Here is a 244,109-nt window from a genome sequence, read left to right as displayed (position 1 = left end):
ATTGATCGGGATTTATCTGAAAAAGAATTATGAACAGAATTTATATATGATAAGATCAGGGTTGTACATCCTCCTCACCTCATCCATACAAGCAATCAATTAGGAGCGCCAGAATGCTCATAAAAAATATGAAAAAATGAGCAAGAAATTATTTTCTCTCCTTCAAGCCCAGAAAGATTCGCCTGTTGATGCTGATCAAGAATATATATAATTTATAGGGTCGGAAATGACTCCTTCACATTCTTTTAAGCTTCCGACTGAAGGTGAAATACCATTTTTTAATCAATATTAACTATATTTTTCCATGCAAATTTTTTCGACAAATCAAAATTTAAAAATCTCATAACTAAGTCAATACTGCATTAAATTCAATTCGGAAAACGCTCGTATGTTCATTTTTAGCAGGTTAATAAAACTGCATACTCCATTTAAAATGTGAATTTTTGGCCGATTTTTGCAAATTTTAATGATGTAACCCCTTTCCTTTTTTTCAGAAAATGGTAAATTTCTGAAAAAAATTTCTTTTGCCCAGAGATAGCTAGAAAGATTCGCCTGTTGATGCTGATCAAGAATATATATAATTTATAGGGTCGGAAATGACTCCACATTCTTTTAAGCTTCCGACTGAAGGTGAAACACCATTTTTTAATCAATATTAACTATATTTTTCCATGCAAATTTTTTCGACAAATCAAAATTTAAAAATCTCATAACTAAGTCAATACTGCATTAAATTCAATTCGGAAAACGCTCGTATGTTCATTTTTAGCAGGTTAATAAAACTGCATACTCCATTTAAAATGTGAATTTTTGGCCGATTTTTGCAAATTTTAATGATGTAACCCCTTTCCTTTTTTTCAGAAAATGGGAAATTTCTGAAAAAAATTTCTTTTGCCCAGAGATAGCTAGAAAGATTCGCCTGTTGATGCTGATCAAGAATATATATAATTTATAGGGTCGGAAATGACTCCTTCACATTCTTTTAAGCTTCCGACTGAAGGTGAAACACCATTTTTTAATCAATATTAACTATATTTTTCCATGCAAATTTTTTCGACAAATCAAAATTTAAAAATCTCATAACTAAGTCAATACTGCATTAAATTCAATTCGGAAAACGCTCGTATGTTCATTTTTAGCAGGTTAATAAAACTGCATACTCCATTTAAAATGTGAATTTTTGGCCGATTTTTGCAAATTTTAATGATGTAACCCCTTTCCTTTTTTTCAGAAAATGGGAAATTTCTGAAAAAAATTTCTTTTGCCCAGAGATAGCTAGAAAGATTCGCCTGTTGATGCTGATCAAGAATATATATAATTTATAGGGTCGGAAATGACTCCTTCACATTCTTTTAAGCTTCCGACTGAAGGTGAAACACCATTTTTTAATCAATATTAACTATATTTTTCCATGCAAATTTTTTCGACAAATCAAAATTTAAAAATCTCATAACTAAGTCAATACTGCATTAAATTCAATTCGGAAAACGCTCGTATGTTCATTTTTAGCAGGTTAATAAAACTGCATACTCCATTTAAAATGTGAATTTTTGGCCGATTTTTGCAAATTTTAATGATGTAACCCCTTTCCTTTTTTTCAGAAAATGGGAAATTTCTGAAAAAAATTTCTTTTGCCCAGAGATAGCTAGAAAGATTCGCCTGTTGATGCTGATCAAGAATATATATAATTTATAGGGTCGGAAATGACTCCTTCACATTCTTTTAAGCTTCCGACTGAAGGTGAAACACCATTTTTTAATCAATATTAACTATATTTTTCCATGCAAATTTTTTCGACAAATCAAAATTTAAAAATCTCATAACTAAGTCAATACTGCATTAAATTCAATTCGGAAAACGCTTGTATGTTCATTTTTAGCAGGTTTATAAAACTGCCTTTGATTTATAGGGTCGGAAATGACTCCTTCACATTCTTTTAAGCTTCCGACTGAAGGTGAAATACCATTTTTTAATCAATATTAACTATATTTTTCCATGCAAATTTTTTCGACAAATCAAAATTTAAAAATCTCATAACTAAGTCAATACTGCATTAAATTCAATTCGGAAAACGCTCGTATGTTCATTTTTAGCAGGTTAATAAAACTGCATACTCCATTTAAAATGTGAATTTTTGGCCGATTTTTGCAAATTTTAATGATGTAACCCCTTTCCTTTTTTTCAGAAAATGGGAAATTTCTGAAAAAAATTTCTTTTGCCCAGAGATAGCTAGAAAGATTCGCCTGTTGATGCTGATCAAGAATATATATAATTTATAGGGTCGGAAATGACTCCTTCACATTCTTTTAAGCTTCCGACTGAAGGTGAAATACCATTTTTTAATCAATATTAACTATATTTTTTCATGCAAATTTTTTCGACAAATCAAAATTTAAAAATCTCATAACTAAGTCAATACTGCATTAAATTTAATTCGGAAAACGCTTGTATGTTCATTTTTAGCAGGTTTATAAAACTGCCTTTGATTTATAGGGTCGGAAATGACTCCTTCACATTCTTTTAAGCTTCCGACTGAAGGTGAAATACCATTTTTTAATCAATATTAACTATATTTTTCCATGCAAATTTTTTCGACAAATCAAAATTTAAAAATCTCATAACTAAGTCAATACTGCATTAAATTCAATTCGGAAAACGCTCGTATGTTCATTTTTAGCAGGTTAATAAAACTGCATACTCCATTTAAAATGTGAATTTTTGGCCGATTTTTGCAAATTTTAATGATGTAACCCCTTTCCTTTTTTTCAGAAAATGGGAAATTTCTGAAAAAAATTTCTTTTGCCCAGAGATAGCTAGAAAGATTCGCCTGTTGATGCTGATCAAGAATATATATAATTTATAGGGTCGGAAATGACTCCTTCACATTCTTTTAAGCTTCCGACTGAAGGTGAAATACCATTTTTTAATCAATATTAACTATATTTTTCCATGCAAATTTTTTCGACAAATCAAAATTTAAAAATCTCATAACTAAGTCAATACTGCATTAAATTCAATTCGGAAAACGCTTGTATGTTCATTTTTAGCAGGTTTATAAAACTGCCTTTGATTTATAGGGTCGGAAATGACTCCTTCACATTCTTTTAAGCTTCCGACTGAAGGTGAAATACCATTTTTTAATCAATATTAACTATATTTTTTCATGCAAATTTTTTCGACAAATCAAAATTTAAAAATCTCATAACTAAGTCAATACTGCATTAAATTCAATTCGGAAAACGCTTGTATGTTCATTTTTAGCAGGTTTATAAAACTGCCTTTGATTTATAGGGTCGGAAATGACTCCTTCACATTCTTTTAAGCTTCCGACTGAAGGTGAAATACCATTTTTTAATCAATATTAACTATATTTTTCCATGCAAATTTTTTCGACAAATCAAAATTTAAAAATCTCATAACTAAGTCAATACTGCATTAAATTCAATTCGGAAAACGCTCGTATGTTCATTTTTAGCAGGTTAATAAAACTGCATACTCCATTTAAAATGTGAATTTTTGGCCGATTTTTGCAAATTTTAATGATGTAACCCCTTTCCTTTTTTTCAGAAAATGGGAAATTTCTGAAAAAAATTTCTTTTGCCCAGAGATAGCTAGAAAGATTCGCCTGTTGATGCTGATCAAGAATATATATAATTTATAGGGTCGGAAATGACTCCTTCACATTCTTTTAAGCTTCCGACTGAAGGTGAAATACCATTTTTTAATCAATATTAACTATATTTTTCCATGCAAATTTTTTCGACAAATCAAAATTTAAAAATCTCATAACTAAGTCAATACTGCATTAAATTCAATTCGGAAAACGCTTGTATGTTCATTTTTAGCAGGTTTTATAAAACTGCCTTTAATTTATAGGGTTCGGAAATGACTCCTTCACATTCTTTTAAGCTTCCGACTGAAGGTGAAATACCATTTTTTAATCAATATTAACTATATTTTTTCATGCAAATTTTTTCGACAAATCAAAATTTAAAAATCTCATAACTAAGTCAATACTGCATTAAATTCAATTCGGAAAACGCTCGTATGTTCATTTTTAGCAGGTTAATAAAACTGCATACTCCATTTAAAATGTGAATTTTTGGCCGATTTTTGCAAATTTTAATGATGTAACCCCTTTCCTTTTTTTCAGAAAATGGGAAATTTCTGAAAAAAATTTCTTTTGCCCAGAGATAGCTAGAAAGATTCGCCTGTTGATGCTGATCAAGAATATATATAATTTATAGGGTCGGAAATGACTCCTTCACATTCTTTTAAGCTTCCGACTGAAGGTGAAATACCATTTTTTAATCAATATTAACTATATTTTTCCATGCAAATTTTTTCGACAAATCAAAATTTAAAAATCTCATAACTAAGTCAATACTGCATTAAATTCAATTCGGAAAACGCTTGTATGTTCATTTTTAGCAGGTTTATAAAACTGCCTTTGATTTATAGGGTCGGAAATGACTCCTTCACATTCTTTTAAGCTTCCGACTGAAGGTGAAATACCATTTTTTAATCAATATTAACTATATTTTTCCATGCAAATTTTTTCGACAAATCAAAATTTAAAAATCTCATAACTAAGTCAATACTGCATTAAATTCAATTCGGAAAACGCTTGTATGTTCATTTTTAGCAGGTTAATAAAACTGCATACTCCATTTAAAATGTGAATTTTTGGCCGATTTTTGCAAATTTTAATGATGTAACCCCTTTCCTTTTTTTCAGAAAATGGGAAATTTCTGAAAAAAATTTCTTTTGCCCAGAGATAGCTAGAAAGATTCGCCTGTTGATGCTGATCAAGAATATATATAATTTATAGGGTCGGAAATGACTCCTTCACATTCTTTTAAGCTTCCGACTGAAGGTGAAATACCATTTTTTAATCAATATTAACTATATTTTTTCATGCAAATTTTTTCGACAAATCAAAATTTAAAAATCTCATAACTAAGTCAATACTGCATTAAATTCAATTCGGAAAACGCTTGTATGTTCATTTTTAGCAGGTTAATAAAACTGCATACTCCATTTAAAATGTGAATTTTTGGCCGATTTTTGCAAATTTTAATGATGTAACCCCTTTCCTTTTTTTCAGAAAATGGGAAATTTCTGAAAAAAATTTCTTTTGCCCAGAGATAGCTAGAAAGATTCGCCTGTTGATGCTGATCAAGAATATATATAATTTATAGGGTCGGAAATGACTCCTTCACATTCTTTTAAGCTTCCGACTGAAGGTGAAATACCATTTTTTAATCAATATTAACTATATTTTTCCATGCAAATTTTTTCGACAAATCAAAATTTAAAAATCTCATAACTAAGTCAATACTGCATTAAATTCAATTCGGAAAACGCTTGTATGTTCATTTTTAGCAGGTTTATAAAACTGCCTTTGATTTATAGGGTCGGAAATGACTCCTTCACATTCTTTTAAGCTTCCGACTGAAGGTGAAATACCATTTTTTAATCAATATTAACTATATTTTTTCATGCAAATTTTTTCGACAAATCAAAATTTAAAAATCTCATAACTAAGTCAATACTGCATTAAATTCAATTCGGAAAACGCTCGTATGTTCATTTTTAGCAGGTTAATAAAACTGCATACTCCATTTAAAATGTGAATTTTTGGCCGATTTTTGCAAATTTTAATGATGTAACCCCTTTCCTTTTTTTCAGAAAATGGGAAATTTCTGAAAAAAATTTCTTTTGCCCAGAGATAGCTAGAAAGATTCGCCTGTTGATGCTGATCAAGAATATATATAATTTATAGGGTCGGAAATGACTCCTTCACATTCTTTTAAGCTTCCGACTGAAGGTGAAATACCATTTTTTAATCAATATTAACTATATTTTTTCATGCAAATTTTTTCGACAAATCAAAATTTAAAAATCTCATAACTAAGTCAATACTGCATTAAATTCAATTCGGAAAACGCTTGTATGTTCATTTTTAGCAGGTTTATAAAACTGCCTTTAATTTATAGGGTCGGAAATGACTCCTTCACATTCTTTTAAGCTTCCGACTGAAGGTGAAATACCATTTTTTAATCAATATTAACTATATTTTTTCATGCAAATTTTTTCGACAAATCAAAATTTAAAAATCTCATAACTAAGTCAATACTGCATTAAATTTAATTCGGAAAACGCTTGTATGTTCATTTTTAGCAGGTTTATAAAACTGCCTTTGATTTATAGGGTCGGAAATGACTCCTTCACATTCTTTTAAGCTTCCGACTGAAGGTGAAATACCATTTTTTAATCAATATTAACTATATTTTTCCATGCAAATTTTTTCGACAAATCAAAATTTAAAAATCTCATAACTAAGTCAATACTGCATTAAATTCAATTCGGAAAACGCTCGTATGTTCATTTTTAGCAGGTTAATAAAACTGCATACTCCATTTAAAATGTGAATTTTTGGCCGATTTTTGCAAATTTTAATGATGTAACCCCTTTCCTTTTTTTCAGAAAATGGGAAATTTCTGAAAAAAATTTCTTTTGCCCAGAGATAGCTAGAAAGATTCGCCTGTTGATGCTGATCAAGAATATATATAATTTATAGGGTCGGAAATGACTCCTTCACATTCTTTTAAGCTTCCGACTGAAGGTGAAATACCATTTTTTAATCAATATTAACTATATTTTTTCATGCAAATTTTTTCGACAAATCAAAATTTAAAAATCTCATAACTAAGTCAATACTGCATTAAATTCAATTCGGAAAACGCTTGTATGTTCATTTTTAGCAGGTTTATAAAACTGCCTTTGATTTATAGGGTCGGAAATGACTCCTTCACATTCTTTTAAGCTTCCGACTGAAGGTGAAACACCATTTTTTAATCAATATTAACTATATTTTTCCATGCAAATTTTTTCGACAAATCAAAATTTAAAAATCTCATAACTAAGTCAATACTGCATTAAATTCAATTCGGAAAACGCTCGTATGTTCATTTTTAGCAGGTTAATAAAACTGCATACTCCATTTAAAATGTGAATTTTTGGCCGATTTTTGCAAATTTTAATGATGTAACCCCTTTCCTTTTTTTCAGAAAATGGGAAATTTCTGAAAAAAATTTCTTTTGCCCAGAGATAGCTAGAAAGATTCGCCTGTTGATGCTGATCAAGAATATATATAATTTATAGGGTCGGAAATGACTCCTTCACATTCTTTTAAGCTTCCGACTGAAGGTGAAACACCATTTTTTAATCATTATTAACTATATTTTTCCATGCAAATTTTTTCGACAAATCAAAATTTAAAAATCTCATAACTAAGTCAATACTGCATTAAATTCAATTCGGAAAACGCTTGTATGTTCATTTTTAGCAGGTTTATAAAACTGCCTTTCATTTATAGGGTCGGAAATGACTCCTTCACATTCTTTTAAGCTTCCGACTGAAGGTGAAATACCATTTTTTAATCAATATTAACTATACCTTTCATGCAAATTTTTTCGACAGATCAAAATTTAAAAATCTCATAACTAAATCAATATTTCATTAAATTCAATCCAGAAATACGCTAGAAAGATTCATCTGTTAGCATGCTTATCAAGAACTATATATAATTTATAGGGTCGGAAATGACTCCTTCACATTCTTTTAAGCTTCCGACTGAAGGTGAAACACCATTTTTTAATCAATATTAACTATATTTTTCCATGCAAATTTTTTCGACAAATCAAAATTTAAAAATCTCATAACTAAGTCAATACTGCATTAAATTCAATTCGGAAAACGCTCGTATGTTCATTTTTAGCAGGTTAATAAAACTGCATACTCCATTTAAAATGTGAATTTTTGGCCGATTTTTGCAAATTTTAATGATGTAACCCCTTTCCTTTTTTTCAGAAAATGGGAAATTTCTGAAAAAAATTTCTTTTGCCCAGAGATAGCTAGAAAGATTCGCCTGTTGATGCTGATCAAGAATATATATAATTTATAGGGTCGGAAATGACTCCTTCACATTCTTTTAAGCTTCCGACTGAAGGTGAAATACCATTTTTTAATCAATATTAACTATATTTTTCCATGCAAATTTTTTCGACAAATCAAAATTTAAAAATCTCATAACTAAGTCAATACTGCATTAAATTCAATTCGGAAAACGCTCGTATGTTCATTTTTAGCAGGTTAATAAAACTGCATACTCCATTTAAAATGTGAATTTTTGGCCGATTTTTGCAAATTTTAATGATGTAACCCCTTTCCTTTTTTTCAGAAAATGGGAAATTTCTGAAAAAAATTTCTTTTGCCCAGAGATAGCTAGAAAGATTCGCCTGTTGATGCTGATCAAGAATATATATAATTTATAGGGTCGGAAATGACTCCTTCACATTCTTTTAAGCTTCCGACTGAAGGTGAAATACCATTTTTTAATCAATATTAACTATATTTTTCCATGCAAATTTTTTCGACAAATCAAAATTTAAAAATCTCATAACTAAGTCAATACTGCATTAAATTCAATTCGGAAAACGCTTGTATGTTCATTTTTAGCAGGTTTATAAAACTGCCTTTGATTTATAGGGTCGGAAATGACTCCTTCACATTCTTTTAAGCTTCCGACTGAAGGTGAAATACCATTTTTTAATCAATATTAACTATATTTTTCCATGCAAATTTTTTCGACAAATCAAAATTTAAAAATCTCATAACTAAGTCAATACTGCATTAAATTCAATTCGGAAAACGCTCGTATGTTCATTTTTAGCAGGTTAATAAAACTGCATACTCCATTTAAAATGTGAATTTTTGGCCGATTTTTGCAAATTTTAATGATGTAACCCCTTTCCTTTTTTTCAGAAAATGGGAAATTTCTGAAAAAAATTTCTTTTGCCCAGAGATAGCTAGAAAGATTCGCCTGTTGATGCTGATCAAGAATATATATAATTTATAGGGTCGGAAATGACTCCTTCACATTCTTTTAAGCTTCCGACTGAAGGTGAAATACCATTTTTTAATCAATATTAACTATATTTTTTCATGCAAATTTTTTCGACAAATCAAAATTTAAAAATCTCATAACTAAGTCAATACTGCATTAAATTTAATTCGGAAAACGCTTGTATGTTCATTTTTAGCAGGTTTATAAAACTGCCTTTGATTTATAGGGTCGGAAATGACTCCTTCACATTCTTTTAAGCTTCCGACTGAAGGTGAAACACTATTTTTAATCAATATTAACTATATTTTTCCATGCAAATTTTTTCGACAAATCAAAATTTAAAAATCTCATAACTAAGTCAATACTGCATTAAATTCAATTCGGAAAACGCTTGTATGTTCATTTTTAGCAGGTTTATAAAACTGCCTTTGATTTATAGGGTCGGAAATGACTCCTTCACATTCTTTTAAGCTTCCGACTGAAGGTGAAATACCATTTTTTAATCAATATTAACTATATTTTTTCATGCAAATTTTTTCGACAAATCAAAATTTAAAAATCTCATAACTAAGTCAATACTGCATTAAATTCAATTCGGAAAACGCTTGTATGTTCATTTTTAGCAGGTTTATAAAACTGCCTTTGATTTATAGGGTCGGAAATGACTCCTTCACATTCTTTTAAGCTTCCGACTGAAGGTGAAACACTATTTTTTAATCAATATTAACTATATTTTTCCATGCAAATTTTTTCGACAAATCAAAATTTAAAAATCTCATAACTAAGTCAATACTGCATTAAATTCAATTCGGAAAACGCTTGTATGTTCATTTTTAGCAGGTTTATAAAACTGCCTTTGATTTATAGGGTCGGAAATGACTCCTTCACATTCTTTTAAGCTTCCGACTGAAGGTGAAACACCATTTTTTAATCAATATTAACTATATTTTTCCATGCAAATTTTTTCGACAAATCAAAATTTAAAAATCTCATAACTAAGTCAATACTGCATTAACATCAATTCGGAAAACGATCGTATGTTCATTTTTAGCAGGTTAATAAAACTGCATACTCCATTTAAAATGTGAATTTTTGGCCGATTTTTGCAAATTTTAATGATGTAACCCCTTTCCTTTTTTTCAGAAAATGGGAAATTTCTGAAAAAAATTTCTTTTGCCCAGAGATAGCTAGAAAGATTCGCCTGTTGATGCTGATCAAGAATATATATAATTTATAGGGTCGGAAATGACTCCTTCACATTCTTTTAAGCTTCCGACTGAAGGTGAAATACCATTTTTTAATCAATATTAACTATATTTTTTCATGCAAATTTTTTCGACAAATCAAAATTTAAAAATCTCATAACTAAGTCAATACTGCATTAACATCAATTCGGAAAACGATCGTATGTTCATTTTTAGCAGGTTAATAAAACTGCATACTCCATTTAAAATGTGAATTTTTGGCCGATTTTTTGAAATTTTAATGATGTAACCCCTTTCCTTTTTTTCAGAAAATGGGAAATTTCTGAAAAAAATTTCTTTTACCCAGAGATAGCTAGAAAGATTCGCCTGTTGATGCTGATCAAGAATATATATAATTTATAGGGTCGGAAATGACTCCTTCACATTCTTTTAAGCTTCCGACTGAAGGTGAAATACCATTTTTTAATCAATATTAACTATATTTTTTCATGCAAATTTTTTCGACAAATCAAAATTTAAAAATCTCATAACTAAGTCAATACTGCATTAAATTTAATTCGGAAAACGCTTGTATGTTCATTTTTAGCAGGTTTATAAAACTGCCTTTGATTTATAGGGTCGGAAATGACTCCTTCTCATTCTTTTAAGCTTCCGACTGAAGGTGAAACACCATTTTTTAATCAATATTAACTATATTTTTCCATGCAAATTTTTTCGACAAATCAAAATTTAAAAATCTCATAACTAAGTCAATACTGCATTAAATTCAATTCGGAAAACGCTCGTATGTTCATTTTTAGCAGGTTAATAAAACTGCATACTCCATTTAAAATGTGAATTTTTGGCCGATTTTTGCAAATTTTAATGATGTAACCCCTTTCCTTTTTTTCAGAAAATGGGAAATTTCTGAAAAAAATTTCTTTTGCCCAGAGATAGCTAGAAAGATTCGCCTGTTGATGCTGATCAAGAATATATATAATTTATAGGTTCGGAAATGACTCCTTCACATTCTTTTAAGCTTCCGACTGAAGGTGAAATACCATTTTTTAATCAATATTAACTATATTTTTTCATGCAAATTTTTTCGACAAATCAAAATTTAAAAATCTCATAACTAGCATTTTTAGCATTTTTAGCATTACGTCAGGATATCCATTAGCCAGCATGTAAGTCTTGTACCATATGTACATCGTTTTGTACATTACGACTACGAATACGACCAATAAAAACGAAACGAAAAGGTAAACTTTTAGCTTTATACATAAATAATTTATATATAATATATTCGGTATATATGTCATGTGTATAGCTATTAATACAATCAATTCCATGGAATGCTAAGTCTCCCAGAAGGTACAAAAGTTTCGGTATTACAACCAATCCTTGGCTTAGGCATCTATGAGAGGCGCTCGATCCTGTGCAGCTTCTTTAGCTGCAACACCAGCACCTCCGGCTGGTGAGGGTGTTCTCGTGGCAACAGGCGAGTTCCAAGATTGGACACCTGTTCGGCCGAACAGCATGAAAAGCAGGTTGCCAATGAAGTAGACAAAGGCGGTGAAGAAGAACACAATGCGCCATTGATCGGGATTCGTCTGAAAAAGAATTATAAACAGAATTTATATATGTTAATATCAAGGGTTATATATCCTCCTTACCTCATCCCATACAATTAGTCCCACAATTAGGGGCGCCAGAATGCTCATAAAGTTCGCCGCACAATTCGTGATCCCCATCAGAGTGCCAGCGAAATTCGGAGATAAATCGATGTGATTTACATGGAAGCCCAGATACGTGGCCGAATTGGTGGCCACTGCCGCCGTCAGCAGTCCAATGGCCAGCCGGACATTGGCCTCACCCTGGGTGATGTAGCCCAGCCCAACCAAGGCCAGCATGGGCAGCCACATGCCCAGCGTGTTGAAGAACTTGCGGGAGAAACTTAGAGGTATCACCGTACTCCTTTGCTTCAGTACGTCCGACAGCCAAATGAAAACGCAGGTCAACAGGATCATGGCAAAGTAGGGTAGGGCGGACAGCGGCCCATTGCTCTTGATATCCATGCCCAGGACGTTCTTCATGAAGGTGGGAATCTCCGTGAGCAGCGTCCAGAAGCCCCAGTTATTGGCACAGTGGGCCAGGACGAGCACCAGAAACGGTCCCGAGGTGAGGATACTCCACCAGGGAGTCTGCATTCTCGGCTGCTCCTCTCGCCCCGCATCCGACGACCTTCTCGCCTGTCCCGACGATTCAATGTAGCGTCTTTCGCTTGGCGAGATTGAAGGATGTTGGGCCGGTGTGCTGGAGCAGTAGAAGTACCACACAAAGGCCCACAGGATGCCAGCACAGCCGGGTGCATAGAAGGTGCTGGGCCAGCCCAGCGAGGAGGAACATATGTAGCCACTGACCGATAGCATGACCACGGTGCCAAACTGAGATCCCGAATAGCAATAGCCCACCAGCCGGCCGCGCTCCTCTGCTGGCGCCCACTTCGATAGGAACGTGTGAGTGGAGGGAAAAATCACTCCCTGGCAGAGGCCCTGGACAGCCCGGAGCACCACCACCAGCTTCCAGCCTCCATAGGCGGCACAAAAGGGTGTGAGCAGGGCCAGGCAGGAACAAATGAGCACGCCGTAGAAGAGCATGTACTTGGCTCCATAGATGGCGGACAGATGGCCGCCGGGTACCTGGGTGACCACATAGCCCCAAAAGAAGCTGCTCAACAGGTACGACTTGGTGCTCTCATTCCAATCGTATTCCTGCAATGGAAATTGTAAAATACATAAGCATTCAGGCTTAAATTGGTTCTAATTTAATATTGGATTCATTAAGTGTGGTGGCCATGTTCTAAATATATTTAAAATTATCAAATTAAGAATTTTAAAAACAGAGTTAATCACTTTTTCTTAATAACTGAGATTTGTAATTGTGATTTCTTAAGTTTCTTAAGAATGTGAAACCATATGTCATAAAATAAAAATCTAAAAAAAAACTAAAGTGATTCGAATTACTGAATCATTGAATTCACAGTCTGTGAATCGTTATTTTCGATATGTTAAAGGGTTTCTCAATAAATAAATATTTAAAAACCTTACAACTTTGAGAAAAAACATTTTTTCTATTTCGGAAAGCCGGACTTTATTATTAGGCTAATAATTCTGCATACTAAAATTAAAATGTAAAAAATAAACATTCTTTGACAATTTTAACGATGTAACCCCTTATAAAATGTTGAAGAAATTGGCAAATTATTTTTTTTTTTTTTTCATGCCTAGAAAGAATCGCCAGATCATGAATATATATATTTTATAGGGTCGGAAATGAGTTACGTACTTCAGACTGAAATTATAATACTCTGGTAAAGTAAAACGAAATTATAACCAGCCACTCCCATACTTGTAAATATAAAAATTATTATAAAAAAGGTATAGATAACGTACCGGAAAATCCGGATTGCTGGCATTCCGATCCGTCATGGCCACAATGGCCACCGAGAGATTCACGCGCAGGGAGTAGGCCACCGCTAGCCCGAAGAACACCAGGATGCACTGCAGGTGACGTACACCGAACCGAGGACCTGCAAATGCGCAATTCATCCACGTACATATGTCAATAGAGGCAAACAAAGGCCACAAGGTCGCGGACTCACTCACCCGTGTTCCCTATCTGCTGATAGCCATTGCGACCGCAACAGGAAAGGCAGCCGAGCACCATTTCGCAGGTGCGGATGCAGTTGCAGGTGCAATCTTATCCACGTAGCCAACTTGGATGCTGTATTAGATGAGCTGGAAGTGGGGGCGGGCGGCGAAGTGGGTGGAAAGCGTCGGACGAACGTCCAAACAATAATAACAGCTGATTGACTCGCAATGTTGCTGCTGGCCACGCATACAGGTGCAGAACTATCGAAAATAACGCTCTAACAAGTGTGTCGATAATTCAAGCGACAGGGTCACACTGGCAGGCAAAACACGTTTATCGATAACACTCAGCGCCTGTGGCGCCGTCTTTCTATCAAATTCAAACTTCACTTCCCAAAAATACAAAACACCAATGATTTCGGTACAGTTTGACTCGTTTTCAGCTGCGAATTGAGCTGTTTTATTCATGGCTTGAATTGTCTTCATCTTTCTTTCTGTTTGATTTCTTTTCTCTTTTTTTGCCTTTTTTAGTTTACTTTCTTTCATCACAAGTTTGTTTTTTTTGTTAATTCCTAACTTAAGCCTACAAACATATAACAATTACTAGAGTCGTTGGGTAGCAGACGGCTCTGTCCCTATTTACACTGAACGATTTCTCAATTTGCAAGTTGAATTGGTGTTGTTTTTCTTTCGTTATCTTTTTCTTTTGCGGATTATGTACATTACGGAAAATACTGCAAACAATAATAATTTACGCTGGTCTTACGGACTAAGCAATTACCGTATAATATCGCTAATGGAAGCACGCGATCGTCCCTAAAGTTAACTTTCAGCTCTCGTCTCTAACTAACTAACTAAACATACGAACTACGAAACAACAGCCCGGTTGGATGACTCTCGAGGCGGTTCCAGCCTCTCGCTCTCTCTTTATTTGACCTGGCCGTTGGGCGACAGGGGCGTGCCCTGCTCCGCATCCTCCCTGTTGTCACGCGGGGAGTCCCACCATTGCACCTCCGTTCGGCCGAAGATCACAAACAGCAGGTTGCCCACAAAGTAGAAGGCGGCGGCCAGGAAGAACACCAATCGCCAGTCGCCCACGTTTTCCTGTAGAGTAGAGGAATTACTCATTAGTAAGGAGTTCCCGGAGAGAACTAACCATCCGAACCCACCTTATCCTGGACAATCAGACCCACAATCAGGGGGGCAATGCCACTCATCACATTCGCAGCTCCGTTGGTCAGACCCATCAGAGTTCCGGCATAGTTGGGCGACAGATCGATGTGGTTCACCTGGAAGCCCAGATAGGTCGCCGCACTGATGCCCACCGTCAGGGTGAGCAGGGCCACGGCCAGCGGGGCGTCCTCCTGGGGCACATAGCCCAAAGCGATCAGCGAACACATGGGAATCCAGTGGCCTATGCTGTTGAAGAGCTTCCGGTTGAAGGACAGCGACAGGCCCTCCTTCCTTTGCAGGACCTTGGACAGCCAGACGAAGAAGAAGCTGAGCAGGAGCATCACCAGGTAGGGCAGCGAGGAGAGCAGGGCACTCGACTTGATGTCCACGTGATAGATGTTCTTCATGTAGCTGGGAATCTGGGTGAGCAGCAGCCAGAAGCCGAACATGTGGGTGCAGTGCACCACCAGGAGGGACAGGAAGGGCAGGGAGCTGAAGATGGCCACCCAAGGTGTAGGGGCCAGCTTCTCGGCGGACTGCATCTTGCCATCGCTGCGGGATTCGGTGATGAACTTCAGCTCTCCGGGCGAAATCAGGCGGTGCTCCTCGGGCGTACTGGCCGAGAACAGGTACCAGAAGATCATCCACAGGAAACCGCAGGCTCCTCCCAGATAGAAGATGCTCGGCCAGCCCATAAAGGAGTCCGCAATGAATCCGCTCGTGGCCAGCATCACCACCGTTCCGAACTGGGCACCCGAGTAGCAGATGGTTCCCAGGATGCCTCTCTCCTCGGCGGGCGACCACTTGGACAGCAGAGCGTGGGTGGCGGGGTGGACTGCACCCTGGCTCAGACCCATGACGAAACGCATGGCGCACAGAGCGAACCATCCTCCAAATTTCAGGGACAGTGGCGACAGCATGGTGATAATGGCAGCGATACCCAAGCCCCACATCAGCAGGATCTTGGCTCCATAACGTTGGGCTATGTAACCACCGGGCACCTGGGTGACGACGTAACCCCAGAAGAAGCTGCTCAGCATGGCGGATTTCTGGAACTCGTTGAAGGTGTAGTAGCGCTGTGGAGGAGAAGGGAGTTTAGTAATACATAAACCTTTAGAATCGATCTAAAACTTGGTTTTACTTTTGACTTTAATAAGCTTAAGTGTTTAAGTAAATAAAATTCAAGTTCAAAGTAAAAACCTCAAAAACCGCATGATAATAAACATATCTCAAGGGAGAAAAACATATTCATATTACTTTAGTTAAAGGAAATGAATAATTATATCTGATTTCTGATTCTGATAGTATGCGATTCCTTATCAATATTTTTCGTTTTATTAATGGGTTTTATCACTTCAATTATGATTATCGTTAAGAGCTTATCAAAGTACTTAAAACCAGGAAATTTCAGACACTCACCTCCGAATTGAAGAGATCGAATCCAAAGTCATCATCATCATCATGTCCACTGAGATCCGTATCGTTCTCGGTGCCGTTGGACGCCGGGTGCTCCGTCATGGCCACCACAGCCACACTGAGGTTCACCCGCCAGGCGTAGCTCATCGCCAGGCAGAAGAAGCACAGGATGCACTGCACATGCCTCACGCCGAAGAATTTCTCTGCAAGAAGAGGAGGATACGCAGGCGTTGAGTTGGGGGAAATACTGAACATGTGGCGCTCTCTTATCACTCGGAGGAGCACTCTCTCTACACTTGTATCTTTGTATCTGTATCTCGCTCTCTCTCGCTTTCAGCTTCTCAGTGGGCCCAAACTGGTAGCCATGTAAGTATGTGGGGCGCGTTTATTTATAAAACACTTTGACTATGTCAAAATCTTGTTCACGGCACGCACATGCGATCGAGCCAGAGAGAGAGAGAGTGAGATGGAGATGGAGACATCACATACACATGGACACCCACTCGGGCCAAAATCAAGAGAGACCCGGCCGATGTCTTTGTTGTGTACTGCAACTGCAACTGTGACTGTACTGTACAGATACCTATATCTACATACATATGTATATACTGACATAAGACTACCTGATCGGGCGATCCTCACGTGACCATCCGATCGATCCGATGCGATCTCTCGACGGTATGTGGTCCGGTCTGGGCCTTACGCGGATTTGTTTTCGTGCATTTGGCTATTTTTAAACCCGACTTTGGCTCGCCATAAATGGCTTAGTCTTTATAAATAGGAGTCTTGGCTGATTGGGTGGTGTTGTGGTGGTGCAACACCGCTCCACCGCCGGCAACCTTGCAACGCGGCCTTACAAGGCGTTGGGGTCTATTGAACTCAACTCTGGCTTGATTCCAAAACCAATAATTAACTAACTACAGTCCAAAGTCTCGATACTCAAACTTCCTATCGAATGATTCATGTAGCTTATAAAGCCTTATCTCTGTTATTCTGATTCCTTTGAAATATAAATTATGAATGAATAATTCCACAAAACCAACTTTGTGATAATAAAGTAAGAAGCTTAAATAATTTTTAAAAATATATAAAATAAAATAAAATACAAGTAATAAAACTTGTTGAAGCTCTACTGTATTTCCTATAATTCCTCATTTAAATTGCTGTCGAAATCGATTAAAAATTTTCCAAACAAAGACTTGTAGAAAATATATCTCTCTCTCTCTGAGATTTTAAAGCAACCTACTGAAGTTGGACTGTATTTCCAATAAATTCAAATTTGAATGGCCGCCCGAACTTTGAGCTCTCTCCCTGCTCCCTGTCTCCCCCACTTTCCACTTCCCACTTCCATTTCCTCTTGACGAGGCGGTCTCTCCCTCTCTCTCTCTCTCTGTCTCGATCTCTCTCTGCGCTTCCACTGCCTGCCCGCCTGGTGGGGTTTATCGTGCTGAACGCGATGGATGACTCGTGGTCGTGTGAGAACGCTTTATCTGACACGTTTTTAAATTTATTTGCGCAATGTCTTCCCCCGCTACAGCGTAACACCCGAGCGAATTTATGGCCAAGATATAGGAACTTTTTTGTCTCGCGCTAAAGAGTTTACCGTACGGCCGTACCGACCGAAAATAAAGCCCCGTATTGCACACCCAATCTTCGACGAAATTCGCAACCCAAATCAATCAGCATTTATGGCGCGGAGTCCAGAGAAGTCTCCAGCTTTGAGTGTTTATTGGAGACCCATTTATGTGTATATAGTTTACGATGGTCGAGTGTATTTTGATTGATTGCCAGGGACTATGGCACCGACTATGGTGACTGTACTTTCGGGTGGCATTAGGTGTGGGAGTGGGGACGATCGAAGGACACGGCGCACACAACAACACAACAATAATAACGGTAACTGAGTCAAGTGTGTGCCGGCCGTATTGATAGTACCGATAGGCACCGATAAAAACTGGAACGAAGCCAAGCGGAGGTTTCCAGGTGATAAGATTATCTAACCAACTATCACTCCCGTTACAGAGCAAAGAAAGAAAGAGAGCACCCTTTGTTTACCGTTAGTTGTTCAGCTTTACAACTGTAAGTTCCGTCGGCGGGGTTTATTTAGCTTATCAGCTGACTTAGTCAATCGCCCCCTCATTCCATTGTGCCCCGTGCCAGCGGTTTTCTATTTAAAGTTTTCTCATTTTCATTGGCGCAGAGACACTGCTCCTCCTCCTCCTTATACTCTTCTCTCGTTTTCCTCTTATTTAATTTCTTTTTTTGTTTATTTTTATCACCCGAAAGTGCTAAAATGTGATTTTATTTTGTTTGTCAGCGTAACCAAAAAAAAAGAAACGAAAAAGAAATAAAGAATACCGAGTAAATTGAGGAAAAATTAAATTGTACGAACGCTCCGAAGGATGCATTTGCACTGCAGTGGAGGTCGTCCAAGCCAAAGCAAATGTGAATGCATAATTACGTGTTTTTCAAACTTTTCAGATGGAATATGGAATTTGCTACAAATACCATATTGAGATAGAAATATGGGAGTGCTGTGACTGTGACTGTGACTGTCACTGTGACTGTGTGCTGGAGAACCAATTAAGCGGCTTCCGGCAACAAAAGCAACAACAGCACAGCACCCAAGCTCGAATCGGATCGAGTTGGAAGCTCGTCGTGGAGCTTACATAAGACACGTGCTTTTCGCACTCACTTTAAGGGGGGGGTTGGAGAACTTAAGGGGGGAGGAATCAAAATGCATCTATTGTGCTCCATCCCAAGGGGGGTGCGGGGAGTACTCACCGTTGGCGTATTTACCACCCGTTTTCACCATGGTCAATGCGGTGGTCATGTGTGCGGCGCGGGTTGATTTATAATTTGATTTTTATTTTGGATTTAGATTTTTCGAAACCGTAACGTTCACGTTTTGGGTCACTGGAAATCGTCGGTATCTCACGCAACGTGTTCCGGTTCCGTTGCACACATGTGAGTGTCTGTGTGTGTGTGTGGCAGCTCTTTTTTCGCGTGTTTTCCCTACGATTTAATCTCGGGAAAATCTTTGTGCTTCTCGAAGGGTTCCGATCCAGAAACAACAAAAAATTCTAGACGTAGGACTTCTTTTTGGAAATCTCTATATATACATATGTATGTATATACTTGTATCTTGAATAAGTTTTGCGAGCGGGTTTTGAAACGTTCTGGCGAACGACTGCGACTGCTTGAGTAACTGGCGGCGTCGATTCTTTTATAAATATGATCGAACTCGGGCCGAGCGGCGCTCTCTGCCACACACACACACACACACACACACTCGCGCATGTCGTGAGAGAGAGCGTGTGTATCGCGTGAATTCGAATTCCGCTATCAGTCAAACCGAACACGCTGGCACACACTCACACACAAAAAACGTACACACAGCGAGCCGGCGAACGGGAGTAAGTAAACAAGACCAACACACCAGCACATGGTTATCAGTTCGGGCCAAGTGGTTGCCTTGCCTAGCCACCGCTCTCCTCTCCTCTCCTCTCCTCTCTAGGTCTCTTTTTTCCACTACCATTCCCGTTCCCGCTGCCCTTTCCCGTCCTTCCCGCCTTTCTCAGCCTTTGTTGTTGCCAGTTTTCTGGGTAAATGCAGCAGGCTGTAAAATTAGTCACAGATTGCAGTGCTCTCCCTCAAATACCGCACTCTCTCTCGCTCTTTGACGGTCTCTCTGAAGATCTGGTATCTTCCAGATACAAATTCTGTCACTAAACATGAATGAAATTCATCCTTCGGCGTGTTACCAGGAAAACCAACCATAATCTTTAAGTAAACACCTCGAAATACATGCGAGTATCAAGTTTCAGACTAATTGGAGGAGTTTTTAGGGTAGAGATCAAGAAAACATGAAGATAGATCCATCATACAAGGAAATTAAATATAATTACAAAGTTTAATAAAGCCGTCTTGATATTACAAGGCAATTAATACGCATTTACAACTTTTCAGCTGGATTTATGGTTTTTCCAAGCCCCCAAAAATCTTCCTGCGTTTTCACTTTTCTGGGTAAATACAGATGAAATACTGTTTTCACAGCGATAACATTGTAATGGAACCTCAGGCGAGGTCATTGTGTTCCATTGATAAGCGTCAGATCCGATCCCGCTCTCTATCGGTGAAGCTGGTTTCTCTGTCCTGGGTAATGACATAACAAAGCCCTGAAACAAGTGATCATTCAGGGTTGATCGATAGGCACCCTTGATTTCCCTCACTCGCTTGCATAAGTCACAGAACCTTTGATCAATGCAATTTTCATTCCAAGATGACATGAGCTCCCTCTGCTCGCTGCTCTGCCATTTCTTTAATTACTTGACTTGTTTTTTTGGCTTCCTTTATTTTTGTTCTTATTGGTTTTCCTCGCACCACTCACTCTCGCTCTTATCAAAATATAATTGCTGAAAATGAAATGTTTTAAACAAATTATTTATGCTTATCAGCAACACTTCAGACTTTGATTTTCGACTAAGTATATATGAGCTCTCTTGGCTCCACTTTTCGGTGCCCAGGAAGCGCTCTGCAAATTCATTCTGATTCTGACAATCATTACCTATGGGGATATGGTGGAGAGCAGGGAAAGGGAGAAGGGAGAGAGCTGAGGTGGAGGTGGAGGAGGCCAGGAGTCAGGGGCCAATGACGACAGCCGCTGGAATTGATAACGACGATCCAGAACCCAGAATGGGCTTTACACAGTGGAAAAAGTATTTATTTAAAAGAAAAATATACCAAAATATGAGGATTACTAAAATATAATTTTATAAAAATTTCTACAATTACTCAAAAGGAGCTGAAGAATTATTTAAGAAAATAGTTTGCCAAAATCACTTTGAAATAAAATTTAAATATACCAAAAACCCAACTGGTGCCAATAATTTCTTGCAAAACATTTCTAATCTCAGGATTATGAACTTTTTAAACGCACAAACAAATAATAAAATAAAATAATGGTGATTGCTTGCTACAAATAAATTCCAGTGCAGTTTATTTTTACACGCAAATAGATAAGTTATTTATTTGCCGTGCATTGCGGCGATGGCAAATCAATTTTGGCACATGGCAGACACGTTTCGGGGCACGTTCATTCGCTGACGAGCGATCACGAATCTCGAGACGTCCCTTATCGTTTCCCTTCCTATTTCGAGTGAGTATTCGATTCATTCGATCCATAACCCATAAGCGAGAGCTTATCGCCACCGGATCTAGGCCAACTAAAAGAATTAACCATCGCGCCTAATGGGACATTTTTGGTAAATGATTTGACCGAATTGCGGATTTATGGCTGGCTAAATTTAGAGAGCGTTGGGAAACAAAGAAATCCCGGCGATGGCAATCTAATCGAATGCCGGTGACACGCCCACTCCAAAAGGCATTCAGTCTCAGTCACTGGCACCGATGGATGTGGTTGTTACATTGCGCTTATCACTCCCTCCTGGCAAATGGCACACACAGTCAGAGCCCGCTTGACGTCAACTAATGAGGAGAGGATGAGGAGAGAGGTCGGGATGTAGTTCCAGGGCATCCATATCGCACACACACCTTGTCTTTGACTAATTAATATGCAGCCTGTTCTTACTCAAATTGTTCAAATATCGATCTAGCAGCGGCAGCGGAAAAATTATTTACGCTGCATTACGTATACGCCAGGTGTAACCAAACAAAAACACTCTAAATGAGAGCTAATTGTGAATGGGTGATATGATCCAGTGCATGGATGATTCTGAACTCCTTTCCAAGGTTTTTTCCATTGCTAATCATTATGTCCCCGGTCAGGTGGACATTGTTTGAGGCGTTGGCGCCAACAGCATTTTAATGACCTCCTCAAATGTTGGTCTATGGAAATAAGTCATTGTTAGCACTCTATATCAGAGGGTATATTCTATTCTAGAGAGCTTTGAAGTGCGCATTTACTGGGGACTTTATATATGTTCTATGGGATAATGTTTGGATATAGGAACAACAACAACAATTTAGGGAAATTTATAGTTATTAATATTTTTAAATGACAATTATTTCTGCAAATTAAAGTTTACAAAAAGCCAAAAATGCATTGATTTCAATTCGGAAAGCTGTTCTGTGCTAGTTTTTGCAAGGTTAATAAATTAAAAATGAAAGCATAGATTAATCGATTCGACTCCTTCACTGCTTTGTAAGCTTCTGACTGAAATTATAATACCCTGCAACGGTTATAAAAAGAACTTATTGAAAAGCTATAATATATATTTATATCTAAAAGAATATTTGAAATATTTTGTCGCATGAGCGTGCACCAAAAATATTCTTATTTATATCTGTCTGGCATTCTATATAGCATTACTGTATAAAAGGAATAATTCTATAGCATATAATAGATTTTGGGTGAAATATAAAATTGTACTTTTAAGTACTGTCAATAAATTCTACAAAGATTCTTTGCAATTAAAGAGCTACATAAAGCAGTGTTTGATATTAATTAACCAATTTATATTGCCTTGAGTTCAAAGAGCAAATGTTACTTTCATTGCTGCTTCCATGCTCAAGTTAATAAAAATTATTAATGAAGAGTTAAAATAACTCAGAGAGAAACCCTCACCAATTAGACACCAAGAAAAAACCCACTTGGCCAGCAAATTCGTGAGGCTCTTATAAACTTCTACCGGTTTGTTGCCCAACATCTTTAAATAGCTGAAACTTTTCCATTCGAGTCCTAAAGATAGCCGTAATTAATTTCGATCAATATCAATATCAGTTACCGTTGGCCAATAGAGGCAATTGAATAGAGTATTCCCGAGTCGATCGCCGAGAGCGTTCTCGACCCTAGACTGGGTTTGCATGCAAATAAGTGTGAATAATCGATGGCAATATTGGAATTTATACCCATTTCGATCGGCATCTAAATGTTTGGGCAAATGTCTCATTACAGCGGGGGATCGGATCGGGATAAAGTCAACGGATTGTGTGAATTCCAAAGGCATATTTGAGCTGCCGACGGCGGAGTAATTGAATTGTGTTCAATCAGCGGCAATTGTCCACAGCGCCACCCGCCAATTTCAATTATCGCTGGAAACTTTTATCGGATATTGGAAGTGGAATTGGAATTGGAATTGAAAATGGAAATGAAATGTACACATAGTGGGTGTGGCAGGCGGTGGGCGTGGCGCTTCATTAGCACCCCGTCATCTTCTTTCTGGTGACAACTATGTTAGGTCCGTCTGTGGGTCAGCCATTTGGCAAACACTCAAAGACGCGACACCCAATTTCGGGTATTTGCGGAAAAATGAATTCATCCGAAATTCATACGACAAACAAAAATTTGATTCAATTTAATTGCACAGGCCACAAGCGTTATAAATAGATCTTTTGGGAGCAGTTATTTCCGCCGGAGGTAGGAAAAATAATAATGATAGCCTTGAGTCACTCGGCAAATCTCGCCATGGACGCAGTGCCTCTGCAGAATCAAAGCTCCTCAGAATCTTATCGCACGGAAGATTTCGTGGGGGCCATAAAGAAAGGCGTAGTTCATATTGTTCTAACTTATTGTGTAAGGCTTTATCATTTTGTGCAGGGGATTTATCACCCAGTCCACAGTCCCACCCCCTCCTGTGACATCACGCGGACACACGGGGAAAAATCTGTCTTAATTAATGGGACTCTAAAATTGTAAATAGGTAAAAATAGTACATTGTTGTGTTGTTTTTTTTTATAAGTAGATTAATTTAAGTGAAAACTATGAATTAAGAAATAAATATTTTATTACATTTTCTACTGCATTCTGCTTGCCAGATATAAGACCTATTTTATATTTTTTGTACTTTAAGTAAGTTTTAGGTTTAACAGGAAAATTAATAAAACATTGCAATTGAATTATATTATATATTATATTCGAATCGGAAATCCATTTTAATCTATATTCTTATATGATATTTTTTTTCGACAATTTAAAAATGAAAATTCCCATAACTCAGCCAAAAAGGCATTTATTTTAATTTGGAAAACGGTTCTATGCTAGATTTTAGCAGATTAATAAATCTGCATACTCAAATTAAAATGTGAAATAAATCCAATTTTTTTTTCCAATTTTTGACAATTTGAACAATGTAACCCCTTATAAAATTTCGAAAAATCCGAAAAATTTTGTTTTTTTCCAAAGATGGCTAGATCGATTCGGCTGATGATGCTGATCAAGAATATATATGGTTTATAGGGTCGGTAACGACTCCTTCACAGCGTAAGATGCTTCTGACTGGAATTATAATACCCTTTAAGGGTATTTAAATCTTACTAAAATGATCTGTAAATGTTTCTTGGAAATACTGTAGCGTTGAAAAGGTTTAGTCTTGCCATAGGTCTGGATATTAATTAAAGTTTCAAATTCAAAACAGATGAAGTAACTTGGTCAGCGGGCATACATGGCGTATACGTAACGTGAGAACCTAAAAATTAAGTATACGCAGTGTGTGTCTTAAGGGAGAAGAGAGTTACAAATTTATAAAATTGAACAAGATAAATAAGAAAAACTATAAAATAGCATCTAAATGATCATTTTCAATTATAATCCTCAAGAATTTCTCTGCCTGCATCCTCGTGACATCACTTAGTGGCCATAAACGATTATCTCCCTATCCCCATAAAGGGCACAAAACTTGGTTACAAAGATCAGTTAAGAAACCGTCAGAAGTGTGACTTGGCAGAAATGGGCATTGGTAATGTGCGAGTGTTGGGAGCGTTGGGTCCAGTTGTGAAATGGGAAAATTAACAATTCATTATCGCCGCAGAGACAGCTGAACACTCGCTCGAATATAAATACGAATACAATTTGTGGAAAAACAACAAACAGCATTGGGTATTTGCGTTAACAGTGCAAAAAGTGATTAAGCGATAACCTTAAGGAGCGACGGCAAGAGGGGGGACAAAGAATGCGATCGGCAAGAGAGAGAGAGAGAGAGGGAGCTCGCAAAAAAAAAAGGAGAGTGAGTGCGAGAGCTTGGGGCGCCGCACTGTGCTAATCGTTTTTGCCATTTTGCACACACACACACACACACATACACGCATGAGCCCCCATAGAGAGAGAGCTCCACCGATCGGTCTCTCTCTCTCGGTTGATCTTTGATCACGTTTCCCGCACACGACGAAGGCACCCGAGTCAAGTCGCTCGGCGCCTCTTTCACGTGATAACCATGTGCGCTGCCTCTCTCGCTCTCCTCCTCGTGTGTCTTTATGTCGAAAACGAGTCACAAAATGAGTTTGCCACTTTTACCGCTGGCAGGGGGGAGTTGGGGGGTGCTAGGGGGAGCAGGAGAGTGGAGATTGGAGATCGGAGAGAAAGAGCGGGGGCGTGGACGGGGGCCCATGATTTCACCACTCCGACAGAGATAGAGAGATACAAAGCAGAAACTGCCGATTCACATTGAGTCGGCCGACTATCACGCATTCCTCATTCCCCTCCCATTCCGTTCGAGATTTGCACACACTTTATTTTGGGCCCATCCACAGGCGACGGACCCCCATCCAACCAGTTTTTGCGATTATGGCCAAAAGCGTCGAGGCCGCGAGTCCCGAAGAAGCCTCATCCACATAAAGAAATTTCAAATCTAATCTTTGAGTTATTATGGAAGGGAGAGCTATTAAGATCATTGATAATAATTGATACTTAAAATATTATACAATAAATATTAAAGATTTCTATTAATTTAATTAAATTTAACTTGAGCTTAAGCTATCTTATAATATATTTATTCCCTGCTTTTAATCACGTTATTTAGAAATTTAAATGACATTACTATAGTTTTCCCTCTGTGTAACGAATTACTTGGCGGTTAGGACAAGTAGCTGCAACTAAGGCTTATGGCTTTATGGCCATATCTTAATAAGATCTCTTGAGATTCCATAAAAAGAACTCGCCTAAATAAGCCTTATCGCGCTGTTCCTTCTGGAGAGCTCCAAAACATGTGAACGGAGGGTGAAAATTGCTGAAAGTAACAAAAACGGGAACTTACCCAGCACGAGATCGGATTCGTAATGCTAGTTTTTACTCGGAATCGAATTTAAATTCAAATTGGGTGACTCGAACACGCTTGCAAACGTACAGACAGACAGAGACTCGTACGTTGCCGTCACACACGGCTAAAAATACGAATACAAAGTGTATTTAAATATGTGTCGCGGAGTACATAACATAACACTGCCTTTGTTCATATCGCGTGCTGGAAGAAGTACAAAAGCAGCAACAAAAGCAACAAGCATTTATTTAAATTCCGCTTATCAACAAGTTTTTGCCGCCGCCGCCACTGCCATGTGCCCAGCTCCCTCCGGCTGCTCCCCGTCTGCTCCCCGATCTCCTCCAGAGTTCTTCCTCCTCCTCCGAGTTCGAAGCTATAAAATGTGCACGGCACTCTCTTCGTTATGGCATGTGAGAGATACGCTCGGAAGGAACGTTATGGGGATTATGTGATTGCAGAATTGATTTGCCATCCCCCCAGACTTACTACGGAATTATCACAGATGTCACAGGAGATAATGGGAAAGTTTTAGAAGTACAATATATATTTTTTGCACTTGAAAAATCTGTATTAAACTAAAGGAAAATTATAGAACCTATATTAGAGTAGCACCTACATGTTTTGTTGATAATATGTATCTTTACATGATGTATCTTCTACATGGGTTTATTTCCACACAGATACTTTACTTACTCTCTACTGACGCTCTTGATTTTCTGTAGCATACTTTTTTGCGCTTTTAGTAAAGAACCAAGAAACTTCATTGATTTATTTATTTCAAGCATAGCTTGTTGTTTTGCTTTTAAAGGTTGAAAATATGGTTGACTTAACATGTTATGGATGTATTAATTAATATTCCTTTATAGCAACCCAATTGTCCAGACTGTGGTCATTATAATGAAAATATAAAAATGTATTGGCATGCAAATTACTCAAAACACTTCAATATTTGGAAATGATTCGCTATACTTAAAGCTTATGCATTTTTAATAATAAAAAGCAAAAAGTGTGGAAGTCACTTTTGGAAAGGCAAAGTTTGTTACCTTTGCAGTTTGCAATTGCATTAAAATCAATAATTTTTTGTGAAAAGTAGCAATTTTAAAATTTCAAATCAAGGCCAAAAATGGATTCATTTTATTTCGGAAAACTGGCTTATGCTAGTTTTAAGCAGGTTAAAAAATCTGCATACTTAATTTAAAATGTAAAATAAATCTACATTTTTGCGAATTTTTTACAATTTTAACGATGTAACCACTTAAAAAATTTTTAAAATTTTGAAAAAAAAATTTTCCCGGACATTGCTAGATCGATTCGGCTAATCATGCTGATCAAAAATACATATGGTTTATCGGGTCGGAAATTATTCCTTCACTGAGTTTTACACATTTGGCTTTAAATATTGCGCCCCGAAAAGGGCGTAAATAAAATACTATTATAATCGCTCAACTGCAAATAACTTTTACTTTAATGAAAAACTACAGAATGAAAAGTCTGAATATATATTTTTCCTTGACCTTGACCTTTAAACGAGCGAACATATCCCACAGAAACTCAACCGCAGCTGTGAATCAAACTTTTCTGTGGTTTTTCTTTTCACATGTTGCTCATGCTTAATTTATTTTGTTATTTTTTTGCTTCTTTCTTTTCGATTGACCTTATCAATTAGTCGGTACTAACTAAGACTTAAGACGAGGGGGGAATGCAAATACAAGGTATTTAAATACAATTTACAAATATACAAGCGGCAGGAATGCGAGAATGCATTGCGTGCCCATTGCTACAGTTAGGGATCCTAACTTAGGATTGACAGTTTGACAGTTTCGTCTCGGATTCGGAGAACTACACAGCTGACTAGTCGGCTTCTGGGTCCACCTTCCACTAAATTCGTGGTCCTTAGTCCTTAGTCCTTAGTGCTGCGACTCCACTTGGGGGGTGGAGTTGCGACGCGGCTTCGGCGGAGGATCGTTCCAAGGCTGGACATTGGCCTTGCCAAAGATCACGTAGAGAGTGTTGCCCACCAGATAGATGCCGGAGGCAATGAAGAAGACAATGCGCCACTGCTCGGGATCGTGCTGGAAATAAAGAATAATCCAATGGTTAGATTCTGGATCCCTTGAGAGGAAGGGGCAGAAAAACGCACCTCATCTGTGACAATGAATCCCACGATCAGAGGGGCAATGATGCTCATGATGTTGGCCACTCCGTTGGTGATGCCCATCAGGATGCCGGCAAAGTTCGGCGACAGATCAATGTGGTTCATGTTGTAGCCCAGGTAGGTGGCTCCGTTCATGCCCACGGTGAAGCAGAGCAGGACCACGGCCAGCTCCGACTGGTCGGCGCCCACATAGCCCAGACACACCAGCGTGATCATGGGGATCCACAGGCCGATGGAGTTGAAGAGCTTGCGACTCGTGACCGTGGACACGCAGTTCCTGTTGTTCAGCTGGGCGGAGATGGCCGAGAAGACGAAGGACATGCAGAACATGCAGACGTACGGCAGGGAGGAGAGCAGCGCATTCGACTTGATGTCCTTGCCGAGGACGTTCTTCATGTAGCTGGGAATCTCCGTGAGCAGCGTCCAGAAGCCCCAGTTGTGGGTGGAGTGGGCCACGATGAGCACCAGGAAGGCGGGCGACGTGAAGAAGCTCAGCCAGGGCGTTGGCAACTGCTCCTTGGGCACCTCGGCGGCACTGCTCACCTCACTGGCCTGTCCCATCTCGATCAGCTTCCGCTCCTCCGCCGAGATGCTCTTGCACTCCGCCGGGGATCCAGCTCCGAAGAAGAAGTACACCACAGACCACACGCACCCAAGGCCTCCCGAGATGTAGAAGATGCTGGGCCAGCCGATGGGCGAGGCTGCTATCACTCCGCTGGTGGCCAGCATGAGGATGGTTCCAAACTGATTCCCAGCATAGGCGCAGGTACCCAGGGTGGCTCTCTCCTTCGGTGGCGCCCACTGGGAGAGGATTGTGTGCGTGGAGGGGAAGACCACTCCCTGGCACAGTCCTTCGACCACGCGCAGGGCACAGACCAGCTGCCAGCCGCCAAGACTGGCACACAGAGGCGTAAGGACATTCAGGACGGAGCAGATGCTCAGGCCGGAGAGGATCATCACCTTGCCTCCGAACTTACGGGCCAACTGACCCGCTGGCACTTGGGTGATGACATAGCCCCAGAAGAAGCTGCTCAGCAGCAGGGACTTTACCTTCTCCGACCATTGGTATTCCTGCGATGAGTAAAGGATTCAATTAAGAAGGATTCTTGGTTTCATAAAGACTTATCCTCACCGGAAAACTGGGATTCACAGAGGCCGCATCCGTCATGGCCACCACGGCCACGGACAGGTTCACTCTCAAGGCATAGGCCACCGTCAGGGCGAAGAAGAGCAGGAACACCTGAAAGTGACGCACTCCCAAGCCGGAATCTGAAATAAATTAGAAGCACATAAGGATTAGGTAATGTGGGGACTGTAATCTGCAACCCGTATTGATCTTTGGGCCAATCAATGGGCAGTCAGCCATCGATTAGCTAACGCTTATCACCAATCAACCCACTATCAGTTGTATATATAATTGTAAGCGTGCAGTCTCTGTAGATTTGTGGCTGTGTCTGTAGGTCACCTGTAGGGCAATACTACTCCCGAGATTTACCTTTCTACGCTTTTCTATTTTAGACCAAAGCAGGCCCCCAGCTATGGATTTATGACTGACAGCGTACAAGTCTGTGGCGCTTCTTGTGATAGCCGAAATTTATCATCATCCCTTATCTCTGGCAGACAGGCAAGCTGGAGATATAATTATTTTCCCTTCTATTTGCACTTTTGGGGGCAGCTTCTGGTTCCTGGATTAGGGGCTCCATGCTTTCCGTAAAAATTCCATTCATAGATATGGCGCCAAAGTGTCGTCTGTGTCTGTGACATTTAACCCCTCACTCGCCCTCATAGCCATATCTATTTCAATATCTATGTGTAGTTTGTACTAGTTTTCTGTGTTTGTTTAATCTCTGATTAAGTGACAGAGATTAAACTAGTTGGGAGTGGGCCATAAAACTATATCAGTTACAACGGATTTGCACCCGGGGCTTATGTGTCATCGTAAAGTCCTTAAACAGGCCCCCTTTTTGTAATTATTATATCATTATTACTTTCTTGTTGAGAAAAGAGGGGCTCGTCTTTTATGGATATTTGTTGTTATCAACACTGATAAGAGTTTTCAATGGAGTTTAATGGGTTCTAGGGGATATATTCTGCTTTTTTACTGGGAAAATGTTGGGGTTGAGATGAGGGCGAGATGGGAATATGTTGAGGTTTATAGAGGTTAGATTATTTTGAAAAAAAGCACTTAATTAAAATAATAATTGTTCTATTTTAGTTACATGATTTTCTCCTATTTAATATTTTGAGTTATTTTCATATCAATGGTTCATATTTTTGAGATATAATTAACAATATCTGAGATGTAAGTTCAAATATATATTCTTTTCAAATTATATTCTTTTCTTTAGTAAATATTTTGACAAATTTCCAGCTTAAGTTATCATACATTTTTCAATTTCCTAATTTGATTAACTAAATGTATTTATATCTTTTCTGTTTCACTAATTTTCACAGCTTTCATTGATATCATTTATAGAGTAATAAATAAATATATGAACTTCCTCTGTGAGAAGTACCCACCTTCATCCTCAAAACGACGATTCTTGACAGTGTTAACCATAATGGTAAGTTAACTGATTATCTCTGAATACGATTAATGTTATATTAATTGAATTTAATCACAGCTGAAAAAACACTATCGTTCGGCTTGGAGCCTGTTCACAAACTGATGGATTCTTGGCGTCGCATCCGCAGGTGCTTTACGCAAATAGCTAGAATCCGGAGGCTTGATCACCTAACCAGCATCGTGCCTGGGAAACCGTATCTCTAAATCTGTATCTGTATCTGTATCTGTACTAGTACCAGTATCTGTATCTGTATCTGTATCTGTAACTCACTGTGTGTGACGTTAGCTGTCGCCCTGTGTGTGATTTGTGGGTCGTGTAAAAGCGCGTGGCAAACGCAGCAGCGCCCACTTGCACCCTCATCCTAATCTTGACTTTGAATTTGTTCAGATACCCCCCGGGGGGAAAAGCCTTATCTGCGATTAGGTAATTTTCCGAGGCTAATTCGATGTAACCAATTCGGGGCATTAGACCGAGCGATCACTCGGTCAAGGCATGTCCTCGGGCTGGCTGCTACCATTATTATCCGGAATTTATGGCCCCTCGATTTCTGAAATAGCTTTCATCGGCAACGCGGTTAGCTTTGAACTTGAAAGCAGTTGGAAATTGGTGTCACATAGCTTTTCATTCACTGGAAAAAGCTTGGGAATCGAAAAGCTATCGAGCAAAAGCTGCAATGTTATTGTTTACTACAGTTGGACTTGGCTATAAGCACTAGAGTCTGTGTATATGTTTCTAAAGCATAAACCATAACGCTTGTCGTCTAATTACAATTGTAATTATCAGACCAACAGAATGGTAATTGAATCTCAATTCCCACGAAACAGCAATGATGAATGAATGAATAAGTAAACAAGCGAGTGAAGTCTCTTCTTGTTGACTCGTGGCGGGGGTCTTAGAGGGTATCAAATGGGTATCAACTGGGTATCAAGTGATAAGGATATGGCCAATTTGGCCAGCGGAGTTTCCCGCCTTAAGACCAACGACTTTCAAATGTCCAGGCACTTGAGGCAGCCAGATAGCCAGCGCCACTCGATGACATTTATGATAGGGCCAGCCCGGTCTAGATAGGCATTGTGATGATGGGTGGCCGTCAAGTGGTTGGGTGGAAGCCAACATCGATGTCACAACAGACTCAGAGACAAGGCCCAGTCACTCGGCCACCTTGTGCCCGCAGATTGGATGGAAGTCCGAAATGATGGGACAGATGATAAGCCAGCATTTTGGCCGACTTTTCTGAATGAAAGCACAGAGTATATGTGTTATATTTGGCATTACAGAATAAGTTTAGCACCTTAGATGCATATTTAAGTATGTAATACCTATCATAGATTTATTTACTTTATGATCTATAGTTTTTCCATAGATTTAGCTCGTATCTATTGAGATTATAACCTTCCGCTGTGATTTGTGACCCAACTGGCGATGTCAGCCTCGCATCGTGTTTTCTAACATATTTTCTATTTATTTTTCATGTCGGGCGCCGTGGCGCCTGCCTTGCCAATTTGAATATCTAGCGAAATTATTTAAATATACAATTACAAATAAACCAAAGAAACTTATTTCGAGCGCACTTTTTGTGCGTGTAATTTATGCTCTGACGGAAGACGCCGCTTCGGGTTTTGTCAAGTGCTAATGAAAATTTGCATGCCAGCCGCCAGGCGATAATTAAACGCGGCTTTAAATAAAGATTTATCAGTGATAAATATGAGTACTTGATATCAACTATATATAACCCTAAAGTCTGGATTGATTTCCCCCCCTCTCCCGCTTAGTTGCTTCTCGTTTTTGTTTGAAACTTAAGTCGAAGCAGGAACATAATAGGAAATATTCGAGATTTATGTTTTCGCCATATACGCCACCGACTCTAATTGTTCAAAGAATCGTAACTCGCTATCTAGAATCTCAAGCCGATGTTTGCTTTCGCTTTTTTGTACTTTTGCTTTTTTAGTTGCTGTGTTTTTTTAGTCGCAATAGTTGCTCATTAGCCGCCAGAACTAAACTGGATTCGCGTCAGACTGCCTGTCGAGAGCACTCTTTGTGATCTGTTTTATCATATTTATTTTGTTTGTTAGTATATATTTTCCACCCAAGCAAACAAAAGTGTGTAAATCGAATAATGAGTGTGGCAGATTTGCATACGAACTGTGGATGGATGATATATTTTCAGTTTCCTGTCTGTCTGGGCTTTGATTTTCCCATTTTCCACTGATCCGATCAGCTGATATATATAGTCTGACTAACCAATGAGTATACTCATATTGGAACAAACAAAAAAACACTTGTTGCAAACGAAAAACACAAAATTAGAACGTAAAATAAATGCAAACAAAAGTTGGAGTCACCGCCACTTAAGATTTAATCACATTTACCTGAAATTAGCAGCTTGCCAGCACTTGAACATTAATTGTTAGGGCGTAATCAAAGAGCACTTGAGGTTTTGGAAAACTTTTGCTCAATAATAAATTATGTTTGATTTTCGAGGGAACTATTGAACCATAACTTCCTTGAGATATCCTATGTTACCTTCTCCAAAGAGCTTAAATAAAATTACATTATTATTTTTCCCTTCACCTTGAAGCTGAATTTTCCTTCATTTCCTAATACTTTGCCAATTTTAAAATTAAAAAAATCCAATAATGCACAAACCCCTTTTTTCGTAAATCAAATATATATAAAAATAAAACGCTGCTCATTTTCAAACTAGTTTTATAATGTATTCATTCAATTTGAGATGCCTGAAATGAATTTAAAAGAGAATGAATTCGATTTGGAGACCCCAATTAAGATTTTTTGTTTTATAGAGAGAGCCTACAAAGGGGGTTACTCCATAATAACACATTTCTAATGCGTTTTCTAATCTACTTTCGTAATGAATTCTTGTTTTGTTTGTTTATCAGCCGCTCCACTCGACTCCACAGACAATGGTTACTTAAGGCCCGATCTATTGGGGTTATCTAACCGCCTTTGGTGCTTCCACTTACGTTGGCCCTCGGCCTCATCCGTCTTCTTGGAATTCTTGGAGTCCATGTCCATGGAGCCATTGCTACCGCCACAGCACAGAAGCTTCATGATGATGCTCGCGTTTGCACAACTAACTTTATTTAAATTTTAATTTAAATTTAATTTACTTTTACTATATAGAAATAATACTATATGTGTTTTATATTGTTCTGGCACTGCGCGTTCTTAATGCGGCGTGGTAATTGAATGGTGGTCAACGATCGAGGCAAATGTCACCATATTCACAACTGTTGCAATTGCTTTCGTTATTGCCCGATTTTGGCCGGTATATATAATATATTGACTGTATAGAGTGGTTATAGAGTAACGCTCTCGCCGCCGTTGCGTTTGGAGACCGACTGAACGTTGAGTCGGCGCGGGGACTCCATTTATACGCTGCTCGAACGCCGGATCGATCCGATCGCTCGCCCCACTCAAACACTCAAACACGCTCCGGTGCGGCTCCGAATACGTCACATTGGACGGAGCTCTCCACTCCAGAAGTCATCAGCCACCAGCAGGCACAATCCATTCCGGACACGGCTGGGAGAAATTCCCAGACCCAGACCCAGAGCCAAAGCCACAGGCCAGACCACTTGCCGGGTTCGTGGACAGCCCGTGGTGGCCGGGGTGGGCGTAGTCCCCTTCGGAGATATCCGTAAAATCGAATCTTATCAAAGTGATCTTTAGATTACCAGACTTGTCAGGGTCTTCAGTATGTAGGAATATATGGAGCACACACATGAGCGTAAGACCGTTCAAGTGGGCGGACCTCGCACCCAATCAAAGGAGGCTCATATGATGCTCTTGACATAATGATATATATTTTGTGGTATCAATCCCGAGGGCGTTTCGATTTTGATTCTAAAGCATGCACCTAGGGATGGCACTAAAGATGGTATAGAGAAATACATACTTTTCAGTGATTTATAAAAGGTTTAAGTTTGGGACTTTACGCGGTGGGGAGTTGTACTATTCCCAAGTTTACCCGTATTTTATGGATGAATAACAATCATTTGTTAGAAACAAATAATGTAAGTTTGTATATTTCAAGTCAACGTTGTTCAGCAAGTAATGACACGATTCAAAATTATCTTTAAGAATATATATTTAACAAGAAAGGAAGCTTCTTCAGCAGTTTTCAATTGTATCATTTCATCCAACTGCGATCGATCATAACTAAAGCAAAAATGTATTAATTTAAATTTGGAAAGCAGTCCTAAGCTCTTTGTAATTAAGTTAACAAATCTGCATACTCAGTTTAAAAATTTAGAAAATTAAAAATTTTATGAATTTTTGACAATTTATAAAATTTTCAAAAAATCGAACATTTTTGCATTCTTCCAAAACATACCTAAATCGATTCGGATTTTGATTCTGATCAAGAATATATATGCATTATAGGGTCGGAACTAATTCCTTCACTTAGTTTCAAGCTTCTGAATGAAATTATAATACCCTGCATTAAAATACCCTGCATAAAGTAGAGCTTTGCTTTCATTTCCGCTATCCCCACAATCCTAGAAGGTGTCAAGACGTGATACCAATGATCCCTAGGGCGATACGAAATCAGGCGAAAACCCCGTAAAAGCCACGAAATGGGCCAGTGGAAAATTTATGGCTCGTTGGGGGTCTTGACTTCTCCGAATGAATGAAACTTTTTTGGTAAACACAAACACAGAGATTGAATTATTGGCCAAGGGAAGCCCCGACTCGAAACAAAAATATATATATATTTGTATAAAAATACGTAGCTAACAAACTGGTTAAGCGATCACTTGCCGTACTCGTGGATGCCACGGAACTCGAAGCCGCAAATCTATGGCGCTTCAGAAATTCCCGATTGGAGTGCTCTTGACATTAGGGCACTTTCACTTTCACCTGGCTAATAAGAATTATTCCCAGTTACCTCACAGGTGTCTCTCTCTCTCTCACTTACTTTTCAGATAGATTTAAAATTCTTAGTTATGCATAGTTCATGCCTGGCTGCCCCAATGGAATTCGGTTCGCTCTCTGTGACTGAATTCTCGTCTCGTATTGTCTTTTTTAGACAATAACTGGAATTTCTTGCAATTACAGTGTGACAAGTAAATAAATATATATGTATATATATATCTGATCTCTATGAAGCCTAATTTATGACACCCACAAATGAAAGTTCGATCCAATTTAATGGTGCGTCAGCATGGCAAGCAGCTATGTCTTAGATACGGAGTATCTGACAGATACTTTGGGCACACGTCCGTCTCGTGGCTCCAGTGGATGTCTCCTTCCGTTGAAATCGAAATGAAAACAAACTGATTATCTTTCTCCAGACGCTAAACAATTGAAGAGTGTGCTCCAGAATCGGTGTTAACATAATTCGTATTAGTAAGATCTATTAAAAATCGGTGCCAGGCGGAAGGTGATCAGATCACTGATCTTGATCTCTAATCCAGTTGTCATGATGCCTTTATTTGATTTGTTAATATCCCATCAAATGATTTGCAATGAGGGAGCGAAAATATCTTGGAAGTTGACTGATGGTCTGGTCACGATACATCGAGGATTGTTTAACTTTTAGCAGACAACAAGAAATTAGGTATTATTTGAATCAAATGCCCTACAGTCTTTGAATGATTTTATGAGGTTTCAACTTTTAAAAAATACGTTTAAAAGTAGTCTTTTTTAATAAAGAGTTGGAGTGGAAATAAAACAAATTAAATCGTAGCTAAAATCGTACTAGAAATACGTTTTTAACTACAATACTTTTTTAGGAATACACATAATACTAGATCTCTGTTCATAATAAGAATAAACTACATTACCTTTTAAAGTAAAAAAAAAAGCATAAAACACTAATGAATCTAAAGATTTGAATACATTTTTAAGCTTTTCTAAATATCACTCCATATCATGTATTTATGTTGATACATAAATCTGTGATATAAATCTAGGGAATTAATTGTGTTATCCAAGCCGAAAGTGATTTTATGAACTGATCTCGTACTTGGCACTAAAGGTTCCCCCCCAAAAATAAACTCATCTGTTAATGGAACAATTCAGTGACTAAAATAACTCACATATTAAGTTTGCAAATCGATTATAAATATTGATCTATGTAAATGGGAAAGTTAACTGTCATGGAAGTAATAGTAATTCTTCCGTCGTCGGATGACGCGGCATTTTCCGATTTTCCAACCGAAATAAACATCTCCCCCACATCTAACAACAAATCACGCTATTCTCTCGAGCTTGTAAAATCTGTATTTTAGCGGGGTTTTTGTTTCACGTCCAAAAGGGGCGGAGAATTGGTGCAAAAATAATTGCCAGTCAAGGCAATTACACATCCTCTCTTGAATTCTATGGTGACGAGAGGGGTTTGGAAGCAATTACAATCCGTTACACATTTTATTTTTCAGTCTAAATTAATAGGTGCAAATGCATTACAGATCTCTCATGGGTTAGTCTATAGTAGGTGCATTGCTTTTATTTAAGTTTTAGCAGTTAATAGGTAAAGGTTCTGCTTCAAAACTGCACAGAAAACTAGTTTAAGTAACTAAATTATGAATGGAAATTATATTTTTAAGGAATTTCTATTGTTAATTACAGCTTCTTGAATTAAATTTTACGTTTTACTTTCACTTCTTGACGTTGACAATTTATATGCAAGTTCGAATGGCTTTTTAAAGAATTCTGTTTTATTATTTAGCTTTTACATTTTTAATGTGACAAAAAGATTATATGTAATTATAATATATGTGAAGGGAGATCAAAGTTTGTTTACCCCTGAAGTCGAATCGAAAATCTTCCATAACTTTGCCAAAAATGCAATAATTTTAAATCGGAAAGCAGTTCTACGTTAGTTTTTTAAATGTTAATTAATCTGCATCTTTAGTTTTAAATTGAAATTTTTGTCGATTTTTGACAATTTTAACGATGTAACCCCTTATAAAATTTAAAAAAAAAAATTTGCATAAATTTATGTTCTTTTTTTAATGCCTAGAAAAATACCCCTGTTGATGGTGATCACAAATATATATGATTTATTGGGTCGGAAATGACTCCTTTACTTCGTTTTTGGCTTCTGAAGGTTACAGTAGTACCCTGCAAGATTGGAATAAACTGAAAATAACAATAACAATATTCATAAATAAGAAATAAAGAATAAATAATATAAATTAAATGAAGCACTTAGTAAATTTAGTAAATCGTAGAGTTTGACGGCACCACAAGGATCATTAAAATATTTAATGGAAGCTTTTTAATTTATTTAATAAACCTTGATATCATAAAATGAAAAATCCCCTTCGTTTTATGATGAAATATAATAAAACAATCCTGTTTAGTGTTTACATTTAAAGGAGCATTAAAGTTGCCTAGATCATAAAATAATATGTAGGTGAGTAAACAAATTAGAACACTCCTTCAACAAAGTAAAAGTGAACATTTAAAGTTTATATAAAGTTTAAATAAAATATGATCCAAGTAGAATTTGGAGTATAACCCCATTAAGGATCCATAAAGAAAAGGTATTAACCGACAGCACTGTTGCACAGCCGCCGTAGAAGTGCGATTCTGAAGCTCTTAATATGCAAAACGTGCGATTCTGTTTGAACTTGGCCACAGACAAGTTGGCGTTGGCCCGGCACCGGCTGAGTCAAGTTGAGTTCCTCAATACTTTAGTGCTCGGTGTGTTTACACCCCCTCCTCGCGGTGTCACATGGAAATTCAAGTTCAAGTGTCTGCCGCTCAATGGAAATCGATCGAACTCCCGCTAAATTGGCAAGCTTCATGGCTTAGCCCCGCCAGTAACTAAGCTTAAACGTTAAGTACAGTGAACAGTGATTAGTGAACAGGGTACAGTGCATACACACACACTCAGTTTTTGGCATTTTGTGCGGGCCGTTGCGCATGTTAATTGCCACCTGATAGCCGATTTTGGGCCACGTTAAACGCGCACCAGTTGACATTGATTGGGTACTTCCACCTCCACACATCCACAAATCCATTAAGTAAGTAATTCCCTCTGTAGATTCCACAGAGTCCAGAGTCTAGAACTATTGGTATTCCGATAGTGATCGGTTGCGGTTTTTCAACCAAACTCATTATACATATAGTGCAGGGGGAGAAATATTGCCAACAGACTTCGTATTGAGGATTATTTAAAAACTTATTTAGTAATATTTATGCAGTTAAAGGTGCTTCTTAAGCATTGGGTGATTTCCAATGATTCCCAATTAATACAAATCTTTATTGCTGCTTTCAAAACACCTCAGACGTTCTCCCAGTGTAGAAGCTTTATATGCAAAGTTCCAGGGGAATTTCTGGCGTAAGGTAACGTCACTGTCATATACTTTTACCACCTTGTTGTTACAAGAAATTGATTGATCCGATATTCGATTCAATTGATCCTACGTTGTTTTAGGCCCGTTGGCACCTTGTCGACGTCAGAGCCTGGAGAAGATTTCACAGCCAATATGGGGCACTCACTCGCTCGGAACTCGTTAACATCTCAACGCGATGTGAGGTGGCAGCTACGTAAGCAGGCAATCCTCAATTCGGCTTTTAGCGCAGCTAATTCGAGGAATTTTCCGCGCTAACGCCACTTGACAAAGCAAAGTCGTCGTCTTTCACATCCCTTATCTAATCGAAGCGCCCCCAAATTAATTACAAATCCATCAGGTGCCGATTTGGGCGACAAGCGCCATAAACACCGCCCAGTCATAAGCTCTAATCGGCCACTTCCGTAGTATCATAGACCTGAGGAGGAGGCGGAGGAGGAGGCTAAGCAATAAATACAAAATATAATCCCAAAATCAGATTGTCAAAACATAGAGACCCTCTGACGGCGTTGATAGGGTCATTTCACCTTGCGTAAATAACAAATCTCCGGCAGATTTAAATTCCTTTCCGCTCCAGCACATTGGAGTTATGCCCTGCGAATTGCAAGTGTCACAGAAAAAAATACATAGACTTTCTAATTATTAATGCTGGATAGAAAAACCCCCCAGACAGCACTTTTGTTTGTTCATTTTTAGTTCGTTGTCACGAATAGTAATTGCAGAATAAATTGTTTCATAATTTAAAATTGGAATTTCGCTGGCCTAATTGATACATTCCATGCATTCCTAAGCGTCATTAACTGTAGTTAACTATACTAATTCAAATTAAAGCTTAAACGTAGAAGTATATTGTACTTAAAAGAGAAAGAAGGCTTTACTTCCTAAATATTTATATTTTTGTTTTTTGTATACAATTATTTTGGTTTAATAATAATTGTCTTCCAAAATTTCTCATTTATAAGTTTAACAACTTTTAAAATTGGTAAGAAATTCAAAAGTGTGCGCACAACGACGACGTAATCGATAACACTTCACATAAATTGTAGGTATGGCAACGCCATTCAAAATCAAAGTGTGACCCGCTACTTTCGATTAATAAATATCGATGTATCGCCATCGAACATTATTATCGGTGTTATCACAGCTCTAATCAGAACGTGCCGTTTCCCAATTTTTAACAAGTAAAAATCATTATTATTAAAAATTATAGGCAGTGTCCCTTGTTTTACCCATTTGACAATTTATATAATTACGTTAAATTACTCGCTCTAGAACACAAACCAAATGGCGCAAAGCAAGCTGAACGATCTCGCTGGCAAGCTGGGCAAAGGTGGACCGCCGGGACTGGGAATCGGACTGAAGGTCCTGGCCGCCGTTGGAGCTGCTGCCTATGGTGTTAGCCAGTCCCTTTACACAGGTAAGAATATATCAGAGTGCTATATATCCCTCGATTTCTCAGAGAATAACTAGAAACATGGAAACTGTAGCGGCATGTTCACATAACCTCAAATGGTTGCGGGGTTTCATATGAAAGTGTGTGTGTGTATTGCCGGATTTCATAACTAACACCTTAGTTTACACCAGGTTTTAGTGGAATTAACATTTAAACTCTGGAACATGAGCTAATTTAGTTTACCTCTCTCAGGGACTCTTTATTTTATTCAGGAATTCTGTGTTTATTAACTAATTTTATCTATTGATGGTTGCATAACAACAAACTCCATTTACGCCGGATGAATCTCTTGTCAGGGTGGGTCCAAGTCAAGGAAAAACCTAATTATCTTTGAAATTATTAAGTTTTTTAATGATTACATTATGTCAAAATGTTTTATTTTTATTTAAAAGCTGTTTAAAATCATCAAGAACCCAAATATAAATTAAATACTAAGCTTTTAGTATCATTTAATTGAAACTTATTTATTATTAACAGTTGATGGCGGTCACCGTGCCATTATCTTCAGCCGCCTGGGCGGCATCCAGAACGACATTTACTCTGAAGGCCTCCATGTGCGCATTCCCTGGTTCCAGTATCCCATCATCTATGACATTCGGTCGCGTCCCCGCAAGATTTCCTCGCCCACCGGCTCCAAGGATCTGCAAATGATCAACATTTCCCTGCGTGTGCTCTCGCGTCCGGATTCGTTGAACCTGCCCTTCCTGCACAAGCAGCTGGGCGTGGACTATGACGAGAAGGTGCTGCCCTCCATTTGCAACGAAGTGCTCAAGAGTGTGATTGCCAAGTTCAATGCCTCGCAGCTGATTACCCAGCGACAGCAGGTGTGTTTACTTTGGAGAACATTCGAAAAACATAATTTGAATCACATTTGTATCCCTGAAAGGTGTCTCTGCTGATCCGCAAGGAGTTGGTGGAGCGCGCCCGCGATTTCAACATTATTTTGGATGATGTGTCCCTCACCGAGCTGAGCTTTGGCAAGGAATACACGGCCGCCATTGAGGCCAAACAGGTGGCCCAGCAGGAGGCCCAACGTGCCGTGTTCTTCGTAGAACGCGCCAAGCAGGAGAAGCAGCAGAAGATTGTGCAGGCCGAGGGAGAAGCTGAAGCCGCAAAAATGATATCCTTTTACAAAAAACTCAAACTAGAAATATTTTTCAAGTGCTTAGAGAAGCCGGTAATCGGTATAAACTGTTGATTACCAGCTTCTTTTCAGCTTGAGAGGGAAATGCTAACTTTAATTGCCACCCAAATGGTTCTCCTTAACTGATATGTTCACTTAGGTCTGGCCGTGAAGCAGAACCCAGCCTACCTCAAGCTGCGCAAGCTGCGTGCCGCTCAAAGCATTGCCAGAACGGTAAGAAGCTTACTTATTCTTTAATAATCCTACCCAGAAATAATAAAATTCCATTCCCCTTGCAGATTGCCAGCTCACAGAACAAGGTCTACCTGTCGGCGGATAGCTTGATGTTGAACATCCAGGACTCTGGCTTCGATGACATGACCGAGAAGGTTTACAAAAGTAAATAGCTCTCTTTTTGATCCATCAAACCAAGCAAAAGAGTTTACTTTTTAAGTTGAAACAAATAATACACAAAAAACACTTGTGCTTTTGGTTCCAAACATACAATTGGCCCAAAACCTTAGACCTTAGACTTAATAACTGAGTTACTTCTAACGCGTTCTCCGTACTCCCTCTCTATCTTTTTGCTACCAAATTATTTGGTGGGTTCTCTGTTAACGTTTCTCCATATATTCCCGCATTCGCAGTAGCCGAAGACATGGACTAGGAGGATCCACATTCGTTGTTAATTAATTTGTAACTTGAAATCCTTTGAGCTAGAGCCTAAGCACCGTTTAGTTGTAACCACTTGAAAGCGGCGCTTCGCGTCGGCTTATCCCAGTGTCCCTGGTGCCCTGAGACAGCTTCATCCCACATCCGATCTCCGGGCATCAATGGCACGCCCAGCGTTCGTTGCGTTGTGAACCGATGAGTCGACGCGGGCAGGCTGCCTCCGCAAACCAGCATTTAACCTGTCCCCATCATTTACTTCATCGGGAGAGAGTGGCGTGAGACGGAAACTGATAATAAATGCGTACTGAGAACTGTCCATCGATCGTCGTTGTGTGTCCCTCTCGGTTGAATGTGGGTTTTCTAGCTCATCGTGAAGCAACGAAGCGCCAGCGACTCGCCCCCTTCACTAATCCCATATATATTCACCCCCAATCTCTTACAGTTGGCACCGGGCTGCCGAAGAACTGGCTGGATGCGAAGAAAATGGCATCGAAGGTGGCCCAGTCGGACGAGAAGAGCGACAATGTGGGCAATGTGGCCAATAACCTGGCCAAGAAGATGCTGTGACGTGCCCATCCGCCGGCTCACCCAAGGACCTAGTACAAAGAGGAGGAGGACGTGGGACTGCTACGAAACACTTACTTATCGTTTTAATAATTGCGTGTACAAAATACATAAGAATAGTACATAAGAGTGTATATAGTATGTATAATTCGAGTGTATATAGAGGTTTATTTATGTAAATTGTAGGCAGATTAGGTTCGGTTACTTCTCCTTCTCCCTCCTCTCCCAGGAGGCATTCCCATGTCGTGTGTGTACGAGGTGTGGCGTGAGAGAGCGCGAGATCTTGACTAGAGACATGAGTGTGTGCTTCCTCCGCGTCGTATAACTATATTAATGTTCCTATATCTATTCCATAACGAACTCGAACAATCAAATTCCTGCATTAGGCGCGTGGGGTTAGCGTTTTGTATTTTTAAGTGTTATTTTGTAAGGTTGCTTAGAAGCGACGCGACATGGACCAGGATCAGGCCGTCGCCGGTGGCTTAACTCCTGCTCCTCCTCCGCCAGCGGATGCTCCACTGCTGCTGCCGCTCTCGCTGCCACTGCTGCTGGCGTTGCTATTGGCCCTGCGACTCTCCGCCAAGCCTGGCGTGTCCCGACGATGACGACGCAACGTGGAGCTGGCCGACGGAGCCGAGCTGCTCAGCGCAATGTTGGCCGTGAAGGCCGCTGCCTCCGCTCGACTGGGCACCGTCAGGGTCCCGCCCACACCTGCCGAAGGCGGCAGCACTACTGCTCCAGCTCCTGGCCCTGCTCCCGAACCATTGCTAGCGCCGCTCGCTGCAGCTGCGGCGAAGGACTCGGTTATGCTGGCCAAGGGTCATAAGTTCGTCGTCTGGACCAGTCCGCGCTCGAGGTGGAAGCACTCCAGCACTGCCGCTCCCACGGAGCTGCGACGCGCCACCATGGCATTAACGACGCTCCATTTGTTCAGACGCGGATCGTAGCGCTCCACGGAGTTGAGCGAGGAGCTGCCATCGTTCCCTCCCAGAGCGTACAGGGCTCCCTCCACCTCGACCACTTCGTGGGTGGATCTGGAAGAGAAATCAAGGTATGAACAAATATCTTGCAGCTTTAACTGAAAACCCACCTCCTTGAGTGCATGGCCGTGATAGGTTCCCAGCTGTTCCGGCGCAGGTTGAACCTCTCTCCGCTGGACATGCACATGGTGCCATCATTCCCACCGATACAGTACAGATGCCCATCCGTGGAGGCCACCCCGCAGCTGCTCCTCCTGGCCGACATACTGGGCACCGGTTGCCAGCGACCCACTCGCGGATCGAAGCGCTCCACGCTCGACTGATAGTTGGTGGAATCGAAGCCGCCCAGGCTGTAGATGCAGTTCTCCAGCACGGCCAGGCGGCAGTATCTGCGCCGCGTACTCATCGCCGGGCAGGAGCTCCAGATGCCAGTAAGCGGATCATAGCGCTCCATGCTGCTCAGGCAGGAGGCGCCGTCGTAGCCGCCGCACACATAGATCAAGGCATCGTAGGAGCAGATGCCCAGGCAGCTCCGCTTGGTGCCCATCGGGGTGATGTTGCTCCACTTGTTCGTCAGCGGATTGTAGCTCTCCGCCGTGGCCAGATCGCTGACTCCATCGTAGCCTCCCACGACGTAGAGCTGCTTGTGCAAGGCCGTGACTCCGGATCGAGAGCGCCGCCACAGCATGGGAGCCACGGGGCTCCAGCAGTTGGTGCGCGGATTGTACACCTCGCACTCGTTGTGGATGGCAAAGAGGCTGCCTCCGCCCACGGCGAACACATATGGCTTCATGCCCTCGGGACGACGCTCCTGCGTCCGCTGGCTGCCCATCAGGCTGCGCTGCTCCGGCAGCAGGTGGTACTTCATCGCCTCCAGCAGAAGCTCCTTGCACTCGGAGTCGTCCCGCATCAGGGTCTCCGTCTCCACGCAGCTCATGAGGAAGTCTCGACTCACCAGCGGGAGCCTCACACTGGACATCAGCTCGGCAATGTGGAGCCTCCGCGAGGGCAGATCATGCTTCACCCAGTTGATGACAGCCCCAAAGACCCGCTCCTCCGAGCTAATGTTCAGCTGGCTGTTGGAGATGAGCTCGCGGACCTCCTCGAAGGGCAGCAGGAGGAACTCCTCGGTGCCCACCACCTGCTGGAAGTTCTGCAGCGCGTACTTGTGGCTCCGCGTGTGCAGCTCCTTGCAAGAGTGCGCGTCAGCGAAGCTCCGGATGCCCAGGCAGTTGGAGGGATGCAGCTGACGGAGCAGGAACTTGCAGCAGGCATCCCGCACCGAGTGCATCTGGAGCAGGCCGGAGGCGGGCAGCAGCACCTGGACATTCTGCTCCGTGATGGTGATCTCCCCGGTGTATGTGTAATCGATCAGCTGCCTCAGAGCCGAGCTATCCACGTCATGCAGTCGCACCAATCCCTGCGTTCGCTCCAGCATGTCGTCTAATGGAACGGATGGGTGAGTTTTGGATTAGTTTGCTATATGGTTTAGGATGGATTTAGTTACGGAAATTGATCCCAAATCAATGATTAAACCCCTCTCTGAGTTATGGAAATGTATATCTAAAAGTAAGCTCTTTAGTTTATCTTAATCCCACTCACCATTGAACATTGCATAGAAATAGGGCGACACGGAGGCCAGGACCACACGATGGGCGTTGATGGTGTCGCCTCCCACCTCCAGGCGAACATCGCAGAGCTGGGGGGAAAGAGCAGGGAAAAGCTGTTGAGACAGAGTGTTCCGGAGTTGGGGTCCCTTTACAAATCCGATTAATGCCTGGCTACGTGCTCAATTTGCACCACTACACCCTGAGAATCCTTACAAGGGAGTAGTCCTTGTCCCTTCCATCAATAACTCTTGGCAGGCAGCCAGTTTATTGACCTCCTCAAAAGGAGAGTATTTTTTTAATAGCAAAGTGTCGCTTACATCATGGCTCTGGTTCTGGTTAAGGCCAAGTCATCCGTCTAACCGATGATATAAATTTCACCCGCTGGGCGTCTAAAGCGGCAATTTGCTCTAATAGCCAGTCCGTCGCCTTCTCACCCAGCTGAACTCTTGCGAGGAGGGGTCCGTACTGGGGAGCAGCAATTAATGTTTGCCGCCTGCCCAAAAAATACAAATAAAATACAAAAAACCGAGAAACGAGCGAAAGAAATTATGTATGCGCCATGTGGACCTGCGACGACCTCAATCACGCGCCCATTCTAATAAATAAATACTTTTAATTATGTTCACGCCTAATGCAATTAGTGTGAAAATATATATCAAGATAAGGCAATTGAGCAAAAGATGGTACGAAGTAGGTTTCATTTTGTGACTACCATGAAATGGCTTTGCCCCTGACTATAAGTTGATTAATTGGGCCTTAACTTGGTGAGATGTGAAAGATAAATTAAGAATTTAATTTAACACAACTTCTAAGGTGTCTTCTTTCTGGACTATCCTCCAGTCTCTCCCAGAAGTGTATTTACGAAAAGTATTAAGTGAACCCCACAGAGATTCCTCCCATCTCACCTGGGCATTGTTCCTCATCTGGTTAATGGCTGCAAAGGAGGCAATGCAGTGGCCTGGATTCTGATGGTGGGCCTGGGGCAGGACCTCCTCGTTGGGTCCCGGTGGGCTCAGATCGCTGGGCGTCTGTGTCGAGTTGTTGCTGGTGGTGGTGACATCCTCATTGTTGCCACTCGCCTCGCCACCAGAGCTGCAACGAGAATTTGGTGAGTTCGTGTGAGAAATCCAAAGCCCAAAGCCGACATGGAATCAAGTTTTGTAAACATAATGGTAATGGCGGCGCGACAACGTGTCGGCAAAAACAGAGACAGGAAACAGGAATCCAGGGGGTTGTTTATGCTGCCTGTTCATGTTTATGTTTTTATGTTGGGGGAATTTTCCCTCTGTCTGTTTTCTTTTTTGGGGGTTGAATGGTGGAGCGGCGGACATGGAGCATCAAGTCGCCACTCAAGTAAAGCTTTGTGCACTGAGAGAACTTGGTTTTGCAGTTCCTGATTTTATATAAATCATAAAAACACTTATTTTGAGTTTGATCATTGATCGTTCAAGGCAGAGCATAAAGCCTTTTCATTACGAATTTATTTGAATTAAATTTTGTTCTCTGTACTCACTGATTGGATTTCACGGGCAGAAACATTCCGACTGTGTTTATGTTTATAATGAGGGTTTATTTGTGGCTCTCTTATCGCAATGCTTCAGCCTGGCTGCTCCTAAAACATTTCCTGTGGCTTTTGGTCCTTGGTTGATGCTTGATGTTTGACGTTGATGTCTTCAGTTCGGTTCAGTCTTTTCATTGGCAGTTCCAGGGCTCCAACTTCGGCTGGAATGAGAGCCAAAAATCAATACCTGGGACAATTGTTGTGGTCGCCACCCGCCAAGCGGGGAATATCCTCGAATTTAGGTCACAAGGATATATGTACATATATCCCTGACGGGTTCGTTTGACATGATATCATTCCGGCTTCTCTTCTCTTTTTTTTGTTTGTATTTTTTTTGGCATGTCAAAGTGAAGGAAGCATCTGAATGAAACTAAAAACTGGGTTAAGTGCCTCCTCCTCGTCCTCCTCCTTGAGAGCCCAAGCCATTGTTCTGGCCACATCCAAGCATTGTTGATGTCAGGATGCGGAGTGGCTGAGGACTTGAAGGACCCCAGGAAATGGGGCAGGATGTGGCCCCACCAAATTGCTTGTCGCATGCAACTTGCGCATTTTGCCAACGATTTGGCTAAGCTGACAAACAAGCTAAGCTAAACAGTTAACAAGTAGGAAAGTTCCAAGGAAGAGTGCTTGTTGGGTAACACTGCCAACTTATCCTATAATTTATAAAGTAATAGGTATTGAATATATGCAGTAGCAATCATGGGATTGATGCAAGGATTATATATGACCAAAAAGATATAAACATTAAAATATGTTAAAATATGATGTTTGACTATTTTTCCACATTAATTATACGTATTTTAAAGATCATCACCATTGATTTCACAAGAACCTTGAAACGCAATGAAGGAGTTGATTCCGACCCTATAAAGTATATATATTCTTGATCACCATCAAAAACTGAATCGATCTAGCCATGACTGGCAAAAAAATACATTTTATTATTTTTTGAAAATTTTATAAGGGGTTACATCGTTAAAACTTGGAAAACTTTATTAAAATTCCAATTTTATTAACCTTTAAAATTAAGTATGCAGATTTGTTAACCTAGTAAAAACTAGCATAGGGCATTTGGAATTAAAATTGATCCATTTTTAGCCTTGTTATAATATTTTAAAAACTGCGATTTTTCACTAAAAATTATCATATAAAAATATTAATCTATAGATCCTATGAAGCACATATTTTATGTGTTCTTGAATATAATTGGTGAAGGAATCATTTCCGAAAACTGTATATATTCTTGATCAGCATCAACAGGCGAATCTTTCTAGACATCTTTTGGAGTAGGAAATTTTTTTAAAATTTTTCAACATCTTTATAAGGGGTTACATAGTTAAAATGTTCAAAAATAGCAAAAAAAATGCAAATTTTAAACATTTTTTAACTCACTACGCAGATTTGTTAAGCTTAAAAAGACTAGCTCAGAATTGCTTTCCGATTTGAAATTAAAGCATTTTTGGCTTAGTTACGATATAATTGCAAACTGCAAGGGAATGCAAATTTCCATCTTGTATTTTGAATAAGAAATCGTATTTTGAGGATCAACTGCCTTTTAAAATATTCTTGACAATTTATGTGGCTCTTTATTAGTTCATAAATAAAACCAAATCGATTGTTGAATATATAATTAGTATTATTTTTTCAGACTAAAGACAAGCTTTCATCATTGGAAAGTTCTCTCTCTCTCGCTCATACTTTGGGGTCAATAAAACGCGTCTCTGACAGCACATGTTTTTAAATTTAACGTCACGAATTTATAGCTGCATTAACAGAAACACGGCAGCAACAAAAATATAATAAAAAAAAAGACGGCAAGCGCTTAAAACATACAAAAATTTCACTTTGCGCACAACGCACACGAATTAACGACAATTTCGGTTTGTGTTTTTAGTTTTCCATTTCTTTTTTTTATATTTTCTGTTTTGTTTTGTTAGTCAGCCAACCAACTAGTGTTAGCCAGTGTGCCATGCTTGAGGGCGCAATTGTGCTGGAGGGCAATGTCCGCCGCGGGCTGTCACCCACCCCTGGAAAAGCCTACCCTTCCCCCTCGCACCCCGTGGCAGAAGAAGCCCCATTAGGCTAAATGTTTACTGCCCTGCCAAATCAAAAGCAGGCCAACAAGCCATCGTGGGACAGCCCTCGATTTGCCCGATGCATTCGCAGTTTCCCCTATTTGCTGCGGGGTCAGCAGTCGTCACACAGGGCGTATGAGTAATTAAAGGCAACCGACCAGGGTCAGAGTAGAATAATGCGTTGTGGTTGACTTCCAGAAACTAACACTTTGTACAGCTAACGGGTTTTTTTTGTTGTTTGTGGTGCGGCAACAACAATTAAATTATGCTAATAGTGAACTTAATTCGCCTTTTAGTTGAGCACAGAGAGAGAAAATGGGGTTGAATTACGAAGAGAGTTGCAAAATAATGTATTCTTACCAGTTTAGAATGTTTTACTTAAATAATTATAATAATTTCTTGGAGAAGGTAAGAAGCTTCTTGAAATCAAGAATTTTTCTACACAAAAATATAGATAAGATATGCAAATTTCTAGGCGTGCAGTTAAAAGGGCAAACAAGAACCATGTTTAGCTTACACGCAAAGCCGCAACATGCAGAGAGGGGGGCGCAGGAGGTGGATTCACAGGAAACGGAAGTGGGCAAGGTGGAGCAGGAAGTGGGCTTCAGCAAAAGGTGTAACTCTCACGATGACCTTCAGGTGTGAGTGGGAAGCACTGACTCAACCATCCACTCAAAGGGGTGGCGGAGGTGACTAAATATAAAACAAACTCTACTAAAAATATGATTATCAGAGAGAGAGAGCGGAGAGCGGAGAGCTGGTCCCTAGCAACATCTGCTCGTGGCGACTGTTTGGGTGTGAAATTCAAATTAACAAGCCAGCCGAAATACGAACAAAAATTAAAGTTTGCTCCGCACGTACATATGTATGTAGAGGAGCCCCCTCAAAAGTCTCATTCAGTAATATTTAATGCTTTTTGGCGACAGAGCAGAACAGAGTGGAGAAAACAAAAAACAAATAAAGCAAAAGCAGAAACAGAAACAGAAATTGTGCAAACATTGTGGACCGGTTGTAGTTTTTTATTTCGGCCAGAAAGAACACAATCGCTGAGCCACCTCCTTGGCCTGCTCCACGTGACTGGGCCCAGTTGAAATCACAAACTAACAATGCAAAAAGCATAGAGAACCTATAGATATTCTATATGTATATATGCTGCTGCACGCTCCATTGATGATTAACCCACTGTTGCTGCAATTGCAATATAATATCTGCGTCCCTCCAAGGTTAACTGCTTCGGCAATTCAGCGGAAATCAACCGTCAGACTCCGAGTTAGTTACAGTGAATAAGATGCAAATTATGGAGCGGGATCAGAGGGGTAATTTTGCTAACTGATGAAGCCGAACTTAGGTAGCTGGCATTTGATTTGTTTCCCAGAATTTTAGGTGACACACAATATTATGATTGGGTCCCACAAACCAAGGTTTTTCAATGTTTTGTACAAGTTTTTAAGCCAAGATAATATTTAATAATAAAAGAATATGAACTATAAAATTAGTAAAACAATTAATATTTAATAAAGCTACCTACTAAGGTTTCTTACTATAAAAATAAAGCTCACTTTGCTTGTTCAAACTTTATTTCCAATTTGTTCAAAGGGTACCCAAACATACAATACATTTATTTATAATTATTTTCAAAAATGTAAAAGAAAAAGTAGTAACCGAATGCACGTGTTCCTCTCCAGAATTCATTAAACTCCCCCGCATAATATTTCCACACTTGTTTAGCACATATTTTGTAGGCTTTTAGCCCCTCCAATGAAGGAGAATAAAAGAGCAAGAGACTCTCGAAGACGCCCGCGCCCCAAAACCGAAAAAATCAAGTGCCAGTGCGTGCTTGGCAAAGAGATTCCCGGTGCCAAATTTGGGATGAGGGTTACATCTGGATGTGGGCCAAGTAAACAAATGGAACGAGGGACGACGACGGCAAACAACAGAAGTTGGCAATGGCCACTTATTATTAAGTATACGCCGCGTGAACCAACAGATTGACAGTGTATTGGGTAATCCATGTCCATGTGAGTTCATTTTGGGAACGAGGGTTAAGGGCTGATGGTATGGGCGAAAGCGAGTGTTGCCGGCATTTTTGGGTTCTTTTTGGACGACGGGTCGTCAACCTGCTGGCAGCACAGCGCGGGAAATGTGAAAACAGCCGTTTTTCCCCCAAACGCGCAGGCGCACTGATGCGCGAGTACGAGTACTCCCAGGGGATGGTCGAAAAAGGGAGTTAGCAGGATGCAACGGCATGTGCAGAGGCTACTCCTGCCCCTGCTCCTGCTCCCAAAAAAAGAAAACCTTGAGGCGCCGCACCTTTAACTCAAAAATGTTACGGCTTTATGCTCCTCCTCCGTTGGTCTTTAATTCCTTTTAATTGCACTTGACTTCCTTGGTGGCTCTCGGGCGAGTCCTGTCCATTGAGGAGTTCACTTTTCGCTACGAATTTCAACTGCTGTGAAGCCAATTCCTTGCTCGCAACTACCACTCAAGAGCTGCTGCGCTAACGACAACTTCGCGGCACGAAAGCTTAAGAGCGACTGAGCGAGAGTCCGTCTGGTGTGGCCCCAAGAACCCAAAGCTCGGCGTGGAGCGGAACGCTTGGATAACGGAACACTACGGAATAGCTAACGGGCTGGAGCGACTTTTTGGTGCCCTCCTTAGATGGAGCAGAATGTTATTATTATTTGCTTTTCATCTGAGTTGCTCGGCCTTCTGTACCTGTGCAACCCCTACATATATATTGCTAGCACTTATCCACAACTGTGAGTCTTAGTGTTGCTGATAACATTTTCCCATTTTACCAAATATCATAACATAGGTTAATAAAAATTTAAAATTATTTATTGCATTATATTTGTTTTATATGACAATTTATTCAACAAATCAAAGATTAAAAAACTCATAATTAAGCCAAAAAAGCATTGAATTTAATTTGGAAAGCAGCCTTGTGTTAGTTTTTATAAGAGTAATAAATCTGCATACCCAAAATAAAATGTAAAAAAAATCAATTTTTTTAATTTTCTTTTCTGGCAATAAACACCTTAAAAATGTTGAAAAAATTGTCAAAAATGTATGTACTTTTTAATGCCTAGAAAGATTCGCCTGTTGATGCTGATCAAGAATATATATGGTTTATGGGGTCGGAAATGACTACTTCACTTTCTTTTAAGCTTCTGAATTAAGCTATAATACCATTTTTTAGTCGATATTATTTGTATTTTTATACGACAATTTGTTGAACAAATCGAGCTTTAAAAAACTCATAACTAAGCCAAAAATTAATTAATTTTTATTCGGAAAGCAGTCCTATACTAATTTTTATCAGGGTAATAAATCTGCATACTCAAAATAAAATGTAAAAAAAAATTTTTTTGGCAATAATAACCCTTAAAAAATTTGGAAAAATTTTTCAAAAATGTATGTACTTTTTTTAATGCATAGAAAGATTCTCCAGTTGATGCTGATCAAGAATATATATGAATTAAAAGGTCGGAAACGACTCCTTCACAGCGTTACAAGCTTCTGTCTCTGCAAGGATATACAAATATATACAAAAATGAATATAGTTTAACCTTGACTATTTCCCTTTAAAATCTAAACTAAAATATATGGTCTGGAAGTTGACTTGAACTTGTAATTAACGCTTAATTAACAAACTGTTTGTGCGACAAACTTTTTGCTTAAACGTCGAGCAGACAAAGTTGTCAATGGCCCATGGAAGACCTCCTCGCCCTGACTCCTGACTCTTGGCTCTTGACTCCTGTCTCCCACCTCAGACTCGGACTCGGACTCGGAACTCGGAACCATTAGCACGCCCAGCGTGTGCCGCAAAAGAAGCTGCAACCACTCGCTGCACACACAAATCCAATTAGGAGCAACCACTGGTGGCCAGGGTGCGCACAGCTCCTGGCCCGGCTCCTGCTCCTGCTCCTGCTCCTGGCTGGTGGCTGGCTGGCGCTGAAAGGATAAATGGATGCAAGGCTCACAATGGCCGGCGCTAACCACTGACCCTATTATGCTAATACGGTGGCAAGACTCAAAAGCCTTTGACGTCACGTCAGGCGGACGTCTGAGAGATGCCGGGAATCCAGGAGTATAAAGGATGGAGCCGGGAGCACGGCAATGGCTGGCAATATCAGTTGCTTGGGAAATTGCGCAATATGACAGGATAATTGCATAAAAGGGTCCTTTGGCACACCTGAGCCTTATTGGCTGAGCCAGTGGCTGACTTGCTGACTGGCTGACTGGCTGTTCGGAGGAATGGCATGGAATCCAATGCGCCACTTGGACACTCGACTCCCAATTGCCAGTGCCATTTGCCATTTCCGTGCATATTTGAAAACTGCCAAAGCTCAAGTCGCACTTGACGGAAACCAAGCAAAGGTGACACGTCCCTTCTGGCTGGTGCGCATGTCCCCAGCGTGCCTTATTGGACGAGGAGTCGTCGTCGTCGTCGTCGTCCTCGGGCAACAGGTGCTGACTTACAGGTAAAAAAAAACTAAACTAGAAAGCGGAGCCCGAAAGGATTCCCGTGGAGTTGGGCTGGGTTCGCGACCCTCGAGGAGCTATAAAAGCGAACGGTCCAAGCGACTTGGCCGTTAGTCGACTTCGCCCCTGCGGCGTGCAACTCGATCTCCGCCGTGGGACCAGTTCCCCTCTTGAAATTGTCCAAAGTTTGTGTCCAAGTTTCACCGAAAATGTTATCAAAATTTGCAACTATTTAGCCCGCGTTGGTGTCTCCAGAGAATGTAACAACATCCCCAAGGAAACCTTTTAAGAAACAGCCTCAAGATGTCACAACTCCTATTGAGGCGACGGATTCTGTTAATGGTGTTACTCTGTGCGGGTATGTCAAAGGGATTTTAAATATGAAAAAGTTATAAAATTAACTTCATTTTTAATGAGTACAAATATTGATTTAATTAATGAAATCAAATTATTAAAATAATCGAAATTAAGGTTACTTCGGAGCCAAAAGATCCCACGAAAGTTGGAGATGCATAAAGCAAATTTAAATAAAATTCTAAACTTATTCCGATCTTTCCTATGGTAGCTATATATGTATAAATATATGCTTAAGTCGTTTGTTTTCTCTAAAATGAATAGCATAATTTTGAAACCATAAAACCTGGTTATATCATGTAAATGTGTTGCTTCTTATGTATATTGGAAGATTTTAATCTATAAAGCTTCGAATATATTTATTCATAAATAAGTCTTTGCTAGGTGATTCTATGACTTTTTTCATTTTATTTCTTTGTTTAAATTATTCCAATTTCCGCAAAGCTTAAATATCAGAGAGGGGAAAAAACTCCCTTAAAAACTATCCCCATTCTACTCACTCGCTTTCAGTGCTCGACACTTTTGTCGAATTGAAAGTTGACCTTTGATTAGGAGTCGCATTGCGCCTATCACTAATTAAAATCTGTAGGGGCGGGAGCGGAAATTGGATGTCATACCCTTTTTTGTGAAAAGCCACCCCTGTTCGCGGCTCCTCGGGGAACCCACAATTAATGGGCCATTCTCCCGATATGTATTCCCACTCGACAGCTCCACTGCGAAGCGCACCTTTCGGCGGAGCAGCAGCCACAACTGGGGACCAGCAGACGACACTGAGCCGTGACCTCCGAATTCCGGTGGGGTGGGAAAGCGATTGGGAGTTGGATCCGAACTGGGAGTCCATTGAGAGCGGACAGCCGGCGCCGCCGACGTCACGCGCCTTCCACGATGACCTTTACCCCGTCGACAACGGAAATCCCCGACAGCCGAAATCGAGCAGCACGGAAATGGACAAGCAATTGTTTGGCAGCTATTTTCCAGCACATCCGGAATTTTTGGGCCACCAGTGGCATCTGCAGCAGCTCAAGCAGCTGCAGGTGCAGCAGAAGTGGCAATCTCCGCCAGCCAAGGCCAAAAGGACGGCCATACAGTGGCCACCACCCGGTGATTACGATGATGAGGAGCAGCAACCTTCGGCTGGGGAGCCGCGTTATCCCTTCGCCTATGCCGCCTACAGCTTGCCCTGGAAACGCAAGCACATGACACCGTCACTCCGCTATATGCCATCGATCAGTGCTGGTGGGTATCGGGGTGGGTGCAGTCCCCCCAGAAGCTGGACACCTCACCTAGTGCCTTTTCCTTGTTCCCCTAGGAGCCATGACCAATCTGGGTGACTTCTTCAACCGTCTGGAGGCGAATGTTCGCTTTGCGGAGCAATCCCAGCTGGGCGAATCGGAGACTCGGCTGCTGGAGGGCAAGCATCCGCATCCGTTCCAACACATAACACCGATGCCGCCCGCCGATGGCCCCGACCCAGATCCCGTCCAGCAGGAGGAGCAGGACCGTAAGACATCCAAGCTGCTCCATGCCCTGCGCAGCTACCGGCCCTCGCAAAAGATCCGATCTTTGGTCTCGCGCAACCCGCAAGGCTACCGCTCCCAGCTCATTGATCCCAGCTACATGTGGCTGGGCCTGGGCAAATGACCAAGAGTCCAGGGCCAAGCATCCATCCGCAATGAGCTGCTACTACGGTAGGTGCCACAACGAAAGCCACTTCGTGTCCCAATTTAAGCTATGAATGTGTGTCCCTCCGTGTGTGTAAACAATATATATATATTTAAAGGCAATTCATAGAAGGTATTCTTCGAATTTCTGAAATATTCATGAAGGTAAGTATCGTATTAACGTTACAAGAATACTATAATCCATGTCTCAGGAACAGAAAATGATTACATTTTATTTGTAGGCACTTTTGAGACTTCTAAGGCCATGTGTAGAAGTGGTAAAGGGTTTTGAAATAATAATAATAGGTAAATTAGAGTCCCATTTATATAGGGAACGATTATATTGATAGTTTTGATTATAAAAAGTTAAAGAAATGCTCGCTAAAGAGAGCCTTAAAAATATTGGGAGCCACATTCTTTCCGTTTTAAGGAACTTATTGATTGTTGGGCAATCCCTCGTAGTTTCTGGCACTGCTCTGCGGCGGGATAAGCGGACGCTGCAGGTCGCTGGTTCGCTGAATCTGCTTGTAGAGCGAATAGATGCCGTAGTACAGGTACCAGCTGAGAGCTGCAGAGAATATTTGGAAATATATAGAAGAATATTCAGCATAAAGCTATTAATTTCACTTACTGATGGTTACCAGAGAGACCAGGATGGATGGCAAGGCACTCGTGAAGGACACCGAACTGAGCTGCACCCACATTCCGATTTGGGTGATGATGCCAAAGATCAGGGTCACGCCATTATTGAATAGCCAGGGCAGAAGGTAGAGATGGCGTTCCTAAAGGGAGGGAAATTAATTAATGTTTATATATTGTTTACAAATAATTTAAATCCCCTACAGTCTATATCATATATAACCCTAATGAGTGAACAAGTAATTGCTGTGTGAATTCTTTATCAGCCGTAGATGCATTTTTCATTCCCACTGATCAGTGATTCATTCTGCTTATCAATATCTTTTACCTTATCTGGATTGTTGTTTATATATGATACTTGCTAAATACTCGCAGAGTTCAAGGTAAATTGTGCTATAGAGTACATACATACGATGGGAAACTTCGTTACCCGTATATTTCATGATGTATTACAACGAAATTTAGGGGTATTAGTTATAAATTCTTAATAGATCGGATAAATATATAAATATTTTTCTCTACCAAGTTCCTTTGTCCCAGTATGCCAACAAGTATGCAACGATTTGCGACAAGTGATAAAAGTGCTTTCCTTTTTTTTTGGTTCAGTAACAATAAGCGCCTGATTATCAATCTCTGAGTCATAAAATAAGCGGAACTCGGACAAAAATTGACACGCTATCTGGCTATACATATTATTTACCACGTACTCTACCATCTCCTCCCTGATCCTGCCCATTATTCTTACCTTAAGAGTGCCCACGATCAGCATGCCCGAGGCCAGGAGGTTGATCACCTGCAGCGCCAGGTAAATGCTCAAGATGATCACCAGGACTGGGAGAGAAAGGAAAGCAGTGAAAATGATTGCACACTATTATGTATAGTCATTAAACCTACTAGTGCGCACTTCGTCAACCGTTAGCTTGGTATTGTGGTTTTCCTCGACTATCTGCCGGGCGAGCTCATCGGCGTTTCCCAGACCAATGGACGTGAGGATCACGGCCAGAAAGGAGAATATGACGCCAATCCATCCGAGGCCGACACCGTAGGTGCTAAGCCGCATGCCACACACAGAGTTCAACATTTTCACTAGTTTCCGGGGATTCCCCTTTTTAGCAGCAACAGAAAATAACAAACTGTACGATTCGCCGGGCGGTGCAAAAAGTGCAAGTGCAAAATAAGTCGTAGTTATCGTTTATTATTTAGGGATGGAACTGGAACGTGCATTATGAAAGTCACGACACGACACAACCAAAAGCTCTCGGATTCTTAGTTATATATTCTAGAGACAGCGATGCCAGACTGTTACATTTAAAAAATTTGGCGCTGTTTCAAAATGGTTTGACGAATTGAATTTTAAGAAATAAAACTAACGTCGGGATAAAATTTAAAAAAGGGGCCACTCTCTTGGCCATTCACACAGTTTATAATTCCTTTGCAGTTGCAGAAAAACAAGACCTCTTGGCGACGTTCTCAAAATACAAATGAATAAAAGAAACCATTTGCAAATGAAGTCAAGGATGTTGAAATATTTAGTTACATACTTAAAATAATATTTTAACGTCATAAACTATAAACGTTCCTAGCTGCATCTAATTCATTTATTGAAGCGAAAGCGAAATCATCTTTAATTAAATATTCTCCAATTTGGGTGTATACAAAATATATATTTTTTCACAGACATTTGGATATACATACATAAATATAATTCGCCTTGCAGTTACATTCGAAAAGTGATAAACGCAGATACAGGCCACAACGGGTAAGTAATAAAATATAGAAAAAATATAAAGAGCATGCGCCAAAAGACACTGAATTAGATTTAGACGCACATACAAATATCGCTTTTGTTCGTCATAGCGAAGCAAACAAATCGTTTTAATTTTTATATATATGAAAAGATTATCGCAAATAGAAAGCTGTACTGATATGATTCGAAATCTGTTGATCACGGGCTTAGAATCACTCATGAGCCAGCCTAAATCTTGGTGTAGCTGGGGTACGAATTGGTCTGCTGGGAGGCGGGTGCAATCAGCGGACGCTGGATATCACTGGTGACTTGGATTTGCTTGAACAGCGAGTAGATCCCATAGTACAGATACCATCCGAACGCTGGAAATTGCAAAAAAAAAATAATAATAATGCTATCAGCATCGTGCCCAAGTATAATTAAATGAACACAGCAGCCAGCGGCGCTGCGATAACCCCAGTTGTGGTTGAATTATTTCACAATTTGTGTGTACATCGCATTTTCAATTGCGGCGGGGAAAAACTGTGAATCATGCCACAAGCTTACCGAGAATAGCCATGGAGAAAAGAATGATGGGCAGGGCATCCAAGAAGGGCGTCGGGGAACTAAAAACTTGCGCCCAGAGGCCAAGGTGTACGACAATGCCGAAGGCCAGTATAACTCCATTATTGATCAACCAGGGCAGCAGGAGCAGATGGCGTTCCTGAAGATGTAGAAAACTTAGTTAATATTACATTCTATTGCCTATACGGGGACATGTCCCTTAAGAATGCTATTAACTCCCTACCTTTACAGTTCCTACGAGCAGCATGGCCGAAGACAAAAGATTGATCACCTTCAGCGCCAGGTAAACACTCAAGCTAATCACGAGAACTGAAAAGCCACAAATGTAGAGTATTATATCTAGATATCACACATATGTATGTTCATATATATATTCAAGAAAACCCACCGCTGCGCACTTGATCCAATGTAACATCAGCACTTTTGCTGCCGGCGACAATCTGCTGCGCAATTTCATCGACGAATCCCAGGGCCACGGACAAAAGGATCGTGGCCAGGAAGGAGAAGATGATGCCCAGCCAGCCAATGACCACACCGTAGGTGTTCAGTCGCATGCAAAACACTTTTGTCAACATTTTCACTGGTTTCCGGTTATAATAGTTTGGAGATTCGTTTGGAGAAAAAAACAAGAGCTCTTGCCCGGCTGCTCGGAATGCAATTGAATTGCAAATGCATGGCACTTGAAAGCTTTCGTGCGACGGTGCTGCCAGATCGCTAAGAAAAATAATAGATGCGTCACATTTATTTTTATGATGCTCAACTGTTAGCATTTAAATATAAATACCTATACGATTTTAACATTCGTTGAAACTAAAGAAACTTTTATTAAAATTAGATATGCCAAAAATATTTGATTATTTATTTATATTTATTGTAGCTAATTTTTGATTATGATACATGATAAAAAGTATACATATCCAGTCACTGTTTTAATTCAACATGAAGTAGTAACGGTACCAGGGCTGCAACAGACAGATTTAAATGAAAACTGTTAGGATGGCTTGAAGAATGACTAACATCCATTTGGATAATTGTTATTTTTAAAATCGAGATGTGATGCTATGACTCGTTATCTTCATTGTATATCATCACAATGTTAGGCCAATGCAAGCTAACATCTTCCCACACGGTATAATTGTTGTTGTTCCGGTCCTCTCGCAAGCACACAAAGCTAAAAATGCATACACACACGCACATTTATTTAGAAACACTAAGCAACAGGTTTTCCCGTATATTATATTTACTGTTTGGTTTATACAAGAAATATATGTGTATGTTTATTGTTTATTTTAAACAGCGAGTATTTCCATACATTGCATTTTCTTGCATAGTTTTTAAACATTTTCAAACTGTAAAGTATTGTCAATAAAAAATGTTAAATAAACAAGTATAAATAAATATATAATTATTCGCGCATAATATCAGTGCTTGCCTTGTTGTCTAGTCTAACCAAACTGTTGCTTCCCAAAGAATGTGTAAAATGGAATTCAGTTGTTATTTGCCTCTTGTCGAGCTTAGTCGCTTTTCCGTGCTCCAACTTGCCCCCAAAACCGGTTTCGCCGTTTTTGGTTACTTTTCGTGAAAATTTAATCAGCATTTAAGATGAAAATCGATCTGATCGTGGACCAGGGACCGTGTCAAACGGAGCTCAGGAGCTGGTGCCTGGGCATTGCCATATACTCGCTGATATCCATGACATTCAGCGTGCTCTTCGCTCCAACGGGTAGGAGAAATTTCAAGGCGTGGCGGCATTTGTTTATTCCAAATGCTCCGGCCTCCTCCGCGCCATTGTCTTAGAGCATAGAATACATACGCGACGACCACGGCGAATAAATTAAAACCATGAGCTAATCCATGGGGACACAAAAAAAAAAAACACGTTCCACTTTTTGGATCGATGACGACATCGGTGACAGATGCAAGCTGATGTTTTCATTCTAAAAATGTGCACACATATGAAAAAGTTCAAGATCACGTTTTGTTGGGTTTGATATTTGATACTTGGATATCTTAACCACAGATCCTAGACAATATTTTGTGTGAAATCGATCTGTATATCTAATAACCAAGATATCCATAGTACCCTTTAAATATTTACTTTTAAAATTAAATAAATGTGTGAATATATATTCAAGTTAATAATTCTTACTTAATACGTATCAAGTACCTTAAGTTCACGATCTTAAAAACTGTTGCTTTAATATAAACATAAATCTATAAATACCCATATTTCCATTAAACGTATACATATGTACAATTTAATAGAAAAACTTGGAATGTGTATTAAATAGTAATCATATTTCTTCCTGTGCAGTTGTAAACTTTGTTGGCTTTGCCATTGCCGTCATCGCTAACGTGCTCCTGCTGATCGGAACCCTTAAGGTTAGTTTCACTTCCGCTTGGCCAGATAAGCTTTCCTGATTCATTGCTGTACTTCTTCTTCTTTTATTGTCTTCCAGGAAAAGCGATTGCTCCTCCTGGGGTGGCTTATCTTCGCCCTGATTGAAGCCATCTCGTTTCCCTTTGCCGTTTTCGGTGTGATCTTCCACTATGGAGGCTATCGCGAGGCCACCGGTTTCAACAACATCTTCGGGGCCCTATTCGTGTACATCATATCGATCTGTGAGTTTAAGCAGTCCTCTTGTGCTCTCCAGAGCTCAGAATGAATCACCTCCTTATCTTCCCTTCTCTAGTAATCGTTGCGTTCTGCGCCCGCCTCATTTACTCGCACTACGTCCAGCTGAAGAACCGCGAGACGAGCAGTCCCAGGACGACGGCCGTGGTTTAGGCTGGATTTCGACATAACTTAGTTAGTTAGTTTGGCAATAAATAATTCGCTTTTGTGTTTTGATTGCAGTTTTGTCTCTCTTCTTATTCACATCCGGAACATCCGCAACTATCAACAGTTAGATACATTGGTTATGGTTATATTATAGTTATACATATACAATTACGGGGTGCTAGTCCTCCTCAAACACACAACAGTTAAAACGATCGATCACACTACGGACATTTCTATCTATATAGCTAGCTATCATACTATCGGCGTCATCTCCTGATCCAGCGCTACATCCTCCTCACCCTGCTTAGACATAAAATGGAAAGTTGGTCTTCTTGTTATTGTTGGTGTGTTGGGTCTGCTGCATGAAGCTCGTCTCGGCATTTTGGCTGCTTAGCTTGGCTTGCACGGCGGCCAGGATGCGCGATGGCTGGCCTGCCTCCAAGGCAGACTCCATGCCTAGATTCAGATTCAGATTCAGCTTGAGCTCGAATTGAGATCCATTCGCTTGGATCTGCGACTGCGTCGGCGGCCGGTGAACGGCAACCGGCTTTCATCTGGGCGTGGTGATACTGGGCAGCTTCTCCAGGAAGTCATTGGCCAGCACCTCCTCGATCTCCTGCAGGCAGTTAGCCACATCCTGTTCCGTGTCGGCAAAGTTTCTCGGCTGCGGGCAATTGAAGCCCAATGTGGAGAAGAAGGCGTACAGCTCCTGCAGCGATTGCAATTGCTGGAAATGCAGCATCAGATGCCGGTTGCTGGGCCGTTGCAAAAGCTAGAAGTGCCAAACAAAAGATTAGCTTAATCGGAAGAAGATGTGTCTGCATTCAACCCTACTCACCGGCGACTGGCTAGTATACTTCATGTCCATCAATCTGACCAACCGTCTTACATGCGGAACGTAGATAGCACTGGGCAGCATGGCCAGGTTCTCTAGGCTGCCATTAGGGAGCCGCACCTCCTCCTCGTGCACGTCGAACTCGGTGCCCACGAAGGCCCAACGATACATCTGGAAATGTGGCAACTTGGTGGCCGGCAGCACGCATCCTAATTCAAGGAGCTTACAAGCTTCCAGCTGTACCGAGCGCCAGTGCTGCATAGGAGTCTGGGAGCTGTAGCCATTGCTGGCTGTCGAAGCGGAGGACCAGGAGACGTCAATACCCGAGGGCATGCGCATTTGTTGGCTGCATAAGTATAACCATTTTTTAGTTAGATCTTGCAATAGTTTACATATGGATGAACTCACTTTCTCTCCTCGCTCTCCGACTTGAGTTCCTGCTCCATTTGCAGGAACACCTGCACCATTTCCGCAATAATGATGGGCCACAGGGAGGTTACGTGGTCGGGTGACATGCGGAGGAGGAGCACACGGAAGCACAGGAACACGGCGGCCTGAACGGAGGGACCCATTGGAACGAGTCGCAAACTGTTGGCCAGTTGCTCTGTTGGGACACAGAAAGAGTTATCGTGTTTAATTCCCCACAGAACCTTTACAATTAAATACTCTTAATCATTATATTTTTCGAGGAGCTAAATCTTAAAGAATTTTACGTGAATGAGATTATTTGATGTACTTCCTGCCTTTTCCTTATCGTATAAAGAAATATATACATATACAATATTTATTATTAATTTTATCAAAATTCCAACCGCATTATAAATAGTTGAGTAAATTCTCAGATATTTAAGATTCAAAGAAGAAGCCTCCCTTTTTTCTTTCGTTTAATAAAAGCCAAGTTTGCAAGATTGTTTCTAGTTTGGGCAAGCAAAAATTAACTGCAGACTCGACTAAAAATGGAATCAAATATCCCTTTTATAATCTCTTGGTCTGTCTCGATTGAAGTTAAAGAGAAGACTCCGCTAGGGTCGTATTCCTCCACACTTACCCTGGATATCCGGCATGTACTTGTTGTGCTGATCAAACTCGCTGCAGTAGATGACAAAGGCCAGACGCTTGAGCAGCATGGCCCGCTGTTCGTACTCCTGGTCGCGCGATGTAAAGATGTTGAGGCTGCCCGCCTGTGAGAGCGAGACGCGGGTCATTAGCTCCCGGAATGTGGTATTGTCGTACGTCATTAGGCTGTCCATGATCATGCGCCAAAAGGGAAGGCACGAGAGGTGCATCTGGAAGAAGGCGTTGTCCAGCAGCAGGTCCAGCATATCCTTGCGCCACGCCTTCCTCGTGTACTGATACCCGCTCAGGCTAGCCAAGAGCGCCGAGCAGGCGTAAAAGAAGGGCACGTTCCGAGCCGTGTGATTCTTCAAGTACGGAGTTATATTATACAGCAGCGGGGTGACAATATTAACCACTTTGTCCTTCTCCTGTGACCCGTATGCCACGTCCAGCAGGTTCGACAGGATGGCTGCCAGAACGCTCTGCGCCTGGAGGGAGTACTGCTGCAGTCCACCGCCGCCTACGCTGTTGTCCTTGGCCAAGCCATCGGTGTCCTCTTTAACGGCCAAGTTTCGACGCAGCCAGGTGGTCTGCTCCAGACAGGAGCCAGCCACGCTGGACAGCGAGTCCACCAGCCGCGAGGTGACGTCGTGCAGCTCTCGAACCTCCTTCTTGTCCTGGAAGGGCATCTGCGGACAACGCTGAACGAACTCGTTGAGCAGCATCAGCAGAGCGAACTGAGCTGGAGGCGTCAGGTTCAATCCATCCCGGATGAGGGCGAGCAGCGAGCTCCAGGCATCGGCCAGCTGGGGAGCCGGGGCCGATCGCATGTAGAAGTAAAATAGCTCCAACGAGCTTACCTCGATGCTGAGCTGGGCAGGCGGTCGGTGGATCGGCGGTGGAGAGCGAACCACATGATGCAGGGTCATAACGAACGAGTCCATCGGCATCACGCGAATGCTAGACACCAGGGACACGAGCGAGAGCTGGGCGGGACACGCCTGCAGCGTGGAGTTGCGCTGGAACTGCTCCGAGATGCTCAGACCACTCATATTTGCGGCAACGCCGCGCTGCTGCCAGGTGACGGCAACGGCGGCCAGGAAGTTGCAGCCGTGATGCAGTGAGACCGGCGACAGAAACTCCAAAAGCTGCTGCCGCACCGGTCGTAGCTGTCCCAGTTCGCTGTCCCAAATGGCAGCCACGCTGCTCATGATCCTTGGCAGGTGCGAGAGCACGGCATTACGCGCCGCCTGGAGCTGGGGATTCCTTGGCGCCGGCACTGATGTGCCGGAAGATTCGCTGGCGGACAGGAAGGAGTGGACAATGCTGTTGAGCAACTGTCCAGTGCTGGAGCTCTGGGCCGAGGAGCTGGTCTGCGGGTAGGCCTGGTTGAACAGGTGCGAGAGCGCCGTCTGCTGCGTGTTATCCAGCAGGCAGTAGTGGCAAAGGATGGTCAGGGCCTCCAGCTGGGATACGACATAGTCCGGCGGAAAATGTCGCTGCTGGGGTAGTGGCAGTTTGGCCAGACGATCCAGATTGCTGCACAGCTGGTGAACCACGCTGATCACGATATTGGTGAGAGAGCCGAAGGAGAAGCAGTTAAGCGAGGAGGTCACCAGGTCTGTCCAGTTGCGGTGCAGGTGGCGCAGTCGTTCCTGCTGCAGGGCGCCCAAGACGGCGGCCAGGAACATGGGCTGCTGGCTAATCAGGCAGTTGGGCAGATACTTGACATTGGCCGCCGCCGCTCCTTCGGTCAGGCGGGTGGGCGAGGCATTGCCCGCCGTATCCTCGCCCGCTGTGGGCGGCGTATCCTGCCGCACCTGATGCACCTCGTGCTCCAGCCGAATCACGGCAAGCAGCAGGCGTAGCAGCTGCAGTTGGAAGCAATCGGCATGCAGCTGGTCATCCTGCGGATCGTTAAAGCTGAGTACCTGCTCCGCATAGCTGGCCGAGTTGGAGGTGGTCCTGCTGCGGCCATAGCTGCACACGGAGCTATTGAGGCAGTGCAGCATCACCTTCTGAAGCTTGGCACGGGCTAGGAGGTCAGCGATGTAGCGGGCCAGCCCTGTGCCCATTCCCTTGACGATCTCGATCAGCTCGGAGCAGATCACCGTCAGTAGCTCAATGCTCTCCAGCTGGATCCTTCGGTTATTCACGATGTCCTGCAGCGTAGGCGGCTGCCTCTGGGCGTCCAGCGATTCCCTCTGAAAGTAGCCACGGGCGTAGAACAGGCATAGTGTGACCAACAGCTCCAGCTGCATGCAGCCCCGATAGGCCTGGGCGTACTCCGAGCTGCCCACGCTGCCGTCGAAGCCCTTGCCGGAGATGCTCTTGCGATGGCGCACCAGCAGCTGCTTCAGGCTGCCGCTGGAGAAGGACGTGGTGATAGAAAGGCAGAGGAAGGTGCGACGATCGCAGCAGATGATATTGCGCAGGGTCTGCAGGGCATACAGCGTCTGACGCGTATCGTAGATGGCCAGGTAGAGCAGCAAGTGGTTGTGGTACAGGTGAGCGGCGTCGGTGAGGGAAGTGCTGCTCTTCATAGAGCTGCGCAGGCTGCACGTTTGCTCCTCCGCAGCCGCTGCAGCGGCTGCTGCTGCCGCATTATTCTGACGCAAGATCTCTACATTCTGCTTGCCCTTCTCCAGCGTCTTCTGCATATCCGGCTGGAGTTTGCTCGTCTCCAAGCTAAGGTTGCGGCGCTTATCCTCTACGTTAATTGTGGACTCTGTGGCCGGCTCCTCTGATTCCTCCTCAAGCTCTGGCTGCTCCACGTGCGAACCACTAAGATTGCTGTCCGTGGAGGTCTTTGAGATGCAGCTGAGACGCTTCTTCTCGCCGGCAATCAACAGTTTCTTGCGCTTGCCCATCTTTTTGTCCTCCCGGAAATACTCGTCGGCCGGCAAGGCATCCGCTTGAAGGTCGGGCGTGCTCTGCTGCTCTTGCTCCTTTTGCTGAGACTCCAGCGAGTTGAGACTGCACTCTCCGGGTGTCTTCTCTCTGGTCAGGCGGTACGTCTTTCGGCTCTTGATCTTCTCGTGCTGCGACAAGGCCTCGGTGACCCGCTCGCAGTCGCCGACAAAGCGCTTGACATCGTCACTGATACCAGCACTCGAACTCACCGTGATACTGTCCTCCTTCTCCAGACTGGTCTCGCGCAGCTCCGAGTCCGACTCGAAGTCGCTGCTGTCCGAGTTGTCCGTTATATCCTGGTCAAAGTGGAGGCTCTGGTCGGGCTGCTGGGCTCCCCGTTGCGAATGCTCTTGCTCCTGCGAGGGCTGTTCGCTCTCGTCCATGGCACAGGCCAGCTTCTGCTCCAGCGGCGTCTCCTTGTGAGGTATCTCGATCCGCGGCTCCTCCAGATCCGTTTCGTCGTCAAAGTCGTTAGCATTTTCTAGTGGATTGATGATCAGGCCGATGGTGCTGACATCCTGGGCTGCCTCGCTGCTGCTGGTCACCGTTGTTGCTGCCGCTTTGTCGCTCACGAAGTTGGAAACCTTGTTGGCCTTGCCGCCGCTCAGTGTGACCCCAAAGATCTTCTTGGGGAAGTTCCGGATGGGGCTCTTCTTCTTACCCCCGCTGGTGGTCTCCATGTGATGATACTTCACGTTGCCCTGCTCCGAGCTGATGGCGTATACGTCGCGCTCAAAGGCAGGCGTGACTTCCGCATCGGCTTCGCGGTACAACTGCTGCATGTGAACGATGCCCACGCGCTTGGAGCTGGCGGAGAGTAGGATCTTGTAGAGCGGCTTGGTTACCCGGGCGAGATCGCCACGCAGTAGCGAAGCCTGGAGCCAGTTGGTCACAAACGTCCGCTCCGACATGTAGTGAGGCAGCGCCAAGGTGTCCAGCACCTTAAGAAGCGTCTTCTCAAACCCACGCGTCGGCTGCTTGGCTCTGCCCAGGTGCCACAGCAGCTCGAACTTCTTGAAGCTGCGCGCCTGGCTCTCGCGCAGTTTCTCCGTTGATTCCGTGGGGCACAGCAGCTGGGCATCCGCCAGGCGTTCCATCTGGAAGCTGCGCAAGGCTGTCCGGCCAAGGAAAGGCGGTTGAATTTGGAGGAGATGTTGTGCCTGCATCCGATTGCCAATTACCGTTTCCACCAGCCCACTCTCCAGGCAACTGTGCAGCTGATGGAGGAGCGCTGCAATCTGGGCTGGATCTATACCGGCGGCTCCTAGGTAATCCCACAGTATGGAGCTCACCAGCTGGAAGACGCGAGAGTGCTGTTCCATATAGCTGACATGGCCGAACTTGAGCAGCGGCAGCATTACCACAAAAGTGACACCGGGACTGGTCGTGTGCTCGATTTGCGAACGCAAAAGGCTGAAAAGGGGTTCAAGACTTAGGTATTGTTTTGCTATTTGATGTGAAAGTCCTCCTCAACTCACCTGATGAGATCGAAGAGCGTGGTAATGGCCGAGACCTGTAACTCTTTGTCGCTCTGAGCAAAACATGCCACCAGGCAGAGGACCTTCAGCCAGTTGGGTAATTCAGGCTCTGAAATGGGTTCGAAACATAAAACAATATGATTAATCACTGAGCAGGAAAAGTCCCTGAATAAGAAACAAAATGTGGAAAAGTAATCACATGAATCATGAGAACCACGGACCAGGTTTTACCTGGGGTTTCTTAGCAATCTCTTAATCGTAGCTGCTATGAATAACTAAATACTCACCATTCCTGTCTAGAACAATGTGCTTGTTGCAGTTGGGAAACGTCGACATCTCCACGAGCAGAGTAGCTGCCAGTTTGACAGCTCCACGAAGGGATACGCTCAGCTGGAGCTCCGACAACTGCTGGACACTGCGTTGCGTTTGCCCATCGATGAGCAGACTCTGTTGTTTTTCCTCCTGTGCCTCGCTGTCGCTGCTTAGCTCACTGGCACTGACAGGCAGGGGCAGGGAACGATTCAACAGCCTCTGCAGCTGCTTGGAGCGCGGCACTATGTCCACGCGGAGCAAGTTGAACAGCCTCTCTATTTGTGACTCTCGCTCGGCGCACTCATGCTCTAGGACTTGCTCGGCCAGAAACAGATTGGAGGTGTGACTCGTACTGGTGGTTCTCTGCAACTGAACCCGCACCGCGCATTCCTTGGGCTCCGCTTGGATCTGGAGTATCTTACGGGCCAGGTAAACTTCGAAGAAGATCTCATACTGGCGGATGCATTTCTCCAGAATTGAGAAACCCCGCTGCTGTGTGGCCCGGCTCTCTTCGTCCAGCTGGAACTGCGGGGATTGCTCTGGAGGAGCACTCTTGGGTTCCTCGGTGCTAGGACCATCGCCGGCATTGCTTGTAGTGTTTGACTGAACCAGGGCAATGTCCTTAGGCCGCTGCTTTTTGGGACTGCGTATGAATGGCACCTTGGCCTTGGCCTTGAGCTTCTTAATGCTCCGCGGAGTGTCAAGATCCGAGGAGGACTGCGGTGTGTCCGAGGCGCTGATCTGTAAAAAAAATTAGGTAAACATTATCAAGGAAAGGTTAAAGCTTAAGCCTAGAAGGCCACTCACATCCTTGTCCAGCTCAGACAGCCTGGAAATAGACTTGGCCTTCTTCTTGTTGGGACTGTGCCGACCCACACTCTGATTGGAGGCCGAGCGCCGAATCAGCTCCTCATCGTTGTTGGGATCGGTGCCGTGCAGTGAGTTCTCCGCAAACTGATTTAGTCGCGAGTCCGACTTGCTCTTCTCCAGGGAACTGCTGGGCGCCTCCACTTTGTCACTTACCGAATTCACGGTGATCTTCTCGTCCGACGAGGAGCCACCGTTCTGCTCTATCAGCTTGTTCAGTTTTATGGGACTTCTGCGGAGAAATACAAACAGAGATAAGCGAGTTTCAAAATATGCCTTTGTTTCAGCTTACGTTATCATGGGCTGGACCCTGGAGACGATTTTCATGCAAAGCTTGAGCGAGGCCGTAATCTCGCTGCTGCTCACGCGATCCATGTGGAGGGACAGCAACTGGGTGATGGCCAGAAATACCTTGGGCAGATACACCCTTGTGGTCTCTGTGTACATCTCCAGAGAGACGGTTTCCAGTAGGAATTCGGTTAGCACGCAGATCTCTAGCACACAGGGATCCCCGGAACCCACATCGCAGTCGTATCTTCCAGAGGTTTCTCCCTGTTGGACCCTCTCCTGCGAGGAGTTGGCCTGCTGGCAGGCTCTTTCGAACATATTGGTCATGTAGCTCCAAATATACGCAGGATCGAAAGTGGCAAACAGAAGGTTGGCGGATTTTAAGGCCTCAGCATTCCCGCTGGAGATGTACATGGCGCGCATAATGTCATGCAGAACATAGTCCAGTACGGCGCTGCCAATCTCCGCCTTGTCTAGCAGGGAAAGCATGATCCTGTAGGGCTTCAGGTCCATGGGCGAGCAATCTAGGCTCAGCCGCAGCGTGGTGATTAAAGCTCGAATAAGGATGTGCCGCGAATGCTTCACGAAGTACGGTTCCGGCTCCGGCTCCTCCTCCGGGCCATTCGTGGTGTCTAGTGAAAGGGTGTCGTAGGTGGGCGAGTTCTTGGCCACTTCGCTGCCCAGCAGCCAACTGAACAGTCGCCTGTTTAGCGACATATCCCGCCTGAGGATGGTATTGAGCCCATTGGTGACCAGCTTCACCAGATCGTCCTCGCTGAGCAGAGCCGTGTGCATGGGGAAGCCTAGCAGCAGGAACTCCAGGGTGTTGCGCTGCACCAGGATCAAAGAATCATTCAGGCAGGCGCACAACGCCGACATCATAATCTCCCTGTTGTGGCCCATGATGTAGATTTGCTCCTGCATGTCCAGTCGCTTGTTGAAGTGCTCCAGCAGATAGGTGATGGCCGGCAGCCTTATAGCCGCATTGTTTGCCACCGACTCCCAGAGCACCGTGTAGAAGTGCATGGGATTCACGGCATTGCACACTTGCTTGAGCAGAGAGCTAATCCGTTCAAAGTGATCCAAGCCACAGTCGTAGCCGGGCAGGACGCCATTGAGAAAGCCGCTCAGCGCAGGCCTCAGCTTGTCGCCCAGCGGCACAAAGTAGTTCTCGTAGATGGCCAGCAAAGCGGGCCTCACGTTCATGGCGGCATAGCCGAGTAGCGGGAACAGGCCAGCGCTAAAAGGAGTAATTAAATCAGAGATTAGGTGTGCTTTATCTATCTGTATTTCGGAGGCCACTGACCTGTATATAAACTCCGTGGCCAGGCGCTCTGGCCCCGTCTTGCTGAATATCACCGAGTACGTCTCCAGGGCCTTGAGATGAACGCCGGAGGGCAAGGCGGGATGCATGCACTGTGCCAGACGCTTAGCTATCTTCAGGCGACGTGGAATGACCTGGTACTGCGTATTGCTCGATATGGCCTGAGCCACAAGCAGGAAGAGATAAGGTTGATGTCATGAGTCAGCTGCTCCAGCTTCGATTGAGGAGACAGAGAGGAGCTATACCTTGCTGAGCTTGCCCAGTGCTGATATCAAATCCGCCCACTCGCTGGAGTACTCGAAATTGCGCAGCGCCTTGTCTATGTTGGTCATGTAGGTGCGGTACTTGGCCTCCGCCATGAGCTTCTGCTCCTCGACGAGCGCGTCCGCAGAAGTCTCCATGGTGGCTCCGATCTCTAGCTACGTGTGTGTGTGTGTGCGGAGTCGTTGGCGATTTGGTGGGAGAAGAGCTCTGCAAATAATCAATAGTTAAGCACACTTGTTGCCCTTGGAAGCCGAGTTGGGGCTTGCATATTCGAAAAGTGTGGCAAGTGAAGCACCTGCGAAACACACTCTTTGTTCCCTCAGCACACTCACACACGGCGCTTCCGCTTAATTGGCAGCGGGTCTGGCAATTAACCCTAGATGTGTGTGTGGTTCGTGTTTGCGAGGCAATCTATACTTTCCAACTGCAATATCGGCCCAGAAAATAACGTCAGCGACGTCGTCGCGCGTGGCAGGAGCAGAAAATTGTAAATATGTGAATGCTCTCGCTCGGTGCCTCTCTCTTTCTCCGAAATGCAACGGGAATGGAGAGAGCGATAAGCTAGAGACCAGCTGATGACGAATATTCTGCTGTTTGCCCTAGGCAGCAGGGAGCGCGGGATGGTGGGGGGTGCGCGTGACGGAGACAGACACAGACAAACGCAATTGTTTTGAACTTTTTCGCGACTTTCCCAACTCTCTATTGCGGCCACCTGCAACTGCAACTATCGCCCCCGCTTACCACAGAGTATAACTGGCGATTTTAACACATTTTACATTGTATAAAGATTGCACTTTGTTTTTGTGTGTGGAATTTACATCTGGCAAATTTTTTTTGGCTGTAACTCGCTAGCGATGGACTTTCGCTATTGATAACCGTGACTTCTTCGCCAGCGATAGCTTCGCTGTTGGTTATCACAACTCCCAGTGAATATTTCATTAACAATTAAAATTAGCAATTAAAATTTAGAGAAGTCCGAAACATAAATTTCGACAATGTTATCTAAAATAAATTTTGTTTCTACCAAAATAACGAATAACTGCGATTTTGAAAACCAATCAACAATGGCCATCACTAAGCTATCGATAACGATAGCTAAGTGTAATCCAAAATGTAACATTTTAGAGGGAATACCGAAGTTTGTATACCCTTCAGTTTGCAATTGGATCATTAAGAAATATTATTGTTAAACTAAAAAAATCTAACTTAATAATACAATATGTAGACATATGATTTGTGGAAGGCAATAACAGTGCTCGATTTAGTTTATAATGGTTCATTAGAGTTCTACTTTTTACACTTCGCGTATCAGCAACCGGATGGCGTATTCCTTTTCTTCTCTCTACATGCATTCTCTGAGCTATGTTTACATTTGTATCTCTTAATGCGATTACTTAAGTTAGACAGAGATAACTATATTCCTTATAATCCTAACGACCCTTTGAGCTTGTGTGCCTTATTAATACAGTGGGCCTTACAGGTATCTAACCTGTACAAATATGTAAGGTTGTATTAAATGTAATATGTATTTTTTAAATCAAATAAACATAGATATACTATCTCATGGATGAAAAATCTTGTATAAAATATATTATAATATACAAGCAGACAACGGAGCCATTTTAACCTGTGTTCCATTTACGAACGCATTATATATAAACAGCAAAATTATATATAGTGTTCAACTTCATTTTCCGATTGTTCTTATGTCAGCTATATTTTATAAGATAATATATAATAAAGTTAAATAAAATATAATTAACAAAAATTCGAAAACAATATAAATTCTCGGAAAAGTATAGGCAAAATATGTCAAAAACGACGAAGTTCTTTCTCCCAATAAATTTCACGATATTTTTAAATTTCATAATATATTTATATATATTTTCATAAAATTAAATTGGAAATAAAAAATAATTAAAAGAAAAAACGAAACTAACTTCGAAGAGCCATCAAATGTTATTCATGACTAATTGTATTTTTTGAAAAATCAATGTTTACAAAACGCCTTGCTAACCAAAAAAAAATAATTAATTCCAATTTGGAAAGCTGTTTCATGTTAGTTTTTATTAAAATTATAAATCTGCATACTTAATTTAAAATTTAAAAAACAATTAAAATTTGTATATTATTAAAAAAAATTGTTTAATTAGAAAAATCTAATTAAATTATAAAAGATGTAGACATTTGATTTGTGGGAGGCATAAATGGTGCTCGATTTAGTTTATAATAGTTTATTAAAGTTCTACTTTTTACACTTCGAATATCAGCAACAGAATGTCGTATTCCTCTTCTTCTTCTCTCTACATACATTCTCTACGCTGTGTTTACATTTGTATCTCTTAATGCTATTACTTAAGTCAGACAGAGACAGCTATATTCCTTATAATCCTAACGGGGCTTTGATCTTGTGTGCCTCTTTAACACAGTGGGCCTTGCAGGTATCTATCCTGCACAAATATTTAAGGTTGTATCAAATATAATAGATATTTTTTAAATCAAATAAACATAGATATACTATCACATGGATGAAAAATCTTGTATAAAATACATTATAATATACAAGCAACCAACCGAGCAATTTTAACCTTTGTTCCATTTATGAACGCGTTATTTAAAAACAGCAAAATTATATATAGTGTTCAACTTCATTTTCCGATTGTTCCTATGTCAGCTATATTTTATATATTAATATATAATAAGTTTATATAATATATACTTAACAAAAATTTGAAAACAATATAAATTCTCGGAAAAGTATAGACAAAATGTATTAAAAACGACGAAGTTCTTTCGCACAATAAATTTCACGATATTCTTAAATACAATTATAATGTGATATGGTAAAATTAAATCGAAATTAAAAAATAATTAAAACAAAAAACGAAACTAACTTCGAAGAGCCATCAATGTTTTACGTGACAAATTTTATTTTTTTACAAATTAATGTTTAAAAATCGCATAACTAAACAAAAAAAGCATTAATTTTAATTCTGAAAGCAGCCCTATGTTAGTTTTTATTAGGGTAATAAATATGCATACTCAAAATAAAATGTAAAAAAATTTATTTTTTTTAAATTTTTTTCTGGCCATAACAACTTAAAAAATGTTGAAAAATTTTTCAAAAATTTATGTACTTTTTTAGTGCCTAGAAAGATTTGCCTGTTGATGCTGATCAAGTATATATATGATTTATAGGGTCGGAAACGATTCCTTCACATTGTTACACGCTTCTGACCAAAGCTATAAGACCATTTTTTAGTCGATATTATTTATATTTTTATATGACAATTTGTTTAACAAATCAAAGTTTAAAAAACTCATAACTAAGCCAAAAATCAATTTATTTTAGTTCGGAAAGCAGCCCCATATTAGTTTTTTCTAGGGTTATAAATCTGCATACTGAAGTGAAAATGTAAAAATATCAACATTTTTGAACTTTTTAAAGGTTTATAAAATGTTGAAAAAATTAATACAAAATTTTTTTCTGTCCGACATGGCTAGATCGATCTAGCTTTTGATGCTGATCAAGAATATATATGGTATGTAGGGTCGGAAATGCCTCCTTCACATCATTACAAGCCTCCGACTAAAATTATATCCTGCAAGGGTATAAAAATAATTACAAAGATTCACGTTTAAAGTCAATGGATTTAATGTTTCCTTCACAAAACTCAATAAATTATTAAATGAATATTTAGCCATACTTCAAATAAATACAAATTTTGTTAAATGCCAACGCAATAACTTAAGGAGAACTGTGTCAGTTCGTGACTATTGGGTTTGCCATCGAAAGCGTGATTAGAGAAACGAGGTAAAAAAGTCCAGCCAGTGTCTTGTTTATGAAGTCTCAGAGTTCCAGTTTTACTTTTTCTTGCCCTTTGTCTGGCCACCGGCAGCGGGTGCTCCAGTCAGTGCCGACAGCTCGTTCTTCAGGGCCAAGAGTGTAGCCACTTCGGGTTTCCACACGTCGGCATTGCCGGCAGCCTTCAATGTCCTCACTTTTTCGCCCTGCTGGGCAATTTTGTCTTCCAATGCTTTGACCTGGGCAGCATCCACTGGAGATGTGGAAGCAGCCACAGTGGAAGGAGCTGCCTTGGCCGCCTTCTGAGCCGCATCCAGTTGCTTCTTGAGGTCGAGTAGGATATTCACCTCCGGCTGCCAAACGGACTTGTCTTTTGTGCTGCCCTTTAGCTTCCGCACTTTGTCGCCCTGCTCTTGAATAGCCTTCTCTAGGTCCTGCACTGACTGGGAGCCATTCGCGGGAGCAGGAGTGGCAACGGGAGCTGCCTTCTTAGCTTCCTCTAGCTGTTTTTTTAGGTCCAGCAGCTTGTTCACTTCCGGTTGCCACACCGTCTTGTCCTTCGTGCTGGCCTTCAGCTGACGCACCTTATCCGCCTGATCCTGCACGGCTTTCTCCAGCTCCGCTGCACTGCCTTGACTGTGCACGGCAGCAGTCTGTGCGCCACCGTACTTGGTCTTGAGCTCGTCGATAAAGGACTGCTCTAGCTTGGCGAATAGCGGAGCGGGCTTGCCAATCTTGTGACCGGCGCGAAGCAGCAGAGTGGCAAAAGGTTTGCTGTGGAGGAAACTTCAATTACGACTAAGCTCAAAAGAATGGTATGAATTCACTTACTCAGCATTGAGCGCCGTTTGCTTGGCATTGAGCTGGCTGAACAGAGTCCTGGCCGTGGCAGGCATGTAGGGGAAGAGGAGATTGGAGAGCAGGCAAGCGATGTTGGCACACAGACCAATGATAGTAGCTGCCCGCTTCTTTTGGTCCTCGCTGCCCTTAAGCAGCACCCATGGCTGCTGGGTCTGCATGTAGCCGTTGCCATGTCGGGAAATGGCCAGCAGATGACGGATGCCATCGCGGAGCTTCGCCTTCTCCAGGGAGTTAATATAACCACGCAGCTCGCGGTTGATCAAGGCCAGCAGGATCAGTTCATCCTGGGTGGCCACCACTTCTGGAACCGTGCTATTGAAGTTCTTTTCGCAGAAGACCAGGGCGCGGTTCACAAAGTTTCCGAGGTTATTCAGCAGCTCCGAGTTGTTGCGCGCCGCCAGATCGTTCCAACTGAAGCTGGAATCCTGACCCTCTGGACGGGCCGAGGCCAAGTAGAAGCGCCAAACGTCCGCGGGAATGCCCGTCTCCTGGGCATCGTTGCCAAAAACGCCGATGCCGCGACTCTTGCTGAACTTGCCATCCTCATAATTCAGATACTCGGTGGCCATGATGTGCGAGACGAGCGTGTGTCCCTTGTTGATAGCCAGCAGGACACTGGGCCACACCACCGAGTGGAAGGGCACGTTGTCCTTGGCCATGAACTGGAATAGCTCCACATCGGTGCCCTTAGCGGGCTGCCACCACTGCTGGTACTCCTTGGTGTAGCGCTTGGTCATCGAGACATAGCCGAAGGGAGCGTCAAACCACACATAGAAGACCTTCTTTTCGAAGCCAGCGTGCGGCACAGGGATTCCCCACTTCAGGTCGCGGGTAATGCAGCGGGGCTTCAGGCCCTCCTTTAGCCAGGCTCGCGTGATCACCTTGGCATTGTGTGTCCAGCCACCCTCGGATTTGTCCACCCATTCCTTGAGATTTGGCTCTGCCTTCGGCAGATCGATGAATAACTGATCGGAGGATCGGAGGACGGGCGCACTGTTGCACACCTTACAACGGGGACGGATCAGCTCGGTGGCATTCACTAGCTTGCCGCACTTGTCGCACTGGTCGCCGCGGGCATCCTCGTAGCCGCAGCCAGGATGAGGGCAAGTGCCCTCCACAAAGCTGAGGTGGATAAAATGATTAGACATAGTAAATCTTGGAAAGACGAAGTGACCTACCGATCAGCCAGGAAGCGATCGCACTTTTGGCAGAGCAGCTGCTCCACGCTCTCTGTGATGATGTAGCCGGCCTTGAGGACATCCTGGAAAGCCTCCTGCACAATGCTGTACAATAAAAAGCTTACTAACATGAAATGTTCTCTCTAAAAGCGCTAGAAACTCACTCTGTTTGCTCCTGTGTCGTAGTTCGTCCAAAGTAATCGAAGCCAATGCCGAACCAGCGGTAGATGGCATTGTGCAGCTCAAAGTACTTGTCGCAGATTTCACGCGGCGTCAGATTCTCGGCCAAAGCCTTGTTCTCCGTGGCCGTGCCGTACTCATCGGTGCCGCAAATCAGGAGAGTGTTGTAGCCAGCGGAACGGGAGTAGCGCGCAAAGATATCCGCGGACAGAACACAACCAATGATGTTACCCAGATGGGGCACATTGTTGACGTACGGCAGAGCAGATGTGATGAGCACGTTACGCTGGCCAGCCTTGGGTAGCACTGTGCGCTCCTCCTTAATATCTTTGGGAGCTGTGTAGGTGAAGGCAGCCTGTGCTGCTCTGATCTCGTCATCAGTCACTGTGTCCGCCACCGTGGGCGTAGTATCCACGAGGAGTTTGCCCGCATCTGCCACGCTAAGACGTTTGAGAGGAATATGGTACAAGCCGCCGTAGCGATTGGACTGCTGCAACGCATTGAAGCTAAGGTCTTTCAGCGGCTGCTCGGCCAGCACCTCCTGCACCTCGGGAAGAACTTTTATACGTCCATACCAATCTCTTAGACGATCCACGTTCTGGGCTCCTTTTAGGGTGCCTTCAGGTGCCAAGAGGGACCACACGGCAATGTCGGCGGCGGTTAGTTTGTCGCCAGCCAGGAAGGGCGAGGTTTTGAGGCTGTCGTCCAGCCTCTTTACCAAAGCGTTAAGCACGGGCAGCGCATTAGCGTCGGCCTTATGGCCCACGGCCATGTGATGGGCCAGAGCCGGAGCCAGCAACGTGGCAGACCACTCCAGCCACTGCGGGTAAACAAAATCTTAATAAGTTTAACCTTCAGGGGTCACCGCGCAGCCAAAACATTTTTTGGGAGCACTTACCTCATCCCGCAGCTGTCCCTCGTCCACTAGCAGATATTTGGCAATGGCCGCCGGCGAAAACAGGGACAGGCCGTTGTCCAGCTGCAGAGTGGGCAGCACCAAGAGATCCTTGTACTTGGGATCTGTAAGTGCAACCAGTTATTGCGTCAGAAATGAGTCACTAAGCCGGGAAGCTTTGCGGGATTCCAATTGGCTTCCCCAGAAAGATCCACGAACTCACCATTTAGGTTAACCAGCTGCACCTGCACCTCCCGCTTGGCGTGCTTGACCAGCATCAGTAGCTGCAGTCCCAGCGGATTGCCCTCGTTCGTATAGATGATCATCTTGCCGGGATCTGGCGCTACTCCTAATTCAATTTACGTGGCAGAGAAGGGTTACAAAAAATTCCAAAAAGTACTGCCCCGCATGCACGAGAAACTATTATTATTTAGTGGTGGGAGTTCTCGGGCAAGTGTCATCGACTTATCGAAAAGCACGCCTGTTTGGGAAGCATTAAAATAGTTTTTATATATTAGTTTGTTTATATATATATTAATATTAATTTTTGTTAGCCTAAGAAGTTTTAGTAAAATATTTCCTAACTTTAATATTTTTCAACGTTTTTTTATAAATACATTTATAATAACATCACTCACTTCAGCAAGCTGTATTGTTCTTAACAAGGTCTCAATAAAAAGATTTGTCTGCAAATTTTTAATAAGATCCCCTTAATATCACATGAATTAGAAAAATACTTATTTGAATATATAAAGAAATAAAACGAGTTGATTTTGTTTCCAATTTATGGATTCGTTACTTAATTATTCATCGTATAAAAATATCGAGTAGTGGAACGCACCCTGTTATCGGTTTATTATCCAGACACTGTTTGGTGCCATCACTAGCGCTCGTTGGACAGCTGTTCAGCCGCAAAAATTGTTATTTACATTTATCAATCTCTCCTGATTTCCAATAACTGCGAAATTGAAAACTTGCCAAGATGGGTGAACGCAAGGGCCAAAACAAGTACTATCCGCCGGACTATGACCCAAAGAAGGGCGGCCTTAACAAGTTCCAGGGCACACATGCGCTGCGGGAACGCGCTCGGAAGATCCACCTCGGGATCATCATCATCCGCTTCGAGATGCCTTACAACATCTGGTGCGAGGGCTGCAAGAACCACATCGGCATGGGAGTGCGATACAATGCCGAGAAGACCAAGGTGGGTATGTACTACACGACCCCGATCTTCAAGTTCCGGATGAAGTGCCATCTGTGCGACAATCACTTTGAGATCCAAACGGATCCCGGCAATCTGGACTATGTGATCTTGTCCGGGGCCCGGCGACAGGAGAACCGCTGGGATCCGCTGCAGAACGAACAGGTGGTGCCGGAAACCAAGGAAGTTCAGAAGCGCCTATTCGACGATGCCATGTACAAGCTGGAACACCAGGCCAAGGATGCCAAGGCGGCGGCAGATGCCAAGCCGGTGCTGCAGAAGCTCGTGGAGCGCAACATGAGTGTCTGGGACGATAGTTATGTGGCTAATTGCCGTCTCCGTGCCGAATTCCGCCAGCAGAAACTGGAGATTAAAGGGCAGCAGGATCTGGATCGTCAGCTGCTGGCCAAGAGCAGTCTGGACATTGCCTTGCTACCCGAGACGAGCGAGGATCGTGAGATGGCCGCCCTGATGAAGCTGCAAACCAAGTCGGCCCTGGAAAGGGAATCCGAGCAGCGGCTGGAGCTGCTTATGCGTCCCGCATTGCCGGGAGCAACCCAGACTACTTTTGGGGGCTTAAAGCGGCAGAAGGCTCTGAATAATCACCTCCAGCTGCAGGATTTGGGCATTAGGCGAAGGAAAGTAGAGGAAACGGAAGCCAGTACCTCAAGTGGGAAACTCCAGAGCCTGGTGGGGGACTATTCCTCCTCGGATAATGAGTCTAATAGTTGAATTTTAATTCTGATTTGTTTTGAAGTTTCAAATATTTATAGATTGCGAAGATGTGAGGTGAGATTGTGAGATGTGGGGGTTGAATTGAATTTAAGGAGCGTAGATCTTGAAACATTTAATAATGTATTTTAATTTAAGATTGGATTCTGCCTAACAAATTAAAATAGTTATTTACGAATGAAAATATGTCCTAATACATTCCCTCATTGGGATCCGCAGCATCTGACGGGGTTTCATCCTCTCCGCCGGCCTGGCCGTCCATTGGAGCGACGATCACCGCCTGGATGCGTTCACAGAGATCCACCATTTGATTTTTGCTAATCATATCCATCATCAGATTCTCCATCATGAGTAGCTTTCGGTAGGACAAATCGCGATTTTCAATGGCACTTTCTATCTTGAGACTTAAGGTCTGTGTTTCGCCAATCAGTTCCTTGAGGATGTCATCGTCCCCGTCGTGAACCTGCTCCGACTGCGGTTGTTTGGTGGGGACTTCCTTCTCCTTGGCGAAAACCCGCGGCTTGATGGGTTTTATCACCGGAGCATTGGCCAAGGACATTTTGTTCTCCAAGCTGGGTGCCTGCGAGTCAAAGAACTTCTTGAACCACTGCAGGAACTCGAAGTTATCCTGGAATCTGCCCTTAATGAGGCGATCGATGGGCACTGTCTTGTCTAATTTTAAGCGATTGAAGGCGCTCTGGAATAGCTTCAAGTTGTGCAAGTACTCGTGCTCCAGCTTGGCGCTCATCTTTACACGCTTCATGTTGATGCAGTTGGGGAAGATCATCTCCATCATCTGGCAGTAGGCGGCACCTAGTGGAAAATCGAGGGTTATGACAGGAAAGTCTGATTCTGAGGGGTTTTTCCTCACCAGAGCAGAGCTCCTCGATCTTCTTGAAGTGGCCCTGGACCATGGTGTTGACCCACTGCAGCATGTCGTGGCGGGACATATTCTCCCCGTTGACGCTGGTCAGAGCCACAGTTAACTTCAGATCACTCATTATTTAATTTATTTTGTTCGTTTGCAAAAAATGTCTTCCCTTTACGGTTATTCCTTCACAAGAGTTTTCTTTTAACATTCGTTGTTGCTGAACTTTAGTATAAACTGAATATATATGCAATAAATAACGTTGTGAGCTTCCAGGCCAGCTGATTTTCACTCGAGATAGAGTTTTATAAATAAAGTTAATTGGTTTTATTGATCTATAAATTCGAGTTGCTAATCGCGTAAGTTTTGCATTTTGCACAGAACGCCGATTACCGATTACAATGCCTCCAGGACCAGAGATGGCAACTTCGTCACCTACAAATATATCGTTTTAAGTTATCGACATCATATAAAAGCCGCGAATTTTGAAAAGGATCGACAGATCCAAATCTTCTGAATCTCTTTCGCTGAAAATCTTTCGTGTTTTTCTAGAGGTATAGATCAGTGAGAGATATATTATCATAAAGCTGACTCGGATGAAATGACATTTTATTTTGTTTTACGTTTGATCTATAGAGTCTTAATCCTAAACTTGCGCTCCACCGTCTTCACAAAGTCGATGAAGTCCTTGTACAGGACCTTGGGAACCTCCAAGGCGGCAAAGTGTCCGCCCTCCTTGTGATATGTGCTGTGCACAAGGTTCTTGAACTTATCCTGCAGCTGGAAGTCCAGAGTCTGCAGTATGTCGCTCTTGAAGCGGGCACAACCCGTGGGCACAGAGGTGGGCACCCGTTCTAGTTGTAGATCACGTTGCTCCTGGGCGTACTGCTCCGCATACAGACGCTGCGAGGTGGTGATAGAATTGGTCAGGTAGTAGATCATCAGGTTGTCCAGCAGGGCGTCCATCTTGTAGCGCTTGGTGAGGCCTCCATCCTTCAGGGAACGGTAACTGGGATTTGTCCATGTGGAGAACTTTTCCAAGATGTAGGCAGCCAGGCCCACGGGATTGTCGGTGAGGGCGGCTCCAATGGTGTCCGGTTTGGTGGCCTGAATGTGGAAATAGCCACTCTCCTCCATAAGGTACTTGAGTTCGTTGGATTTCGGGAAGAAGAAGTCCTCAAAGCCAGAGGGAGCGAACAAGCTGGGCCAGAAGCCGGCCACGATGCCCTTCACAAGAGACTTTGGACTCATGCTGTTGCACATATTCGAGTGGTAACCGAGGACATTCTCCGGATAAAGGGTGGCGATATTGCTGCCAATGATGCTACCCCAATCTCCACCCTGGATGAAGAACTTATCGTAGCCCAGGCGCAGCATGAGGTTCCTCATCATCACGGCCACCTGAGCGGGACCCAGACCCTTACGTGAGGTGCCCTGCAAGATCAGAGGAGCATTAATCCGAGCGCTACTTACAATATCATCACTTAACTCACCTCCGACCATCCATATCCAGGCAGACTAGGCACTACCACGTTGAAGATGTACTTGTTGTTCTTGTCCAGGTTGGACTGGTGCAGCAGATGGATCAAGTCGTAAAACTCCCGCACCGATCCCGGCCAGCCGTGGAGCAGCAGCACCGGGTAGTGCTGCTTGCCCACCTTGTTCTCATCGTAGACCATCAGGTGGAAGAAGTGCATGCGTAGCCTGAAATCCGGGCCAAGCCCATCTACCTTTACTATCTTCGGATATGATAAGTGCTTCTTATCTCACCCCTGAATGTCGGTGGTGAAGTGGTTGAACTGCCACAGGAACACCTCGCGCTCACGCCAACGCGGCAGGTAGTCATCGCGCCAGTACTCCACGACTTCTTTGAGGTAATCCGTGTTGAAGCCGTACTCAAAGGCCACTCCCTCGAGGGGCGGAGTGAGGCGCAGGGTGCGGTTGAGTCGATCCTTGAGGTCTTGGATGGTCTGGAGGAGTACGAGAGAGTTATCCACCGATCTACTCACTCATGCGTCACTCACCTTCTCGGGATAGCTGAGCTTGTTGCTTATGATCTCCGAGGAGTTGACCAGATAGGCGGCATAGTCCTTCGGTTCCGCATCATCGCCCCACCACTGCTGGGGATCCAGCTCCGGTTTGGGCAGATCGCCCCACAGTTGGCTCACATTCTTGTAGACCAATCCTCCGCCAATGGCCAGAACGAGGACCAGAATTTTGAACGTCACGCCCGACATCTTGTGCTTTCAGCGGTTCCACTCACACTGACCGTGCAGCTCCAGTTCCAATTTCCACCTATCATCGCCAGCACAGCTCTCGATTCCGCCGCTCACCATGATAAGCGACTTTGAGTGACCGCCCGCCGCCCTACACTCAATCAGTTAAGGCTTATCACTGGGCTTACTTTGGACTCCACTGAGACGTAGTAGAGGCTTGTAAAATCGGGGAAGCTGCAGCTCAAACTGTTTGTTTATTTACCTAAAAAAAGCTTATGAAGCTTTCGTTGGGGCTAATATCTTTGGGGCTCTGAGAGACTGAGAGAGAGAGAGAGAATCGGCTGGGAGACATTGATATATTTTGCGACGCAGCTGGGGCTGGGCACTTAGGTAGAAATACCTCGGTTTTGATAACAAAAAGGGGTAACTTTAAATTGAGGAAAACAAGAAAAAATATTCCAAAAATTAGAAATATATATTAGTTATTTTTGCGTTATTAAAATATATAAAAATACAAAAGAATCATATAGGGATTTTCTCCAATTTAAATATATATCCAGAATAATTGGTATGCATACAACACTCATTAACCCATCACTCAAAGGTTACATAAGACTCTCCAAACCTCAGATTTATCTATATCTCTATATGTACGTATATATATAAAATAAATAAATAGGAGGGGTAGGTTCTCCCCGCCTCTTAACATATCTTCGACCCGAGTCCAAACGAAAAACTCTTCAACTTTCAGTTTTCAAAGAAGATAAGGAACGCTTTATCACCAAGCCGATTTTTACCTTGATTTTCACAACTCATATGGAAAATTTACAATGATTTCTTAAGACTAACCACAATATCGAAATCCCCTTTAGGAGAGGTTGGCCTTCTTAACGAAGGCAACAAAGTCCTCGTACAGTTGCTGGGGCAACTCAAAGGCCGGGAAGTGTCCGCCGTCGGGGTGGTGGGTGCTGTGCACCAGATTGGGGAACTTGTTGGCCAGCACAGCGTCCGGAGCATGCGTAATCTCATGGGCGAAGCGAGTGCAGCCCGACTTGGCCAGGATGGGCAACCTATCCACCTCCAGGCCGAGCTGAGCCTTGTTCATGGACTCCGCGTACAGGCGCATCGAGGTGGTGATCGAGTTGGTCACGTAGTAGATCATCACATTGTCCAGCAGCTGGTCGTAGGTGAACCTCTTGGTCAGCCCGCCGTCGGGGAGATCCCTGAACTTAAGGTTTGTCCACGTGGAGAACTTCTCCAGGATGTAGGCCGCCAGTCCCGCGGGATTGTCGATCAAGGCATTGCCAATGGTGTCGGGCTTGGAGGCCTGGATATGGGCATAGCCCATCTCCTCCGTAATGGTGGCCCACAGGTGACCGAATCCCTTGTAGTAATCCACATACTGGCTATCGATGAACCAGCCGGGGAAGAAGGAAGACAGTGCCAGCTTCAGGGTGCCCATGGGGCTGTTGTTGCCGCACATGTTCGAGTGATAACCCAGCACATTCTCCGGAAAAAGACTGGCCAGGTTCGAGCCAATCAGAGAGCCCCAGTCGCCGCCTTGCACCAGGAATTTCTGGAATCCCAGGCGGACCATCAGGTTGCGCATCACCACGGACACTTGGGCCACGCCGAAGCCAGTTTTTGATGAGCCCTGGAAATGCAAGAGAGCCGGGACTTGGTTCAAAGTTTGCAGATACATTTCGTATGTAAATGGGGTTAACTTGCTTGTTGGCTAATAGCTTTAAAATTTGCCATGCCAATGAAACCTTTAAAGTTATTGGCAAAGCTAAATATTAAAATAAGAGGGGAACTCTCCAAGCGTAAAACAACGTCATAACTAAAAGCTATTAATCACTGAAAATATTAATCTTTTGATTTAACTAAGAGATGAAACATTTTGTAGGGAAAGTCTGCATAATAAAGCAATCAAAACATTAACCCTTTTATGCAATAGATAATTACCTGAGACCAGCCATAACCCGGCAGACTGGGTGCAATCACCTCGAAGACATAATCACTCTTATCGTTGGGCGTAGTGAGCAGGGGTATAAAATCGTAGAATTCCCGGACAGTTCCCGGCCAGCCGTGCATAAGGAGCAGGGGCAGCACCTTCTTGCCCTTCACTTCTTTGGGTTTGGCGTGGATAAAGTGAATTTTCAAGCTACAAAGGAGGGAAATAAACGCAAAGGGGTTAATACCTGGGGTTATTATGCGCATCTAATTGTGCGACGCCGGAAGCTTTAGTTTATATCATTACCCTTGGATTTCGGTCTGGTAGTGATCCAGCTGCTTGAGGAACTGCTCCCGCTCGCTCCACTTGGCCAAGTAAGTGTCTCGCCAGTATTTCACCACCTTGGCCAGTTCCCGGGAATTGAAGCCATACTGGAAGCCCACACCCTCCAGGGGTTCTTGGGCCTTGGAGGGACGACTCAGCTGGGCCTTGAGGTCTTCAATTATCTGCGGGAGAAGTAATTATATATAATTATATATACATATATATGAATCTCAGTTCACCTCTGGCTTAACACTGATGTCATAGGGCAAAATGGCCTTGTTCTCCTTGTAGGGCTCCTTGGTCTTGGGCCCCCAGTAGGCATTGTTGTCCAGATCGGGCCTCTTGCCGGGCGCCGAAAGATCCTTGTAGTTTTTATACCCTATGGCAGCCAGCATGGCCAGGCCACCGATGAATATCCGCACCCAGACATTCGCCATTATATACTTATATATGGTATATGTATATATATATAAAGTGGTATGGGAAACCTCCTCCTCTGAAGCAGCTGCTGTTCCTGTGCGATCGCCAAACACAATTGATTTTATTTTGTCAGAAAACCGGCAAACGAAAGCTTTTTGCCCGCTTGTGGAACGTATGCGGAAGGTAAGCTCGGTGGCACTGCAATGCGAGCATGATAAAGCGAGAAATTTAAGTATTTTTGTGGAGCTTTCGGCGGACAAAACTTTTAAAAATTAAATAATATTAACGATGATGATCATGATCAGCATATTCATTTATCAGCTGGCAGAAACTAAATTGAGTGGTGGCAACTCACGCTTAGACTGTAAATATGTAGATACATATTCCGCACTTGAAAATAAAAACAATGAGCGAGAATTGAAGGTGGGATGATATAATATATTGGTGATTATGAATTTAAATTGTCTCACGTAATAATAAATAATTATTCTCCGTGCCTTCTCCGATATTTTTATACCCCTGCAGGGTATTATAATTTTAGTTAGGAGCTTGTAACTCGGTGAAGGAGCCATTTCCGACCCTATAAATCATATATATTCTTGATCAGCATCAACAGGGGAATCTTTTTAGGCATTAAAAAAGTACATAAATTTTTGAAAATTTTTTCATCATTTTTTAACGGTTTGTTATTGCCAGAAAAAAATGAAAATAATTTATTTTTTAACAATTTTTTTTTGAGAATGCAGATTTATTACCCTAATAAAAACTAGCATAAGACTGCTTTCCGAATTAAAATTAATTCATTTTTGGCTTAGTTATGAGTTTTTTAAACTTTGATTTGTTCAACAAATTGTCGTATAAAAATATAAATAATATCGACTAAAATATGGTATTGCACCTTCAGTCAGAAGCTTAAAAGAAAGTGAAGGAGTCGTTTCCGACCCTATAAAACATATATTTTCTTGATCAGCATCAACAGGGGAATCTTTTTAGGCATTAAAAAAGTACATCAATTTTTGAACATTTTTTCATCATTTTTTAAGGTGTTTTATTGCCAGAAAAAAATTTAAAAAAAAATTGAATTTTTTTACATTTGATTTTGAGTATGCAGATCTATTACCCTAATAAAAACTAACATAGGACTGCTTTCCGAACTAAAATTAATGCTGATTTGGGAAAGTTATGAGTTTTTTAAGCATTAACTTTTAAAACAAATTTGTCATTTAAAAATATAGATAAAATAAATAAACTTTGACTTTCAATTTTCTGGCTAGTTTTGTAAGGACCTTACTTCTACATTAAACAATTAAGAATAATGCCTTTATATTTTATTAATCATTATAATTTATTTCTAAACAAAAATAAGGGAAATTCGTGGTTTATTTCTTCAAATATTGTTCGAGTATTTTTATGACTAAATTGGCACTAAATTAACCACAAATTAAGCCAATTTCGGGCTACCCTCCTTTGTTGTATGTTTATTATTATTATACCGATAAAAATATTATTTTGCCATAAAAGTACCTTCATTTCTTTGGACAAAAATAAACAAAAGCAAGCGATAGCTGCAAATACTTTACTGATAGCCAGAACGAACAGCTTGTCCCATGAACCCACCCCAAGTACAAAGATGGCAATTTTTACTAGTAAGTACAATAAAATATAAACAATTTATTTCGGCTGCTCGCCGTGCAGACCCACCTTGCCCACGAAGGCGGTGAAGTCGTTGTAGAGCATCGCCGGCATCTCAAGGGCGGCAAAGTGGCTGCCCTGCTGGAAGTACATGGAGTGCTTCAGGTTGGGGAACTTGTCCCTCAGCTGCCAGTCCGTCACCGAGGGCAGATCGTAGCGGAAGCGGGCACAGCCCATGGGAACCGGGGACTGCACCCGGTCCAGCTGCAGATCCCTGTACGCCTTGGACACGTTCTCCAGGTAGAAACGCGCCGCCGTGGTGGCCGAGTTGGTCAGGTAGTAAACCATCAGGTTGTCCAGCACCGCCTCCAGACCAAAGACCGTGACAATGGCACCAAAGTCCTGCTGCAGGCCAGGATTAGTGCAGGTCTGGAACTTCTCCAGGATGTACGAGGCCAAGCCCACCGGGCTGGAGGTCAAGGCAGCTCCAATGGTATCCGGCTTGGTGGCCTGAATGTGGAAGTAGCCACTCTCCTTAAGCAGCTCCAGCCACTTGTCCCAAATGGGGAAGTGGTGATCCACGAAGAACCTGGAGGGCAGGTACTTCTCCGGATAGAAACTGCCATAGATGCCCTTGAGGATGGCCAGGGGGGAGTGCAGGACGCACATGTTGGAGTGGTAACCAATCACATTCTCCGGGTAAAGAGTGGCCAGGTTGCTGCCAATGATGCTGCCCCAGTCGCCACCCTGGACGAAGAACTTCTTGTGGCCCAGACGCAGCATAAGGTTCCGCATCACGGTTGCCATCTCGGCGGCATTGAAGCCGGGACGAGTGGCAGCCTGAAGAGGGATTAGGGGTTATAATAATTAAGTAACTATAGGTGAAGCTTGTACTCACATCAGACCAACCATAGCCCACCAGGGAGGGTGCCACCACCTCAAAAGCGTAGTCCGTAATGTTGGTTTCCTTGGTAAGCATGGGTATAAAGTCGAAGAATTCCCTCACCGATCCCGGCCAGCCATGGAGCAGCAGCAGGGGATACACATGCTTCTTCTCCTGGGCCTCTGGCGTGGCCTTCTCGTGGATAAAGTGAATGTTCAGACTGGCAGGAAAATCACGATTTTACTTCGAATATCCTAAAGTTATAAAGTCTCATCCAAAACTCACCCCTGAATCTCGGTGGTGTACTGCTTGAAGGAGTTGAACAGCGCCTGGCGCTCATCCCACTTGGTCAGGTACTTGTCCCGCCAGTAGTGCACGAACTGCTCCAGGGCATAGGTATTGAAGCCATACTCAAAGGAAATCCCCTCCAGCGGTTCCGTGAGCTTCAGAGTCCGATTGAGCTGCTGGCTCAGATCATCGATCTCCTCCTGCGGCACGTTCAACTTGAACTCGTACAGCTTGGTGTCCGGCTTATAGTCCTTGACATCGCCCGGCCCCCAATAGGTGTCATCCTTGAACTCCGGCTTGGGCAGCGGCTTGGTCAGATCCGTGAACACCAGGTAACCGTAGCCGGCAAAGGCCCCGAACAGGGCCACAATCACCGCGAACACTATCAGGCACTTCATGGCTCGAATGTCTCGAATTTAAATGAGCAAATTCCGCGCAAGATAATGCCTCTCGTCTCGATTCGGAATCAAATTATTAGAGAACCGCACGACCACTCAGCCAGAAAGCCGATTATGAACTGACTGTCCGCCGGAGAATAAGTCTCGGTTCAGCTGACGCGGAAACATTAAGATAGTATTCGTTCGTATAGTATTTATAAATTCGTTTAGATAACACCTGTTGTGGCTATCGGAAACAGTGGGTCCACTCATGCGGCACTTTGGTCTATGAACCCAAATTCAGCAGTGTAATGGTGGAATATACTAGGGATAGAATATATGGATATTTTGATTACATAGTCGAATAACCATATTTTTTAGACATTTCTCGTTTTGTAAAAATGTAGTACACAATCATTTTAAATATTTGTTTCTCTTTTCGATTCCCATAAATATATTTTTATTATCAAGTGACTCAAGACCAAGGTGTCTGTAGTCTATTTTCCTAACTTGCCCACGTTTGCACCTTCTTCGGTTGGAGATACGTTGACCCACACACCCAAAAGTACCCCAGACACAAGTGCACCAAGTTTCCGGAGACTCATACGTGAGGTGGGAATAGCCGCAGCTACTTAAAAGCTACAATTATCTTATCAGCGCTCTCGGCAACTTATTTATTGATTAGCAATAGATCGTAAATCTCAGACATTCTGCCACTGATGATGTGGCCCAAACAAACAAAATACGAAAAAATGAATGAAAGACGAGTAAATGCACGTGGAATGTTTGGAAGTTATTATTTATAGGTTTCCGTAATAGATGGAAATTATATGAAACATAATAGAAATTGACTAGTCTACAACTATATTTATTGAAAATGGAATAACCCTGATTTTATTGATTTTTATATACGCTTTCAGTTTGTAGTTAAATTTGGGGATCGTATCGGAAATGGAACATAACTAAGTCTGAAATATTCGCATTCTTTGAATCGATATTTATACTTATTATGACAATTTTTTCCACAAATCAAAGTTTAAGAAATTCATAACTCAGTCGAAATAGGATTAATTTTAATTCAATTAGTTTTCCTGTGTTAGTTTTTATAAGGTTAATAAATCTGCATATTCAGTTTAGAATTTACATTTAAACTTCACAATTTTATACATTTTGAACAACTTAAAAAATGTGAAAATTTGGAAAAAAATAATTTGTTGCCAAACATGGCTAGATCGACTCGTCTTTTTGTGCTGATCAAGAATATATATGATTTATAGGGTCGGAAACGACTCCTTTACAGCGTTACAAGATTCTGACTAAAACTATAATAATAAATAATATAATAAATGTTCCTTACAAATACTGCCGCGTTAAAAAATTCTGTCTTGCCATAGATGTGGTTATTCATTTCATTTTCATATCCAAAATAGTTGAATCTTCGTAGGTTATTCCATACAGCTGGTTAGCTAGCTGGCATACATGGCGTATACTTAATGTGAAAACCCTTAAATTACGTATACGCAGAGTGTGTCTTAAGGAAGAAATTGATTACAAAAAAACAAAGACTAAAAAAACGCATAAATAAGCAAAGAATCAATAAATTTTGGTTCGGAAAGCTGTCCTGTATTAGTTTTTGTTTGATTAATAAAACTGCATACTCAATTAAAAAATGTAGTAAAATTAAAAATTTTGTAAATTGTTGACAAAATTATAAAAATGAGCAAATTAAAAAAAAAATAATTTGTTGCCAAACATGGCTAGATCGACTCGGTTGTTCGTGCTGATCAAGAATATATATTATTTATAGGATCGGAAACGACTCCTTCACTTTCTTTTAAGCATTTGACTTAAATAATAATAGCCTGCAAAGGTGGCAAAAGTTGGAGCCAAAGTCAGTTTCTGTTTCGAAAGTAAGAGTAAGAAATCAGTATGCCTGAATAATTTATAATAAAGATAGGCTAAAACTGTAAATATTCGTTTCTAGATAATCCTAGTACAAATTGCTGTGTCACTTTAAATTAAAATTAAGTAATAGGGATTATGACAACAAGGCAATTACCTGGTAAATAATAGCAAAGCTAGAACCTCCATGGTTATCCAGATATATTGCGCTGGTATCACTATCACTTCCACTATCACTAACGATGTTAACAGGTCGGAGGCCGCGGACAGAATGAGGCCAGAGCTGCTGCTGGGCCTGTATTTATACTCTCCAAGTAAAGAGAACAGAGAAAGTGAAAGCGAGAGAGAGAGAGAGAGCAAGCAGTATCTCTAGGGACAGGCATGCCTCTTAAGATGCAGAGAGAGAGAGGGAGAGCGATACAGGCAGAGCAAGCAAGCGCAATATGATAATACGAATAGCTTTATCGTTCCTATGGCAGCTATATGTTATAGTTCTTCGATCTTGGCCATTCTTACTTACATATATACTAGTGAGAGTATAAAGTATCGTATCGTTCAGATACTACTAGTTCGCGTAAAAACGGACGGCCAAACCGATTACGATGCTGATCAAGAATATATATACTTTATATGACCGGAAATGACTCCTTCACTACGTTGCAAACTTCTGACTAAAATTGTAATAAAGGCATTTACATAGTTTTTAAAGGTTTTCATTGTTTTAAAATTACTAAAAGCCTAAAAAAACGCCAATGGGATATTTTTCCTGCTAATAATTAGGCTGTCAACATGCAACGAATCAAGGATCCATCCAAAGAGCAAAGGACTACGGGCAAATATCCTGCACAAAAGTGCCGCCAAACATGCAAGACACAGAAAAACAAAAGGAGGCGTAAACAATTTGATGTGAATGGTAATTCGAGTGAAATTAACGCAATTACCTAGCCACAGCCAAAGGACTCGAGTTCACTTCCGTTGCAATGCAGCTAAAAAAAAATAAGAAGAAAAACTGGGAAAAGGGGAAATAAATAGAAATGAAATCCAGAAAAGTTTGATCGCGTGCCGCAAACAAATCGCATTGATACTTGGAAGCGTGTCAAAGCTGCCACCTTCCGGGGGCAATAGAGAGGTTCTCCAGGATTCCCCCGGGTTCTAGGGTCTACGGTTCCTCTTCCCACTACCTTCCCTGGAGGTTACTCCAATCGTTGGCCATTAATGTCGGCTCCCATTTTATTGAGTGCTCCAGTTACGGGCCAAAAGTTTGGGACTCCAGGTAGCCATTGGCAACTCCCTCGGGGAAAGGCCCCCTTCTGGGTAAAAGGTCCTTTTGCGGTGGGCGTGGTCCGTATACTTAATGGTCGCAATTAGTTTTTCATCGAGCAAAAGCGACACGCACTTGTCGTAAAGTCCGTTGAACCTGTGGCTAAATTGATTTTCGTTCAGGGCAGGCCACACGTTCATTGATACAGTTGTTAAATTTCTTTCCCAACTCATATATATATCATATATCATATATATATCATTTATAAATGGAAGAAAACTATGCCGAATGAAGAGAACAAACGCTGGTGTGTCATTGTCAGCTTGGCCACGTGGAATATTTTGGCAGGATTTGGGTTCTATGCCTATATCTTGGATTGTTATGGTGGGTTATTAATAAACAAATGAATCATTTATATTGATATTTTGACAAGTAAATTAGGGCTTACTTGGCACATGAAATAGTAAAATATTAAATGAAGAAATTAAAGTATTTTGCAATTAATAAATACATTTTTACCGCAGTAAATTATCCTCCAGGTCACGAAAAGAGGAAGTTCATGTATCACACATTTCATGGAACTATTAATCAGGATGTATTGATAGGAATTTCTGTGGTGATGGTTTGCCAAATAATATCCTCGGTTATTCTGTGTTTGGCACTAAAAGAGGTGAGTTTATATTCTAAATTTGATAATTAAGAAAATACTGATTTTATATATTTTCATCATGGTTTTATAGTACAGATCCACATTTTTAGTTTTTGGAATTTTATTTAGCATGCCTTTTCCTGTCGCCTGTCTTCCAGTTTGGCCTCTGGCTAGTATGTATTTAATAAAAACTAAATAATTACCAAAATCATGAATTTTTAACTGTTCTCCTTCCACAGTTGCACACGTATCTCTTGCTTTATGGACCCTAAATTATAAATAGGAATTAATAAAATAAAATATAAAAGAGTATAATTACATATTAAAGTGTGTTTAGTAGAACACATTTTCTTGAATTTCATAAAGACAAAAGAACAAAGTTAGAGGCGGACTTTTACTTTTAAATAAACTTTTGAAAGCCTAAGAGTTGGCTGCGGAAAATATATTTCTTGGTTTGTTTTTAATATACAATTTCAATGTTTAAAATTGTTGTATCTTAAGGGTATGAATAAAAGCCATAACGAGGGATATAACACTACTATATTTCAGATATTTATTAAAAATCTATAGTTTTAGTTATTTTCTTATACCCCATAAGTTCTTAATAGATATTTCTTAAAAAGTTGTCTGCCTAAAAGTCTGCAAAAAATTTAATAAAATCCAAAAACTGATAAGCTGATTTTGGTGTAAAAAAATATTTATTTATTTTTATAAATTTGTATATAGAAAATGTAAAGTCAGCCAAGTTCTTAATTTAGTTATAAAGAAGTCCTTCAAAGTCCCAGTTTCCCTGGGCAATATCTCCAACTGGAATTTCCTGCTTTTCCGGCGGACCTTCCCTCTGGCCAATTTCCAGCTCCCGATCAATGCCAGATTGGCAGGTGACGTGTCCCAGCTGTGAATTAAATAACAATTGCAGATTCTCATTACTTTTTGTAATGAACTTTTAATATTTTTCACTCACCCAGCAACAGAGCAAGAGAAATGCCAATATTTTCATAAATATTGATTGTTTCAACATTTTTCCTTACTGCCTGCGAGCTCGACTGCCGAAGGGAAACTGTGTCTGCTTTTCCCCATTTGTTTACTTTTACGTTTGCCCGCCGCTCTCTCTCTCTCTCTCTCTCAATCAATTAATGCGTATTAAATATTTATATTTGTATTTATGTTTGTTTACATCCATGGCGCTTTATCTGCCGCCGCTGCTACAGTTTTATATTAACTCGAGTGACAACGAAAAGGTCGATGTTTCACAAGCTACATACTTGCGAAGGGAATTTAAAATTGATTTTTACAATTAATGGGAGTAAAGATTTTACATTTCTTATTTAGGGAGCATCTCGGTATTTAATATATTATTTAATGAGTTAAGATTTCTGTTTTTATAATTAAGTTTTAGAAATATTACTCATACATATATTTTCTTCTGCTGCTACTACTTTAGTACGGTACCATATAGGTGTGAATACTTTTTGTATATATTTTTTCAGGGACTTCTAGTGATAACAATACTCTACACAATTATATATATTTTTCTTCTACATGTCACCTCGAAACCTACTCTATACTATAGGTTTGTGCTGTCTATTTCATATATTTATTATTAATAAAGATGCTCCATAAATATGAGACAAGATCCCCTTGTGGGAATCCCTCTCTGCTGATAAGCTTGCTTCGGGGATTCCTTTCGCCACCGTTCAACCTATAAAGGAGCTCTTCGGCTCAAGAAAAATTATCAGTCAGCTTTTACCAGTCCTCACAAACAGAAGATTAATCAAGATGCAGTCCACCACTATCTTCGTCCTGCTGTCCTGCATTATTGGAGCAACTCTGTCCAGTCCGATGCCAAAGGAGGACATGACCATGCCATCCACACCACCACCGCAGTATCCTTTGAATCTCCAGGGAGGAGGCGGTGGCCAGCGAGGCGATGGCTTTGGATTCAATGTCGGAGGCAGCCAGAATGTCTGGAGGAGCGATAATGGACGCCATGAGGTCGATGTGAATGCCAGATATGGCCAGCACCTGGGCGGACCCTGGGGTAATTCCCCGCCCAGCTACGATATTGGCACAGTTTATCGCTACAGATTCGGAGGTCATTAAATGCGAACTAAATTATAAACAATCTTTATGTACTGTAGAATATTTTTGAAAATAAATTCCTAAAAGTAACATTTTGTACGTGTTTCAACGGAACTTGGGGTTTAGCATTTATATTCTAGACTTTAAACCCCACATCTTCCGTGCGCTTTATCTGATTAAATATGAAATAAATTACCAATTATAAGCATATGTCTACCTGTTCATAATTTCCATATCTAAAATGCCATCAGAGTCCTTGGGTTTCTTCTAAACCCGGAACATAGAGGCTCACATTGTGAGATACTGAGGCTGGGTCACAGATGATCTTGCAGTTTGGCTAATTGTGGATACATATTGTTTGGCCAATTCGGTTGGGTAATAACAAATTAACAAATTACGATGACAGGCGGTCTTAATGAAACCTGCCACGACAAAGTGTTTCTTTTTTGTTGTCTTTTGTCTTTTTTGCTAATTGGATTTATTGCGTAAACTGTCGGGAGAACCTTCGATGGAAATTTATCATGCCTTGCCAAATATTACGCCATTTCCCCCCGCGTCAACGAAAGCGAATACAATTTGTTAAAAACAAAAAATGGCCAAGAAAAAATGATTCATGAAGATGGCCCCATGTTCTAAGCCCATTTTACAACCGAATTTGGTTATTACCACGTAAGCTTTCACATCATTAATCTGACCTAAAGGAAACCCGAATTGAGTTGACCTTGCGGACGAAGAATGATGAATCGATTCTCGAAGGTAACCGGCGGAACCTGTGGGTCGTTAATTTTTCATTTTTATAGAATCTTGCTGCCCAGGAAATCTCTTGTTTAGGGAAAGCCATCTTGAGTGGGAGTTCTTTAACCAAAAGTTGGAGTTTTTGGTGATTGAAAAACAGAAGCTGACAGTCAGTAAAAGTGTGTGAGTTATTAGCTTAATAAAATAAAGAAAATGACAAAAATCAAGTAAGAAACTTAGAAGAGTTATATAGCAATATTTATATTAAGGGTATATAACATTATTTATACATTACATTTTTTTATATGTATCCTTGCAGGCTATTATAATTTTAGTCAGAACAATAAAACGCTGTGATGAAGTCATTTCCGACCCTATAAATCATATATATTCTTGATCAGCATCAACAGGCGAATCTTTTTAGGCATTAAAAAAGTACATACATTTTTGACAATTTTTTCAACATTTGGTAAGGTGCTATAATTGCCAGAAAAAAATTATAAAAATTGAATTTTTGTACATTTTATTTTGAGTATGCAGATTTATTACCCTAATAAAAACTAGCATAGAGCTGCTTTCCGAATTACAATTAATTAATTTTTGGCTTAGTTATGCGTTTTTTTAGGCTTTGTATTTTTGTAAACAATTTCTTCCTTAAGACACACTCTGCGTATACGTAATTTAAGGGTTTTCAAATTAAGTATACGCCATGTATGCCAGATAGCTAATCAGCTGTATGGCATAACCTAAGAAGGTTGATTCAATTATTTTGAATATGAAATAGAAATGAATACCCAGACCTATGGCAATACTTAATTTTTTATAATTTGGCAGTATTTGCAACGAACATTTTAAAATATTTTAGTTCGATTTTAGGGTATTATAATTTTAGTCAGAAGCATGAAAAAATGTGAAGGAGTCGTTTCCGACCCTATAAATCGTATATATTCTTGATCAGCATCGACAGGCAAATCTTTTTAGGTATTAAAAAAGTACATAATTTTTTTTTAAATTTTTCAACATTTTTTAGGTGTGTTATTATTGTCAAAAAAAATTGAAAAAATTGATTTTTTTTACATTTTATTTTGAGTATGCAGATTTATTACACTAACAAAAACTAGCATAGGACTGCTTTCCGAATTAAAATTAATGTTTTTTTGGCTAAGTTATGAGATTTTTAAACCGGAAGGGTATACAATCTTCGGCTTCTCAAAGTTACTTTTATTTCTTTTTATATCTTGTTACCTTTGTAAATGGGGACACATTCGTAATAAATGCATGTTTATGGCTAATTCGTAATGGCTTGACATTGGCTCCCAGTACTCCCCCTTAAAAACAAAAGAGTGAGTGATGATTATTAGCCCAACTGAACACACATGAGTGATTCCACAACCCGAGTCTCCGGTACATCTTATTGATTGTGTCTGGGTGGGATTTACTTATGTAGATGTACTACATATGACCTCCTTATCAAGTAGCTGTGGGGATCCACAAGTGAACCACAGAACCGTTGGCTTCTCCAGTGGGATTCCCTGTTGGGGAATCATCTGACGAAATTGATAAGCAAATGTCGCTCTGATCTTTGGTATAAAAGATCCCGCCACTCGGATTCTAGCCACATTTAGGTGACAGAATCAAAGCAAAATGCAGTTCGCTCACAGCTTCCTACTAATCGCCTTGGCCTGTGCCTTCTCCAGCGCCTGGGCTTATCCTCAACCCAATCCTCAACAAAAGAATCCACCAAATTTTAATGTAAGTTACATTTCACATAATTTGCGTGATATTTTAATTAAATTCTATTCATATTGCAGTTCACACCGCCTCCAGATCGTCGTCCTTTCCAACTGAATGGCGGTGGTGGCGGTTCTCCCAAGCAGGGCTTTGATCTGAACCTCAATGCCCAGGCTCCTGTGTGGCAGAGCAACAATGGACGCCACTCCCTTGATGCCACTGGCCAGTATGGCCAGCACCTCGGAGGACCCTATGGAAACAGTCGTCCCCAGTGGGGAGCCGGAGGTGTCTACACCTATAGGTTCTAAAGGCACTGCCAGAGATGCTTAATACCTATGCAAATACTATAACCAACTATTATAAATAAAATGTATTCCCTCCAAGCAATATTTAATTTATTATTATCTTAAATTTTATGTTATATGTATATTTCAACGCCATGTCTGGCCCAAGTGGAGCTCCTTATCGGTTTGATTGTAGACAAAGATTGTGGTATCAGGCTGCGGAGCGAGAAACTGTGAATACAAAGGCGATTTTGAGTAGGTTTTAAGGGTTTTAAGCCAAGTTTTGACCTCCTGCTGCCACTCGTCCAGCTCTCCAACCGAACGCCCTTGGATGCGGCCAAAGAGGTAGGAAATTAGCCACAGACTCAGAATGCCCAACATTTCACCGAGAGATGCAGCTTCCGACTGAATGTTCGCCCTCGGCTTCCATTTTAATCGTAATTTTTGCCCTCCCTGCTGATAAGACCCTGATAAGGCCGGCGAGGGGCTGTCGACTCCGCCTCTCTGGATGTGTGTCAAGTCTAGAGACCCAGAGACCAGGCCAGGTCAAAGCTAAAGCTTATGCCAAGCCCCAGACCTAGCCAAACTGTATTAAATTTTGGGGAACGTGCAACTTGGCAGCCGAATTTGGCACGTTTTCTGTTGAAATCGAAAAGAAGGCAAAACAAAAGCAGCTCACCGGATCCAACCGACCAGCAAAAATGGCAAAGAAAAACAAATTTAAATGTTAGAAGCAACACAACAATGAAGGTCAGGCTATGATGACTTTTTTTCAATGCACCAAAACCCCTGAAAAAGAAAACCAAAAAAGTATCCGAAATTTCGTTGCGCTTTTGCCTCCGTTTTGTTTTTGAGTCTGAGACTCTCGGCCGTTGTCTTGGGCTAACTGGGCAAGTTGCTTTTTGATAGCTTCAATTTCTGGCCAATTTTCCTCGGAAAATACCCTGTAGCGGGGTATCTTGGAACCGTTTTGGACAATAGCACAAGGGATTCCTTTAAAGGAAATTAAAAGGACTTGGGAGAGGCCCCAAACTTTAGTTGTCTAAATGTTTGCCTTGGTCATATAATATATAAAACCCTTAAACTAAACTTCCGTCACAAATTCTTACTGGGTATTTCCTGCCTCGAATTACCTGGGAAAACTGGGCCAACTTCGCAGAGTTTCCTCCCCTATTTTCCATGTCATTTTCATATGGAGAGCAGTAGTGCTCCGATTCAATGGAAGAGCTATTTTCTAAATCAATGCGCAAATTGTCAAAGTCAAAAGCGGAAGAACTCCTTTTGTTTCGCTCTGTTTTCCTTTTGATGCTTCTGCTTCTGCTGCTGCCACCGAGGAAAATTGGCCCCCCGTCTATGAAAACTGTTTGTGGAAAGCCAAAGAGGAGGAGGTGGAGTGGATTTGGATTGTTTTCCAAATTGCACATGTGGCAGGGGCAGTCAACTCATTTGTCAAGTGGCAAATCAGTTTAGGCCAAGACAGTGAGACGTAGACGCAGAGAGCCACAAAACCGACTTGGAGTCGGCGATAAAATCAACTTTGCATTTTCCATGTGCAGCGGCGAATCGGGGAAAAGAGGAGAAAAACGCTGATCGCAACGATCAACGGCATTTCCCACGCAAACTTCGAGCTGGAGCTAGTTACTATAAATTGTTTGACACACTCAACACTCCAGAGTCTCCTCGACAAGAGTCTTTGATTGTATCGGCAGGCCAACAAACATGGCTAAAATGAATGCCCTCCATAAGGAAAGTTGTGCACACAAAGAACGAAAATGAAGTCGATTTGGGGTGAGAAATGCTGGAAATCCTATAGATTTCAATATACAGATGTTGATCAGAAACTCATTTGAGCAAACCTTAGATCTTGTTTTAAATTATATTATAGCTTCACACTATATATTTTTCTGTGTGCATTAGAAAGTGGGCTGGGTAACCGAGGGCCGTGAAAATCCATCTCCCACTAATGGCTTTTTAATGAAGCAGCCGCCGCCGTTGCTGCCACCAAGAACTTGGCGACTAAGTAACTCAAATTAAGTGTATTAATTATGACTGGCAAACTAAACTGCTGCCACGGCTTCTGGGGGTAGAGAAATGGCCTAGACGAAAAGTGCAAAAGTTAGCAGGTGCCAGCCAGACAGAGTTTTGGCTTTTCGCATTTGCATTTGACATTTGCCAAGATGCGCCGTCGCCAAACTGCTTCCCTCTAGACCGAAGGCAAAAAAATACAGAAAAGCGGGATCGCGGCATTTTGGCCTGCTTACTGCATTTGGCCAAAATGTCTATAGTTCAATTGCTGATATTTTGGCCAGACACACGACGAAACACGTGACCTATTGCAGGCTGCAGAGTGGCAATCGCGGGGGATTCACCGAAGAGCGTGAGCGTGAGTGTGAGGCTGCGTGACACGAGAGGAAAAAGAGGAGCGGAGAAAATTGGGGTCATCAAGGGAGATGATGATAATCAAGCATAATTATTAAACTTACAAGTACTGGATTAAATACTAAATTAAATATTTATTATTAGCACAATCTAAGTTTTAATAATCTATGGTTCTTTCTCTATAAGAACTGTAGTTTTTAGATAGTAATAATTAGATATTATATCATATGCTCCCATCTCTATAGATCTTCTCTGCCCTGCGATGGGCAAAAGTTTAATAAATTGTTCGACTTCGATTTAAAATAAATCGACATCGAAATCAAGCACAAATCTTTCGGCACAAAGTTACTTCTGTAGATTTTTTTTTTGGATTTCCTCACCCTAATGAAGGTTGGCATTGTGGTGGCTGTGGCTGTGGTGCTATTGCCATTGCTGTTGTCATGCAAATTGGACTCACGTTTTGCACATTAAGCAACCGTCAATTGTTTCAGCAAATGCAATGATTGAGTTCTTGGCACCTGGCCAAGCCTCTGCCATGTTATGGCCCTAACCCCTTGCCACTCTCTAAGCCAGCAGCTTAAGGCCCGCATGCATTGCTCCACAGAGAACCTGGCTAATTGGCGTCCGAGTCCGGCAACCAGAAGTGATGCTGGATGGGGGACAGCTCTGGACAGGGAATGATGCCTCAACTTCATCTCGATCTTAGCAGTAACAGTAAAAATGAAGACAAAATATTTACCGTAACGCATTAAGAGAACAAGAACAAAAGTTACTGATGCTGATGCTGATGTCGCTGTTGCTGTTGCTGCAGCCAGTTGCAAGTTGCCAGTTGCAAGTTGTGCTATCAGTATCAATAGTAATTTGAGGCGGCTCTCTTTGGGGGCGGAGATCGCAGAGGGAAAGCCGCATGATGGTGTCGTAGGTCAGGCGGCAGCAGCAGTTTAAGCCAACTTGCAATTTGTGGCCTACGGGAAGCAGCAGCAGCAGCAGCAGCAGCAGCAACTGCAACTGCAACTGCAACCGGCAACTGCAGCATTGTAATGACGATTTGTAGCCAATTATTTCAAATATTGTATTGAAATTGTAGGCCAGTGTGAGTGTGTGGTTATCTCCCGATTGGCATCTGCAACAACAGGCCCAGGACGGGTATTCCCCCGTCTCCAGCTCTTTTAGTACCTCACAGAGAGAGAAATCGGGAATCATATTTTCAAATCAAACCTCTTTTCTGTTTAATATCATATATCACTCATCCTTACAGAGGTTTTTCCATAATTGAATCTAAATAAATACTTCCCATTGCTATTTCCCAATCTAAGTACTGATTTTTTCGAGTGCAATTTCCCCAATCTCACGTAGCCCGTCGTCCGAGTGTGTCACAAGTGACCACTAGAAGTCCGAATCCAAGTCCAAGTGGTTTGCCAATCGATGGCGAATCTCGGAAACCTGCAACCAACAAATCCGAGTCTCAGACTCTGCCTCGGCCAAGTCTCCGTTGCGATTCCCACAACCTGACGCATCTTTGTCATGTGTCCGATTAATCATTGAACTCAACCCCGGACTCAACTCCACTCGACTTCGGGTCACGTCAACTACCAACTGGCAGAAGTGGTTGTAGAGGCAGAAGCAACAGCACGCGCTGGACGACCTTTGTGGCAACAGCAACAGCAACAGCAGCATCAACTTCCACCCATCAGCAACATCAGAAACATCAGCAACAGCAACAGCAACAGCAGCAATCTGACATTCATACGTTAATTTTAGCTTGTTGCATCAGTCAGATTGTCTGTGTCATTGTCGTGGATTTACACTCTGCAGCAGGAGGTGTAGAATTTATGAAGTTGAATTAAAGATACTTAACTAGGTAACCATGGAAAATAAGTAATTAGTTAATTAGCAAATAAACTCTATTAAAATAAAAAGATAAAAGGAAAACTATTCACTATGTTAATTGCAATCTTTGATTGGATTGATAACTGCACATTCTAGGAACATTTCATCTTGTTTATCGATTAAAATAATGACCAATTTATTGGCCCTATATGTCCATTGCCCTAATATTTACGACTTGAGTTAAGGGAATTAAATGGCCACATTCTAGGAATCGTAATCTATGTTCAATAAAGCATAAAACCTCTGCTGCTCAGTGTGGATAACTAATCGAGCACTTAAAATTCAGCAGCACGATCGGAAGAAAGGCAAAAAATAAGAAACACAGCTAAACAGCTAACAGGTAAGAGCCAACAAAGAGGCCCAAGAATGCAACGGCAATTGTCTCTGCCTGGCAAAAACTTATTAATACCTTATTAGACAAGGGTCTTCTGTGAAGTCTCCATGGAATATCAATGAGACTGAGAACGGCGATGGCGACCACGGTGGCATTTCCGCTGACTACGACGACGGTGTCCCATTGTGCCAGCACCATGGGCGACAAAGCAACGGTGACCGATCAATTCGCGTTTCGGCCATGGCAGTTACAGGAAATGCAATCATAAATCCATAGAGTCAGGGCCCTCCCAAGTCCCTCGAGTCCCTCTATAGCCTCGATGTTTATGTTTATGTTCATGGCCGGGCAATTAGCCGGGCCAAGATCTGGACAGAACCAGGAAGTGTTTTCCTGGCACTCACTGAAGTAGGGTATCCCAAGTATGGCTATGAGTTTTAGTTTGATTTTTTGAAATCTTTAAAATATATGAAAAATACATCTTAAAATTCTAAATACCAACTAGAAATATTTTGTTGTATATTTGTATATTTTCCCCACATTTAAAGGGTACTTTTCAGATTCCCTAGAACCCATCTCTGTTTAAGTTTCTCCTTCTTTTTATTCTGCGGTCTAAACACTTGTCAGATTGCATGTTCAATTCTAATAATATAATCTTCCAGCTGCGGCCTTTATTCTGCACTGCTTTTTTCAGAAATATTTGCGTGCCACCTGGGCATTGTCTCAACGGTTTTCCTCCTTTTTTCCTGGATTTTCCAAGGCATTTGCCTCGCCGGGGTGTCGGCATTACAACATCATTTGAATTTGATTTGCGTTTCCTTGGGATGCTGCCGTGGCTGCTAACGTGGCATTAAAGCCCATTTAGCTGTCGTGTGGCAATTATTGATCAACAAGGTGCCACAATCGGCCATGGCCAGGCCTCGTCCCCATCCCTATCCCCATCCCCATCCCCATCTCCTCCTGCTTTTCTTTCCTGTTAATTCCCCTTGGTTTTTATGGTAAGGCCTGGACCCTGCATTTGCATAAAGCTGAAAGCAATTTTGTGCCGCCGGCAATCCGCTGAAACTCCATTCTCAGTCCCATCCTTGACCGCACTTAACACGCTTCATTGCTGCTTTCGCCCATGGCCGCCGGCGTTTAAATATTTATGTCTTGTGTATTTAAGTTAATCACATCCGAATGATGAGCTTCAACTACTGTGCAGTTCCCTCTGAGCTGGTGCTGAGCTGTGGCATCTTCCATTCCATCTCGGAGGCTGCTGAAACTGCTGAAACATTCTAATCATTTGCATGGACAGCCAGCCAGGAAGATACTTCAACTCGCAAGCACTTTGACAAAGAAATATGGTGTTTTTAGGAATAGTAAAAATACTTATTTTAGCAGAGATAGTAAGGGATAAATTCATATTTATTTCCCTTACCAATGAGCTTCATTAAAATATGTATAGTTCTTTGAAATTGTTTCAAAATATTTTTTAACTGGGGAAAAGCTTTGTTAAATCCAAATTTAGGGAAATAAAAATATTTCAAAAATAGATTTAAGCTTAAAATAATTTTTACAAGTTCAGCATATATTTCCCTAACCAAAACTCTATATGGAAATATATATTTATCTTTTAGAAATAGTTTATAAATATTTCAGAACTGGCACTAATAGATAAAGGCATCTTTAAAGCAACTTAAATTCAGCCTTAAATGATATTTAAAGTTTCTAAAAATATTTCTTTATGAAAAACACATCTCTCTTTGTAATCTCTCAACATTTCTCTCAGTGTCTGGCTTTTATGGTTTTGGAATTGCCAAGTTGTTACTCAGCCACAGGTGTCACTTCTTTGCATCTCTTTATTGAGTCGTTAACATTCCTCTCTAGTCCCGTTTTTTAGTTTGTTGTTTAGTTTAGTAGTATATATTAATTGTTTTATTTAAACAAATAAAAAACGAATAAAACGTAGGCAAAAATTTAAATACATCTAGCAAGAGCTGCAAATTCCCTCCACATTAAATGGGAAATACAACAAATTACCCCGAAAATGGCCACACAAACAACAAAGAACGACGAACAAGGTGAGAGACTCGACGACGACAGTGCTTCCCATTCGCATCAGTTCCCATAAACATCCCCCTGCCCCTTTCCAATTTGTTTGCAATGCCGCTATTGCCGAGGCATTTCATTAATTTATGTTTATTGTTAACATACGGCGGGTACACAACGCGACATAAAGCCAGAGGGGCTGACTATTTTTGGACCTGGTTAAGGCTCTGCCAATTTCGGTGTGAAGTTTTGCATTTCTGCATTTGTTTTTCCCCGTTCCTTTGGCGGTTCGAATCGCGCGACTAACGGCAGCTGGCAGAGCATCAATCTATGAAGTTGCAGTTGCATTTTCGGGGTTCCGGGGAATCTCAGAGAGCGGCCGTCTGACCTTGCAATAAGGAAGTGGCATTCGTCACTGTCTCAAAGGTGAAAAGCAGAAGCAGCAGCAGCAACAGGAAAAGTTGCACTGCAAAAAAGGTAAAAACACCAAAGACTTATAAACAAATTAATTTAATACTAGCTGACCGACCTGATATTTCTCTTTCTATTGGTAATTTCTTTAGAATCTGCCAGAAACATTTTTTACCGAATATAAATTTGCATTCTTAGATCCTTTTTGTATAGTTTTTGTTACTTAATAATGGTAAGCAAGTCATTAGTATTGTGATATTTTTGTTTATATTTGTTATACATAAATTTTAGTTAACTTTTCCTATCAATATCCATTCCAAAACCATTTTTTCTGGTGCATTTCCACTGAAATTTCGTGTGAACTCCCCTGCCTTCACATTTATGTTGGGCAATTAGTCTGGAGTGGGTTGGAACGTTGGCTTTTTCCTTATTTTCCAGCATCCCACCATCACAGCATCTCGGTATCCCAGCATCCCGGTTGCTCTCTGGCTCCGGCTTTCCCCTCCGCATCCGATGGCTGGCCTCTAATGAGCGGCAGCCTCCGTCTGGCTTACATCTTTTAATTTATTTATTTTTAATACGCTGCACTCGGCCGTCTGCAAAATTTTACAACTCAATAAATTGGCAAAAAGCTGGTCTATCTGCCCGATCCAATCATATGTTGGCAGTATGGCAGTATGGTGTGCGCGCAATTATTGTTCTAACGGCATTTCAAAGCAATTTAGTGCCGCCTTTTTGGGTGGGCAGCAAGTCCAATGACCGCTTGCGCGGTCCAAAACTGCATTGTCCATGGATTCCCCATGTCTATATATATATATCTATATATATGAATATATATATATATGGCCTACCAACTTTGGCTGCCAATTTCAGTCTGCGTGCGCCGCCAGCAAAGAGTCCATGACTTTGGCCACGAAACTCGGGAACTTCAGAGCTCTGGCAATAGGCCGACGCCGCACACAAAATCATCAACATAAATTTACTTTTAGTGCGTTGCGGCGAAACGCGGAGGGAGAAGCATGTTTTGGGGAATGGGTGTTGAAACTCATAAAGAGAAGCGCCGCTTTTGGCCATAAAATTGACAGCTTATGGCCGGGAAATTGATAAAAAAAGAAATAGCAGAGAGGAATACAATGGACAATTTAAACAGAACTAAAACTATACATTACGATCGATTTTAGATACTATTAGAAAGGACATACAAGATAGTTTTAATTTGAGTGTATTTATGGTTTTTAAATTGTTAACTTAATGTGAGCAGAAATTGGAGGGGAGAAAAAGTATTTAAGTGAGAAAGTAATTTTGTTCATATATGAATTATTTTCAATATGAAAAGAATTTAAGCTTTTTTTAAATATTATTTTGCTTTAATGGCTGTATCTTTTTCAGTTGCTTAAGAATATATATATATGTATATATATATTCTTGATCAGCATCATGATTGGTTTGGCCGTCCGTATGTCCGTTTTTATGCGAAATAGTGTATCTGTTTTAAAGCTATCTGAACGATACGATACTCTCACTAGTATATACGAAGGAATGGCCCGGATCGAAAAACTATAACATATAGCTGCCATAGGAACGATAAAGCTATTCGTATTATCATATTGCGCTTGCTTGCTCTGCCTGTATCGCTCTCCCTCTCTCTCTCTGCATCTTAAGAGGCATGCCTGTCCCTAGAGATACTGCTTGCTCTCTCTCTCTCTCTCGCTTTCACTTTCTCTGTTCTCTTTACTTGGAGAGTATAAATACAGGCCCAGCAGCAGCTCTGGCCTCATTCTGTCCGCGGCCTCCGACCTGTTAACATCGTTAGTGATAGTGGAAGTGATAGTGATACCAGCGCAATATATCTGGATAACCATGGAGGTTCTAGCTTTGCTATTATTTACCAGGTAATTGCCTTGTTGTCATAATTATTTTATTAATATTACTATTACCTAATTTTAGTTTAAAGTGACGCAGCAATTTGTATTAGGAATATCTAGAAACAAATATTTAAAGTTATTAACCTATCTTTATTATAAATTATTGACTTCTTACTCTTACGATAGTTTCAAAAATTTACCCTGACTTTGGTCAGCATCAACAGCCCAGTCGTTCTAGCCATGTCCGGGAAACAAATTATTTTTTTCAATATTTGCACATTTTTAAAAGGGGTTAAAATAAAACTAATTGTCAAAAATTTACAAAATTTTCAATTTTTTTAAATTTTTAAATTGAGTATGTATATTTATTAATCTAACAAAAACGAACACGGGACAACTATTCGAACGAAAATAAACGAATTTTGGCTTAGTTATACGTTTTTTAGGCTTTGTATTTTTGGAATCCTTTTCTCCCTTAAGACACATACTGCGTATACTTAATTTAAGTGTTTTCACATTAAGTATACAACATGTATGCCAGCTATCTAATTAACTGTATGAAATAGCCTAACAAGGTTTATTCAACTATTTTGAATAAGAAACTGTAATGAATAACCAGACCTATGGCAAGACTAAATATTTTAACGTGGCAGTATTTGTATGGAACAATTACAAAAGATTTTAGTACGATTTTAGGGTATTATAACTATAGTTAGAAGCTTGTAATCCTGTTAACGAGTCATTTCCGACCCTAAAAATCATATACATTCTTGATCAGCATCAAGAGGCGAATATTTCTAGGCATTAAAAAAAGTACATCAATTTTTGAAAATTTTATCTACATTTTTTATGGTATTTTTATTGCCAGAAAAAAATGAAAAATATTGATATTTTGTACATTTTATTTTGAGTATGTAGATTTATTGCCCTGCTAAAAACTAGCATAGGACTGCTTTCCGAATTAAAATTAATTAATTTCTGGCTGAGTTTGGCGTTATTTTAGACTTTCTATTTTCGTAACCCTTTTTTCCATTAAGACACACACTGCGTATACTTAATTTAAGGGTTTTCACGTTAAGTATACGCCATGTGTGACAGCTAGCTGATCAGCTTTATGGAATAGGCTAACAGTGTTTATTTAACTACTTTGAATAAGAAAATATAACGAAAACATTGACCTATTGCAGGACTGAATTCTTTAACATGGCAGTATTTGTAAGGAACATTTACAAAATATTTTCATACGATTTTAGGGTATTATAACATTAGTTAGAAGCTTGTAATCCTGTTAACGAGTCATTTCCGACCCTAAAAATCATATATATTCTTAATAAGCATTAACAGGCGATACGATCTAGCCACCTTTTGAAGAAAATATTTTTTTTTTGGCTTAGATAACATGATGGATTCGATATTTTTCCATGAAATAATATACAATAATTCAGTTTGTATTGCAGATATTATCTACTCCATATTAAAGATTCAATTTCAGTTATGTGTTTTCAGTCTTAATTTATGCATTTAGAACAATTTTGTGGGCTTCAGCACCTATTTGGTGGTTTTAATTATTTTCTGTTTCCATTTCTTTTTTGTTTCGTTATCCAGCCACTTATCAAGTCTGGGCTAATTTGTTGAACGCGCTGCGCCGAAGAAAGAAAATACATTTTTTAATGAATTTCTTTGTTTTTCGTCTCTTTCTATTTTCAATATGCAAACAGCGAGGGAGGGAGGGAGAGGGCCGAGCGAGTGGCAGTCAAAGCGGCGTTAAATGTTTCCCTGGCCGGGGAGTACCGTTGTGTGTTGTGTGTTGTGTGTTGTTCGTTTGTTCGGTGTTTGTTGTGCGTTATGGTTTGTTGATTGCCGGCGACAACTTCCGACGCACTGCGGCAACAGCGGCAGCGGCAGCAGTGGCAACATCAAGAACTTACACTGAAAACAATTCAAGCAACAGGTAGATTTTTATCATTTTTATAATTTGCTATTACTTTTCTGGGAAGTCGAGTTAGGAATGCTTTTTAATATCCATTCATAAATATAGCATCTATGTCATAATAAGGTATCATTTCATGTATAACTTTTGAACGTTTTTATTATTATTTATAAAATATTATTATAATATCATAATAAATTAGATCATTTTAAAATATAAATTTATTTAGAATAAATTTGTTTGTTTTTTAAATTTGATTACTTTGATTACTGATATACTCGATACTTATAAAGATTTATGTGATACCGTTTTATTATCTTTTTATGGAATTCTAAATTTAAATAAAATTAAGATAAGATACTGATTATTTTTAAAAAATAAATATGATATTTAATACATGTGTCTTGAACTAAAGTTCATCATCGGTTCGGTTTTAAACTCACAGAATTTAACAAGCTCTCAGATTTTAAATATTTTTATATGTCCCTAAACAGAAATGGCTAACAAAAGAGATAAAAATTTCTCTCTCTGCATTCCCAAAAACACTGGACGCTCCATTGCGGGTGGCGGCCGGCAAGTGGTTCGTTCCCGTTCTGGGTTCTGAGTTCCCTGGTCTTTGGGGAACCACAAAAAATAAGAAAAAAATAATATTATCCAAAAGAACCGGGTTAGAATAGCCCAAAAAGGCTAGCCGAAAAGTGTATTTAATTTAGCAGTTAATTAAATTTTCTACACTTTGAAAGCAAGCAAAGAAATAAAAATAAAAATGCGAAAATATACAAAATTCTTGTGCTCCTCCTTTGTTTTAATAACTTTGATTGGTTGCGCACAGCCCGGGGCAAAGTTTTGTGGTTTTATTTTGTGGCAAAAGCGGGGAGCACGGGTAGCCGGGTAGCAGGGGAACTTGGTCATAAAAAAAGGAAATTGGTAGAGATGACAACACCTGCTAATGACCCAAATTGGTGACTGCAGCCAGACCACTGGAAAAGCTAATGGCCAACACCTGCTGTTTGCATAATTTTATTGCCTGCTTGGATCCGGCACTCCTTCTCCTTCCCCTTTTTGTTTATTTTTTGTTCTCATTTTCATTAATTGGAATTTCTTTGGAGCCAGTTGAGTCCCGCGGCTTGTGGCAACAACAACTGTGTGTAGTTTCCTTTGGCTTCTTGTCTTTTGTCGCGCTTGAATTGCCACCGCAGCGGGGGAAAAGCCATCAAAAGAAACAATGAACAAATGAATTAATAAAGTTATGAAATCACCGAAAATGGCTAAGAAAAAGGTTCACAATTGATTCCGCTGGAGGTTGCCCCGCCGATCGAACAACCGCATTCAATATCCATTTTATATATTACCTGGGTGTGGGGGCCTTACTACATATATATTTTTCTATTCACTCTTGTGGCCGGGGAGTGGGGCCAAAAAACAGTAGCCGGAAAACAATTCAATTGTTTCGCGATGGAGTAATTACAATTTGTGAAAATAATTGAGGCCAGCGCGGATAGCAGACATGTTTATCTGTCACAATTGCAGTGGGTCAAGTCTGTGGGTCTGGTCCAAAGCGATTCAATTAACCGAAGCCCAAGACAATCGATTTATTCATGAGTTGATTCATGATGATAAGCCGCATAACGCTGGCCATCTGTGTCTGAGTCGGATTAGGTTGAATATCTCTAACCTGGTGGCTTGTAATTAATGCATTTATTATTCATTATTTATTTCTTATTGATTGCCTAAGGTATGAGGTCACTTGCAAAGCTTTAACTTTGTAATTTAATAGGAATAGCTTCTGAGGGGAGTTTACTCATTTAATGTAATTGTAATTGTAACTGTAATTGGGAGCTTTCAAGAGGCAGTGTGATCCCGTACGCTCTCTCTTCCCCTCCCCCTTCCCCTCCTCTTCTCTTTCCCTCTCACTCTCTCTGAGCTTGCAGATCGTAGTAAGCTCTCCCACTCTATGTTCCACTTACTTGTAATTAGTTCTCATTTGCATACGGTTCAATAAACATAATCCATAGCGCGTCGCGTAAAATAAGAAAGTCACGTGTTTTATAAAGCGCAATATAAAGTTATAAAGTAAAAGGCGATCACACCAAACATATAACTAGCTTCTCAAGTGTTAAAATCAAGTGTTTAGCAAATCTTGCAGAACTTTTTGTCACTTTATTACAAGCACGTGCTAATTAATCTCTTTGTAAAAAAAGGTTCTTGCTAACTTTAAAGTTTCTAAAGTCTTTAAATTAATATCATTTCCTTTTTTTCTGATATATATAAACTACCTTACTCAACTCAAACTCGAGCTAATTGTTGCAATTGCACTTAATGAAGTCATCAATCGCGGGAGGAAAAGTATTTCAATTCATTTCCCGGCCAAAGAAGAGTGAAAATTTGACTCAATTTGGGCAAACACTTGAAACTGTTTATTTATTTATTTGCTTATTTATCAACACGCCATGGCAACCACCCACAAAAACCGAAAAAAAAAACACACAACACACAAATCCACAAAAGTTCAGACTCTTAAGAGAGTGTGTGTGTGCCAGAGACAGCTGTTCTGCCGGTATAACAGTATAACGGCTGAGAGCCAAGAAAAAAGGTAAACAAACCGGCTGTTGCAGTTTTACTTCCGACCAAGTTAAAGAGAGTGGCTAAGAGAGCGAACCGAAGAGAGGCTGCCAAAAGATATGGCCAACTCATTTAGGGGGGGATTTTAAAGCAAAGAATCCGTCCAAATAATCCAGTTAATTGGCAACATTTGTTACTCGACTGCGGCCACAAATTGCCTGGGACTTTTTCGTTTTTGGCTTTTGGCCATATTTCTACTACTATTTTTTGGTGTGTTTTCTACTGCCAAAGAGCAGCAGCAGCAGCGTAGTAGTAGTAGTAGCGACTTCGGGCCTTTAGCCGGCGATGCACGAAAACCAGTTCGTGGCTATCTCTGCTTCTTGTTAGCCATCAACGCTTCAGCTCTGGCAGCGGGCAGAGCGTCGCTGTCTTGGCCATTTCAGTTGAGCTTTGCCAGCCGAACGAAAGAGTCGAACTCGCCGCTGCGTCTGTCTGTTAGCGTGTTCTTCTGGTCTTCCCAATTCAAACAAAAATTCAAACTCGTGTTCGCGTTAACTGAAATCGGAAAAGAGCCAACAAGAAGTAGTAGCAACAGCAGCAGCAGGAGCAGCAGCAGCAGCAGCAGCAGCAGCAATATTGCAGCAGCTACAGCAGCAGCATCAAAATCAAAACACGTTTTACTCCCGCACATTGAAAACGGTAATTTGAACCCCGCAAAAAGAAACCAAAACAAAAAAGCAAAACAAAATTGTTGAATTAATTATAAACAACGGTAGCCTGTTTGCTGGCGAATTTGCTTGCAATTTATGAACAGGTAAATACGTAAAACATCAAAAACCTCTTCACAAATGTGTTGAATTAATTAATAAGAAGTCAGATCAGAGTTTATTATTAAATAGTTTTCGAGTGTATATTTATTTTAGTAGCTTAATTTAGAAATATTTGAAAATATGTAGTTGAAAGTGTAAAGCATGAAAATACCTAATGCGTTCTTCAGAAATTTAAATGCTCACTTTGGCAGCATCTTTTTCCCAAACGTTTTTTTCAGCATTTCTGCTTGTTTTCGTAGAGATTTCCCTTTGGAAAAAATCGTTTTTAAAGCCAGTGAAAATTGAAATGTGCCCGGAGTGTGTGTGCTTGTGAGATGGCTGCCTTCTAAACAGCCTTGAAAGCTGCCTCACAGCCTCTGTCAACCGAATAGTTGCAGCAGCAGCAGCAGCATCAGCAGCAGCCACAACTGGCAACAAAAGCGTCGCAAGTCACAACAAAAGAAAACAGAAGCGGCTGTGGCAGCTGACTTTATGACGTCGCCAGGCCTGGCGTGTTAACCTGGCCAAGAGCAGCTACCTGGCTAGACACGAGAGCTGCTGCTGCTGCTGCTGCTGCTGCTGCTGAAGCTGGTGCGGTGTCTATCTATCTGTTGCAACTGCAACCTAAGCGCTGCTCACCAACACCAAAAGACCAACTTAAAACCGAAATGCAGCGCCCAGACTAAGCACACACATGAATTTTCGCTTTTGTTTTATGATTTTCATAAATTCTTCAACGGCAAACAAACGAACAGGAAAAAAGTTTATATTAAAACGAAGAAAATAGCTAAAAGCGCGCAAAAACCAGGAGAAGAAAAAGTCGCTGTGTGTGTTTGCGAGTGGAAAAACCGGTTGCAGTTAAGGTTCTCCTTGTGTATATGTGTCTGTGTTTGGCTCTTTTTTTGCGCTTGGCACAGGGCGAAAATAAATAAAAGCGATTAACTTGAGACAGTTTTAGTAGCCACTGTCCCCCGCTCAGCACTCTCTCTCTCTCTCTCTATCTAGCCCTAAAGTTCCCTAGATAAAGCCCTAATCCGACCCGCAGTCCGGCTGGAAAATGTTGCGGGAAAACCAAAGGGGGGAAAAGTTTGTCAAGTTGAAAGGAAAATGTGAAGACATTTGTTTGCCGGCTCAGTTTTTCATATTTTAATTATCCTCCGAGTTTATTAAGATGAAAAGGAGTTGGGTTTTCTTTTATTCAATTATCTGTTTGTACTTTTAATTAATTAAGTAATACATTTTCGTTAAATATTACAAGTTAAATATTAGTAAAGTATAAGCTAATGATCTTTTATTAATCCTTATTCAATTTTTAATTTCCCCATTTATTCATTTTCCTTTCTTTTCTTTATTATTTTCAGTATTTCCCATACACAATTTGGAATACAAATAAAGCCAATGCAAAAAAAGGATTTAATAATTTTCAACCTAATTTTTTAAATTCATAAATATTTGTGCTTGTGTTTATTAACGAAAAAAGTGTAGAGGCAAGAAAAAAAATATGGAAAAATGCGTTTATAAATTTTAATATGTTTGGTTTTGAATATTTGTGTGTCGCCTTTACTTTCGACGTCGGTATCGTTTTTGTGTGTCGTTATTTTGCATTATTAAATTATTAATTACGATTAAAACCCGTCAAGTGGAAAGCGGAGAGCAAAGTCAAGGACAACATTATTGGACCAAAACACAAAGTGAGTTATCTTTGAAATGCGTTTAATTACAAACCTAGTATTCGCTGGAGACTCTTTAGCTAAATTTTCGAAAATTTCAATTTGGAAATTTGCAATTAAATTGGATTGTGTCAGTCCCACTCCCATGGATATCACTCGTGTAAAGCCGTCTAATCAGCATCTTTCAATTATTTAATAGATTGTATTTACACACACACAGCACACACTCATTCCAACTCCCGGCAGCTCTTTGCAAATATCACGCATACGACACGGTATCCCCGATAAACGTGCCTCGCATGCCTGAGTGCTTTCTGCGGAGCGAGTCAATTAAAGTCGCTGCGAAGTGATTTTACGACTCCCAAATAGGAACTAAAAGTGACGTTTTAAACTCTAATTTCAAAGGCACCCAATGATTGCTCCCGAAAACAAATATCAACAGACATTTGCATAAAGTCGCACCCCTTCGGCTTTATTATCGTATTTCATAGTTTTCTGCCTCTCTGTATGTATATTCAAAAGCCAATTGGGCAAAGTTTTTTATTGGAGCTGTGCATTTGCCAAATATGCAAATATGGCCAACGGAAAATATTTTTGTTTGACAGTTTCTGCTGGCATTTTATCCGTTTTTGTCGCATTTTTGTGGCAAATTAAAATGGCAGCGAATTAATCATAAAAAAGGCGTACAGTTTTATGCACAACATTTATTCGGCAGCTGTCGATAGAGTAGAGAGGAAGTGCGGTACATAAATATAAAGCGATTGTCGGAGAGGGAATATATTTCACAAAACATTAAATCAAATATGCAGAATAAAGTGGACTAATAGTAATAGTAACACCTGAATCTCGGAGACTATAAAAGCTAGAGTTACCAACTTTTTTTTTAATATGTCCCAGTTGAATATATATACATTGAACTTACATTTATAGCCCGCACTGTCCACCTGATTGCATAGGCGAAAATATGCGTACAAATGAGATACGTGGGCTTCGGTTGGCTTAGGTCGAATCAACTTGATTTATGTAAATTGGAAACTGTTCGCATAGCAAAACAAAGTTATAATTGAGAGACGATATTAAAATGCATTTTTTGATTGCGCATATAAACAATACTACATAAATCATAAGAAATTGAATAGTTGCAAAAATATATAGTGAAATATATACATAGTTTGCTTTTCTCCCGAAAATATATAAATGAAAAGTAAAGGAAGGCCTGGCATAATCCTGCGGTAATCCCCCGGGAAGGAGCCTGTCTCCGCAGTGGGACTGTTTTCCACTTGAATGCCGGAACAGAAATGCAATTAAAATCCACTAAATGCAGCAGAATGAAATGAAAATCGGTTGGGAAACTTCTCCAACTCATTTCCTTCCACTGCTAATTAATTTGGCATTAATTTTAATGCAATTTGTGTGCTTATCTCAAATGCCAATAAATCAACCCAAATGCAATACAACAATAACTCATATTTGCTCAGTCTTCGGTTAATTAATAATATAAAAACAATTCAATACCATTTGCGCAAAGGTGGGGGAAAAATAATAATGAATAAATTGCGTAGATCAGAAATTGAAGCATTTCTGCCCTGTCGAGTGTTAAATTGAAGATAATTTTTAATTATGGCCACAGTCAGTCGTCGCTACGCGCACTTTAAATTGCCTTTTAAAATTCAATTTACATTTCGGGTTTGCTTTTCCGTGAAGGGTTCCAGGCCAAGCATCATTAACTTACGAGGGCTTACAGAGGAGTTACAGAGCAGTAACAATAGTTAAAGTACCAATAATTCAATTATGACTTAATTTGTTAGTATCTCGACCAACTGCTCGATCCCCTCTCGCCAAAAAATCAAAACTGATGGTCTCGACCTGAAAACCGGAGTTGCCTCGGAATAAAAACAATAACACGCATGTGCGTAAGACTTTGGTAACTTTGCTGGAGATGGAGATGGAGTTGGAACTGGGGGAGATCTTGTAGAGCTCCGAAGTCTCTCTCAATCTCTTGTTCGCTACAGGAAGCTGCGTGGCTTCGGCATTTAAAAACGTATTAATTCTGACGCGCCGCGGAACGTAGTTTTTGTTATTGTTTATGGCTTATGGTAGTTGCGTGAGCCGACACTGATGATGGTATCTGTGGCTCTGGATCCGAAACCGAATCTCTGGCCTGGCGTTCTTCCCTGATATAAATGCGAATAGGTTACGTCAATTCTTGTGTTTTTTGTGTTTTTGCCACTCCTCTGTGGAGGTACTTCATCTTGTATATGAGAACACCCCCTCCAAGTTGTCGAACTCCCCGCTTGACGGGCGGCGGGGCTGCTTCTCCCGACGTTCTGTAAGGTCTACAACCTTGGGAGAGTTAAGTCAGCTTTTCTAGATCTTGAGCTGGGAGCTGTCACTTCAACTTCAGAGACATGGGAGAGATGCTCTTCGTTGAAGGGGTATATCAACTATTATTATAATATATCATATTTTTTTATATTATATTTTTAATATCAAATCCACAGTATACAAAAATTATAATATTTAAAAATGTGAAATATCAATACAGCACGAACACAGCTTCGATATAATTATACCCTTGGAGGGTATTATAGCTTTAGTCAGAAGCTTGTAACAATGTGAAGGAGTTGTTTCCGACCCTATAAATCATATATATTCTTGATCAGCATGAACAGGCGAATCTTTCTAGACAATTAAGAAGTACACACATTTTTGAAAATTTTTTCAACATTTTTTAAGGTGTTAATATTGCCAGAAAAAAATGAAAAAATTGATTTTTTTTACATTTTATTTTGAGTACGCAGATTTATTACCCAAATAAAAACTAGCATAGGACTGCCTTCCGAATTAAAATTAATTAATTTTTGGCTTAGTTATGAGTTTTTTAAACTTTGATTTGTTCAAGAAATTGTCGTATAAAAATATATATATCATATGTGAAATATGTGAAGGAGTCATTTCCGACCATATAAATCATATATATTCTTGATCAGCATCAACAGGCGAATCTTTCTAGCCATAAAGGAGAGAACATAAATTTTTGCCAATTTTTTCAATATTTTATAAGGGGTTACATCGTTAAAATTGGCAAAAATTGTGATTTTTTTACATTTTAAACTGAGTATGCAGATTTATTACTACTACTAAAAACTAGCACAGGGCTGCTTTCCGATTTAAAATTAATGCTTTTTTGGCTTAGCTATGAGTTTTTTAAAATTTAAATTTGTGGAACAAATTGTCATATAAAAAAATAAATAATATCGACTAAAAAATGGTATTTCAGCTTTAGACAGAAGCTTGTAACAATGTGAAGGAGTCGTTTCCGACCCTATAAATCATATATATTATTGATCAGCATCAACAGGCAAATCTTTTTAGGCATTAAAAAAAAGAACATAAATTTTTTAAATTTTTTTTTAAATTTTAGAACAGGTTTTTACATTGTTAACATATTGAAAAACGGAAAAAAATTGATTACTTAAAATTTAATTTGTTGGTATGCAGATTTTTTAACCTATTAAAAACTAACACGGACCAGCTTTCCGAATCGAAATTAATGCATTTTTGGCCTAGTTATACGTTTTTTAAGCTTTGGGTTATAAAATTTCAGATTTCCTTTTATTGTATAAAAACTTCAACTTCCCGAAGTTAGTTTCCGTTCTTTTCTGTAATTATTTAAGAAAATTACTCTTAAAAATATAATGCATTAAAGGATAAGTAATATTTGAATTAATCTTACTGCAAAACTCTATTTATTTCCATGAGTTGACTTTATAGAGTGTCAAAGTCTTCACCAATCTCTCTTTGATTTACTGCTTCAGTTTAATTATTGGCGCATAATTAGCTGCTATAAAACTGATTGGTTTCTTCTTCTATTTTCTTTTTTATGACAAATGATGTGAAGATCAGAAGTCGGTCCAGTGATGTGCGAGTTAATATTTGCATAAATATTACATATATTAATGCTAATGAGGCATCAAATGTTGGCGATTAAGGGCCAGAAGCCAATGACCCGCAGCGGAATTAAAACCTGGATTGATAGAATTTCTTGGTCATTTCGAGAAGGCCAAAAGCCGGCTGACTGGTGTATGTTTTGGTGTTATAAAACATTTCATTACACGATACAATTGAGTGAACGCCTTGAACTTCCGCTTCAGAAGAAGTTCACCGCAGTTCAGTTCAGGCCAAAAAGCGAACCAATGAAGTCGGAGTGTTTTTGTTTTTTTTCGAGCCAGTTTTGTGGGACTTTTCTTCTTGTTGTTGTTACTTATTTTTTTTTTCGTTTAGTTATTTTTCATTGTTGTGGTTGTTGTTGTTGTTGGGGGGAGGCAATGGAATGACAAGACGAAGACGAAGACGAAGACTCCACAACAATCCCCACAGTCACTTTTGTGCTGAGTTGTATCTGTGTGGCGGAATCTTCAGTTGTTGTGGTTACACGGAAAGAAAATGTAGGAACTTGATATGATTGATACAAATAAAAAGGGGATTTTCTCTTTCTTTATATATTTTAAACAAATATCAATGAGTTTCCTGATCTTTTAAACGGATGATTATATTAGTTTATCTTGCTTAAACTATTTCTACCTCTGCATCTGTGTGAAGCCATGTTTCACACTTCAGAGGGCCTATCGGCGGCCGCAGCAGGCCAAACAAATTGTAAAGTCATAGGCAAAAGACGAGACCAGCCACAAGTTTAAGAGCAATACCAAGACCAAGACCAAGACCAACTCGAAGACCAAAACTCACAGACCAAGTCCAAGTCCAAGTCCAAGTCCATGACCAACTCCAACTCCGACTCCAACTCCAGCTCCTCGGCGTGGAGTGGCTGCAGAAGGCAGACAGTAAGGCAGGCAAAAAATAAAGTTAAGCAGTACAAAAAGGCTTTTAATTTTAATTTGCATATGGCAGAACGCGCTCGAGCGGAGCTCCAGAACCGTGGCAGGAGAAGTAGAACCCAACTATCTTTAAGATACTTGCAGCACTCGCTCTCGCACTCTTATGTACAATATGCAATGCCAAGCAAGTAAGAGAATGTGAACAGCCTTTTGGCCCTTCGCGGGGCAAAAATGCAAGTTAAATTTAATTTATTTCTCCACCGATTTGCTGAGCTTGAAGAGGAGGTATTTCTTTTTTTAGTTTTGTTTCATGTTGTTCTTGGCCCGGAACTTGTAGAGCACCAAAGGTATGAGGTAGTGGGAGAGAACTACCTAGAGGGTATTCGTTGTTAAAGAGTTTTGGGATATTTATTCTGATTTCTAAATAAATAATTATTCTAGATATTTGTATGTATGCTTTATCCCATTACTATCTAACTAATCTACGTCATTTACATTATTCAAATTCAATACAAAATCAATTTTATTTTGAAGAATTCCATCTCTTAAAGCCACAACTTTTTGCATGAAACTTTTCCTATTTATCCCTAATATCCTATCCCTACAGGAATGCAACAATCTCTGCAGCACCCTCAGGTATTTCATAGTCGAGGCTCTCACCTTAAACTTAAATTCTTTTTCTTCTTAATTTTTTATTTCCACTCTTTGCCATTGTTGTTGGTGTGTGAAAAATGAGCCAAAATGAGGAGTTCCAGCGCAAGTCTCACTCTCTTCTTAAGTGGGTTCAACTCTAATGACCGCGTGTGAAAATGAAAATGGAAAATGCTCGCTGCCGCTTGGGGCTGTGTTGGAGGTGGGGGTGGATTCGGTGGAGGAGGCGGAGGCGGAGGCGGTGGAGGAGGCATAGACTCCACTAACTCGTCTCCCGTCTCAGCCAGTTGCGCTTCGGTGGGTTTTGCCACGGTCAAGGGGGAGCAACATGTGAACTTGTGAAAAATCGAAATTCCAATTCCAAGTTGCAGCAGTTGCAGCGGCAAGCCGGCTTTGGCCAACGTTGAGAAATGATTTACGCTTAAATAACATGTTGCATGTGGCAAGTATGTCGTTGTTGTTGTTGCTTTTGTTGTTGCAGAGCCAACAGATCGTGAAGTTCTTCTTTAGCTCCAACTTCCTGAGCTCCTCTCCCGGCATTGATAATGAATTTCTGCTCGAGAAATAAGCTAAAGAAAAATGTAGAGGAGACCAACAACTGGGAGACAGTAGAAATTAAGGGATTTGCTATTGGATTAGATCCAGGTCAACGGCAATCGATGCCTGCAAATTATATTCAATAATAAGTTATCATATCGAGATTTCAGCAAATCAATTATGGCCCACAAATTGCCAAGAAAGAATCAACGAAAAGTCAGAAATGGGAAGAGAATTTGGTTTGTGAGAGACACAGAGAGATGGAAAATTCCAAGCAAATTTCAAGTTGCTGATAGATTTGAAGAGATTGTAGATACGGATATGAGTTTTGTGAGGAAATTCACCATAATTATGAGATGGAGAGTTGCATAACTGAAGCTTAGGAGTAGTTCAATTGAAACATGGAATATTGGATAACTACATGTCTTTTTTAGAGTTTGCTATTCAATTTATAGAAAACTTGTTCAATGTGATAATATAAAACAATTACTTCCTAATGGTGTGGAAAACTTTTGATTATTTGACGAATATTCCACCCGATCAAATTTCGCAAGAAAGTTTGTTTTTACCACCATAACGAAATTGGTTTTTAAGTTATGAAACTCCCTGCGTGTTTCCCCGGGAAAATGCAATAATGAAGTCATGAAAACAAAAAACCAATTGGTGACAGTTCGGGCACAAAAAAGCACAGAATAAACGGACAAAAGCAAACAACTTGGGGTGGAAAAATATATAAAAAAATGGGAGTGCTGCTGGCTGGAAGCATCATCACCAGCCATCGACAAGGAAAAACTATTTTCGAGAGGGGAACTTGAATGACTCGAGCACGAACCGATGATGATTTCTCCCTTTTTGGCCAAATTTTACATAATTTTCCCCCGTTCGACTCGCGGCAAACAACTCAATTTCAAAATTTCTTTAGTCAAATGCAGCTGAAATTATTTTGTAATATTTGCAATTCACAAATTGTGCCTAAACCGTGGCTGTTTTTTGTTTGCTGAATTAAATTTGCGGACTGCATTTGCGGATTAGTTTGGCAATTTCCAAAACTGCAGCTGACAATGTAAACACGGAAAATGGCTTTCAGACGAAAACCCTTCGGGGTTCGAGAGCGCTTTTAGTTCATAGAAGTTTTCACTGTTCAGTTTTCAGCTTTCAGTTTCCAGCTTTCAGCGAATTCAATTATTTTTCATGTTCATTGATGTGTTGTTCCCCCTGTTGCTCCTTTTTTGTTTAATTGATCAACGTGGCGTATGCGCAATGTTTGGCCTGCTCCTTTTATTTTTTACGACACAATAACAGTAACAGCTGGTTAAAAAATGTGTGCATAAAAGCGGATTTCGGTTAAAGGGAAAATATATAAATAACCCGCTAAGTAAATAATTTCATTAGCCGAGCGCCTGAAAGGAAAAATATGAAAGAATTATGTGCCTTTTGTCTGTGTGGTGCGGCCAACATTTTTCTACATAAATCCAGTTCATACTTTACTTATTTTTTTATGGTTTTTTTGCACCGGACATGGCCATAGAATTTGGGCCAAGCTCGCCCACTGCCTGGGCTGTTGGCTTTTCCGAGGGTTTTCCATGTGTGATATGTGTGAAAAATGGCCAACTGCATTGGCAGCGACACCAACAATGCGCAGTCAAATTGGCCCAAAAAAGTGACAAATACCTCGATACAGGACCCACAGACAGACAGACAGACATGCAGGCAGACAGGTAAGGTTTTCCACTTCCCCTCCTGAATTGTTGCGACATCGCTTGGATAGACAGATGGCCAGAAGGACAGACAGACAGACGGACTGACAGTGGAACTTGGCTCGAAAAAAGCGCGCACTCTGCTTGGCACATGCCAAAATGGCAACCGCAGCGTAAAATGCCAAAGCAAGAGAACTGAAAAAAGAGCTATATATATGCATATAGTGGGAAAAAATTCATCGCAGTCAAATGCCAAATGATTTGTCAGCAATTGCTGCTGATGCTGCTGCAAAGGGTTAAGGCAGGAAGTGATGGGGTTAAGAGTGGAAAGTGCACTGCCCGCGGGGGAGCCACTCAATCAGGAGTAGAATCAGCAGGAATCGGCAGGAACTGGGCCACAGAGGGGCATGGCATGGAGTTTTCCACCCTTTGACGATAGGACTCATCAAAGTCAAAAGATAGTTGGATATTTGCATGCAATTTAGACCAGCGAAGGGTGCAACGTTGCGTATACGTAATGTGAGAGGAGCTGAAGCAGGAAAGAAGGGAAAATAAATGAAATTAAAAGGAATTTGCATAAAGAAGTTTGATTAAATTAAAAGCAATTCTCATAAAGTTATATAAAAAGGTAAATGGTTTATCTTTGCCATGTATTTCAATATTAAATCTCTTAAAAAACCTCTTCTTGCATTATCTCTCTGTGCATTTATTGTTTAATCAACTGAAGCCAGCGATTTGCATAAATCTTTAATTGAATCATGTCATTAGGCTGATTGATTTCACGGCAAAAGAAAATAATAATAACAAGATATCCGAAAAGCCAAGCCAGCTGGCTGTCATTCGGTCATTAGATCAACCCAATCTCCCCTCAAAGTCCGGATAGTGTCTACTTCATCTGCGTTTCTGCAATATATACATATATTTTCGGTGTTTGGGAGTTATCTAATATGTTCGGATCGTGATTGCCAGACACAAATGACATTTGACATGTTATGCGGACACAAAGCCCACTTAATTGTGGTCTCGGCATATGGCAAGTTTATGCTTATCTGAACATAAGGAGATATATTGAGGGAAACCGAGAATAAAAGAAGTGACGTTGCTCATAAATTTGTTTTGTGGTTGGCTGCTGCAATTGTTTAATTGTGGCCGGGGTCCAGCTCTCTGATAATCGCTTTAAAAGTGACTCAACTCTTTCGGGGCCTGGCTCAGAGTGTTTGGCAATTGTCTGTTTTTCTGTTGGAAATTATTGTCAATTGTGTGCAGCAAAAGCCGAATTAATTTCCAAACCATTTTACAAGTTTTAATTACAGCCAGAGAATGGAGAAATATGTTGGAAAATAGAGAGGATTTTTCGGAGGTTCAGAGATTCCCGTTTGGTGTTTGGAAAAATCATAAATGTTGCGGTTGACTTATGCAAGCGACCTTAGCCAAAGGTTGGCAGGGCAATCATAAAAAAAGGCGAATCAAATAATCGGATTTTGTGATTTTTCCCTTCATAAACTTGCCGCCGGTGATGTCAGTAAGTCAGTCACTCTGTCAGATCGTGATCGATGCTCGCAATTTTCATAGCTTTTTGCTTTTGTTCTCCGCGCGGAATGCGACCGTTGCCCGGGGCTAGAAATCGGCTTCAATTTGACCGGGGCCAACTGTCAACGAGCCGCAATCCGCCGCCAATCGGCCAGCAACTGTTAACTGTTTTGCTGTTTTGGTGGCCAATTGCAGCAGCTGCAGCAAAATATGGCCCATAATTCGCAAAGCTTTTTGGCCCTTTTTGCTGTCACTAAATCGTGCTGTCAGGTTTCTCATGGCTCACAGCGAGAAGTTCCCAAGACTGTGTCTCTGGTTAGATTCCTGAATTCTAATTGGTTATTTGTAGTAGATATCTGGGTTTTTTTAGGAAATCCTTACTCTAGTGATACTTGCAAACATATCACTTTCCATATATTAAACTGAAGTATTTGCTTAAATAATAGAGAACTTTGCTACTCTCTATGCATTATCCCATTTATTTATATTAGCTGCAAATTCCCAAATAGTTCCATTAATTTTCACCCTTTCTATCTTTCTAATTATGCCTAAAACCAAATGCAGCACGTGAAACCCATTTAATTGAAGATATTTCCATCTGGAGGCTATTTCCTGGTCATTAATATTTCCACTCTCCTCGAGTTTATGATTTTCTTAAATTAATTGCAAATTCGACAGGGCTCTAATTGAATCTGTGTGTGTGTTGGGAAGCAACTTCAGTCTCCAAATCCAATCTCGGGGACAAATCCGACTGAGAACTTTCTGCTGCAAAGGGGACAAGTCCGAAATGAAGATAAACACCCAGAATTTACACACACACATGTTGCCCTAGGGGAGGGGGCGGGAGGCGTGGTCGGTTGGCAGAACTTGTGACAAACTTGGCTAACCGCCATGGCAGTCTGGCAGCAGACAGGCGCTCCCTGTACTCCATGTACCATGTTTCTGCTGGCGTACATGGCGTATACGCAATGTGCACAAATAAATGTCAACTTAGAAAGCGCAGCTTCCGGAGAAGAGGATGGAGAGATAGAGTCAGAGAGAGAGAGATAGCCCGCATTTAATAAAAACGAAAATGAAATTAAATATTCCACAACTGCTGACAAAATGTCAAGTGTAGCAATAAAGATGGGATAAAAACCAGAAAAGGGAGCAGGGAGCAGCGTTCCTAATGAATTTATAACCCGAAATGCGGGAAAGCGCAACGAATGAGAAATTATTTCAACTTAAAAAATGAAATTAAGGAGGAGTGTGCGAGAAGGAGGAGAAGAAATTAATTTAGCAAATTTTTAATTGCTCATGTCGTTTGGCGAGGCAGCCAACGCGATCGCATCAAGCTTGGCTGCCGCTGGAGGCTATTTGCTTTTGCGTGCCTCACCATCTTCCCATCTTCTCATCTTCTCTTTTTCTTCGGTTTTTACCTCATTTTTCTCTGGCTTCTTCTTTGGTTTTCCTGAACCCAAAAGTTGAAGTTGAAGTTGAAGTTTAAGGTCAGAGAGAGGAGGATTTCGCGGGAGATATTCGCATGTGTTGCCACATCTTCAAGTTCAAGAGCAACTTGCCGCAGATTTCTTTTGCGGTTCATATCCATAAATATATTTTGATATATATTTTTATTTGTCCAAATCAGCTTAACCCCCCGAAAGAGCAGCTGTCATCCCTGACTCACTGATGAAAATGTTGCGTCTCGAATTTTGTTTCCCCTTTTGCTTTTTTGCAAACTGTCACGTGTGTGGATGTGCGATTTCAATTGAAAAAGCATTTCTATGGAGAATACCTCAAGCGAAATTGATTCCCTCACAGAGAACTAGAGAAGAAGAGAAAAAGAGAAGAAAGAAGGGAGAAAGAGAAGGGAAAAAAGAGACTACACCCCTCGATTCTGTAAGCGGATATATTTTTACAGTTTGACAGTTTTGATTTCATGGAAGTGCGAGTGTATTTGAACTTTTAGGGAAACAAACAACAGCTGGATTGGACATTTAATTTCTTGAATTTTGATTCCCAGTACAAATATTAGAAAGCAAAGAATTAAAAGTAGAGGAAATAAGTGAAAAATAAAGAACATTTAAAGACATAATTATGGGTAGCTCTAGTGAAAAGTAAAAGTCAAGTATTTACAAGGAAACTTAGGATTTTAGGCTCCAAAGAGCATAGTATTTATGTGAATAAATCAAAGAACATTAAAGTAATATAAAATATGGATATAAGTATTTTATTTCTATTAATTTGGCCAAATAAAATATAAAAGAAAATATAAGTTACAATGATATATTATGTTTTATAAGACATAAAGACATAAAATCTCATATATTTATAGTAACTAGCTTTTAAAACATTTTAAATGACCCTAAGATACCCCATTAAATTATTTAATATTTGATAAATTAGAAACTCCATTTTCATACCATTAAATTTATCCCAATAACGAATTAAATGAAATTAGCTTGCCTTGATCACTAAATTCTTGGTAAAACCGGCTTTTGCCGAAAATCCAATGACCTTGGCTGACTAAACACTAACCCCAATATGTGAAATATAGTATATAGTATAGACACTATATTCTCGCTAAATCGGAGCACTCCACGTGAATGAGATTTAATCACAATTTGCCATTTGTGAGAGACGTGCATCGTGTGTGTTGTTTTCTGTTTGATCAGCTCCCAAGCGGCTTAATTTGCAAATATTTTTCTGTCGCCGCCAAACAAATTGCTCCCCATTGGAGTCACTCCCTCCGGCGACTCCTCCTCTGCCAGGCCAATGGGAATTGATCCGGAGTGGTGGAGTCTCTGCCAGGCTCATAATTCGTGAAACATATGTTATGTACGACTGCGATTGCAACTGCAACTGCAACTTGGGGCAGGAAGTTGGCAATTGGCCAGGCGATGGCCAGGCGATGGCGATCCATTTAATTACTTATGTGGCAGGATGCGAGCGGTGCAGCAAGTCAGCGTGCCTCATAATCGAATGACCAGCTGAAGCTAATCAGCCATGGATATGGCCATTTATAAAAGCCAACAGAGATGGGGCTCCTCTGTCCTTGGCATAAAATGCAAATTTGCATTTGCCAAAGCGATTAGTTCGTGTCGAGGAGGAGCAGGAGCAGGAGGAGCAGCAGGAGGAGCAGGAGCATTGGAGAGCAATAAAAATATTTGCCATTGCCATTGCCAATGCAGAAGCGTTGCCTTTGCAGCAATGCAGCTGAAACAAAACTGAATTAATCAAGGGAACGCCAACCCGGGGGGGAAGTGGCAAGTGACATCCGTTGCTCGTCAGCTTCCGCAGGCTAACTTGATGCACTTGAACTCAAATATGGAATATAAATAGTTGAGAGAAAAATGTTCAAAAACTAAATCCTCTTGACATATTTTTTACTTACCAAACTTAACAAACTTTATTTTCTTAGGTCATAAAATTCTATAAAAAATATCCCATAATAAACCTGAGGATTTTCTTGCAGTGCCTCAACTGTATCTGTTCGATTTGCTGGGGGGACTCCCCAAAGACCGAACAACGGAAATGTTAAATGCCGCCGAGGGGCAACAGCTCCCCTTTTCGGGAGAGGCCTTTCCCCCTGTCAGTGTCCTTTCATTGATCATTGATTGAGTTTCGATTCGATTCGTTTCGATTCGTTGGTCTGGCTGTGTTAGGACTTCAGGTTGGTCCAGGACCAGCGCCAGGACCAGCACCAGGACCAGGACTAGAGGAGCAGGTTCAGGTTCTGTTCGCATTACCATTCGACGGGATTCCCGATGGCGACTCCCTTCGGGCTATTTGTTCTCCTCTTCCCTTCCTTTCTGTTTTATTTTTTTGTATATTCTGCTGAATAGACATGTTGGCCATGTTTGTTGACCAGCTGAGAGGGGCTGCCCCCTCCCCTCAGATACTTAACTACGCCCCTGTCTGGGCCTTCATGTGTGTGTGTGTCTGTGTCGGTAAGTGACTTGCGACATAAAGTGGTTTTATTGATGTTCATTTGGTAGGGCAATTTGTAGCATTTTGTGACATTTATGCGTCTGGGCCATTTAAATGCCATTATGCAATTTGTTGTCCATCTGTTTGCTCTCCTGACTAGTGGCAGGGGGTGAGCTGTTAGCAGCAGGGATTTCAGGAGGGGAAAGCCCGATTAAGTGGAAATTCTAGTTTAATTGTCAAAGATATGCAGAGTGTTTGCCTGTCATGTAAGGCTAATGATGAGCTGGAGGCTTGGGAGAATTAACCATAAACAAGTCAAGAGCTAAGAAATCAGGCTAATAATAATGGCATTTAAAAGGGGGAATAGAATCAGCTTGGCTTTAGTTAATCAACTTGAAATCGAAATTTGAAATTATGCTGGAATTTGTGGTTTGTGCTGTGTTAAGTGGGATAAACTGGGACTTGGGTTAAGTATTTAATTAAATCTAAAGGATAGAATATGGGTGGCTTAAGGGATTATTAAATAGATTTCTAATGCTTTTCTTCATCGAATTTTAGAATATTTTTAATGGGCTTTTTCTAGTCTTTCTTTTTAATTTTCATAAGTTGGGCAGTCTGCAAATGATCTATTAAATTCTGTTTTATGATATATCTTCAAATATGCTTTTCCATAATTTATCAAAGATTTATTGCCTTAACATAAATATACATAAATTGGAAAGTGAACCCCAAAACAGATATGCAATTTGAGTGGAAATAACTCATTTTCCTCTGACAGATCAGTTAACAAGCCTTTGCAACTAATTTCAAATCGATTTGGCTTACATACAGTGCATAAATTACACATCTCAATTGATTTGATTTTATTTATTTATTTCTGTATTTTTTTGGCATTCCGAACTGAGTTCGGTTTTCAACACTCTGAATAACTGACCTGCCGCAACTTGATTTTGTTTTTGTTTTGCCCGATTTTGTTTACGAATAAAAAATGAGCAAACGTGAATTGCTTTAAATATATTCCGTTTTAAATTACTGAAATACATTCTTTTCGAGCATGTGTGTTTTTTTGGGTCTCTTGTTTCGTATCTAGGCGCTACACATTTAGGAGTAGAAACGGGTTTTTCATACAGCAGCAATTTCAACATTTGGTTTTGGTTTCGGTTTCGGTTCTCTCCCACTGCAGCAGTTCATTTTCATTAATTTATCACCGCTGCCTCGGGTTGGGCAACTCACCTATAACACCGTCTATATTGTGTATAAGTACCAGCTACCAATTAAGTGTGAAAAATCTTTTTCACTTGGGTTTTTTTTCGTTATTTTTGGGTGACTTGCGGCCTTGCCGCGATGCCAGTAACAGTTACTGTCACAGCGAGTGTGTTGCCAAGTGGCAACTGGTTAACTGCTTAACTTGGTTAACTTGGTTAACTGGCAACCACAACGGCAGCGAGCTTCGGTTTTGGATTACAATGAAAAATGGCTTAAAGGCGTCCACGGAAATGCCCCAGCAATAATGATGATGATAATGGAGTTGGGGTTCAATTCCTGAGGAAGATGCCACAGTGAAAGGGTTTGGGGCTCAGAGCCTTAATGAAGGTTGCTTTCGCTGCGCAATTAATTAAAACAATTTGCGAGAGCGCCAAATTCCTTGCGGGTTTATCGGGAATTTACACAATAAAAAGCTCAGCAAGGGAAGTTACTTTAAATATTTGTTTATGCCAAGGAATTTAATTTATTAATCTATGCAGGAGTTTATCCCTAAGTGAACTTTGAACTTACTCTTTCTGATTCCCCCGACATGTGTTTAATTTTTTATAGCCATAATTTGATTGTGGATTCTACTTGAGAGGGAGGAAAACTATTTCGAAAAGTATTTCAAAGAGACAGCAATTCTTTCTCCTGAATTTTATTTCGCTTAGTTCTTTTTTGTGTTGTTGCTTTTCCCTTTCGATGAATATTTTATTCGCAATTGTCTCTGCTGGCTTCTCCCCTATCTCTCCATAAATTTCACATTCTCCCCCTCGCGCTGCAGAGCTCTGTGTTCCAAATGATTTAATATGCAGAGTCGTAAATTCCATTCAAAAACTTTTTGGCACTTAAATCTCAGTGAGTATTTTTCAATCTTTTTTTGTTAGTTTCGGTTGCTGCGGTATGTGTGTGTTTTTTGCACCTCTATCTTGGCGTTACGTGAGTTGAGACTGCGACTTTGAAGGGGGAAACAAATCAATGTCTCTGGTAAAGAAAAAACCCCGAAAGACTCCACCTCTCAGCCCCTTTCTAATCCATCGATGAAATTGCATACGAAATACGTGTGTGCTGTCAGGAGCGGAGGTAGTAGCATTTAGGAGGGGTTTTTTACGGGTTCCTGAGAGGGTTTTTTAATGAATTTTAAGGGAGTTTGATGAGGGGGTTTTCAGGAGGATAAAGTGTTTCTAAGGCCATATTTGAGGCTGTTTTATACAGGGATTTTTGATAGGTGGTGAGGTGGTTTTTGAAGTATCTTATTTGGGGATATTCTTAAAAGGGTATTGGATTTACTTGGGGTTCTTTAAGTGTGGACTTGAGGGATGTTCTTAATGGATTTAAATGGGATAGTTTTGTGATAGTTCAGAGGGGTAAACTTATTTATTTTGTTTAAGAATATGATCTCTGAGAATGGAAACATATTGCAACAAGTGTATACATTTTACGCCAAAGGCAAACAGCTTCCATTTTAATATCCTTCTGGGTTTATTTTTCGTTCCACGAGAAAAGGACCCCTTGCATAATCTCCGCCCCTGCAATCTCTGTTTGTTTTAATATGCGTTAAGCGTGGCTGTTGCCGCCGCCACCGTTGTTGTTTTCCCAACATGCCACACTTCGATTTAGATTTTCCACCCACCGCCACCCAGTACAGCCCCCGCAGCACTAAAAACTTTAGGAAAATGCATTTGCGGTTAAAGTTTTCCTTTTTTTGTTGTATTTGTATTTGTTTGCCTTGCCATTTTTCCCCATTTTTTGTGTGCTTTTCCAGTTGCATTTGTCACAAGTTGTTGTTGCAGCCGCTTCACTGTTTGTGCAACGTGTTTGCGGCCATGTTTGCCGAGCTTTGGCCAGACTGAAGTTTATTTTCAATTTCAGTTGAAAAAATAATATCTTGTTTGCTTTCGCTTTTCGGAACCGAATATCATATATATATATATATTTTAAATAAATATAAAGTGGAGTGGCTCTGTTATTTAAACATTAAGAATGCCCATAAATATGGGTTTATGGTTTAATTAAAATCATTTAAGTGGGTTTAAAAGTCAGTGGGGTGAAATATGAGATAAAAGCAGATTAAAATAAAAGAGATTTATCTAAAAATTTATATAAATTATTAATTTCTATGGGAAATTTCAAAAGAATGTTCTAATCTCAGTTTCGCCTTATAACTTTTCCTTGCAAATTGCAGTTACGTCCTTAAAGTTATGTGATTCACCCAAGGACACACTTAAGGAGAGCAATTTATTGGCCATATTTATTATAAAACATGGAGCATACAAATGAGAGGGGAGCGGGGGAAGGGAGGGGAAGGGGAAGCAGCAGCAGCGGCGGAAAATCCGTAGAAAAGTGTCCACCAAAGAAAAAGAAAATATCAAAAAGCCAAAGTCTCGCCTCGATGCGGTTCGAGGTTGCCTTGTTCAGCGGGGTTCCAACTCCAGCTCCAAGACCAAGTCCAAGTTGCCGCAAATTGTGGCAAGTTGTGCTGTGTGCTCCTCCTGCTTCCTCTTTTTAATACTTCTGCCACTTTTTGTGGCGTGGCGATTCGTCTAAAAATAGCTTTTCCACACGCTTTCAGTGTGTTAAAAATAACATAATATTTTTCATAGTTCTTATAGCTGCTGTTGCTGTTGCACTTTGCGCTCAAATTGAAGAAATGTGTTGCACGTTTGCGTGTTTGGCCAAAAGGGTTAAGAGGGGCTGAGGCCGCTCGAAGCTAATAGTTAATAAAATGCTAGAACTTTAAAAAGGCAGTCGCAGTCGCAGTCGCAGTCACAGTTCCCGTCTCTCCACCGTTCTAAGACTTTCCCCTTTTGGCCATAATCAAAGTCAACAGCAAATGGACCTGTTAGCATGCTTAACACACTCGCACACACACCTGAGGCAAACACACCTGTATGTGCACATATGTATAAGTATGTATGTATATGGTGCAGGTACGTGCACCTGCCTGGGACTTGGAATGACTTGAGGTTGAGTCAAGTTGACTTTGCCGCCTGTCATCCTGCCTTGGCAAAAGGGTATTATCATTCTGATTTGAGGGTTAGCATAACTCCGGTTGAGTCGGGGATTCATATATCTGTGAGGATTTACTAAAAATAATACTTTATAATTAAATAACTAAATAAAAGAGCATGCTTTATTTATTATTAAGTGGGAAGGTTGAAAAAATATTAGACAGAGTTTTCCAGTTGAAAATACATCCTTAAAAGCAGTTCATTAAGATTTAAACTACGCTAAGCAATATAATATGTATTAGATTTGTCCCATTACTTTTAATAAATATATAAAAGAATACATAACGTTAAATACTATAAACAAGTCTTAGAAATTGTTAATTACAACCTATAGAATAATATACATTTTTATATCTATTGCATATTCAATTAAAAAGCCTCCTTTCCTTTATTAAAACCCTCATATAAAACCCTCATATGTACATACATCCTCCAGCTAGGGTATTCCTCTCTTCGGTGGCCGGAAACTGATGTTACCCCTTCGGCTTCCTCTTCTCTTTCTCACCTGTGTCTCTGCTGTCTGTGGCAGCAGACTTTAATGCCTGCGTGTCATGAATGGCATCGCAATGTTTCCACTTTGGGCGGCTGCCAGAGGCAGCAGCAAGCAGCAAACACATATGTGCGGAGTTAGCTGATAAAATTATGACATATGAAACTTTGGCTGACATCGGGCCAAAGTCCGGACACAAAAAAGGCATGCAAAGCTGTCTGCCTTTTTGTGTTTTTTTCCTCTTTGTATTTTTTGTGTGTGCCCTTTGTTTCGTTTCCTCCGTTCTTGGCCACGATTCCTTCTGGGCTCCTTGGCCATAAACATGCACACAACATGGCCTGATAAAGCGGCTCTCGACCGAGCTCCTCAACGGAGGCACTTGATTAAAGTGACTGAGCAGACGGGAAGGGGGGGAAGGGGCGTTCCTCGCTGGTCACGGCATTTCCCAGGTAATCCTGTGGCAGCCACAAAACGTTAATGGCCACTAGACACATTATCCCCTATGTTGCGTATACGCCACGTGGGCGTCGTCAGCTCGAAAGTTGGCGAAAGTAAATGAAGGTCGCAGGTGGAAAGCGTTTGGGGAAGGGCTTCTCTCTTGAGAGCTGATGTTCTCACTGTCATTGCACATTTGGTGTTTTAATTAAAATGAAATTAACTTGCAAGGGTCTCTTCTCCTTTCTCGACGACGAGTGTCGCCCACACATTTTTTTAATATAAATTGTAATAAGTTAAGAATGGCTTTGCGGCTGAAATGTAATTAATACAGGCGTGAGTGGACAGTGATACTCGAGGAAAGTTGATTGGTTGTCCTTTTCATTAATTTGAAATTCACATCTTCAGGTTGCTGAGAAGGTTGAATTAAAAACTGATTTTCTTTTCTTAAAGTATTTATCATGTTAATTATATTGAAAGAAAAGGATTCTATAGAAAGGAGTCTAGAACTTACTTTTTGCATATTTCTAGTTAAATGCTATATGTATTGAGCACTTTTTTCCAGACTCTTATTATACATTTTTCTCATTTTCCTTCCCAAGATTAAACTTACAACTTTTAACCCTTCATTCCTCTGGGCTATATCCCCTATCTTTTCACACCATATTGCCATCTGATGCCATTCTTTTCCTTCACAACACAAAAATTCTATTTTCTCGCCCTTAGTTCGCTTGGAAAAATGCATCTTCTCCTCTACATTGTCTCTCTCTTGGAAATTCGCGGAACAAGTTGATGATGATCCGATTAAAACTCTTATCAGTTAGTTATTCCGCCCACCAACGACATGGATACTCCGGCGTAGTGCAGCAACTTAGATTGCCCATAAAAAGAGGGGGTTCTTGGGGGTGTTGGGGATTCCCAGAGAGGGTGGAGTGAAATAAATTCTGTTAACAGCAAGGGCAACACTGAACACTGAAAGGGGGCAGCAACAACCAAGTCCGGCAAAAAGGCGCAACGAAGCGGCAACAAAGTTTCAGATTCAGTTTCAGTTTCAGCTCTTTTTTATTTTTATATATATTTTCGTTCCCTTCTCGCCCTTTTTTATGCCAGAAGTGAAACAAAAGCACCGACCAGGGCTACAAATTTCGCTGGCTTTGAATAAGTTGGCTTTTTGTTTCGCAAAGCCCATCTCGGCTCGGCCCATCTTATAAATAAAAACATATTTATGCAAGGCTAAGACCAAGGATAAGGATGATCCTTTCCCAAAACTGGCGGATAAGTCCTGCAGCAACTTTGGCCCAGGAAACAAGGGAACAAGGGAACAAGGGCACAAAGGGTCTACAGCTCCGGATGGAGACTGGCCAGCAAAGTGGCAATTTTTATGTATTTATTTTCCTCTTTTGGCCTGCGGCGATTGCAACTGCGGAACGAAATTTATTGCAGGTCGCGACGCTTTTTTGTAATTAAATGTTTGGTCAGTGGGCAAACTTTAATTCTGCTTTTGTTTTTCCCCCTCATTTTTTGTTTTTGGCTCTTTTTGTTGCAAAATAAAAACAATGTCTTGCTTGCAACAAGCTTCGGCCGCATCAATTTCGTAATAAATTCTCAGAGTCCGAAAAGAATACGAAAAGAGGAAGGTATTTGGCCTTGATTGAGGGCGTGGCTCTGCACCGCCCCTTTTTGGTATTGCAAAAAAGTTCTTTCGAAATGCTCAGCATAATTTATTTGCTTTGTTGTTGCTGCTGCAGTGGTTCCCTTGTTTTTTGTTTATTTTTTCGTTTGTGTATTTCTTTTGAAAACGCCCTGGAAACATGCAAATTAACTACAATTTTGATTTTATTTATTCCCCCGCTCGGAACCTCTATATAAGTGGACAGCTGAGGTGAAGAGAATAGAGCCGAAACGGGGTTTTAAGAGTTATTATTTATGTTCATAAAAAAAGTATCACAAACCCTTGATTTTATGTTTAAATAAATTTAATTATATTCTCGTCGTTTTGACCATTGAAACATATATTTTTAAGGTAATAAATAAACAGTAAATAACCGAAATAAGAAAATATTTCACTTAACCTTTTCATTAGAGATCTATTAATTATTTGTTATATGTTTTTATATTCTTGAATAACTGATAGAATCTCTGCACCATTCTAACCTTTAATAAGTCTGAAAATATTACAAGAAAACCTCTCTCTAAAATACTATTTAAGTAAATAACTGATTCAAGTGTTTCTTCGAATTAAAAATATATAAACTCTGCCATGTTCTACTATTATTTTGACCCTCATTGTTCACTGTTTGTTTGCCTTGATCGAATGCGAAATTTATGCTTTTGTATGGTTTTTATTTGTATATTCTTTCGACCATTCCATCGGGGCATAAACGTTGTTGAAATCTTTTGTTTCCTCGCCTTTGTTTTTATTATGTATGTTATGTTATAAGCCACTAATTTCGCTTAATTATGGGTTTTCGATTGTCATTCTCCGTATCACAAGGGGCGGGCTTAAAGAATCCCAAAGAATTTGCCACTGATGTCATAAATCTGTTTTGGGTTTTGGCTGTGGCATCAAAAATAATCAAAAAGCAAACATAAACAAGGGGAAATGTTTATGGAAACAGTTTGATATTTACCTAAAATTGAGAACTCCTGCTACACATTTTCATTTTCTCATTTTCCCTACGTCAGCTGCAGTTGTTGCATATTTTCATTGAATTTCAAATGCGGCATGCTGCATGCTGCATTCATATATACAAATGTGAATTTTCCGATTGCTCATTGTTCGTTCTACGTAAAAGGGAAATTGAAAATGAAAATTTGACTGCCCGACTGGCTCTGGCTCTGGCTCTGTGCTGACTCCAATTGTATTCAAATATTTCCGACATAAATTATCATTTTGCGAGCCAAAGTGCAGCGAGTAGTGTTTTCATGTATTCTCTTTTTTTCGAGTGTATCCATGTGAGCTGCGGCCTTGTTACTAATAACCTCAATATGAGTTACAGCCTCCTCCTGGCCCCGTTTTAGCCATCATCTTCTGCCATTTGTTGTGGGGTAAAAGTCTTCGGGGGGTTCTCATGTTTCGCTCGCCGAGAGTTTTCCCTTTTTCGGTTTCACTTTTCACAACGCTTCGAGTTGGGTTCTCAGATTCGGATTCAGATGCATGACGACGCCGCAGCGAGGGGAGTGTGAAATGTTGGCCAAGATGAAGGCCTGCTCATGGGGCCCATGAGGCTCATGAGGCGGCTGGCTAATTAGAGTACAAATCTGCCTGCCAAGCTCCAGCGAACAAGGGAAAGTTTCCCTCATCCCCGTACTTTTAGTATGATAGTTGGAGAAAGATATATACTCTATGCCAGCAAAGCTGCGTGCCATAACTGTATGCAGATAAATCCATAAATCGGCTATGGGAGCCAGAGCAAATTACCAACAATTTACCTAGAACCGTTAGCCGCGTTCATTAGCCATCCGGGGAATTTCCTGCATCTGTGCCATCACAGCCATCTATCTGCCGGCCATCTATCTGGTCCATCCAGATCCCCCAGCATCCCAGCTAACCCATCTATCCCATCAGATATATATATATATATCCCCATTCCATATCAGTTACAAATTGTATCGAGTGCAATGTATAGAATTTATTGCTTCCTGCCAGTGCACAGGCGATGCCATTACCCAAAACTCGACACGGGACTCCAGACTCCGGACTCCGGACTCCAGACTCTTGGCTCTAACTCAAGCCAAAAACTGAAAACTGAAAACCGCCGACGAGGAAAACAGCAGCTGCTGAAGCTCAAGCTGTGGCTCTGGACTGGCAATTATGCCATTTGACATAATTCATAACTGCCGCAGTAACTAAAGGCACTGAAAAAAATATAAAAGAAATTGTTGAAGAAATTGTACAAATTGTATAAAAATAGGGTTATTTCAATCTTCAAATTGTGAAGAATACTTACTTAGTTAAGTAAGGAATTAAAACATGTGACAAATAGAAAACAGCATTAGAATTAATCGAGCTTCTTTTGGCATTAATTTAATTAGTAGAAAATCAGTACAATTATTATGAAGAAACTATAATCAAATCTCTATGTTAAGATGCAAATATTCAGTATTCGCCAGTCAAGCAATTATCCATATTTTTATGAATATTTCTTCCTGTGCTTTAATCGTTTAATGCAACCCGTTTTGGTAGCAAAACTCTGATTCCCGGCCTTTGTTATCATCAATTTATGCGAACGAAAGTTGTTTGAACTGCGTCTTGGCTGCAACTGCAACTGCAACTGATGATGCTGCCGATGAGGATGAGGATGGGGATGAGGATGAGGATGAAGATGATGATGCTGATGAAGGCGATGAGTATCGCTGGTGGTTACATGAGGGAGCTGGCTGCAACTGCGGTTTCCAGCAGGAAGCTCTTCCTCCTCCGGCTGACCACGTTGCCTGCCAGAGCACACACTCATGCATAGTACATACTGGGGACTCGTGATTCTCCTGGGAATCAGGTTAGCTCTTGGCTCTCGGCGGGAGAAACCATATTTCTTCTCTTCCTAATAAATTGACAAAAGTTTGTCATATGCATTGTTAGCCGAGAGAGAGCCCCCTGGGCACCGTTCTGGCCACATTCTCCGCTTGGCTTGCTTGGCTTGCGATTTGGCCTATTTAAGCGGCAAAAGCGACGAGTGCCGAGTGGGTGGCTCTGGGTCGCTGGTCCTTGGTCTCCACAAGCTGCAGCTGCAAGCTGCAAACTGCAACTGCCGTTTTGCTGTTTTTGATGAACTTTGTGGCAACTGTGAAAATTCCACTCTTTTTTTCTATTTGCCAATATTTTCCCTCCTTTTTCTTCCGGGTCTTTCCTTTATGTTTTGCCCTGTAACCCAAGAGATACTTCCAGAGTATTAAGGTATATGGGTTAGAGATTAACAAAATAATTTATGAACATATGATAAGGATAGGAGAGTTTAAGAATATCTAAATTTATGACTGAAAATCTTTTTAGTTGCTCATTATTCTTAAATTTCCCTCCAATTTCAAGCGTATATGACCCTTCCTTTGATTCCCTGGATTTTCTTTGAGGAAGTTTCCCCCAACTTTGCTTTTTGAATTGAAACTTGCGCACAAAGAGCATTTGAAAATTGTTTGCCGCCCAAAAAAGAAACTCCTCTTGATTGTATGTAAAGGAATTTAATTAAAGAAGTAACGAAACTCTGGACGCTTCTGCTTTCTGTTTATTTTCGGGGAGAGGAGTAAAAATAAGAGGAAAATGCAGCGGCAACTGAGTCTAATTACCTGTGAATAAACTTTTCCCTCTCTCCCTCATATACATATTTATTTTTGTTCCAAATTTCGCAGAATTACTGCGAGGTTTTCAGTTGTTTTGCGAACATGCAACACGGTGGTGTGTTCTAGTTGTTTATGCATTATTCACATATTTATGCTGCATGCTCAGTCGCTGCTTCAGTTTCAGTTTCAGTTTCAGTTTCAGTTCACTGGCAGCGCTGTCGAGGCTTTAGTAACATATTTTCTGGGTTTATTTTTACTTTCCTGGTTGCAAGCTGCAAGTGCAGCGGAAAATGTGCAAATGTGGCACACGACGACGGCACAGTTTGCCATCAACAAAAGGAGAGAAAGGGCTCTGGCCTGGCCCTTCATATTTGTTTGGCAGAAAACTTTTCACCATTTCCCCCAAGAATTTTCATTTTCCATTGCATGCCAACATGCAACACAGCCTTGTTACTGGTTATTGTTATTTGTCAATGATTTAATTCTGATTCAACCTGATTGACAGACACTCGAAAGTCTCTGCCAATCATCGGTGGCAGCAGTTCAAGGTTGGCAGTAAACAAAGGCCCTTCGATCATTAAAAGTTTTTTGATACTCCGATTTACAAGCGAAACAATCAAATTAAGGCTTCTCGGTCCGAAATGGCATTTAACATGCATGGCCGCAAAACTAATTACCAACTGAAAGTGTCAGGCTGGAGTTCCCCCTCTCTCCATCTCCTAGTTCAAGTGTCAAGTGGAAAAAGTTAGTCGGCAGCGGCAGGAAAATAAATACAAAACGTGAAATAGCCAACGTTAGACCTAGAACACACTCATACGTAACTTTAAGTGCAGCAGACAACATGAAAAATTTACAGCACTCGAAAAAATGGGAGTAACCAAAGGAGGCTACTTCAATTGACTGGACGAAGTACATACCCTGTGAATATTACTTGCAGGAGTGGGAAAACTCTTTTACTAGCTCTGAAAGTTATAAATAAAATCCAGCTGCTTGTAGCTTCAGCCTCATAAAAATATAGGTCACATGAAAAAACAACTCATAAACTATAGAGCAAATACGGATTCCGCAAAAGGGCGTAAAAAGAGGTATAAAAAGTCCATAAGATATTAAAAATTTATATATACACAAGACAAGAAGAATGTGCACTGAGAAAATATGAGTTAAAGAATGTAAACAAAGAAAAATTTGAACTTAAGGAAACGAATAGGGCAAAGGCGAACAAATATCGAAAGGCCTTCGTTTATTCCCAGAAAACCTAAAAGTGTGTGTATTCTCTTTATATTAAATAAATATTTTAATATGCCAATTTTTTTTGGTAAATCAAGGTTTTTTAAAAATAACAACTATATAACAACATAAAAATGCACTAATTTCAATTTAGAAAGCTGTCCCATGCATGTTTTTATTAGGTTACGATATTAAAAATCTAAATAAATTAAATTTTGGTCAAAATTTTACAATTTTAACAATGTAAAAAAATTTAAAAATTTGCGAAAAAAAATTGTTTTTACCCAAACATGGCTAGGTTGATTCAGTTTTTTATGTTGATCGAGAATATATATGCATTATAATGTCGAAAATGATCCCTTCAATGTTTTTTAAACTTCTGACTAAAATTTAAATTCCATTCTTTGAATCGAAATTGATCTATTTTTTATGACAATTTGTTCAACAAATCAAAGTTTAAAAAAGTCATAACTAAGCCAAAAATTAATTAATTTTCATTCGGAAAGCAGTCCTATGCTAGTTTTTATTCGGGTAATAAATCTCCATACTCAAAATAAATTGTAAAAAAATTCATTTATTTTCATTTTTTTTTCTGGCAATAAAAACCATAAAAAATATTGAAACAATTTTCAAAAATTTATGTACTTTTTTTAATGCCTAAAAAGATTCGCCTGTTGATGCTGATCAAGAATATATATAGTTTATAGGGTCGGAAACGACTCCTTCACTGCGTTATTAGCTTCTTACTGAAATTATAATACCCTGCAAAGTATACAAATCGTTGAAAAGATTGAAAAGATTCATTCTTGTGACAGAGTACTCATTCTTTTTAGTTTCATATTTAAATCAGTTGAATCAACCTTGTTAGGCTATTCTTCCATACAGCCGATCAGCTTGCGGGCATACATGGCGTATACTTAATGTGAAACCATTAAATTACGTATACGCAGTGTGTGCCATAAAGAAGAAAGGGTTATCAATTGTTATAAAATTTTGAAAAAATTGGCAATAATTTTATTATCTTCCCTTCATGCCTAGAAAGAGTCGCCTGTTGGTGCTGATCAAGAATATATATATTTATAGGGTCGGAAATAAGTTCTTCACTAGATTCCATGGTTCTGACTGGAAATAAGATCCCCTGCAGGGAATAAGAAATACCGCATTTAACATTAAAATAACGAAATTATCGTTAATTTTATTAAATTTAATTGTTCTTTAATCCGTAAATATTGTTTACATAGAATACCAATTTATTTCACAAATTTTACATAGTTAAAATATTGATTTATACTTAATTTGGCTTTTACATCAAATGACAACTTACGCTGTTAAGTTATATGGTATTTAAATTATGTTGTCAATTTGTATTTTCAAAATACAAATCAATATAATTACACTAATGCATAGACAACGTCCCATAAACATTAACAGTGGTCTTGGGATGCCAAATGCTATAGATATGCTTTAATTCCCCGGTGAAAAAGGCAAGATCCTTGTAAGTTGGTCACGGCTTTTCCACAAGAATATCATCCAGAAATCATGTAAAATTTTTTATATTATCTCTAATACGTTATAGATTATAAAGCTTACATCATAGGGCCTCTAATGATTGATTTTAGCACTCGATGTTTGTGAACGCAAATGTTGAGTAGCTCTGGAAAATAAATTGAAAAGTGGTTACATTTTTAATAATTCTGACCATAAAATTACTAGACTGCTAAAAGAAATTAACAGATATTATACATGTGTTTCTAGAATTCTGAAATTAAGTAATTTAAAATATAGCTTTAGCTTTATATAGTCTCAAAAGTTCAACCTAACCGTCCACCATATTATTGCAGTCTGAGTTCTTCTTTACATTCTGTAAATTATTCCCCATTTCTTTGAGTGTCCCAAAGTCCAAATTTTACTATGTTGTGGCCTCTGTCTCCCTCTCTCTCTCCCTGTCTCCCCCTCTCTCTCTCTCCCTCTCACCCCCTCTCTCTCTCTCCCTCTCCCTCTCTCTCTCTGTTTGAAAAATGGCTGCAACATAAAAATTGACCTCAGCGACAAAAGGCGGCCAACGACGACGTCGGCAAACTTTAGGAAGCAAATACCACTCTGAACTGCGGCAAGAGGGGGGAATGGCCAGGGCGTAGGGGTGCTCTCGGAAAACACACTCAAAAGTGGAGCAGCAATTGCAAACTGGCCCAAGTCGAGGCAACAACAACAGCAACAGCAACAAGCAACTGGCCAAACGCGATCAACAACGGACATATTGCAGCCAAGTTTAGGGGCTAGCACGAGTACGAGTGCGAGCACTGGAGGCCTCGGTGTCTTTGGTGGGCAGACAAATTACAGTAGCCAGATTTTCTCGTCTTCAATGTTGTTTTGCATTTTGCACTCGCTCCGCCACGCCCACCACCCAAAACGCCCCCTCCGTCTAAGGCAAGCCACTGAGCAAAAACAGTTGGGGTTAAGTTAATAGGTGCAGGAGAATCTTAAAGCAAATGAGAAAAATAATATTATTGTAGTTAAATTTTAAAATAAGTATAAATATTCATACTTAAAAGCAGACAGATTGGTATAAAATTGCCTTTGAAAAGGAGTTTTGAATCGGTTATTTTAGATTTAGGTTTAGGTAGCTTGTTCCTGTTACTAGTCTCTGATTAGATCTTAGTGTTTTTATCTATGAATACACTTATTTTTTAAATTTAAATTTGTTAGTACAATTCTCTCAACCTCAACTGTATATGTTGTTTCTCTGTTGTTGCTATTTAAGTTGATGTTGCTGTTACTGCTGCTGTTGCTTGCTGCAAACACGCGCTGAACATGTTTTTTGTGCTCCAACTATTCATGGCTATATCTTTATTTTTCTGTTGTTGTTGTTGGTTTTCCTACAACATCGCACTATGGGCCAGGCGGCCCGGATTTTGGCCAAAAGGGTCAAAAATGGTTTTAAGAAAATGAGAAAAAAAAACAATTGCATTATAAAGAGGATAGATTAAGCTATCTTTCTTCAAAATTTTATTACTCTCTATTCAATGGGTACGAGATGGCAGCTAATCAAAGTGGATATTTGCGTTTAATTTTTTCATTTTATTGGCAAAAATAAAAATTTCCTGCCCCTATGCGGGCAGCTATAGTCACATCGAAATGCTTTTAATGTAACTAATACAACCCAAAATTAAAAAAAAAAATGTTTTTTATATATTACACTTATTATTTTACAAACAAATTTAAAAAGAACACAGTTTTTAACCCATTTTTCACAAGTTGTGATTTCAAACTTAGGGTACCTCGACGTACCACCTCCGATCAAATTGAAAAAAATTTTAAAAATAACTTTGAATATTTCCCTTTTACGTATAAGCTGTCCCAAATTCGCACTCTGAGGTTTTTTATACAAAAATTAAATTTTTAAACTTATATTATTAAAAAAAAGTCTTTATAATACTGCCTAAAGGCAGGCAAGAAATAGTATATTGCAAGCATTGACAAGCAAAAGTACAATTTAAAAAATTTGTGGCATACTTTTAGTGCCACATTTTACAAGCATCTATAAAAATGATTTCTTTGGTGAAAACTTAAAAAAATTATTGGTTTAAAAACTACTTTTTTTTTGTTTTTGTTGTAATAGAGACCATATTGGAAGTAAAAAACAAAAATTGCGGTAGATTGCTTCAAAGACGTTCATGTAATTGAGACTAGAAATTTGAACTTAAGGGGCTTAAAACTAAAAAACTACTGCATTTAATGCAACAAATATATTTTTTTCTAATAAATATTATCTAAATACTCATTTCTGTAAAGTGAGATCCAAATCGAATTGCTGGTTTTTTATTTTCTATGAAAAACAAAAAAAAGGAAATATTTTTCAACTTTGGTAGGGATTATCTTCATAAAAAAAAAAATATTTTCTATTACTAATTTTTGAACACATAAAATTCAATGTTTTGAGAATGTGCATGCCAAATTTCACGTCTCTAAAAAATTTATTTTAGAAGTTACAGAGTTTTGGCCAAAATATGAACTTCCTGGCCCATAGTGCATCGTTGGCTTTTTTCTAATGCTCTCAAGAATGTGGTTTACTTTTTGGATGAGTTAACAAACCCAGTCGGAGTATACTAGTAGTACGTACTATACTACGAAGTGCGCTTTTGTTGCCAAGTTATACACACGTTCTGTGGCTCGAATTTGTCATGGAAATTGTCCAAACAACAACTCGTACATCAGATTCAAGTGATAATTTAAGTCAAATCCGGAGACGTGACTTTGGAGTGCAAAATCAATTTATGTATGTTTCTACCTATAGAAAATTATTTATGCCCCCATCTAATGTTGAAGTGTAATTTAGAATTTGGATTTAATGTATGTTTTATTTTGTTTGCTCATTTCAGAAAACGCTACTGGACTTTCCGACAGAGAACTCAACGTGATTGTTTGGGTAAGTTGAAGATTAGTAAGTTGAGAATAATTTAATTTGGTTTTTTAGCTATTAAAATAAAATAGTTTCATGCTTAAAATGAACAAATGTCTGCTCCCATTTCCCATTACTTTTTGGCACTAGTTCGAGAGCATTTTCACAGCGATTTATTAAAAATAAATGCAAATCAAAAGCCAGAAGTCGAGTAATACCACTCTGTGCCAAATGTGTCAATTGAGAAGGAGAAGGAGAAGACTTTTCTCTTTTTTCACACTTCTGCTGGTATTTATTGGTAGTATCTCTATAAACGTGCTAAGTGCGTTGGCTTAACGGCAACTTTCTGGCACATTTATGTCTCGCATATGGTAATGAGGCCTAGTTCAGTTGACCATAAACAGATTATCAGCCAATAGAGTCACTTTTCTTTTTTGCCTTTTGCCTCCCGAGAAGAAGATGCTTTCGGGTTGAGTCATAAGATGGCATTAGCTTGATTATTGCTCTGACAGAGTGTTTAAGACGCACTTGAAGAGCTCCCTGAACAAAAAATGGAAATATATATAAAAATGCTTAGCGGGGCGTGGCCCCATTTTGGCGCTGACAGGGAGAGAGGGGAGAGAGGAGCAGTTACTTGGGGACCTACCCACGCTTTTGGCCAAGATTTATGGCCAAGTGTGTGCACTCGGCGGCGTCTGTGTCGCTCATTCTCAATCTAAATCTGAATCTGACTCTGATGGTGACTTATTTATGTGACGGGCGGGCTGCTGTTGCCGTTCTTGCTCTTTGGTCTCTCAAGTGGCCATGTCAAGGCGTGGGCAGCTTCCACCGAGCTCCGAGCTCCGAACTCCAAGTTCCAAGTCTCCAAGTGCTTTTCGGCAGCCCAAAACGGTTGCAAAGTGCTCTATTCCACTTTAAGAAATATGGGAGGCCATATCAGCTTAATATCTTGCAATTTGCAAAGACTTTTGGTTAGTTTTGTAACGGATTCAAGTCGAGAAATTATATTTATTTGTATTATAATTTTAGGAACCCCTGATTTCGGTTTCTCTTTAGTGAAATTAATCCGAGGCTTCGATCCAGAACTGCAATCTTTGATTTGTTGCTAATTTCGGCAGTCAGCGGCGGGGAATTCCCTTGGCTCTGTGGCAGTGGCAGTTGCAATTCGGTAGCATTTTGTTGCTTTGACACCAATTGGTGTTTTTCCTTTTTTTCGGCTATGGCAGCACGCTATTGTTGCTGCTGCTGTTGCTGGTGTTGCATGTCAGTCACTCAAATGGCTGACAGCCAACGAACTTCGTGTTCGAATCGCCGGAATTGTTGATGCAGAAGCTGTGCCTCAAGTGGCCCAGTGAAGGTCACGAAATTGGTGTTGCCGTTGCTCCCATTGTTGTGATTATTGCTGGTTTTTGCCGCTGCAACACGCTTGCGGCCCCCTCGAAAAGCAATCGAAACAATGAGTCGAGTGCCATCGAATTTTTAGCCACTCGAGTGGTCAATGTCGCCTCTCTGGTTTACACTTTAATTTGTTTGTTTTCATCAATAAATGAAAGCGAGGCACAATGAGGCCTTACTAGTTAACACTATAACACTCCTATTGGTCATCTTAATACAGAAATTAGTCGTTTTCAATTTTTGAAATATTTTTAAAAATGATTTAAGGACATGTCTTCCTAGCTTCTTCTCAAAATATCACTCTTTTATCATAACAAAATTATTCTCTACCTTTTTAAATATTGATGTCGCCACAATAAATGCAAATAAAGGAAAAAATTCCATGACTCAATCTTCAGCAATTTGATTTGCCAAAAAATGCCAAGTAAAAAAAGATTGCAAAACAATACAAAAGGCAACAAAATAAATAAAAACAAAACATTTGGCATATCATGAATATCTTATGAACTGAACTCAAACTCGTTTCGACTGTCTGTCCTCTTCGCTCATCATCTCGATCTCGCTCACTCACTCGCCCTCATTACAAAACACAAATCATGCATTGCGTTTACTTAACGGTTAACAAAAAGCTGACAAATTTATTGTCACCGGTGACATAAATATCGGTATCTCCAGACTTCTGAGTCTGACTTCTGGCCAACAGCTGGAAATGTGTCAGGCGACGGTGAATTTGCCAAAAGATCGTGCTGTAATTGACATATATTCGGTAAGAAAAAGAATAAAAAAACAATTTGGCATATATTGTGGAGCTTAGGGATGGCACGGGAAACCGATATATATTATGGTCGATATTTCAAAATAAGTTCCTTCAAATATAAATAATATTTAAACTGCATTTTGCATTCCAGCACAAAGATAAGATACTATTTTTAAAAGGTTAACTTTATTTCAATATAAATATGATTTAAACTGACTTTTTCCATTTCTGCACAACGTATTAGGATTCGATTTTCAAAAGTTCTGGATATTATATCGATTTGTTATTTAAATTATTTATTTATTTAAAGTTTCACATAGTTCTCGATATAATAAATTTGAATATCTGCCTTCGATTCGATTATATATTCGTTATATATTATTTTTTCTGCTCAGCATGTATCCCTAGCTTGATATATATAGTGTATATAGTATATATTCTTTGGTATATCACGTTCTTTCATTATTCATGACACCGGCCAAAGACAAGGTAGAGAAGGAGAGAAACCACCTGAGAAAATATATTTAAAAAGGTTCTTCGCAGTCTTTGTGTGGTCACCGCTGTCGGTGGAAGATCAAAAGAATAAATACATGAAACTCACTTTTAATGAGGCTCGTAGAGTTTCTTATTTTCCTCAGAGCTTTATCTAACTAATTTCCAGATTCTTATCTTGGCTGTGTCACAAAAGCCAAGAAACATTTAACTCAATTAATATTTCCCAAAAGGAAATTATAAGTCGTGTGAAATAGGGAACTTACTTTAATTGCCTCCATTAATTAATACCCAAAAAATTGAAGTATTCCACTTAATAAATATGAGAAATGTTATTAAATTTCTGATGGTATTTTTCTAATCTTAGATTTATTACCATAAATACCATTTTGTCTTGTTTATGTTTTGGAAATTTCTGCTTATATTAATCGCAGCTCACGTGTGTCTTTCTCGTCTTTCACTTTCCGCCTTTGTGGCCTGTTTTTGGTAATATCTGATTAATTTTATGCATATTTTTGGTGGCTAACTTGGCCTGCTAATGAACTGCTAACTGGCGAAAAAGTTTGGGTTCTCGAAACATACAAAACGCGGCTGAGAAATTTCACTTTTCCTACTGCAAATCCCACATCCCCCAAGACCGGTTACACAAACACAATATCTAGTTTAAATTAATTTCATTTCTGACTCTGACTCTGCTTTGTTTTGTTATTTATTTATTTTCTTTTTTTTGCCAATTTTAATTAAAACATTTCGTCGACTGAGTGAAAGTTTTCCCCTTTTGCATTAGCTACTTTTTTGCTGCTTTTTTTAATGGTCAATTGTCGTCAGCTTCCGTTCTGTTTAAGAAAAAACATACAGAAATAATAGCAGCAAGAGATGGAACTGGAAGATGAACAAAAGACAATTTTAATTAAAACCGAAAACAATGCACAATTTGTGGCGAATTAAGCGGCATTTTTCCACTTGACAGCCCCGGCTTTGGGCCGAAATGTGCAAAGCCAACAAATTGTGTGGCCAGTTAATTAATTGCCATAATAGTTCACAGATGTTTACAGTTGAAAAGGCACGGGAAGAAAAAATTATTGAGATCATCTTAAGAGGTATTAAATTAATATAAAAACAAGAAAGGATGCTAAATATAGGAATGCAAAAATGTATACCCTTAATGCAATTGCAATAATACGATAGCATTAGAAATCGATCATGACTACGCTTTGCATTCTTCGACTCGATATTTTTATAAGACAATTTTATTGTTATACATCAATGCTTTAAAATCTCATAGCTAAGCCAAAAAAACATTAATTTTAATTCGGAAAGCAGTCCTATGCTAGTTTTTATTAGGGTAATAAATCTAATAAAATAAAATGTAAAAAAATTCAATTTTTTTTCATTTTTTTCTGGCAATAATAACAACTTAAAAAATGTTGAAAAATTTTTAAAAATTTATATACCTTTTTAATGCATAAAAAGATTTGTATGTTAATGCTGATCAAGAATATATATGATTTATAGGGTCGAAAATGACTCCTTCATGAGTTATAAGCTTCCGACTTAAGTAATAATACCCTGAAAGGGTATTTTATACCAAGATAAAATAATAATGAAATATACCTTTAAAACCCTCTGGAATGCAAATTGAATTGAAACTTGCTCTATTTATTTTTCCGTGTATTAAATGTTATTGTTTTTTTGGTTTTTTGCGGTCGAGAGTTGTCTCATCATTTCGCTGCCGCTGACTTCATTTTAATGTTTTCATCCAAGTTGGCGGTGGCAGCACTTGAGGTGCTTCAGCCTCCCAGTTTGGAGCTGCTGGAAATGTCCTTCTGCCGAGCACAGCGAATTCCTTGCCGTTCGTTGACTCTTTTTTAGTTCTGTGGCTCTTTGGTTCTTTGGTTCTTTGGCTCTGTGGCTTTTGGCCTGCTGCTGCTTTTCTGGCAGTGGCCAACGAGCATGGGCTGAATTTAACACCTTTTTTGTTATGGCCCGGACATGTAAAGGCCCAAAAGCAGAACTAGACACAGTCGCAGAGCCAACAATGGCCGTTGCTGTTGCTGTGCTGTTGCAGCTGCCGTTGCAACAATGACAACATGCAACATCCACGGACTGAGAACGAGCCCTTTAAAGGACAGCGGCAATGCACTCAAAAAACTTAAAAAACTGACGAACGAAGAGCATGAGTCCGCGGCTCGAGGATCGTGACGTGACGTGATGCGACTGACGAGCAGAAAAAAGCGGACATGGGGACAGACATTCGCATTTAAGGCTCAAATTGATTCTCCCCAGACAACAATGCGACCTTGCTTTTTGTTTGCAGTGCACGGAGAGAAAAGCTCGTCAAGAAAATTGTCTCAAAGTTGAGGTAGAAGTTTATGTTGTAATTTATTTGAAATTAAAAACTTGAGATTTCATGACAAATCTACCTGCTTCTTACCTTTAAATGGCATTATTTATTTAAACATTAAAATATAAATTTAATGTTTCAGTGCAAAGTTACTCCAATGTTTTTTATATATTTTATATATAAACACCCCTTGGCTTGTCAAAATACTATATTTACTCTTCTTAAGAGTAAAATCTTTCAAATTTATTACTTTACATGGCTAAAATTTCTCTCTCTGCACTGGTTCTAAGCTGCAATGGATGCTATCCGCTTTGGCTTTGGTTCCTTAGAGACTTGACAATTGTTGGCCATAAAAGTGCTAAGCAGTTGGCCATTGGGACGGCGATTGGGTTCGGGATTGGCCCTTAAGCCCAGCATTAGAGCCACGCACAGAGTCACAGCAAAGGAAAGTATAAACAAAAGACTTAGGCAACAAACTTGACCCAAGTTGGCGTGCTGCTCGCTGCTCGTTGCACCACCTAAACAATGGCGCGTGCTGCGGTTTAAAGTTATAGCCAAAGCCAAAGCCAAAGCCAAAGAGCAAAGCCTGTTTTGGGCCAGCAGCAGCGGCAGTTGCGTAGAAAACCTGCTCTGGTCATGAAACTTACTGCACATTACTGCCAACTGGCATTGCGCTGGGTTCTTTCCAGCAAGCCAGCCTTTGTATTTCGCTCTCTGGCAATCTAATAAAGTCGCGTTCCATGTGGCTAACGAAAGTTATTTATGCACGAGGCAGTCTACTTAGGCCGGCCTGCATGCGTCATCGGTTGCTGTTCATAATTTATGCCAAGTCCAGGTCTGTCTTGGCCTGGCTCTGTGGCTCTGGGCCTCTGTAGGCAACCAGCAACCAGCAACCAGCAACCAGCCACCAGAAACAGCAACCAAACTTGCTGGCGTGGGTGTTAATGGCAAACAGAGCGGCAACAACACGGTCACAGCTGTGTGTGTGTGTATGTGGAAAACTGGCAAGAAAAAGGGTTTATTTCGACCAAGGAATACCTAAAGATATGCAAGAAAAATAAAATTAAGTTTTTATCTAATAGCAACATGCTTTGAATCTAAAAGAATGCCTAAAACTATTATTCTTTGTAAAGAACTCAATGGTTTAAGGCACCTTCTTTAATTTCTTAGCTGCTAGAGCTTACAACATACCCTTCTTCTAAGAAACTACTGGGTATTAAAAGCCGAACAAGAATAGAACAGCAGCAGCAGCGATACTGGCCCAAGAGCAATCCAACAAAGAGCTAAAAGTAACCAAAGGGTCGACGACTTCCAGCGCCCGCATCAGAGGCAGGAACAGTCGCAGCAGCAACTGCAACAGCAGCAACTGCAACAGCAGCAACAGCAGCAACAGCACCAACAACAGCTGGCAATGGCATAAAGCAAACAAATGGAAATTGTTTAAAGCCAGCTTTGGTTTATGGCCTTTTGCATGGAGCCAGGGCCCCCAATGCTAATTGCAAAGGAATGTCCAAGCAGCAGCAACAGCGGGCGTGGGTAGCTCTTGGCCAAAGTTAATTGCCAAAAGATAGGGGAGAGCCAGCAGCAAAGGTTCATCTAAAATATATACTGAATTTCTGTAACCCGGAAAAGGAGCTTGAACTTTAAGAAATCACACACACACGGTCATAATTTTAAATTCATTCAAGAATTTTCTAAAAAGAAACGAGGAACTGTGAAATTTATAAACATACATAAATTTAACTCCTGTGATTGGAGGGCGGAAAGCTAAAGGGTCTAAAGACCTCGCCGGCGCCGTTGAAGAACTTGGACTGGAACTCCACCCAGTGGAGTCGGAGGGTGTGCAGGAAGGCGCTCAGTCCCTCCATCATCAGCAGGATGGCCACCGTGAGCGTGGCCCAGGCGATGAAGGCGGCCATGAGCATGGGCACACCGTAGTAAAGGGGCATATCGTTGTTCAATCCCTTCGACAGGATCATGTGCCACAGGACCTCGGAGAGCTGATCGTGGGCCAGGGATAGGGCCCAGAGCCGCAAATAGGATGCCGTGTGCGAGATGGAACCCAGAACCGTTTCGATGGTGTGGATGCCCGAATGGATCCAGATCTCCGACATGTCGTGCTCGTTCTCCATTTCATAGACCCGAGTCTTGAGGATCTCGGAGCTGGCGGTTTCATCGTAGTCGTACCTGACCTCGGACCGCATCTCCTTGATCGTCTGCCGGCGACTCCTGGCGGCCCGTGCCTCGACCTGTCTCCTTTCCTCCTCAACCTTCTCCTTCTTCCTCTTGCGCATGACATACAGCGGCTTTCCCGCCAGGAGGACAGGGATGGCGAGCACGGCCAGTATGATGAGGACATACTCCAGCTGTCGCTCGCCGGGAAACATGCCAAGGGGACAGTTTTCGTTCCGCACATCCTTCTTCATCAGCATCATGTTAATGAACGTGATCAGGACGGAGGGCGCACAGGATGAGGTATGCGGATGCGGCTTCAATCCGCCGTAGGTCAGCCACTTGAAGAAGATGAGGAAACACAGGTAGCAGAACAGGCACACCAGGAACACCATCTGGGGCACCACCACCAGCAGCAGGTCCGCCTTCTTCTTGAGCAGGATGCAATTGGCGGCGGACAGGCCCAGGCCGAACAGCATCTGGCTAACGCCCAGAATTATGGCCATCTTCATCTTCAGCGAATTGGTGGTGGTGATCGAGACCTGGCCACACACCACCCACACGGGATCCATGCCAATGGGGTACGGGTTGCCCGAATAAAAGTTCTTGCTCGACGAATCAAAGGTCAGCTCCACCAAGTTGTCACTCACCGTGCTGGCATTGTAGCGACAGCTCCAGCTGGACCCGAACAGGTTCATGCTCTTGGACAGCACAACGTTGTAGATGAAACCCATGTAGATGGAGAAGACTCCCATTAGCAGGATGATGTAGCGTCCGGCAAACAGAATATTCATTATTTCGTTCTCCGAAATGGAACTTATCTGGCAGAGAGATCAGGGGTTTATTGAGGTTTATCGAATATTATATATTTTAATATGTAAAGTAATTAATAATAGATTACCAAAGAGGAAACCAACCTGCTCTCTTTCGATCTGCTTGGCCCTCCAGATCATCAGAACGGCAAAGAGAGCCAGCAGGATGCCGTGACCCATGTCCCCGAACATGACGGCGAACAGAAAGGGGAACGTGATGATGGTGTATGGGGCAGGATTCAGCTCCTTGTAGTCCGCCATGCCGTAGGCATCGATCAGGGCCTGAAACCCTTTGGTGAACTTGTTGAGGCGAAAGAACGTGGGCGGTATGTGGTTCACCATGCGCGTCTTCTTCAGCAGCATGGGGCGAGTGGCATACTTGGCATTTTCCATGGGATCATAGACCTTCCTTTCGGTTGGATCGGAATCCACGGAATGTACACTCTCGGTGCCTGGTTTCTTATCAGCCGTGCGGTCTGCTCCTCCACTCAATCGGTTGGCATTTATGAGGGTGTCCCTCGCGTTGGCCAATTCCGAGACTGGCAGATAGACCTCGGCCAGCAGATACTTGGCCTCGTGCACTCCACCCACCAATCGGAGGCGGTTCATCAGGTCATAGACTCGCAGAGCCTTGCGCAGATTGACGCGGATAATGAACAGATCCCGGGCTGCAACCTCGAGGATCTGGCGACGCATCATCTCGGCTTCCTTGAGCACCCTCTCGATGTTCTTGATCTCCTGGGCCAGCTCCTTGGTCCGCTCCTCTCGCCGATTGGCGGATGATGGGCAATCGTGGATGTGAACTTGATAGTGGGCGCAGATCTTATGGACCTTGGGCCAAATCGTCGAGGAGCTGGTGATCATGAGAACGGCGAACATGCGCACCGTCTCCGGCTGCCTTCCCGTATACACTACGATGGGTTTGGGCATCTCGGCGAACCTGATGATCAGGTTGTAGGAGCAAATCCGGTAAAGGATCAGCTCGAAGCTACAGAACTTCTCCGCCCGTATCGTTCCCAGCAAGTAACTGAGCTGGGCACCATATTGCACTTGGCTGGCCGGCACAGAGACGTCCTGCACCAGGCCCCCGATGGTGCTCTCCGAGTAGAGCAGCTCGCTGCCCCTGTCCGCGGTCATGAACTTGTTGGCCTTGGTGATGGCAAAGCACTGCTCCATCATCCGGTAGCGTCGGGTCTCCAGCCGATGGTAGTGCTCCATCACGGTGGTGGCCTCCAGGTGGAGGCGCCGCAGGCTGTCCCCGTAGCCGCGCAGATCCCTCTCCCGCATCCGGTCCTCTTGATCCACGTTCGGATAGAAGATTTCGTTGACATTTAGCTGGATGATCTGCTGCTGCAGGTTGTCCACCAGGCGCAGGTACTCATAGCACTGGGTCACCTTCTTCGTGTAGAGATTGTTCAGCAGCCGGTCTTCGTCGTAGATGTTGTTGAACTGTATCATGCCGTGGTGACCCAGCTCCATCACACAGTCGAAGGCATTGTCCACGTGCAAGAGCAGCTGGCACAGCTCCATGTCCTCGCTGCGGAAAAAGGATTTCACTTTGCTCTGCCCCCTCGGAAATTTCAACTTCTTGCCCATCGCTGAAGGAGTTTTGCGTATAAATTGCAGGCAAGATGGTATAAATTATCAAAAATAAATGTGTGTGAATGGTAGAAAGTATGAGACGGAATTTGATGTATTGTTTTTTTGATTTTCTTTTGAATGGAGTGAGTCTCGGCCGACTGTGATATTTACAATTTAACTAAGCCGTAGAACCTCTGAAATATGTACAAGTCATGGCTAAATCAAGTCACCTTAAGATGATAACTAAGAATATCCAACAGAATATCGAATATAGATACATCGACCTTTCCTGCAATTACTTGCTTGAACCAATTGAAATTGTTTTTTGTTTGGAAAGTAAACCCACACTCAGCAGTCGTCACAAGTAATTAACTTGTATTATCTGCTCATTATTGTTTCTAGCCAAATATCTAATTTATTGGACATGTTTGCCTTACGCTTGGGGTTCGGGCATTTGACTTTTGCTAATTGATACGTTTGTTTGCCTCTCCCATTGTTGGCTCTTGTTTGCTTTACTCTTTAGCCATTATTTTTTGTTAACTTAATTCGAGTAGCCAACATGTCCAGGTCCAGAGCTGCCCCCAACTTGGAGATCAACTGCAGATAATTTCATGCTCCGCATGCAAACTCGTTGCAGTTGCGGCTGCCATTAAGTGGGGCCACGCCCCCCATTGCCACGGTACAGTGAACCAAAAAACTGGCCAACAAAACTTAGTGGCAATGCAGTGCCCTGGGAACACTCGAACCTACCCATATATGCTACAAGTGCTGGGAATTCTCACAACAAAAAATGAGAAGAGAACTGTTTCATTACAAGTAATATTCCGCACATGAGTGGGTTTTATGCCAAAGTTCTCACTTCAATTAGCCGAGGGTACAAAACGTTGCAACATGAATTATGGTTCTTAAAAAAGGTTTCCCAACAAATTGGTAATAATAGTAGTCGTTCTCTCCACATAAGGTCGTAAATATGCAAAGCATTTCTCTGGCTTAACAAAAGCCATTTGAACGGTTTGTTGGCACTACAAACATATAGAAATATAAACACTTTACAAAAGAGTTTCGTTGACATGGCATAAATATTTATGCTTGATTTTACGATCATTTAGTTTTATGAACAGATTTGTTTGGGAATAAATTAAGGCATTCGGCTCACCTATAGAATATTTAATTAAACTTTTTTCTTTACATTTTAAAACGGAGTTTAAGGTTTATTTCATTTAGCACCTGAAGACAAAGCATTTGTTTTGTTTTACTCTTTTTCTTTCAGGGTGATAAATTTTCTTACATAAACTGTGCAGTGTGAGAGTTTCAGTCCGTTTCATTTTCTCCCGTGAAATATTTTCCCATACAAATTGGGAATCGAAGACATTGAAATTGTTTGGTAATTTCGGTCTGTGAGACCCTTTGAAATGGGGCCCGAAAAAAGGCTCATTAGCCATTGCTAAAAGGAAAATAAGCATTACTCACTCGCTCGGAGTGAAAATTTGTTCAGTTGTTAGCACTTCCACGACAATGAAAGTAAAAGTGCACTTGATAATTGCTTGGGCAAAGCTCTATTCGGCTTTGGCAGAGTGACAATAAGAGTGCTATTGCCATTGTTAAGCGGCAGTTCGATTTCATTAGCCCCGCAGCTGTGGCTCTGGCCCAGAGTCTGGCCAAGAAATTAAGTCACCAAACTGAAAGTTTCGAAAGTTTTCACTTTCCAGAGGGGGAGACAGACAGATCTGCGACAATTGCAGGCAATAAATCAAATCAAATCGAAAACGAAGTCACTTACACAAAACTGCCAAAATGGGTTAACAAAGGCAAGAAACACATGTCCAAAATCAATACAGAAACAATGTCAATTTGTAGCCCGAAGAGAGATGTATGGAGAGAGAGAGAGGCTTCACTTGAAGAGGTCTAGAGTTCATTGTCTCATTGAGTTTATTTTTCTATATATACATACAGATATTTTCTTTATTTTCATAAACTAATTTGCATTTCTCTTTTGCCGACTCATGTGTTTCTTATTTTTTGCAGTAATGTGATCGGTGATCTTCGGGAGCAATTAGAAGACTAAACAAAAGGTAAGCAGCTGGCAGCGCCCACGCTTATTCAACTCAAGTCTCAAGTCCCCTTCTCATATACAGAAACCAAATTCACATTATCCAAATCCCAATCCCAATCTGGGCTGAAACTCACTCACTTTTCGGCTCAAAGAGAAAGTGCATTTCACCAAAGTCTGTAATTTGCCAGAACCCGCAATTAACGCCTAAACTCGGCCTCTTTCCAGTGCCAATCAAGTGCGTGAATTCCCATATCAAGTGGACTCTGAACTTCAGAGTCTGAAGTTAACATTTCGTTTCGTTTCGCTGGCTTTTAATTATAGAGCAGAATTTGGTAGCCGCGTAGGTGTTTCCCCCTCGAAAACTATGAAAATATATATAAAGAATTGGGTCAAGTTTGAAAGACAGGTAGCGAAAGTTTGAAAGTGACATTTATCACTAATATTCGAGGGTGTTCTCAAAGTGATTCCCTTTATGCGCTCTCTAAATCCGAGAGTGCGAGATCTATTAGAAGCTTAGGTAATCTTAGAGCCGTGTCTTACGCATTGGCCAAGCTCATCAAGTTCGTCGCTTAAGTCATTCGTTTCAGTGGCCGACGGTGCCAGTGCGTAGACTTATAGACATATAGACTTTAAACCCGTGGACTTGGCACCGTTACCAGCCAGACTACAGATACAGCCAGAACCACAGCCACGAGTGGCTCAAATGCTGCCTGACGGCGGCTTCATTAAAATGTCTGCCTGCCTGCCAGTTCAGACGGTTTTGTTGCTATTTTTCTTTTCAAGAGAATACCTTCGAGTTATGGGAAATCCAAGGGTAGGGTATGATGTAATGGAAGGAAAACCTGAGAAAAATGAAGGAAAGCTATATTGCATTTGGATCTTAAGATAGAATAGAAAATGTATCATAACTAGGCCAAAAATGCATTAATTTCAGTTCGGAAAGCTGTCCTAAGTAAGTTTTTATTAGGGTAATAAATCTGCATACTCAGTTTAAAATGTAAAAAATTCAAAATTTGTTGCCAATTTTTGACCATTTTAACGATGTTACCCCTTATAAAATAAAAAAAAAATTTTAATTTTAGTTTTTTCTTAAAGATGGCTTTTCAGATTCAGCTTTTAATGCTGATCAAGAATATATATGGTTTATAGGTTCGGAAATGACTCATTCACCAATTATCTCCAAGAACACATGAAAAATGTCTCTTTTATTAACTTTAGATCAATATTTTTATAAATTAATATTTTTGGTAAAAATCTGAGTTTTTCAAATTTCATAACTTGGCCAAAAATGCATTAATTTTAATTCCGAAAGCATCCCTATGTTAGTTTTTTTTTGGCTAATAAATCTGCTTACTCAATTAAAAAAGTAATTTTTTGCCGATTTTTGACAATTTTAACGATGTAACCTCTTATAAAATTATGAAAAAATTTCAAAAATTGATGTTCTCTTTTTAATGCCTAGAAAGATTCGCCTGTTGATGCTGATCAAGAATATATAGGATTTATGGGGTCGGAAACGACTCCTTCACTTTCTTTTAGGCTTCTGACTGAAATTATAGTAATTAGTCAAGCATTATGGGATAATAAACAAGATATCGAGAATTAATTTTAAAATGTTGTAAGTAGATGGAAGTACTTGTGCATACTTTCTTTTATATTTTCCATAACCTTCGAGGGTATTTAATAGCCTCCTTGTCCCCGGTAGGGTGTTAGCCGCTTCTTGAGTCGGCTTAACCATACTCGTTTGAAATTGAAACGTCTCTGTCTGGTGCAACGGCGGCTTTGGGCTGCGAGTACCTTGGCAAATGCATCATCGTCTGTGGCACGTTGTGGATGTCAGCTTATCTCTGCCAGACGGACGCATTGCCGGCTCCGGGGGCCCAGGTCTGGGGTCTGGGGTCTGAGGTCCGAGGTCTGGCCAAAAGAAGCTTCCGCCTTGGCTCGGTCAAAACGCAGACTCCAACGCCGCCGCAATGCTGCCACCAGCGAGCAATTTTCAATTTGCCAATTGTAGCAGTAAACTTCTATATAGCTGTTCTTTCGCTCCTCTTGGCCATCTCCTCCGTCTTCTTGGCCAACAGAGTACCGCTGTACCGTTAGCCTGCTGGTGGGTTCTGAGCTCATGTGGATATTGGCCTGAGGTGTTTGCCTTGTCTCTACTCTACACTACACTTCACCTGCTGTTCATCATCGTCTTGGTCTTGGTCTTTGAGTTGGTCTCTTGGTCTTGGTGTGCGTGCTGGGCTGGCCTCCACTAATTTGCGACAATTGGCCAGGCCATTAGCCGGCTTTTGGTGGGCCAAAATGGGGCGTGGCCTGGGACTGGAGTGGAGTGGCCATGGGGTTAACTGAACTGAACTGAATACATATGAGATATGTGTGTATGTTATGTATCAATTTATCGAGGAATTCTGCCATGAAATTATAAATGCAAAGATCTTGCCCTCCTCCTATTACGGAAGTTCACTTTAAATTGGAATTTCGCATTTAATTGCATTTGATTCGTGTGTATTACGAGGGAAATAATTATGTGCGCGAATTCAGAGGAAGAACCAGAAAGGTCACTGATGGGACTCACTGAAGTGTAGAAGGTTGCGAACTATTAAGCATGGACAGAAAATGGGGTATTATTAGGCATTCATTGGGTTTCAATTATGGGTAATGCATCGTAATTAAGGGAGTTATTTAATTGTAAAAGAAAAATGACCAAGAAAATGAATTATTAAGACCTTACTTAGATTTTCTATTATTCAAAATAATTATAAACTTGGATTTAAGCCAACATAAATTAATGCCACCCTGACAGAAGTTTTAAAAGCTTTTCCCTGTGAAGAAGTGAAGTAAAATGGACATTTTCCTTGAAATACAACACCAACTGACTCATTTTCCAGCGGAAAACCCATTAAACATTAAAATCTCCCCCTAACTTTGCCAACGTAAACGAAAAATCCCAATTAGTGAATGACCCTTTCAGGTTGGATTTATGTTCCATAAATATCGAACAATTGACAGACAGACGTCGTTATTCTTGACCAACCACAAATCTTGGCCAACTCTTTTCCGCTCTTTTCCATGGACCAACTGCAACACACACACACTAAAACACACACACACACCCATGGACAGCCGCATTTGGGTGGCAATTCATTAGACACACGCTGCTTTGCATGATTTTGGTTATAGGGTTTTCTTTTATATCTCTTTTTTTTGGTTTTTTGTATGTTTAGTTTGGCAACGTGAGCGAGCTAACGTGACCCAAATTTCGCCTATGACCGCACATACCATACACACACTCATACACACTCATATGGGTGTTGCATTTCGGGGTACCGCCCCCCTAGCACAGCAGGGGGGTTTCCGCACACAACACTCGCACACACATTGCGGCTTGAGTTCAAAGTGAAATTTTGTACTTTGATTGTTGTTCACATGACCGCGATTGGTTTGTCAGAACCTAATCAACACATCATCAATAACAGTGGGGAATCATTTCTTACTTTCTGCCTTTTTTTGTTTTTTTTTTGTGTTGAGCCACGGTTGCTGTTTGATTGGTTCTATGTTTGTGGATTAATCACACACAAATTTACACTGGAAATAAATGTACAAGTTTCTTTGCTACACCCATGCAGGGTAATTTACTATTTATTACTGTTGAGGAATCATTTCCGACCCTATAAAGCATATATATTCTTGATGAGCACCAACAGCAGAGTCGATTTAGCTATATTTGGGTGAATACATTTTTTTTTTAACTTTTCCAGATATACACTGCGTATGCTTAATTTAAGGGTTTTCACATTAAGTATACGCCATGTATGCTCGCTAGCTGACCAGTTGAATAAAAGAACAGCCTAAAAGTAAAAAATTAAACTAACTAAAACTAAAACAGAAATTAAAAAGAATACTCAAATCTGTGGCAAGAATAAATCTTTTCAATCTTTTCAACGATTTTTAAGAACTTGCTGGGTATTATAATTTCAGTCTGAAGCAGGAAACGCAGTGAAGAATTCATTTCTGACCCTATAAATCATATATATTCTTGATCAGCATCAACAGGCGAATCTTTCTAGGCATTAAAAAGAGTACATCAATTTTAGAAAAATTTTTCACTATTTTTTTACGTTTTATTATTGCCAGAAAAAAATGAAAAAAATTGAATATTTTTACATTTTATTTTGAGTATGCAGATTTATTACCCCAATAAAAACTAGCATAGGACAGTTTTCCGAATTAAAATTAATTAATTTTTGGCTTAGTTATGAGTTTTTTAAACTTTGATTTGTTGAACAAATTGTCGTACAAAAATATAAATAATAGCGACTAAAAAATGGTATTTTAGCTTTAGTCAGAAGCGTGTAACAATGTGAAGGAGTCGTTTCCGACCCTATAAATCATATATATTCTTGATCAGCATCAACAGACGAATCTTTCTAGGCATTAAAAAAAGTACATAAAATTCTGAAAATTTTTTCAACATTTTTTAAGGTGTTATTATTGCCAGAAAAAAATGAAAAAAAATGAATTTTTTTACATTTTATTTTGAGTATGCAGATTTATTACCCTAATAAAAACTAGCATAGGACTGCTTTCCAAATTAAAATTAATTAATTTTTGGCTTAGTTATGAGTTTTTTTACATTTAATTTTGAGTATGCAGATTTATTAGCCTAATGAAAACTAGCATACGACTGCTTTCCGAATTAAAATTAATTAATTTTTGGCTTAGTTATGACTTTTTTAAACTTTAATTTGTTGAACAAATTGTAGTATAAAAATATACATAATATCGACTAAAAAATGGTATTTCAGCTTTAGTCAGAAGCTTGTAACAATGTGAAGGAGTCGTTTCCGACCCTATAAATCATATATATTCTTGATCAGAATCAACAGGGGAATCTTTCTAGGCATTAAAAAAAGACCAAAAATTTTTTTAAATTTTTTCAAAATTGTATAAGGGGTTAAAATTGTCAAATTTGTTAATTTTTTTACGTTTTAATTTGAGTATGCAAGTTTATTAGCCTAATTAAAACTAACATAGGGCTGCTTTCCGAATTAAAATTAATGCTTTTTTGGCTTAGTTATGAGTTTTTTAAGCTTTGAAGTGTCTCAAAAATTGTTTTGCTTTGTTATGATCGGTTTCCGTTTCGGTTTTGCATTCAGCGCGACTGCATCCAATTGTGCAAGGGCTAAAAAGTATTTATTAATTTCTTTGTAAATATGTGCACTTTATTTCCCTCTCTGTAGGCAGGCGTGAAATGCAAACACAACACGGCAACAATGAAAAACAAACAGCAAACAAATGGCCAAAGCAAATACTGTGGGGTTCAGCGGGCGGCTACCTCGAAATGGACGTTGATTATAGAGTTGCCAAAAACAAAACAAAACAACAGAAAATAAACCAAAAAAACCGTCATGAAAAAGCCTCTGAAAACTTAATGAAAGCCAAACGGAACAGTTTGTGGTTTTTGCAAAATTTTTCCAGTGGTTCGTGTGGGTGCCAGGCAGGAGTCCTCTCTGTCCGTCTGTGGCAATCTGATTGCCACTGTCCACTGGCAATTTGATTGCCACTTCTCCTCACTTTGGTGAGTGGGTGCCACCATACCTTGCCTCTACCGCTGCCATTGCAATTGATGCCTGCAATTATCCCCAGAAGCCACACAAACAATGCGCAAATTAAACGCAATAAACAAAATCAGGGTATTACGCGGCAACGAGTGGGAGGAGGGAGGTTTTAGTGGCAGCATCAGGAGTAGGCGAATTACCGCTTGAAAAATATAGCCAAGCTGCAGGGAAGCTTTAGAGTTTTTATTGAGGGTAATAGTAACATCAAGTGGGCAACGATGCACACCTACTTTCAAGCATCTAGCAGTAATTTGCATTATACTGGAGTTCTACATAAAAATTCATGATAATCAGGGGAGTTCTTACTGAAATACTGCTGCCAGGACTACTTATCGAGGGATCTGCTAGGCCTTAGGTATTCGGTAGAAAGTATCTCACACTGTTCTATTGCTTATATTCTTTATACTATTTCATATTGCATATAATATAATATTTCCTAAAGACATATTATACATCCATCAAGCACTAGGAAGCTCTCCCTGAAGCAGCCTCAGGCTTAAATATTACACAGCAAAACCGACACTCAGGGGAGAGTTTGGGGGCATGAATTCCGCCTTCCCCTACCCACCTATCCCCCCTCTTTAAACCAGAGGGCAATGTAAATATTTTACGCCACAATTGGCGCGTTGATTTGTTGCATATTAAACAACGACCGCAGGCTGCGTAGGCCGCAAGATAAAAACACAAAAAAAGCAAAGGCAACACCGCCATCGAACAGCCGCCAATCGCAAACCGTGTGTTTGTGGTGCAATTAGCCTTTTTTCGCCATGGATTTCTGTGGGGCATGGCATTGGTTATGGCCGCCGCGGCGCTCCCGTAATTTGCTCATAACCCGGCCTAATAGACAGCAGCGTCAAAGGCCCGAGAGCCAAATTGGGTGTGTTGTGCGCCACCATGTTGTGTGTGTGCTGTGTGTGTGCCAGCATTTAGCTGCGGTAGCTGGATTTTTGTTGTTGCTTTTTCCACATCAGTTTCAGGCCTTAACCGATTTCTGGCCACACTTAATGATGGCCAACGCCTCGTAAACACGCGCCATGAACTACAGCAAAAATACAGATATTTGTTTAATGGCAAGTGTTAAGTAAGTCAAGCATAACCTGGAGTTGTCTAAATAATTGTAGGACCAAAAGCACTTGAAATTATTTATATCTAGGGGAATTCTCAAGTTACACGTATATTTTTTATATAACTTTCTTACAAAAATATTCATAAAATCAGTAGAGGTTTCTAGCTTTCCCCTCTAAAGCATTCCTCTTTAGCTTGGGTTAGCTTTTAATAATCTTAAAATCTTAAACTTGACAGCCTTAATAATGATTTTTCATTTGCAATTTGAGTGTGTGCATCATCGTTAGCATTTAATGATGTTAATTACTTTCCACATAAATAAAACATATTTGCAAAAATTAGCCACAGAGAATCGTTTAAGTTTAAGTAATTCCTTCTTGGCAACCTCAATGGCTGGCTCTTTATCACGCAATCAGCCACGTCAAAGAGTTGTAAGCGACCTTGGCTCGAAGCGCATAATTTTGTGGCTTAGAAGTTTGGCGCCTTGTCATTGTTTTTTCTATATATGTATATATATATTCGTTTTGTTGATTCGTATTTTTCTTGTCTTTTTTGTAAACTCATGAATTTATTCATGCGCTCATTGCCTCAATTAATGCGACATTGAGCGCAATTTGCTGTTAGTCATTAATCTTCTTTGCAGTTATTTGTGGTTGTTGTTTGGGATTAAAAAGGGTTATTATTTTGGGGCAGATGGCTGAGGCAGGAAGTCGCTTGTCTCAATCAATTTCGAGAAGGGTTGCTTGCCCGTGTGATTGAGGATCTTGTTTGGGAATCCGCTCAAGCGGGCTTGTACTCATCGGTTCCCTTTTGGCCGGCTCACGTCTTGCCACTCGAACTTGGCTTCTGGCCTGGTTTTCAGCACGTAATACGTGCATTAGTGTCCCACCGCCACAATGCACTTGCCACTTGCCACTTGCCACACTTGCTATGTGCAGCTTGCCAATTGTGCCAGCAACCCTTCAGCAAAAGATTGGCTCAAAGATTTATGACACTTTTGTTTTGGAAGCCAAGACAAAGACTGAGATGGAGGAAACTCAATGCAAAATCAATGGTTACGACAACGACGACGATGCTTATCGTCAAGCGGTTCCTTGGTTCGGTGGTAGAGTCTGCCTTCTGGCTTAAATACTCTCTCCCTTTTTTGGCCGATTGAGCAGATGATAGCCTGAATGATTTATGCTTGACACGCTTTATTGAAAAGCTCTTCGCGTGGAGAGCTGCTGCTGAACCCTTGCTCTTGAATGGGGTCATCAGCTGATAGCAGTCTGATTTATATGCGCCAGCATTTGACATTCATATTTTATCTGCCACTTGCTGTGCTGTGTGCCACTGCTGCTACTAGTGCTCAGTCGCTCTGCCGCTCTGTGCAACGTGTCGTATGAGTGACATTAGTGAGAATCCCCCAGCTAACAAGCTGCCATCTTCAGCCAGGAATAACAGTTAGACTTCATCTGGGCTTTGCTATCCTTTCCTTTCCTTTCCTTTCCTTTGCATGCCCGCTGATAAGGCCACAAACAATGACAGCAAAAGGAGCAAAAGCAGGAGGAGCAGGAGGTGCAGCCACAGTGGCAACCTGTCCCAGTCCCCAGTACCGCCTGAGGAGGCATCCACCACCCCCAGAAGATGCGACATCTCATGTTTGGAGACACACGCGCAGAAAATGTCGGAAATTATTTCCCATTTATAAAACATTAAGTGTAGAATTTTCCCTCATTTCTCTCACTGCATTGGGTTGCGGCATATACTTAACAGTAAAAATAAATATTTTACTATAAATCATGCATTAGAGTCGCCTGCTGGCTGCGGCTGTGCCCCCTTGTGGCAACTACCGCCCCAGCCTTGTTCCCTGTCAGATGCTGCGGCTGTGCGACTCCTCACGACATGGCTCGGAAGTAACACACATTTAGCGCTTGGCAGTCACAGAAACAGTTTGGACATGGGGCTCCGCGGATTGGCATGGCTAAGAGATACCCGTTTTTGGCACTGCCAGCCAGACGGGCAATGCTATGGCTAAAAGGAAAATAGACAGCCACCTTTTGAATGGCTAGAATGTGATTAGGCCTGACTAAAGAGAAGATACTTGAAGAATTTTTTAATGATTTACGGTAGATCTTCTGGGCAAAAGGCAGCTAAAATCGGTAAAGATAATTCCAAGGACCATTAAAAAAAACTTGTCCCAGAGAGGGGGAAATATGTAAATATTTGGGGAGAAAGACATTCCGTAATTTAATAAATATTTCAAGACTTTTAATTGAAGGAAAATTGAGATAAATATATATATACTCTCTTAAATATTCTTTTTTAAATGTATATAAGAATTAGAAAAATGTGCTTGAAAGTTTAATACCATGAAATAAATCATTAAGCAAAATCTAGAAAAGTAATAAAACCCACCAGAAGTATAGGAAATACTCAAAAGTTTTAAAGATTAATATTTATTATTTCTTTTAAGCAAATTCAACTCCAAGAAAATAGATATTCCCAGCTAAAACTAACTTTCCACCTGATCATCTCTGAAAAAATGCTAAAGTTCCCCCCTAAAACAAATGCCTTTGCTCTCTCTTGGTGACATTTAACTGGGAAAATGTTTATAAATAAATTGCTAGCGATATATTTCACTATGGCACACGCAATGGCAACAACAACCACAAAAACATAACATAGACAACATATTACGTATACGACATGGTTGACCGGCGGTGCGTTGGATTTTATTCCCAAAAGGCAACATCGCCGCCGCAACGCATGCGCTATGGTCAAGGCAAGTCTTGGCCTCGTAATCGATGAGTCTGCTGCACATTTGGTCAATAAACGCATTTCTGTCATTTTTGCAGCAGCAGCGGCAGCAATTTATGGCGCGATTTGTGAGCAAGTTGCAAGTTACACACGTTGCACGTTGCAACGCTTGCCAAATGCCATTTTCATTTTGACTTTGACATTAATTTGTGTGGCTGCCAAGACAGTCCGTGGAGGGAAAACCAGGAAGTGCTACTTGGCTAAAAAGAGCATTCATCATTCATCTTTCCATATGCAAAGGAGCAACGGAGCAAAGGAGCAGTGGAGGCTGCTCCCCGTCCATTGGGAACTCCATTGCCATTGTGTTCTTCTGGGCCCTGGCCAGAGCTAACAAGCTGCAATCGATTTATGCGTGTAGAAATGATGATGCCACTGAGCCTGCGTGGAGATTGCCTTTTGGCCAGGTTTGGCTACCAATGCCACTTCTTCTTTTTATACCAATGCCATTTTCCCCAACTGCCGACCATGTCACATCATTATTTGTGCCACTGACTTTGCTTTTGGTTATTTATGGGTCTCTGGGTGAGACAACGGGGTATTTATACCCCGTGGCACTTGGACTATCTAAGAAAGGGTATATTCCTAACCAAATATTTATAGTATTTACCACGGGTGAATAATAGGGATCTTTCAGAGGTGGGATTAGGTATTAGGCAGCCACTTTTAGGAGGTGTATCTGTGGTAACTAAAATCATATAATATACATCTGCAAATTGGACTATTTATTGAAGACAGAGACTGACATCCCTAAATACTCTCATTTATTTCATGTTTATCTTAGGTATCTCCAAGTCGAAGCCCTGTTGTTCTCTTACCTTAGTTTCTTTGGCTTTTTGGTCGGTTGTATTTCTGACGATTTTTGAGATTTTTCCTTTTGGCTTTTCGTTTGTTTTGTTTGTGACAAAACCGCTTCAACGGTTTGGCTTATATCGGTAAATCAGAAAATCTCCTTGGCCCCTAACAAGTGCGCAGAGAGTCAGAGTCAGAGTCAGAGCCAGAGGAGATGTGCTGCCTTTTGTGGCCGAAACGTAGACGAGGCGAGGGTTTATTAAATTTATGCAAATTTTATTTATAAAAGGCACTGAGAGTCGTCTGGCAGGGATTGCTGCACACAGAGACTGCTGCACAGAGGGACGAGGTCCCATCGATACAGTCGCTCCTCCAGACCGGGCAGAGCAACTCCTCCTCATCTCTGTCAGCTGCAGTTCGACGGTCTGCCTACGCCTCATCCCATCCCAATCCCAATCCCAATCCCATCTCATGTGTGTGTGTCCCAGGTCTTTTGGAATATTTTATGATTTTTGATTTAGTTTGAGAGTTGATTGGTTTTTTTCTAGAGACGTCAAAAACGTTGACATCGCTGACATGGCGCGGGCGTTGCAGCCCCGATTGCCATGTCTTTATTACAATCAGGGGAACACCACGGGCACGGGCATGGACATGAGCTCCACTGATTGACTGAGGAGTTTCTCGATTTATATGCTAAAGAGCCTCAGTTTGTCGGCTGAATTGAGTTGACGGGGCCAGCGAACTTGCCACTAAATTGACCCAGTAAACGTGGAAATATATATATCCACAATTAGGCCAGGGCTTAGTCAATAGTCCATTGGGACACGGGTGCTGGTGCCGCTCGTTCCATTATTAAATATTAAATTTTAATTACGCTTCAGCGGAAACATCAAACATAGCTGTCATAACTTTAATTGTTAACTGGGTCGAACCGAGATCGAACCAAACATTGATTAATATGCGATTTCCACTCTGCCGCAGACCAAACCCAAACCAAACTCAAGCCCAAACATAACAATGATAGACGACGGCCGGTAAACAGTGCAATATGTGTTGAAGAGATATTCATTAAAAATTCGAACCAACAATGGGAAAATTGCTGCCCAGTCAGACGTATCTATAAAAATATATATATATGAGATATATACTTGTATGTAGGAACATAAAAGGAAGGTGGATGCAACAAATCCTACAGGCAGCGGTAAAAAACGTGGGCGTGTGATTAAAAAATAACAAGCTTAAAATGCGCATAAATAACAATCGAAGTTGCCAACAATAAAAAACATTTCTTTCTTGTTTTTTGAAAAATTGAAACACAATATGGGGTGGAGTGGGAACAAAAGGGTATAAAAGGGTATTACGGGGAGAGTGGGGGGGGGGGCATTAAGCCATTTATTTTGTGGCCGCTTAAAAAAAACACAATCAACAAATTGCGGAAAAGTGAAAGATATTCGTGGTTTTGTTTCTAATTTAGAAATATTTTAAATATGCCTGAATAATTGAATATATCATGGTAAAAATATTTTAAAAAAATATCAATTAAATGTATGACAATAAAAAGCGATAAAAAGTATTAATTTCAGCTGTTGTTTGATCTCAATAAACACGTTTTAATACGGATTGAACTTGATTACACTAATTAAAATTAGAAAATAAGCAAATATTCAGCTACAACTAGTTTTATATCAATTAAAACTACTTCAATGAGCATTAAATTAAATAAACTCTTGCATCATTCCCAACATACAATAAACTTTATTCTGAGGTGGTAATTCGATAAGTGATAGCTATAGCTATCAATAAATAATTAAACAATTCCATTGTACTGCTTAAATATTTACAAACAGAGTCAGCCAGAGACCGGAAAAGCAGATACAAGACACTTGATTGACAAGGCAACTAGGAAAACAAATAATAAACAAACTGATATCAAAAATACATTGTCATATGTATATGCAAACAGACAGAAATAAATAAAACTACCAAACGGAAGCTAACAAATTGAGTAAGACATAGTGGTTTGACGGTTAAATAAAAAACAAAACAGAAATGCTCTTGGAAATCGATATATATATATATAAATATATATTCGTGCTGGGGGGCAAAAGAACTTGACCACGAAGTGGAATGACCTTTGGGGCAACGTTTTCTCCCAACTCCAGTGTCACGCCCCATCTTTCTCTTGAACCCCTTCTAGCCCTACCTATCTATAGCTCCAGAGAACCAACGCCCACTCCCAACTTCTCTCTCTTTCTCGGTGCTTTTGGCCAATTTAACACCTTTCTATTCTGCGTTTTGTGCCCCTTTTACTTGACTCACGCGTCTTGGCGTTACAATTCAATTGTTTTTCTTTCCTTCTTTCAAACAGCTAAAGATGAGATGGAAAATTAACTTACAGCACTAATGTTTCACGCCGCATATCGATATCTTCCATATCTGTATCTGTATCTATATCTGACACACTGCCCTTTGGCTCATCTTTTGACTCTGTTTTTTTGGTTTTTAGTTTCGGTTCATTTACTTCCTTATTGTTTTGTTTGGGAAGGCGCTGCAAAGAGAAAGGTTTTGCAATTTCAATTTGCTTTTGCCGCAACTAATTACAAAACCTTATCGTCATAGTGTGTGTCTTGGTAATTGTATTAACAATTGGGCTAAGACAAAAGACAGCACGACACACAACACACATACACACCCCTTTTGGCCAATAGATGATTAATGGGCCGCGACACATGCCAAGGACAGGCATGGCATACATGAAAATCAGTTAACAAAAATATTTGTTACCAACTTTAAGAGAGAAATGCAACACCTTTAAAATGCTTTAGCTAAAACCTATTCATTTGAGTTAATTAAAAATGTATTTACTTTGTTCTTCAGAAAATTTAATTCATTGATATTGTTTTGTTAATATTTCCCTCTATAAAACATTTCTCTCAGTACACAAAGAGGCTCGGCCTGGCCAGGATCGCTATGTATGTTATGTATCTCAAAGATAGCAAGAAGTATCTTGGCGGATCAGATCGGTTCGTTTGGTTCAGGGGGGCTTAGTCACCTTGCCGGCATTTTGTCGCATTGAAAATGTATATATATCTATATGTATATATCTTTCCATATATAAATAAATTCAAATTGTGTCAATTACGTCTCTGCTGCGGTCGCCGCCTGTCGCTTACAGCGACTTTGTCCGTCCGTCTGTCAGACTGTCGGACTGCCTGACAAACTGCTGAGCCGCGGTTAGAGTCGAAGTCGAGGTTTGAAACAAAACGGGTAAGTTTTGGCCAAGAGGCTTAAACTGCAACTGCAACTGCAACTGCAACTGCGACAGTGCCTGACATGTCTGCAAGTTGTCGCTAACGTCAGAGCATTGTTTTGGGGGAGTGGAAGTGGTTTGGCATTGGGGGGATTTCTCAAAAGAGAACCTGAAGAGAGGGTTGCCTCAAAGGTTTTGAGTATCAGAAATACTCAAAGTTATTGCTTACCCTTTGTGTATTTCATAATTTTATAATAACTACTATTTCGATATATTTAAATTAATGGACTCATTTAGCTGCCATTAAACTATGCATTTTCCATGCAGCAAACTAGTTCTCTTGGCCTCCTTTTAAGCTCCATTAACTTCCTCCGCACAATATCCAATCGGATGTGTGTGCCCCAAGGGGGTCCTTTGTTTTTTTCTTTTTTTTTTTGGTCTAATTGAGTTTATAGATTCTGCAGCTTGAACCCAGGCTACCAAGGGGTTAATGTCATCCGTGGCCCCGGGGCTGAGTACCAAAGCAAGCCACGAACAGCAAAAGAACCAGAGCAGCCGGTCAGCAGAAAAATACAAAAAAAAAGAATAAAAGTTCGAAGTATGTCACGGAAATGACTTGGTTAAAATGCGTGCCAGAGTTCGCTCCGGGGTGTGTGTGGTGTGTGGTGTGTGCTGTGTGGTGTGGATCCATAAATGTATCTGCATTAATAAACCAAATAGAAATCGAAACGGAACGAATCGAGGGCCTGCAGCAAATTCAGCAGAGCAACAAGGCAGCAAAAAAATAAAAACAGCACACAGAATGGAGCCAAGACATCGACATCCTTTAATGGCCAAGTTAGTCAGTCAGTCAGTGGTTGTTCTTGCCACTTGAACATGCAGAGCAGAACCCTGACTAAATGCAACTCTCAACGGGGCGAAAAGGACTAGACACGACAGCAACACTGCAACATCTGCAACACTGCAACATGGCAAAAAAAAAAGTCAGCAGCAAGACACTGAAGGAAAATTATAGTGGAATCTCAGATACGTTTTCCTTAAAAACGTGACTATCTCAAGTAACTAATTCTAAATCATTAAGAATCCAAAATCAAATCCTCAAACTCCTTTTTGTTTCTGCCCGTGCATCTGGAATGAACGCATCGTCAAACATATAGACCAGGCTATGTGCTATAACTCATTAATATTAAATGCCTGTGCCAAGACAAGCCCCTCTCAAGCCAGAAAGGGAGACAGGAATCCGGGGATATATAGTATATGGGGGCATATATATGGGATCCAGGGAATCCGCGGCTGAACGCTGAGACAGATGCCCGAGGAGATGCCTGTCCCTGGACTTGCCTTGACGTTCGCTTCGTTACAAAATTTATGCGCATTTTGTTTCAATTTCATACACACACGTGACTTGTAAATTATCCATTGATGTGGCAAAGGCAATGGGCGAAAAGCAACAAAAAAAAACCAAGAATAACAACAAAACAATAATAAAACAGAAAAAAGCTATACAAAATGAAACAAAACCATGAGGAATTTCGCATTGAAGAGGCAAGAGAGCAGACACGGTCTAAAAGATTTGCCAGATCCTTTTTGCACCAATGATAATTCCTTGTGGCGACAACAGAAAGAATGTTAGGGAATGCCCTTGAAAATGTCTGGCAAAATATTAAAGGGTAAAATAAGTTAGTTAAACTGTATATTTCAGGGGATTTTAGTAGGAATTAGAATATCTTGGAGATATTTCCTCTATAAATCAAGACAAAATATTCTCATAAAATATTTAACTATTATTCAAATCCACTGTTACACATCTGAAGGCTCTGCAGAAATACCCCGTCTTTTAGTGTATGCAAAAAATTCCGAAAGTCGCCCACGGCCTCAACGGCACTCTCGAGTGACACAGGAAACGGAAAGAAAGAGAGAGAGAGAGAGAGGAGAGAGAGAAGGAAGGGGAACTGGCTATAAGTAAGATAAATTTCAGGCAACTGCAGCAGCAGCGACGAAATTATGTCATGAGGGCCGCCGTCGACGAATAAAAAAGTGTGTCCAACCCAAAGAAAGGAAAAGTTAAGCCAAAGAACGGTGACAGCACCCGACAGACAATGAAGAGAAAAAGGGAAATAAATACATAAATATGTGAAAAAAAGAGTGAAAATGATGTGTGAAAGTGTCGAGTGTGGACTGGGGATATCATAAATACGCATATTAGCCTCGTTTTATGTGGAGTTCCCTTTCCTACTCTCTATGTAGGAGGTCGCTCACACACTTGCTCACTTTATTTGTTTATATTTTTCCCTGGTTTTTGTTTCGCCGTCAACGGAGCATAGTTCTCATGTTGTAATTAAGCTTAATTACCTGTGTCAACACAACAGCAAAGATGATTTTGACAGATTTCACTTGATGGGCACACGCAGGAAATATTCAATCTGGCAGAGCTCACAGAAAAACTGGAAACTGGAAACTGAAATCTGAAAACTGGAAAACAGAAGACCCAAAACCGACCTCAGACATGTGGAGAGATGAGATGATGGCTTGCCCTCATCTGTTTCTGTCTCCGCTTCCTTTTGGTAATTATTTGCATGCAACTCGTGTCTGCCCGTCCACATTTGTGGTCAACATTAAGGCCCTGCTGGACTAGGCCCGCACTCAAATTACCCATATAGACGTTCTGACCCGATCCCCAAAGAGAAACGAACTAAAGGCCCAAGCCTGAAGACACGTTAATAACCAGGCTACACTGGGGGGAAAACTTAATTAAGTTCCCTTTTAATTCTTAATACTATAAATAATATAATAATAAAATATGTAAGGGTTTTGCATACTTTCTGACACAATTTATATAGAAGGTATCATATAAACTTTACTAGCACTCAAATTCCCAATTATTAATGTATTTTGAACAGTGCTTAACTCGTATGGTTTGCTTTCTTACCAAGAGATCTTCTTGCTCTTCTCGGTCTGCGGTTGATTTTTATGGTTTCATTAGTGGCACACACACACACACACACACAGCTTACATAGCTGGGTCTTCTTCGGGTTCGAGTCTTGACTCCAGTGGCCTGCGCATGCGTACCTCTTGCTCGGTGTACTATGTACAAATAGACAGAGTCCCAGCCTCTGTCCCTGCCTCTGTCCCAGTCCCAGTCCCGACTCTGTCCATTTTTGCGCTGATTGCGGCCTGAGAAAATTCTACTGACCCACAGAACTTTAACTTTTTAAGTGGCATTGTTCAATTTAGCTGCAGACAGACACAAGCCAAGAAATTTCACAAGCCTGGCGGCCATTTTCCTCGACAGATATCAGGCTTTTTCGAAGTCCCCTTTTTATGAAGCTTCCCTCTCGCTGACTCTGACTCTGACTCTGCGGTTTTTTAGGCCAGCCCAGAGTTAGGTTTTTGAATTTATATACAACATCTGCCCAGCCTGACTTGTTACATATATGTAAAGTTTATTAACTAGAAAAGGAAATAGAACTTGCAATGGAAAAGAGTGAAAATTAAAAAGTAAATAACATTTGACATTTTCCAAACAAAATTAAAAAAAGAAAATCAAGGAAAAGTGCAATGCAAACTAGAAAAATTCCTCGACCACAAAGTGGTCATAAAACTGAAGGGAAATGGCTCGGAACGAAAAGGAAAAACCGCGACACATTTAAGCAGTCAGTTTCAATAATTTTCTGGAAAATAAAGCCACCGCAGAGACGGCTGTAGGTAGTCACCGTTTAGAAATTTGCGGAAATTGACCATTGAAATGGAAAACGTTTTCATTATTTGCCAACCGCCTAGCTGGCCATAAACAAGCGGAATCCAGGTGTGTGTATTTGGTGTGTGTTGTGTGTGTGAGTTGGCAGTGCTTGAAAATTTATGGGCGAAAACATAAATTCGTTGGTACGCTTGGCTGAAACACATTTTCGCTAGTTTTCACGAGAATTGTCAACCCAGAGGCCAATATTTTCCAGTCGGCACTGTGACATTGCCATTGATTTATACAAAATTGGGTTCAGGACAACTTTTGGAACCAGCGGAAAATATTTAAATACACTTTATAAATTGTGGTATTGATTTATTTAAAATTGTTGAAGATATTTTAAGCCGCTACATATGGAGTGATTATGTTTTCAAAATTAGTTTCATTTGAAACTGAAATATATTTATAACTGGAGGAATATCAAATTTGTGTAACATTATTACTTTGTAGATAATGTAAAAAAAATGGAATTCCCTTATTAATACACTTATTTTCATTGTGTAATTCCTGATTGTTCATACCAGAAATGTATTGAATTTTCGCTTCCTGCTTCTTGATAATTAATTGGGGTTGCCTACAACCAGGAAAGGCTACTTCGAAGCTCGAAGCTCGATTGCATTTATGTTTAATTTATTTAAACGTTTCAGGACTAAGGTTCTTGACATCCATTCATTACCGAAATAAAAGCCCAAAAGTGGCTGCGGATAACCAAAAAAAATGTGTTAAAAGGTGTGTTCAAGTTGGCTGGCGCACCTCGTGATTTATGCTATGCATTCAAATGCAATTTTGTTTTTTTGTCGGCTCTTGCAGCCGGCCATAAATATGTCAATATAAACAGTCCGCGGACAACAGACACAAAACGCGGAGAACAACGAAAACATTTCAATAAAAATCAAAATCAAAATCGAAACCGAAATCAAAATCAATAGCGAAAAAAAAGGGAAAACGTATACGATAACTGGAAATACAAATCCCGAAAAATCATTCCACCGGACGCTATCAATTTTTATAAGCCTTTGTTTTTTGCCAGGGAGCAGCAGCTGGGACGAGGGTCAGGGCAGGGGATTGAGTAATCGCTTATCCAGGCACTGCCATCGACCATGTCATTGCCAGCCAGTTTTCCTCGTTATTTTTTTCTAGATTTGTTTCGGAGTGTGGTGTTTGTTTGCCTTTGCCTTTGTTTTTCTTTTTGGCCTGCCCAGGTGTGCAACATACTCGATACGAAACGGAACAGACCCAATTTCGCTGCATGACTATGACACTGTTGAAGGTGCCCCAGCAGCAGTTGCCGCAAGCCACCGAAAAGTCGGCGCATGACTCAGGTTCAAGTTGCCGCATAATCAAAATCGCCCGGGTGTCTGTATCTGTCTGTCAGCCAAGTTAGCAAGGCTTTCGGCCCAGTCAGCCCCCGCCAGGCAGCTCCTCTGGGCCATGTAATATGCCGAATATTGCTGCTAACTGAAAAAATGCAAACGATTTGCGGGCGAGGGAATGTGGCAAATGTTTGGGTCTTCCCAAAATCACACCCACAAAAAGGTAGAACTGGCAAGCCATCAAAGTACAGCAGACACCTAATAAGAGCAAAAGTTATGGGGTTGCCAAAAGACTTATTTGAAAATAGTATCAGAAATGTTCGAGTTTTATTATCCATATTATGAAATCGACTTTAATAATCTCTATTTCTACGCTTGATTCTGATTTAAAACTCTTCACCAAGTATATTATAATTTGTTACCCATTCAGAGTATTTCAAATTTAGTCTGCAGCTTGTAATGCTGTAAAAGAGTCACTTTCGACCCTATAAATCATATATATTCTTGATCAGCATCATCAGGCGAATCTTTCTAGGCATTAAAAAAGGATTTAAATTTTTGAAAATTTTTTCAACATTTTTTAAGGTGGTATTATTGCCAGAAAAAAATGAAAAAAAAAATTAACTTTTTTACATTTAATTTTGAGTATGCAGATTTAATACCCTAATAAAAACTAACAAAGGACTGCTTTCCGAATTAAAATTAATGAATTTGTGGCTTAGCTATGAGTTTTTTTAAACTTTGATTTGTTGAACAAATTGTAGTATAAAAATATAAATAATATCGACTAAAAAATGGTATTTCAGCTTTAGTCAGAAGCTAGTAACAATATGAAGGAGTCGTTTCCGACCCTATAAATCATATATATTCTTGATCAGCATCAACAGGCAAAGCTTTCTAGGCATTAAAAAAGGATTTAAATTTTTGAAAATTTTTTCAACATTTTTTAAGGTGGTATTATTGCCAGAAAAAAATGAAAAAAATTTAATTTTTTTTGCATTTAATTTTGAGTATGCAGATTCATTAGCCTAATGAAAACTAGCATACGACTGCTTTCCGAATTAAAATTAATTAATTTTTGGCTTAGTTATGAGTTTTTTTAAACTTTGATTTGTTGAACAAATTGTAGTATAAAAATATAAATAATATCGACTAAAAAATGGTATTTCAGCTTTAGTCAGAAGCTTGTTACAATGTGAAGGAGTCGTTTCCGACGCTATAAATCATATATATTCTTGATCAGCATCAACTGGCGAAGCTTTTTAGGCATTCAAATTTTAAACTTTATTGAAAGTATATTTCTTTTCTTGACCAACTTAAAATATATTCCAAAAACCTTAAATTTATAATATTCTTACTATAGTTTGCCTACCGTACACGCTGACAGCTGTCTGACCCACATCTGATTAATAAAACAAAATACTAAATCAAGGCAAATTGGCCAAAAAAAAAGAAGCAGCATACATGCGAGCCAAAAAAATGTATATTATAGTTAAATAAAATAACAAAAACAAGAGCGAGCGATTTGAAGGCGGCAAAGCGGAGTAACCTACATGGCCAACCGACTTGAATGAGTGTCAAAGCTATTTTGCGCTAATTGCCTTTTACGATTATTTTCACATTTGGCCAAAACACGAAGCCGGCTTGGCCGACTCCTCCAAAGTAACCTAACCTAAGCTAACCTGACCCCTCCACAGCCTCCTCCTCCTCCTGCTGGCTAGATTCGTACTCCCATTAAGCCATATTCCTTGGCCAAATGCTTGGGGGCTCTTCCTGCAGGCCCCAAAACACTTATAGGCACGCATGGATGCACTGAGAACAATTAGTCGAGCAAATAAGTTATAAATTCTTGAATAAATCTACGAAATTTGGTACTACTTATGTTGCGCCAAAAGGTATGCTATGCTTTTGAAGGGAGCTGAGGTCCTGCATCATTTCCTTTCTTAATTAGCTATTTCTGTGGAATTAAATCGCATTTTAAGCTTAATTTATATACTATATTATTTCCCCCAGTGTACACTGAGGCAGTTGAGAGGGAACTGCAGATTGGGAGGGGGGCTGAACCGACTGAAAGCCAAGAAGGTTGAGGTGGAGCATGCACGAATGCGTCGCATTACACACACAAATACCCGCACAGCGCACAGATGGCCGTAGATATGTCTCTCTGCCTCATCCGTGGCACGCAACATATTCGCTTATTAAATTGAATTACATTTTTCGTACGTTTTATTTGCGGCTCGCGACGTGAGAGAGTTATGCGGCAAGCCGGAGGAGAGAGCGGGGGTTAAGAGTGGGTAAAAGTGGGCAAAAGTGGGCAAAAGTGGGGTGCTGCTGCTGCTGCTGCTGTTGTGGGTTAATGTCAGAGATGGGGCTAACACACACACACACAACCGCAAACAATAACTACAACGACAAAGAGCCATTGCCATTCCCGCTTAACTTTTCGTTATTACGCTCAATTATGGCTAACGGGTCAAAGAGCCACGGCAGAAATATCTCTTCCGCCTTTCGCGACAATAGAAAAGTCATAAAAATTATAATTCACCCGTGGAGAGTGTGTGCATGACCCATAAACCAAAATGAAATACTAATTAATTGAAGTATTATAAATATGGTTAGGGTCAAAATAAACAGGGCTACATAGTTGACTATAATATAATGCAGTTAATGGCTTTAATTTCTATGTTCTATGCAAATATTATTACCTAGTAATTATCTCTTTGAGATGCCTCTTGCTTTATTCCCCATTTATTTATCAACTGCTACTTTGTATTAAGACCTCTAGCACCACAGACTTTTAAATTTATTGCTCAATTCAATTTAAACATAAACATATTCATAGAAAAATGTACTTAGATACTTCCTACCTGCAAATAGCCACTAAAGATCTGTGAGCAATGTTAAATAAATTAATTACCTTTTAAGCAGCGACTTTAAGCCTGCGGTGTGCAAATGGTTAATCATGCAGGCAACTCAGGTGGGACTCACCTGAGCTGTCTAGCGCATGTCTAAAAATAAATAAATAAATATATAAACAAAAAGGAGAAGAATCTGAACAAAAACACAGCATCACAGCATCGAGAATAAAGAGGCAAACATGTTTTGCGGAGGTAAAACTTAATCGGTAATTGTCTGGCGAGCACTTGGCTTGGCTTGGCTTAATTGCCAGCCGGATGGCTTTGCTGGATTGATGTAACTATTAAACAATAAAATAACTTTACCTGTCCGGGGCAGGGGCAGGGGGGGTAGATGTAGAAGGGAAGGCTAGATCTTGGGGCAATGTCAAGGAAAAAGAAGCATCATTATCGGCAGGCAGGCCGACAAGGTCAAGTGAAGTCATCGCAGCAGCTGGCCAAGATTCTAATGGTTCCAAGACCAACGGTCACTGATCAATAATAATTAAGTCTGAGAATAAGATTCCTTCTTTATGGTTTCTTATTTAACCTTACTATCTATGTCAAGCTTATTTTATTCTTGAATCTGCACTAGGCACTAGGCCATATATTCTGAGCTCAGGCTCAAGTCAGATCAAGTTGAAGGCAATCATTATTTTTGGGTAGATCATCCGCTGGCCAAGGTCAGTGAAGTCAGCTTCTATTCAGGCTTCTATTAATGGCTCATAAAACTAAGTGTATACATATTCCCAATATATTATACAAGTTTCTCTTTTTCCCCATTGATTGGTTAATGCTTCAATTCAATTGCACGTTCGGGGGCGTGGTCCCGGGAATGTCCGTCTGTCAGTCAGGGAAATGCAGTCAAGATTGAGCATTCAATATTGTAATTGATTGAGGTTTAAAAAAAATCTTCAAGTTTCCATGTTTCGAGACAAAAGAAATGCACTTCGTGTGGGGAAAGTTGTACGTTGAATGGGAAAATTGAGTAATTGAGTTGAAAGGAATGCAGCGGCACGTGTCTCCGACAGATTAAGAGATACAGCATAAATAACAATAAATAACAAATTGATTGTTTATTTACCATTATTCGTCGTGACTGACTGGTGAGCCAATATGCAATCAACATGTAAATTAGCCAATAAAAAGAATCCATGGTCAGAACGGCGATACAACCATAACGCAGATGATCATGATAATGATCGCGGCGATAATTATCAGCTTATCCCACGTCTGGCCAGAACCTAGAGTCAAGGTTGAAAGCTGTTTTTGGCCAAGTCAAGTCGAGTCAAGTCAAGTCAAGAGCTGCCAACAAACCCAATCTTTGTTTGCGGCCAGAAATTAGTCAAAGTTAAATAACATCTTTGCTGATGTATTTTTCACTTTCATCACTCTTCATCGTCGCTACTATAATTAAGCGTATGCGTAATATTTGCACAGTTTCGCTTCGACGATGATTTGCCAAAAAAAAGAAAAGATATTAGTATTAAATAATAAATAAAACTGCTAGAGGGTCAAGTGCAAGTCTCTCCTTACTTTTTTTGCCGATAATCACGATGATAATGCAATGTAAATTGTAATTAAAATCAACAGTTGGCGGCACAGATGTTCTGGCCGTGTCTCGGTTGTTAGCCAACTTGTGTTCTAGACCATGTTTTGTGTGCATTTGAAATTAATTTATGCCAGCATTCGTTCCAAGACATGACGAGCACTAACTGCAGGCAAGAACTTCGACTTTGACTTGGACTTGGATGTGGATGTGGACCTGGACTCCGACTCCTCGGGAGACTCAAGTTCGAGATGGAGTCGGGAGTCGGAGTTGGAGTTAGTTGGTCGCATACATAAATAAATTAAAATTGCTAATGGCTTGCGGCCAAGAGAGTTCAGTTTAGTTCTCTCCGGTGCAACGCCCATAATTAAAAGCAACAAGAAGTACAACTCCAAAAAAAAAGGCACAATAAAACCATGACCACCTCAAGGGGAACGTGAAAGATGGGCTTTGTTGGCTAAGATGACATGGAGGATACTCTTTACGAATGTGTATTAATATTAAAGATTTCATTAATCTAAACAAGAACTATGGACTATTCAAAATATTCATTAATTTATAGTTTAAAGAAAGAAAAGATCGTTTTACTACTATAATACTTTCTTTGGGTTATTAATTAATAATAAAGAATAGAATGGAATTTAGCAAAACCCTTCAGAAAGAGAGAGTATACAATATCGTAAGAGGGAAAAAACATTGGTAACGATCTCACAGCTTGTGGAGAGTCTCGGGCATAAATCAATCAATTTATGGTCCGCAGGAGTAAAAGAAGAAGACTGCCACTTCCTACTCATCCCGCGACTGTGGTTATATTTATTTTCTTCTTTTTGCGGAGGAGGAGGTGTCCTCCAAGCCCCTCTCCATTTCTACCAGAGAGCAATGAACCCAAATACTCACTCACTCACTCACCTTTAAGCCATTTGGAAGTTGGCAGTTGGCAGTTGGTAGTTGGTAGTTGGTAGCCAGCTCACCCCCGCAACTTGGCTTGTTTGCATACGTCGAGAAGACATCTCCGGTCGTCCCCCGAAAAATTGCAATTTTTCCCGCAAATAAGCAAAAGCAAAGTCTCCAGAAAACCGGGGAACCTGGAAGCCCGAGCCAAACCCCGGACTGTAATTGCTGCTGTCTCTCCAGCTAAATGCAACTTGCCTCGTAATGTTCTATAATTCATTGCTCGCTGGAAAAGAAAAGTTTCAGCCGAAATGGGGAAAAACATGGACATAAGTCAGTGGAAATCTGGCTTAAATATGTGCTGTATTTTAGCAAAGACCTAAAAAGCAAGGCAATTTCTCTCTATACGCCATTATGAGGGTATAAAAAAGAATTGAGCCAACATTTTCTGCATGCAAAAAAGATCGGGCGGCTTTAGGGAGCGGCTCGGAAAATTGGCAATTGAAGTGCCAGCCATGTAATTAACACTTGGCAGCTGACACAGCGGCAATTCCAGCACGACCTCTTAATACTTTTGGCCTTCTATGCGGATTTCTATTCTCTATTTTTTTCGTTTCACTTTACTATTATCAATTGGCTGTAAGCAATTTATGCTATGCTGCATGGCCCCATCAAAACCGAGCTTAGTTAAGGCTTAAATGTTGACCAAAGCCTAAATAACTCATGGTTTTGATAGAGAAGAATTTAGCTTAGCTTGTTTGTGGAACTATTTCTGAAAGCATTTTGGTTTTAAAATAAAGAAGATGTGTCCTTAAAGATTCTATAGTTTCAACAAGATTTATAGGAATTTATTTTTTAAGAGTAATGCCCAGAGTGTTATTCCCAGAATCCCTTTCAACTGACAGAGACTATGCGTTTGATGGCTTATTAAAGCCTTTAGCGTGGTCCCTGAAGAGCGCCAAATTGATGAAAGCCTTTCCATCACAGCTGTCCACTAGAAAAAACCGTTGACAACACACACTAGACACACACTATGTACACACACTATGTACACCACATACCCTATCCTCTCTGGCAGCAATGCATCAAGTTTAAGGCTTAATCGATACCACTTACCCCGTCCGTCACTCGCCTCTTTAGCTCCGGCTCCACTCACAAATCGCTGCAATCGCAATTCTCAGTGCTCTTTTTTACACTTCTTTTCCACGCTTCGTTTGTGTCGACAGCAGCTTTTCATTAGACAATTTCCCAGTGGGGAAAAGCGGAGCGGAGGGGCGGCAATAAGTGGTGGGATAAAGCGGGGGGGAGAGGCAAGACCAGGCAGCAGCAGATTTTCATTATGTCGACTCGACACTAACAACAACTTTTACTTCTTTTGCACTGAGCGAAGAGAAGGGAGATTCTCGATGGAAAGGAAAAGTGTTTTACATAAGATTACATTTTCATTAAGGAAAAAAGTAAAGAAATGTTTAGGTTTAAGAAGAATATGCTATAAATATATTAATGTATATTTTTATACAATTATTTCCAAGACAAAACAGGTTTCTTTCTTAACTTCAGGATAATTGCTAGGATATTTCTTTCCCTGCATCTCTATTGATATTTGTTCAAACTACAAATATTTGTCAACTTGAAAAATGTTTTCCAATTAATTCTAATTTAATTTCTCACTATTTGGGGGGGTCTTCCTGTTTTCTCTCCCTGCATCACTATCGCCTTCTCACTCGACAGTAGCGTGTGGTACATTGTTAGCTTAATTGTTGTTGTTGTTCTGGCTGTTAGAATGTGCGCATTATTGAGTTACGTGCTTGGCGGCACACAACAGCAACACTAGCAACATCAGCAGCAACAACACTTGCAACAGCAGTTGCAACTTGGCACGTTTCTATTATTTAACTGTCAGCACAGCATCGCCGCTAAATAGTAAATGGTAACATTTCGAGTTGGAACAACAAGAGCCGCGCTAATTGCCCGACAAAAATGTCTCGCACTTAACATTTGTCCTCTTCATTTTGCACCAACAGCCGCCACTTAATGGAAAATGGGCGGAAATCCCTGGCTGGCCACCAAATAAAAGGTGTGGTGACTCCAGCCCTGATCTCTCACCTCTCAGGTTTCCACAAAAAACAAAGAAAAAAACAGAACCCTAAACCCTAATTTAAGCCCTAGACGATGGATGGGTGTGACACCTACGCGGCGATGCCTTCAAAAGTTGCCGCCATAAAAAGCCCACGCTTCTGGGAAATAAAATTATAAACAAATGCAGAGAGGGAAAATGTACAAACACGAAATTAAGTAAATATAAATTCAAATTTTTCAACTAAAACATTTGAAGTAAGAAAACTAAGCTTTCCTTCTTTTTTTTATCCATATTTTAAATTTATCAAATTATTATTCTATGAATATTTTCTTTTGGTGTAAATAAAACACAGCTAAAAGTCAGCTTAACTGATCTGCATATTAAGCATTTGGAAAAAGGCACTACCCTGTATTTTATTTGTATATTTTTTGCCATGAATTATGCAACTCCAGGGGTCTTGGGATCTAAAATCTTTTCTCTCTCTCATCAGATAACAATTGCAATTGGCAGCTTAACTTGAAGTGATCACCGTTTCCTAGGTTATTCATCATCAGGCAGCAGTCAACTCTTACACTGATTGCACTTTTTTTAGTGCTTTTATATTTGTTGTACTTTTTTTAGTAGTAGTTCATTATTCTGAGTGAAGGCGGCCAATGAAAGTTTTATCCTAGCCCGCCCACGCTCATTGCTCCCACACACAGAGAGCCTTTCCTGCTGCCGTTTGCTCTCGCTCTTATTAATTGCAAGTGCATAAGCAGGGACAGTGTGGAACATAATTATAGGGCCTTATAAATGCTCAAATTCAGAAGGAATTATTAGCTAATTATTTAAGAAGAATCTAAAAGTGGAAACCTATCAAAAGGCATATAAATAAACATAAATAAATGCATTCAAAAGTTATTAAAAAAGGAAAGGGATAGAATACTTGAAAATAATTGGTATTTACATATATATATAACATAAATTATATTAAATTATATATATATATATAATTTATGTTATTTTGCATTAAATTTACATGTATGCCCTTGACTGTACCCCATTTACCATATCCATATGTATGGGGTATGAAAAAAAAGAAAATATCTTGATGGCTTTTTGTACGACATAACCGTAATTGCTTCCCTGTTGAAATAATTGAAGCTGCACGTGGGTGGTTACCTCCCAACCCCCTCCTCCCCCCCCCCACAATTTGTTGGTTAAACTTTCCTTATATATGTGTATATTTTCTTTTTTCGCCGAATCGACAAGAGAGAAATTTATTAATTATTGATTGCTGCAATCGCAGTGTCTCGCTTCGGCTTGGAACCCATTGTTCGCTGCAGTCAAAGAGATTTCTCTATGAGCCAAGGCAAGGTCGTCCGCTGATGCTGTTAGCTTTAAACTCAACTTCATTTTTTTTGCTTTTCTTAATTTATCTTACTCATTTTTTTCTTTTTTGTTCATCGTCGTATCTGGTGAATATAAGTCTTTACAATAATACGCGGGCACGAAGTCAGGGCGCACAATTCGATTCAAGGCTTAAACGGAGGAGAGCTATGCAAATAGAGCTGGCAAACCCAATAAATGGTCTCATTGGAGGCAAGAGGGGGGGAGAAGCGGAGGGGGCAGGGGCAGGGACGCCCACGCGCAATTATCAAGCGGCTTTTTGTTCGCTTTAAACAACTGTGACAACTTCTTTAATCAAAAGCGTTTTCAAAAGACCAGGGCGTGGCCGCAGCCTCACAGTCTCCTCTCCTCCTGCTCTTGGCCAAAATGTATATGTGTGTGTGGGCCAAAAACTTTTGTCTCATTACAAATTTGACGCTCTGGCTGACAACTTTTGATTTCTTGTTTCTATGCCCCGCGTGCGTAAATCTTTATGCTTATGTCATTTAGTTTAATGGCAATCTGTCGTCTATATCTGTGCGATCATAATTATAGGCTCACGTTTATATATATTTTCAGCGACGACAAGCGCTGATAGATGGACTTAAAATCGAATGGGGGATATATTGATGAATGTGTTTATTAGGGGGAAAACTGTCGATTGGAGGTTGCAGAGATTGACTGACATTCAGTTAAGGTTTAAAATTTAGAGCTTAAAGATTGGTTCAGTTTCTGGAGAATGGTTTAATTATAAAGTAATACAAGTAAATATTTTAATACATGTGTATCTCCCAATTATAACAATTCAATAAATTCATATAATAACAAAAAAGGAAGCATACTTCAGAAAGCAGAAAACTATATACCTTTTATAAGACTTTTTTTCGAAAAATCAATATTTAAAAAACCCATAACTAAGTCAAAAAAGCATTAATTTCAATTCGGAAAAAAATTCACATTTTCGACAATTTTAACGCTGTAAATTTGAAAAATTTTAAAAAATTTATTTTCTCTCCTTCATACCTAGAAAGATTTGCCTGTTGATGCTGATCAAGAATATATATGATTTATAGGGTCGAAAAAGACTCCTTCACTACGTTTAAAGCTTCTAACATAAATTATAATACCCTGTAATAGTAATAAAGATCTCCCGAATCTGAACCCAGAACCTCAATAATTTCGGTAATCACTTAAACCCCAAGCTTGTAGTCAGCTAAAACCCCTCAAATTATTTTCTCTTTGCCATTCTTTTACCTAATCTCTGTTGGTTTTCCTGTGAAATTAGTGAATTTATTTCCCTGGCAACTTAATACCTTTTTCCTGGCATTTATTTTTCCACTCCAATCGGCAAATGGGGGCATTCAACTTGTCCAGTAACTGTTTCGGTTAATCTATATCATAAGTATATATGTATACTCCCTCAAATTTACATTTCTCATACAAACCGCTGACCTTAGCCACAGATATTATTACATTGTTGTTCTTGGCCATTTTCATGTATATATATATCTATATCTATTATTTTTTTCTTGACAAATTTGCTGGCCACAAGCGTGAACGACAAATGACGGACCCGAACTGGACTGTGTGTGGGGGACATTGACGTTGACGCAGGCCGATTGTTTGGAATCAAAGAGCGTGTGAATCAAAGTAAAAAATACAACAAAATATATATAAAGAAAAATAAACCAAAACCAAATTATTTTAGCCCACGAAATTAAGCTTTTGTGACGGTCTGGTCTGGCGGCTTCATGTATTATTATTGACAGCGATTTGCTTTGATATTTCGGTGACCATGAAATTGGCTTGCAGGCCGAGCTCTGGGTTCAATAGGCTTTTCTTTTCTTTTCTTTTGGCTAATTTAAATTTATGCCAGAAAAGTTCCTTAATTAAATTTCCTTCGTTGGGTAGACGCCAGTTTTTCATTAAGGCAAAGCACTCTGGCGACGTCTAGACCCGCTAAAGATGATCGGATCGGCACATGACCAGACTGAAAACTGAGACGAGAGTCTGTAGAGACTAGAAATTAATGCGGAAAAACTTGTTTAGGCTGCGACACCTGTTGCTCACATGTGGGAACTAAGTGATTATGTATTTAAGAAAGAAAAATATATAATTTTTGATCCCATTTTGATGTTGCCAAGAACGTGAGGTAAATATTTAATTAAGCAAGGTATAAATACTTTTTTATAGGCCAGCTGCAGGAAGTGCACTTTTAAATAAATACAGGAAAACGTGGAAATATGATAAAGCAAGCAGGAATCCTAAAGAAAGATAATCACTGAGATATTATTAAAGGGAAACCTTGTGAAAAATGTAACAAAAAAACATTTTAAAATCTGTTTCAAGCCAAAAACAAGTCTCAGATAATAAAAGCCTTTACAAAATTATATAAAGGTGTTATATTAAAGTTAAAGAAATCTTTCAATCTGTATATTATTCTATATAATGATACGATTACCTCTTTTCTTGTCACGTATTATAAGCATACTGAACTTCAGTATTACAAATAAAGTTTCGTAATGTTTGTCCAGAACTTTCAGATGACTTTTATAGATTGCACAACTTGCCATTACCCATGCCACAATTAATTTTGCACTTTCCAATTGTTATTACCAGACAATTCCACTTCAATTACTTTGTGCCACTAAACCAGAATTGTCTCTGTGTTTAATGTTTGTTCAAAAGCCCCATCAAGAAAGAGGTTTTACTAATTTTCACTTAATAACAAGAAGGGAAGCTTACTTCGTGAAGCCGAAGCTTATATACCCTTGCATTGAAATTAATACATTTTTATATGAACATTTTTTACAAAACATCAAAGTTCCAAAATCGCATAACTTAGTCAAAAAGGGATAAAATTCAACTCGGAAAGCGGTCTTATGTTAGTTTTTATTAGATTTAAAAATCTGCATACTCAATTTAATATTTCAAAAAATAAAAATTTTTGTCCAAATTTTCACAATTTTAATGATGTAACCCCTTATAAAATTTTCAAAAAATCGAAAATTTTTATTTTCATCCAAACATAGCCCAAAAAATTCAGATTTTTATACTGATCAAGAATATATATGGTTTAAAGGGTCGGAAATGATTCCTTCACAGCATAACAAGCTTCTGACTGAAATTAGAATACTCTGCAAATGGTATAAAAATCGTATTTAAATTTTAATCCAATGTTTCTTGCAACTACTGTCACTTTGAAAAGATTCCGTTTCAAATTCAAAGCAGTTAAATCAATCTGGTCCGTCTATTCCAAATAGCTGGTCAGTTGCCGGGCATACATGGCGTATACTTAACGTGAAAACCCTTAAATTAAGTATACGCACTGTGTGACTTAAGGGTGAAAAAATATATATTTAAAATAATTTTTTTATGACCATTTATTCGACAAGTTAAAGCCTAAAAAGACCATAACCAAACCAAAAAGCAATTAATTTTTAATCTGAAAGCAGCCCTATGTTAGTTTTGTATTAGGCTAATAAATTTGCATACTCAAAATAAAATGTAAAAAAATTACCATTTTTTTAATTTTTATGATGTAACCCCTTATAAAATGTTGAAAAAATTGTCAAAAATGAATATTCTTTTTTTAATGCCTAGAAAGATCCGCCTGTTGATCCTGATCAAGAATATATATAACTTATACTGTCGGAAATGACTCTTTCACTGCGTTACAAGCTTCTGACTGAAATGAAAATACCCAGAAAGGGTATAAAAACATAAAGCATTTAGTCCAGACCATTATAAATCGGTTTCTTTTTTTTTTTGTCCGCTGCCTTAAGAGAATTAAATTACACATAAATGTTTGTTAATGCTTATCTGGGGATTTCTATCTATTTGCAGGTAAGTGCGAGCTGGAATGAGTTTCGACCAAAGACCGAAGGGCAGGGCCAGCTCCAACTTTGGCTCCAACTTTGGCTCTGACTCTGACCCCATAAACCCAAATAGAATCGTGGCACGCGTGAGTAAAAGCTACAACAGAAAAATTGCCATCAAAGAGATGAATCTGAATGGTCGGATGGTGTATGTATATTCACTTTCTCCGCTTTTAATTGCGGCCAGCTTAATTTTGATGCGTGCGCAATTTAAGTGCAGCAACGAAATCCTCCTCCAGACATGTCGCACGTCCGAGAGAAATGCCACAAAAAGAGTTGAGTTCCGGGGAGGAGGATGCGGATGAGGATGGGGATGGGGATGAGGATGGAGTTCCGCGGAGAAGCTGATGGCGGAACAGAACATTTAAGCGGCTTAACCCACTTCCGTGCCACATTATCGTCAACGGCATGAGCATCATTATCATTGTTGTCGCCGCCGTCGACTTTGCGAATGGTTTTACCTTTTTTTAACCTTTTTTCCCCCCGCTCTTTTTTAATTTCTTTCAATTACGCCGCACTTGTCACACGCACACATACCGCACAGAACGAAAAATATTACCTTCATTGTGGTATTATTTCGTAACAGAATCGGTGGCATTTTGTGTCATCTTTAATTGAAAAGGTAATAGTTTTGTGTCTGCTAACTGGAGAAATTGATAACTTTAGGGGTTATATTATTTAATTCCTCTGCGAAATATGAATTGAATTATCAAGTTTTTATAAGAAATGGAACGTGAAACCCTTCTGTTAATGATTAAATATAGAAGAAGCTGTACTCTTTACTTTCCTAATTTATATGGAGGCAATCTTTCACGGAGAGAAGTACTCACAAATTACCTAAGAAAAACTATAAGAAAAAGTCACCAACTTTTCTCTCCATGACAACTTATGTTCTGCTTCAGATCTTTTCTTGTTTTTTGCAGAAAGAAAGAAAAGTTCCCTCGCCAGAGATTCATTAGGCAGCTTTCTTTCTAATTAGAGACATCGTGGTGAATCATATACATATATATTTTTGTGGGAATTGTAACCAGAAATTATACTCCAGAACTGAGCTAATGACGTAAGGCAGCTTGCAATGAAAGTTGCATCAGAAGAGTAACAAAGGAAAGTTGGCTGGTTGTTGGCCTTTCTAAATGCCGCAAATGTTATGTTATGTAGAATAGCGCGACTTGGCGACTGCCAAGTGGAATTGCCAATTGCAATTGATGCGCCACAAGTTTGGCAAGCAGTGAGTCCGGCCAAAACCAATTTAAAAGCCCCAAAACAGGCAGAGACTGATAAAGCCGGGACCAAGAGGAAGCCAGCAGAAGATGGCCAAAAGCATCGAGGGGAAAAATGGACAGCAGAAACCGCAGAGCAGAGCGGAGCTACAAAATGCCAGGCAGTAAAAACAAATGAAGCCAAGAAGAGCCGGGAGAGAGGTCTTGGGCATGGCTAATGCAATGGCCATTTCCTTGGCTGTTCCTATAGACTTTCGGCTCGGACCATGGCTCAGACTGTGGACTATGGCTCGGCTATGGCTAACCAAGACCCGTGGCCCTCTCGCTTCGAGACGCTGACCGGGCGCACTTTCAGTTTTCAAATGGCCAAGACAACGGCAGCAGCAGCATCAGCAGATAACAGGAAAGTTAAGCTCACTTTATTGGCCAAAAACGAACTGCAAATTCCCTTTCCTCTCTATTAATTGTTATCCCAGACTTTTGCTGGTAAATTTGCATTATGCAAATACCATTAAAACGATATTCCACGACATAATGAGCTCACAAATAACTGCAACTAAAAGCCAGATATTAATTTGAACAAAATCGAATTGAAACTGCAATGAAATTATAATTAGACTCTGACTTGGCATGAGTTTGAATTTAAACTGTAAATGGATTTGGCCATAATTGCAATGTAATTGCCATTGGAATGCTAATAGAGATTGCACGATTGCATATTAATAGGAGTTTTATATATATGTATATGGAAATGCCATGAAAACGAAAACGAAACTAAAGATAAATATACAACAATTTGAAACTGAATATTAAATGCAGAAAAATAGATAACAAAATGCATTTTGAACAAAATAACAAACGATAAAAATGCTAATGATGCTGATCCAAAGAGCTAAAAGCCTAAAATTAATATTAACTCAGTTTTTTCCATTTCCTAACCCTTAGGTAAGAACATCCTTTGTTTATCCTGAAAAATTGAAAGGGTTTTTGGGAAGACAAACACACTGTTATCATATTTCAAAACGTAAACATCATTAGTCCCATCTTTCCACCAATTGTGCCCCGTCATAGTCCAATCAGTGGCAATACCCAAGCTGCATCCAATTTCGTGCCCCTTTTTCCTTTCCCTTTTCTTGGAGGGGCAGCAAACATTACGACCAAGTCATAAATACCCTTTTTGGTAGTTACAGCAGCTAAAGGCCGACTGGCTGGCTCGATTCGCTTTTATGGCAAAGTCAAATAGGAAAACAAAATAGAAGTTAATCTAATAACAAAGATTGAGCGCAATAATTTTAGCGATTGGCAGCGCAGATTTACCATGGCCAAGAGCTAAGAGTAAGAGCCGCCAGTCGCAGTCGCAGTTAAAGCCGGGCTAAAAGTAAAATCGTCTCGCGGTTAAAGGGAGCGTCCTGCACTTGGAGAAAAATATATCAAGATGCTTTTTAATACCAACAAATTCATGTTTTCAAAAGAATTTGATTTTAATCTGATTTCTCCTAAATAATTTATGTATAAATATATATAAATTTCATACCCAAAAGTTATCTATAATTTTTTCGAGTGTCTCAGACCTAAGCCCAAGCCCAAGACCGTACTTGGCCGAAACGGCGAGCGTGGCCAAAGTCTCGTTAGCGTTTTGGGGGCTTCGGCAAGTGCAGCTGCTGCCACTTTTGCTGCTGCCACTTTGGCTGCGCGGATCGTTCGTTGCACTTGCCACAAACTGCAGCCGCCGCCGCTGCCGAGTAAGCCAGAATCTGCGAGGAGAGTCCGGGCCCAGATAGCGTATCTAATGGATACATTTTAGTGCACACAGCGAACGTATCTAATCGGCTAAACGTTTTATTAAATTACGTTAGTCTAAGCTTTGTTCAGGCCAGCCCTGCAGTGGGTGCTCCGCCGCCGACTGACTGGTTTGGCTTAGTTATTTCGCTATTCGCAATTCGAATTTGCTTAGCTGACCTTGCCTTGGCCGACAAGACCAGACCAGACCAGATGCCAACCGATCGAGGGGCTTCTCTATCCTCTATCTCAGGCTGGCCAAGTTCAAGGTTAAATACTTGGCCTTAGCTGGGCTAAATTTGATTAGATTTAAATTATATTTATTACAGATGAGGAGAGGTTTCAAGGGTTTATAGAGAGAATAAAAAGATATACCTAAAATCATATCCTTATTCAGCATTAATAAGTTTATAAAATAGTTCATTTTCCAACAATGTACCTAAATATGATTCTGTGTTTTTTCAATATTAGTTTAATTTAGAAGAGATTATCAAGGTCTTTTAAAGACTACAAAAACCCTATTGTTTTTTTGGCCACGCTTTCCCCCTGAGCATAAGCCAAGTATTCCCTTTTCGCCAAGTTGCATCGAAAGTTTCGGCAGCTTAAACAAAAGGTAAATGTGGGCGTTAAATGGGCGTATCCGAAGCTGACAAAAAGTAAAACAAAAAAGGAAAACCTTAAAAGCCAAGCAAACAAAGCCAACAGCTGGGGACAAAAGCCAAAAGGACCCAAACAGGACAGCAAAACCTTTATTTGAATGCTTGCATGTCATGGGAACTATATACATATATGTATATATCCATTTGAATATATATATTTATTTTACTTTTTGTTTTCTCCCCCAATGGCCAGTGGTATAAGTTCAATGTTCCGACTTTGAGATCGGCAGAAAAACAAATATAAATAGACAAGAGGAGAACAATTGCATGCTGCTGGGGACATGGACGGGGACAGGAACAGAGGAGCAGCCTGCCGAAGTCCCACAAATGAAACTGAAATTGAAAACGAAATCAAAACATGCATATGGATTCCGGATAGGAGAGGAGTTTCCACGCCAGGAAGCCGCACATAAGCCAAGGGGGCCATAAGAACACGACACTGAAAAGCCATTGCCATTGCTTCCATGCAAATAAGCAAATGAGCAAACAAATGGCCAACAGACAGAACCAGCAGCGGGATTATTATTGTAGCTGAGCTGCTGCCGAGCTGATGTGCTCCTAAAAAGAGCAAACTGTCTACACAGGGAGAAAAGATATTCAAATATTTAATATATAAAATACAAAACACTACTTTTTATGGCAACTTCATCACTTTTTCAGCTCCTGAAAAAACAAGGGAGCGTGAAAAACGTGCCCCCTAGTCATGCAAGTTTTCGTGTATAATAAAAAAATATTCATGGCTTGAAAAAATCACCAAAAAATAAATCGTGTCACAAAAAAAATATCCCCGAAAATAGTCCTAAAAAAATCACTATAAAAACTGTCTCTGACAAACACTATAAAAACTGCTAGAAAAACTGTCATTAAAACTTTAACAGAAGCATCAATAAATCGAATAAGAAATTATTTAAATATTGAATTAATTATTAAACAAGTATTTAATTAATGTGATTATATTTAACACACACAATTTGTTTAAATACTTTATAAGTATTTAATGTAACTTTAGCTTTTTAATAGCATAAAACTATATTAAGAATATATTTTTGTATAAACTATTTGTGGGACTTTATTGTCAAAATAATTGAATGATTCCAGCTTTACTTTAAATTTAATTATAAATTCCTTTCTTTTGAGCTCACACTTTTCTGGGCTAAAAGTTTTCCCCGAAACCCCTTTAAAAACGCCGTTTATTTAAAGTGCATACCAAGAAAAAGGACAAAAACCTTTGGCGTTTGTGTTCGAGCGAGTCAAAAAATAATTGCTGATGCTTTTTTATACTCTTTATATATGTATATATATAAACTTTTTGTTCTGCCTTTCCTTGAGCAGAACAATTGAAGTCAAGCCCCATTTGCTTTTTAACTGCAGGCGGAAAAGAGAGTCGAATCGAGTTGAGTCGAGCGAGGGTCGCTCCTTGATTTGTTTGGCTTTGGGGCGAAACGAGCGTCTCCTTGGACCATTTGGGGCTGCCCTTTTTGGCCCTCGGCATGAATTTATTTGTTTTGAAATTGTAACTTTTGCACTCATCCGCAGCAGCCACTGCTGTTGCCACTGCAACTGCAACTGCAACCACATCATCATCATCATCTGCATCATCATCAACATCCCCAGTGATTGGCTTTTTCCCTTTTTTTCTCCTTTGCTGATTGTGCGGTTTCGATAAGAATGCAACTGCAGTTGCACCCAGTAGCTGCATCTTCAGAAAAATAATAAAGAAGGAGACCCAAACAAAATTGAAAAAGAAAAGAAAAGGAACCCTTTTAGTACACATACTACATGTGGCAGCTATAAATTAGCAAAAGGGAAAAGGAAGCGCATGGCTCTGCCAAAATGTCAATTGAAGGCGACGAAAAAGTGAATAGATATGTACGTGGGTAACTGCAAAAGGAAAGCCTGGCGAAAAGCGAGGGAAAACGAGCACCCGCTAGAACCGACAACGAATTTTCACTTTATCCGGCCGAGAAATTAAAATGGAAAATCCTGGCAAGCAAATGTCGCTGAGGGAATGCTCTTTGCTCAGGGATTTTAAATGCGAATTTCAATTGATTGCATTTTCTTATCCCTTTTGCAACCGAGTTTTTCTGTTTTCCCAGCTTTTGTAGGTGATGATGAGCACTGAAAGAAATATAGGTAAAGAAAAACCTTTAAAAAACACTGTAGGTTTCAGGCAAGTAAAATCTTTTAAATCGTAGAAAACCCTTTGGATTTATAAGTGCGAACCATAAAACTATTTGCCAAATGAGTCATTAATTTCTTGATAACTAAAATATTCCAATTTCTAAGGGCTTTGGCTAGTCGAAAACCCTTCTAGATCCTAGTTTTCCCTGCCTCTATTTCCAATTTTCCACCAATATTTCGCTGCTCTTGATGCTCCCAAACGTGAGCGCGTGCAGAGCCGTTGATCACGAAGGGGATGACCGGGGATTTGGGGGGCTTGGGAGAAGGGAGCAGCTTAGACAGGATATTGTGGGGGCGGTGGAGGAGTTACACTTCGGAGTCTGGAGTCGGAGGAGGAGCAGGAGTAGGAGTCGAACAATGAATCGCATCGAGGAGCATACATTACAAAGATTGCTGCTGAGGCTGCAGCTTCTTGGGGCTTCTTCTGGGCCGCGTTCTTCGTTTTGGCAGCAACTTTTACTTATTGCTTTGGCTCTCAGCCGTGTTTATTTCAATCTTTTTTCGCTGCAGCTTTGGGCTGCTTTTGTTTTCTTTTAATGTGCCAGAAGTCGGAGCCGTGTTCTGCTGCGAATTCGTGAAACGTGATGCCGAAAGTCGTTTTTTCGCCTGTGTTTTTCCCCCCCTTTTTTGGGGGGATTTTCTTCTTGTTTTCTTGTTGCTTTTTATTCGGCGGAGCTGCCCTTGGTTGCTGTTTCGTTTTCCGTTTGTATGTAGGATGCGGATGCTGTGCATGTTTGCTCGCATTTGAATATGGAATCCAACTGCCGCTGGCTGGGAGCCATCATCCTTGTTAAGGGGATCCATAACAGGGCATTGTTTTGAGCCAGTTTCAGTGAATGCTCCCTGGCTGCCAGTTGAACTTGGAGCCCTATTAAGGCCTGGTGATAGAAGCTGCTATCTGCTAACTGCTACAGGCAGTGCTCTAGTAATTGAATATCTCCAGAGTGTTGGAATTAATTAAATAGGGTAATAAATGTAGAGAGCATTTTATGTATAAAACTTTAAGGTAAATAACTTTATCAAATTACGAAACGGGTGTGAAAATTATTAATTATTCAATTAAATTCAATTCCAAGACTTTGTTAAACACAGAATAAATTTATTCCACTTCTGCTTAATGTTTACAAGACTTTGTTTATGGTTTCATGTGCACATTTTTCGAGTCCTCACTGTAACACTCCTAACTCTTCAAGAACCGAAAGTCGCCTGAGAACTTTTCACCCATGGCCATAAGTGAACCGAAAACGAAAGCCAAATTGGCAACTTTCAGCCATTCCTGCCATTTTGGCCTGCCTTTGAGCCATGGCGAATGAAAAATGTTCGCGTTTCTCGCCCTAATTGGTGGCGAAACGTTGTCGCACCAAATAAATAATGATAATGGCACCCGTAGCGTGAAGTTGCGGAATCGATTCCGATATATATATATATATATATATATATACATATAGAAGAGTCCCAGTCGGAGTTCCCATTCCCTTCCCCCCTTTAAGACCCTGTTGGTATTTCCCCATTCTTTGACTTTGACTTCTGGTTCTCGGACAGAGGCCATTGACTGTTTCCCAAACGCTTTTGCTGATTGATTGACGCTGCCTTCTTGGCTCTCTTCAGCTGTTAACAATTTCATTGTGGTGTGTGTAGAGTGTGTGTTTGGTGGTACCTAGCTGGACACGTTGTAATGTAATTAATTGCTTTCCAACCAGAGTGTCCAAATCACAAAAGGGCAGTCAACAGTTCCAGCGGCGGCTAAGTGGGTCAGCTGTTTGCTTGACGAATGTGTGTGTTCTTTTGGGTAAATATGGTGGTGGTTCCACACAGGGGAGGAGGTGCGGAGGAGGGGCGATACAGGTGGTGGCAGACAGGTAAATACCCAGGAGATACCAGGTGATAGGCAGCCCAAAAAAAAAGAAATGCAAGTTGAGGAAGTGAGGGGAATGTTCGATAAGAGTTATGAAAAATAAATATTTAAGGTCGAGGGTTGTAGCACTTTTTTGGAAAGTATAAATAAGGTACCGAATGGTACTTATAAATATATTTTTTATATACTATTTTGTATATTTTGATACCTTTTTCTTTTTACTAAATAATTTCATATATTTTATTACCTTTTTGAACGATGCTCTTGACATTCCCTGATTTTACTTGTGTATTTTCATATTTACTTAATAACTTTTCAATCCACCCTCTCTGAACTACTGCAACTGTCAGGTTCAGTGAACCGCCGCCGCACTAACTAACTTTTCGTATGAATCAAACGCTAAAACATCAATCAAAGCCAAATTAAGCGTAAAATTCAAAGAGCCAGGCCGAGTCAAGTCGGCAGACAAATGTAAAGCAGAGACCCAAGTAGAAATAAAGGCAGGGAGGGGGGAAAAGGGGGCACAAAGGTTAAGCCCGCACGGTGGAGTGGCCGGTTCAGGGAAGACCCGGGGAAGACCCGGTCCGAGTTCCAGACCCAATCCCAACTCTGGCCCAGCCCGCATCTGCATCTCGGGCAATCAATCAGCCGGGCGGACACAAGCTTTCCAAAGAAAGGCAGCCTGCGCTCAAAACTTGAGGCAGAAATGAAATAAAATAAAATAAAACAAGGCAAGAGACGAAACTGAGACAAAAAAGTGCAAGAGGAGTCACTGGAGCCTAACAAAAGTTGCAGCTAATTTTAGCTTCATTTGCATGAGTGGTTCCAAGATGATCTGGAGAGTGAGTGTGTGTAGAGTGTGTAGAGTGTGTGGTGTGTGTGGTGTGTGGTGTGTGGGTTGCTGCTCGCAGAATTGGCGCACGCACAAAGGCAAAGATTTATGGTATGCAGTGTCTTATGCAAATCTTCTGCCAGAAGAAGCAGTTTCCTGATAAATGCGCCCCCTTTGACCGTTATATCGACCGATTTCCACAGAGCTGATAACGAAAGACTCAGGCAACGAACTTGCCCTGATAATGTGGAAAAAAAACGAAAGACTCAGGCAACGAACTTGCAAGCTGATAAGAACCACACCTATTCATACTTCCCCCTCTCAATATTTAATCTTTTCTTTTCCTATACATGTTTTCTTTTTATTATTCAGCTTAACGTGATGAGAATAATAATTTTAGTACGAAACAACATCAAATCAAATCTTTTCCTATGCATTTCCCACACGCCCGTGCATTTTTAATGCCTGTGGCCGCTGCCAAGAAATTAAAAAACAATATTTAATCAACGCACATAATCTGCATTTTAAGCACAGACTTCAAAAGACGGCCCTTTAAAGCGAATGGGTGTTGACCATTTAACGCGCCAAGCGAAAAGGCAAAACTTTGTTAGATTTTTATCGAACCCTTTGGACCCTTCTGATGGACGTTGGACGACCAAGACTGACTTCCTTGAAATCCGCCAGAGTTCTTTATATATATATATACAAGATATATTTGTATTTTTCGGTCTTGTTAATCCTTTGACGTGATGTCTGTTCATAATTTGTGCTCATATTTCATGCTTTGCCTGCCTTTTTTATGGATCTTTTGATGGCTTTGGCCTTGCGGCATTTTGAAAGGTTTTTTAATGCCGGCGAAAGAGTGTGTTGTGTGTGTATGTGTGATTGAATATTCTAAAGTTTACTTGTCGTAAATCATGTCTGTGACAGTTTCTTCTTGGCATTTTCCGCACAGAAATTGGCAGATATTTCTCCTTAGCCTGCATTACAGAGACGCAAGTTCATTGCCTCGACTAAGAATCTCCCACAGTCGCCGGTCTTTGGCTCATTTCCCCTGCCAATCTGCCGCTATAAATAAACTACGACAAAAAAGAAAATAAGGCAAGCCGAGCTCTGCTTTTAATTTTAATGAACCATAAAAAATTCACACGCACCACACACAAAGACCTGGCATACGTATTAAAGGTGACACAGACATTTCTTTCGGCAAACGAGAACGAAATGTTAATGAAACTTAAATACCTGCTAACAAAACCCAAAACCCAAAGGAGGGGAGAGGAGTCGAGTCGCATTTCTCAGCAAACAAATCAAACGACCAGCAGCCACATAAAAATGCTCGAGAATTCAAAGGAAAACTATTAAACAACTGTTTGCCTGTTTATCTGAGGGAATCTCTCGTTTCCCGAATCCCGAAATCTCGAATCTCTCTCACCGTCGTCTCCAGTGTTTGTTTGCTTAGAAATTAGAGCCCAAAACAAAGCGGGAGATGGTAAAGAAAAAAGTACATGGCCCAGCGTAAATGCACAGGGAGAAAATTTGAGGATTTAAATATATATTTTTTACTATAACTCATATTTTTTATTTGATTTTTAAAGGTGATCTGTTCTACACAAAGTATTTCCCTTCTAAATAACAAATTTGTCGAATACTAATTAGTGATTTAAGAAAGTATATAAATAATTATAATAATGTTGAATAATTAAAAAATAATATATCAATAGTTAAAAACTTACCCTGACATCATTTTTGTACTTCCTTTATATATTATTTGGCTGAAAAGAAAGAGTTATGATTATATTTTAACCAAATTAATGCTTTCTTAATACTATTATTTATTTTAATTAATTCTGTATAAATATTTAATTAAAATCCATATTTTTTAGAAACTAATTTCCACATTTAAATGAAAATCATACATTTTTTTATAACTTAAAAGTATAAAAGTTAACAAAAGAAGGTTCTCAATCGCCACTGAATATTTATCAAATTTTCCCCAGTGTAAACACATACACCAGTATGTGTGTGTGTGCGTACTGGACCGGTTTAACATAGCACTGTTAAGTCGCAGCCACTTAACAGCGACGTCGACGCCAACAGCGACGCCAGCTGCGTTCTGGCCACTCAACTTGGCCAGAACTTCGGCTTTTCATTAGCTTGGAGCTCGTCGCTCCGACCGGTCCGGTTACCAACGCGATCCTCGATCAGTTCGGCTCTCAGAATCATACAACGAAATCTATATAAAACCAAACAACAAAAAACAACAACCAACAACACGAAATAAATAAATACTTTGCGAGCCGAGCTTAAGATACTGTGCGCGTGCGCAGACGACCCACGCGAGATTTTTCTTGAGCTGACGAGCTGCGCGCGTTTGATCATCGTTTCGTTTTTTATGCAAATTTCTATAGTGCTGGAGGAGAAAAAATAAATACACATCTCCTCGGGTTTCGTCACAGCGTGAAAGTAAAAATTCTTTGTGCAAAAAAGAAATTTCTACACAGTTGTGAAAGAAAGAAAATATTACGAAATACTTGCGAATACAAAGTGTGTGCAGAAGGCAAATAGAAAAGAGGGCCGAGAAGCTGCAAAGTGTGCGTGTTAATTGATTTTTAACAAAATAAAAAAAAGATAGTGTTAACTTAACGGCAAATTTTGTGGATTTCTGTTTGGATTTTTTATTGTATATTTTTTTGTGGAGCAGAAGGTGAGCTTTTTTTGCGGTAGCAAATAATATTTAAAACACAATTAGCGTCATGCTCTAGAAATTGGGTTAAATATCGGATATTAATAAAGTGTTTGTGGCCTTTTTTCTGTTGAGCTTCCAATGAATGTCACATAATTACTGATCGGTGAATTAGATTTCAGTTTTGGGTATTTTTTGGGGGGAAGAGAAGATGTAATCGATTCGAGGTTTGACGAAATGGGGTCACTTTGGGTTTGGGGGAAGCCGGAAGGTCTTATGAGTGTTGTAATATGTCTCCAGAAATGGTTGTATATTTGTTTATAATAAAGTTACTTAACTTATTGATTGTTAATGATTGCTTAGTATATGCATTTGCATTTCAATTTAATTTGTATTCGGTTATTTAATTATTTAGGCCTTTGTTTGCTTAAAATATGCAAAGCGGGGAAGCTTTTAAATGAATAAATCATTTCTTCAAGATTGTGCATAAAATGTATTTCATTTATACATTCAGCTTTTTATTTAAATTGTTTTAATATCACTAAATAAATACAAAGAATTCAAGAAATGCTTTATGAAGTATCTAAAATTATTTTTCTTAAATGTTCTGACTAAATGCGATTTACTTTAATTATTACTGTAATGATTAAAAGACTTACATCATTAAAATAAATTAATTTCTAGCCATTACAAAACGGTTTACCGAAAAAATGGTATGAATATTTTTGTTATATTTTTTGTGTAATATTATTATAATTTTCTTTATAAGAAACCTTTAAAGATAACCCTCCCAAAAGTTTTTCAACTATTAATTACACTTCCCAAATAATTGTGAGAACCTCTTTAGCATAATTAATACTTTCCCTGACAACAATTTTCATGCACCTTAGGAAAGATCTATTAAGCCATTCAATATCGGTTTCATTAGAGGAGATTGCAGCTGACAACTTAATGCCAATGTCTGCCCCTCTTGGCCCGGTCTTAGCCCAACTTTTCCCATCAGTCAACGCCAACGCATGGAAAACACATCTTCGAAAGACACATTTTAGCCGATAAAGTTGAGAGTTTTTCAAAAATTTCACTTACAAACAACAGAAAAGTAACAGAAAAAATAGGCGGGCGCAACATTTTCTTATTGTATTTCATTTTCTGGGTCAATAGAGAGGATGGTCGTCGGGATGGATGGATGGTAGCCCAACCCAAAAGCTGAAGAAAAATGGTTAAAAACGTAGCCTATCCCAAAAAAGGGATTTCCCTTTTACAAACACCAAAAAAAAACTTTCATTGCTTTCGGAAGAAACCAAACAACAACAAATAGAAGAAAATACCCAGAAAAAGAACAGTAAAAAAGAAAAGAACGAAGAAAAGTGTCAGGGCAAAAGAATATGCAAACAATAAACGGTCGCAGCATAAATTAAAGTCAAACATTCAATGCTCATTGAACATTTTGGATACTTCCAACGGTTCTTTGACGATCATATTGATCATATCGAACCAAATATGTTGCATTTCGGTTTCGATTTCCTGTCCCCTTAGAAGACATTTATAGCCACCGATCCCGAACCCAAACCCAACTTGATTGTGCATTCAGATCGTGATTAATAAAGGAGAACCCAACGGATGACAAGTTCTCTTTGGTTCTTTCCCACTCTTCATAAATACATATGTACATATGTATCTTTTTTTTGTTGTGGTGATTAGTAAGCATGTCGACATCCTAAAAAATATATACTCATCAGCGGGGGCAACTCCTCATCAACGTCACTCTACAGAGAAATATAAAAAAATAACACATTTCTACCCTATGAGACTCTGGCTTTGCATTTTAATTGCTTTTGATTTTGATTCGGATTCAGATTCAGATTCGGATTCGCTGTCTGCCCCCGCTGCCAATGGTTATTAATCGGGGGAATTGGGCGCGACTCGACCACCGATTGTTAAGTATTTGGCATCAACTCAAATATATCTACATATACATATTTATTTCTATATATACAAAAGTATATGGAAAAGGTTTAAGGCGGACTTTTGCGACCGTTAAAAGTTTGAATTTCCGAGAAGGAACTTTGTTATAGAAGCCATTAGACATTAAATGTTCCATAAAAATATAATAATAATAAAATTTGAAATTAAAGATATGATTCATTTAGAGAAGTAAAAAGCAGGCAAAAGTAATACATTATTAGACGATTTAAGATCCAATCGATATCTTAGATTGCCCAAATCTTTCCAATATTAAAACTGTGATAGCCACAAAGCTGCTCGCTCTCATTTTAAACTCTTACGAAAATTTCTTAAAAATGTATAAATAATATTCCATAACTCGTCTACTTTATTAACCTTTTTCTCTCAGTTAAGTTGTTTTTCTTCATTTATTCATCATTATTCTTCCCTTTAACTTACATTAAACTTATTTTCATGCAAGGCACTTCTCATACACAGAAAAAACACCCATTACATTGAGCCACATTTGTCACTCACAATGCGAGAAACAAAAAAGTAAAAAACAATTGGAAACAAAGCAATATTATTTACATACAAGTTTCACATAGGTATTCTCCCAGAGTTTGTGCGATATTTTATATATCTCGCCCTGAATCGAAAAGCTGACCCTGGAATACGATTATTTCATTGGATTTACCTTCGAGAGGGGGAGAGGAAATGTGTAATGCCAATGGGTTTGGGTAATTCCATTTAATCATTTTGCTATTTTTGGTACAAGTTCTGGTTTTCCGTTTCCGTCATTGATACCAATCTATGGCGGAGAAGGAAAATCTATTTATGCGCTATTTATCTTCTTCTTTTTCCCCGAGTTAAGCAGCAAGAATTTTTATGGATGTGATTAATGCTTTTCAAATAACAGCTTGAGCAAACAAACTTTTCCACTTGCCATTGCGAACATGGTTTTATTTCCTCTTCATTGTGATAGAGTAAATGAATTTCAGAAAAGTGGATTCTTTATTTCAGTCAACGATGGTTTTAATACTCTAATGGAAATTATTTACAAATGTTTAAGGGTTTAGTTTGAAATGAAAATGTTGCCTAGGTGCACAAGTATTTTTAAAGTGTTAATAGAAATATTATAATAAACAAGTCTGCACTTCAATCTACATAAATATGTAAATACATGTAAATCCTTCTTAAGCTCTAGTCCAAATACTTGAAAGATTATTACCCCAAATCCCCAACGCTTTGTAGAGTATTTCCCCCTCCGTTTCAGCGCCACTTGACAAATGAAAGCAAAAATCCAAGCTGTCCGCAGTGAGAAAACCAAAAGCGTATAAAAAAACACACAGAAATAAACAAAAAAAAATAGCCACGAAAACTGACCAACAAAAAAAAAAGAAGTCAAGAGTGGTCAGCGTTAATTTTTCATGGCGGGACAACAGCCAAAGAATATTATTTCATTTATTTACATCACGGCCAAAAGAAGGGGATGAGGTTTCTGGCCAGAGACTAAACAAACGCCATGGTCCGCAACGTCATTAGTCACACCAAGTGTTTGGGGGGCAACAAGGAGGATATACTGTAGGGATATAGGAACAGGGATAGGGATAGGGATAGGAATAGGGATATATGTAAGCTACAGCTACAGCAACAGCAAACAAAAGCAAAAAGCTGTGAGCTATGAAACCCGCGGCCAAAAGCGGATAAAAAGTAATCAAAAGTGCTAAGAACGACATAATAAGGCAACTGAGAAGGCAGCAAGGAGTAAGAGGAGAGATCTCTGTAAGGAGTGCGGGATCGGGATGAACCGAGAGAGGCTGAAGGTGTTCCTTTCGCACAGGATAAGAAGATGGGGGAAAAAAGCGCTTGACAAAGGAGGAAATGGAATCAAATAAAGAAAACGAGGCACAAAAAGCGTCGCCATGGAAGGAATATTGCATTTATATTTGAGCAGTACAGTAAAAGCAATACTAATATCTATTGATTATTGGAAAATTTTGAAATTTAGTTCTCGTATAATTAAAATTTAATTTTTTTATTATATATAATAATTGTAGCTTGGTAATTTCTATTTATTTAAAGAAATTTGTTATCTTGTTAAAAAGATTTCGAAAAATTTACTGGAAAAATATTTAAACTAAACTACGAGTTAGCTAAAACTCATCACAATATTCAAAAACCAATTTTATTTATAAAGTATACAAAAAGCTATATTTTTAACAATCGTTTTGTGTGGCAGCTATATGAAATAGTAGTCCGATTTTTATATCATTTTGCACAAAATTCTAGATTAATACACAATGGCTATATATCAAGTTTGATGAAAATCTGATGAAAACTTGAAAAGTTATACTATTTTTTTCTTAAAATTTTCCTATCGTTCCTATGGCAGCTATATATATGTATATATATAGTCCACCGATTCGTAATACTCCGACTTATATTCTAGTAATATTATATACAAGAATAACCCCATAGTTTCATTCAAATACTCTTAAATTTGTTTCCAAAACAAATCTCGCATCAATGCGCATCTAAATCTATGATTCCCAACTGGTTCAAACATCCCCGGAACGAAGTGACTGCTGCCAGCCCAGTCTCAGAAAAGTGTTGTGTTACAAAAGTTGCAAGTCATTGTTTATTAGTGTTCATAGTTAATGATCATACTTAATGATCATAGTTACTTAATGTTCATTGATACTTAATGATCATAGATACCTACTGTTCATAATAACTTACTGTTTAAAGATATTAACTAATTATATTATATAGTATCCCGATTCTCATTAAACTAAAAACAAAATTCTATAATAATAAAGATAACTTTGAATCAAATTGCATAAAATAATGTTCAAAGCTGATATTTTTCAACAATAATTTCCCAGAAAATCCCCCTATCCTATATCTACATTTTTCCCTCGAAAAATATGTTTACCACAAGAGGCTCCACTGTAACCAAGAGCAAGTCGTGAGAAGAGAGGGACCTGTGGTGTGAAGCGGAGGACAGCGTCAAGTGTTGGCGTTGGCGGACGACGCGGATTCTTTTGCCGCCTAAGCTCAGCTCGCGCTCTCTGTAAGCCGCTTGCGAGACGTCCGGACGGGATTTTTAAGCCGCGGCTTAAAGTGGTGACAACAACTACACCAACATTACAACCACAACTACAACCACAACTACAACTACAGCTACAACTGCAACTGCAACTGCAGCTCCGACCCGGCTACAACTTTTGGCTTTGGTTGTGCGAGTCGCGTTGAGTTGCATTTTGTAGAACTCTTTAGTGTGATTAATGTGCCACAAACACACACACTCGCTGGTGTGTGTGTGAGTGTTTCCTTTTATGAGCTCTTTGCCTTACAAGCAGGTCGTGCTCCTTACACTTTTCCTTTTTCCTTGCACTCCTTTTTCTTATACTTCTTCTTGCACTACTTCGTCTTGCCATATTTCTTTTTTTATATATATTTTTCTTGTATTTTTTTCCCTTACATTTTTGCTAGTTTCTGCTTTTGTTGGGACAAACAAAAGCCGTGCCACCCACACCTTGGTGTGCACACATTTTCTGTTTACACACGCTTCCACACACACACACACGGGCAGGCTGTGTGCCCTAATCCTTTTGACGTGGCTTTTATCGCACTTGCCTGCTTTTTTTGCCAACGCCGAAAGGGTAGCAGGAAAGGGATACGCTTCGGCTTGGGCCATATTCAAAAGTAGAAGCTTAAATGCTCACTTATTTTTCAGGAATTTTTTTTGTAAGAGGAGGAAGAGTTTAAAAATGAAGATTTAGAGATTTACGATAGATACTTACAAAGTAAAAAACTAAATCTACAGATTATATTCAAGACTAAAAATATATAAAAATAGTACAAATAAAAGAATGTACAAAATTACAAATAATTATTTTGGAAGTCAGTAGTACGACATATTAGATATTAAAATAAAATATAATATAATAATATGAAGTATAAGATATCATATATACATATTTGGGATATATTTCCCAAATTAAAGGACTCAGCTACTCTTTAAATTTAACTTTATAAAGCCTCACATATCTTAATTTCAATAAAAGAAATGTATTTATTTTATTTATGAACTCTTCCAGAGAATTTCTCAGTCGCCTATTCCCTTGAGACTCCCTTTCCATTTTCTCGAACTTAAAGCTTTCCGTTTCGTTCCCGTTGCCTTTGGTTCTGTTTTTATACCCTTACAGGGTATTATAAATTTGTTCAGAAGCATGAAATGCAGTAAAGGAATCATTTTCGACCCTATAAATCATATATATTCTTGATCAGCATCAACAGCCGAATCTTTCTAGGCATTAAAATAAGTGCATAAATTTTTGACAATTTTTCCAACATTTTATGTTATTGTATTATTGCCAGAAAAAAATGAAAAAAAAAAATGAATTTTTTTACATTTTATTTTGAGTATGCAGATTTATTAGCCCAATAAAAACTAACATAGGGCGGCTTTCCGAATTAAAATTATATAATTTTTGGATAAGTAATGAGTTTTCTAAACTTTGATTTATTGGACAAATTGTCATATAAAAATAAAAATAATATGGACTAAAAAATGATATTTTAGCTTTAGTCAGAAGCTTGTAACAATGTGAAGGAGTCGTTTCCGACCCTATAAATCATATATATTCTTGATCAGCGTCAACAGGCGAATCTTTCTAGTCATATTTGAAAGAAAATAAAATTGCACCAATTTTTTCAAAATTTTTAGCAGGTTACATCGTAAAAATTTGCAAAAATTTATCAAAAAATTTTAATTTTTATAAATTAAAAATTCATTATGCAGATTTATTAATCTAACTAAAACTAACATGGGACATCTTTCCGAATTAAAATTAATTGATTTTTGGCTTAGGTATGGGGTTTCTTAGGCTTTGATTTTTCGAATAAATGGTCATATAAAAATATCGTATTAATATACCAAGAATATACATATATTTTTGAGATCCTTCGAAGTATACAAAGGCCAAAGAACCAATCATTGCACAAATTCTAATATTTTAAATATTAATACCCAATATGCTGGTTTCCTTATACAAGCCAAAACAGAAAAGATTCCCAATTTGAGATAAATGCATTTTGTGCTCGGTTATGATCGATTCGAACCCTTGATCCATGTGGCTAACTGCAAGGGTATACAAACTTCTGCTTAACGAATTCAGCTTCATTTCTTGAATATTTTTTTATTTTTTTACATTTCGTGTGTGCTGCGTATCTCATTATGTGCTCCAGAACCGTCTTGGGTTACATATTTTTCATAAGCATATGAAGTATACGTAGTGTGTGTGCATAATCACTCCCCTCTCGCGCCATATTGACTCTTTGGGGGCTTCATTTGCTCAAGTGTTTTTTTTTCATCTGAGGCCCCTTATGAGGGCGGCGGAACAGGAAACGGCGGCAACAAATAGCAACAGGCAACACCACACAGGATGTTGAAAAGGATTCCGCAAAAAACAGAACAGAACGGAGAGCAAAAATATGAAAAAATTAATAATCATAAACCCTTTTGTGGGGCTTCATGCCAAGTCATCTTGTGTCAGTCATAAATTAAGTGAGTTTCTTCGGGGTTTTTACAAGTACAAGCCTCACTTTTTGTGAGTGTGCGGAGGGATCCCTGAAGCTGCAGCTGCTTTTGTGCCACTTTCCAGAGCAAATTAATTAAGACTTTTCGATGAGAGATCAAGACGAAGACCAGGACGGGGCCAAATACAAATTACGAGCGCTCTGCACGTGAAAAACTGTGTCATTGTGTGACATCAAAAGCAGCAGCAAACACAACAGCAGCACACAGAAAAAGAGCCAGGCCGAGAGAAGCCGCAATAAAAACCAGAGAAAAAATCCAGACACGTACTCGGAGGCCAGGAAACAAGACAGTTGCAGCAGCCTCTGGACCAACTATTGCCGATGCTGGACCAATCCTCTCCAGCGGCATCAATTTTTGTCCAGTAGCCGAGAAAATGTCACGTTTCCACATAAGTTACAAAGGCTTTCGGCCACGTTGAGCGTGAGAATTGCCAACTCAGTTCAGTCAGTCAGTCAGTCCGTCAGACAGACCGTCTGTCAGTCGCTCTCCTTCGAAGTCCCCTCGGATAAATGTGTGTGTTTTTCCCGCCAACCAGGAAAAGGTACTTTCCATGGTGAAAATTAATTGCCGGCCGTGTTTTGAGCCAGGCTCTGTATCTGGCAATTAATTGGGAAAGCAGATCCACTAAACTAAAGCGAGACTAGAGGCACACAATCGACATTTTGCTCTCTGTGTAGTTCAAAGGTTATTCCAGCCAATAATCCCCAAAAACTAAAGTTTCTTCCCTCGTTTCGGCACTAAAAAATCAATTAAACTTTTAGTCCCAAGTCTGAACGAAACATTTAATAATCTTTTGCAGCTAATGGGTAGTGCATGGTCTATGGCCCAATAATAAGCGCAGATGCATTTTATTTTCAAAGCCCCCCGATGCCTGGCATCCTCCCTCAGGGCTCGTTAAATGCTTTATGAGCTGACTCTTTATGGCCACAACCGATGTTACCTTCTTACTATACACATCTATGTATATGTGTATTTGTATGTGGCTCCTATGGCTTTCAAGCCACGCTCCAAATCGAAATAGGAAAGCAATTAGAGATGGATGCGACGCTATGGTAAATTGGCAGGGAGAATCGGCAGCAATAGAAGCAGCAGAAGCAACAGCAGGTGCGGTCACTTTGCTAATTGCCAACTAATTTAGTGAAGTGAAATACCACACACTCGATTTCCATTACCAAACATACCCCGAAAAGCCCCCATACAAATGGCCCAATCTGGCAAAGCCTTCAGTGTTGATACAATGGCTTTAATTTCAGAGGGACTTGAACTTGAATTACTTTCTATTTATGATACATTCTGAAACTAAATTTGAGTACTGAATATTTGACATTTTATAAAGAGATTTTGGTTTAGAAAAGAAGTTTTTATGTATAAGTTTCGTAAGAGTTAAAGAATTTAAATGTTCTACAGTAAAATTTGTAACCATTTTGTAAATCAATTTTAAAATTAAGTCTTAAGAAAGTCCTGTAAAAGTACCTGTTTGGTTTATAGAATGTATTAAAGTTGTTTTAAATACCTTGACTGGGAAATCTTATTAACAACGGCAATTGGATTTGACGACTGTCAAGGTATTCAAGGTTTGGCTTTCTTTGCTTTGTTTTCTTTTGGACTTATTTACAACCCATAAAGTTAGCTACTTTCTGTCGCCCTATAGTTTTGGCAACACTGCCAAGCCAATGGCAACCTCCCACTTCACGACGTCTCGTAATCAGCCGCATTTATGTTTGGCCATAAAATATGCAAATATCCTTTAAGTACTTTTAATGTCTTGCCATTTGTTGGTCCGCCGACTGTTTGTTGCCATGTCCTCCATGGGTCCAGTCCCCCTTCCTAGAGCTCTTCGCTTTTGTTAATGGCATGTTTGGCATTGTCGCAGAGAGTCGTCGTCGCAGTCTTGTCTATATTCTATGTATATGCACGTTGCCTGCAGCCTGCGTTTTCATTCTGTGCACTTTGCCATTTCTTCAGTTAAAGTCTTCGCTTCCTTCCCTACTTTATGGCCCTCATAAATAACACCCTGTCGGTGTATCGCTATATGCATACCACAATATATACCTGAGAAATATGTACGTTATATCCCTCCCCCGGAATGGATGCGAGTGTGAGAACTTGAAGAGCTGATCTGCGGACACGGAAATATTTCAACTTCGAACTGGAAACGGTGTGAGGGGGAAATGGGATGGTAAATTTGTAGCCAACATTTCATTTACCTAATGTCCAATGGGTAGCAAAAGGTGTGTTTCTGCTCGATTTTACATTTTTCAAGGGAAAGAAAGGAGTTTAAAATGAAATCCCATATAAATATCTCTTAATGAATGATTTAAAATCTTTGAAATTTAAAGCGTTTAAACATTTTAATGGATTTCAAATCCCCTACACATTTCTTTACAATCTAGGTATTTTTTTAGTATATCAAAGGGTATTTGAAGGTCTATACTATTACCCCAATCATATAATATAACCTTAATTTTTGCATCAAAGTTGTGTATACCTTTTTTTGTAAACTATTTTTGTACTTTTTCAACTATTCATCTCCGGTGGTTGCAGAGTCTCGTATTAATCTCTCCTCCTTTTATCTAATTTTTGTTTGCAGGACAAAGGACACCACTGAACTCCACTGAACTCAACTCCACTCGGGGCCAAGCTTATCGACTGGCAAAGCCAACATAGGAGACGGGAAACAGGAAACAGCGACAAGGATCCCCTCAATTCGCACACTGTGGCCAGCGGAGGAGTAGGAAATCGAACCGAATGCAGTATCTCAACTACGCACTGCAGACATCCACGCGACTGCTGACGTACCAGGGAAACCACAACCAGGACCTGTATCCCGGCCAAGCGACGACCGGAGTGGAGGAGGAGATCAAGCACGCCTGTTGCAGTCGCGGTGCCCAGCTGCTGAGGTTGCGCCACCGGGAGCTGGCCAAGCGCCGGGCACTCGAGGATCAGATTAATTGCAACCAGGAGGAGGAGGAGCAGCAGGACGAAGAGGAGGAGGACGAAAGGGAGCTAGAGTTGGACAGCGACCAGGGAGCCGTCGGCGGGGAGCAGCTGCATCCGCAGCCAGTCCAATGAAACTTACTCTCATTTAATGTGCAACTGGCGCGCAGCAAGCTGCTCTCGTTCTTCAACCGCGACATGGCCGCCACCGATGGCCAAATCATATTGGCCGCCTCCCGCTTCGGCGATGCCACGCCCGTCTACCTGCGCGACTTCTCCAAGCAGCCGCTGCCGGCGGTGGCCAAGATCCTCAAGGGGCAGCACCAGGCGCTCGGTGTGCCCACCCTTTCGGCGCCGTCGCTCCAGAGCACCGCTCTGTTCCTGAGCGCCGGCAAAAAGTACCAGATCCTGGCGCAGCCCATCAAGATCAAGGAGGGACGCAAGCCTACGAATGTGGGTGCTAAGGTCCTCATCCCGGAGACCTATGGCGGCTACTTCGAGCTCCTCAGCGAGGACGGTCGCTCCACGCGATGCATTGACTCTGTGCTGGAGCTGTCCCGCCGCCGGAATGCCCGTGTCCTCGTCCGCGAGACCTTTCGCTGCCAGCAAATGAACCGAACCATCCATGCCGGCGAGCTGCTGACCACCATGAACGACAATGGCAAGTACCTGCAGTGTCGGAACATCAAGGACGAGATTATCAATCTGCCACTCGATACCAAAGCCAAGTTCTCGCCCATTGCCCGCGAGGACAGCATCAGCGGTGTGCACACCGTCAAGAATCTCCTGCTCAAGAGGATGCCGGTCATAGTAAGGTGAGTTCTTGGTTTGAGGGACTCGTAAATTTTGGGAGGATCGAGTGTAATTCTTAATCCTTTCTTCCCTTTCTTCTCTTATCCTCCACAGACTCGTTCATGGCAGTGCGCCCAAGGGTCTCAAGCAACCGTTTGTCCCCGAACTCCGCCTGCTCGGCTGCGTGGAGATCGACAGGATCTTCGCGCTGCCGCTGCAAAAGGACACGGATCTGGTGCCAGTGCCACTCAATGCCAAGATCAAGCTGCAGCGGGCCAAGAACATGGAGCAGCTGCAGCACTTTATCGAGTACACACGCTTCCTGGACAAGGCCCAGCGCCTGCTGGCGGATGCACGCGATCGCCTCCAGATCGTGGATCTCAAGCTGAGCGAGAAGGAGAAGAAGGACTCCAAGTTCAGCAGCCGCAACGGCGGACGCTTGCCGGTGGTGATGCTGCCCTCGGCGGCGGGCGTGGCCAGTGGCTTGGCGGAGAGTGGCTACGTGCTGCGCAAGAGCGCCAGCTGCGACTCCTGGTCGAAGCAGCAGCAGCAGGCGCTGAGCAGCAACGAGATCGCCGAGGAGTACAACGAGATCGATCATATCTACGACTATGTGCGCGGTCTGACGCCCCTCTCGAAGGGCTTGGCCCGGTTCGAGCCCATCTGCGAGTCGCCCACGCTGCGCTCCCATCACACGGACAGCGGCAGTGGCAACTACTGCAGCCTGATCCGGGCTCCAGTGCATCCCGGCCAGCAGCAGCAGCAGCAGCAGGCCTCCACCTCGGGTAACAACAACTACAGCAGCCTCGAGTCGAACAAGCACAGCAGTAGTGGAGGAGGAGGAGGAGGAGGAGGTGGCCACCATCCTGGCCATCACCACCACCATCACCTGGTTAACCACTACCATCATGGCCATATTCAAGAGGACATCAAGCCGGTGCCGCCGCCAATCGAGACGATTCCCGGCAAGAAGCCGGCCGAGAAGCGCCAGCGTCCCACTCTACCAAAGCTTTACATCAAGAATGCCCACAGTGCTGGGAGCAGCAGCAATGGCAACTCCACGGGCACCAGTCACAGTCACAGTCACAGTCACACGCACACGCATACCCACTCGCACAGTCACAGTCACAGTCACATCCACACCAGTCACAGTCACGGCCAGCAGCAGACGGCGCAACAGCAGCAGCCGCCAACTCCCAATGGGAATACAGCCAATGCGGTGGCCAATGCAGCGGCTGCCGCTGTGGCAGCTGCTCATCATGCCTCTCATGGTTCGCATCCGCATCCGCACCCACATCCGCATCCGCATCCGCATCCCCATCACGGCAAGGTGCTGACGCCCAACAATCATCTGCCGAGCAAGGAGCAGGCACTGGAGCCGCAGTCGCCGCTATTTCACATCAGGTAAGAAGATACCTTTTACGGGGAAACAAATTATGGCAAAGAAAATGGAAATAGAGAATACCTAGATATCTTAGATATAGATAAAGATATCTCTTTGAATATAAATAACTATATATCGATTCAAAGAATGCGAATGTTTCCGATTCGATCTTGGAATGTAAACTTCAGCTTCCCATAGTTTAGTTTTCTTTTTTGAACTTGCTTTTCAATTTAAATTACTTAACTTTCAAAATTTGTAACCCTTTTCTCCTTTAAGTCACACACTGCGTATACTTAATTTAAGTGATTTCACATTAAGTATACGCCATGTAAGCCTGATAGCCGATCAGCTGCATAGAAGGATAACCTAAAGAGGTTGCTTTAACTGATTTGAATTTGAAACTGAATATTTTCAACGAGACAGTATTTGCAAAAAACATCCACTGAAGGTTTCAGTACTATTTTTATACTCCTTGCAGAGCATTATAATTCTAGTCAGAGGCTTGTAATTCTGTGAATGAGTCGTTTCCGACCCTATAAATCATATATATTCTTGATCAGCATCAACAGACGAATCTTTCTAGGCATTAAAAAAGTACATACATTTTTGAAATTTTTTTCAACATTTTTTAAGTGTAATTATTGCCAGAAAAAAAATGAAAAAAATTCAATTTTTTTACATTTTATTTTGAGTATGCAGATTTATTAGCCTAATAAAAACTAGCATAGGACTGCTTTCCGAATTAAAATTAAATTATTTTTGGCATAGTTATGAGTTTTTTAAACTTTGATTTGTTGAACAAATAATATCGACTAAAAAATGATATTTTAGCTTTAGTCAGAAGCTTGTAACAATGTGAAGGAGTCGTTTCCGACCTTATAAATAATATATATTCTTGATCTGCATCAACAGACGAATTTTTCAAAGGCATTAAAAAGAGAACATAAATTTTTGTTAATTTGTTAGCCTAATAAAAACTAGCAGAAAAAATCTTTCCGAATTGATGTTAATGAATCTTTGGGAAAGTTTTGATTATTTGAATATTATTTGAAGGGCTAATGGCGGAATATATTGTTATTTCTATATTTTTTAACAAATCGATATATAAAACGATATTTAAATACTGCGATATATAGCAGATAAATAGGATTTACATAAGTTTGATTTGTCGAAAGGAAATGTATATATATTTTTGGGTTTATTTTAATAAATATTTCGGGGTCACCGAACGCAAACCCTATATGAGCTTGAAGAATGTGGGATCTCGTTTTCTATTTAAAACGGAAATGCTAATTTTAACAACATTTTTTGCACAATTTGGCCATATGCAAATTTATATAAGATTTATATTTTAAGCTTATATAGATATGCCTCTTAAGAAGCCGTTGCTTTTTAAAACAAACATGAGCTTTCTAGTTTACATATCTTTTTTAGAGTTTAAGAATTTATCCAATAGAAATTCAAAATACCTATTAAGGAGTTTGCTTTTAAGAAGTTTAGAGAAATAGATTTATTTAAGAATGAAATAGGTTGTAGGCTTGAAAGCCGAAGGAATATTTAACTACTTTCTGTACCATTTTCAATATATAAACCTTTGTTTTTTTAATTACATCAGGTACAAGAGTCTCAGCAGCCTGCAGCTGACGCCGGACAACAACAATTGCTCCTCCGTGACGCCGCCAACGATCTCAGCCCACGGCAAGTCATCTGGAGCAGGAGCAGGAGTTGGATCGGGTGCAGGACCAGGAGGCGGAGCCAATGGAACCCCTGCCACGCCGGGCACACCACCCGATGTGGTGCTCAAGTGCGGTAGCATTCTTAATGTCCACGGCTACCTGTCGACGCCGCACCCATTGCCCCTGCCCCTGCCCCTGCCCCTGCCCCACAGCCGGAGTTCCAGTAGCAACAATCATCACAATCCGCGAGAGGGCACCCTGGACTCATCCCGCAGCGGCGGACGGACATCCGGGGACTCGAACAAGCTGCCCGAGAAGAAGACCCGCCGCCTGTCCCGGCCGAGGAGTCTCTCCAACCTGGTGTGGGACCTGCGGCCGTCGAAGGAGAAGTCGAAGAAGAAGCTCTACATCCATCACTTTGACCAGCGGCAGCAGGCGACGCTGTATCTGTAGGATGGATGTGGATTTGACTTCAGGACGAGCAAGTGGCACCATGATGATCATGATGACGACGATGACGATGACGATGACGGAGGAGGAAGAGGATAATGAGGATGAGTTGCCAACTCGTTTCTAGCTGCCATCGACCCCCACAACAACAACAACAACAACTACACAACAACAAATACAACAAACAGACAGAGAGACAACAGAGTACCAGAGGAAAACTGAAACAAAATAAGCCACAAATAAAGAAAAAGAAGATCAACTTAAATATCCGGCACGCTGTGTGTGTTCCTGCAGGTGAGTTGGAGTGGGAGTTGAATGGCCATGCAAATCGTGCTGCGTTTTGATTGTTTTTCCGCTTATTAAATTCGTGCAGACTAAGCAAAAAAAAACAAAAAACAAAAAACTAATAGAGTTCTTCGTCTCTGTTTTTATTACTTCTCTTTGCAGCTTTCACCATTTAGCTTGCAGCAGCAATTTTAATTAACATTGAATTGTGCCTTTCCCTGCTATGCCCGGAATTATAGAGAGAGATTATCGAGAGATCGAAGAAGGATGACAAAAATAAAAATATTTAAAGAGAATATTTTTAATGGATGGATCCCCAAAAGAAAAAATAAACGCTGCCAGCACACACACACACACGCAGCTAGAGCAAGGATAATATAAAGGATTAGATGAGTAACGCCGTTACTCATCCTATTCCCTATATTGTTTTTGCTTACACAACAAACAATACACCCCACACACACACACTCACACAACACATCAAGTCTATAAAATTGTGATTTTAATTTAATGTTTAATTTAATTATTACTGCAAAAGCATACATTCTATAATTAAATGAAAAGCCATTTAAAGCTATTCAGTCAAATTTCACAAAAGAAAAGCGAACTCTTAAATTCCATAAGAAGAATTAGTTGTCTGTAAACGAGATACTTAGCTTATAAATGATAAAAAGAGTAACTAATAGTAAGCAATATACAAGTATACATATGTATTATCAATCAACCATATATCAATCATTTAGACAATGTTATGCAAAACAAAAGCAACACAAGCAAATAAATCTAGCTAAAATGAATTTATAAATTAATGCAATGAATTTCCTCCTCATAATTTAAATGTTGTGCAAATCTGTGTTGATAATCGAACAGCTCTTGATTAGTAATTCATTTGCTCAGAGCCCCCTGCCCTCGAAAACCCCCGCGAAATCCCCCTGACGAACCAATTCCCAGCTCGCAATCGCATTTTCTTAGTCGTTTAGTATGTACATTTTAGTTGTATTACCCAGCTTATATGGCCTATAAATAGAGAGTATATAATTAACTTACATTATATATACATACAACTATAATATAACTTGTATTTGTGTCTAAATAAATGTCTCAGAAAAATAAATGTATATGCAAAAAACAATCTCGAACCGTTGAAAGTTGTCTTGGCGTGGACTTTGCATTCCATTTCTTTGGCGTGTGGGCGGCGCCGTCAGCAAAACTATCCAATGAAAGCTTAACGGCCTGGAAATTGACTCAATAATTACCTGACCTGGCCATAAAAGACGGCCAGGTGAACGCTGTACAGGTGAAAAAGTAAGAGAATCGCTGGGGAATTGGAAATACCTATTCTTTACAAATTTAAAACAGATTTTCAAGTGGATTTGAATGTGCAAACTATGCAATTGAAAATGGATGATTTAATTTTTAAATACACATAGTACTACGCAATGTTTATGTGTAGGGTATAGAATATCCCAAAAATATCTCAAGAACTCCCAAATAAAAACAAAGAACGTGCTATAGAGTTCAAAGCAAATCGATAAAAATTATATATTCCTCGCACGGATCACCCATTATATTAAATGTGATCTCACATGTCTAAAATACACTGCAATACTAACCCGTAAAAGGCGCCTATAACACAATAGCAACAAGCAGCACAACCCAACCCAGCTCTGACCAAAATCAATGAAAATTGCGCAGTTTTTCTCCAAATACACTCACAAAAAGGAAAAATCAGTTTAAACAAAATGAACGCATGCCAAATGCTTCCTGGCCGGCAGACAATGAGCCGAAACACCTGCCATATAGCCTCATAGACACCTGTCCGCGTTTGGGCAAAGAATCAAATTAAATCTCAAATAGCAGGGAATTGAAAAGGGGTGTCGAGAGGGGGGACGAGTGGGGGAGCAATGCGGAACCGAGTCTTTATGAAGACGAAATTGCGTTAATGCTGGTAATTAGTTGCAATATCGAAACTGCTGCCACGCGAGTTCGCCGCTTAAGTCTTTCGTAATGCCACATAAAAAGCGCTATGCAAATACATTGTATAGCAAACGGTACACTGAGAGAAATGCTTAATTATTCGGAAAATAATTTAATGGGATTTGTAGATAATAATTAAATTAAATTATACTTTCTTCTACTACCAATGCCACTGCCAAAATAAATTCATTTAGAGAAAACTCTTTAGCGAAAAAGTATTAAAAACATACGAAATCTTTCGTTGTTTCCAAATATAAATATGGTAGTTTTAACCATCGAATAGATTTCAAAATCATGTTTAAGCAGATATATTTGGTTCTCTGTATAAACTATAGTTGCAGCTGTGGCAGGAACTGGAGCTTTGGAGCTTCATAGCTTCGTAGCTGGGAGCTGGGGGCAACGAATTGAATAACATGAAAAATTGCGCTTGTATTGCGATATCATCACGTTTATGACGTTGGCACAATTAATCAGCCGCATGCAAGCGCTAAAAGGCAGAGGCGGAGAGATTCCGCCGCAGAGGGGATTCTGCGGAACGGAAAGAATGGGGGAGAATGGGGAAGAATGGGGAAGAGTCTGAAGATCGGGGAGAACCATAAACGTTTCTCTGCTCATCAAATGTGCAATTTATAACCACAACAGACGCCCACGCCGAAGATCTTAGGAGCTCTCAAGGCGCAAGTTTAGTGTCGTCTTAACCCTCTGAGTGCCAGAAAATGATCTTCGAGATTCCTGCCTTAAAAGCAAGGGAAATAATAAATAGCTTTCAATTTAAATACTAAAACTAAGCGAATTAAATCAGCATTTCTTTAAAATAAAATTTTGTAGAGCTAAGAAGAACATATTTTCCCCCAAAATATATTTGAATTGGCAAGAAAATAGTCACAAGATAACTAATCCTTAATTGTTATTATAAATCTGTAAACAGAAACCCCCCTTAATCAATATAAATATACTTACAAATATTATGTTAAAAATCCCATATGCAGTTATATAAGGTTAAGGTTAAGGTGCGGGTTGAGAGTCCAAGAACAGAGATTCGAGACTCAGGCCGGGGAACCTGCATGTTGGCGGACCATTTGCTACAGTTATGGCACCAGGAAGACTGGTCCTGCATCTGCTCTGCCTTCAGCCTGTTGCTCCTGCCCCTCCCTCCTCCCTCCTCCCGCCGCCATGCCACCCCCTTGGGAAAACCTGAGATTTGTATCTGGGATGTCTGTTTAAACTGTGTGTAAATCGCCCTAAACTACGCATCAGTTTCGGTTTCAATCTCTGACTATTCCTTCGGTTTCCCGCGGTTCGTTGGCCAATGCACAGAGAGAAAATCATTTTAAATAAATTATATTAGATGCATATTAGTAATTAAATAAGCTAGTAAGATATACATTTCTTAATCAAGCGTAATATGATATTTATCACAAATAAGTGTAAGAAAATATTTAGTACTTACCTCCGTTATTTTCTCACTGCGTTATTCGTTTATTTACTCGAGGAAGTGACTGCGTTTAGCGCGGCAGCGACTTTATCGCGATGCAAACGATACGCGGACGATATAGCGGTAACAAATTGGCTTTTACTTTGTGAAGTTCTGGCCCAGTTCGAAAACACTTCCGCGACACAAACACACAATTAAAAGTTCTCGCAGCTCAATTATCGAACGTCCCGGCTATTGATCACAGCGAGTGCAGGATGGAAAGATGGGAAGAAAAGAGGAGGTGGAGCTGAAAAACGCAAACTTCCCTTCCCATACACACCAACACACTCACACACAGACACACAAGCTAGGGTCTCTGCTCCATGTGATCTGCAATTACGCTCCGCTCGTCGGCTTGTTTATTTTGTTTCCTTCTTCTCTTTGCCGCAGCAATTGCGCAACTGCTGCTGCAACTACTGCAACTGGCTCGATAATCATTCAAATTTACAAGAAAACAATCAAAAAACAAATTCCTAGAACACAAATCGACGAAACTCATTTCATTTCAATTAAAGTTGCACGCCGCGATCCACAAAACGAACTGAAGGCAGCGCAGGCAGGGAGGTCGAGGAGAACGGTGCTGAGAGAGCAGTTGGAAGAGCTTGAGAAAAGTACATAAAGGAAACGAGAAATGGATCTGGAAGTGGTGCAATCGACACGGATTGCTGATGCTCTGTAGTCAAAGCACTGCTGTGCTTTCTCTTGTAAAGCTTTATATATTATTTTAATTCGATAACATAATTCGTTATTTGTATACATCTTTATGGTACAAAATGTATAAATATTTTTTATTTAAAGACGGAAGTGTAAAATATATTTTAAACATTTATTATTAGCAACCAGCCCACAGAAAGTCCACGATCCCCTGTGTCTTCAAGTACCTATACCTCCCACTACAGGGTATCAAAACATGGGACCGTACAAGAATCGGCCGGGAGTAGTTTTAACAGAAGAATCAGCAGCAGAAGCAGCGACGTTGAAAAAATCCCAAAGAAAACAAATTTAAATAAGACAAACGTCAACCAATTACCGTCAATCGCATTTTCCGCAATAGCAACAACGGCCAGGGGGGGATGGGGACGCTGCCGAAGCTGCAAAATTGCCAAACGGGCAATTGGGGGCGGTGGGCAAGGGAAGGGGCGGGGCGAGGTGCAGGAGATGGGCAGAGGAACAGACGCGCACATGTGCAGTTACAACTGCACTGCGACTGCGTCACACGACTACCTAGAGAGAGAGAGAGAGAGAGGTCAAGAAACTGTGAGTGAGCTTTTGAATAGGTACAGTAGGTGGGTGCCAGAGAGGCGGGCGGCTGGAGAGAGTGAAGAATGCAGGAGTAAAAGGTAGAACTGCTCTGGCTGGAAATCAAATCAAATCCAAATCAAACAAACAAGCCGGAAAGAGGGAGAGACCGAGAGGAGCAGCGAGGCAGAAAGACAAGCCATCGAACAAATTTCCATGCCTCGCTGTGAAATTCCACGATGGAATGGAACGACAACAACGACAACATTGACGACTCAAAAGAAGTTGGCTATTCTTGACTTTTCTCTGCTGTTCTCAGATTTTTTACCTCCTCGATGGGTGAGCGCAATTATCCGTCGCGTGGTGCGTACAGTGGGCACTGTTTATACATGCTGATACTAAACTATGCGTAACTCTTATGGCGAAATTAGAAAAGAATGTAAATATAATATTATATTATCTTATTTTTTATTTCGTCTTGGAAGTAATATATATGCGGAATGCCCAACATCACCAAAAATCACCTTCGAAGCCAACTTTCCTTGCACTTCATTTGCCCATGACGAGCTGCACGTACTGACAGCTCCGTCTGACATCGCACTCCGCATCCGCAGCTTTTCCGATGCTTTTCCCCGTTTTCCCAGCTGGCAGTGCATCCATCATCGATGATTCTCATGCGAAAAGGTCAGCGTCAAACGACTTTGGACTTGGTCTCCGACTCCGAGTCAGTTTCGGATTCAGTATTCAGTCTGAGGTCTTAGAATTTCAATCATCGGGACTGGGACCCGGTGAAAAGTGGCAGCAACATTGCAGCCACGTCGCTGACGTTGCTCCTGTGCGTCGGCAACATTGTCGCTCCGATCACCGATCCCAGATACACTTGGATTAAAAATTGTACTTTAAATATAACAATTTTGATGTTTTTAAAAGGAAATCAGAGACATACTTTACAAAAAAAAATTTACGTTGATTTTTGAGCTTAACAAAATGGCATAGCATACTTTTATGCGTCTCGCTTAGAGTTTTTGAAGCCTTTTGGTACACCCAAATCTTTAGCTTTGAAACTATTAAAAATAATACATTTTAATCACTTAAAAACCTCATAACTACTTTACAAAATCATTAATTTTAATTCGGAATACAGCCCTATGTTAGTTTTCGTTAGGCTAATAAATCTGCACACCCAAATTCAAATGTAAAAAAATTAACATTTTTGACCATTTTAACAATGTAAAAAATATATATAACATTTTTTAAAAATTTGCAAGAATTGTTGTTCTTTTAATGCTTAGAACGATTCGCCTGTTGATGCTGTTCAAGAATATATATGATTTATAGGGTCGGAAACGACTCCTTCACATTGTTACTAGCTTCTGACTTAAGCTAAAATACCATTTTGTAGTCGATATTATTTATATTTTTATACGACAATTTGTTCAACAAATCAAGGTTTAAAAAACTCCAAACTAAGCCAAAAATTAATTAATTTTAATACGGAAAGCAGCCCTATACTAGTTTTTATTAGGGTAATAAATCTGCATACTCAAAATAATATGTAAAAAAATTCAATTTTTATCATTTTTTTCTGGCAATTATAACAACTTATAAAATGTTGGAAAAATTGTCAAACATTTATGTATCTTTTTTAATGTCTAGAAAGATTCGCCTGTTGATGCTGATCAAGAATATATATGATTTATGGGGTCGGAAACGACTCCTTCACAGTGTTCTAAGCTTCTGACTAAAATTCTAATGCCCTGCAAGGATATACTTTTATAAATCCAATAAATCCTGAATTGAACCAATTTTTATGCTGTAAACTCTTGTAGCAGTGTAAGATCACCTCCGATCCTCAGCAGTCTTGGCCACTTTGTTCTCCAGTTGCTGAAATTGCGCCGATCATGTTCATTGCATGCATACAAAGCAGCAACATCGGCTGCAACTTGCAACTTGCAACAGCAATTGGCCAGGCTCTGTCGATTTCTCATTCGATCCATTTGAAATTGTTTGATGCCAGTTTGATATGGAGGCCATGTCCACGGCTGCTGCCTCGTTACCTTCGAAGTACTTCAATCATATTCAGCAATTGTAGCAATTGCAGCGCCCTAACGATGTCAGCCAAGAAATCCATCCATTGCAGAGGATGCCCTTTATGGGGAGCGAGTTGAAGTGCCCTCTAATGGGGTTTTGGGTCACCTAGATCTATGTGGGTTATAGGTGTTGACTTTATGGGGTTTACATAGTTAGGCTTGCTATTTTGAATTTCTGGAATACCATATCGTTTAAGGTATATTTTTTGAGAAATATTTCTCCTTCTCAGTCAATAGGTTTCGTTCTAGATATTTGCATAACCTTGGTTTATAAGCGGCTTTAAAGCGCTGCTCTCCACTTTATGAATCAGCATGTGATGATGGCTTCCTCAGAAAGAAGGAAACATAAACATGCTTTTCATTTTTGGGGGGCATGTGCGAAATGAGAGCTAAATGTAGCAGCAGCATCAGCAGCAGCAGCAGCTCAGCGGCAAACACCAGCAACTACCGGCAAGGTTTCGTTCACGTACACAGCATAAAATCAATAACACAACAACACACACAACACACAGCAGCACAACATTGGCAACAGCAACAGCAACAGCAACAGCAGCAACAGCAACAGCAGCAACGCACCACTGTCAACAGTCAAGTGGCAGTGCATTAAAATTGTAAACTTGAACAGCAAACAAAAGCCACAAACAGACGACGAACCATGGATGGTGTCAGAGCTGTCCTCATTTGGAGGATGAATTTATTTATTTTCTAAAATATCAGTTGCTAAGTATTAAAAATATTACAAAAAACAAACGAGTAACAGATTGACAAAGTACTATAAAAATTGTAATGTATATTTAGCAAAACAAACAAGTAATTAAGTATAGCAGCTGTCTGAATTGTTACTCTATTATTAATAAGAAAATTTTTTTGTGTTGGTATCATAGAAATTTATTTAATTTACTTAACAAATCTCCTGTCATCTCTGATTGAAACCCCACTCGAAAGGCAGAGCAGGAGCAATGAGTTGCAAGTCAATGCTGGAAATGTGCGCATTTGGACGCCGGGTATCCGGCTTATGAGACCTGAGACCTGAGACCAGGGCCCTCTGCTTTTAGCCCCCTTGGCTCTTAGTACCGATTCCTGGCTAAAACGCAGACTCTGGCAATTTGAAATTGTGCGTCACGTACACGCATAATGGGCAAAAGTAATGAAAACATATGAACAGACACGCAGGATAGAAGGTTGAGTGGTTCTGTATGCTGCTGCTGCTGCTGCTGCTGCTGATGCATCCACTTGCAATTGCAAATGCACAAAATAATAATTTCGCAATACGCGCAGTTCAATTACAAACAGCAGCAACTGCAACTGGCTATCATTCTGGGCATTTATTTTACAATGTATTGGCCGTAATATAATTGATATGCTCTAAGTAATTGGCGCTGACCACGCGAGCTGCAGCTCCTTGGCAGTTGGAGTTGCTGCTGCTGCTGCAAGTGAGAGATCAAGCAATCGATTTGTATATCGAACGTTGGATCGATCGCCACACTGGCGACATGGACACATGGACCACCCCGCCAGGAGTGGCGCCTAATTGCAGGGCAGGAGGCAACATGCAGCAGGCAGCATGCAGCATGCAGCAGCAGCAGCAACATCACCAGGAGCAGCAACTACATCATTTTTAATGCCCTAACTCCCAGTGTTTGGCTGTTAAATTTTGTTTATAAATCAGAGAGCCAGTCATGGCCAGAGCGTTTTACTTTTTTTCTCCCCATTTTGACGCTGAAAGCTTTACGTTTGATGTCGCCAACGAAAACTGGCATTTAGTGGCAATTAGGCTTCGATTTGAGTTGATGGCTCTCCTCGTAGGGGTAGATGTTGCTGCTAATGTTGCTCCTGCTGTTGTTGCTCCAACAAATCATGGCCTGCAATTAGTGCGTGTTTATGACTTTCGGCTGAGAGGGCGCCCATTTCAGCGCTCAGTATTTTTTCCAGCTTAGTTTGGACATTTTTCCCTGCTCCCATTATATCCCGAAATAGTGATGATCGACCCAGGACTCAAAAAACTTATTTCCTAAAATATTATATTGAGGTATCTTAAGGTATCAAGAGAACTAAATTAAAAAGTAACACTAAAACATTCTACAAGGCATAAATTCTGATTTAAATAATTACTTTCTTGACATACTTTATTTCCAAATATGCTAAGCTATTTTTCCGCCTGACCTGCTTTCGAAATAGGTTCTTTCGGGCAACACTGAAGTTCAGGTTTAAACTTTGGCAACCGCTTAGTAAGCCGACAATTTGCATGCTGCTGCAACGGCGGCGACAGCAGCAACATCGCAGCTTGCTGCAGCGGCAACATGGAGCCTACGCCGCCGCCGCAGCAATCGATGACGGCCAACGTCCATAGAGTCCATCGAGTGGCGTCAATAATGGCCATGTCGTTGGCCATAAACGCCCGCTGGCTATATTGTTTGTGCCGATAGTCGTACTTGTTGTTCGGCCGCAGCACTAATTGCCGCATATCGATGTGTGTGCGCCGTAATGGCATAGATCATGCTAATATAATTACACGCTGGACACAGCAGCAGCAGCAGTAGTAGGAGCAGCTAGGAGCCAGCCACTCGGCCATCAAATTTGATATGAGGAAGAGCGCGATCCCATCCCCAGCTGGCCCACAATAATTGCTCGGAATTAAGCTTTTAAGAAAAGGATCTTTAGATTTACGATTGCTGAGTGACCAGGCGACCAGCGTCGTCATCATCATCGTTCGCCTATAAATAATTTCTATATCAAAAGCCGGCTTTTGATGATGGCCCGATTTAGCTAGAGGGCATTATCTTGGCTTAGTGATATATCAAAAACTGGCCGAAGCACAAAAGGAATATTGCTGCTGACGCTTTATCGCTGCCAGCCAAGAAATGCAACAGCCAAAAAATGAAATAAGGTCAGTTCCACAAATGGTTGGGATAATTCTATAATTCTATTTAAATAATAAAATAAAGTCTTGAATTTCTATAAGAAATCAATTCGGTTTAAGGCCTCATATTCATATATATTTTGCATTAAAAATTATTATACATAATATCTCTTGAAATCGTATACGTATACCTTTTTTTTTTTTAAGTCTGCGGAAATGGCCATAATAGAAATGGCGAATATTCGTCTATGCTTAACATTCCAAGGCAAATTGCGGGCAAGCGACCACAATGTTGTTGCATGTTGCTCGCTGATGTTGCTGTGGGTACGACGTTGCGACGCTGCGACGTAGCAACAGCAACAGCAACAGCACAATTCAGCGTCATCACAAACATCAATTGACCCTTTGGTGCTTCAGGATCAAGCGTAATAATCGCCAGCATAAAAACGCTTTGCACTTTTGCGCCGGAATAATGGTTGAAAGGTTGCAAGTTGGATGTGACCAGTTTGACGGCGTTTCCCAGCATACACAGATGTGTGTGTGCCTTGACCATGGTCTTGGCCTTAAATTAATACCACACTCGGACCTTTAACCTTAATCTTTAATAAAAACTTTGATAGAATAATGCGGGAAAAAATTGTCACCGATTAAATAGCAGAAGTTTGCGGGGTTTTTCTTGCACGATTTTGTATTCTGTAAATGTATATTATATATGTAAATGAATAATGTTTTCTGGAATTGAAATATGCACTTTTTCTTGAGCAGGAACTCATCTACTTGAATTAGAGGCACCTGTAAAATATTTCATTAGAACTTACTTCTAGTAAAAGTTATAAAAAGCATACTCTAAGCATTGTCCATATGAGAAAGAAATGTGTAACTTCCTGTTCATTTCGAGCTTGATAAGTCTTCTCTGTTGACCTCTTATAATAGTTATCATGATAATTGGTTTGATCTATTCTCCTTCTGTAACTGTCTCAACTTTGATAATATCCCTGGCACGCATATTTAGAAGACGAGCAGTATCGGTATCCCCAATCTTGAGGCCACGTAAGCGGAATGCCAGGGTATCACGGTTGATCTGATAGTAATCCGCGTAAGCTTGCATCACCTTGAAGAGCGGCATATTCTTCGATATAACAAAATCGATGCGTTGCCTTTCCTCCGAATCCACCGAAATTTCGATTCGATGCATTCTGATTCTATAACCTATTTCTAGGTTCGTAAATATTAGACAATGTTTTCTTTCGTTTCGGAAAAATATATATACAGACCCCACTTTATTCAGAAAAAATATATGGTCTCGACTGGTAAACGATTTTGGAATGAGTTAGAGTGACAGGTGAAGGCTCGCCTGGTGGGATTTTGGATTAGGTTTCTTTCCTTTTCGAATTGGTCATTTCAAATATCCATCAAAATACAAACAGAAGCAGAGGCTTGCTGCAACCCCTTTTCATAGTTTTGTTATAGATTTTTCTAGGTATTTTATTTTTATAAAATTGTAATAAAAATATATATAATTTGTATAGCATGAGGTCAATCTGCACGCTGTGTGTATCATCATGTGTGTGTGTCCTGGCCCAAGACCCAAACTCAATCCCAGAACGAAAACCCAATCCCCAAGAGATCCAGACCCAGACCCATCGCGAAACGAGTGCAACACGAACTGTTTAATGGACTGGCCATGCACTCTGTGGAACCACTCAGGGCCAGGATGGAGTCGCCACGTGAGAAGAAGACATCTGGGCTCCAGACACTCATTTCCCCGGAACATACTCGCATCGGGTGAGTGAGTGTGTGTGTGTGTGTAGGTTAATCAGCTTTGCCAGCAGGCTTTTCATCAAAGAGCGAGCGGCACCCACACCAAGAGGAGGCGGAAAAGCGAAACGAAAAGTACTGGCAGAAATATGGGAGTAAAATCTTATTATTAATTATAATATTAAAAACTATAAAAAAATAATTAAAATTTGTATATTCTTGCAGGGTATCTTAATTTTTGTCACTAACGCTGTGAAGGAGTCATTTCCGAACCCATAAATCATATATATTCTTAATCAGCATCAACAGCCGAATCGATCTAGCATTCTCCGGGGGAAGAAACAAATTTTTTATTTTTTTTCAAAAAATTCTATTCAAATTTACATTGTTAACATTTTAAAAAATTGACAAAATTTTAAAATTTAATATATTTAAATTTGAGTATGCAGATGTGTTACCCTAATAAAAACTAACATAGGGCTGCTTCCAGAATTAAAATTAATGCTTTTTCAGCTTAGTTATGAGTTTTTTAAACTTTGATTTGTTGGACAAATTGTCATTTAAAAATATATATAATAACTACTAAAAAATGGTATTATAGCTTTGGTCAGAAGCTTGTAACAATGTGAAGGAGTCGTTTCCCACCCCATAAATCCTATTTATTCTTGATCAGCATCAACTGGCGAATCTTTTTAGGCATTAAAAAAGTACATCAATTTTTGAAAATTTTTTCAACATTTTATAAGGCGTTATTACTGGCAGAAAAAAAAAAATTTATTCTTTTTACATTTAATTTTGAGTATGCAGATTTATTCCTTGAACAAAAACTAACATAGAACTGTTTTTGAAATTAAAATTAATTAATTTTTGGCTTAGTTATGAGTTTTTTAAACTTTGATTTGTAGAACAAATTTGTATAAACAAATAGAGATAAATATTGAATCAAAAAATGGTATTATAATTTAGACAGAAGCTTCGAATCCAGTGAAGGAATCATTTCCGACCCTATAAATCATATATATTCTTGATCAGCATCAACAGGCAAGTCGATCTAGCCATGTTTTAAGGGGAAAAAAATTTCAATTTTTTCAACATTTTTACATCGTAAAAATTATCAAAAATTGGCAACAAAATTTTAATTTTTTTACATTTTAATTTAAGTATGCAGATTTATTAGTATTATAAAAACTAACACAGGGCTGCTTTCTGATTCAAAATGAATTAATTTTTGGCTTAGTTATGAGTTTTTTATGTTTTGAATTACAAATTTCACAAACTATTATTTTAGCATTAATTACTAAATCTGAAATTAGTTTAATTATGCTTTGAAAACTTCACATTTAAGAAAAATATGCAAACACCTACAAATGCTCGCAGTGCATCCTCTCAGAAAAGAACAGATTAAGTATACGACGTGTTGTGCAGTTATCATCGAGATGGCAATGATTCCTAACGGAACGCCATGCGTCGTCCCATGGCGGAGGTCTGAACCCCGGCGGCAACCTCGTCGCCATCGCGTCGTCGTCTTTGGTAATTTATGATTCGCAGCGCACGGCCTGCAAATGATCTATTGCCCATTGCAGTTATACCATCCAGGGATGAGAAGGAGTAGAAGGTGGAGGAGGAGCAGCGGAGGACTTGGATCGGCACTTGTTGCATCAGCATTGGGCACACCATAACAGCTACAAGTGATTTCTTTCGCATCGAAGCAGAGCCAGAGCCGCCTCTGGGGCCCTCCTGACAGTTACAAAGTGCGCCCACTAGTTGGCGGTCAGGTTAAATGACCCAAACCCAAACCCAAACCCAAACCAAAACCCAAGCCCAAGCTCAAAGCCAAAGCAGAACCAAAACAGAATCCCAGAGCTCGTAGCTCCAGCTCCAGCTCCGACACAATGCATATATGCGTTGTCGACGCCATCTCTCAGGCTTTTTTGATTAATGGACTTTTCGTGTTGGCTTCGATTCCTGGCCGGCGTCATAAATAAAGCCTAAAAATGCAACAAACAGGCAAAAGGTGGAGCAAACCATGGCACCACCGCACATATTTATCATTGGTAAACTTTATTCTTTACATTTACATACAACGCGCGTTTAAAATTACTTGTCCAATTTTAGTTGACTTTTGTTTTGGGTATTATTACACATTTAGAGCTTAGACATTATGGGATATTACGATAGAATAAAAGTGGTTTGTTTCTTGCAAAAGAGAAATGAATACAAATTTAAATTAATTTTAAACTAAAACTGGCTAATATTATAAGTTATGATTTCTGTCCTCAGGCGACGACAGATTTATACAATTCGAGTTGACTTGACTCGTTCCCTTCGGTTTCTTTCACTAATTGCTAAAACTGATCCTTGTGCTACTGCTACTGCTGCTGCTGCTGCTGCTGCTGCTGCTCCTGCTTCTGCCGGTTGTGGAGCTGAGACCTGCTACCGATGGTGCACTATAAGGACGGCGGATTGTACTGGAAGCCAGGATTGTTAAACTTGAAGCGCGCTATCTCAAACTGCAGGGTTTCATAGTTAATGTCGGCCAGCCGCTTTAGCTGATGGGCAATTTGCTGGGCATCGTTGCTGCTCAAGGCAGTGCTCAGCTGGGCGCTGGGTTCCCTCTCCACCTTGGTAGTGTGCAGCGGCGGCACTGCTTGCATGTTGGTAACACAGCGCGGAGCGTTTTTAACTGGATTTAGTAAGCAAAACAAGGTAGTTTAGAATAAGTTTTACTGCTTAAAAGATACAAGAGCCCTTTACCTTCATAGATAATCTGATTTCGGGCCTGTGTCCTCATTCTCTTGACGGGCATTTCGCCATTGATTAGTTTATTGCCGGTACCAGGACTGATAACCGCTGCCGCCGACCGTCTGGATGTAACAAACTCCACCGGATGCGGTTGCATGGCCTGAGGCTCCTCATCCACTTGCTCGAAGGATGTGTTGTCCACGACAATGGTGCGATAGGTTCCGCCGCCCGTATTTACTGCCGTGGTGGCCGCGGCAGAGCCATCAATGCCGCCTCCACCGCCACCTCCGTTGTCCGCCAGACTCTCATCGAGCATATCCTCCTGGTCGACGTGCTCTTCAAGCATCTCCTCGTCCTCCACCTCCTCGTTGATGGCCTCCTCAACGGCTGCTTGCAATTCCTTTTGGAAAGCCGCCGATGTTCGCTGACCCATCTCCTCTAGATCGTCATCGTGATCGTCTTTTTCCGACTTTAAATTCATCACCGTCTCGCCAGTGACGGTGGGCACTTTGCCAAAGAGATCCAGAGCTCGGGATTCCAGCGAGGTCATTGATATATCCTTCTCGGTGGAGAGCAGGCTGCGTCTGTACTTGCAGCGCGTGGTGTTCTTCCAGTCATTTAGGCGCTAAATCGAAGATTGAGAGGGACTAGAGTAGGAAAAGAGAGGGGCTGCTCGGGGAACTGCTCACCTTGCGCCACTCCTCCGGCGTGAGTGTGGGCCCTGAGCCGCACTTGTTTAGCCTGTCGGAGAGCTCCTTCCACTTCTTTGTGAGATAATTCAGGTCGTAATCGCGCGGCACTCGCCCGGTGGCAAAAATTGGGTCGCTCTCCATCATATCGATGTACATCTGATACTGGTCCGAGGACGTGCGCTTCTTGCGGCGATCCATCTTGCTCTCCATGCACTGACCACTGTGCTCTCGGCTTTGATCTTCTTGTTATTTCCTGAAACCAAAAACGTTGGGCCAAAGAGGTCTTGAAATGCTAAATTGACGCCACCAAAACGATGCGAAGTGTTCACAAACAATAGTAGGCGTTAGGGGATTTTCGCAGCATGTAAAAAAAAATCCAGCAAAGCAGGGCTGCATGCCCTGCGTCAGTGATGGCCAGCTACAGGCATGCGATAGTTGTCGAGGCTTTGCGATATTTCTAGCTAAATTAATTTTATTCTTTTTCTAATTCAAACCTGAATATTATTGATATGAAAAATATTTTTAATACAAATATCAGCATTTTTAATTGTAGTCTTGAATTCATATAATATAATATAATGCTGCGTATTTTTATGTTAGAGTCAAAAGAAGTGAAACCATATTCACATTTATGTAGATGTCGTCATATATTTAAAAGGTATTTCAATTCTTTGTTAATTAAAATTACAAATATAAATACGAATATGATTTTATTTATACTTTATCTTTATATTAATAATTCATTATTGTATTTCGATGTTCATTAAATATCGGCATTGCCTCGACCATTGAAGAAAATAGTAAATTCTTATTAGATATCTGTCGCTGCTAACAAAAAGCATTTTTTATCTTTATTAAACCCGTAAATACATATAAAAATCGATATTAATATTATTTTTTTTTTTAACCATCCCATTCAAAAGAGTTCTAAAACCAATTCGTATAAAAATAGTGATTGTTTATTTTGCAATAGAGTTTTGGTCAACCTGTACATAGTACTTTACTTTACTAACGAGTGGCTCCATTTCTTGGCCAATTCTTAACAGAATTAACAGGTCACAATTATAATGCTTACACATTAAAAATTAACACGTTTTAATATTTAAGTGTCTTATACTAAATATGCAAATTGTATTCGAATCCTGGATTTTTGTACTTGAAGCGGGCAATCTTGAAGTCCAGAGAGGCTTCTTGGATTTTTGACAAGCGATTTATCTGAACTTGGATTTCCTTGGCGAAGGACGTAACTGGTTCCTCCTTCTCAGAGGTAGTGTTCGGCAGTAGATGCTCAACTGAAATTATACACAATAATATAGAGTTGATATCGCGCATTTTCAGCTAGCAAACCAACCTTCATAGATTACTGATTGGGGGTTTTGAAGACGAATTCTTTGTGCAGAACTCTGATCTACTCCATTGATAAGGACGACGGCTGGACGTCCCTCTGATGCCTCCGGCTCCTGGTACTGTGCATGATGCTCATCGTCGAGGAACTCCTCTTCTTGTTCCTCCTCGTCATAATCCGAAAAGTCATCGTACGCGGCAGGCTCACGTGAAGTTGTATCCCCAACAAAAAAAATACGCATACAACGGTTTTCCAGTGCGCTCATGGAGCCCCTGTCACCTGTCACGACGCAACGCCGATACTTGGAGCGCGTGGAGTTCTTCCAGTCATTCAGACGCTGACGTAGATTGCTAGGATTAGTTGGTAGGAACTCTAAATACTGCACAGCACTCACTTTTCGCCATTCTTCGGCCGACAATTTGGGACCCAGTTGGCACTTGTTCAGCTCGACGCCCATCTCTTTCCACTTCTTGGTGTAGTTCGCTCGACTCATTGTGTTGGCCGCTAGGCGGGGATTCGCCTCCATTGTATCCAGGAAGTATTTGTACTGGCTAGAGGATGTGCGCTTGTTACGGCGATTCATTTTAAATGATATTTTCAAATAATAATGAAACGCGAATTGAAATCGACGCCACAAAAACAAGGCAATATTATCGATAGATTAGTGATACCGTACTAGTTTTCTCTTCAAATACCAAAACTATATATTTCAATCCTTTTACAAATTGTAAACATTAGAAAGTTCTGGGGTTTCGTTATATATAATATTTCACAATTCATTGTAACTAATTCAAAGATCGTACAGTGTTTTTTAATTTTAATTTAATTAATCAATTTTATTTTGCGATATTTTTACCTAAACATTCATATGTTATCTTTTAAAAAAACTGAGCTCCTATAATAGAAAAGTCATATGTATTTACCTATTATGTTTACCCGATTTATAATCTTACATTTTTTTACTTTGCCGTTTTATTTAATTTTCTATTATAAAATTTTTGTTATATAAATATTTAAAATTTTCCACCTCCTAAATAATCAAACGTATTTATATCATACTTTACTTACACTACACTTGAATAATTAAATACTATAATTTACAATATCTTCCCGATACAAATTCTCAAATATTTGTATACACAATTCTTCAGAGCAAAATGGAATCATCGTTAACCATTCTTTTAATTTCACATAGAGAAAAAGTAAAGAATAAAAATAGTTCATTAACTTATGCTTGTAGGGAGAAGATATACTTAAAACTTTGCAAGGAAAAATCACTGGAGAATAAACAAAATTAATAATTTTTTTTTTTTATTTTTATTTTTTTTATCTCTCGTAAAATATAAATATTTTAACTTTTCCACCTCCTAAATAATCAAAAATATATATATATCTTACTTGAGTTACTTCTACACTTGGATAATTAAATACTATAATCTACAATATCTACCCGACACAAATTCTCAAATTTTTGTATATACAATTCGTCGGAGCAAAATGGAATCATCGTAACCATTCTTTTAATTTCAAGTAGAAGAAAAAGGGAGGAATAAAAATAGTACATTAACTTACGCTTGTAGGGAGAAGTTATTCTTAAAGCTTTGCAAGAAAAAAAACACTGGTAAATTAATTAATTTTTATATTTTTTGTATCTCGTGAAGAACTTTCCAAAAATATCGCTAATCCGCTTGGCGTCGTTTTGAGTATTTCGCAGCCAGCGACAAACGGTCCTACGTATCACTAAAAAAGTGTAAGTTTTTCAGCCGTGGATATCTCTAGGTTTTTGTGCAAATTCCGGATTGAAAATAGTGCAGAGACTCGCTCCAAGGATCCGGCTATCGTCCTGACTGGGAGAGACAACGGCTGCAGTGGCCGCTGGCCCCTAAAAGGAGCCTGGAAAACGACGCATGAGGCGAATTGCAAACCAGATGATAGAGTAGCGTGCCAGTGAGAGCGAGCGAGAGAGTCCGATTGGAGAGGTGTTGTTGGTGTGAGGGGCGAGGGTGAGCCGAGAGCGGAGAGGAAGAGGAGGCCAGAGTAGACACAAAAACTCCGATTGCGAGCAGCAGCTCTCTCGCCCATTTTCCGGTCCCCAATTTCGTGTTGTTTCGCAGCCCTCTTCAGACGACAACGGCGAGGATGGCGGAGGAGGTGCCGCCAGATGCAGATGCCGCAGCATCCTCCTTTGGGGAAGATGTGGGCGCCTCGGTGATCGTGGAAGCAGGTGCCACCGGCGGCACACTCACACTGCCCGCGTCGGCCATGAAGTTCGCCGATTTTACGGAAAGCGGCAGCGAGTCCGGTGACAACGAGGGGGGCGGTGGCACCGGGGAGCCCGGAACCAGTGCCGCTGCCACAGGGGCACGCTCCTCGCCGCCGCCCAATTGCGCCATCTGCCTGTCGCGATGTCACAGGAAATGCTTCACCGACTCCTGCATGCATCAGTTCTGCTTCAAGTGCCTCTGCGAGTGGAGCAAGGTAAGTAGTGGCAATTCCTTCTAAGACACTTTCATTTCTAATCCCCGTTCCAAATCCAGATCAAGGCCGAATGCCCACTGTGCAAACAGCGCTTCAAGACCATCATCCATAATGTGCGCACCCTGGACGACTACGACCGCTACCCGGTGCAGACCTCTTCGCCTTCGCAGCCCGATCATCCGGCGATGCGCTTCCACATTGTCCGGCGTCCCAGATTCATGCCGCTGGTCCAGAATCAGGCCGTGATGACCAATGACATTGAGGCAGGCATTGGTGCCGGGAGCGGCGCAGCTGGAGCAGCGGGAGGAGTACTGGCCGCAGAGGAAGTCCTACCGGCTGTGGAGGCTTCAGGTGGCCGTCACACCTACAATCGTTTTGAGCCGTATCGCTGGGAGCTGATGAACTTCTACCGACACGAACCGGATGCAGCCACCGCTGGCAGCAGCTCCCTGATTCAGCTGTGGCGGCGCTATGTCTACGATAGGAAGCTATATGCCCTGCCAGTGAGCGACAGCCTGACGGGACACTTTCGCGAATGGAGCGCCCGCTTTTACAGGTAAGTTGTAGTATACCCGCACTCTTTGGAAACCTATAGCTCTCTCTGTTGCAGAAACAATCCCGCCCAGATGCATCGCTTGATGCCTTGGATTCACCGAGACATTGTCTGCCTGTTGCGGAATGCCGCCCACAGCGTGGGCACCGTGATGCAGCTGATGCACGATATTTTGCCGATGACCAATATCCTGGGACCCACATTCCGTCGCCACCTGTCGCCCTATTTGGGCGACCGAACAAGCCATTTCATCCACGAGCTGTTCAACTTTGCCCGTTCCCCCTTCGATATGATTGGCTACGACCATGTCGTTCAGTACTCGGCTCGTGTGGCCGAGGAGGTGGAAGTGGATCTGCTGGACATGGTAGAGACACAATCCTCCAACGAAAGTGATCTACATTTGGAGGTGGGCGACGGTGTAGATAACGAAGCGCCAAGTGCCGAAGCGTCTAATGAATGGAGCACCACCAATGGAGGAGCAGGATCTGGAGCAGGACGTCCATCAACCAGTGTGATAGTGACCAATCCCAGTGCAACGCATTCGTTTAGTGTGACTATGGCCAGTGATGGCACCGAGCATCCGGGTATCTCCATACGCCGCTCCGCCACCACCTCCAATGTGGGGTCGCAAACAGTGGCCATTAACCTGAGTATGCGACGTCCAGCGCCGGCCGGCGGCGAGGCGACGCCAGCTGAGATCATTGAGATCGATGACGGCGACGCCGCTGCCAATGCCGAGGTGGCAGCCATCAATGACGGAAGCAATTCCAGTCGACGCCATGCCGGCGCCACCCTCCCCGTTAGTGCCCACATCGAACTGCAGAGCAGCAGCAGCAGCTCTGGCGAGGAAGACGAGTGCGTGTTCGTCCTCGAGCTCAAGCCACCACATCTGAGAACTCCCGAGCAAGTAAGTCTTGATTCAGACAGTGACTCAGACGTGGTGTTCGTCAATGAGCAAAACGACGCCGCTGTCGATCCCTCGACAGTTAACCCGAGTAATCCCGAGGATCAGGCTGGGATTGATCCGGCAGCTATGTCGTCAGTGGACCAGACGTCGCGTCTGTTCATGGGACCCAGCACAAGTGCAGCGGCCACCAGGGGCAAGAACTGGAAGCTGGTGATGGCCGAGGTCCGGCGTCAAGATCAAATGCGCACCACGCGCTCCACACGCTCAAAGAGATCGCGACAGCAACGTTCCTCCATTCCCGCCCGGTGTGCCAGTGCCAGCAGCAGCGAAAGCAGCTCATCCTTTGGCTGGACCACTAGCAGCGATGAGGAAAGCAGCAGCGACAGCAGTTCCTTCAATCCTTCAGCGTCCACTAAGAAAAAGAAACGCAAGGCAGTGGCCACCCGGAAAGTCTTAGGCAAATCTCCGAGGAAAAAAGGAAAATCTAGACGTCAGGCAGCGGAAACTTTACGGGTTGGGACACCAGCAGAGGCTGCGGCACATCAGCAAGAAGACAAAGAGCAGCAGCAGAGCAGCAGTGATAGCTGTAGTTCGTGTGCTGACGAATCAGCTGGCGAAAGCTCCGAGTCGTCGGGTGAGTTTCCGAGAAATGGCACTATTTATTACCATACCTAGCACCGTTCGATACCAATTAATTTTCTGCTATTTTTGATCCCAGGTGCACAGTTTCCCGGCCGCAACAACAATAACACCAGCAGCGATGATTCGGATGATGATAGCACTGAGAATTTGCAGCTAAGCGCCTTGCGAGCTACTCTCAAGGCGGAGGCAACTCTGGAGGATCGCAAACCCCTCAAGCTCGAGCTGCAAATGCCCGACGAGAATGATGATGATGACGACGACGACGAAGAGGCGGACCACAAGGAGCAGCAATCCCAGACCCAGCAGCCGAAGGAAGAGGAGCAGGAGCAGCAACAGCAGCAGGAGGATCCGCCGCCGGAACTTCCGACGCCTGATGAGGCGCAGCCTCCAACGCCGCCAGAAGATACCGACGCGCCAGGTTGCAGTGCCCCCAAGCGGCGGCGCAGCTGCAGCAATCACAGCAATCTGTCCAGCCAGAGTGCCAGCTTGGCCAGCAGTTCCACGACAACTACAACGAGTTCGGGGCCGCTTAGTTCGTTCAATTGGCGAGCTGCTAGCTATGGCAGCGATCCCCTGATGCGCGAGGCTCTGCCGTTAGAGGATGAGGACGATATGGCGCCATCCCTGATAGACGTGGCCCTCAACTTTTTACGTCATGAGCGAACTGGTGGTTATGCCCTGGAATCTGAGTCTGCGTTGAATGCGGCCGAGGCCGAAGGGGAAACTGCCGAGGATACGGCTACGGCTGATGAAGACGAGGAAGAAGATGAAAACGGGGACGAGGATGCGGAAGAGGACGACGAGGAGGAGGAGGAGGAGGAAGAAGAAAATGCAGGGGAAGGCAGAGAATTGGCAGAGAATATTAATGATAACCACAACGACGACGAAGACGAAGATGATGATTATCTGTAGGAGTAGGTGCATGAGGAGGATCTTTTAACTTTGTAATTTCAAATATAGTTCCCTGGTTTCCGTCTCGTCGCGTTCCAATTCCTGAATCCAAAAAAAAAGAATTCAAATAATTCATTAATGTAATTTGCCACGTAAGCTTTAGTTGTAAGGCCTAGACTAAGGTTGCCATTTTAAGATGTAAATATTATTCTGACGCACCTCCATACACATCCATACTTATACATATATACATACATATATCTTGCATATATCCTCTGAATGTTTACCCACCCCACCCCCAAATAAATGCATTCGATTGACATCGACTGTGAATGTATATTTATAACCGTTTAACCCACAGCCTACACATACTAATTATACATAATTATAATTATAACTTTAGTGGCAACTATCTTTGTAACTTAAAAACCATAGAACTCTGCGCTGGTTCATTGTATGGCGGTAGTGTTAATGTTTTTTTGCATGAATGGGCGTGGCCAGTTATTAAATATAGAGTACTCTGCATACAACAAAACAAAAAAAATATCTATAATGCGAATCAAATACATAATAAATGTAATGATTAAATTAAAACATTTGTTTGGAGTTTTTATGGTGGAGTAGGTATAACTAGTAAAACTAACTGACCGATTAACTGTCGGTTAATTATGAGTCATAATATAAAGTAAAGAAACAATAAATAAGCAATCTAAAAGAAATACATCAAATAAATATGACTATTTGATTAATTTATTTTTCATTTAAATATCAAATGAAACATTTGAAATATACTATTAACACCGACAAATGCTGTTTGTTTGACGCACACTAGTTAGTGTACACTTCTTTTTTTTTATATAAAAATGCATGACGGTTTTTTTAAATGCTTAAATTAGTTAAGCATATATTCTATTTATTTATATATTCTATTATATATATGTATATTTATTTAATATAAGGCTTGCATAAGTACATGAATAAGGTTTAAAGCCAAACACTTTTTAATAAAGCATCAAAATTGTAGACAGGCCTTAATTAACATTACCGGAATTTTTCTATTACTTCAGAATAATGTCTATAATTTAAATATATGTTAATACCAATTTATAAGACCTCAAAGTCATATGTGTTATTTATATTTAATATATTTTATTTTGTATTATTTTACAAACATATGTAACGTATTTTCTAGTAGTCCGATGTTTTTGTTTCACATGATTTCAACGTTTCGCAAAAGTTTCCATTTTGTATCGATATCGTAACGTGTATTGAGACCTTCGTAGAAACGTGAACACAGCTTTTCCGGCTTTCGATCTCGACGGCTTCGCATTAATTTGTTTATTTCAATTTTTCGTTGCTATTAGAAGTGTCCCCCATAAAAGCAATAAGGTACCAATTGTTTACGTTCAGCAGAAGCTGACTTTAGGCTTTGTTCAATAAACATTTGAAATCTTCCACCTCTTTCAAAAAATAAACTTTTGTGTAATTTGGCAGAAAAGAAGTGCAAGTGTGTGCGTGTGTAACTCGAAGCCTGCAAGCGGAACGTTGGAATCAAGACACATACATACATACATACATTGTATGCACGATTCAAAGCAAATTTTTCATTATTCGATTTCGTAGGGAAAAATTTCTTTCAACTGATCGGAAAGATGATGCCCCGTCAGATGGTCCAATGGCGGATCTACGTGTACGCCAATTCTTTGTACTCCATGCCAGAACGAGAGGTACGATCTTATCGTGATTGGTCCCCGGTGACTTTCAAGTAAGTTTTTTCATCCAGATGAAGAATGAATGAAATCTAACATTTCGTATGTCATACACAGACATGGCTCCTACGATGTCCATCGGGTGCTGAACTGGGTCAACCGTGACATTTCCGTCCTGCTGCACGTCAAAAGCGAAATCTTCGCTGTCTTCGAAATCATCCTGGACATGCTGCCGGAGATAAGCATGGCCAGTGACCTATTCAAGGAGGCGCTGGTCAAGCACCTAGGGACCAAGACTAATCACTTTATCCACGAGCTGATCAATTTTGCCCGGTCGCCGTACGAGGACATTATCGCCTACGAGTGCAGTGTCCAGTACAAGGCCCTGCAGGAGGACGACTTCGACGGGCCGAGCACCTCGGCGGAGGCACGGCGCCAGGGCCAGTTCACGTCGCCGGTCTTGCATAGCTTTGTCGAGTTCTCGCGTCGCATCAATCCGGATGATTGCGGCGGCTTCGAGGCGGATCTCCTGATGGAGGACGAGGATGCTGAGGAGCTGAATGATCTTATACTCGAGCGCAAGGACGTTTCGCTGATGATGCTGGCCTTGGAGGAGGGTTTCCCTAGCCGAAGCTTTGCACGCCAATTGGCGGCCTGGTTGCCAACGGGACATCCGGTAGTGGCCTCGGCAACGGAAGCGGCGGCGGCTTCGACTTCAGCAGCCCCTTCGGTGGTGGCCGCATCTACGACGGCGACGGCGACCCCGACTTCGGCTTCGGGATCTCAGCAGCAGCAGCAGCAGCAGCAGCCGCCGCCGCAGCAGTCCACTCCGGAACAGTCACCATTGCCGGCCGGGACAGGCGTCAGTAGTACATCGGCCTCTGCTGCGTTTGCCAACTTCGAGCTCCAGATGGCCATTGAGCGCAGCATGAGGGAGGACGGATTCAGATTCTCCAATGAGTGGGCAATGCCTCCTCCAAGCGGTGGACGTTCGGTGCCAATATCCAATCGTCAAATGGCGCGCAATGCGCGCAATGTGATAGCTACAAACTTGTATCGCATAGCCCATGGCTCAGGAACAGGGATAATTCCTGTACCAACAGGAGGACCAACAGGAGGACCAACAGGGGGAGCAGCAGTGGTAGTGGCTGGGGGAACAGCTGGAAGAGGAGTGGCTGCAGTAGCAGGTGGAACCGCTGGTAGAGTTGCCGGGGGAGCAGCTGGAAGAAATGCCGGGGCAGGAGCTGGGAGAGGAACCGTGCCAGGAGCTGGAAGAGGAACCGGAGGAGCAGCCGGAAGAGCACCCTGGGCAGCCTGGGGAGCAGCCAATGGATCAGCAGTGGTGCCAGCTGTGGCACCTGCCGGAGGATCAGCCGAGAGAGCAGTCGCAAGAGCAGCCGCAAGATCGGCTGCAAAAGCGGCTGCAAGAGCAGCCGCCAGAGCGGCGGCCAGAGCAGCTGCCAGAGCTGGAGCGACAGGAGCCGCAAGAACAACAGGTGGAACAGCAGGGACAGGAGCCGCCACCAGAGCTGGAGGAGGAACAGGAAGACGATCCGCAGGAGTCGCTGCACCAGCAGCAGCCGCAGCACCACCAGCAGCAGCAGCAGCAGCAGCAGCAGCAGGTGGAGGAGCAGCAGAAGCAGGTGGAGGAGCTGCAGAAGCAGGTGGAGGAGCTGCAGAAGCTGGATCATTAGTAGCAGCAGTAGAATATCAGTCTGCCCAAAATGATGCTATGCGTGCTCGTCTTCGTGCTCGCGTACGACGCATACGCACACGCCCATAGGATCTCAGGATGCAACATTCCTTAAAACACATAGATATACAAAAAAAGAAAAAAAAAAAAAAAAGGGGGAATCCCTTATTTGTTAAGGAAACTCCCAAGAACAGAAAGCAAACCCAAAACCCTACAGCAAAAAAGGGTTCGAAAAAGGCATCAAAAATTGATAAAGATAAAGGGATCGGCCATCAATATAAGAAGGACATTGCCGTGGAAAATGACGTGCCAAATTTGTATATGTATTAATATGCCCTTGGCGCATATTTTCCCTTGTCTTAATTTTGAAGCAGAAAAGGTAGCCGCTAACACCATTTCCCATCCCCCATTGTTCCCAATGCCGCTTGGCGCCACATCCCTTGTCACATGGCGCATGAAAAATTGAATTACACGCACTTTTGCGCATAAACGGGAATAAAAATAAAGAACAGCAAAAAAACAACGAACAAAATTTGTACACCGGCAAAATGTTGAGTGAAAAATGCGGCCGATTTAGGGGTTTTTTTCTGTTCTCTGGAGGAGGATGTGAATGTGGGGCGGCCCAGCTGGTTGTGGTACCAAATTTACGGCCAGCAAATTGAGTTAAATATTCCTTTTTTTCCCTCGGCTTACTTTCCATTTTATTTCTTTGGTTTTTCGGTTCTTTTCGGTTCTTTCGGTAGTCAGAAGGTATAATATAATTGTCCTGCCGGTACACGGTAATTCAATGCATATTTGATTTTATGATTTCGTCGGCAGAAAACAGCATATTAATGCATATCGAATGAGAGGAATCGAATCCCGGAATCATCATCATAATTGTCAGGGGGCATAAACTGCTGGACCATTAGGATGATAGCCGATATCCCATTAAAGATGAAAGAATAAGCCTTCAATTATAATTTGTATCTATCAGTGAATTACTGAACAAATTGAGATTACTTCAAAGAGATTTGTAGTTGATTGAAAATAATTATAATTTTGTATTTAAAAGAAAGTAATCGAAAACTTCGGTTATCTAAATCATATTGTCTGAGAGCTAAGAATTCGAATTTCGTTGAAATAAAACATAGACATTGTGGGACTTTTTCTTGATTTATTTTTCAACAAAATAAAGCCGCCTAAATCCTAATTGCCGTGGCTCTAAAAAACTTCAACCTTTGGCGCAGCCAACTGAAGACGATGACGATGATGATGATGGTGATGTAGAGGAACTACGGGCCGAAGAAGGATGACGGATGCAGCTTAAGGCTGGAGCCGGGATTTCGGCTTAGGCTCTACGGGTATAACTTTTCCCTTAGTCTAAATGTCATTAGGGTTTTGTCGGCTGCATTTGCTTGGCTCGTCGACTGACAAACTAATTTGCGTAATGTTGACGGAAAACTTTTTATTTGACTTCCTGACTTGGGGTGCAGCCCCAACTTCCCCCTTCCCCTGCATTTTCTTGCACAGTTTTCCTCCTCGAGCAACTGAAAGAAAGAAAAGCGGGACGATTCAAAAGTTTTTCTCGCAGTTTGCACTGCATTTCGGGGTTTCGGGGTGGCATAAAAGTAGTTTGGCCTGGGATGGCCCAGAATTTGGTTTTAAGTTTGAGTTGCAAATTAAGCCGCCGCCGCCGCCTCGCTGACGACTTGAATTAAACGTTTCAGATATCACGCATACGCACCGTTGCCTCGCAGGCGCCTCATAATGTGCATTTCATGAAAATAACTCGCCAGATAAATCTGCATAAAATATTCATATATATATCGAGATTTGCCCCGAGACCCTAACGCATTATCTGGCGCATAAGTGTTCAGTTCCGACTGAATATTTTTTTGTTCTCCGGGTTTATCGCGAATTATGCGCGTGGCGTTGGAAAATTAAAATAATTTCCACATTCGCCGCAGCGAGCAATTAATCACAAGGCCCCCGCCAAGAAAGATATGCGGTGCGGGAGTTATGAGTTCGCATTTAGGCCCGGCTCTGATTTATGTGGAGCCCCCGGGTGCCACCTGTCGTCCCCGCCCCTCAGTTTTCCTTAAAGCCAACGTAGACCCCGAGACCCTCCTGCTCCGAGCTGCTCCTCTCATCGTTCCGCTGCAATGTGTCACTTTCGGTTTTATTCCTGTCTTGCCTTGGATTTCCGCACCCGACACTTTCTGAGTATGCCAGGAGACAAGTCCTGCTTAAGGATTCTGATTCTGCAGAGAGAAAAGGGATTTAAATTAGTATTTAATTGCAAATAAAAGCAGAGAGCAAGAGCAAGACATTAAATGGCATTCTTAAGGCTTACTTTTAAGCAAGGATAATATATTATCTGTTAAAATCAATACTTACTTATCTCATTTTCCCCAGTGTATTTATTTTTTCCCCCCTTTTTGGCATTTGCCAACTTTAATATGTTGGCACAGCACGGCGGCAAGACGCTCGCCTCGAGTTTCCATTACATTGCAGCGGAAGCCGGATGTTGAAATTGTTGAGGTTGCTTCGCCATCGCATAGCACACTCCCTCTCTCTCTCTGTGGTGTGTGTGTGTGTGTGTGTGGGTTGAGTGTGCTTCGGTGGGCGAGTGTAAGCAGCTTAGCTAAGACTCCGGCAAAGGAAATTGCCAAGGAATACCATGGCTACCGCGTCGCGATTCGGAATCGAATCCGGACGCGAACACGAAACCCAATCGCGGTGTTCCTTTAAATGTTCAATCAAAAAACTTTGACTCAAGGAATGATTCAATTTTTCCACCTCCCCCTTCCCCCTTCTTACCCACAATTGTCGCCAGCTTAAGTCGTAAGCAGAAACTCGCTCGATTGCGTAACCGATTTCAAGTGGAAAAGCCATAAAATGGTCAATCGTTTTCCCCATGAAAATATCTCTCTTCGTTGCAAATTTGCAACTTTAGCTTTAAAATGCCATTCAATCAAGTTTATTTTTCCGCTTTCCGATTCAAGCCAAGTTTCCATTAATACAATTTATGGTTATATGAATGGTGGTTGCAAAAAATGAAGCGATATTAAAAATGCCTTTTCAACTGCAATGTTTGTCATTATTTAATTGAAAGTTTTCTGCTGGGTTTGATAGATGGACAAATGAAATATATTTACGCATAAAGGAGCTTCTTGGGAGTTTACAAAAAGGGATTTTATATTATTAATTTCTTCAACTATTTTCCATTAATATATTTCCTTTATGTACTTAAATATATATAAGTAGTTTTATTCATTTACTTTCCTCTTTAAAGTTTTCTTTAATTATTATTATTGCTTCTCCCCAGTTTAATACTTTGTATTATATTTATTTTAACCCTTTTGTCCATAGGTATTCCTGGAATTAAAAACCATAAACTGTACTTAATAGCTACTTAAATATGAATATATTGCTTCAACTATGTTTTTCTTGTTGTTAATAAACTCCTTAATATTCATTAGCCCTCAATGGGTTTTCCCCGATACTTAAATGTGCTTTAATTACACTTTCACAGTTCAAGGACACAGACCAGATATATGATATATGAAAAATGGGCTTAAATCAATGGGCTGAGATGAATATGAAAATTTCGCTTTAAATGGACGATTTTCCCCGATACATTACTGCGTCCTTGCCTGTTGCGTGACATTCGATCTTCGTGTTATTCTTTTCCCCTGCCTGCTGGCGGGGCTGATTTTTCCCAACCGGAGCTGACTTTCCACTTTCTCGGTGGCGGAAAATGCGTGTGTCATAAATCTACTCCCGCGCCTTTCGCTTGAAATCAAGCTATTTATCACAAGGCGCCGTCGACGACGACGTCATGCTGCTGGCAAGGATACCCAAGGATTCAGAGGGCTGCCAAGATGCCGGAACGCCGCGATGCTGCGGCACTCTTATCATCATCGAAGTGCCAGGTGGGGGAATGGTGGGGGGAATGGCGCATATGTTCCATAGCTGTTGATGCCACACCGCAGGATTTTTTATGGGTCGGCCGCCTGCTGAGGTAAAAAGTTGCGGACAACACACACACAAACTTTTCCTCCGAGCTCATGGTCCTGGTTCTGGTGCTGGAGGTGACAAGAATCCGGTAATTTGTGCCTCCAAGGTTAAATGTTAATGTTTTGCCGTTAAGCAAACATTTGACGTTTTGTTTTGTGGCAAAGCAGCCTGCGAAAGGGGTTATGAACACGTGCGACAGTCCAAAAGGTCCTACGCTGCGTATACGCAATTTCTGATGTCCCTGCTAATTTGACTGGCGCCAGGTAATAACGCTCCGCTCCCTTTAGAATGGCCACCGGAGTTAGTTGGTTTACTTAGGCCGCTGGTCATAATATTTAAAGAAGAAGCCAAACTAAACCCAAGGCCAACACAAACGACAATGTTTACGCTTAACTGTTTTCGGCCACCGAACTAGGGGAGAATTTCCTAAGGGTTAATGTACAGGGGAACTTCGAAGACTTTAACCAGGATTTTCATGGAGACAAATATAAGTTTCTAAGACAGGATGTTGGAGATTTTAAGAAAGTTCCTGAATTTATACTTGCTCTAGTTTTATATAAAGTAAATCATTTAACTTCCTTTTGTATATATCTCACGGTTAATTCGTGGAGTAGAGACTTGCTATTTATTTTAGTCCAGGCAAAATCGAATTCTTTCCCATTGAATGATATATTTTCGTGTGCTTAAAAGAGTTTTAATTATTATAATTATTTTATATGTTTAATCAGTGTTAGTATTGAGTTAGAATATTACAAAATATTTTGATGCTTAACTACTTGCATTTAGAGTATAATATAATAATATTATTAATTTGCTTTTTAGCACTTATACAAAATAATTCTTAAAAAATAAATCAACTTGTTTAATGAAAGTATGGAATATAATTTCAATTTGTATTTATTATATTTTATAATTTTAAGAAGCCCAGAAACTTCTAGTCTTAAATTCTGGCTACTGAATTACAACTGTGCCCTGCGGGTTGACCTTTTGGGTCTGAAACTGGGCGAGAGTCTTGGCAAATGGCTGCCAGGCGACCGTCTTAATGGCATCTCCAAATGTTGCTAATGTTAATTTAAGAAAATATTCCCAGCGTGCGAGTGCGAGTGTGTGTGTATGTGTGTTGCCTGGAAACACTTGCGGCCTGGCAGCATTTGTGCATTATTATTTGCGGTCAAGTCTTTTGTGGCTTGGCCTTTTAGCATATCCAAACCGAAGGCGAAACCGCTTTTTCTGAGAGCCGCAGCAAATAGCTGTGCCAGCAGCGAACTAATTAAAGAAATATTCATTTAAAAATACTTGTAGCTTCGCCGGAAATTACACACGCACACATATGGCTTTACTTCTCTCCGTGTGTGTGTGTGTGTGTGTGTGTGTGTGTGTGTGACGTGCATGAGGCAATCAATTACGGCGAACCGTTTTGCCGAAAAAAGCGTGTTGCCTACTTTCCGGCGCCCGCGTGTTTGCCAACACAGCAGCACAATTAATTATGTACATTGGGGGGCCTTAGACCTCCCTCTCGCGGCTCTACTTACCCCTCTTTACCCGGCTTTACCCCCTTTTCTTAGCTGATGTTTGCCCAAGTCTGTGTTGGTTCACACGGCGAGAAAATGTGATTAAAATAAGAGAGTTTGTTTGAGTTCTGAGCAAGATTCTTTTATAAAACGTTTAAAATAATTTTTAGCTCAATTCTGAGTGCAAAATTTATATTTTATTGTTGATTTATAAATATATATTAAATATTTATTCAGCCAGAAAATATATTCCTAAAGCTGGTTAATTACATTTCATTTATATTTGAATTTAACTAGCATTCTTCATATGTATAGTTCGATAGTTGGTTGTAACAGTTAATTTATGGTTTGAAAATTTTATTTCAGTGTAATTCCCCTTCGTTGGGATAAGAGTCATATCCTTGAGCTTAGACGACAGCATATGCTCATGCATGCCTAATTACGATAAATCCTTGCCCTTGCCCCTGCTCTCGCACTTGCCAACTTTGTGCCGCTCTCACTTTCACTTTCGCATTTACTTTCGCATTCACTTTCACTTTTTCTTTTGCCTTTTTTTTTGGGGTGAAACTAAGTTCGCGGGAACAAGCGCCTACAAATGAAGTAGGGAAAACAGCAACAAGGAACAAGCAGCAACACTTCACGAGAGGATCCTTTTGTGTGTGTGTGTTGGCCGTATGGGTGGAGTGTGTGTGGGTGTGTAGGCGTTCATAATTATGGCCGTATTTACAGAAATTGGTTATTATGTGCTTAACGCCATTTGTCTGACTGGAAATAGTTTGTTTTTGGAGTGGTGCCAGCGCCTCCCTCGTACGAGGCTTTATTCCTTATGCCTCTGGGGAGGTGTGATTAGGCAGTTTCTGAGAAAAACTTGGCAGGAAATATCACTTGGTAAACCAGGTCTTAAATTTACCTTAATTACTTTCCTTTCAATATGTACAATTTGTAATAATTCCCTTCTTTGTATTGATTTACCAGTAAATCTTTTTCTTCTCCATAAATTGTATTTAATAACTTTAATGAACTGAGTGATTGTCAATAAAATTCAACAAAAATGGATTCACTTTCCCTGGAATATTTAAATTTGCAATGCTCAGAATTTATACTTGGAATTTACCTTCTGTGGACCATTAGATTTTAATTAAGTTTCTTGGGAAATGCTGACAAGCACTCGATGTTTGTTAATTAGATTTTCTTTTATATATTTTAATGGGTTTTCTTACAATTCAAATAAACTATATTAGCTAGCTTTAGCTTGTAAGAAAATAAGATTGCACCTTTTTGCATCTTTAATCAATTCCTCTGCTACAAAATGTATCTCAATGAATTGCAATTTGGCTCTCCTGTAAAATATAAATCAACTGACAACTCTCATGACCACCCTCTTGGTTAGTTCTGCTTGGCTAATACTTGAAATTGTTTGCTAATTCGTCATTATTGCCACTTTACCACGTTGGCTGCCTTCTCTCTGTATATGGGTTACCTCTTCCTTGCCACCTTGCCTCCCTTTTTGTCATTGGGGCAATTAGCCAAGGCGCTGCCGAGTGTCCCCTTTTCAAGTGTTTCCTCCCAGCCTGCACACATGTCCATCAATAATGTATCCTTGCTCGTGGCCGCTCTGCTGGCTCGTTATGCCATCTGTCAATTGGCCATCCATCAGTTCTAATTAATCATGCTCGGGCCTAATGAGAAGCTCTCGTCTACACAGGCTCCACCTAATGGGAATGCTGATTCGGATACAATTGTCGCCAGAGAACTGAGAATCGAGAATAGAGAACCGAGAATATGGCTGCACTCGCAATGCATTCACCGGTGAAACGCAATTCCAATTAAGCAAAGAAAAGCCACAACTGCGCAGAA

General features: G+C 40.6%; 27 protein-coding genes and 2 long non-coding RNA genes across 34 annotated transcripts; 10 read left to right on the top strand and 19 right to left on the bottom strand.

Moving 5' to 3' along the window:
* Positions 1 to 11,358: 11,358 nt before the first annotated feature.
* MFS15 (Major Facilitator Superfamily Transporter 15) lies at positions 11,359 to 14,028 on the bottom strand. The gene is made up of 4 exons (XM_020952444.2): positions 13,764 to 14,028; positions 13,551 to 13,687; positions 11,772 to 12,869; positions 11,359 to 11,708 (listed from the first exon to the last, which is right to left on the bottom strand). Exons 1-4 carry the CDS (start codon positions 13,822 to 13,824, stop codon positions 11,505 to 11,507), a joined length of 1,500 nt encoding a protein of 499 aa, XP_020808103.2. The 5' UTR covers positions 13,825 to 14,028; the 3' UTR covers positions 11,359 to 11,504.
* Positions 14,029 to 14,164: 136 nt separating this feature from the next.
* On the bottom strand, positions 14,165 to 19,671 carry MFS14 (Major Facilitator Superfamily Transporter 14). The gene is made up of 4 exons (XM_020952408.2): positions 19,122 to 19,671; positions 16,341 to 16,540; positions 14,918 to 15,997; positions 14,165 to 14,852 (listed from the first exon to the last, which is right to left on the bottom strand). The coding sequence occupies exons 1-4, from the start codon at positions 19,168 to 19,170 to the stop codon at positions 14,676 to 14,678; spliced, it is 1,506 nt and encodes a 501-aa protein (XP_020808067.2). The 5' UTR covers positions 19,171 to 19,671; the 3' UTR covers positions 14,165 to 14,675.
* Positions 19,672 to 27,913: 8,242 nt separating this feature from the next.
* On the bottom strand, positions 27,914 to 34,420 carry LOC110184032 (putative inorganic phosphate cotransporter). 2 transcript variants are annotated; one of them, XM_020952404.2, is made up of 4 exons: positions 34,033 to 34,420; positions 29,617 to 29,753; positions 28,470 to 29,555; positions 27,914 to 28,401 (listed from the first exon to the last, which is right to left on the bottom strand). In XM_020952404.2, the coding sequence occupies exons 1-4, from the start codon at positions 34,118 to 34,120 to the stop codon at positions 28,237 to 28,239; spliced, it is 1,476 nt and encodes a 491-aa protein (XP_020808063.1). In that variant the 5' UTR covers positions 34,121 to 34,420; the 3' UTR covers positions 27,914 to 28,236. The 2 variants fall into 2 exon arrangements, with proteins under 2 accessions (XP_020808063.1, XP_020808064.1); XM_020952405.2 differs by lacking the exon at positions 34,033 to 34,420 and adding an exon at positions 31,005 to 31,331.
* A 6,000-nt stretch (positions 34,421 to 40,420) lies between these two features.
* On the top strand, positions 40,421 to 43,321 carry Phb2 (prohibitin 2). Of its 2 annotated transcripts, none has more exons than XM_020952438.2 (7): positions 40,421 to 40,556; positions 40,648 to 40,792; positions 41,306 to 41,652; positions 41,715 to 41,948; positions 42,108 to 42,185; positions 42,251 to 42,350; positions 43,066 to 43,321. In XM_020952438.2, the coding sequence occupies exons 2-7, from the start codon at positions 40,660 to 40,662 to the stop codon at positions 43,188 to 43,190; spliced, it is 1,017 nt and encodes a 338-aa protein (XP_020808097.1). In that variant the 5' UTR covers positions 40,421 to 40,556; positions 40,648 to 40,659; the 3' UTR covers positions 43,191 to 43,321. The 2 variants fall into 2 exon arrangements, with proteins under 2 accessions (XP_020808097.1, XP_020808099.1); XM_020952440.2 differs by lacking the exon at positions 43,066 to 43,321 and adding an exon at positions 42,599 to 42,939.
* Positions 43,252 to 51,953, bottom strand: LOC110184060 (kelch-like protein 17). The gene is made up of 6 exons (XM_020952437.2): positions 51,724 to 51,953; positions 47,291 to 47,499; positions 46,683 to 46,869; positions 45,770 to 45,866; positions 44,278 to 45,610; positions 43,252 to 44,221 (listed from the first exon to the last, which is right to left on the bottom strand). Exons 2-6 carry the CDS (start codon positions 47,314 to 47,316, stop codon positions 44,008 to 44,010), a joined length of 1,857 nt encoding a protein of 618 aa, XP_020808096.1. The 5' UTR covers positions 47,317 to 47,499; positions 51,724 to 51,953; the 3' UTR covers positions 43,252 to 44,007.
* A 2,049-nt stretch (positions 51,954 to 54,002) lies between these two features.
* On the top strand, positions 54,003 to 56,036 carry LOC110184095 (uncharacterized). The gene is made up of 3 exons (XM_020952480.2): positions 54,003 to 54,256; positions 54,961 to 55,488; positions 55,562 to 56,036. Exons 1-3 carry the CDS (start codon positions 54,202 to 54,204, stop codon positions 55,891 to 55,893), a joined length of 915 nt encoding a protein of 304 aa, XP_020808139.2. The 5' UTR covers positions 54,003 to 54,201; the 3' UTR covers positions 55,894 to 56,036.
* Positions 56,037 to 56,119: 83 nt separating this feature from the next.
* Positions 56,120 to 57,828, bottom strand: LOC110184089 (uncharacterized). The gene is made up of 4 exons (XM_020952474.2): positions 57,447 to 57,828; positions 57,298 to 57,383; positions 56,545 to 56,695; positions 56,120 to 56,481 (listed from the first exon to the last, which is right to left on the bottom strand). The coding sequence occupies exons 1-4, from the start codon at positions 57,631 to 57,633 to the stop codon at positions 56,348 to 56,350; spliced, it is 558 nt and encodes a 185-aa protein (XP_020808133.1). The 5' UTR covers positions 57,634 to 57,828; the 3' UTR covers positions 56,120 to 56,347.
* A 367-nt stretch (positions 57,829 to 58,195) lies between these two features.
* On the bottom strand, positions 58,196 to 59,520 carry LOC110184088 (uncharacterized). Its single transcript, XM_020952473.2, has 4 exons — positions 59,252 to 59,520; positions 59,087 to 59,172; positions 58,846 to 59,002; positions 58,196 to 58,661 (listed from the first exon to the last, which is right to left on the bottom strand). Exons 1-4 carry the CDS (start codon positions 59,436 to 59,438, stop codon positions 58,528 to 58,530), a joined length of 564 nt encoding a protein of 187 aa, XP_020808132.1. The 5' UTR covers positions 59,439 to 59,520; the 3' UTR covers positions 58,196 to 58,527.
* A 534-nt stretch (positions 59,521 to 60,054) lies between these two features.
* Positions 60,055 to 61,719, top strand: LOC110184107 (uncharacterized). Its single transcript, XM_020952497.2, has 4 exons — positions 60,055 to 60,586; positions 61,178 to 61,245; positions 61,323 to 61,485; positions 61,557 to 61,719. The coding sequence occupies exons 1-4, from the start codon at positions 60,466 to 60,468 to the stop codon at positions 61,649 to 61,651; spliced, it is 447 nt and encodes a 148-aa protein (XP_020808156.1). The 5' UTR covers positions 60,055 to 60,465; the 3' UTR covers positions 61,652 to 61,719.
* LOC110184106 (protein DOP1 homolog) lies at positions 61,702 to 72,021 on the bottom strand. Of its 2 annotated transcripts, none has more exons than XM_086837769.1 (11): positions 71,724 to 72,021; positions 70,964 to 71,189; positions 70,701 to 70,879; positions 69,399 to 70,634; positions 69,047 to 69,338; positions 68,215 to 68,980; positions 67,928 to 68,036; positions 63,529 to 67,862; positions 62,889 to 63,084; positions 62,484 to 62,826; positions 61,702 to 62,417 (listed from the first exon to the last, which is right to left on the bottom strand). In XM_086837769.1, the coding sequence occupies exons 2-11, from the start codon at positions 71,117 to 71,119 to the stop codon at positions 62,196 to 62,198; spliced, it is 7,833 nt and encodes a 2,610-aa protein (XP_086693895.1). In that variant the 5' UTR covers positions 71,120 to 71,189; positions 71,724 to 72,021; the 3' UTR covers positions 61,702 to 62,195. The 2 variants fall into 2 exon arrangements, with proteins under 2 accessions (XP_086693895.1, XP_020808155.2); XM_020952496.2 differs by having other exon boundaries at positions 71,315 to 71,849.
* A 2,592-nt stretch (positions 72,022 to 74,613) lies between these two features.
* Positions 74,614 to 78,364, bottom strand: MetRS (methionyl-tRNA synthetase 1). The gene is made up of 6 exons (XM_020952471.2): positions 78,125 to 78,364; positions 77,905 to 78,026; positions 76,991 to 77,826; positions 76,827 to 76,931; positions 75,619 to 76,770; positions 74,614 to 75,561 (listed from the first exon to the last, which is right to left on the bottom strand). The coding sequence occupies exons 1-6, from the start codon at positions 78,225 to 78,227 to the stop codon at positions 74,847 to 74,849; spliced, it is 3,033 nt and encodes a 1,010-aa protein (XP_020808130.2). The 5' UTR covers positions 78,228 to 78,364; the 3' UTR covers positions 74,614 to 74,846.
* A 406-nt stretch (positions 78,365 to 78,770) lies between these two features.
* Positions 78,771 to 80,977, bottom strand: LOC110184056 (microtubule-associated protein RP/EB family member 1). Its single transcript, XM_020952433.2, has 2 exons — positions 80,706 to 80,977; positions 78,771 to 80,647 (listed from the first exon to the last, which is right to left on the bottom strand). Exons 1-2 carry the CDS (start codon positions 80,833 to 80,835, stop codon positions 80,025 to 80,027), a joined length of 753 nt encoding a protein of 250 aa, XP_020808092.2. The 5' UTR covers positions 80,836 to 80,977; the 3' UTR covers positions 78,771 to 80,024.
* LOC110184055 (coiled-coil domain-containing protein 130 homolog) lies at positions 78,884 to 80,018 on the top strand. Its single transcript, XM_020952432.2, has one exon. It carries the CDS (start codon positions 78,884 to 78,886, stop codon positions 79,832 to 79,834), a length of 951 nt encoding a protein of 316 aa, XP_020808091.1. The 3' UTR covers positions 79,835 to 80,018.
* A 28-nt stretch (positions 80,978 to 81,005) lies between the features above and the next one.
* On the bottom strand, positions 81,006 to 83,431 carry Jheh1 (Juvenile hormone epoxide hydrolase 1). Its single transcript, XM_020952436.2, has 4 exons — positions 82,727 to 83,431; positions 82,473 to 82,672; positions 82,196 to 82,406; positions 81,006 to 82,136 (listed from the first exon to the last, which is right to left on the bottom strand). Exons 1-4 carry the CDS (start codon positions 82,937 to 82,939, stop codon positions 81,333 to 81,335), a joined length of 1,428 nt encoding a protein of 475 aa, XP_020808095.2. The 5' UTR covers positions 82,940 to 83,431; the 3' UTR covers positions 81,006 to 81,332.
* Positions 83,432 to 83,663: 232 nt separating this feature from the next.
* On the bottom strand, positions 83,664 to 85,750 carry Jheh2 (Juvenile hormone epoxide hydrolase 2). Its single transcript, XM_020952410.2, has 4 exons — positions 85,436 to 85,750; positions 85,179 to 85,378; positions 84,884 to 85,082; positions 83,664 to 84,572 (listed from the first exon to the last, which is right to left on the bottom strand). The coding sequence occupies exons 1-4, from the start codon at positions 85,631 to 85,633 to the stop codon at positions 83,787 to 83,789; spliced, it is 1,383 nt and encodes a 460-aa protein (XP_020808069.2). The 5' UTR covers positions 85,634 to 85,750; the 3' UTR covers positions 83,664 to 83,786.
* Positions 85,751 to 87,253: 1,503 nt separating this feature from the next.
* Jheh3 (Juvenile hormone epoxide hydrolase 3) lies at positions 87,254 to 89,120 on the bottom strand. The gene is made up of 3 exons (XM_020952430.2): positions 88,417 to 89,120; positions 88,147 to 88,351; positions 87,254 to 88,088 (listed from the first exon to the last, which is right to left on the bottom strand). The coding sequence occupies exons 1-3, from the start codon at positions 88,815 to 88,817 to the stop codon at positions 87,288 to 87,290; spliced, it is 1,407 nt and encodes a 468-aa protein (XP_020808089.2). The 5' UTR covers positions 88,818 to 89,120; the 3' UTR covers positions 87,254 to 87,287.
* Positions 89,121 to 92,225: 3,105 nt separating this feature from the next.
* LOC110184049 (uncharacterized) lies at positions 92,226 to 92,891 on the top strand. Its single transcript, XM_086837935.1, has 4 exons — positions 92,226 to 92,343; positions 92,484 to 92,629; positions 92,700 to 92,781; positions 92,848 to 92,891. The coding sequence occupies exons 1-4, from the start codon at positions 92,241 to 92,243 to the stop codon at positions 92,889 to 92,891; spliced, it is 375 nt and encodes a 124-aa protein (XP_086694061.1). The 5' UTR covers positions 92,226 to 92,240.
* A 396-nt stretch (positions 92,892 to 93,287) lies between these two features.
* LOC110184094 (uncharacterized) lies at positions 93,288 to 93,709 on the bottom strand. The gene is made up of 2 exons (XM_020952479.2): positions 93,573 to 93,709; positions 93,288 to 93,503 (listed from the first exon to the last, which is right to left on the bottom strand). The coding sequence occupies exons 1-2, from the start codon at positions 93,627 to 93,629 to the stop codon at positions 93,363 to 93,365; spliced, it is 198 nt and encodes a 65-aa protein (XP_020808138.2). The 5' UTR covers positions 93,630 to 93,709; the 3' UTR covers positions 93,288 to 93,362.
* Positions 93,710 to 94,332: 623 nt separating this feature from the next.
* Positions 94,333 to 94,780, top strand: DptA (Diptericin A). The gene has a single exon (XM_020952475.2). The coding sequence runs from the start codon at positions 94,388 to 94,390 to the stop codon at positions 94,709 to 94,711; it is 324 nt and encodes a 107-aa protein (XP_020808134.1). The 5' UTR covers positions 94,333 to 94,387; the 3' UTR covers positions 94,712 to 94,780.
* Positions 94,781 to 97,020: 2,240 nt separating this feature from the next.
* DptB (Diptericin B) lies at positions 97,021 to 97,543 on the top strand. Its single transcript, XM_020952467.2, has 2 exons — positions 97,021 to 97,177; positions 97,237 to 97,543. Exons 1-2 carry the CDS (start codon positions 97,070 to 97,072, stop codon positions 97,462 to 97,464), a joined length of 336 nt encoding a protein of 111 aa, XP_020808126.2. The 5' UTR covers positions 97,021 to 97,069; the 3' UTR covers positions 97,465 to 97,543.
* LOC110184083 (uncharacterized) lies at positions 97,535 to 97,967 on the bottom strand. The gene is made up of 2 exons (XM_020952469.2): positions 97,729 to 97,967; positions 97,535 to 97,671 (listed from the first exon to the last, which is right to left on the bottom strand). Exons 1-2 carry the CDS (start codon positions 97,819 to 97,821, stop codon positions 97,588 to 97,590), a joined length of 177 nt encoding a protein of 58 aa, XP_020808128.2. The 5' UTR covers positions 97,822 to 97,967; the 3' UTR covers positions 97,535 to 97,587.
* A 12,285-nt stretch (positions 97,968 to 110,252) lies between these two features.
* On the top strand, positions 110,253 to 212,821 carry sano (CABIT domain-containing protein serrano). Its single transcript, XM_020952396.2, has 8 exons — positions 110,253 to 111,653; positions 113,010 to 113,339; positions 142,539 to 142,585; positions 154,137 to 154,183; positions 206,756 to 207,917; positions 208,009 to 209,298; positions 210,894 to 211,698; positions 211,852 to 212,821. The coding sequence occupies exons 5-7, from the start codon at positions 207,301 to 207,303 to the stop codon at positions 211,405 to 211,407; spliced, it is 2,421 nt and encodes an 806-aa protein (XP_020808055.2). The 5' UTR covers positions 110,253 to 111,653; positions 113,010 to 113,339; positions 142,539 to 142,585; positions 154,137 to 154,183; positions 206,756 to 207,300; the 3' UTR covers positions 211,408 to 211,698; positions 211,852 to 212,821.
* LOC147642902 (uncharacterized) lies at positions 139,749 to 215,927 on the bottom strand. The gene is made up of 3 exons (XR_015272804.1): positions 215,117 to 215,927; positions 195,664 to 195,702; positions 139,749 to 139,813 (listed from the first exon to the last, which is right to left on the bottom strand). It is a non-coding gene; the product is annotated as an uncharacterized LOC147642902 (long non-coding RNA).
* Vha100-3 (Vacuolar H[+] ATPase 100kD subunit 3) lies at positions 149,189 to 152,367 on the bottom strand. Its single transcript, XM_020952423.2, has 2 exons — positions 150,636 to 152,367; positions 149,189 to 150,539 (listed from the first exon to the last, which is right to left on the bottom strand). The coding sequence occupies exons 1-2, from the start codon at positions 152,124 to 152,126 to the stop codon at positions 149,286 to 149,288; spliced, it is 2,745 nt and encodes a 914-aa protein (XP_020808082.2). The 5' UTR covers positions 152,127 to 152,367; the 3' UTR covers positions 149,189 to 149,285.
* A 6,063-nt stretch (positions 215,928 to 221,990) lies between the features above and the next one.
* On the bottom strand, positions 221,991 to 222,711 carry LOC110184086 (uncharacterized). Of its 2 annotated transcripts, none has more exons than XR_002319667.2 (3): positions 222,604 to 222,711; positions 222,175 to 222,544; positions 221,991 to 222,121 (listed from the first exon to the last, which is right to left on the bottom strand). It is a non-coding gene; the product is annotated as an uncharacterized LOC110184086 (long non-coding RNA). The 2 variants fall into 2 exon arrangements; XR_015272803.1 differs by having other exon boundaries at positions 222,175 to 222,538.
* Positions 222,712 to 225,129: 2,418 nt separating this feature from the next.
* On the bottom strand, positions 225,130 to 226,930 carry prod (proliferation disrupter). The gene is made up of 3 exons (XM_020952447.2): positions 226,519 to 226,930; positions 225,842 to 226,454; positions 225,130 to 225,770 (listed from the first exon to the last, which is right to left on the bottom strand). Exons 1-3 carry the CDS (start codon positions 226,729 to 226,731, stop codon positions 225,535 to 225,537), a joined length of 1,062 nt encoding a protein of 353 aa, XP_020808106.1. The 5' UTR covers positions 226,732 to 226,930; the 3' UTR covers positions 225,130 to 225,534.
* Positions 226,931 to 227,458: 528 nt separating this feature from the next.
* Positions 227,459 to 228,567, bottom strand: LOC110184076 (uncharacterized). Its single transcript, XM_020952461.2, has 3 exons — positions 228,261 to 228,567; positions 227,873 to 228,203; positions 227,459 to 227,813 (listed from the first exon to the last, which is right to left on the bottom strand). Exons 1-3 carry the CDS (start codon positions 228,447 to 228,449, stop codon positions 227,638 to 227,640), a joined length of 696 nt encoding a protein of 231 aa, XP_020808120.2. The 5' UTR covers positions 228,450 to 228,567; the 3' UTR covers positions 227,459 to 227,637.
* Positions 228,568 to 229,343: 776 nt separating this feature from the next.
* Positions 229,344 to 233,931, top strand: Topors (Topoisomerase I-interacting protein). 2 transcript variants are annotated; one of them, XM_020952463.2, is made up of 5 exons: positions 229,476 to 229,616; positions 229,676 to 230,344; positions 230,404 to 230,900; positions 230,955 to 232,438; positions 232,523 to 233,931. In XM_020952463.2, exons 2-5 carry the CDS (start codon positions 230,006 to 230,008, stop codon positions 233,356 to 233,358), a joined length of 3,156 nt encoding a protein of 1,051 aa, XP_020808122.2. In that variant the 5' UTR covers positions 229,476 to 229,616; positions 229,676 to 230,005; the 3' UTR covers positions 233,359 to 233,931. The 2 variants fall into 2 exon arrangements, with proteins under 2 accessions (XP_020808121.2, XP_020808122.2); XM_020952462.2 differs by having other exon boundaries at positions 229,344 to 230,344.
* Positions 233,932 to 234,914: 983 nt separating this feature from the next.
* LOC110184066 (uncharacterized) lies at positions 234,915 to 237,271 on the top strand. The gene is made up of 2 exons (XM_020952446.2): positions 234,915 to 235,102; positions 235,164 to 237,271. Exons 1-2 carry the CDS (start codon positions 234,990 to 234,992, stop codon positions 236,827 to 236,829), a joined length of 1,779 nt encoding a protein of 592 aa, XP_020808105.2. The 5' UTR covers positions 234,915 to 234,989; the 3' UTR covers positions 236,830 to 237,271.
* The last annotated feature ends 6,838 nt before the right edge of the window (positions 237,272 to 244,109 follow it).

The sequence above is a fragment of the Drosophila serrata genome, unplaced genomic scaffold (assembly GCF_035046125.1).
Source record: "Drosophila serrata isolate PLE 108 unplaced genomic scaffold, ASM3504612v1 contig_334, whole genome shotgun sequence".
Taxonomy (NCBI): domain Eukaryota; kingdom Metazoa; phylum Arthropoda; class Insecta; order Diptera; family Drosophilidae; genus Drosophila; species Drosophila serrata.
The sequence above is the reverse complement of the archived record's forward strand: the minus strand, read 5'-3'. Positions and strand labels throughout refer to the sequence as shown.

Bases quoted from the DNA above. Each gene is read 5' to 3' on its own strand.
- MFS15 (XM_020952444.2), bottom strand. From the start codon at position 13,824: ATGGTGCTCGGCTGCCTTTCCTGTTGCGGTCGCAATGGCTATCAGCAG. The intron at 12,870-13,550 runs GTACGTTATCTA...TTTCCATTGCAG, and splicing joins CCAGCAATCCGGATTTTCCG to GAATACGATTGGAATGAGAG. The intron at 11,709-11,771 runs GTAAGGAGGATA...ATTCTTTTTCAG, and splicing joins GACTAATTGTATGGGATGAG to ACGAATCCCGATCAATGGCG.
- MFS14 (XM_020952408.2), bottom strand. From the start codon at position 19,170: ATGACCACCGCATTGACCATGGTGAAAACGGGTGGTAAATACGCCAAC. The intron at 16,541-19,121 runs GTGAGTACTCCC...CTCTTCTTGCAG, and splicing joins GGGTGGTAAATACGCCAACG to AGAAATTCTTCGGCGTGAGG. The intron at 15,998-16,340 runs GTGAGTGTCTGA...TCTCCTCCACAG, and splicing joins TCGATCTCTTCAATTCGGAG to CGCTACTACACCTTCAACGA.
- LOC110184032 (XM_020952404.2), bottom strand. From the start codon at position 34,120: ATGAAGCTTCTGTGCTGTGGCGGTAGCAATGGCTCCATGGACATGGAC. The intron at 29,754-34,032 runs GTAAGTGGAAGC...AATTTATTTCAG, and splicing joins GGATGAGGCCGAGGGCCAAC to ATTCCGGCTTGGGAGTGCGT. The intron at 28,402-28,469 runs GTGCGTTTTTCT...CTTTATTTCCAG, and splicing joins GATTCATTGTCACAGATGAG to CACGATCCCGAGCAGTGGCG.
- Phb2 (XM_020952438.2), top strand. From the start codon at position 40,660: ATGGCGCAAAGCAAGCTGAACGATCTCGCTGGCAAGCTGGGCAAAGGT. The intron at 41,653-41,714 runs GTGTGTTTACTT...TATCCCTGAAAG, and splicing joins TGATTACCCAGCGACAGCAG to GTGTCTCTGCTGATCCGCAA. The intron at 41,949-42,107 runs ATATCCTTTTAC...TGATATGTTCAC, and splicing joins AAGCTGAAGCCGCAAAAATG to TTAGGTCTGGCCGTGAAGCA.
- LOC110184060 (XM_020952437.2), bottom strand. From the start codon at position 47,316: ATGTTTCTGCCCGTGAAATCCAATCA. The intron at 45,867-46,682 runs GTGAGATGGGAG...CTTTCCCCCCAG, and splicing joins AGATGAGGAACAATGCCCAG to CTCTGCGATGTTCGCCTGGA. The intron at 45,611-45,769 runs GTGAGTGGGATT...CCGTTCCATTAG, and splicing joins TTTCTATGCAATGTTCAATG to ACGACATGCTGGAGCGAACG.
- LOC110184095 (XM_020952480.2), top strand. From the start codon at position 54,202: ATGTCACAACTCCTATTGAGGCGACGGATTCTGTTAATGGTGTTACTC. The intron at 54,257-54,960 runs GTATGTCAAAGG...CCCACTCGACAG, and splicing joins AATGGTGTTACTCTGTGCGG to CTCCACTGCGAAGCGCACCT. The intron at 55,489-55,561 runs GTGGGTATCGGG...TTGTTCCCCTAG, and splicing joins TATGCCATCGATCAGTGCTG to GAGCCATGACCAATCTGGGT.
- LOC110184089 (XM_020952474.2), bottom strand. From the start codon at position 57,633: ATGTTGAACTCTGTGTGTGGCATGCGGCTTAGCACCTACGGTGTCGGC. The intron at 57,384-57,446 runs GTAGGTTTAATG...TTTCTCTCCCAG, and splicing joins GGTTGACGAAGTGCGCACTA to TCCTGGTGATCATCTTGAGC. The intron at 56,482-56,544 runs GTAAGTGAAATT...TATTCTCTGCAG, and splicing joins GGTCTCTCTGGTAACCATCA to CTCTCAGCTGGTACCTGTAC.
- LOC110184088 (XM_020952473.2), bottom strand. From the start codon at position 59,438: ATGTTGACAAAAGTGTTTTGCATGCGACTGAACACCTACGGTGTGGTC. The intron at 59,173-59,251 runs GTGGGTTTTCTT...GTGGCTTTTCAG, and splicing joins ATTGGATCAAGTGCGCAGCG to TTCTCGTGATTAGCTTGAGT. The intron at 58,662-58,845 runs GTAAGCTTGTGG...TGCAATTTCCAG, and splicing joins TTTCTCCATGGCTATTCTCG to CGTTCGGATGGTATCTGTAC.
- LOC110184107 (XM_020952497.2), top strand. From the start codon at position 60,466: ATGAAAATCGATCTGATCGTGGACCAGGGACCGTGTCAAACGGAGCTC. The intron at 60,587-61,177 runs GTAGGAGAAATT...CTTCCTGTGCAG, and splicing joins CGTGCTCTTCGCTCCAACGG to TTGTAAACTTTGTTGGCTTT. The intron at 61,246-61,322 runs GTTAGTTTCACT...ATTGTCTTCCAG, and splicing joins TGCTGATCGGAACCCTTAAG to GAAAAGCGATTGCTCCTCCT.
- LOC110184106 (XM_086837769.1), bottom strand. From the start codon at position 71,119: ATGGAGACTTCTGCGGACGCGCTCGTCGAGGAGCAGAAGCTCATGGCG. The intron at 70,880-70,963 runs GTATAGCTCCTC...CTTGTGGCTCAG, and splicing joins CACTGGGCAAGCTCAGCAAG to GCCATATCGAGCAATACGCA. The intron at 62,827-62,888 runs GTGAGTTCATCC...ATACTTATGCAG, and splicing joins TCGGAGAGCGAGGAGAGAAA to CCAACAAATGCGCATGCCCT.
- MetRS (XM_020952471.2), bottom strand. From the start codon at position 78,227: ATGATCATCTATACGAACGAGGGCAATCCGCTGGGACTGCAGCTACTG. The intron at 77,827-77,904 runs GTAAGTGCTCCC...GTTTACCCGCAG, and splicing joins AGGGACAGCTGCGGGATGAG to TGGCTGGAGTGGTCTGCCAC. The intron at 76,771-76,826 runs GTAGGTCACTTC...TATCCACCTCAG, and splicing joins GATCGCTTCCTGGCTGATCG to CTTTGTGGAGGGCACTTGCC.
- LOC110184055 (XM_020952432.2), top strand. From the start codon at position 78,884: ATGGGTGAACGCAAGGGCCAAAACAAGTACTATCCGCCGGACTATGAC.
- LOC110184056 (XM_020952433.2), bottom strand. From the start codon at position 80,835: ATGAGTGATCTGAAGTTAACTGTGGCTCTGACCAGCGTCAACGGGGAG. The intron at 80,648-80,705 runs GTGAGGAAAAAC...ATTTTCCACTAG, and splicing joins GATCGAGGAGCTCTGCTCTG to GTGCCGCCTACTGCCAGATG.
- Jheh1 (XM_020952436.2), bottom strand. From the start codon at position 82,939: ATGTCGGGCGTGACGTTCAAAATTCTGGTCCTCGTTCTGGCCATTGGC. The intron at 82,673-82,726 runs GTGAGTGACGCA...GTACTCCTCCAG, and splicing joins AGCTCAGCTATCCCGAGAAG to ACCATCCAAGACCTCAAGGA. The intron at 82,407-82,472 runs GTGAGATAAGAA...CCCGGATTTCAG, and splicing joins TTCACCACCGACATTCAGGG to GCTACGCATGCACTTCTTCC.
- Jheh2 (XM_020952410.2), bottom strand. From the start codon at position 85,633: ATGGCGAATGTCTGGGTGCGGATATTCATCGGTGGCCTGGCCATGCTG. The intron at 85,379-85,435 runs GTGAACTGAGAT...CTTCTCCCGCAG, and splicing joins ACATCAGTGTTAAGCCAGAG to ATAATTGAAGACCTCAAGGC. The intron at 85,083-85,178 runs GTAATGATATAA...CCTCCTTTGTAG, and splicing joins TACCAGACCGAAATCCAAGG to CTTGAAAATTCACTTTATCC.
- Jheh3 (XM_020952430.2), bottom strand. From the start codon at position 88,817: ATGAAGTGCCTGATAGTGTTCGCGGTGATTGTGGCCCTGTTCGGGGCC. The intron at 88,352-88,416 runs GTGAGTTTTGGA...TTTTCCTGCCAG, and splicing joins TACACCACCGAGATTCAGGG to TCTGAACATTCACTTTATCC. The intron at 88,089-88,146 runs GTGAGTACAAGC...ATCCCTCTTCAG, and splicing joins TGGGCTATGGTTGGTCTGAT to GCTGCCACTCGTCCCGGCTT.
- LOC110184049 (XM_086837935.1), top strand. From the start codon at position 92,241: ATGCCGAATGAAGAGAACAAACGCTGGTGTGTCATTGTCAGCTTGGCC. The intron at 92,344-92,483 runs GTGGGTTATTAA...TTTTTACCGCAG, and splicing joins CTATATCTTGGATTGTTATG to TAAATTATCCTCCAGGTCAC. The intron at 92,782-92,847 runs GTATGTATTTAA...CTCCTTCCACAG, and splicing joins TCCAGTTTGGCCTCTGGCTA to TTGCACACGTATCTCTTGCT.
- LOC110184094 (XM_020952479.2), bottom strand. From the start codon at position 93,629: ATGTTGAAACAATCAATATTTATGAAAATATTGGCATTTCTCTTGCTC. The intron at 93,504-93,572 runs GTGAGTGAAAAA...TTTAATTCACAG, and splicing joins TTCTCTTGCTCTGTTGCTGG to CTGGGACACGTCACCTGCCA.
- DptA (XM_020952475.2), top strand. From the start codon at position 94,388: ATGCAGTCCACCACTATCTTCGTCCTGCTGTCCTGCATTATTGGAGCA.
- DptB (XM_020952467.2), top strand. From the start codon at position 97,070: ATGCAGTTCGCTCACAGCTTCCTACTAATCGCCTTGGCCTGTGCCTTC. The intron at 97,178-97,236 runs GTAAGTTACATT...TTCATATTGCAG, and splicing joins AGAATCCACCAAATTTTAAT to TTCACACCGCCTCCAGATCG.
- LOC110184083 (XM_020952469.2), bottom strand. From the start codon at position 97,821: ATGTTGGGCATTCTGAGTCTGTGGCTAATTTCCTACCTCTTTGGCCGC. The intron at 97,672-97,728 runs GTCAAAACTTGG...TTGTATTCACAG, and splicing joins TGGACGAGTGGCAGCAGGAG to TTTCTCGCTCCGCAGCCTGA.
- Vha100-3 (XM_020952423.2), bottom strand. From the start codon at position 152,126: ATGGGCAAGAAGTTGAAATTTCCGAGGGGGCAGAGCAAAGTGAAATCC. The intron at 150,540-150,635 runs GTTGGTTTCCTC...TCTCTCTGCCAG, and splicing joins AGCAGATCGAAAGAGAGCAG to ATAAGTTCCATTTCGGAGAA.
- sano (XM_020952396.2), top strand. From the start codon at position 207,301: ATGGCCGCCACCGATGGCCAAATCATATTGGCCGCCTCCCGCTTCGGC. The intron at 207,918-208,008 runs GTGAGTTCTTGG...TATCCTCCACAG, and splicing joins AGGATGCCGGTCATAGTAAG to ACTCGTTCATGGCAGTGCGC. The intron at 209,299-210,893 runs GTAAGAAGATAC...TAATTACATCAG, and splicing joins TCGCCGCTATTTCACATCAG to GTACAAGAGTCTCAGCAGCC.
- prod (XM_020952447.2), bottom strand. From the start codon at position 226,731: ATGGAGAGCAAGATGGATCGCCGCAAGAAGCGCACGTCCTCGGACCAG. The intron at 226,455-226,518 runs GTGAGCAGTTCC...TCTTCGATTTAG, and splicing joins CGCCGGAGGAGTGGCGCAAG to CGCCTAAATGACTGGAAGAA. The intron at 225,771-225,841 runs GTAAAGGGCTCT...TACTAAATCCAG, and splicing joins AAATCAGATTATCTATGAAG to TTAAAAACGCTCCGCGCTGT.
- LOC110184076 (XM_020952461.2), bottom strand. From the start codon at position 228,449: ATGAATCGCCGTAACAAGCGCACATCCTCTAGCCAGTACAAATACTTC. The intron at 228,204-228,260 runs GTGAGTGCTGTG...AATCTACGTCAG, and splicing joins CGGCCGAAGAATGGCGAAAA to CGTCTGAATGACTGGAAGAA. The intron at 227,814-227,872 runs GTTGGTTTGCTA...GTATAATTTCAG, and splicing joins CCAATCAGTAATCTATGAAG to TTGAGCATCTACTGCCGAAC.
- Topors (XM_020952462.2), top strand. From the start codon at position 230,006: ATGGCGGAGGAGGTGCCGCCAGATGCAGATGCCGCAGCATCCTCCTTT. The intron at 230,345-230,403 runs GTAAGTAGTGGC...TTCCAAATCCAG, and splicing joins GCCTCTGCGAGTGGAGCAAG to ATCAAGGCCGAATGCCCACT. The intron at 230,901-230,954 runs GTAAGTTGTAGT...TCTCTGTTGCAG, and splicing joins TGGAGCGCCCGCTTTTACAG to AAACAATCCCGCCCAGATGC.
- LOC110184066 (XM_020952446.2), top strand. From the start codon at position 234,990: ATGATGCCCCGTCAGATGGTCCAATGGCGGATCTACGTGTACGCCAAT. The intron at 235,103-235,163 runs GTAAGTTTTTTC...TGTCATACACAG, and splicing joins TGGTCCCCGGTGACTTTCAA to ACATGGCTCCTACGATGTCC.